General features: G+C 47.0%; 1 protein-coding gene across 2 annotated transcripts; it reads right to left on the bottom strand.

The window, feature by feature from the left end:
- Positions 1 to 27,928: 27,928 nt before the first annotated feature.
- NEXMIF (neurite extension and migration factor) lies at positions 27,929 to 196,854 on the bottom strand. 2 transcript variants are annotated; one of them, XM_054215007.1, is made up of 4 exons: positions 196,745 to 196,854; positions 81,346 to 81,480; positions 35,965 to 36,089; positions 27,929 to 32,232 (listed from the first exon to the last, which is right to left on the bottom strand). In XM_054215007.1, the coding sequence occupies exons 3-4, from the start codon at positions 36,038 to 36,040 to the stop codon at positions 27,929 to 27,931; spliced, it is 4,380 nt and encodes a 1,459-aa protein (XP_054070982.1). In that variant the 5' UTR covers positions 36,041 to 36,089; positions 81,346 to 81,480; positions 196,745 to 196,854. The 2 variants fall into 2 exon arrangements, with proteins under 2 accessions (XP_054070982.1, XP_054070981.1); XM_054215006.1 differs by lacking the exon at positions 196,745 to 196,854 and adding an exon at positions 145,731 to 146,046.
- Between the last annotated feature and the right edge of the window lie 19,859 nt (positions 196,855 to 216,713).

The raw sequence follows: 216,713 nt of genomic DNA, 5'->3' as shown, positions 1-216,713 counted from the left end.
AATGCAACGTCTGCGATTCCCTGTACAAGGTTGTTTGTGAAACTACACGAGGGATGGAACGGAACGCGATTGTTCCGTGGCCTTCCCTTGTGACGAGTAGCAGATATGGGAACGAGATGGTACTACGGAACAGATAAGCTGCCTACTTGCTTGCTACGAAACAGATAAGCGGCCCTACTCGCTACCCGAGCCAACATTTCATCAAATGTTGATGAAATGCTGTCCTTTGTGCGAACTTTGCTCATTACAATGTACCAAAACACACCACCATCCTGGAGGCTACCTGCCCCCAAGGCGCGACCACTGTTCTTGAGTACACCAATCATAATAAAAGTATTTATGACTAAAGTCACTCAAACTCCACTTTGAAGATAAAAAAATAATATAAAAATAGCCCGAGAGAGGGGGGATATCGGGGAAGACACCATTGCGAACAAGTCAGGAGAACTCCATCAGTGACGTCCGGGACCAGCCGACGGGCTGAGCCTTTCTTCCCCCGCATAGGGACGCCTTTGGGTAAGACTTAGGTTATACCGAGTGTTTCCTCGGGGAACTTAGAAATTTCTCTAGAGAACCTCTGTCCTACATTTATAGCCAGGCTGTATTGTTTATAACTTTGTCATGCGTTTTGTATACTTAACAATACCTTTATTTGCACGTGCTTTGCAGACAGTGTATTTATCACCGTCAATCCTAAGAACGTACATACCTGTTGTTTAAATAAACTGCACTGTTTAAGTAGCTGGTCGTTTCGGTTTCTCACTGAACGCGACCAAAGACTCAGGAGTGGCTGTGCTAGTTCAGGAGCATGACTAGACTGATGGTGCAGTCCACTATTAGTGTATCCAAATCATAATAATTTAATACATATTAAATGCAATTGGACCGGTAGTGCTGAATTGGGCATCACTCAGAATTTAAACCTAGCCACACCTGGCCTCCCACCTCGGTGAGGAGTGTTGGAACGCAAGGGGGTTTATCTTCTGCCAAAACCGCTTTGCCCCTTTTCGCGTAACAGCATGCTAAAGTTTTAAAGAGCTGGAGGAGAATTTTGCACCTTAAAGAGATTCATTAAAGAGATCTTGTTTGTCTGGCAGTGCTGTGCTCTTGGGAGAACTTCCTCAGGTCCCGTCCCTCCCCATCCAAGCTTTTAAATTCCCAGCCTGTTTGGGGAGCAGGCAGAATCCTAGAACCATTCAGGTTGGAAAAGACCTTTAAGATCATCGAGTCCAACTCTTAACCTAACTTTTGGCACCTTTTGAGAGAGGGCAAAGGCCTCAGCTTACCATGAGGTGTGGAGAAGAGGCTCAGCAGGATAATGACACTTGGTTGTACGCCGTGTTCCACAAGAACTTTGACAGCCTCAATGACAGTGTTACCAGTCCCTAAAAGGGGAAAAAGTGAGACTTTGATATTCCTGGTTGAAGAACTTGTCCTTGGCCATCCAAGAATATCCATGTGGGACTGAACGATGAGACTGTCCTTTCTCGCTGGAAAACTCTCATCTCTGCATGTATTAATTGTAGAAAACGTTGGTCTCCCAATGAAGGAGCTTCCCCTTTACTCTGAAACAGCCAACCTGCCAGGTTTTAACCACTGAGGTCGGTGGATTTTATTAAAGCCTCGAGGCAAGAAAGCTCATCTAAAATAGTACAATGGCAATTAAGAGCTCCATGTGCAGAACCAGAATTAAATCTTAGACTGGAAAAGTTACTTCATCCTGACAAACTCCTTACCACACTTACCAGATTTAATTTTTTTTTGGTAGTAGAAACTGTGTTTAATTTTAAAGTAATTTACTTCTAGGATTACAATATTAATCCAAAATGTCTTTTAATAGCATGAGAAAAATACTGTTTGAGTCTTCTTATTGCAAAATTAAAAAAAAATTACATTTATATCAAGTCTTAATGCTTCAACCTTTCTCACAAACGCGGGCATGCCCAAATGATTTGCGCTGCATTCATGCTGGTGGCAGGCTGACTAATATGTGTTCTGGCACAGCCTGATAAATTCCCCACTGTGTCACCTAAACCAAGCAAAAAACCTAATCAGAGCCCCTGAAATTTCGAACTTTTCCTTTAAATGCAGCACATTCACTGTTCAGCTGAGTCTAACTGTACATAAGGATGAAAGACACTTAGTATTGGGTACATGAGAAGAACTTTTCTCCTCTAAATGTCCGGTGGAAACTTCGCATAGTGCACTTCTGCTCTTTGAGTCTCCTCGTCACTCAGTATCAGGATTTTTCCTATGCGGATCGATCTACAGCAGTCTCATAAACCTTGTTCCATTGCCTCTCCCCAAAATGTGCGGCAAAAAAACCCAACAACAAAATTGTTACACGCTAAGAAACGGCACAACTGCAAGATGCTACAATTGAATAGACAGTCCCAATACTGTATTGGTGAAGAGTTCTAAAAAGGAGATTTTTTTTTTTTTCTCGGTTCTAAGTATTAAAAACCCTTGAAGCTATTTTCCTTTTTTCTCTGTTTAGACAGGAAAACGAGTCTACTCGGTGTTACTTAGCTCCCGGGTGTGAGTGTTCCCACGCAGCTCTCAAAGGCAAAAGCTGGAAACGTCAAAACAAACGTGTGGGGTTTGGAGCCCATCTTTGAGCTCTGCCCGGAGACGGTGCAGAATGTGGTGCAGGAGGCGGCGGAGCCACTGGATTTTACATCGCAGATACAAAGGTTTCCACAGCATTGGGCAAAATAACAAAGACTCCACCACCACTGAGCAAGGTTTGTTTGGAGACCCCTCTCTGAGCAGAAGTCCTCAGTGGCCGACAAGGCCAGTTGGCCTGGCCGTGCACAGGTAATTGTTGCTAGAGAAGAGGCCAGATGAAATCCGCTGTGGCTATTTGTCTCCTAAAAAGTTGAAAATGATGAAAAAGTTGAAAAATAATGAAACCTGTTACTTGACGTGCTGGGATCAAGGCTACCTCTGACAGAAAAACAACTGGCAGCGTTGGGTAAAACTTTGCTGTAGAGAAGTGTGGTTGCAGAATTTTGAAAGGAAGTTGCTTACAGCTTTCCAAAACGTTTAGTTTGTTCTCATTCAACAAGCAGAATCTGCCTACCACTTCTCTTTACGCTGACTCCAGTTTCCCTTTTCAAACCTGACTCCTCCTTGGTTGTGTAGTGTAGAGTAACGTAGGTAAGAGGCCTCGCTAATTAATCATTTTGAGAAGATACTCTAACGTTATGAAAAGTAGGCTTTGTCAAGTCAACCAGATACTTTCCTCAGTGTCATGGTTGAAAGTAGCAGTGCTGATAGAATAAACCTTCAGTTCGTAAGACACCTGATCTTGTCTTTCATGGTATTTGGTTGAGAAAGAGGAACCATGTCAGTCCAGGTGACAAATATTAATTGGACTGAAAACTAACTGCTAGGTCTGCAAGTGTAATTGTAAGCAGCAGCGTCGCTGAACAAGGCACGGCTCCCTTCCTATCGGTTCTTGACCCCACACCGCTTAATGTGTGATCAGTGACCTACAAGAAAATAGAAAATCATTACTGGTGATGTGCAGGTGCACAGAAGTTAGGGGCAGGTCGCTGATACCAAACCTAATCTGGATCACTTAATGAGCTGAGCTTAAGTAAACAACATGTTTTTCAGTGCCACCAGATGTAAAGTCGTCAGCCTAAGAATAGAGCGGGCAGCTGGACTATGGGGCGGGTGACAGAGTCATGGAAAACAGTGATTCAGAAGAGGAATAATCAGCTGAACATGAGCTCCTAATGAGATGCTCTGCCAAGAGGAGCGAATGCTTCAGTGGAAGCAAAAAGGGAGAGACCAAGGAAGACAAGGGAGGCTTTATTACCTCTGTTGTGGGCTCCAGGAAGACTTCCCCGAGGGCTGGAAAACACACCTTCATGAGAAACACCCAAGCAGCGCGGTTCATTAAGAAATAAAAGGTTAAGGGACACTTTAAATGCCGTCTCTAGGGAGGCACATGGCAGATTTAACACTAAAGGGTTCTTTATCTGGCAAAGTGCTGTTTGGTAGCTGGACATCAAAATAGGTTGCTGTATATTTTTAGCAGGGGGGAAAGTTGTCCGCTGGAACAGCCCACCCACAATTTGCCAGCTACGGCAGAGTGCCTGTCACTGAAGGATCGCTGGAAATACTTAATGAGATTTTACTTTTTTTTTTTTTTTCCAAAGGAAACACTCTAGTTTGAACAAGAATTAATTCAGAGGAATCGGGCAGCCTTCATTAGGCTGGAATTGGGAGCAGGTTATTAGAACAGCTCCTGCTAGATTTCTTCTGCGTAAATACAGAAACGCTGTGGGCGCAGGGAGGAGGTGAAGCGGGCAGGTGCAGGCAGCCTTAGCTGCAATACGTGTGTGCGCCCCGTTAGGCGAAAAGGCTGGTTTGAGTCATCTCTCCTCCCTTTTCAGGTGTAGGCCATATCCATAACGGACTACAGCTTTCCAACACTTTATTTTCACCTGTGTGACGTTATCAGTGTGAGCTGTAGCTGCCCTGAGCAGCACAAGCCACCGGGCAATCAGCGTCTGCAAAAAGACAGTGACCAAAACGTGCCTCTGACAGTTTTATTGCCGTGCCTTTTGCTTTAACTCCATGCCGTAGGAGCAGTATTAGCCACTGGGAAACTTAAATGTGTTACAAAGCCAGAATGCCACCAAGAAACAGCAGCTTTATTGCTGTCCCTTGCCATTTTGAAAGTATTGGGAGCCCGCTGGGTTTTAGTTATTAAGAGAAGCAAGGACTCTGCACAGGCTTTATCTTTTCATTCGTGTTGAGAAACCAGAATGGAGGGGGTGTTAAGTTTCGAAGTCCTTAAGAGAAAAATGGGGGAAAGTGGGAAACACAAGATGGGGTTGGAAGGAAGAGAGACCTTTCAAAGACATTTTCTTACTCGGAGTTGGTGGTCACCCTCTTATTTACATCCCAAACACGGGCCTGATGGTCGCTCACCAGTCCTTATCTTCGGGTGGGATTTCTAACACGTGCGGCTTGAGCGTGCGTGACTTTGGGTACCGCTGCCTGGTTAATCACAGGGCTAGCAGGGGGCACTCGGGGTGGGGTTCTGCCTAGTCTTTTTTTTTTTTTTTTTTGCAGCTGTTTCAACAGCAAATGCTAATTCCTCTCTCAATGTTTTGCTCTTTCTGGGAATTTAAAAATAACTTGCCTAATGAAGCAGTGCTGAGCAGCTCGTATGTCCAGACAGATAGGAGTGAAATGCTTCAGTTCAGAAAGCAAAGTCGTCCGTGGTGGCAGTGCCTTTGAACAAGTCCCCCAAGGCCCTTTTTCAAATAATCCCAGGACTGGCTGAAATTAATGCAGGAAGAAATTCAGAGAAAGGGGGGAGAATCACGTCAAAGGGCCTGGGACTTGGGAAGACATTTCTGGGTGAGCTGTAATCAGTCCCATCCTATGACATCCCTTCAGCAGTGCCGTTTAATTACTCCATTACGGGCAGGGTTTGATGTATGTGTTCTATAGTAGGGACATCCAGAACATGAAAGAAAAATGTGGCGCTTGCTGAATGCTTTACAAAGATCAATGAAGCTCCTTGTCCCTTGTTAGAGCAACGAGAAGCTGAGCACAGAGTGACAAAACTGCCTGTCCAAGGGCAGCCACCGAAGCACAGGCAGAGATACTTACAGGCTGTGGCAGTTTTCAGTTTCTCCCTCAAAACCACCTTGCTTTGTTACTCGTCTTTGGTTTTCTATCCTCTGTACGCAGAGATCACCGTCCCCATTTAAGTTTACCCTGCAGCGAGCAGATTTGCCTCAATAGGACAGGACACGTGAGAACTGCGAAGGGTGAACATCCGCGTATTTCCAAGAGCAGCTGCAAGAGTGGTTACAAAACCAAGCCGGGCACAACGTGCTGGGAAGCAGAATTGCTATGGAGAGGCAGGGATGGGGCCCAGGGGGGTGCTTGGCTACTTTGGGCCAAGACTGGAGTCAGAAACCCTTCCCCTGCCCACTTCTAGCTGCCTTAGTGCTTGGATTGGTTTGCAACATTATTGTTTTCTTGTTCTTTAGAATTAAATCATCTACGGTGCAAGTCCTTGCGGTTTCAGACTTACTTCTGTGGGTGCCACAATGTTTATCAGAGAGTAAACATTAGTCTTTCTAATATATCAATGATAAAATCCTTTTTTTCCCCGGCTAGGTGAATGATTATTACATTCTTCAAATCGATTCTCATTTTTCTTTAGTCGTTTCTGATGCCCTTGGCGCTGTTGAGCGACAGGGTCTGCACTCCAGCCTTGGAGGCTGCTGGGGTAACTGGGCAATCTCCTCACCTGCACGAGGGGAGATGATCGATCCTGAAGGACTGGTGGTTTCATTTGGGGTGGAGAGGATGAGGAGAGCGTCCGTCAGAAGAGTTTGCCAGGCAGAGACTCATGCTACTGCCTACATGAACCCTACAAAGAATGCAAGATCTTTATCATATGCAGCATGTCCGTATGTTTTTGTTGAATTGTCCTTAAGAAATGCCAGCCCTAGAGTGCAATTCCCTTGAATCTTGCATCAAATATGCCGTACTGTAAAATGATGAAATTAAGCCAAAACAGAAGGATCATGTGTTACCTCGGCTCTGTGCTTGTGTCAGGGAAATGGAGGACCACCCCCACTGGGATGCAACTGCTAAAAACCAGGAGCTTCTCTCCCTCTGGAGAGAATAATGAAATTCATCATCCTCCGTCATCCCTCAACCAAGAACGTGGCCTGTGGGATGTCCAGGACAGTCCAGGCAACAGCACATTTCCTTTTTTGAACTGAAATCTTAACCTGACCGGTTAGACTGGTGATCACTCCTTGCTCGACAGCACAGCAGCTGTTCTCCGTAACCATCACGAGCCTCCGTGTGTCCTGTAGGTTAGCAGACTTTACAGACTTGGCAATAATTGAGAGATTTGTACCTTTCTCTTCCCAAATCCTAACCCTAACTTGAAGCAACCTTGACCAAAGCCGTACAGTGACTGTCTCATTTGCTCCAGGAGCTCCCGGAGCTCCTTGGGCCTTTCGGATTCAGTAATCAAAATTATTCTTCAGCTCTTGGTTTCGGTAATCCTGGTAGCATAAATCTGACAGAGACTGGAAGCTTCTCACCCTCCAAGAGAGAAATTCTCCTCCACCCTACCCCCAAAACACCCTGGGTGGGTTAAGCCTGTTCATGGAGAGGGTCTATAATAGCGCAACCCATCCCCATTGCATCAGGGCACCAGGGACCCATCTTCAAACAGAGCTGGTGCCAAATCCAGCCTGTGCCTCAAGGGCAGGACCCACCGTGTCACCAGGGGCAGAGTCCTTGAGGGGTGCGGGTCGATGCTAAATCTCCGACGCAGCTCCGGGCGCTGCCGGACAGACTCCTCTCGCTGAACATCATTCCAGGGGCTTGTTTCAAAAAGGAAGATCTTAAATAGTCTTCTTAACCAATGCCAGCATTTTGCAGCATTATCCGACGGGAGATGAAGGAGGGATAAATTCCGTAAAAATAATCCTCGTGGTGTTGAATGATGTGGTTAAGCAGGCTGCCTAATTCTCCTCCTTGGTATTAAACTGTCCTGTTTGTCAGTGGTTTCAGCTCTGCGCCCTCACTGCCCTGTCCTGTGCCCCCTCCTGTGCCGTGGCAGGGGGCTGACTGACATACCACCGCCTCGGCAGCTGCCTGCCGTAAAAATGTGCCCTTATCTCTCAGTCTGCAGCTTATGCTCGGTCTCTTTATTTTCCTTCACGTAATCATCAGACATTTCTGCGTTTCGTCGTGATAAATACCAGACTGTTGAATGTTTGGGGCTGCCAAGAACTGCATCTCGGCATAGCACAAATAGAGCTGCTATTTTATTTTTTTTTTAATGCCTTCCTTTAGTTTAACATTTATTCCTGCTATTGTTGTCCTTAGAAGGATAAATAGGGCTGCACCTTGCTAGCAAGTTGCTCCAAATGCATTAGATGAAAGAATAAATAACATGATGTACCGAAGGCTATGAAGACTAACTATATTATATTGAGATAGCCGAGCAAAGGATGTGATAATGTGCTATCCATTATACAGGTGCACCAGTGCTCACTACAGGATAAAATTAAATTGACTCATCTGCAGGTCATGTACCTTATACAGCTCAGAATTGGCAGAGATTTTCTTCTGTCTGTACTTGCGGCGCATTGAAACAGGAGCACGTCAATCACAGCCCTGCACTCCAACTAAAGGTTTCTGTGATCACCCTGCGTTGCACGGTATAAGGCACGAAGGATCCTGGTCATCACGGCTTTGGTACCACATCTGAAGGCATCTTTTCCATTTCCACTTTTTAAATGCCGTAGGTTTCTCTTGCCCCTCCTCTCAAGGAAGGTAGAAGATGTGCAACGTGCAAAAAGATAAGAAACGCACGGCGTCTGATAGACAGGTTGGTATGTCAAGCACCACCCAAATTATTTGCTCTAGATCGTCATCTGAGGGTACGTTCAGTGATGTGAAGTGGCGATACTTTGATGGGCAAAACCAGCGGGCACAAAGGGTGGCTGTTTGCTGCCGCAGTAACTCGTGCTGTGTTTTCAGACGGCAGGACGGTGTGGCTCTGTGTTTCCTATTTTCCTTGATACCCGCATCCCCACTCTGCCAGCTTACAGCCACCGTTCTTGAGACACTTCTGCCACACAACCTAGCTACAAAATGTCTTGCGCTCCAGAGAACACAGCCCTTAAGTACTTTTCTCTTTGCAAGCGGGTTTGCTGTCTGAAGCTGCCTTTATAGCCACCCACCCCTATTGTTATTTCCATTAAAAAAAAGGCTGGAAGCCTAATCTTGCGTAATCGTGCAGTCTGGAAGATCTCTAAATGAATTCTGGTGGTAAAGAAAAAAAAGGTGTAGGTATAGTATAGACAAGAAAAGGTAGAAGTGTCTCTTACGCTTTGTGTGGGAAACAGAGAGATGCAAGATGCAAAATTCCACAGAAACTCACTTGTTTGTTTAAGTCCTTCTGTCCCCCAGAGACAGGGATCAATAAGAGCCTGCGATGCCATTTTGGCTGCCTGGGTTATCTCCCTGGGAGGCTCGTCTGCAGGAAGGGCTCTTGAATGGGTACCCTCCAGGAATATCTGCCGGCTGCTCTCTCTCCAGATGACAATTGCTTCCCCTTCTGCATTTTAAGATGTCTCAATATATAAACTTTAAAAGATAAATCCAGTCAAGGTTTGTAATACCTTGTGGTATCACACAAAAGGACAAGAAGATGTTGATTTTCGCACTGTTCAGCTTTCAGCAGCCCAAAGGCAGACCTAAGAGTGCCACTCGGTGGCTCAGACTTTGCCTTTCCAAGGTGGCCCGCAGCGCCGGTGGAAGCTGAAGCCGATACTCCGCGGGCTGCCCGAGCCACTTGCAGAATGGCAGCGGACGGACTCTTCCTCCGAACCGGGCTCGCTGCAGGGCAGGAAGCCCAAGGGCAAAGCCAAAGCACCAGTGACGAGCTGGATTTAAGCTTCTCTTGCAAACACATGTTTTCCAAGAACACCATTACAGCCTAGGGGAGCAGAAGCTTCCTTTTTTCCCACCAGTATTTGTGAGATTAGTTCTTATCCAGTGTCCGATCTCCCATTCTTGAGCCGTTTCCAAATGCCACGTTCAGCCACTGCGCTGAACATGGCTGCAGCTAATTATGGTCACTGCAGCTAATTAAGGGCTGACCATGAAGCCCTGCCATCCCATCCCAGCAGGAGCAGTTGGCCAGAGCGCCCCACGATCGTTTCTGTGAGGCAGCACGCAAAGCTGTGGCAGGCTGTGCTCTCCATCTCGGGTACCTTTGCACAGCCAGAGCCGTCTTTTCCTCTGTCCATAAGCAGCAGCTATGGGTAACGTATGCAGAATCATAGAATCATAGAATGTGTTGGGTTGAAGGGACCTTTAAAGGCCATCTAGTGCAACCCCCTGCAGGGAGCAGGGACATCTTCAACTAGAGCAGGTTGCTCAGAGCCTCATCCAGCCTGGCCTTGAATGTCTCCAGGGATGGGGCCTCCACCCCCTCTCTGGGCAACCTGGACCAGTGTCTCACCACTTCTTCCTCATGTCTGATCTAAACCTGCCCTGCTCTAGTTTAAAGCCATTGCCCCTCGTCCTGTCGCTACACGCCCTTGCAAACATCTTCGCTTGTTTGTTGACTGCTACCAGCAAAAAGACATCGCTGTTGCTATATGAGAATTCCATATGGCATGAAAAACCCTTTGTGTCCTTAAACACAGAGCTGGATGCAGAGCAGATTAGGGAGGCTCAGGAGAACAGCGTTACAGCATCATGGGCACCGGGCTGGGTGGGACACCTCTAGAGTAGGAGTAAAATGAGATAAAGTAGAAAAGACATTTTAAGGGATGTTGCAGAATAAACATCTCTTGTGTGGCTCGGGTCAGTCACCCCTAACGTTCAGGAGCCCAGCTAGAAGATGCGCGAGGAGCCTGGGAGTGCACAGGGCAAGAGGATGAGCCGAGATGGGAGCCCAGCACGGGGGGCTCCGGGGTGTGCAGATGGTGGGCAGGGATGGATGGGACCAACATCCCAGTCCTCCCGCAGCTGGGAGCAGTGCTGTGAAAAACAAAAATTCACCAATTCTGAGAAAAAGGGTAAGTGGAAAATGGGAGCTTGTATGGCACGGAATGAGGCAAAGGTGGGAAGTGGTGAAAAGCTTGAGGTAGTGATAGGCAGGTGGAGATGAAGATCAGAAGGGAGGAGGGCAAACCGTGGGCTCAAGGCAATTTCCAAATTTTGGGGTCAATCAGCAGAGGGATCACTTTTTCAGACACAGAGAAGGGCCAGCGTTGCACCGTGAGGGATCTGGGCTCTTTATCCTCTCTGCAAGATAGCTCCCCATCAGTGCCAGGGCAAAGCCCAGAGCCATTGTTTGTACTGGAGTGTTCCCAAGCTCAGCAAAATAAAGAGATAAGCAGGGCAGCCAGCAAACTCCGTGACCCGCACGACAGCTTGCCACTTAATGATTACTATAGCTATAGCACGCTTAATACAAAACTGTCATTGTCTCATGCCCCACGTTGGGCGCCAAAAAGGACTGTGGTGGGTTGACCTTGGCTGGACACCAGGTGCCCACCAAGCTGCTCTATCAGCTCCCTCCTCCGCAGGACCGGGGGGTGGAGAAAATAAGGTGGAAAAAACCTCATGGGTCAAGGTAAAAGCAGATTGATAAAGCACAGGCAAAGGCCACGCACGGAAGCAAAGGAAAACAAAAGATTTATTCTCTACTTCCCATCAGCAGGCGATGTCCGGCCAGTTCCCGGGAAGCAGGGCTTCAGTACGCATAGTGGTTGCCCCAGAAGACAAACTTTGTAAAAATTAATGCCCCCCTCCCCTCCTTTCTCTTAGCTTTTTTTGCTGAGCAGGTGCCATACGGTACGGAATATTCCTTTGGTCAGTTTGGGTCAGCTGCCCTGGCTGTGTCACCTCCCAAGATCCTGCCCACCACCAGCCCACTGGCCTTTGGGGGCGAGGGGGGGAATGCTGGAGAGACAGCCCTGATGCTGCGGAGCACTGCTCAGCAGCAGCCAAAGCACCGGGGTGTGATCAACACCTTTCTGGTTACCCATACGCAGCACCATGAGGGCTGCTGAGGGAAAATCACCTCCATCCCAGCCAGACCCAATAGACGTACATTGCCCCTTTTCTCTTGGAAGAAATCAGAAAGATGCTTTGCAGAGACAGAAGTCCGAGCAGAAGGAGGGGGGTGCTTGAGAAATGAGTTTTGAGGTGGTAAGAATGTGGTGAGAATTGGGGATGAAATGGGAAAAATGGAAATTTTACTTCTTGAAAGGTAACAAAACCAAAAAAAGAAGAGGAAGAATCTGGCCATCCCAGTTACTTCATTACACCCAGGACCCGGCACCATACGGACATAACAACTCTTACTGTTTCGGGAGACGTGGTGAGGAGTACCACCAAACACCGATAAACGACCTTTCTCGCATTGCTAGGATTTAGGCTCGTTCCTTTTTCTTAATTTCCTCCAACCCTTCCGAGTCTCAGCTCCTTCTCTCGCATTTCCATGTGTTTATCTCTTCCAAACACTTGTAGAGAGCTACCACGTCTTCCCTCACATCGCTGGCCGTGTACCTTGAACTAGGGACAGCAAAATGACAAAAAAACTGAGCAAACAAAAAGGTAAAGAAGTGACAAGGGCGTTTTGTTGACTTGAGGTAGAGCACAGTGACTCCTGTACTTCCGAGCGGTCTCACTGTCGTGTATTTAAGTCATCCACGTTTTCCAGGCATGCAATAAAATAAACATCCTAATGAATAATTCAGATGAGGTTGCAGACCCCTATGTCTTCTGAGCGCGTGTTAGCTTGTGAGCTACAGAGCATCAGAAGACATCAGTGGTGTAGGAGGACATCAGCAGGAGCCACGTGTCAGTCCCGTGGCAAGGTGGGCAACCATGGCCACCATCCGTCTTCAAGCATCAACAACGGTTGTGCCGCCGTCCCGGTACCGGGATGGAGAAGGCTCCCCGTGATGGCGAATGCTGCTGGAGAAACAGAAAACCACTCACTTGTTTGCATGAAACTCATTGGAGCTTGGTGTCTTTGGGATCCTTTTATTTTTCCCCAATTAGATGAAATTTATCACAAGAGTTCAAAAGTTATGGAAATGGCCCAAAAGACAGGCTGGCGATGCAATTGCAGAAGCTCGCTTTCCTTAGGAAATCAGCTTAAAAACCCTAATGATTGGAGAAATGGCCTCACAGCCCATTATTTAGTGGCCGTTTACATTTTAAGGTCCCTGTCTCCAGTGAGAGAGACGATGTCTGAATCTTTCCTTTCTCATAATTAAAGCTCATGAGCTGGAGACTCATTTTTAAGGCGCCCCTTTCTCTTGATCTTTAATGCCACTTTAGAGGTTGTAACCAATAATATTAGATTTTAATCAACTCAGATTTGGTCGTGGATGCTACTTTCAGCTAGAGGAATCGAGTTAACTGCCTCTTGCTTTTTCCCTATTTATATTTTAACTGCATTGCGCGAGAATAATGTCGCGTCTTCATTCGGACAGAATTAGTCATTTACTTTACGTAGAAATCTCCAGCATGTAGTAATCTCACCCGTACTCAGCCAAGCAGGTAAGCACATACTGAAGTCTACAATTAAAATCCTTAATTAAATCCTTAAATTAAGCACATCCTTAAATGCTTTGCTAAAGGGGGATATAATCTCCAACACGCTTAAGATAAAGTGTGTGTTTAAGTGCTTTATTGAACCAGTGCTTTCGCTGTGACACAAAGTATATTTGCGAAGCGAAAGCCGCCATAGGTGTAATCCCACAAAACCCAGCAATTTGACGGGGGAAACCTGTGTGCATTTATCACCATAAACCACACGTCGCCCGTTCGCACCTGGAATTTTATGACGTGGAAAAAAAACCCATTTGGATGCGACGTTGGCAGGCCAGTGGGACGCCATTGGCTGTGCCGGGACGGTGGCAGCACGAGCAGCAGCGCCCACGGCTGTGGGTGGGAGAAGGGACAGTCCCAGCTTGGATGCCTGGCTGGGTTTTGGGTGGCTTGCCGCGCTGGGGAGGCGGCGCTTACAGCCGAGATCGGGGGCAGGTTGGGTCTCCGTGTTGACTTCGGGGGAGCGCGAGGGCGGGAGGTCGCAGGATCGCACGACCTGGAGGAGGGGATGGAGCCCACCCGCAGTACGTTTGCAGAGGACACCAAGTCGGGTGGGAGCGTTGATCTGCTGGAGGGTAGAACGGCTCTGCAGGGGGATGGGTGGGCAATGGATCTGACGTCTGGCGGGGGGGACTGTGGGAGCTCCGGCAGGACGTCAGCCGGGCAGGCCTGGCTCTTCTCCTGGCACCACAGCGGGTAGGCAGCGGCTGAAAGCAGAAAAGGACAGCAAAAGGAGGAAAGGCACTTTTGTTTTTCAGAGAATAAGAAAAAAGGGGCTGGATCCTCCAAATCTCCTCACCCCGGCTGTCTTCAGTCCACGGGTGGGTCTGGCCCTTACCCAGCTTCAGGCTGGCAGCGTCCCGTCGGAGAGGAGCAGCCCGGGAAGGCTCAGCCCTGGGCCAAAGAGGAGACAGACACATCATCAGGCCACAGTCGAGTCCTGTCCTCGCAGACCGCGGTCAAACACGCCAGCAAGATGCTGTGAATGTCTCTCATTCCTGCCAGAAACGGCATTAAAAGAGTATTACGAGTTGCAAGTACCACGGCACCATTCCTGCTGCGGGTCCCAGGGTCATTTAGTGCCCGGAGTGGCCGTGCCCAGCTGATGAGCCGCTTTTTGGCATTTTGTTTTAACCTCCTGGCCGCCGTGTGACTTCGGGCTTTGTTTGCTGGCTGCCATCCAAGCCCAGCGCCCATGACCAGGCCATTTGTTCCCTTACGTACTTTCCTGCCGGAGTTCGTCACTCCAGTACCCGGGAGGGACGCGCGTATTAATGAACGTCGCGCCGGGGAAGGCTGGGGGAAGGATTATTTCCACGTTTCAAATTCGGAGCTTAACTGGGCTCATTTGAAACAACCTCTCATTTTGGATCCACGATTTGCAATGGCCAAGGCTTTGTTTTTGTTTCATTTACAGCAAACATAATGATACTACAGAATAGTAAACCATCGGGAAATTAGAAAAGCCTGACTCAGCATCTGGGTGTTAGCACCCCGAATCCTTTTGAGAAGCGATCTCCGCTGCGCAGGACTTGGAAGTGTAATACGTTTAACACAGAATGAATCTGTAAAATGTGAGTTTTTTAATCCTAACCCCAGTTCCTGCTTTGGATGGTGTAATTCTGCCTGTGCACGGCGTGAGGCCTTGTCTGCAGTTTGGCCGTGCCTTTGCGGGGATGAGGTGGGAGCCCGGCACTGCGTCTGTTGTAACCCGCACCGCGTCCGTCCAGGCACCGGCCCACGGCACCGCCGCTGCCCAGAGAGTGCCCAGGAGCCCGCACACCCTCTCACCGGCCTCCTAAATTGTTGTTCCTGGCAACACTGTCATGGCTAAGTTCGAAATATATTTAAGAGAAGCGCTTACGAATACCCAACACAAAGCAATTCCCAGGTCTGGGTTTTTTTTTTTTTTGTATTGACTGTTTTTGCACGAAGAGAGAAAAATACATCCGCAATCTGAACTCATTACCTGACACCCTCTAGAGGCCTCCAGCCTGCAAACGCTTCAGCACGAGCTAATTTTATGAGAATATTCCCACCTTGTGCTAACTCGTCTCAGCTAATGAACCCAGGAGGGCCAGTGGCACGCGTGCCCCGGGCTGGTGGCCGGGCTGTGCCAGGGCTGGCGGCGCAGCAGGGGAGGGTTCATTAGTGAGACACACACCAGCTCATAGACACGGGCTCGGAAAATTAGAGTTTTGAGTCCTCGAGACACTCGGGGAAAGGCTCAGCAGAGAGAACAAACGGTGCCGCAGCCCGCCAGCCTTTTTTCTTTCGGAAACGGGAGGTGAGAAGCCCAAGCGAGGTTCCGGCACGGCATACGCTCAGCAGAGCTCGGGCTGCAGCGTCTCTCTGATGTTTGCGTGTCCATCCCTCCATGCAGGACCCTTGGGGCTGGATCTACACCATCCCTAAACGCTCCGTGGGCAGCCCTGGCACTTCTGACCCTCTTGGAGCGGTTTTTGCTAAGCTCACCGGGCAGTTTAACAAAGCTGAGGTGCTGCTGGATTATTTTTCCCATCACAGCTTCTCTCACACTCCAGCTTCGTAGGTTTTAGCGTACCGCAAACCTTCCCCGGAGAGCTCTGCAGCAAAGGATGGATTATATTAAAGCAAAAGCCAAGCAAGAAAATGTAGAGTGAAAGCTCAGCTTCCACATGGAATTCAGTCCATGCTATTCCCCAGCACGTGAAAATCCACACGCAACGAGCTGGTGCGGTGCCTGGAGTGTGGCTTCAGAGCATGGGGTGACGGCGGTCTCAGCTCCACAGGTTCTTGTTGCTCTTCACGAGAGATGATTCGGATGGTATCGACAGGCTTCAACACAGTTTGCGCGTTTACGGAGAGAAAATCCAGCAGTTTAGTTACTGGTCAGGGATGGAGGAGATGGAGGAGCGACTCTCCCTTCCATCACGTTTACCATCCAATTCAAGGTAGGCCAAAGATGTCCTGAAGTGTCCAAGGACTTTGGCAGGGCCATGGTAGAGTTCACCTGCCTCTGTCCCAATGTGTCATCGCCAGAAAAGTCACGCCTGATCCTGTGGTCACCGTATTTCCAGACATGCCCAAGGCGATCTGGTGCTGAGCAGTTCGGCGGTACCTCAGCTCTCGTTATCCTGGAGGTTCCCAGATTGGGCATTTCCCAGATGAGTCCCTCTGAGGGCTCACCACATCGGGGGCCATTCCCGAGCCTGGGGACAAGCAATGTGTCCCTGCTGTTGGCATCCGACCCTTTCTGCATGGCCACCTGAGAGCCGGGACACCCGAATGAGTCCCTCATGGACATGAGGGCTCGTCTGCCCTTAGCCAAGGCAGGAACTCCAGCGGCTGGAGAATGGCACAGCCCCGGCTGAGCTAAAACTGGACGCTTGCTCTCCCTGGCTGAGCCCCCAGACGTTGGGCTAGTAGCCGAAGGGGAGCCGCGCAGCTGAGTTGCCCATCCTCGGCAGCAGGCGGGGGGTGCCGAGGGAGCTCGTCACCGCAGGAACGTTCCCCAGGTGCTGCTCTGGGAAATTCATAGCCAAGCCCGCGGAGTTTACCTCCGGCATCATTGAAGGGGGTGAGAAAGGGAGCCAGCCCACCCGGCTGTCGGTCAGTTGAAGCGGCTCGATGCCGTTGTTCAGACCACTCCAGAAATCCAGGATGCCGTGTGTGGATTCCCACTTGGGTTTGGATGAGCTCTGGGAGCGTGTCCTGCTTCGACAGGCGGGTTTGCGGTGAGCAGAGGGGAGGTGGGCAGAGCTGCGCCCGCCGGCATCCCCGCTCCGCTCCCTTCCCTCCCTGCAGCAGCCCTGCTCCGTGGCAGAGGCACAGACCGCCAGGAAAAGCCATTTAATGCCTCCCATTTCCCAAACGTTTAAAGACCCGTGTTCTCTGTGGAAAGCAGCGCGTGGAGGGGCAGGGTTTCTCCGGGCGCAGCTGCAGAGGTGATTAGGGTGGGTAATTAAGGTGGCTTTGAATCAAGGTACAGCAGCGTAGCCGTTAAGCGGAGGTAAGCTCATAACGGAAAATGCTATAGGAAATAGATTCCAAACGTAATTCTTCCCAGGATGCGTGCCGGAGGGCTGCCGGCGGCGCGGCGTTATTTGCCTCCCGACCTCCCGGCTCTTGCTCCTTCCGTTACCCGGGCGAAGCAGGTTCGCGGGTCGGAAAGCCGCCGGGGGGAATCCTGCTGAGCGCGGGGGAGGCGCTCCGAGCACGGCCCGGGGCATCGCCTGCAAAACGGTGGTGCTGCCTCAGGCCTCGGGGGAGGCAGTTGGACCACGGCGAGGACCAGCCGGGAGAGGCTGGCGTTAGCCAGGGCACCTTTGTCCCCCGCCTTCACCAGCCGCAGACAGCAGCTCCGGCTGGCAAGACAGAGAAGCTGGTGACATTAAATTACATCCTAATTAAAATCCGACTCTGCTTTCTTTCACAAGGACCCTGGGCCGTACGCAGACGGATGACGGTTCGCCCAGAAGTTGCGAGCGTTTTAATTATATGGGCACGTAATATAAATGCGTTAGATAAACACAAACCCACTTTAACGGGGCCCTTTCTGTGGCATTACTCAGGTATGTGAACGCTCCACTGCTTAATTAAATGTGTTTTATTTGGATAAAAGATGGAGACTTTATACAGTAACAGCTGCCTTATTTTATAGGGTAGCTTTCACTGTATTTTACCTTTTTCTTTTAAAGGAGCACCACCGTGATGAAACCTCTGCCTTTTAAAATGCTGCATACAAAGACCGTGCCATTCAAGTGGAGGGTAATTTTAACCCTAATTTCCCCTTCCCAGCTGGGCTGTTTGTCTTCTTTTCAGCGCTTTGCTTTGCCACGGCAATGACCTTTCGGCCGTAGTCCCCGCCTCTGGCTCGCTTTGGTCCCGCTTGAATGCCGTAGCAGGGGCTGCCGCACGGATCCTGCTCAAACGTCAGAGGAATCCGCACATCAAAACCAGCTCCCCCGGCATTTGAGAAGCAAATCGTTAAAACATCTGTATTGATGGGCATTCCCACAAAAGTACAGCCGGAACCAAAACTACTTGAGTCCCTCTTTTCAACACCTTTTCTAGAGCCGCAGTTTTTATACAAACAGCATCAGAGGATGCGGGGGGGATGTGTGTGTGTACTGGGAATGAGGAGGATTCCCACAATGCTCTCCCAGGGAATGGCAGCGCACGAGCTCCCTGAGCTGGGGCTCATCCCCCTCCTGCTGCTGTGGAGAAGCTGTGGGCAGCTCACCCGATGGATGGATGGATGGATGGATGGATGGATGGGTGGATGGATGGATGGATGGGTGGGTGGGTGGGTGGATGGATGGATGGATGGATGGATGGATGGATGGATGGATGGATGGGTGTGTGGATGGATGGGTGGATGGATGGATGGGTGGATGGATGGATGGATGGATGGGTGTGTGGATGGATGGATGGGTGGATGGATGGATGGATGGATGGGTGTGTGGATGGATGGATGGGTGGATGGATGGATGGATGGGTGTGTGGATGGATGGATGGGTGGATGGATGGATGGATGGATGGATGGGTGGATGGATGGGTGTGTGGATGGATGGATGGATGGATGGATGGATGGATGGATGGATGGATGGGTGGATGGATGGGTGTGTGGATGGATGGATGGGTGGATGGATGGATGGATGGATGGGTGGATGGATGGATGGATGGGTGGGTGGGTGTGTGGGTGATTGGATGGATGGATGGATGGGTGGATGGATGGATGGACGGATGGACGGACGGACGGACGGAGATCCACGGCTTCGCTCAGCTCTGCAAGAAGCACCCCCCCCCCCCCCCCCAGGAAGCCCCTGTCCGGGAGCACTACCCAGTGCATCCCTGGGACGGTCCCTTCCATTGAGCCACGCCCGGCATCACCGGCTTTAATTACCAAAACGAAGCAGGCACATGGCCTGGCAGGACTCTGGGAGGCAGCGCTGGCCTGAAACCAGTGCGTGAACGGAGGCAGCTCGCAGAGGTACTGGGGCAGCTTTTGGGGAATCATTTCCACCCCCTCAGCAAGGGATCTGGAAGCAGCTGTGGCTGCTGAACATGGCACTGAATTAATTCCCCTCCCTTCGCTCCCATCAACATTAATCACTAGTGAAAAAAACAGTAATTAAAAAAAAACCCTATTTTTTAAGGCATTTTGCACGAGAAAATGAAGAGGAAGACAGCAGCACGCGGTGCATTTCACTGCACCCACCTGTTGCTTCCCAGGAACAGGCTGGTCCAGGGATGCGCACCGGGCTCTGCCGGGACGGGGATGCTGGGATGGCCCCGCCTGGGAAGAGCTGCCCTGCCCCATCGCCGCAACCGGTAACTCCGCCGACTTGATGACATTTCCTTTCTCAAGTGAAACCAGCCACACTCCTTCAAAGCAGAAGGGATCCGAGCGCTTTTTCCCACTTCTTCCCATCCGCGGCCGCGCCTCTGGCTCTAACGCGCTTCACGGTAACGAGCATCAGCCCAATTAATCCGACGGGCTGGGACCAGGAGCGTGCGCGGAGGGGGATGATCCTCATCTATAGCAGTGATTTGTTTAAAGAAACGATTCCTAATATTCAATAAATGGCAGTTTTAATTTCTTCTTCATATATGATCTTAAAATGAGATTTTTAATTTTTTTATTTATTCCATAAACAATATAACAAAACTCAGCAAGTTAACAATATGACGTTTTCACCATACAGAGTCAGTCACAAATATTTAAAACCTTTGCAACAAGAACAACAAAACCCAAAATATTACAAGAATAATTTACAAGAGGATCTATAAAACAGCAAAGCGCTCACAAATTTTCCAGTTTCCTTTACACAATATCACTACACTCTTTCACAACATTTCTTTTTATTACAAAATTCCCAACAAAAGTTTAATTTTTTTCTTTGTATTTTGGTTTTTAAAACCAGAAACTTTTAAGTATACATCCTTTTATTAACACCCGAAGGTGCAAAAAAAGGGAAACCTCACACATACAAACACTTCACAGCACTTTTCTAAGAAAAATATACACTTACAAAATATTTTACAAATTGGCACACTTAAAAATATACAAGATTTTGTAGGCGTCTTAGAGTGATCCTTAAGAATTATACTTCAATTGACTCTACAGAATATTTATAAAGCTTATTCTAAAAGAAAAAAGGCAAATCATTTCCAAACATGTTAAAATTGCAGTGTAAAATGTGGAACAGAAATGGATATGTTACATTCATAAAAAGGGCCATTTAATAGTTCTTAAATGCTCGAGGGGGGGGGGGGAATAAAAGTTTTCTTTAGCACCATAAAACAGGAGCAACTTCCTAACGAGGTGCCTCTAGTTCTATGGAAGGGAACTCAAGGAGCAGTACATTCACATCTCTGGAGGCAGCAGTCGAGGTGCCCCGGCCGGCGCCGCGGGCAGCGGAACAGAGCAGCTCCTTGGATTTCTACCCTGCTTCCCACTGGGAGTAAAGAGACAAAAGGAGTTTAACTGGTACCTTTCTTTTTTTCTTTCTTTTTTTTTTTTTGGCGCGCGCGCGCGTGTGTCTGGTTTCGTCTAGGTTTAAGTCTTCCCTTTGTGCTTTTGAAATGGACGTTTGTCTAGCTAGCCACGGGTAGTGGGGAATACCGATTTCATTTCTGGTTTCCTTTCGCCCCAAGTGTTCAAAGGCTCAGTAAAACGTGTCTGGCAACCCAAGCATCCTGCGAGACGGAGGGCATCCTCCTGCTTCAGATCCCAATTCCCTTAGATGGCTGTTACTCCACTGTCATTAGTGTCACTTGTTTACCTGAGAAACAGATTTGAAAAGCCTTGCTTCTACCACAGACATTGTACTTCGTTTATTTTTTCTTTTTTTTTCTTCTTTTTTTTTCTTTTTTTTTTTTTTTTTTTTTTTTTGCATTATTTCTCACGCTGAAGAGATAAAGAGGCACATTCTCAAATAGATGTCAGCGCCTGGAACCATGCAACTTCCACTGGACCCCCTGGGAGCTGCACGGGCAAAGGCCGACACACCGAGATGAGAAAGTAAGACCGAGGGCCTGATCCTGCACCGACTGAAGTCCACGCACCTGATCCTCTTCTCACTTAATCTGACTTCAAGGGAGTTTTTCTCGCGATTTGACGCCAACGGCCGGCTGCCACCCAGGAAAGCACTTCGGGAGCAGGAGCCCCCGGGAGCCAGCTCCCACCCAAGTGCTTTGCTAGATCGGGACCTCAGGGAAAGAAGAACACGGTCCGGCGGGTAAAGGATGAAAATGCTTCCAACAGCTTTGTTTTGGTTCGTGGCTCGTTTGAGCCATAATGCCGACAAAAATAACCGCAATCCTGACTGTTTGAAAAAGCGAGCCGGGCGGCAATGGTTTGGGAAAGCAGCCGCCGCCAGGCTGAAGCCAGACCTGGCCTCGGCAGGACGGGGCAGCGCCAGCCGGGGACAGCCCTGCGTGCCACCACCCACCTCCTCCTCCCGAAACGCCTGCCTAAATCCGGTCCGCAAGTCATGATTCTCAAGCTGTTTTTCGAAAAAAAAATCCCCTTATGCTTATAAAAAGAAAAGCAAGGTGTAAACCTGGCAAGATTATTTTTTTTTTTTTTAAAAACCGGTTACTCGAATCCCCATCACTGATATATTTCTATTTACAAAACCTCTATATGCAAGCACCTCCCGCCAAACGATGGCATTGGGGTGGGCTGGCTGCTGCTAGGTCGCTGTAGGGTTTCTTTCAGGACATCCTCCTCTGCACGGCGCAGTCGCCGCGGGGAAATGGGTGCTCCCCCCAGTACCGCAGGAGACCCGCGCCTCTGCCCCCGCTCACAGGCATCTCCTGCCTCCGGCCGGGAGGTGGAGCGAGAGCCAGGGGCTCACGCCGAGCTGCCCCGCGTTGTTCTCCTCCCGGATGGATTTTTATGACCTTCCTTCGCAAGCCGCCGGTTTCTGCTTCCCAATTTTGCTGCCGATTACAAGTTGCCCAAACCGCAGTGTGCCAGCACAGCGCGGCGTAGGAGAGCAGCATCACGGAGAGCGGTCCTCTCACAGGGCGCCTGGTGGGACGCCTCTAGAGTAGGAGCGAAACGCGATCATAAAGTAGAAAAGACATTTTGGGAGATGCTGCAGAATAACTGTCTTCTGCGTGGCTTGGGTCAGTCACCCCGAAGAGCCAGGAGCCCAGCTAGAAGATGCGCGAGGAGGCTGGACGTGCACGGGGCTGGGCAAGAGGATGAGCCAAGATGGGAGCCAACACAGGGAGGCCCGGGGAGCCCCGGGGTGTGTGGATGGATGGGACCGATGTCCCAGTTGTCCCACAGGTGGGAGCGGCGCTGTGAAAAACAAAAATTCACCAATACTGAGAAGACGGGCAAGTGGAAAAGGGGAGCTTGTATGGCAAGGAATGAGGCAACGGTGGGAAGTGATGAAAAGCTTGAGGTAGTGATAGGCAGGTGGAGATGAATTTTAGGAAAGCAGACTTCCAGCTCTTCCAGGGGACACGGGAGCAGGACGGAGCTGGCAGAGCTTTAAGGATGCTTTCCATAGAGCGCAGGAGCTCTTGATCCCCAGTGTAAGAAATTGGGAAAGGAAGGCAAGAGACCGGCATGGCTGAGTGGAGACCTGCTGGTCAAACTAAAGGGCGAGAAGGAAACACCCCGGCAGTGGGAGCAGGGACAGGTGTCCTGGGAAGAGTGTAGGGACAGGATGCTGCCCCGGTGTTGGGATGGGGGCAGAAAGGCCAAGGGGCAGCTGGAACTGAACTTGGCAAGGGTCACAAAGAATAAAAAGAAAGGCTTCTACAGGTCTGTCAGCCAGAAAAGGAAGGTCAAAGAAAGAGTGCCCCCACCATGAGCAAGAACGGCAAACCAGTAACGACGGATGAGGAGAAGGCTGAGGGACTCAACAACTTTTTTGCCTTAGTCTTCACTGGCCACCTCTCTCCCCACACCGCTCCAGTGGATGGACCGCAACTGGGAGAGCAAAGTCCCTCACGCTGTAAGAGAAGATGTGGTTTGTGACCATCTGAGGAACCTGAACATACAGGAGTCTATGGGACCCGACGAGATGCATCCCAGAGTGGTGAGAGAACTGACCGATGGAGTTGCCAAGTCACTCTCCATGATATTTGAAAAGTCACGGCAGTACGGCAGTCGGGTGAAGACCCTGGTAACTGGAAAAGGGACACATTGGGCCTATCTTTAACGAGGGTAGAAAGGAGGATCCAGGGAACTACCAACCTGTCAGCCTCACCTCTGTGCCAGGGAAGATCATGGAACAGATCCTCCTAGAAGCTATGCTAAGGCACACGGAGGACAGGGAGGTGATTTGAGACAGCCAGCATGGCTTCACCAACAGCAAGTCCTGCCTGACCAACGTAGTGGCCTTCTGTAATGGTGTGACTACGCTGGTGGAGAACGGAAGAGCTACGGATCTCGTCTATCTGGACTTCTGTAAGGCCTTTGACATGGTCCCCCACAACAGCCTTCTTTCTTAATTGGAGAGATAAGGATTTGATGGGTGGGCTGTTTGGTGGATGAGGAATTGGTTGGACGGTCGCCTCCAGAGGGTGGTGGTCAACAGCTCAATGTCCAGATGGAGATCAGTGACAAGTGGTGTCTCTCAGGGGTCCATACTGGGACCAGTACTGTTTAATATTTTCATCAACGGCACAGACAGTGGGACCGAGCGCACCCTCAGCAAGTTTACAGACAACACCAAGCTGAGTGGTGCCGCTGACACGCCTGAGGGACGGGATGCCATCCAGAGGGACCTGGACAGGCTCAAGAAGTGGGCCTGTGTGCACCTCATGAGGTTCAACGAGGCCAAGTGCAGGGTCCTACACCTGGGTCGGGGCAACCGCGGTATCAGCACAGGCTGGAGGATGAAGGGGTTGAGAGCAGCCCTGATGAGAAGGACTTAAGGATGAAATTTTTTACATGAGGGTGGTAAAATACTGGCACAGGTTGCCCAGAAAGGTGGTAGATAAATGCCCCATCCCTGGAAACATTCAAGGTCAGGATGAAGCTTTGAGCAACCTGATCTAGTTGAAGATGTCCCTGGTCATTGCAGGGGGCTTGGACTAGATGACCTTTAAAGGTCCCTTCCAACCCAACACATTCTATGATTCTGACTCTCTGAAGATCAAAAGGCAGGAGGGAAAATGGCTGGCTCAAGGCAATTTCCAAATGTTGTGGTCAATCAGAAGAGAGATCACCTTCAGACAGAGAGAAGGGCCAGTGCCATACTGTGAGGGATCTGTCTCTTTAACATCTCCCCGGTCAGAGATTTTTGGCAAGGACATGAGATGACCCCTGGAGATGGCAGTGAAATCGGAGCGGCAGAAGGACTGAAGGAGAGAGCAACAAGGCAGCTGGTATTTGTGATTAACACTGTCCTGACACACCTAGCTGGGTATTCATGGATTTCCAACATATAATAAAATAGCCGATACGTTTTATGCCTTATCTTCATGCCCTATTGCACATTTCTCAAATGCAATAAATATTGCTATCTGGTTCAGTACAAGGTAATTATTACAAGTCCCATATTCGTAATAAGCATAATGAGCACAGTGGAGGCCAGTCAAAATGTGCTTTCAAACAATGGTTCTGGGCCAAAAAGAAGGGCCGTGCTGCTTCCCAGCCCTGGACCTGACCTGTCTCCATAGGAGCGGCAGCCCAAACATCCGAAAGAAGGGAGCTGGCAGCCCCTCATCCTGCAGCACATGGGAGGAACGCTGAAAAACGGGATACGCCAACACCACGGCAGTGGCCGGAGCTTGTAGTATCTGATGACCCTACGAATAGATAAGACAGCTGGTGGGGAAGCAGGGGAGAGCGTGCTGGCTGCAGGCAAGGCGAACGCCCAGGGATGGAGCCCTAGCACAGATCTCGTCTCCAAAATAAATCCTGAGCATCTTCTGGATCTCCCTCCTGGAGCCAGACCTGGGGCGGGATGCTGCGACCCGTGGGCTGCCCCGGGACCGCTCTCAGCCGGAGCAACTCGCTCCAGGCAACGCCAGCGTTTCATTTTTTCATAGAACAAATGAACTTATAAGATGGTTTTCAGAATGCCTATTCTTTTTCAGAGTTCCTTCTTTCATCTGTTAAATAAAACGCAGTGCAATCACTGCGCTGTTCTCCCCGGACTGCAGAGCTGAGCCTAAGCGATACCTCAAGATCCGCAAACGCTGAAAACACTTCGGTTCTAAATACGACACTCGGCAACTCCACTTCAATTTTAAGTGTTCGGTCTGCATTTTTGCTAAATGACCGTAAAAAAAAAAAATTCTGCTGTTTTCCCTTGCGCGTGGGCTGAAAAAACCCCCCACCTTCTCGTAAGGAAACCCGAGTCTAGTCCTGTCCTCTGCGAAACACCACCTCTACGCTCACCACCCTGTCGAGAACGGGATCTCTCCGACTGCTATTAAGGCTCCTCTTCCTCATCGTTTTCTATTGCATAAACGCGTCCAAGCCTCGCATCCCTCTGCTCCCAACAGCTCCCAGTTAGCAGGGCTCTTGCATATCAAGGTTTCGTAAGAAATCAGCAGCAAAATGCACAGGCTCTCAGTTGCACAAGGAAAATAGAGATTTGTTGGGTTGGTTTTTCTCTTGGCGGGCGAGGGTGTGGCGAGTCGGGGTACAAATAAGGCCTTTTGAGAATACATTTAGCATTCAACACTTAACGCTGTCTTAATAAAGTCCAGTCATGTATGATCCGGCCCTGATCGGTGAGATCGCGAATAGCTCCGTGGTTTGTTGTTGTGGTTTTGTTTTTTTTCTTATCTCATGAACTGAATGAAAGAAAAGGTTCAGAGTCGTATTTAAAACTAATGACTTTGCTTTTGAAAGTTCAAACAATATTGGCATCGCAAGGTTAGACATTTAGGAAACACCAAAGCTATGACAGGAGAGCGCTTTTGACAGGCTCTGCATCGAAAATGTTTAAGAAACTTCTCAAAGGAAAAGTAAATAGCAATAAACGTATGAAATGTGTTAGTTCTGTTCGTATAACTATTTTAGAATTTATCCCAGGTTCTTATAAAATATATAAAACTGAGATACAAAGAATTAGCAATGTAACTTTGCATTTCAAATGATCTTCAGCTACAGGTTTTGCTTTAAGAAAACAGACACTTGAAAAGCAGCTGTTCTGTAGTCTCTAGGTGCAGACACTCGAGTTCCTGGCAAACTTACCGTCAGTGGGTTTCTGAACTCCTCCACCATTTCAACTCTCTCCTATAATGAAACTCAACATTTCACCATTAAGTTTTTCTGCTCATGGTTTCAAAGAGAGGACATTACCATTTCCCAGCACTCGTTTCAAAGTTCCTTTTTTCTTTTTTTCTTTTTTCCCCTTTTTTTCCTTTTTTTTTTTCCCTTTTTTTCCCCTTTTTTTTTTTTTTTTTTTTTTCTTTTTCCCTTTATGAGCTTTAAACCACAGGGTGAATCCATGAAATGAGGTAAGTAAATTTGGCACACTTTTAGTCATGTCCATAAAACTTTTGGTAAGTTGTATAAGTGAACAATATCATTTTCACCGTGAGTTACAGGTGCTTTCGAAGGGGGGGTGGGGGTGGTTAGTACTTAACAACTGGAATGTTTCTAGTAAAACCAAAAGGCATAGCTGCAGAAAACACTCACAACCCAATGTTGATAGAGAAGTAAAAATATATACAATACAGTCACTTGTTCATAGTTTGGCACAATTTTTTGTTGTTGTGGGTAATAGTGCATAAACTACTGTACAACAGTATGACTTTTAAAACAGTCTTTTCACAGAGAATACCAGATTAGGTTTGCTTTCAAATAATAATAAAGTTCCCACAATTTCAAACTCTTCATTTCAGCACTTACATTTCAACATACCACAAGGCAGATTTCGAAAAGGAACCGACGGGAAAAAAAAACCAAAACAAACCCAACCGAAAAAGAAAATAAAATAATAATTAAAAAAAAAATAAAGAAACAAACATCAACCGTCTTTCTAGAAAAGGGAGTCTCTTCTTCAAATACAGGAAAACCCAAAAATGTTGTTTCTGCTTTAAGAAGAATGGAGTCTGATTCCCTGCAGGAAAAAATCAAACATTTGATGCCATCTTAGTTAGCTCGTCTGGAGTCACCACGACGGAGCGAACGCGCTAAAGGCGGGCGGGTGCAGAAGATGCGGCTTTAGATGATGCAGGTTAGGAGATAAACAGCAGAGGGGGCCAGAAAGCACTCAAAATTGCCACGTGAAGCTCAATTAGGAACGAGTTCTCATTTGCAAAGTAAAGAGCCTTTAAGTTTCAAGATCTTGGCTTTTGGATGCATAACCTCTTTTTTTTTTTTTTTTTTTTGTGGTTTATTTTTTACAAAATGTTCAACCAAAAAAAAAAAAAAAGTCTTTCCTCGTCAAAATCATTAAAAAGAGCGTGTAATCACGGTTTGTTTTTTTGTTTTTTGTTTTTTTTTTTTCCCCCCAATAAATAAGTAATTAAAAACTGAAGAAGCCAAACAGCAGAAAAGAGTAGCCTTGTTAGTGTTTTTAACCCCAGCCAAGCCAGAAAATTGGTCATTCTTTTAGGTAGCTTGCAAGTAAGAAGTATTTTCATGCATTTAAAAAAAAAAAAAAAAAAACCACAACCAAAACCCAAAGGAAAAAAAAAAAACAACCCCCAAAACCAACCAAAACTGTAAAAGGGGAACGTCTCTTTTTTTTTTTTTTTTTTTTTTTTCATGCAACTTTTGCTTTCAGGAAGGAAAAACTGAGGAACAGCGGGCTTAGCAGGTGGGAGGGAGGTTAAGGGGCATTCCAGCCAGTTTGGTGCAGCATTACCTCAGTTTCTCAAAAGCAGCTGTCACGGGGGGGTCCTTGTGGGGCTGTTCGCGGTCCGTTCGCTTTATTTTACAGTTCTCATCCCTCAGCGATTTCGAACTGGATTTATGACGGTAGAGTTTTTTATGGGTAGGTCCGTTATTGCCTAAAGTGCTCAGGTTACTATAGTTTTTATCAAAAAAGGGAGCATGAATGTCCGTGGTGAACCCAGTCGAGCAGTTGGGGCGACCGGGGTCGCCGGCTGCGGCTTTGCCGTTTTTGCTTGAGCCCTTGGTGTTCGACTTGTGGTTCTTCGCCGCCCCCGGTGAGCCACCGTTCGCCTTCTTCTTCGACTCTTGGGACGTCCCTGCCAAAATTTTAAGAGTTTTCAGTTTCAGGCTGTTGGACTCCGGCGACCGGAATATGTCTGGAACGCTGTTGTGGCCAACAGGCCCCCACAAGGGCTCGATGGAGGCCATCATAAACCTCTGGACGTCCGCCATTCCCGACGCGATGTTGGACAGGATGTTGGAAGGCTCCTCAAACTCCCGCTGATCGTCGTCCAGGAGGCTGGTGGCATTGCCCAGGCTGGCTTCTGACCAGCCCGTGCCACCCTCTTTTCCCAGTGCCCACTCTCCGGAGAGCCCGTTGTGCTTGCCCAGTTTCACCCCGGCCGGGCCGCAATGCTGAGAGCTCTCGGCAAGGCCCTTGGTGGCGGTGGCCACGTTGCTCAGCTGGTTGACCACCCTGCCGCCAACAGCTGGAGCCTTCTCGCCGTTGACTCCCGCCGCGTTTTTCCCTTTCCTGGTGGATTTGGGTGCCTGCCTGGAGTTTTTCCCTTGCGGCTTATCGGTTCCTTTGTTGGTTTTGGGCGATTTTTTCCGGGTGGCTTTCTGGGAAGAGCTTTGGTTTGTACCCACATTCTTGCTGGATGAACTTTTCCTCTTCGATTTTGACACTTTGCTATTGGTGCTAATTTGACCAGATGGCTCATTAAATGTTGACAAGCATGGACTCTTTTCGAGAAGGCTGACAGAATCTTCATCGTTGAACATATGGAACTGGAACTGGTGATTATTTAAAGCAAACCCATTATCTGCCTGATCCTCGGTCTGCAGGACCCCGCAGTTCCACTTGACCTTCTCGGAGCTGTTGAGGGCGGCCTGGGGGCTCTCCTGAAAGCCCTTCAGGGTGCCCAGAGGCTTGGCGTCGGAGCCAGCTATCTGCGGGGACAGGTTGGGAGTGTCCGGAGGGGACATCTCCGAAAGCGACGACTGGCGGAACTTATCAGGCGTGAAGTTGGAAATGTCTAAAAGGTCCGTGGACTCCTTCAGAGGGGTGATTTCGTCTATGCTCTGCTGGATCACTAGCTTGGGACTGCAGTGGGCCAAGAAATCGTCATTAATATCATCCTCGCCGTCCTTTTCACAAGACTTTAAACTTAAAGAACTGTAATTGCTAGAACTAACTGACAATGAACCCACTGAATCAAAACTAATGAGCCTGCCATCATCTGTACTTAGTGTACCTCGTTGGAAATGAAAGCGCCCCTCTCCATTATTAAAATGACATGACTGATAAGAATCATCAGACTGCACTTGTTGGCTATCCGGCATGTAATTTTTTTGGTAGAGCAATTTGCTGCTATTCAGATTGACTTGAGTGTATCCAGAGGCAGGGAGGCCGTCTGCGCCCGCAGCACCGCCGCCCCCGAACTCGCTCGGCAGCCCGGCTGCATCCCGCATGTCGCCGGGGAAGTCCTGGCGGTTGCTGCCGGCAGCTTTGCTGGCCGGCCACATGCTACCGAAGCTGCTCTGCTCCATCTCCAAGTGGCCGGGCGACTGCTGCAGCTCCGACTCGGAGGGCGGGGAGAGCACGCAGCTCTGCGCCGGCTGCAGAGCCGGGAAGGGCTTTTCCGCCGGGACGATGCTGGGGAGCGGGTGCTGCTGCTGCTCGGAGGGATGCTGGGCGAAGTATGAGATACTGGTGTTGCTCGACAAATCAGAAGCATCTAACAACGTCTGCAGATACCCTCCGGGAATCAGGGGTACATTGGTGGTGATATTAGCAGATGGCAGAGGCTTGTCTGAAGAGGAGGTGGATGGTAGGAAAGGAGAATTTTTAGCAACCTTATCCTCGTGGCACTCCGGGAGATGGGAGCTGTCTGAAGCACAAGGAACGTTTTCGTCCTTCAGGCGCACTGCAGAGTCCTGGTTTTCCAGCGCCGGGGAGCCCTCCGCCGTGCTGGTAGCAGCTTTGATCTTCTTGCACTTCAACCTGGCTTCACTTTTGAATTTGATTCTGCGGAGCACTTTCCTCTCCGTCCCCTTGTGCTCCCGCTCCTGCGATTTGCATTTCACGGCGGCGATGCCCGTGATGTCACTTACGTGTAATCCGTTGGCACAGCTGGGGGTGGCGATGGCTAACGCCGGCAGCCCTTTCAGGCCCGCGTCCTCTTTACTGCTGCAAGGCTGCTTGTGATCAGAGGAGCAAGAGCCCAGCTTGTTCACTGATTGCTCGATGGCTTTAATTCTTTGAATCCGGTGCCTGTTTGCTAGCTTGCATTTTCGCTTCCGTGGGTGAGGGAGGAACGAAGCATCTGAGCCGTTAAGATAGAAATTCTGCTTGTGGTAGAGAGACGATCTGAGCAAATCCAGCCGGCTCTGCTGCCTCTCTTGCCAGAAGCCCTTCAGTGGGGCCAGCTTTTCGTATTTGCTGAGCAGCTCCTCGTTTAGGGTAACAGTTGTCTCGTTGGCATCCACTTTGCTGAGCTTCACCAGCATATGCTTCTCCCCTTTAAACCTGTTAATGATGATGTACTTGATGATAACGGGGGGCTCCTTGCGAGAGACTTTTCGCCGTTTCTTGGGACACCACTCGTCGTCGTCCTCTTCCTTGGGCCCGTCCGGCAGCCACTCCTTCTTGTCCAGGATCTTCTCGTTCTCGATGGAGTCCACATCGTACAGGTAGTCGTCGCTGTATCGCACTTTCCTCTTTGCCCGCAACCCGTAGTTCTGCTGAATGAAGGAGCTGGAGTGGTCCCGGGACAGGTACCGGCTGCAGTCCTTGATATCCCGCAGCACGTCATAGGAGGACTCCGTGCAAGTGCTGTCGTCGCTGAACTCCCCGGAGTCCTCCGTGGAATTCACCGAGTCCAAGAAGTGGCTCCTCTTGGAGCCCACATACTGCACCATCTCTGTGCTGTTGCAAGATTTATTTAAGGCAGCTTTCTCCTCCTCCTCGCCGTCCTCTTCCTCGCCGTCCTCCTCCTCCTCCCCCCAGATGATGCCTTCCTCAGATTTGAACTGCGAAGGGTCGGTGGCACCGCCAGGCCCCCTTTTCAGGGTGCTCCTGCTGTCCCTTTTGGTGCAGTTGCCAAACACGCTGGGGAAGAAGTTGAACTGGGCGTCCTCCTGCAGGGTGGTGGTCTTCTCCCGCACGTTGTCCTGGAAAGATTCGTATCTAATCTTTAGGGAGCAGACATCGCTTCCCAAGGTGGAATCGTCGTCATCGAACATATAATTATCCACGTCTTCCTCGGAAAACAGATTTACAGAAAGCTCATTTTTGGAGCAGAGGTCAAGCAGCTCAATTTTACTTTCACTAATGAAAGATTCAAAATAGCCCCATTCCTGGTTGGGATTTGTTAGTAAAGGTTCCTCACCATTGCATTTGTCTAATAGTAATCCCTCGTAATAATTTTTCTGAGTGGGGTCCTCTGAATCACTGTCAGATTTTTCTGCATCTCTTTTGTCCGCTGCCCTCGATTTATGCATAGGGAAGCTTAAAAGCTGGTCTGAAAGCAGTTGATCCCCATATCTCATGGTTTCTCCTGTGCTCATGCAGTGAATCCCTATATCAGAGACCGAACAGGTGTCATAATCCCTATTTATATCCCCCACTTTCAAGCTTATTCCCGGCTCTGCATCAATGCCGTCCTTTGATTCAATAAAGCAGCCCAGACAGGTCCGGCTCGGCTGCATCAAGCAGTCACCCGTCAGTGCCGACATGCCTCCGGGCTCCATCATGGTGAAGGGAGCCTTCTCGCAGTCGCCCGGCAGCGACCAGGAGCTCATGCCCTTTGTCACGCAGGACGTGAGGGAGATGGCGTGGGCGGAGGAGTCATCCGAGGCGTGCTCGGGGACATCGGTGAGCCGCAGCGGTGACGGGGGGCTCAGCAAACAGGGCTTCTTTGAAGTCAGGGATGGCAGCGCCCGGTGGCACGCGTGGTTTTCCTTCTGAGCTGTCGTCAGGGCTGAGAACGTGACCGCGGCCTCGGCAGCGGTGCAAGGCCTCTCATCGCCATCCAGGGAGTGCGGCTCTGGGAGGGAGGGAAGGAAAAGGGAGGGAGAGAAGAAAGGAAAAAGAGAGAGGGTTTACAACCCTTGCAGTGCTGCTGGGGCTTGCCACCCCGCTCCCCTTCTCCCCGGGCTTCGGTGGCAACTTTTCCCAACCACTCCTTTGGGAAGCAGAAGACGCCCTTCCCGCGGGAGCATGAACCTTCCCTTCTGGATCCAATTAACGTGGTGATGCGCAAGGAAGGGAGAGGTAAACACAGCCCCCCCCGCCCCCTGCATCCAGCTGGAAGAGGTACAAGAGTACATTTGAAAAACCAAAACCATCCGTTCTTTGCTCCTCATATACATACCGTTACCTGGATACTGCCTTTCAAATCTGACAAGGTTATTAAAAAACAAAACAAGCCTAATAAAAAATGTTCCCATTAACATTGAAAAAAATGAATGGAAAAATAAGATCCTTAAAGAAACAAAGCATCCCCCCTGCGGTGCCTGCAGCTTAAACATACCTGAGCGGCATTTCGGCTCGAGAGTCAGAAAGTTAGGGCTATTTTTAAAAGCCCAGTGGTCTTTTTGTCACTGTCCACGCCAAGGGAAAGCAGAAGGTAACACCGAGTTTAAAGCAATTATTGTCAGAATTATTGTGGGTTCTGCCAGTCTTCCCTAATCTCTAAAAATGCCTTTTTAATAAAGGTTTTTTATTTTTACCTCGTCGCACTCTTTTATGGCAGAATAAAGTTATGAATATACTTTTATCTGACTTCTGGCTCAACGGACGATACGACCCTTGAAATTTAAATACGATGTCTTTTCATCCATGAACACGCTCTGATATCTCTGTATTAAAAAAATATATCTATATACCAATGTGTGCATTCACACCAGCTGGAATCCTCTGCCGACTCGGAGCAGAGCCCGGAGCTTTTGTAGTGGCTCACATCTTACCTTGGCCACGGCTCCGCTGAAGGCCGGGGGGGCGAAAGCGGAAGCAGCACAGCCTTTCCGAGGGGGGAACAAGCGCTTTAAAATGCAGCTGGAGCACCAGGCTGTTGCGAGAAATGGGGCATCGGAAGGGATGTGGCACCTAGGCGGTTGCTGCGACCCTCCGCCACAAATGCTTTTATTTAAAATGGATAGAAAAGCAAGCCTCCCCCCGCCCCCCCACACCCATGCCAACCGACATACGGGGCACGATGTGGGCACGACGAAACCCCAGCCGTGCCGGTGCTGCCGAGCAGAGCCGGGCTCCCACCCACAGGTGGGCAATAGGAAAAGGAGCGGGATGCGATGCCAAGCGTAAAACCGAGAGGAGGCCAAAATCCCCCCAGTCTCACCCCAAAAGCTCCCAGCGGTTTTGTGCTACAGGGGCCTTGGGGACGGAGCCCTGGGTAAAGCCCTAGGCCAGCCCAAGCAAGTCGCAGGCAGAGCCACGCAGCGCCCCAAGGACTTTAAATAGCTTCCCAAACACCGTACAAATCAAAGCAGAAGTGCAAAGCCATGCCTCTCAACATCTTCAACACGCGTGGCTTGGAAAAGACCAGGCGTCAATTGCTCGAAATCTGCGCTGCTTCCCTTCCCTCAAAAAGGGTTAAAAAAAAAATAAAAAAGCTGATTTTTGAGTCCCTCCCACCAGTTTTTAGCTCAGAAATGCAGAGGTGGTATCTTTTTCCTTAAGCACCAAAACAAATTAACCAGTGCAGTTCCACTTCAGAAGTAACATAAAATAAAAATCAGCTTGGAGCTGACAGGGAGCATGGAAAATTTGAGGATAAAAGAAGAATGCCTGTGAACGCCGCAAGACTCAAAAAAGGGGGGAGACAGAAAGCTGAAATTCAATCTCAAATGCTGCATTCAATCCACAGAGATGCCATTATATAAAATAAACTCTCCCTGGGTGCTTCTTTAGGTTTATACCTGTGTAAGTGAACTTAACTCCTGTGAAATACAAACGCCAAAACTTCATTTCTTGTATCATCCAAAAACGGGCGCACGTTCAACTGATGCTCTAAAGCAAACCGTACTCCAAAAGACCACAGTTAAAAATGAAAACGCTGGAGAAGCAACACCACCTTTCCCGGTTTAACTCAACAGCCATCCAAAAGCACGTGGGCAGCCTGAGCCGAAAAATATGGAAGCATCGTGCTGTGAATCAGCTCGAAGGGAGACCAGTCCCTAACTGGGCACCGCAGCAACCCGAGGGCTGCTCTGGATTCTCTGCGGCCAGAACCCATCTATATTTGGGGCGAGAGGAGGCAAAAAGCATCATCCCCATCTCCAGTGCCATCGACGGGGAGGTGGCGGCATCGGAGCCCCTTACTAGCTCGTTGCTTCGGATTCAGCAGCAACTCCTACACAAAAATGTTTAATTAAAGCGCTTTTTAAGCCCAGTTTAATTGAATTCCATGGAAGTGGTATCAGATTCTAGAAATCCCCCATCTTTACTGAGCAGGTAGGCACTGATTTTACTGCTGATTAGATTAGACAAGGGGACCATGGCTAGAAAATCTCCTTGCAGCTCCAGCAGCCGCGGCTTTACCATGGTTGGTCATGAAGGACATGGGCTGACAGATACCTCCAAAATTACGTCGAAGGGGCAAACGCAAGCGTACGCTTCACTTGCCACCAGCACATGTTGCAGGGTCCCCACGGGCACCCGTGTGGCTGGAGTCGCTCCAGGTTTTGGGTAACAAACATGAACAACGTTTGCCTCTACGCACCTTGTTTTGAGACGACAGAAGGATCTGAACATACAAGACGTCAGAGGACCAAGTCCTTGATATCTAATAGGGTCAAATTTATATCTAAATAAATATTTCTCTCTCTCTTTCAAGATTCATAGGCCAATAAAAAATGTAAAAAGCCATGAAATTTAACATATAAATGTAGTGAAGAATGGAAACGTCAAGTTCAGCCTCAGCGCTGGACTGGCACTGCACATGCTATGGCTAGCAACTGAAGTCCAAATGACTTGAGAAAATGCGCAAGGGAATATTTATTTCAGTTTTCAGGCAGCAAAGCGCTGTTACTCCTAATCAGTTATTGCTTTTGAAAGTAAGTATGGAATTGATTAAATAGATGCAAAGGTAGGTGGTCTTCAGGTTGCTGGAAGGGGCTGATCCTTCCCCACCGATGTCGATGGAAGCCGGAATGACACAGTGGCTCCCAGGAGCACGACTGTGGCCAGCAGCACCAGTGCGTGCGCAGAAGCAGTGTTATGGGCCAGGGGATCCCACCTGCTGGCCAACGGGCCACGCTGAAAAGTCAATAACAAGCTGGCAAGTTCGACCTTCCCTTTCCATGGGTGCTAATCCCGGTTTGTTTCTTCTACCTAACCCTTAATTTTTCCCCACTTTGTAGGGACTGAATATCCTTCAGTCAAATTTTGCTGAGACGGGCTAGTGGGTTCATGAGCAATTGCGAAGAGAGGGAAAGATTCCCAACAGACAGAGGCGCTACATGGCCTTCTATGACTTTTTTTCCCAAAGAAATCAAACTAAAATCCATAATTCAAACTGCACGTGCACATAAACATTTCCAACCATTCCAACGGGCAAAAGCAATACTTGCTACAACCTAAAAAGGTGTAAATTCATAGCTGGAGTGACATCTGCGCAGAAAACGGACATTTACCCTATTGCTCCACATTGCCGAGATACCCGCAAACTGCTAAAATTAAATACACGAAAGGAATTAGGAAAATAAGTTGGCTTGCAAGTTGTCGCTGCTCCCTCATGTACTGTAATTAAGTTCCTTACCATTTTCTTTCACCCCATTAATCAGGATAGTTTCTTGGTCTTCTGAGGCACAATCCTGCTCTTGTTGGTCATCCATCAATTTAACCTCTTTCTGTTCACTCCATGCCCCACTGCATCTGGCCAACCTGCACATTTCCAGAAACATAACCATAGTCAGTACAATTCCCAGAATCAGCTCAAGGAACCGTGAGTAAAAAATAACAATAATAAAAAAACCCCCGCACAACGTCACGTGCTGCCCTTACCCTGCTTAAGAGGACAAATACTGTTTATTTAGGCCACCGTACTTTCACTTTTCCACTCCAAAAGCCAAGCCCAATGTATTTCGGCAAGGTTAAAATGCTATATATCACCATTTCCTTCCCCAAAGTCCTTCTTTAGAAGGTGGAGCGGTGCCTTGCACCTCTGCAGCACCCTTCGCACCGCCCAAAACTGCTTTGCAAAGGCAGGGAACCGTTGTTATCTCCAGACAGGAGAGTGGAGACATACAGAGGAGAAACGCAGATGTCCCGAGCGACAACTGCTCGCCCTAGCTACCAGCTACCGCACTCGTCTTCCAAGCGCTGGCAGGTATGAAAAACTCCCCAAAAAAGCTGTTTTGGGGGAAAAAATATCTCTAGTCTTATTCTTCCCTCAAAACACTTCTTCATCATGAGAGCTCCTTCCTTGGAAGCCTTGTTCCCCAGCCACCTACCACTGCCCTCATGGCCCCCGTTCACCTCGGTTGTATGACCACCAGTCGAGGCTGACTGGACTTGGTGGTACTTCTCTGAAGCAACAAAACTGAGATGAGAATCAGGCCCAGGTTTTCTCCCTTCCTTCGCTGAAGATCCCCCCCGCCATTACAACAATCACGTGCCGAAGGAGAGACGCGGCTGAGTCCCCACACAAGGGCAGCACAGGATGACCCTCATCGCTGCTCCCAAGGGACAGAATCTCACCTCTTTGACTGTAAATTCAAGTCAGAATCTATTTGTTTCCTTCTGGCAACTTGAACTCAACTTTTTCTCTCTCTTAGAACAGGTACTAGATTGAAGCATTTTAGGTTGTTTTTGTGGTTTTTGTTTGCCTTTGTGGTTTTTTGTTGTTGTTTTTTGTTTTTTTTTTTTTAAATCAACATTTGTTAATGTCTGATCTTCCTACAGTATTCACTGCCCTGGGTTCAGCAGCCAAACTTCATTCATATTCAGATTTGTGGTGGAGTCCTCTTAATTAATGTGAAATCTTTACAACCCTCTTAGTAAGTGAAACCTTCACTGAACTTAAAGATGTTGTGACACCCAGAGTAAGATAAGAATAACAAGCATCAGTAACTCAATTCCTTTGCATATTTAGAGGAATATTTAACTAACCCTGAGAGTTCCACTTCGACGCAGATCCGCATTTCAAAGCTCTCGCCCGGCGAGTCGGTTTGCTGCAGAAGGCGCCCTCTCTCCCGCCAGCGCTCGCACCCTCCCCACCGCCCCGCGCTCCCACCGCTGCTGAGAAAAGCCCCAGCCCAAGCATCGCTGCAACTAACGGGAGCGACGCGGAACGCCAAGGCACGGGTCAGGCGTGGTTGGCAGTTATTTCCATGCAACGTGAAGAAGATTAACTTCTAAGAGTGAAAGCTGATCCGTGTTTTCCGGTAACAGTCTACAACTTCTTGCCTCCTTGATACTATCTCCTGCTTATTAAGTGTATCGTAATGAATATAAATATTAATAAAGTTTAAGAAATAGCTATTAATGAAAATATTAATGAAATACCTTAAGCCTCAGAAGAACCAGAGGCTTCTCAGGAGACCAGAGAACCATCACTGGCCCCACACATGGGCCAGGGTGACTTCTGGGGAGGGGGCTGTTTGCTGCCTGAGAAAGCTCCGGGAGAAGGAAAAGCCGAGCTGAGTACGGAGCTTCAGTAGATTGTGACCTGGAAGATGTGTTTTGCACACCCTCGTGGTCCCAGGTGGGAGAGAAATGTGCAAAGATCTTCCACTTCAATGAGCCATGGGCAAGAAGGGTTGGAGGATGGCGCATTCGGCTACGCACATTTACAGATCTGAACCCGCTGCTCACTTCGTGGCGCTCAGTGTGGATGGTAGGACCATCATCTTCAATGTACAGAAGGTTATAATCAATGTTGCTGTACACTCTGATCTCTACCGTCTTTCTGAAGCGCAGAGGTGATGCTCTGACAGAGGCTAATTCGCGCACGGTCACCAGCAGATGCAAAGCAAAAGGGGAGAGGTCCTGCCATCGCGTCTCGCTTGTGACTATCTGTAGCTGAGGGGCTTCAGCGTTCAGAGACTACACCCGCAATTTATTCCATTAATTTCCCTAATTATTTTCAACCTCGTTGAGGCTGCTGGCCTCCACAGCACCTTGGGGTAATGTGTGAAATCACGCAGCTTCAGTGCTGCGCGAACTCGACCCGCTTTTGTTGGGTTTGGACCTGCTGTCCTCCAAAGGACGGGCCATGTCTTCTCACAGAAATACAGCCTCAGTCCTAGAAAGGACTTGCAGTATAACCATCATTTCAATATTCAATAATATTTAAATATTACTGAAATATATAATAATATGCACAGGAGAATCACGGCACCATTTTAAGTTATCCAAGTACATAAGCCAAACCAGGATACTCCTGAACTTCTTCTCACTGTTCAGTGTTTAACCCACAGGACCAGGTCGAGGGGCAAGAGCTGATCGAGTGTTGCTGTAGAAGGCTTCATCCTGCGAGTCAGGGCTTTACCAGCTCAATAAGCTGAGACCCGCAGTTGGGAGCTCAGAAGCACCGTCTCTGCACGCCTCTGCTCACCTGATCTCCGCCTGGGTGTGCTGGTTTATAACGATTTGGTGTAAAATGCCACAGGTGGCCTGTTTTCCACCGGTAACATAATCCCAGCCATATTAACGTAATGGCTTGCAATGAATAAAACATAGGACAAACGCAGAAACAATAATTCTCCAATAATGTAAATTTGTCACTTCCAGCGCGCAAAACATCTCCAGAGAAAAAATAACAACGTGGACATAAAACACTAGCGAGCTCACCACGAAAGATCCCAAGCATTTTAAAGAAGGCATCATCCTGTTCCGGCTGGGATTTCCACCGGAGGAGGAAGGAGCAGGGTCTGACGCGTGGGTTGCACATCCCTCTGCCCACGTCCTTCTTGCTCTTTCCGTCTGTGGAGCCGCTGGTTTGACTGCGCTTTGCAAACAGGTACGTGGGGGAGGCTTCTGCCTTTCCTTACTTCTGAGAGATGCTCAACAGCCAACCTTCAAGGAGAGAGCAGGGCTCGTTTGGGCAACAGACTGAGAAGGCAAGCAATGGGCAAGCAATGGGCAAGCAATGGGCAAGGAGGCAGACGAGCAAAGGGAGGAAGAAAAAGAGGGTTTATAGGTGGGGAAACCTGTGGGACTTTTAATCTCCTATTATTATTTTTTGGGATATGTGTGTATAAGGGGTAGGGAAAGGCAGAAGGGACGTTTGCAGTGGATGCGATCCAAAGGCTGGAGAAGACAACGAGGGTGATGAAATGCGGGAACAAAGGGGATGTGCCCGTGGACGACTACTTGCCTCGAGCACAGCAAGTCGGAAAGCAGAGCTGAGCTCTAGAAATGAGCTGGAAAGAACTGAGAGGTGTTCAGACGGGGGATCTTCACATACGGTCGGAGAGAGATGATGCGCGAATGAGCCAGACAATCTGAAGTTTGCAGAGATCTGCTGAACAAGAGGACCTCTGGGGAGCTGCGTGGCCATGAAAGGTCAGATCCCAAGAGGGACAGGGAGAAACACCAGCGACTGCGAAAGAAAAGCTGACAAAGGGGCTTGACGCGATGCAGAACAAGAAACCAAAGGCTGTGAATAACAAAGAGAAGAAGAACAGCTGGGTCCCTGGGAAGAAAAGCTAAACTGAGAGAGGTCTGGGGTATAAAGGCGATGGGCAGAGAACACACTGGGTGGCGGGAGAGCACAGAACACAGAGCCATCTGCGGACAGAAGAACAAAAGGGAGAGAATATGGATTTCAGACAGCGTCAGGCCATTGAAGAGACACACGACTGGGGTCACGCTGTTATGAAGAGCCAACTGGAGGAAAATCAGTCACCAGCTTGAAGTTTGTGAACTTGACTGGAGCTAGAGTGGATGGAGGAAGAGGATGGCGGGTGGAAGACACGGAGTCAGATGAAGTCCATGTCTCTGGAGGAGGAGGGCAGGAGCACAGCTTGGCAGGCTGGGCTTCAAGGACAGTCACGGGTGGCTCAGTCATAGGGAAGAATTCAGAAGGACTTTTCTTGATTGCACCACATACTTTAGGGCAGTGGTCTGCTAAGATCACAGCTGGCATGACAGAGAAAGATGCAGGCTAAGAAAGGAGATCAAAGGGAAGAAGTCGCAGAAAGCAAGCAGTGGAGCTAAAAAGTAAGCCAACTAGTTTTAAGCACAAGATGGACAAATTAATGGACAGAAGGACAGGATGCAGGTGCCCGTGACAGCAGCACACAGGACTCGGTGACCTGGAGAAACCCCTTGCAGCCCTGCGACTCGTGTCAGGTGAAAGACTGCAAGTGCCTCAAAAAACCCCGCAGGATCACAGCTGAGAAAATTCTCCATTCCTCACGGTTCCTGTCAGTTTTCCCACTGCTTGTGCTAATGGGGTTGTTCAAAAGCTGTTAGCGTCTATATTGCACGCACGAATCCGGAAGAATACAAACGCAGCACCCAAAATGGACCCTCCACTGTAAACCTCCCGTTGCCTTATGAGTAGGTGTCCTCAGCCCAGATGGCCAAGTAACCCAAAGAACTTTTTTATTCTGTTTTAAAAACCCATGTGATACTCAAGAAGTTTTACAGGCATTGGTGTTGCCGGCAGACATGGCCAGAGAACGAAAGCCCATGTCCCAGCTGAGATCCCACTAGCTCCATCTGCTCCCAGCCATGGTTAGGGGCAAGATCCTGGTAGAACATCCCTTCAACAGTTCTTTGGAGTAAAATCAGATTATTTCTTTTCCTACAAGTTCAACAGGGTATGCAAAGCAACAGAAGCAAGGCTCCCTGTAGGAAATGGAATCGAGGGGTGCTGGTTATTTGCCTAGAACAGGAGGAAACACCCAAAGGACAAAGCTAAAACATCTGGACATGTTCCCACATTCATCTCCAGTCACATAAACGATGGGCCTTATGTTCACTTAAAACTGGTGGGGTTTTTGTACAGCTTGGATTTTAACATGTTCCTACCAACATTAACTTTACAAAGGCGAAAGGGGAAACACCACCAATTTACACAACCACGAGGGAAAAACGCATCTGCTCAATGCCTGTCCTCCACAAAGAAAGCAACAAATTGCTTTGCTTCTTTCTCAGCCAGAAAATGCCCGTTTCCCCCCAGCATTGCACGCAGCTGTCCTGAATGGGTGTTTATCAAGTGTACAGGTAGGAGACCATCACCTGGCTGCTGGTGGAGGCGCCACGGGGAGAGGACATGCCCTTCAGCCTCCCCAGCTGAAGAACCCTGCTTCCCCAGATGCCGGCCTGAGGAATTCCCAAGAAATTGTGCCGAGGGACCTGCCAGAGAGTTTTCCTCCCCCCGAGAGGACTCTGCAGACTCTTCCTTGGGAAGCAGCAGTGATTTGGCTCACGGCATTTTCCAGCAGGAGCAGCGATGGTCGCAGCGATGCCCTGGAAGAACTGAGGGGGGGATAAAGCCAGCCAGCTAGCCATGACTGCCGCGTAATCCAGTGCTTGGATGCTCACACGTATATCCTCAGCCAGCTGAACATCTGCTCCTTCACATTTCCTGAGCACCAGCATTATGCTGTTGAAGCTTAATACACTCCTCCCAAGCAGAGGAGAAAAAACAATCTACCAGGTAAAAATAAACAGCCTACGAGACTGCCTGAAAGCCCACCTACACATAGGGGAATTGTATCAGATGGACTAGATTATGGGTTAGCGATAGCTGTTCCATAATTAAAGTTGCAAGAGTGTTTCGGCTTAAAGCTGAATAAACAAAAGGTCGCTAGCACCCAGACAAAACCCAGCGTGCCGGTTCCTGTTTACACCCAGCTTTTACATACCGAGTGCTTGTATTTGTTGTAGATCAGGAGGGCAAATGGAGAGAGAGTATCCAAAGTGAAGGAAAATCTTTTTAAGGAGAAGTGGGGGAAGAAAGCGAAGAAGAAGATGTGGCTTTTTTTCCTGCAGAGTTGTGAATAAGCGCAGGTGTTCTATATATGCAGTTGTATCTTTCAAAAAAAGAGCTTTAGAGAAATTAATTACATGTCAGAGCCTCTGACAGGTCTTTTAAGAATTATGATACTTTTGAATGAAAACATTATATACTTAAAAAGAAATACCATGTAAATGTCTCTGAGATATTTACATCCAGTGGAGTAATAGTAGAAAAGAATTCAGCTCTAGCCGCGGTACGAATGGATGCTGAACATGCCGTGCTCTTCCTAACAATGACATCTCCTGCCCTTGCAGGACTTCATTAACTCTCCTGCAGAAGCACAAAACAGAGTTCAGGGGCAGCAAGACCTCTGCAGAGGAAAATATCCCAGTGATTTCCCGTTAGGTTTTGGCTTTTAGGTGCTTTTTCTTATTCCCTTTTATTCCCTTCAGCCCTGACAGACCCTGGGCGGGACACAGGATAGAGAGCTTCCCATGGAGGAAGCGTGGTGGGGCAGCGGTCCCTCCAGGCGCCAGGAGCTGCTGCGGTGACGCCAGGCTCATACTTCACTGACCTGAAGGATGCTGTTTTCTTACCGGATTCTGAAATTCCCAAATCCATTTTATTCCAGGGATTCCACTTGATCCTTGCTTATTCGCTATAATTTGGTAACTGGTGGGTGAAGTGATAAAAATCTTCACTTGCCAGCAGATGGGGATGTATTTTACCACTAAGTCTCTAAAAAGAGGTTCTCTAGAAGTACCTCTCTGAGTAAACCTGTTTTTCCAAGAATTTACATTTTTATTTAGGCCCAGGGTCTTTGAATTTTGCCCAGCACCATGACAAGAAAAAAATACAGAGTACACGAGGTTTCCAGACCATACAGGGTTGGAAAGGTGCCATTCACAGGGGAAGGTACAGTGCGAACGCATCCTCCCACTCTGCCCATCATAAAGCGCTTCTCTGCTCCACAAAAGGGATGTTGGACTTAGGACTTCTGGTTTAAAAGTTATTTTCCCAGGAAAATCTCATGAGGAAATCATATCTCCCAGCAGTTCCCTAGGGTTTTCCTACCAACGATGGTGAGCACGTGGGAGAAAAGGCCAAGTGAAGGAGAAACAGAAAACGAAGGTGGCCTTTGTGGGTCCATCCCAGCAGTAGAGACATCTAAAACCCTTCAAGGAGTTAAGGTTCGACAGAGTCAATGTTAGCTGAGAATAGGCTTGGCAACCTAGGTCTAAATACAGATAAAAGCCTCCAATTAGGAATAAATCTGGGGGAAAGAAATGAAGTTGATAAAAAAAGAGCTGGCAGAGAAAATGGAGAACACAAAACCCATGAAAAGAAGAAACAATTTAAGAACTAGTGTGTTCCCAGAAGGTGTAAAGGATGGATGGCTTGTTAATATTCATAGCAAGCCTCCACTTTTTCCTCATCTGAAAGCAGATGCAACAATTACCGCAGAGCCCGAGCCCCAACTCCAGCAGACCCCGAGATTTGATATTAAGAGCAGACTATTTTAGAGCCGACTCTGAAATAAATGACAGTTTCTGACCTTACTCTGGGAGGACATAAGGTGCAAGTGTTTCAAGACCTGTCACAAACAACTTTAAGGAAAAAGGAAGGAAGTGAACAAAATTATAGCCTTTCTGACAAAGCACACGTAAAATACAGAAGGAGCTCTCTCTGTAAATGTATTCTCACACATCAAGAACAGCAGTATATCATAAAGGGAAAAAGGTGGCAATTAAAATCCTTGAGGAGCTGAAACACATGAGGGCACGTCTGAAATACGGCGTGTTTCAGCATAATACTGTGCCATGCTAGGGAAAACGCCAAAAGACGAGTACCAAAGTGCAAAGAAAGAGTGAAGAATCATTGCACAACGGGTGTGAGACGGGGCAGTAACTGGGGAGAGGGGGAACCTCGTGGGGAAAAAAAAGTCCAAGTACTAACACAGAGAACACAGAGACCGAGAAAATGAGGCGGGGGGAAAGGATAGTCAGTCCAACAGCAAATGACACTGGCTGTGGGTGAGCACAGCTCATCGCCACGTCCCCAGAGACGGCAGTCGAGAACCTGTTAGAAAGTTCCTGACTCAGGTAAGGAAGAAACAAATATCCCTCTTCACCAGACGTGGGAGGAATTTACACCTTGGGGACAGGGAACTTTTCCCATGGGAACACCAAGGGTGAGGAAACGCAGGAGCCCAGGTGGACTCATGAGGGCTTCAGGGAGTACACCCAGTTTTAGGGTCAAGAAGCATGAAGAGGATTCCTGGCTACCAAGAGCGAGGGAGGACTATAAGAAGAGTCGTTGGGTTTCTTTTTGGTCATCCTCACTCATAAGAGGGGAAGGAAATTAAGCAATAATTAGTGTCACCAGCTGCACAGTTTTGAAAAGCACTGTCAAGCTGAGGACTAGATTCATCTCTTGAACACGGAAAAGAATACAAACTTTGTTTTAGGTGTGATGGCCTAAAGTTAAAACATTTCTATAATTATGAAAAGAGATGAATAGCCCTATCCAAAGAAAGACAGTTTCACAATTGACGACAGACAGGCCCAGTATTAAGGCGTTGGTACAAGCCTATTAACATATCAGTGATGAAAACTGTCACAGGTAGAGCTGCCACCTTGCTCCCCAAGACAGGCTTGTAATTTTGATGAGCTAAATACATCCTTTCTGTCGCAGCAGGCAGGCTGCTGGATGAGGACTTCTGGTCCACCCTGACCAAAGGTCACCTCAGAAGAAAATTAACAGCAGCAGCTATCCAGCCAGGGTTAGCTCCTTCCTTTTACAGCTTATTAGGATTACTAAAATATCTAGAGAAGCAAAAGTTATCTTTGTCTGGAATGGGATGAGGGGGAGGCAAGAGAGGATTCTAGGGATTTCCTAAACTTAGCTCTTGATACATCAAGACTGTAAAGAATGGAGAGAAACGGGGGATTTGGTGAAAGCGCAAGACCTGAATGTATGCGAAAGAGGAAGAACCCTGATCTCCCTTCTCCACAGCACAGGCACACGTTTTAGGACTTGATACGCTCCATATAGCTCCATGAGGGTCATAAATCAGTTGGTCTCATTATTTTCTAGCAGACCTGACTTCAGTAGACAGGAACTCAAAATATAACCAATACTTGGGAATGGCACCCACCTACCCTCTGCTGTCTCTCCACACAGGATATATACGGAGACTTTCAGGAGTATCTAACAGCAAACCAATAAATAGTTATGGGAGTCTGGCAAGGCCATGAAGAGAGCGAGTAGCTCATTAACAAGGCTCATTAACAAATCATAAGAACAAAAACTACCACCATCGGCAATAAACCACAAAAGCAAAACCAAGCGGCAAACCAGAGCAGCCCGGGACTGAGCTCCTTCCAACCCAGGGGTGCAAAAACTGGCAGAGGGATCCCAAAACATCACCTAATATTGGAAATCACTAGTAAATGGACTGCTATGCAGATCAGTAAGGCAAATAAACTCATTCTCTGAAACAAATACTAGGTGAGCCAAACAGAAACTAAAAAAGCATGTCAATCCTGTTTATAAGAGGTACTACGGAAAACAGATGTCTCTTTTGGGAGAAAAAATGGGCACTTTCGGGCAACTTTAAAAAGGATCTTCTCTCCCAACTGTCTATTTTAGCTTGAGTGAGAGGTAAAACCCTGCCTCAGGCAGAACCAGGACAGAAAGTCCCTAAACGACCCCCCAAGGGAGGGAGAAGCAGATACCGACACTTATCCAAAGACCGATATGCAAGCAGATCCACACTGGTTTACAGCTGAATTTTAAGAACTCTGAAATGTTTTAATGGCTCTGATTAATTAGATTATGCATGCAGGAGATACTTCCTCCCACTGGAAGGGTCCGAAGAGAGCTGTAGTAAGCATACAGGTGGCAGATTGTACCAGCTTTCCGTCCTATAGACTCACTTCATCCATAGATGTCAATGCCGAGCGCTGGCCGGTGTGATGGCAGACGGCCACGCCGTGTCCGAGTTGGGTGTGCGACTCCGGATCACTCAGGATTCACTGCAGGCAGACAAACTGCTGATAAAATCAAGAGGGCACTTAATGCACCACATGGTAGTTACAAAAACAACATTCAAGATACCGTAGCAAAGTTTTGTGCCAAACTGAACATAGAAAATGGCAATAAAAGCCTTTTTCTTTAAAGATGAGTTGAGAATTGATGTTTTTGCTTTGTCAGGAAGCACTGGCGTTGCTGTGCTGGCATGGGGGGTTGCCTCGATGGGGTTAATATCAGCAAGCGGGGTGCCCACTGCTGCCACTGCGCCGTGCTCTGCCGGCCGACCCGCCACCGCCACAGGGAGAAGAAGAGACACCCAAAGACAGCCCGTAACGTTGCTTTTTGCCTTTCCTCCTTAAAAGCAATTGTATTCCAAACATGTAGTTTTCACTCAATCTCCGGATATAAAGTTAAAATAAATCAGAAATGTTATGGGCCTGCATTTGTGAGAAAATTAGGCCTGAATGATTAAAAACCTCAACTCTTAAAGATCTGCACAGGTTGGAAATTCAGCGCTATGCTGGGGTATTAACCTTACAAAAACACGAAGACCTCTCCAAAGCTAATTATGTATCAGTCTAGTCTAAAATAACAAAAGCCATTAAAGAATAGTCGGGATGGAGATTTCTTGATGGGCAGAACCGCTCCATTTAAATGAACTTATTACCAAAATTCTCTTTCTGCTGCAGTATTTACGGATAGCTCTACAAGACAGTATCTTAAAAGCTTAGCAAACTCTTCCTCTGAACGTAATCAGGAACTACGAGAGACCAAGGTCAAGTACGTTAATATTACAGAAGCTTACTAAGAAAGGGGTTGTTTCCAGTCCCTCGCACACTGGATATTATCAAATAACTCAGCCCGAGAATGGCGTGTAGAATTTTGTTAAAGATACGGATTAATGCGGAGCCAGAACAGCACGAGGAAATGGATTTCACAGACGTATGCCGAAGAAAAGACCCCATCCCAAACTTTACGATTACCTCTTTTTCTGACTTTGTAAGGTTCCCTATGAGAAATATTCTCTTCTCGTACCTGTTAACCACCAGGTTTAAAAAAAAAAAAAAAAAGAAAAAAGAAAAGAGGATTTTTTTTTTTAATACAAATTTGTAATATATTAAAGTTTGGACTAAGGAGGGCAATTAAGCTGGCTGGTGCTGGAGGAGGATATGAAAGCTCATCAGGATATTTGCAGTAACCCTAGTGGGGTAAACGTTACTCTTCTCTAATATCTTCAAATTAGAAATTTTATAGGAAAAAAGAAATCTTAGCAAAGCTCGTTTGTCTCTTATTAGCAATTAGCCGACAAGGACTCAGGATAAAAAGTGTTAATTTCTAAAGCATACGTAATTTTCATAAAAGCACAGATAGAAAGACCAAACAAGTGAGTGCTTGGCTTAGGCTCAGGAAGAAATTAAGCGCGAGCAACGGGAGGAAGGGCTCGTTCCTCCTGTATTTTCACCGCATCGATGATAAAATGCCGAAATGCCGGCCATCATGGGCTTTGAGAAACTAAGGAAAGCAGACTGCTAGAAAAGAGGCAAAGCTGAGAGACCCTCTCATAAAGGGGTGACGTTCCTCAGGGATGTGGAAGGCAAAACCCCCTTAGCCACTAGATCCAAGTTCCTAGCCAAATCCTTTGAATATTCATTAACAACTTGAAGTTTTATAAGGATTTTTCCTTTTTATATACATATAAACGACTACATTGTCAGCAGATGGGCTCTCCTGTATGATTTCCTTTTTAAACTTCCAACTTCATGCAATTCCCGCATATTCCGTGCGCTGGGGAGAGGAAAGCCTGGGCTTTTAGCTCCAGAGTACAAACCTGGGGTTACTTCTGTTCATTTGCTTTTGCTTTCAAAACCTTTAATTACCCAACTGGGTAGCAGCTCTTCAACACATCATCATCATCATCAATTCTTCCCAGAGACGACCTGGGCGTATTGGGTCTGCCAGGTAAAGCGAATCTAAAAGTGACTTACGCTCACAGAAACTGTACATTCCTACGGACTTACGCATGTTTTCATAATAGAGCGAGCAGTTTCCTAGAGCTGGCACCGTCGCACCACCAAATTTTACGGGTAAATGGCTTCAGGGTCTCATCCTACGATGCGATTCTGAAGGAGCGAATGCTTCTGACTAAAAAGGGAATAAGGGCAGGTAGGAAAAGCAAGTGATCAAAACACTTACCACACCAAGAATAGAATTTATTAGGCCCAACAAGGAGTCTGAACTGATGACAATTGTAAGATACCATCCATTTGTAGCTAATAATTCAGGAAAAGGATGAATTATTGGAGGAATAATATGTGATCATTTATTTAAAGACTTATTATAATGTATACGCTGGAGGAAGCAGCGTTAAGGCTGTACGAACACTGACATTTCCGGACGGTTATACCTTACGACTCAAACACAGAGATTTACTAGCACTGTATTTAGTTTTAAAATACAGCGGCTGGTTTAGTTTATCGGGCTCCTGAATTTGTAAAACAGCAAGCCATTTTACAAGGCCATTTTATAGGCATTCTACTTTTCCTTCACTTTCCTATTCATGTTTAATAAATCTGCCAACATTTGCCTTTGAGAACTGGTTCATTTATTCAAAATGCCCAAACAATCCCATCCACGACTCTGCATGCCTTAGCAGTTCACCCGATCAGACGAAAGCGTCAATTAAATATAAAGCTACGTCTCTTAATTTTCGCTTGGAAAGATTTTGGGTTCAGCCAAACGCTGAGGGCGATTTCTGAAGGCAAAAATCCCGCATTAAGAGAGGTTGCAGCTCCTAAGATATCGGTCCAAATCTCCATCCGTATCCAGGTAACAATCTGGAATGCTGATATTTAAGAGGAAAAATATCTGGACAGCTGCCCCAGCTCCCTAGGAAGCGATGTTTAGTTAAAGTCTTGGATATCACTGAAAGAAGATGTGGAGATGTCACACTGCGGCTGAAGCATTTTTTCAAGCGCTGAATTATTCACCCGTGAATCTCAGATGTGAAATCCAAATGCTCCGGTACTGCCCTGGCTTTAGACAATGTCTAATTCCTTTCTGTGCCACGGCAGGGTCTCTTCATCAGCTTTCTTTCATCTATAATCACAGCCAGGTCATGGATTATTAGTCATATTCACTGCAGAATTCAAACCCTGCTACACCAATCAACCAGCCCGGGACTCCCCAAACGCTCCCCCCGCATTAATAGCAGTGCGGCTCGCCGCCACGCTGGAGGACCCCAACGCTGCCGGCGCTGGTTTAATCGGGGCACAAAGAGGTACATTTGCCCAAGGAGGTACATTTGCCCAAGAAGAGTGAGCCGAAGCTGGTGAGATGCCACCAGAACAACCTGTGCTGCTGGCAGCTCCGGGCATGGCGCAGGAGTCGCGTAAGGACTGGCGTTCGTATAACCGTATGGCAGCAGGACAGCCAGCTCGCCACCGCCACGCAAGACAGAAACTTGAGTTATTTTTTCTGTGTACAGTGCCCTTTCCTGGGATGTAAATTCCTTCAATTTAGGAAGGGAAGGAGAAGCCGCTTGGTGCTTTGGGCTCCGCTTTCACAAGCCCCAGATTGAGCAAATGCCGCTTCCCATCCAACGCGGTGCCCAGCAGGGCTGCCTGATGTGCAGCCCCACCAGCACAGCATCCCCCTGGGGACCAGGGACCCTTCATCAGGTGGCACCAGCCTCAGCACAGTCCCCTAATGACTGCAGCGGTCGCGCATCATACAATCATAGAATTATAGAATCATTTAGGTTGGAAAAGACCTTTAAGATCATCAAGTCCAACCACTAACCTACCACTACCAAGTCCACCACTAAACCATGTCCCAAAGTGCTACACCTGCCTGTCTTCTGAATACCTCCAGGGACGGGGACTCCACCACTGCCCTGGGCAGCCTGTTCCAATGCTTGACAACCCTTTTGGTGAAGAAATTTTTTCCTAATCTCCAATCTAAACCTCCCCTGGCACAACTTGAGGCCGTTTCCTCTTGTCCTGTCACCTGTTCGTTGGGAGAAGAGCCCGACCCCCCCTGGCTGCCCCCTCCTTTCAGGGAGCTGTAGAGAGCGAGAAGGTCTCCCCTCGGCCTCCTTTTCTCTGAACACCCCCAGCTCGCCCCGCCCCTCGTGCTGTAGACCCCTCACCAGCTCCATTGCCCTCCTCTGGACACGCTCCAGCCCCTCAATGTCTTTCTTGTCATGAGGGGCCCAAAACTGAACACAATATTCAACGTGGGGCCTCACCCGTGCCGAGTCCAGGGGGACGATCATCCCCCTAGTCCTGCTGGCCATGCTATTCCTGATACAAGCATCGCCCGGCCACGCACGGGACACCGGTCCCAGCGCTGCTCCGCACGTCCCGCAACCATCTCCCCTCCCCAACACCCATTATTTTCCTTTTTGTTAAACATTTTTTTAAACTAAGAGGAAGTCAATATGTTTCCCCGTTCTTTCTCCATGCGAACATAGCAGGAAGAAAAGAAAAAAAATTATAAACAAAGGCATTTATCAGCTTTTGCTGGAGGTGTTACTCTGCATATTGAGCCGCACGGCTGCGATTGTTTCATTAGGAGGACCTCGGTTATGTTTGCAACGCTAACGAGTCTTGGAGAACAGAGGAAAAAAATACTATGGGCAATGCCGCAGCAAAGATAAATAGGTAAACATCCTATGCCTGACATTAGTTAATACATCACAGCTTTATTCACTTAGGGCAGCCGTGAAATCAATTCTTCAGTAAAAATAACATATTTGTATCCAAATCTGCGCTCACAATATGAGCGAGGCAAGGAACGATGTAATGGGGAGGGAAACCTTGTCTTTGCCGTACATTTGATTTGTCTTTGCCTAATGCAAAGCCCTGCTAAGTACTTTGTTTTCCACAAAACATGATTTTTGTCATTTTTCCTCAAAACCAAACAATCTGTCTTTTTTTTTTAAAACTTTCTCAGAAGCCAGCAGCGATGTGTTCCCAGCCTCTTGAGGACACTTTTTATTGTCCTTTTCAAAGTATCCCAGCTAAATTGGTGGCAATCATGGAAACCACAGGAACTGCTGAAAATAATAAAAAAAACCCCCACCTTCTCTTTGGTAAAGCTAAAAAAACCTTTTAAACTGGTCAAAATCCCGTCTTATTTCTGGATAAACTTCTGAGCCTTGTACCTTAAAGAATGAGACTGCGACAAAGTCAAAACCAAGCCAGCAGCAGCCTGTTAAGTGCAAACCGAAGGAAGAATTGATGGTTTCATACCGATTCCCCTGGAAAACCAAGACCAGATCACAGATAACTCATCATCTGCAATAAAAATGAATCTGTTGGAATTTCCTGCAGACCCTGACGTGGCTGGAAACAGGGCTTGCTCTTCAAAGACAAGCAGTCATGACGTGCAAACCAATAAGGCAAATTCTGCCCAGCGACCGAGCGTTACAGCCCTCCGGCAGCGGCATGCTGCGACCAACGACAACCTCACCTTGAATGAAACGGGCTCGGAGGGAGGAATCCAGCTCTCGCGGGAACGCTGCGAGCGTGAGGATATCTGCTACCGCTGCAGAGACACAGGCAGATGCTACAAACCCCGTATTTTGCAAAAGTGACACGCGTGTTGCACCTCGAGGCTTTCCTCGTGGGTGCTGTGGTGGGATGACCCCGGCTGGGCGGCCGGTGCCCACCGAGCGGCTCCAGCGCTCCCTCCTCAGCCGGACAGGGGGGAGAAAATGTAACGACAGGCTCCTGGGTGGGATAAGGACAGGGAGGTCACTCAGAAATTGTCATCACGGGCAAAATAGAATCAACTTGGAGAAGTTAAGTTAATTTATTGCCCATCAAATCACAGTAGGGTAATGAGAAAATAAAACCTAAATCTTAAACACACCTTCCCCCCACCCCTCCCTTCTCCCCGGGATCAACTTCACTCCCCATTTCTCCACCTCCTCCCCCCCGAGCGGCGCAGGGGGATGGGGAACGGGGGCTGTGCTCAGTTCATCACACGTCGTCTCTGCTGCTCCTTCTCCTCATGCTCTTCCCCTGCTCCGGCTCCCAGGGTCCCTCCCACGGGAGATGCTCCTCCATGGACTTCTCCAACATGGGTCCTTCCCACGGGCTGCTGTTGTTCAGGAACTGCTCCAGCGTGGGTCCCTTCCACGGGCTGCAGTCCGTCAGGAACAGACTGGGACCCCCGTGGGGTCACAGGTCTGGCCAGCAAACCTGCTCCAGCGTGGGCTCCTCTCTCCATGGGGCCACGGGTCCTGCCAGGAGCCTGCTCCAGAGTGGGCTCTCTATGGGGTCACAGCCTCCACAGGACATCCACCTGCTCCAGCGTGGGGTCCTCCATGGGCTGCATGTGGGTATCTCCTCCACCATGGACCTCCATGGGCTGCAGGTGGGTATCTGCAGGGGAATCTCTGCTCCAGCACCTGGAGCACCTCCTCCCCCTCCTTCTTCACTGCCCTGGCTGTCTGCAGAGCTGCTCCTCTCACATGTCCTCACTCCTCTCTCCTGGCTGCTGTTGCCCAGCAGGTATTTTTTCCCCTTCTTAACTATGTTATCCCAGAGGCACTACCACCATCGCTGATGGGCTCGGCCTTGGCCAGTGTTGGGTCTGTCTTGGAGCCATCTGGCACTGGCTCTATTGGACATAGGGGAAACTTTTGGCATCTTCTCACAGAAACCACCCCTGCAAACCCCCAGCTACCAAAACCTTGCCATGCAAACCCAATATAGGTGCACTTTGCTCGTGTCCCTGCTGCCACCCACCCCTCCATCACCTGTCCGTGCCACCCCAGGCCTCAAACGCATGCCAAGATTTAAGAGAGGACCACCCTCGTGGGAGTGCCTGGTTCAGAGGCTGCCCAAGGGGCAGCACATCTCAGTTTTGAAGAGAAGGACCCAAGTGACCGATGGGTACCAAGTCCTACCCGAACCAAATGCTCCATTCACGTAACAAAACGATGGCTGACAGTCATTACAGACCCCTGCAAACAGCGATGGAAGGGGAAATGCAAAGGAAAACGGAACCTACAGGCTCTGGCTTGGCAGTAGAAATATCACTGGGGAGGAACAGTGTCATCGAGGTGGCTGCACGGTGCCATTGGTACATCGTCCATGGGTACCCTGTGGTGCTCGTAGCTGGGGCAGTCACTGCCGATGCTACTGGCCTGATCTGGACAAAATCCAGCTGCTTCCACCCCTCAAAGTAACTGTTCATAGGTGGCCAGCTTCTCTTCTAAACCTTACGGCCATCTCTGCCGCTGGGATACAAAGAGGTGGGAAGGACGCGACCCCCATGTCCCATGGCAGTACACGGAGATATGGCAGTGACAGGCTGGCGAGGGGTAGGAGAGCCTCCAAAGCTGCCCCTTAACTCCGCTTTCCCACCAGGTGAGCTTTGGCAAGCTCTTCTGGCTGAAAGCCACACAGAATTGACATTCTTCAAGGGACTTAATAAAATCCATACAATGTACAACACCTTATTCCCTTTTAGGCTTAATGACCTTATTCTCTGATCTGAAATTAAAAGGTGCATGAGGCAGGAGCTTGGGGATCCCGCACTTCGTACAGGCCCCGTACAAACACCTCGAATCCCATTTCGGATCTTCTGAACTATTTAGCGCTTTTTTGGGCAGCAGCCGTCGATTACGCAGGGGCTCTCGTCTATTTTGAGCTCGAACTGATTGGCAATTTTGAAGAACGTACTGCAAATTGCTCTGCTAATCACAGCAACTCCAGCCATGGAACTATATTAAAATAACATCAGTGCTGAGACAGAAAACTGGGAACAGCCAGAAAATGCTGAGCTGATCCCTCGTCTTGCCCACTTGTATCGGGATGCTGCAGCCTCCCTATTTTTTTCCCCCTCCGCAGCGATCTGGTTCCAGATTCCAGATGGCTGCTCGCACCAATTCAACAATAATAACACTTAGTATTTCAACGTCCGCTTTACGTTTCCCAAGCACTGGGGCGTGTTTTCAGAAAAGTGAGTGTTTTTGCGGCCGCCGCGCTCGAGCGATGGGCATTGACTTTCCCAGGCTGCAGGCATCTGCCCAATGCCACCCGCCTGCCGGCACACAGCCCTCCCCGCTGCAGAGCTGGAGTTTTAAAATGCGAGTGTCAACCCTACCTGGAAAAGGCCACTCATACAGCTGAAAAATAATGTATCCCTCCAAGGAAACACTGACAGACGCAGAATAAGGAGAAGATTTAAAATTCCTCTTATGCCAAGTTGCCTCTAAATCCTTTTACTGGAGATAGGGAGAGACGGGGCTTATCGAGAAGACGGGGATGCTGGCAATCTGCTCCGAGCACGCGGGTGCCTGCGTCTGCCCTCAAGCCCTCTGCAGCTCTGCCTTCCCCCAGCTCTACACCGAAAGAGCCTGAGGGATCATCATCTTCTCCTCTGTTTCCTAACAGCCTGCGAGGAAAGACCGGGTTTCCATCCCCTGCGGTGAAGGCAGCCAGCTCCCTCCCTCCCTCCCGCACGGGCAGGGAGAGATCCCAGCATCTCCCACCAAGGTCTGGAGAACTTAGGGCACGAACTCCCACTCCAAGGTAAGAGCTCTTCTGTTGTGGAGACACAACAGCACTGCGAAGAATGCCTTGAAAAGGGCGTTCTGAGTGTGTTGTCTTCCAGCTCATCAGTTCAGATTTTAAAAAAATAAATGAAAATGTTTCATTCGGATAAATGAAACATTGTCCTCCAGATTCCAAGCAGGGGCGCACCCCCAAGGCTGGTCCTGGTCACTGCCACTGGTCAACCAAGCCGTGGTCATTGGGTTCAGTGCGTGGTGCTCTCCCAGCTCGGGCAGGACCCTGCTGGGGAAGGGGATGTGCTGCATCCAGGCTGTCCGCGTGGGACAGGCATCAGCAAGCGTGAGGGAAACGGCGCTCCAGTAGACCTGGATTAAAGTCTTCAGGCAGAAGAATGTGCCTCCCATATGGTGAAGGGTGTCCCAATTACTGACTGTCCTAAACAAGAGAGAAAGAATGGGAAGGGGAACAATACCCTCGCTGCTGGCTGACAAACACAAAGGTCGATGTGGAAGGACAAATCACCCAGTTCTGCCCTTCCGTGCATTTCACTTAAACCGGTGAAAAATCCTCTACAATGGATTAAATCAAAGTCCATCGTCAAGTTCAAGAACACGTTTAATGCAGATCTATTCATTTCAAGGAGGGTCTGTATAATGGATAGCTTTCCCCTTCAAAAGTTATTCAAAACTGCATGCTTCCTTTTCATTCTTCTGCATCTTAACATTTAAAAAAGAAATACGGCATATTTGTAACAGGAGACACGCGTTGTAGGAATCACAGCCTCCTGTAAAAAGTGTATTTCACAAAGACTTTCCATGGTACAGGGACAAGGACCACTTGTTGATAAATTACTTTCACTCGGAGAGTGGAAAGACATTTTGGTATGCACCATGAGCGGTGCTATTGTTGAGCAATCTGATGGAAGCCCAGTAAAACATGTTGTGCAGGTTTTATTTAACCTCATTTAAATCAAATTAGTGGATAGGGATGGTGTCTAGGGACAAAGCGGAGACCTATACCTAGATGCACCAAAGAGTATCTTTTGAGTTAAGGAATACCTAGACTGAATCATTCGCTCCGGCTGCCCTTATCCCTTTAGGACTTACCTACAATAATAACGACCTGAGCAGCTCCATGGTGCAGCTTCAATCCTACGTGGATTTTTATGTCACACGAGGAACGGGCAGCAAGGGACGCCGCGCCAAGCACCACCGTCTCCGAGAGCTCTGCAGACAGATCTTATGCTAAACCAGAACCTGCAACGACAGCAGTCTCCGTTCGAAGCTCAAGACCACACACGTATCTGCTGATGGAAAGAGGTTTGCTACCACTCCAAGAGCTGCAGGTAGACACCTCTGCATAAAAAACATAATAAAAACAAGATCCCCACTATCAGAAAGCCAACATGGAAGCGGAGCTGAAAGCCAAGATGCATTCAAACGACGCAGCAAGCTTTTAAAACCAAAGACGCGGGTAAAAGGTGGTTTGGGTAAATGCTGGCTGGGAAGTCTGGGAGAAGAGCCTGGGTTTTGTACCCAAAGTCTTCCTGTGGCGCAGGGGAAATGAGCCCCGGGGATCTCTGCTGGGGAAACGCCACGTCAACCCCAAAATGAGAAAGTTCATTTTGAAGATTTGGACTCCTGGAAATCAGTGCAGAGCTCCGGATCACAAAGATAACAGGCTGCCTAAAAATGACCTGGGATTTCATTAGGGCTAGTAACTGTGGAAGAAAAATGCTCCCAAACGTGCATTACAAATTCAGTCTGTAGAAACTCTTTCAAAGGTATCTCAGCTAAAGCAAATGATGTGCAGGCATTTGATTTGCAGCAAATAAGCGATTCTACCCTCAGGCGCGGGAGCTGGTGGGGATGGAGGCTGCAAGGAAAGGCTGAGCCTCTGCCGGGGGTGGGATGGGAAGCAACCAAGACCTTGGCCGTGGCCCAGGACTGCCAGTGAACTCTACCTGCACAAGCGCCTACAGCTCCAAAGCAGGAATTGATCGAATCTCCTCTTTGCTAAACAAAACGCAGTTGTAACACAGGAGTTTGGTGAACTCTATCACGGAGGAAAACCGCGGCAGAGACGAAAAGTGAAGGTGAGCGGCAGAGGTGCTGGGTGCCCAACCTTGCCACAGCACCACCCAGTCAAACACAACAAGCTGCCATCACTGGCCTTTTCACTGGTGAATCGGAGATGTTTTCCTGATGGAAAACTGGGAGAGGGATCTCCCCTGTGGCCTAGCAGGCACCGGCATAACCAGCACCATGCCAAAGCCAGCCTACGTCTCAGCAGGAAGGACGAGAGCGGAGACCCACTGAAGAAACTTAAGAGCAATGCATAAATTAAACCTTAAACTAATCCTCAAGCTGTGTCCATAGCTCTTGTTTAAGGAAAAGACGTTAGCAGCGACATCTTGAAGTCACTTAGAGGATTCCCGTCCATTACCACGGAGAGGTGACGCCGTGAATGATGCAGCAGGCAGAGCTTGGTTTTTCACCCTGGATCTTCAAAATGGGGATTGGCACGTTGAAGTATATCCAAAGCACAGGGGACAGGCTGCTTTCACAGCAGGACAAGGCTCGCAGCAATTTAAAGCGATGGCTTTTGGCTTGCCACGTTGGAGAGGTTAATGGAGGAGGCATTGGACGGCATGTCTCTCAGCCTGTTTGTTAAACCGACATGATATCCTGGCGCATGCTAAAAATCTCTGAGCAGGAACTGATAAATGGGCTGCGGCAAGCTCAGGGCTGCAAAGCTGAAACTAGACCCAAAGAAATGTGAGTTGTTTCAAAAAGAGCCAATTTACCCTGGGCACGGCGAGGTGGAAGCCGTCACGGCCTAAATGAGACGAGGAGCTGTCAGGAGCTGGGCCAGCCCCTCACGCGCTCCTGGGCGCAGTTTTGAAGGGCTTTTTGAAGGTTTATTTGCAAGTTTGTCGATAATTCAAAACACTGCGTAGGAAACCAGCTACAGCCTGGCCTCACCCCTGGGATAAACTGCTTTTATGGGATGGGTGACAGCTTCCGGGCTTCTGCTTTGGGTTCACCCCCACCTGAAAAACACAAAGGTCTTGACAGAGGAACGGCTTTATCGCAGCAAAAACTAAGCGCTGTAGAAAAGAAGCAATTAAACCACTCTCAGTGATTAAGTCCATAAAACATTTTCACTGCTATTTGTCTGGGAATAACTTGCTGGAAACGGCCAACCTCACTTACGTGTAATAGGTTCAGGAAGCTGTAGAAATCCCCCGGGACGAGACGCCAGGCGTCCGGGCATCCTGCAGCGCTAGGATTTTGTAATTAAAGGCAGCCCAGAGCCCAGCAAAGGCTGCCCTGACGCCTCGGCTGCAAAGCTGAGCTGGGAGGCAAACCCCGACCGACGGGGAAGGGCAAAGCACTTCTGCGCAGGAGAACAACCATGCCCAGAAAAATAGATGTCTGAGACAATGGAAACCTGTGCTAAAAAATACATACAGCTCGGATCACCACACACGTAGTTACAGGGCTTTTGCTCACTATGCAGCAAAAAAAGACTTAATTCAAAAAGTATGGAGAAGAGAAGGCTCCAGGGAGACCTTCCAGCCCCTTCCAGTCCCTAAAGGGGCTCCAGGAGGGATGGGGAGGGACTCTGGAGCAGGGAGGGGAACCATAGGATGAGGGGGAAGGGTTTGAAACTGCAAGCAGGGAGATTTAGATGAGATCTCAGGCAGAAATTGTTTGCTGTGAGGGTGGTGAGCCCCTGGCCCAGGTTGCCCAGTGAAGCTGTGGCTGCCCCATCCCTGGAGGGGTTCAAGGCCAGGTTGGACGGGGCTTGGAGCAACCTGGGCTGGTGGGAGGTGTCCCTGCCCAGGGCAGGGGGTGGCACTGGATGATCTTTAAGGTCCCTTCCAACCCAAACCATTCTGTGATTCTATGAAGCGAGGAAGTAACTGAAAACCACGGGAACCACAGCTCAAGGCCAAGATCTCCATGGTTCACGTTGACCTGAAGATATCTTTAAAATCTGAGAATATAAAACATTTCCTGGTCTTTTTTTTTTTTTTTTTTTTTTAACAGAGAGGCTCACATCAAGGAAATAACCTATGACAACGCATTTGCTCTCTTTCCCGAGGCGACCCCCAGAACTGGGTGCAGTAACTACAGGGGTAAGGGTGGTAGCGCAGAGGATGCTCACAAGCCCCAGGGCTCAATCTACACCTCTACATAGTCAACAATGATGAGCTGCCACTCAACCCCACTGGCAACAGCAGTGCAAACTGGGTCTGGAAAGAAGCCGGGTATTTTCAGCATCCCCTTGGGTAAAAAAGGTTTGCAATCGTGATTTTGGGGACCTGTCCACCTTCCGCCTCGGTGCTGATGCTCCAGATCCAACCAGTTTCCCGCAGGAACCCGCCGTGCTCCATTAGTCCATGGACAAACGGGAAACTTCCATGCGCAAACCCCAGCCCCAGTAAGATTTATTTACACGGGGGTGAGTAGTCTGGTTCCTTGTCTCAGCCTGCCAGGGACAAATGCCCTTGGCTCCCATTTACTTCAAGATGTGCCGAGAGCCTTTCAGAAATTAAACCTCTTTATTCCAAGGTAAATGACGCATGTTTTGCTGTACAATCTCTTTGCCTATTATCCACCGTGCCCAGTACTGAATGCAGGTGTCACAGATGGTGCAACTCCATCGTACTGAAGGGCTTTCGTCCTCCTTTCTTTGAGCGAGTAATATTTTCTCTCAATAGCAACCAGATCTCTGGGTTGAATTGGCTCAGTCGTGTCAGGTCACTGCTGTAACGCCCCTGCCTACCAGCACAGATTTCTCTTCTAGCTTACTGTTGCTTTTCCTGGCATTGATTTGCTAATATTTCATTAATATATCCCTGATATGTGTTCTTTGTATAGCTTGGGAAAAAAAAGAATGACTCTCGCTCTTTAGATCTGATTGTGGGAGGGAGGTGAAGTGCCACTGAATTTATGCTAAGATTTAAAAGGATGCTATCAATTTGAAACTCACAAAGTACTTCAATTTTGATTTTTTTTTTCACCTCAGTTAACAATCTAGCAGCACTGTAGAAGTGAAGGATTTAAAATGATCTAAATTTAGTGCTTCCAGCTCACCCAGTGTGATCAGCTCTGACTGTTTGGTGTTTTTCCCAATGCTTGAGCTCCTGGAGTCAGGCGATGACGTGACAGTCTCACCTACAACAAAAGTATGTGTCTAGCCCACCAGGCTGCAAAGAAATACTCGAAAATATGAACCAAGTACGACGGAGAGGCTCAAAAAACAACACGCACATAAAAGAAAAAACGACATTTTTTTTTAAAATCGCATGATTTAACCCAGACTTACAATTTCCGAGCATGTAAGGATTAGCCATGTTCCTTATCTTTTACCATTTATCCAGTCTGTTCATGTCTTACCCTGAGCTCACCCTTACGCATTCAGAGCTGCTACGGCTCCTGATCCAGTTGACCTACGTGATGGCACCGTTGCATTAAATGATGTTGATTTGCTTGGAAATGCAAAGCTTCAAGACACTGCGTTATTTCCCCCTTTTCACAGAGGTTCAAACTAAAGCAAAAAAGGTTTTGGATGGCAAATGAAAGTGGACTTAAAATACTACACAAATAATAGTGGTGTTTGGTACCAATTCACTATGCAAAGGTCCCTGTTACATGCATGAGCATTTTCTCACGGTACAAGCTAATGAAAAACTGAAGTACGGAGATTTTTTGGAAGTCACATATTCTTGAAAACCTTCTAAGATGCAGACACGTATCATCCATAAAAATACTCCATAGCAAGCTAAAATCTATCTTTTAAAAACACAGCTCTAAAATGGCTCAATGGACAAAAACCATTTTTGGTTTTCAATTTTTTTTTTTTTTTTTTTAAATTGCATCTGGGCTGACAGCTTGAACACTGAGTTGCAGCCCGTGAGACAGAAATACCAACTCAATCTCAACAGTAGTGCTGCTACCAGTTGCTATAATGATCTTAATCAAAGAGTATTGTGATAAAAAAAGGACTCTGGTTTGACTGCCTTTGGCATATCCTAGATACCAGTGTCCGGACTTCACATGACGCAGTCGGAGAAGCAAACTTCTCTCTCCGGCGAATCGCTCCCTAATCCATTCTCTAGTAAAAGGGTATGGGTACGGCAATCTCAATACTCTCAAAATTCCAGGTTGTCCCCTTTAAACCCCAAAGTCAGCGAGAAGCCAGGGGGAGATGACTGCCTCTTGCCAGCCCCGCAGCAGAACCGCTGCCTGTCAGGGGGAGAGACAGCACGGGGAGAAAGGAGATGTTAAATGTCCACTAACGCGCACCAACCTTGCGTTTTCCAAACCCAGCGCACTGCCGCCGGGTGACAGAGTGGGATTTCCAGCCACGTTATACCAAGGCAGAGGCACACACACGGCTGAGCACTGGCCGCTCCACCATCACCGTAGGCAAGAGCACCCCAGGAAAAACCCAATGTGAAGGCTAAAGCCAGGGAACCCGGCTAGAAGGTGTTTGAAGAACCCAAGCAACAACTTCTCAAAGTTGCTGATGGTATTTCACAATCACCTGGGCTTAAAAGAACAGCCGCCCGCGACCATCCGCCCTCGCTGGATCCCTGCCGTTGCCATCCCCGCTGCCGCGCGTGGTACCCATGGCCCCCGGGCAGGATCCAGCCCCACGATGCTCAGAGCTGCACAGGCACAAATTATCGCTGCAGTGAAAATTTTACGGTCTAATTTGTGGCAAAATGCAACAGGTGCTACAACACAGGCGGGGGAATGTGAGGAGGAGGAGAGTAACACCAACGGGAACAAGTGCCTAGATAGACAAGGCAGGCACAGGGAGACGCTCTATTTAAATACTATGCCAGTTAAAAGTTCAGCAAATAAGTTGATGAAATAAACAATGCGCTCCTACCTCCCACCAGCTGAGAGATACCATGGCAGAAATAGGTTGTGTAAGTTCAGATAATGAAGGCACATCGTGAAACGCTATTTATGCCACACACAACCCCACACGGCTGTGCATCGGCGAGAGAGAGGCAGCTGGGGCAGGCTGTGTCTGTGGGCACGTCAGGAACCGCGCGGAGAGGCTTTCCCTCCGCTGGGCAGGCTGCGGAGGAGGAGCTCTGGCTGCCACCACAAAGTTGTGTCTCATGTGGGTCAGGCATGTGCCAGCGCCGCAAGGCAAAACATCTGGAAAGCATCGTGCGCTTGGGATACATCTGTACCAACCTTACAACTGCCTGGGAAGCTGCTCTGGTGGGTGAAAGGAAGAAGGTAGCAAGAAAGCCCACCGTCCGGTATCCTGGGTCAAGCCAACCGAGAAGTCAGAGAGAGAATCACAGAATCACAGAATGGTTTGGGTTGGAGAGAACCTTAAAGCCCACCCAGTGCCACCCCCTGCCCTGGGCTGGGACACCTCCCACCAGCCCAGGTTGCTCCAAGCCCCGTCCGACCTGGCCTTGAACCCCTCCAGGCATGGGGCAGCCACAGCTTCTCTGGGCAACCTGGGCCAGGGGCTCACCACCCTCACAGCCAAGAGTTTCTTCCCCAGATCTCATCTCAATCTCCCCTCTTTCAGTGGAAACCCCTTCCCCCTCGTCCCGTGGCTCCATTCCCTGCTCCAGAGTCCCTCCCCATCTCTCCTGGAGCCCCTTTAGGGACTGGAAGGGGCTGGAAGGTCTCCCCGGAGCCTTCTCTTCTCCAGGCTGAACCCCCCCAGCTCTCTCAGTCTGTCCCCACAGCAGAGGGGCTCCAGCCCTCCCAGCAGCTCCGGGGCCTCCTCTGGCCCTGCTCCAACAGCTCCGTGTCCTTCTGCTGTTGGTGCCCCAGGGCTGGAGGCAGCGCTGCAGGGGGTCTCGCCCTGCTGCCCACGCTGCTGGGGATGCAGCCCAGGATGCGGGGGGCTTTCTGGGCTGCAAACACACATTGCCGGCCTATGCTGAGCTTCTCGTCCACCAGCACCCCCAAGTCCTTCTCCTCAGGGCTACTCTCCATCCATTCTCTGCCCAGCCTGTATTTGTGCTGGGGACTGCTGTGGTCCACTCTCCCTCCTGGGCAGAGGGCACTCTGTCCTGAAAAGACTTGAATGATGATGCTAATAATAACAACTTCTAGAAGCCCAAACGTATTCATACCAGGGAAAAATGAAAAACAAAGAGTTAGCATCTGTCACCAGCCCTCGCTTGCCAAGATGCAGCATCCAAAGTACTTCATTGAGTCCAGATTGGCAATTCTGGGCAAGCCTGGCCAGAGCAGCATGGGTACGTGATCCACACACGTGTCACCAGCCTGGACACTCTGCCTGTGTCCCCAACACGCCGGCACCTCCTCCGCCAAAGGACACCCTGCAGCTTCCCCTCGGGGTGCAGGGGTAGGTCTCCAAAGCTCCCGGGAGGCCAGAGGGCGAGGAGTGCGATGGATGCCATGGCTGAAGGCTGCACTCTGCCTGTCAGCGTGGCACATCCCAGTTCCAGTGGCGGGGACCCCTTCCCATAAAACTACTTTTCACTGGGAAGAGCCAATGTGTTGTGAAGGCACACACGTAGCTTCCTTCAGGCATGGTTTCTAGCGCCCTGCTGGAGCATCCAATAAGAAAAGCAGCAGAAATTACAGAAATTCATCTCACTTCATGGTATCTCTAAAGCACAGATTAATTACCGTGGTGCTGTAGCTCCTGTGCCGAGAGGAGCAGAGGTACGGCCCCGGCAGCTACCAGAAGGGGCTGAGAGACTGCAGTTACCTCTAAATCCGCGTTAGCTTTCTTCCCCAACGTTATCAAGCCACACACTCTCCATTGTTTCCTAATCTGCAAACCAGACTACTACTGTCTTTAAAGTTGACACTCACTCCGCTGTATTTACCAAGGATGCCAACATAGAAGGTGACTTCCCTTCTGTGTGTTATTACTGAAATAACTGAAGATCACTGGCTGCAGTATTACTGGAAACAAAACAATAACATTTTCATTTCACTCCAGGAAAGTGTCTTTGCTGGACAGAAACATCCTTACCCTTGCTCCATAATTATTAATAAATAGGGGATGCAAAGCACAAATAGAAATTAGAATAAACATTGACAGGGAAAGATGAGTAGGTTTAGGTGCAACGCAGGCTCAACAAAAGCATCATTTTGCACAGCTATGATCAAAATGAATATTTCCTCTTTAGTAGCATCAGTTAAAATAGCTGTTTTGTTTGAGCTTCCCTCCTCTGGATTTAAGTTGCACCAAGTCCGCAGCATGGTATGAAGCAGTAAGAGTGGGAAAGACATCACTGGAAAAGGAAAAAAAACTCGGAAGCGGAACTGGTGGATGTTCACTGTCCACATGCAGCAAAGTGCCAGCAGTCATCAGTCCTCATCAGCAGTGAAAACAGAATGGCATTTTAAAATTCCTTTTATTTAGACAGCGTGATGCCGTTATGGCTATGCTGAGCATTGATGGGAAGAGCTAACAAAATTCCCTCTTTCCCCCTTTTTCCCCTCCCAGTGCTGTGTGTTCGGCAGAGGACAAGGCTTGCTCTCTCACACAGTCCTGCTGGAGGGAATTGCTGCGGATAAAGGTGCTCAACGCAGGGGAAAGCCCGGTGCCCAACAGTTGTCACCTGCTAAACCAGGCGGCAGCGCTGCACCTCATTTACTGACCCCTAGACATACGCGGATGGCTACGTACCACCTCAGGTAGCAGCAACACGGCTGGATGACATTCTGCCAACAAGGAAAAGAGTAGGAATAATAATAATAATAATGATGATGATGATGATGATGATGATAATAATAATAATAAAAAAAAATACTGCCTCAAAGCCTTTTTGACCAGGAAGGGATGGATGTCCGCAGGAGCGAGGTGCTGCGGATGGATGCAGGATGCACCGGGGGCTCAGCGGCTGGGAGTGGTCCAGCAGCGATGGGTGCAGCAGTCATGGATCCGTCAGCGATGCGTCCCTCAGCGACGGGTCCAGCAGCGATGGGTCCAGCAGTGACAGATCCATCAGCAATGGGTCCATCACATCTGGGATGTGTCCCCGCTGCAGAACTGCAGCCAGGATCCAAACCCACCACCCATTTGTACTGACGCCAGCCTCCAGTAACTGCTGAGAGCGGAATAACTGAGTTCTTATTACTAAAAAGGCCTTTTCCAAAATATTTGAGCATCTTACATAGGATTGCTATAAACCAGCAGCAAAAAAGAAAGCAAGTAATTACGCTACTGCCTTGGAAGCTTTGATTCTGTGCTGTTTGGGAACGATCTTAGAATTTTTTGTTAGGCTTATGAGGGTAATGCAGAGAACAGCAAAGGTTTGGAGGTGGGGTGGTCTAGCTTTCAAGCTCCTATGTAAAAAGCAGGTTTTCTTAGAATTTCACAGCCTCACAGGCATGACTAGAGAGAAGTAGGAGACACTTCTGCCCTTTCCTAGCAGCTTATGTATTATTCCTTAAACAAAAAATAAAAAAAAAGGAAAAGAAAAGAAAAACTTTCAGAGAAATGTGGTGCCTTTATTCCCTTGTGTTGTTTAAACCTTTTTTCATGGCACCACACAATGAGCTTCCTTTGGGAAGTAGAACAGTAGCTTTTCCTTAGACCACAGTGAAGCAGTTACGGCTTCAGTGCTTTGAGAAGGTGCTGGATAAAATAAAAAAAGGAGAAGAAGAAGAAGAAGAAACCAAAAGAGAGAGAGAATGAATGAGGGTACAATAGGGAACTTGAATCACTGAGAGAAAGCGAGGAAAAAAAAAAAAAAACAGAAAAAAAGAAGAAAAAGGCATCAAGTGTAGGTATAATTGCAAAGCACCGGCACACTTCTGGCAGCGGGGAAAAAAAGGAATTGTAGATGATTCAGGAGTATGACAAAGAATCCCTTCAACAAGTTGTCTTTTATCACAACTTTGCTGCTATACAGCTACACTGCAACAGGGAGAAATTGCATCATGTCAACAGCAAGTTTATAAAGATAAACTGACTCTGAAGACAGTGGAAATATGCTGGCAGTTACTTTGTGCTTTGCTTATCACGCGGCAATAAATTCACCGAGAACAGCACAAACAGGATATTAGAAACAAAAATACACTTGCACCTAAAAGGGTCAGCTCCGGAATATTCCGGGGGGCAGGACCAGCCCCCCGCGGAGGAGAAAAGGTCCGAGCCCGGCTCTGCTGCGGAGCATCCCTGTGCCTGGGGAGAGTGCGCGGCCCGATGCCACCCCTTGGAGTGGGTCACCCAGCCATCCCGGCTCCCAGACCCCGATCCCCGACGGGCAAAGCTGAGGGGACTCCAGTCCCGGCTCTCCTTTAAAACAGCAGCTCCTGACGCTATCACAAAACACAAAGACATCTTCCCTTGCAGCAAAGATTGACATCTCCCAATACAAAGTGCAATAACACTGTTAGCTTACGGCTAAAATATTGACTACATAGGGGTGACCGGGTGCCATGTCACATTTTTTGGTGCAAGGATGGTGGCAGGAAACCACTCTCTACAGCTCCCTGAAAGGAGGGGGCAGCCAGGGGGGTTGGTCCCTTCTCCCAAGGAACAGGCGATAGGACAAGAGGAAACGGCCTCAAGTTGCACCAGGGGAGGTTTAGATTGGAGATTAGGAAAAATTTTTACACTGCAAGGGTTATCAAGCATTGGAACAGGCTGCCCAGGGAAGTGGTTGAGGCACCATCCCTGGAGGTGTTTAAAAGACAGGTAGACACAGAGCTGAGAGATATGGGTTAGTGATGGTTTTGGTCAGAGTTGGGTTGATGGTTGGACTCGACGATCTGAAAGGTTCCTTCCAACCCAGGCGATTCTATAACCATCTGCAGCCAAAGGGACCTTTCACCGCCCCGTGTGGGAACCGGCCGCACCCATGGGGACCAGAGAAACCTTCACAAAGCACAAACCCCGGCAAAACAGCAGCTTTGCCCTAACAAAGCCTAAATGATGAATGGGTTAGGAGCTCAGGAATGAAATACTCTTCATTGCCTCTTCCTCATCACTCGCTGGCCGGGGCGGTTGTGCCATTGTACTGAAGGGCTTCTCCTGCTTCCTTCCAGCGGCATCTTCACCCTCCTCCCACCTCACCCCTCCGCTCCATCCCGGAGAACGCTGCCGGTTTAAATGCAAATAGTGCACATGCAGGCACAGGATCTTTTTTTAAATTCTGAAAGCTGAGACTTCTAAGTTTATCTCAGAAGGACACTGGAAAGATGAATAGAGAGAAATTATGCAGAGAAAGAGAAAATATTCAAAGAGTAGAATTATGTATGCATAATTGCCTGGCTCCCTGGGGTGCATGGGCGAGTACACCAAGTCACTTTGTGAAATCATTCCCCACAACTCCTGTATCCTAATTATAGTGCCGTAAGTGGGGAGAAGCTAATTTTTACAGTCCTGATGGGGTAACTGGAAGAACCACGAGGATGCTGTTAACCCCTTGCCTGCTGCGGGTCTTGGAGTAAAGAAGCAAACACAGAAGAATCAAATGAAATGCCGGCGAACCCAACGCATCGTCCTCTGGTTGGTTTAAAGGTGTCCACTACGAGAACCAAGGAAGCACAAGCCTTCAGGCTCGAGGAGAAAAAGGGCAGACCTGAAGAAACAGGTCAAAATGAAAAAACCACCAGAAAACATGACCTCTGCCCAGACTTCAACGGAGCGTGGAGTCAGCGTCAGGGTGTTTCTGCGTCCCTTTGCTCTGTACAGCACGCTCTCAGCCAAAAGCTTTATAAGCCCTAAATATGCCTGGAGAGGAGCCACTTTATCCACCCAGAAAGTGCAGCCACAGCTGTGCGGTACCTCGGCGCGTCCCCCCGTGCAACACGACCACAGGCAGCAGAAAGAGCTCAGTTCAGTGCTCCCTGAAAGCAGCCACTTGGCTTTGCACGGGAAGGACCTGGCTCCAGCGAGGATCTGCTAATACAACGCCTTATCGTGCCCACACAGGTCATAGACATCGACCCAACAGCGAGCGAGAAAGGTCAAAACTATGTATTTTTGATTCATTACCTATGAGATGCTCAAATCTGACTTCTTGCACAGGAAAAATAAAAGGCAGTATAATAAATAAATAAAATAAATTCATAAATAAAAGGGAAAAATAAAAGGAGAGGCCTGCCTCTAACCCTTGCTCTCGCGCTGCCCCGCAACCGCAGCTAATGCAGAAACCAGCCACCAACCGCCTTTTATTCTCCCCATGCTCAACAAGTTTAAGCTAACTAAAAACACTCCTGGAAGTCCCTAAACTCTGATATTTTGACTAAAACTGTTGCTAGTATTTTGACCAAATTCCCTTTAAATTTCTCAGCCTGGTAATGTTTGTTCTCATTTACAACAAACCCCTTAAAAAGTTCCAGTTAGCATTGGTTTTCCTTATTGGAATAGATGCAGGCAGACAATATTAAAAGAGAAAAAAGATATAAAATACTCCTTTTACCCGCCTTAGGCAGAGTAAGAAGTATTTTTTCCCTCAGCCGTGCCTCGCACAATGCCACTGAAAGCATAAAACCACCACTTAGGGCTTCCTCGCCGGGGCTGGCCCAGCACACGTGCCCGGCTGCGGCTGTTTCAGCCCACTCCACGCAATACCTGGACTCCAACATCTGTCACCGGTAGAGAGAGAAAAGCAAAGGCTTTCACCCCAGATGGCATTACTTTAAATCCCCTGGGTATTTGGGTCTCTGCATTCCTATCACGCTCGTTCAGGGAGCTCCTTCAGTCCCCTCGCCGGGTCGCCAGCAGAAGCCACCCATGGAGATGGATGTCCTTCAGCACAGTTGGGTAATGGAAGGTAGACACATGCAGTTCCCCTCTCTGAGAAAAGCCACCTCCAAAACTTTATAGATATCCATGGGATTTAAGACCAGAAGACCATTTAAGAGGACCTCCTACAATAATAAGCAATTAAATCTTACCCAGTCACATCTTCCTTGAGGCCAATTATTTGTTCAGAGGAGAATTTCTAGAAAGATGTGCTTGACTTCAAGCACTGATCTCAGCACGTGAAGAACTCTCAGCGCAGTCTTACTAGTGATGAACTCTCTGCCAAGCCCATATTAATATCTAACCCTTATGTTCTGAAAATTAAATATTCGAGTCAAATTGAATAGTTATTTTTCGGCCAAAGTAATAGAGACAATTTTACTACTTAATCCTCTCACATTGTCTCAAGCTCACTCAAATTACAGCCATTTGAACTGTGATCTGAGCTCCCCTGTGCTTAACGAACTAATTAGACCAAGGACAGCCAAACTTCCCAACTTCCTGAATACTAAAACCTTCGTCTGGCCAAGACCCGCAGGACGAGCACCACACGGTGTGCGAAGGGGACGGAGAGGAGAGATGAGCAGAAGCAGATCCCATGTGGGCGACTTGTCCCCAGGGGCACCCCAAGGCAGGGATGTAAGGCGGGGGGTACAACCATGATGAGCCGAAAAGAGAAAATTAGTACAGACTGGGAGAGACAGTTATTCTACTGCAGATTTTCTCTATTTCTTTGGAAAGAAACGTTCTGTTCAGTCTGAAGAAAACACGTCATTAGACCCTCATTAGACACACGGGGGACCAGACCTGCAAGACCATTCTTGGGGGAGCAAGAGGCGATGGTGACGGTCAGGGACTTCTTTATGTGAACCAAGTGACCTGGACCCACCTTTCCCTCTTTCAGAGGAGGGCCACAAGCACCAAAAGAACAGGGTATTCTGGAGCTGTCACACAGCAAAAATCATTTCAGCACTCAGGCAAAAGTGAAGAAGTTCTAACAGGAGAGCCTCAAAACCCTGTTCTTCAGGGCACTTCCCCCAGAAGACGAGATTCTGGTTTATAACCTTATTTTGGGTGATGGTGGGATTCCACCTCTCTCCTGTTGATACTGTCTTTGAAAACCTCACCAAGGAATGCTCAATTTGCCCGCGTTCAGCTGGCCCCTCAAGCGAGCGGGTTTCAGCTTGTACCTCGTATCATTCCGTGTCATGTCCTCTCCAACAAGGAGAGGGTGACACAACCGTGTAAACTTAAGTAGATTTGGGATTGCATCTAGCTGTGGCACACAAGATCAGCACTGTAAAATACAGATACACAGGACTGATTGTGCAAATTTACTTCTCTTGTTCTTGGGAGAAAAGAGGAACTAAAATTCCTGGGATAATAGGAAAACAGATGCAAAGAAAGTTTGAGGAGGAGAAGCAAGGCTAGACCACAACACGATGACAGGAGCACCTCACCTCTAGCTCAGATCTGGACCCAGATCAGTAGTGAACTGAGAATTTCCTGATAGATAATTCCTTGCTGAGCCTGTTTTTGAGCCTGCCACAGAGATCAGCAGCCTGATAGCCTCCTGCGTGACAGTCCAACAGAAATGACACCACCTAAGCAGAGACTGAAATCACTGCACTCAAAGGTGCTCCTGGCGGAACAAAAATTTGTAAATGCATCTGCACCACCTGGGTTAAGGTCTCTGGGTGTGCTTCAGGGTTGTCAATGTAAGACCCATCAACCACACTAACTTCATATTACTATTATTATATGTCAAATACCCTAAAGTATTCCCAAAGAAGAAACACATACAGATGTCATGACGATATAATCTAAATTCAGTTTGATGCAGCATCATTGCATTTGCCATCAGCAGACCATGGGGGAGGAGGTCAGAGCGGGCAGAAAGGTTACAAGGGTGAGGTCATAGGCTTACTCAATAAGACTTCATAACGCCAGATACGTCTGCTGTCCTTTTATACTGTCACTTCTTGCAGACAAGATGTTAGAGTCGAGTCTAAGGAGGATCTGTAGGCACAGAAGATCTTCCTGCAGGAGCCTGTTCAAACCACTTTCAACGTAACACAAGGGCAGGCTTGCAAGCGTCGGAAAAGACACAACCAGGCTATTCCCCAGGAGATGCAACGGGTGGTACAGAGGCAGAGACTGCAGGAGCAACGACCACTGGGCAAGGGCAGGAAGGAGAAAGCCTAGAGGATGACTGAATTCAGGCAGACTTCCACCAGGATTTGCAAACTGGCAAAGAGGGTGTCAGGGGACTGAGGAAAAATCCACTCTACCTGCTTAGCTGGGTCCTTGCCATCTCCCAGAGACAGATCATCACGTTGAACTGGGCCACTCCACAGTGGGGAGGTTCTGAGATGGGTCACCTTGCAAAGTAGGATCCAACCAAGTCCCACCTCAGAGTCAGTCCCTGGGCAACACCAAAGAACAGGTCTAGAGAAACAGAGCGCACGTGTCACTCCCTCCACCCTTCGAGCTTCAGTTTGGTGTGGATGATTTTATGACAAGATCAACGAATCCTGATATAGCAGCACTTGAGATAAATGTTGCTTCAAAAGGGCTCTTGTGCGAGTATTTGTAGTGAAGAGGAGTTTGGGAGGGACGGATGACGAATGAGAAACAAAGGAACATCACCAGCTGCTGGAAGCACTGTTCCACCTTTTGTACAAACACACCTTTCTCGGGATGATACTTAAAGACTACCTGCAAAATAATTTCTTTTTTCCAAACCTTCTTCCCGTAGCACTTGGCATCTGCACAGAAAACAGCTATGGATGTGTATGACAAAGAGAATTCCTATGGAATTTGCTCAGATGGGCTCCTGCGGCCAGGCTGCCCCGGGTAAGAGGCATCCACAGCAGCTTTCGCACCCATGCTCGTGCAGGTGAGCACATCTCCTTCAACTCCAAGAAGGCAAGTGCTGTGCTCACCACCTTCCTGCAAACCCCAGGTTCTTTGAAGGGATTTACTCCAAGATCCTGGGCATCATGAACCTCACGCTGCTGTGATGTTACAACAGCAAAAGCTGTTTTGCTGTTGTAACAACCCCGGGACGTTACAACAGCAAAAGCTTATTGTTCTCCTAAGCTCCCTGAACAGAGGGTGTAGAGAGGTGGGGGTCAGTCTCTTCTCCCAAGGAACAGGTGAGAAGACAAGAGGAAACGGCCTCAAGTTGCACCAGGGGAGGTTTAGGATGGATATTAGGAAAAACTTTTACACTGAAAGGGTTCTTGAGCATTGGAGCAGGCTGCCCAGGGAAGTGGCAGAATCGTCATCCCTGGAGGTATTTAAAAGACCGGTAAACATAGTGCTTAGCGATATAGTTTAGTGGTGGTTTTGTCAGTGTTGGGTTGATGGTTGGACTTGATGCTCTGAAAGGTCCCTTCCAACCTGGGCAATTCTATAATTCTATGAAACACCTCCAAGAAGACCGCAAGGGGGTACATCTCCAAAACGCCTGTAGTTAGATCGCAACCACGTCAAGAGGAAAACAATCATCCTGACGCCTCTCGAGACGACGCTGCCAGCAAGAGCTGCATCAGTGCATCAGCATGAGCAGCCGGCACTCGCCTCGGCAAAGGGCTCGGCACGGAGCAAACCCCGGTCCCCGCAAAGCCAAAGCTGAGGCACACCAGTGCATCGTTTGATCAGGATACGCAATCTAGGACACAGATGCATAGACAACAGCCTCTTCAGGGACCCGATTCCCATAATCACGTAGTTTTTAATTTCCGCATTGACGTTAATTAAAAAAAAAAAAAGAAAAAAAAAATCACACAAAAAATTAAGACTCTTCCCCCATCCTTCGGCCAGCTAAAATCACGTAAAAGCTCCCAGCTTTGGCGGGTGCAAAGGACAAGCATCGCAAAGGGGAGGGAATGTTTAGAAAATGTTTTCAAACTATTCAATTTTAAAGCCGTTTGTGCGCAGCAGCAGTAGGCAGCCGCGGCTGCAGCGAGGAGCCAGCAGGCTGGATCAATTGCGGGGTGGAGGTGGGTGCAGGAGAGCAGGAGCAGCAGAGTGTGGCATTGAGGCTAATAGCTTTGTAGCAATTTATTCAGTGAGAAATACTGCATAGAGCGACACGGGGGTCTGCGCAGAAAGTACGGCAATGCCTGGGAGGGAGACGGTCCCCAACTCCAGAGCGGCAGAGGATCAATAGCAAACACTCCAGGAAAAGCAGGAAACTCTTCTTCCCTTACAAAAAAATAAATAAACGACAATTAATGGATCCAATCAGGCCATCTGCAAAAAAAAAAACCACGTTGTTGAAGAAATGTCACACAAAAAAAAAAACCCCAGCAAGATAAAAGCTTCAGTGCTGTCAGAGCATCGCTCCTGGTGCAGTCCCTCCTTGCGGGCTGCAGGGCTTCATGGCCCCGCCATCTCCAAACAAAATCCTGGTGCCAGCAATGGGGACGGGCTCTACGTTTTCTCTACCAATGACAAGAGAAACCCCATGGAATAATTTCCAACCCCTTCCCCCGCTTGGTCACACATCACTTCTTCAGCAGCAGAGCTTTACCTGGAGACACGTCACAATGTCCCCTCTCTCCCTGGTGGCCTTCATGCATGCTTTGGATGAATATTTAAGGAACGGAGAGGGAGAGTTAATTTTGGGATAGAACAGAGGGAAATGGCTTTCTGGAACCTGGTTTTGACAAACGAGTAAAAAAATCGTATTCGACCGTTCTGCGCGTCCTGCGATGCAAGCTCAAGAGCTCTGGATCTCCTTGCAGACACAATTTGCTCTGCTGGTGTTTGCAGCCCAAGGATAATGCGATGCTCTTTCCACATCACACTCTCTCCATGCCCAAGCACATATGGTCTGGCTAAATAAGAAGCCTTGGAAAGGCTGTCAACAAGTCTAGAGGAAGGTGTGCATCTGTGCAGAAGCATATGCATGCCCCAGCACTGCACAGTGAGCCACGAAAAGGATGCTCACGCCCAGAATCCCACCAAAACCTGCCCAGGTCCAGCAGAACTGCGGTGCAGGACCAGTGACACTGCTGCCACCGCTTCCACCAGCCCTTCCCCTCGCTCCCTTTGTGCTGCGTGACTCAAAACCCATCAGTCTGCCTCCAACGACCTGCTTTGCCAGGGTATCTAAAGATGATGCTCCCTCTAAACTCGACCAGCACGGGCTTTCGCAGCACTGCTGCTGCCCGCCGACTTGCGTACCCACTTACGGGTTTGCTTGAAAGTATGTGCTTTACGTTCACCTACGAAAATCTCCCCCATGGTACTAAAAGCAGTGGAATAATCTACTATTTCAACTCGCATCCCTTAGAGAATGCTGCAGTTGGAGAAAAAAAAAAAAAAAAAGGAAAAAAAAAAAGAAAAAGGAAAAGAAAAAAAAAACCTGGTTGAATTTGATTAAACCTTTGGAATCTCTCCAATATTTCCAGTTATTCCATCTGTAGAAACACTCTACTGGCACTTGGCACATTTATAGCATTAACTGCCTTCTAAATCAGCAGCAGTTCTGCCTAACAATTTGGCATTTGCACATTGCCTTGTAAATTACCCACCTTACATCTCCGGGTACGAGGACCGTCCCCTCCAAAAAGCCTATTACTGCCTTGTACAAATTCTTCAGGAAGAAAATATCTTCTTGGGCTTGTCTCTTGACAAAAAGAGGGGGGGAAATGGCATTCAGCGGGCACGGGATTAACAGTGTGGCTCATGGTGTTACTATGGCAGTAAAATGAAACCCAATGCAACCAGCTGGTTGCTATACTGCTATTAGAGCCTCCGTTCTGTTTTTGACCTTTCTAGAACTCTCCAAAAGGCATTAATCTATTCAAAAATCCATCCAGGATCTAAAGCGCGACGCAAGGTGAAGGTGTTGGCGAACGGAGGGCGGAGGGAACAATTACAATTCCGCCGGCGAGGATTTGCTTGCTTTTTTGTGTGTGTGCTAACCGCATCGCGAAGTCAGGAACCAGGCTCGGAACGGCTGCAGCTCCAAAACAAGCCACAAAGCAGCAGGAAACCACTCAGCAATATCAGCAGCGATTTGTGCATTTCTTGGTTGAAAACAAAGAGCGGAGAAGGTCGGCATTATTACCTCCCCGCTTCCAAGTCGCCTCTCTTCTTTTGTCTACCCAAATCGTCGGAGGGAAAAAAACCTTCCTCTTCCCAAACAGCTCCCAGCTCCAAGCTCTTTTGAAAACCTTTTCTCCTTATCTTTATCCACACCTGACCCATTCTTCTTACGCCTCCCCATTGACAAAGTGTAGGAAAATCACTAAATTAAGCGCCCGGCTCGTGCCCTCCTGCAGAACAGCCTTTTCTCCCTCGCCCGCACCTCACTCCTTGCTCTCCGCTGCTGAGCTGTGCCCTGGTTACCTGGTCCTTCCCAGCACGGATTTGGTCTCCAGACTGTACAGGGGGAGGAAGAGGCAAAAAAAATATAAAAGGAAGACAAGGACAAGGCAAAAAAGACAAGAAACACACTGAGTTAACTCTCCTCCTCCTGCCTTTTGCTTCTAAAATGTGCCTTATTGATTTTTCATACGTATTACGACCCTCTAGCGTTAGCAGTCCAGGGTCACCTGAGGACTTTGAGATGGTCACTGTGCCGTGCGTCGTGACTGCTTGGAATTTGACAGCAAGACAGAGTTCAGAGCTTTGCGCTTAAAACAGGCTGGCCGCAATTGTCGGGGCTGACAAGGAATTTCCTACTTCTTGTTTTGCAGGCGGAGATCCAACACGCGGAGCTGAACCGCTCCGATCCTGTCCCACAACGAGAAGTAGTGACTCAGACCGGCTTACTCATTATCATTCTTTTGGAATTAGTGACTTAGTTAATGCTCCCCATGTTAGCATTTAAAAAAAATTGCATTTTTTTTCCTGTTCTTTTCTATTCTATACTCTTCCCTCGCCTGGTGCGTTTCTCTTAACTCCAAGGAGGAATGATTTCCCTCGGCTGCAGTTAACTGCGAAGAGCGACCCGCAGCAGCAGGGAGGACCCACAATCTTCTTCACCTCTTTTTAATCAGTTTATCAAGCGGAGCATCCTATGTCCCATCACGCATCGGCAGCATCTCATGCCACATCCATATTTCCATGGTTGTGGAAGTAAATAGCTTAACCCACCCCTCTGCACGGGGCTGGCGGGGACGGGGTGTCACCGGGACACCGAAGGATGCTCTTGGTCCCAGAGCTCGGCAACGTGCCCCGGCGCCAGCGTGTCCCTCCAGCCTCCAGCCCTGGGGTGAGGTGCAGGGGCTCTCGTAACACACCTGCGACACCCCGGCACTGCCCTGGCACAGCAGGGCTGGAGCAGGGATCGGCACGGTGGCCGTGAGGCTCGGAAGAGGAGAGAGGAGCTGAGCCAAATGCTCCCAGGGATGGGGCTGTGACAGCACAGCAGGTACCGGCCTCCAACACCAGCGAGAAAACAGACGAGTCGCAACTCCATGGCTGTTCTGTTCTTGATGAAAATGTCTGCTCCCTCACAAAACCAAAAAAAAAAAATTAAAAAAAAAAATATAAATACCGCTCTCCCTGCAGCCAGCGATGCATACTAGATGACTGCCTTCTCAACATGAGAGCAAAAGGGCAAATGAATCACATTACACTCCATGAATAAAAACAGAATCTTAATGCAACAGCGACTTAATGATTTCATTTTCAATGCACTAGACAGTTTGGCCTCATTTGCAGAGGTGCTGAGCACCCCCGAGTCCCACTCCAGCTAATGGGCATGGCAGGCACTTTGCACCTCGGGACTCTCCCCCGAAGCCCCCGGGGGACCAAGAAATTCCCCCACCGGGCGGGGAAGCTTTCCCCGAGGTGTGCGAAATTAAAAGCTGATAGCAGGGACCAGCCTGGGCCAAAGACCTCAGATCGGCACCCGGATCCGTCCTCGGGAAGGTGGGATTAGGGTTTGCAGCTCTGTTTGGACTCTGCTTTTATTTCCCAGGTAGTGAAGTGGAACCAAGTCCTGCCCGCGATGGCACCCAGGAGGCAAGCACGGTGTTGGCCTGGCCTGACTCCGCACATCCCCTGTGCACCAGGCGAAGGAGATGTCAGTACGAAACGGAAAAAAACCGGCATTTCCAAACTAACCCCTTAGCAAGGTGCTCACGCAGCAGTTCTGGAAAAGCCCGTGGCGGAGGGACAGCAGAACAAACCCAAATCTACTGTCATTGCGTTATTGGCAAGGGGCTTCTGCGGCAGAGCAAAGCCAGCCACGCGGCAACGCAGACCGTGGATAAACTCTGCTCAGACCCCGCCGGGGTGCCAAAGATGCCGCCTCCCCTTCCTGAGCTTTTTGGGTCCCCTGTTCCCACTCTGTTTGATAAACCTTGCTATTTTCTTTTAAGCATCCTGCTGCACCGGTCGCGTTTCTCAAAGCAGGTCCCGATGTCACCTCCCGGTGACAGCCAACGCTGCGGCCGCGCCGGTGGTGCGAGCTGCACCCCAGCCTTGGCACCATCCTTCTTGGGAGGAATTAAAAAAAAAATAAAATTGACAATATTCCTATGTCTGTTTGGAAAATACATCCCAGGGCGACCTCTCCAAAACAACACCAGTCCTCTGGCAAACAAAAAGAAGTCAAACGCAAACTATTTATTGCCAAAACCTCTTCCTTCGCTGTAAAGTACTGTTTAATTTTATCCCTTAGGCATCTATTATCTCATAGCCCATATTATTTTTCCAGCTATTACTGCTTAATTTTCCCCATCCAAAAAGTACGTACAGACATAAGCCAATTTCCGTCTTGGCATAATTGTTTATGAGAAACAAACAGCTGTTTCACTGGGGTCCTAACAAATAGATGGTGAATCGACGCTTCCCATCTCTTCATTAGCTTCCCGCAAGAAAACCGGCTGCCGTCACGTGTCCTCTGCTGCCGAGCATCGTCACCCTCCCAGCCGCAGCCACTAACGAGCGGGGACCCTCGTTGACCGGGGGGGGGACCTTGCAGAGGGAGAGAGGGAGGAGAAGCCGAGGGGGGGCTCCACCGGAGCCCCTCGTTTACAAACTCACGCTGCGGTGGAAATAAGGGCCTACGCCGAGCATAAACATTTCTTGTTTTGCTTTAAATAAAAGCTGCTGAATTTTAATCAGGGCTTAAAATAAAAAGTAAAAACCATGCCTAATGGAATATCCTTATCAAAATGCTCGGGTTGCTTCTCTTTTCCCATTTCTGGTAGAATTGGTTCGTTTTACCGCTCGTTGGTTTTGTTACCAGCAGAGCTTCTGTGGGGTCTGGAAGCGTTTTGTAAAATGGTATCGCTGGTTGCGTAAGTAAGTATAGGATCTTCTCAAGGTACAAAGTCTGTAAGCCTCCTTTTACGGGGACGGTGGCAATGGGGTTGCCCCTGCAGTGGCCAGCGTTGGCCAGTGCAGGAGGGAGCGACCCCACACCCAAGAGAAGCGGAGGTTTGCAGAACAGACCCCAGGAAACAATCTCTGCTTCCCAGACTACAGCACGGAGCAGACAAAAAATGGCAAACAAGCTTAGAAATGTAGATTTAAAAAAAAAAAATATTTAGTGATTAAGGAATATGCTAAATTGCAAAATACTGTAAAGGCACAGAAGCAGCTAGCCAGAGTTACTAGCAAGAGCTGCGAAAGACAAGGTGTGTCCGTGTGTCTGCACGCGTGAGAGGGACAGAAAGGCGGGTGCCTATTCCTGTGGGTATTTTCCATGCACAAGGATGTAATTCAGCCTGATTCCAGTTCGGGTTAAACATTTGCTGAACCACTGCTGACATTATTTTCCCTTAACACGCAGCTATTTAGGGTAGCGCTGGGGTACTCGGTGCTTGCGAAGTTTATTTTTCACGTTGTGAAGCACCTGCACGTCCAAGGGCTCCCCGAGGAGCGGGCAGAAGGGGATTTGTGATAGCGGAGGGGAAAGGGAAAACATTTCTTAGGGCCCAGGCGAGCGCCTCAATGGGCTGCGCATCCGGGTACGGGGCAGAGCAGCTCCCACTGTCACCCGTCTCAGCAGCCAGCCCCGGCTGGGAGGCCTCTGGGGACAGAGCCTGTGTGGGACGCGGGGATGGCAGCAGGGCTTTTCAGCCCAGCTCCTCACGCCAGCCTGCCACGCACAACGCAAAAGGCATTTCTTCTGCTCCTCCTTCATTTTAGTACTTTATTCATGTTTCCGACAAAAGGCATCGCTAACATTTTCCTTTCTGTCGCCCGTCCTGGCTTTAGATGCTCGATTATGAAGAAAAAAAAAGAAAAAAGCTCCAGAAGCAGTCGCAGGCATCGGTGCTTTGCGACGCTCTCGTCTTGTCCGGCGGGTGTTACCGCAGCAAATAGAAATTGCAAGCAGAGGCCGAACAGCAATGAGTCAGGGAGGCAGAAAGGCGTGAAAACAAAATGAATGGAAAGGCAATAAACCCGCAATATTTCACCACCGGTACTGAGTTCCTGGATAACCTCCATCTATCAGCGTTATCAGCGCCTGGGAGCTCACCGGAGCTGTACTTACAGCACGTTACTGACATCGGCAGAGAAGAGGCTGCGGCCACGCGGGTGCATCACCGTGCCATGGGCCGAGGCCACCACCAGCCACGGTACAGGCAATGGCCATCCACCACCTCCAGCACCTTGAGACCATCCTCCAGAACAAAGAGAAAAGCTTTTACTGGCTTCCCAGGTGAAGCAGAGGAGAAAACTGATGGGGCATCCCCAGGCAGCAAGACACCCCGGTCCAGGAAAGGGATTGATCCAAGAAAGGGATTGATCCAGGAAAGGGATCGATGATGGATGCACGTGCTGAAACACTGTCCTGTCTGGGGAGCCCGTCTGTGAAGGAGGAAAAAGCTCATGCATCGATAGGACGAGGGGGAACGGTTTTAAACTGGAAGAGGGGAGATTTGGATTAGATATTGGGAAGAAATTCTTTGCTGTGAGGGTGGTGAGCCCCTGGCCCAGGGTGCCCAGAGAAGCTGTGGCTGCCCCATCCCTGGAGGGGTTCAAGGCCAGGTTGGACGGGGCTTGGAGCAACCTGGGCTGGTGGGAGGTGTCCCTGCCCAGGGCAGGGGGCTGGAATGGGATGGTCTTTAAGGTCCCTTCAAACTCAAACCGTTCTATAATTCTGTGATCTCAGATCTCACCCCAGCAGCAAAGCGGGTGCATTGCTTAAGGAATAGAAACCTGAGAAATATGTTTAAAAAAGAAAACAAACGCTGGAGAACAGCTCAAGGAACTGAACTGGGAAAAGGAGACCCTTCTCCAGTCATCCCCAGAACCCACCAGTGCCTCTTCATTCTCCATTTCTCGCGAAGACGCAAAGCCTTGTAATGACGGGTAATCCCCCTTTCTCTGTATCTACAAAGAGACTATAAAAATATTACTAGGAAATGGAGGGTGGGGACCACCTCAATCCTTTATTTTCCAGAGCACCAAGTACAAAATACCCTGCCAGGCCGCTTTTAGAAACAACCACTGATTTTTCAGTCCTGTGCAGAGCGATCTAGACACCAGCCTGCATCTCCCGCCCATCGCTGCCCGCCCCTCGACCATCCCCGCCACAGCGCCAGGAGCCCCAGCCACGCTTCCAGTGCAAAAACCAGTCGCGTACGGGCTTTGCCTGGAAGTCGGGCTCACGGCGTTACACAGAGAGCTGACGGCCCCGCAGAAAACCGGGGCTCTGCGCCCCCGCCTCGACGACCCACGGCTTGGACACAGGGCGGATCCAAGTGCCCAGGCCGCGAATAAAAATCACCGTTCTCCCCAAAAAGAAGCTAATTCCCCGTTAGCGTTGCAGAGAACTCAGGCAGCCAGCGCGAAGAAAGCTTTTTAAAGAGATATAAAAACAGGATTTTTGTATTGAAACACATGCCACAGATGGTGTAGCAGACGAGGATTAATTCATGAATCATATTTCTTAAATGATACAATCTCTCTTTTCACTTCCATACTTTCCCTTTTTGACTCAGAAGCAGGGATTTAAGATGCCCTTCCCAGATATGAATTTTGCATGAACAAACATTGCAGGAGGAGGAAAAAAAAAAAAAAAGCAGCAATAAAACAGAAAGCCCAGATGTTTAAAGCTAAGTTCTCAAATGTAAGCGAATGCATATCCTGTCCATCTACGAAAGAACATGTGTGGAAGTGCAATATATGCAGGCGCAGATCTAGGACTAGGGTGGGAAAACGCGTTCCCTAACATTTGGAGATTACTAATGCTTCAGCCAGGGTTCTGAATTTCACAAAAGCTGATTTTCTATCTCCTCCTATCTTATTCGCCACCCTCGCAGCAAAAGAAAAGCCTTAAGGCAAACATTTCCACCGAGAGGCCCTCCTCGCTCTGCCGCTCGGGTTTGTCCCTCCTCCAGCCCCCGTCAGCGCTTCCCTTCAGTAAACCCTGGCGCGGACACCGCCAGGTTGTTCTCCAGGAAAAGCTCGGGGAACCCACAAAACCAAGGGGATGGCAGGAAGCAGCAGCAAGCCAAAACATCCTGCACCACGCAAACAGATCAACCGCGGCCCGCCACCACAGCTGAGTAACGTCTGAAGTGGAAAAAAGAGAAGGAAATGACAAAAGAGCGCTTCCACACCAGGAGATGCCAAATTCCCAGCTCCATCTCAACTGGAAAGCTCTTTCAGACCTGCCAAACCCATGCAAAGCCCACGACTGTCTGTGCAGAACCACCGCTCTCACCCCGGCACGAGCGCGGATTGAACCCGGGCGAGAAGAGCGAGCACCAACATTCGAAGCTGCCAGCACGCCGCCACCCTGGGCACCCTCTCCCCTGCAAAAGGTGCTGCTATACCTTTCTTTCATCACCAAATCAGCATTTCGGTCATTTTTTCCACTTTGCACATAAAGCAGCTGTATATATGCTTAACAGGCTCTTCACACAGCCTTGCACTTACTATTGTAGGTCTACACACGAAGCTTCAAGTTAGAATAAGGGTGAAAAAAATTACTTACCCTTAAACTATTTCAACCTTTCCCTGCTTTGTGTATGACGTGGGCTTCTCTTTTGGTTACTATTTCCAGATTTGGTCTTTGGGTAGGTGAATGGAAGAGGCGAATGAAAGGAGTTGTATTTGATGACGATGGAGACTGTAAAATAAAAGAGAAGCACTTTAGTGCAGAACAGTCCTCTCTATACATACATATCAGATTAAATTAAATTAAATTAGTGACACCTACATAAATGCTTCCTACTGGTTTTATGCACACATACAAATATCACAACTGTCAAGGAGAATGCAGCTGCCAGTGATACGGCAGGGGGGGAAAAAAAGAGCAATTTCTAAAATGGAAGGGGAAAAAAATAATAAAACTTAGCGTTAAGAGCCAGCATTTGAAGAGCAGGGAAGGGGGTTGCGCTGGGCTGCAGGAGGGCAGGCAGCCACCAGGCAGCTGCCGGGGACACTGGGACGGGGCGAGACCAGATGGGAGCACCGGGAAAGGGCTTGAGCAGAGGAGAGCGTGGAAGGAGGACGGGTAGTAAAGCCGCAGCAACAAAACCCAACAAATGCTCTTTTCCTTCCCAAAACACTACGTCAGCTCAACCGCTTTTGAGACAGCAAGGGAGGAGCCGAGAGTTTCGGGAAACGCACTTCACCCATACCCTGTAATGATGAAAGGACTCCTAGCACAGGAAGGAATTAATAATTTGGTCACCATACCAGCAAGTACCCCCCTAAAAACCAGATTAATCTCCCACCATCTGCTTTAATAGCAGAATTTCTGCTAAGTGGTTTTCCCCTCCACAGACCCACACATCCATGTAAACACACAAACAAACCATTTGGCTTCCCGCAGTCCCGGGGTACGCAGCTGCTCGGGGAAGGGCTCGCTGCCTTTGACACGATGCCAAGGCTGAATTCCTGCCATCCCATTTACTCCGACACCTCTCCCCCCGCCGCCTCCCTGCCCCGCTCCCCTGGGGGATCTTTAAGGCTCATCAGGTGAAACGTCTTGGGTGACCTCCCCCTGCGCTGGGCTCCCCAAATCACTGTCCACACGGCAGGCTGGGACCCTTAAAATGCCATTTCGTTGGAAGTAATGGTAAAAAAGAACGAGCACAAGAGGAATTCTGCCCCTCTGCTCCGCTCTGGGGAGACCCCCCTGCAGCGCTGCCTCCAGCTCTGGGGCACCAACAGCAGAAGGACACGGAGCTGTTGGAGCGGGGCCGGAGGAGGCCCCGGAGCTGCTGGGAGGGCTGGAGCCCCTCTGCTGTGGGGACAGACTGAGAGAGCTGGGGGGGTTCAGCCTGGAGAAGAGAAGGCTCCGCAGAGACCTTCCAGCCCCTTCCAGTCCCTAAAGGGGCTCCAGGAGAGATGGGGAGGGACTCTGGAGCAGGGAGGGGAGCCATGGGACGAGGGGGAAGGGTTTTCCACTGAAAGAGGGGAGACTGAGATGAGATATTGGGAAGAAATTTTTCACTCTGAGGGGGGCGAGCCCCTGGCCCAGGTTGCCCAGAGAAGCTGTGGCTGCCCCATCCCTGGAGGGGTTCAAGGCCAGGCTGGACGGGGCTTGGAGCAACCTGGGCTGGTGGGAGGTGTCCCTGCCCAGGGCAGGGGGTGGCACTGGATGGTCCTTAAGGTCCCTTCCAACCCAAACCATTCCACAATTCCGTGACTTCCCCATTGTTATTTTTCTCATGACAACTCTCCCATCTTCTGTATGCAACTGGCATCTCCATCACCGTGAGCCCCAGCCCAAACACCAAAAGCACTCCAAAAAAGGAGATTTACAAAATTAGTTAGACTATGCCACGCCTGCTAGTGAAAAAAAAAACAACCAACCAACCCCTGAGTCAAGGACTGTCCTTATTTGGTTGGAAAATCACAAAGGTCGCCGCAAGTAGTATATAAAAATCCATGCTAACATCGAAGAGGTATAAACATAATACAAAATAACACTTTCTATAACCAGCTCAGTATTTAACACTTGCCCAGTGGCCTTTGATAAATCCTATGTGCTTTAACAAAGGAAGGAAGATTTTCATTGCTATTTAGCAGAACGGGGAAAGCAAAGCACAAGAGAATAAAACTGCTCAAGACATCAAGGACCACGTCAGAAACAAAAAGCCAGGTCTCCTCATCCAGCTCCTCCACCGCCGAACGCCCTGCAAGGCTGCTGCATTTAAATAGAAATACTATTGTTAGCCGTAAGCAATGCAGACTCATTAACATTTATTTTAGTGTTATAAAATATATTTTTAAATACTTGAAGAAATAATCTGGAGGAAGTGCTAAAGCTCTGAGCATATTTTCAATATGTCCCAGCTTTTCCAGAGAGATTTCAGACCTCCTGGAAAGCCACAGCCTGTCTCAGGGGCTGCAGCGCGGGAGCGGATCCCTCCATCCAACTCAGAACAGCAGCACGTGCCAGGTCCCTGCCCTGGCTTCTCCTCCCAGATCGTTCACTAAGAGGTAAATCTAAAAATGTGAATTACTTATGGACAGCAGAAACCCGAAACTATCATTTCCCACCTGTTTTTAATGCGTGTGGGTGTTTATATGTGAATAACACTCGGAAACAGAGGAACCCGCTGCCTGGAGAGACACCTCCTGGAGGAGCACGCCAGAGGAAGCCCTGCCCGCACACACAGCTCCTGCCGAGACAGCTGCCACCCAGCCCAAGGTCAGCGTGCGGGTCCTGGCCAGACCGCACCTGATCCCGAGCCCTAACGGAGACAAACCGCCTGTGCCACTTTTAACTAACCCAGCAGAGCAAGAGCGTGACTGGGGAGAGGAAAGGCAGCCTGCTCCCATCCCGGTGAAGAGCCGGTGGCGCGGGCAGCCGCCCTCGCCGGTCCCGAGAGCTGTCAGGAGAGGGCTTGGGGGTGGTTGGGAGGAGCAGCAGTTGGTGGTGGCTGTTCCAGTGGTATCCGTAAGGACATCCAAAGAAAACCGCTCTGTGGGAGGATGCTGAGCCATCGGGGCAGAAGACAGATTCAATACAGAAACCAGAGGTACACACCGACACACGGAGCACAGCGCCCTATTTCTACCAAACCCAAACGTATCAAGAATACAGAGGAGGTGTTATTATCTTATACGTACACTTTACAAGACAAACTCCAGTTCTCCATATGACCCACCAGCCTTGGGCTGCCTCGGACAAAATAAAATGGGAGGAAGCAAGGAGGGAGAAGAAATATTTTTCTTCTTTTTTCATTATCAGAAAAGTTATTGCAGAGTTAACGTTTCACAGGCTCCCCATCATTTCACAGCGGTCTTTTATCAATGTTTTGGTGGGAGAAAGGAAGAACCAGGACAATTTCCGCAGTTTCAGAGTGGGTTCAAAGCATGCCCGCTGCAATATGGCATCCCACACTCGGAGACAGTGCCTTCCCCAGGATGGATGCACCGCCCTGGCAGCTTCACCCTGGGCACGGGGTGGCCGGCAGCGGCACTCCTCGGCAGAGCCGGTGGAGCTGATGCTCCGATATTTAAAGACAGGCATCTTTTTCCCGGTGCGGAGACAGAGGGACGTGCTCTGGAGCTCAGCCACGGTGGTCCCTGGCACCGTGCAGATGGCAGCGGTTTGGTTACCCGGTGCTAAACGCAATCTGCACAAGCTGCGGCACACACCAAGTTCAAAGTCAAAATGAACATTTGTTCTACAACAAAACACATTGCCAATGATCCTTAACAAATTTTAACTGTTGGTACAGTCAGATAAGAGCACAGTAGCATATATCATACCCTGTTGTTATTGCAAGCTCTGTGCTGCTACACATATGAGTGGCAATGCAGAGAGATCTATATTTTGTATTTCGGTATAAATTATAGAGCAGCATAATAGACCTGAAGAGGCAGCTCCACTCTTTCCTGCATCGCTTCCTTCACGTTTTTAAGCCCATTAAATTCCTCCCCATTTAGTTGCTTTATTTTGGTTCCTCGCTGCATAAAATTGTTCCACATTCACCAAGCGGCGAAGCCGAATAAATAATCACAAAACTTCCCCGCAAAATCTCTGGGAGCTGTTATGTAAAGCAGAGAGGGCATCAGCAGATAGAGACAACTCGGAGGCAACCTGAGGTTTGGTATTCTGTGTCAGCTTGACACACAGGGGAAATAACCCTTTAATCCAGTGCAGTGTATTTCATTTACTGTAGTGTTATCCAGTTCGAAGATGTTATGAAAGGAATCCCCGGAGAGACTTAAGACTTCAAAACCAGCCTGAGTTTGAACTTAATTCCACCGTTGCAAAAGGCTGTAGCCGTGGAAGATGACCTTTTCCGTACCTTGCATGCCAGGAGCCATTCTGCCTCATAATGTCACGCCAAATTAGAATATTCTCTTTTTGTTTTACTCGGGATTTTGTTTTGTCTTTTCTTTTTAATTAAAAGCATCTGCCACTATTAATGAAAAAAACCCAACCAATAACACAAACAGATTAAAAATGGTGACATCAAGAGAGATGAGGAGAGCCAAAAAGCCGGGTAATTAACAGAGGGACTTTCACCTCTGCCTGCGCTCGTCACCGGAGCCCAGGTCAGAGCTGAACGAGCAGCGGTGCCGTCTCCTTGCTGCTCATCGCCCCGCCGAAACAACGGGATGCTCCTGCCCCACCACCATGCCTGCCTCCCCCCAAATACATCCCCCAAATCCCACCAGCAGCAGGAGCTTGGGCGGTCTCTCTCCACTTCTCCAACAGGAAAGGAAGGGGGAAAAACACCTTTAAAGTGCAGATCTCAAAGCTGCTCAGGTCTTGCCAAGGTTATCCTGAATAAAAGTTCAGATATATTTTTAAAAAAAAGACCATAAATCCATGAAACAGAACCTGGTGGAACTCCCTGGGATGGCAGGGACGAAGGTGCATGGTCTGATCCTCGACCAACTGCAAGGGCCTCATTGACCAACGGGCATTTTTAAGCAATCCTGGAGGAAGCTTATTAAACAAGCTACGGCAATCCCAGTTAAGGTTGTTCTCTAGTGTTAATCCCACCCATGGGCTTTACTATTTTGAGGTGAACCGTAAAAGGCCAGTTTTCACTCGCTGCATCTTACAACTCCGATTGTGACTGTAATTAAACGTAAATTTGTATTTTCCAAAAAAATGGTTCCCCCACAAAATACTAAATTAATTACAAAATGTCTTCATAACGTGAAATTATTTAGCCTGTTAAAGCGGTACAAACAGCTTTACTGTATCATTAATAGTTAGAAATGTTCAGTCAGCACAGTTGAAAAAAACGTAAACGAAATATGTCAAGGATACATTGCTTTCTACTCCATTTTTTAATGTCTTACTTCATGGTAGATAAGTGAAAAATCTTTTTACCTGACTTAGTGAGAGGCTCATTTACTCATGCAAATTTAAAACCAAGTGTCATAATACAATGAAATTATAAAAACATATCAAAAAGAAGTTAGCGAGTCACTAAATTTAGCTCCTAATGGAGTTCAACCTGTCTTACACAGTTGTGTGTTAATGGGAAGAGCTACAGTGCGCTGTAAACATCGGAGCGCAGCTTGGAAACCACCACCCGTGCACGGGGTTTCTGCAGGAAGCCCGGCAGGTTTACAGCCTTCCGACTTGAATGTTGAGGTTATGAGTACGCCCAGCAGAAAATAAATCCCAATGTACGGCGACAATGTCCCCGCAAGCGCTGGGTTCTGCGGTGCCGCTTTGCAGACTCCGGTACCAGTGCAGACCCGGGATGATTTGCAGGCTAGATACTTCACATGCGTAGGGATTTTTCTAAATCCGTACAAAATATTACAGCTGACATGGTGAAGCGCTGACTTTGTGGGCTGGAAGATACTTAGCAACTCAAGGCCTTGGCTCTGAATCTGGGTAGTTCCGAGCAACAAAGAAAAACTGGTGCATCTGAAATAGCGGCAGCAAACCACACGCCAAGGCAGGAGCTGGATCCCGCGTTACAATTTGCTTTTTTTGACTTGCCAGGAGTCCAATGACAGCACTGACATGGGGTCATTATTCTCAGGAACGATCTCTTATTCCAGGAGTCAGGCAAGGAGATGAAAGGGTTAGAAGAGAAGGAAAAGGGAGGGACAAGGTTAAAGCATGACCAGTCCCTCTGGTAGACCTCCAATATTCATCAAAACCAAAGCACCAATTAGGTACAGTGGGAAAAAGACACCTCTGCAGAGAAATTGGCTTAAAATATAGGGAAGCATTTTCCTAGAGATTACAACGTCCACACCCTCGCCCATGAGACCAGGCTCGGGTCTGGGAACCAGCCACGCGACCCACCAGTTTACAGAATCATAGAGTGGTTTAGGTTGGAAGGGACCTTAAAGACCACCCAGTTCCGCCCACTAGACACCTCACACCAGCCCAGGTCGCTCCAAGCCCCGTCCAACCTGACCTTGAACCCCTCCAGGGATGGGGCAGCCACAGCTTCTCTGGGCAACCTGGGCCAGGAGCTCACCACCCTCACAGCAAAGAATTTCTTCCTGAGATCTCATCTAATCAGCTGAAGCATGAAGCTGGGGCCCAACGCCCCACAAAAGGAGGAGATGAAGATTCCCCGTGCTACCTGACCCAGCAGAAAATCGTGAAAATAAGACCCTGTAACGAGAAGAGGCAAGGCAACTAATGGAAAAACATCAAATTGTATTACGGGCTGCGTTAAAGCTTTACAACATAGTCTCCAGACAGGTCCACTGATATTCCTGAACCCTTATCGATCCACAGGTCAAACCAGAAACAAAAAATATCAATTTTAGAAAACATCACTTGTTGTGATACAAAAAAACCCACCCTGTCCCTACACACAGGTAAATACAGAGACCTTTCCACATGAGAAAAAATCTGCCGCAGAGCTATACTGCAACTACAGAACCACTAACCTGTCCCTGTCCTGTAGGCAAGGAATTAGGGAGATGTCCTACATAAATGCTTTAATTAATTTGTGAAATTCTGCACCCTTCTTGGAGGCATGCGACATGGCACTTTTTGCTCCCTTAGTTCTCAATTTTATTTTTATCCGGAGTTCGATATGAATCAGGATTTGCAAAAGACAAAACAACACACTGTAATCATCCAGCGTGCCAATTAAACTAAAAGATACCCTGGAAATTGAAATTAAATGCCATATCTATGAAAAGAAACAGACAGCTTCCTCGGAAACAACAAAAAAGCCCATATTACAGGAACATGACTGTGTCAGTCCAAAATCGTAGCCGAGGCAGTTACACAACTTACTATCATCCTTCACATCTGCATACTGTAGATCTTCATCAAATTGTGTATGTTTTTGCACATTTATCATCAAGATTTATTGAAGTTGATTCCATAAATTTCATTTAGTTGTTCACTGCTGCTATTTGTTTCCAAGGCAACAAATGCACTTTGCCCAAGCTGCACAGTAAATCCTGATTGTTCAGAATTTGGGGGTCCCTGCCCCTCGTGCTGCACCTCCCGACGCAAACAGCACCGGCAATAATTAGCAGCAGATTTGGTGGGCATTTACAAAAAAATAAAAAATTTTTAAAAATAATCCATTCCATGGAAGAAAAATGCAAAACTAAGCAGGCAGACAGTGGGCTGCTGGCAGGGAGATAGGATTCATGCAAAGCCCCCTCTCCTATCTCATTTACACCTCGGATGGCTGGAGGTTGAGAAATCCATTCGCGGGTTCAGGAGGAGTCGGAAGGCTCTTTCTGCAAAAATTAATGGTAAGAAAGTAGTCTTCTCATTGTAGTGGTTGCAAAAGGGACAACTACAATAGGAAAGGAAACAGAAAAGCGGAGGGTTTACAAACATTGCGCACGGGCCTCCATCTCCCCCCCGGGCAGCATCCGATGGCTCTGCCTCTGCAGGGACCAGGAGCAAGAGCACCGGGCACGGAAAACTTGGAGGCAACTTTTGTAGAATCGTGGAATGGTTTGGGTGGGAAGGGACCTTAAGGACCATCCAGTGCCACCCCCTGCCCTGGGCAGGGACACCTCCCACCAGCCCAGGTTGCTCCAAGCCCCGTCCAACGTGGCCTTGAACCCCTCCAGGGATGGGGCAGCCACAGCTTCTCTGGGCAACCTGGGCCAGGGGCTCATCACCCTCACAGCAAAGAATTTCTTCCTCAGATCTCATCTCAATCTCCCCTCTTTCAGTTTGAAGCCATTACCCCTCGTCCTATCACTACATGCCCTTGTAAAAAGTCCCTCCCCATCTCTCCTGGAGCCCCTTTAGGGACTGAAGAGCAGCATGAAGGAAAAGCAAATGGGTCCAGCGGAGGGCCACGAAGACGCTCAGAGGGCTGGAGCCCCTCTGCGGTGAGGACAGGCTGAGAGAGCTGGGGGGGTTCAGCCTGGAGAAGAGAAGGCTCCGGGGAGACCTTAGAGCGGCCTTCCAGTCCCTAAAGGGGGCCTACAGGAGAGATGAGGAGGGACTCTTCATGAGGGAGTGTTACGATAGGACATGGCATAATGGCCTCAAACTGAAAGAGGGTAAATTTAGATTGGATATTAGGAGGAAATTCTTTGCTGTGAGGGTGGCACTGGATGATCTTTAAGGTCCCTTCCAACCAGAACCATTCTGTGATTCTGTGGAAGGGGCTCTAAGGTCTCCCCGGAGTCTTCTCTTCTCCAGGCTGAACCCCCCCCAACTCTCTCAGCCTTGGAAGAGTTCAGCTCAGAATAGGAAAAACTCTCAGTCTGAACTGTGATAGCGCAGCCTCCTTATTTCAGTTTTGAGCAGCAGGACTGCAGCAGGTGGCCAAGTCCAAGCACTAACTCGGAGCGAGTGTCATTGCCCAATTTCACGCTACTCAAAGAGCGGCATCAAAACTGCCCCATCCACGCTCAGGAGCCACCCGGGAGCACCCCTCCCTCTGCACCGCACACCTGCGCCACCACATCCGCACAGGATCCCTAAAACACCTCTTCAATAGAGGGCAGAAAAAGGAGAGAGCACAACTGCAGGAAGACAAAATCCAAACGCAAGAGACTGAGCTAAAACACGCTCTGAGCTCACGGAGTCTCCTCCGGGGAAAAGCCTCGTGCAAAAAGCCATTACTTCAGCATTTCTAAAAACAAAACCAATCTCCTACATGATGCTGATATTTTAATGGGACACGACGTTTTGTGAAAGACAATGCAGTTATTTTTGTTTATCTGTCATAAGCAAATATCCGTGACTGCAAAACCGCCGTACAAGAGGTGGCTGACAAACTCAGCACACCGATGCCAGCCAGTATAGACCGAACTGGAAACTTTACGGCGTGAATCAGGGAAACCCACATTCAGCTTCCAAACCCAGCCACAGGCACACCACGCAACTGCAGCGACCGCAGAGGAGCCAGCCCCGGCGCATCCAGCGCACAGGAAGCTGCAATCTTTTCCCTTTTTCCCTTTATTTTAAAAACATCGCTCTCAAACCCTCTTTGCTGGATAGCACATTCCCTCAGATTCGCACATTATTCCCAGAGTGATCAACAAAGGCAGCATCCCTAATGACAAAAGCCACTAGTTTTGCTGCTTTCAGCCTCAGAAATGTTAAAAGATTGTTCGCTTTCTAAGTGCAAGCCCCCGTTTAAGAGGAATAAAGAATTTGCTCGAGCAGGCTGGATCAACGACGCAGCGAGCGCCGCACGCCGCCTCCAGCAGGGTGGCTGGGTCCAGTGCTCCTGGAAACAATAAAATAACCTTACACTGATCAACCGCGCAACGCGGGAAATGGGGAAAAAAAACTTCCTCCTGACCCTTGATGCAACGAGCTACCTCCCTCAGCCATATGAACCGATTGCTGTTATTAACGCGGTTCTTATGGGGCATAACCACCCCCTTCTCCCCTTCATTGCGATGGCTGGCATCTGAGACGCAAACCTGGCTTTCAGAGCCGTGACATTGGTACGATGGATGGAAATGGAGGAGCATCACCTCCAGTTCAGCAGCAGGGAAGAAGAGCCCTCTCGCTGCCACGTTACAAGGATGGAGCAGGGTGACAGCGTGACAATCAGTGGCTACGTCCCCGGCAGCACCTGGGCATAGTCACCATCTCGGGCAGAGATGTTACCAGGGGTTAACGACGGCTGCTAAACACAACCCCATTCCTCTGATAGCAGCAAACGAAACCCACCCTGCAAACACCATCACCTCTTCCAACAGGAGACAAAGGTACCATCGCGCTGCTCATCGGGCACCGAAGTGACAAACTGCATTAACTCTCCCAACGAGAGGAGGGCTCGGTGCTCAGCCTCATCCCTTCACTTGCCACTGCGGTCTCCGCTGTTTACGTGAGCATGAAAAATAACACGTTCCAACGGCAGCTTCTCGTTGTACACTACAATAAATGAAAAGCAACACAGGGGTCACAGTCCACAAATCGCCCCCTTATTTCAGCAACGGCATTGGAAACCTACAGTCCTGCACTCGGACAATGGCTGGAGAACATTCCCGCGCCGCTGAAAACATCGAATATAAGAATATTCTCCAGCCAGAAGCGCAAAAGCAGGGAGAAGGCATAAATAGCCTTTGAAGAAGATGTATAAATAGCTATAGGTAACATTTGCGTGCTATAAAAATCCTCCATTTTTGGCCCATCTTTCCTTTCCCAGTGCTTTGCCTGTGCTTCGGAGACCGGCTTCCCCTTCCCTTCCAGCCGGCACATCGGGGAGAGGGCAGGGACTCCTCCGAATCCCCTATTGCACCCTCGGAAGGATGGCAGGTGAGTGCGTTTCCCTTGCCAGCTGTTTAAAAGAGGCTGGTGGAACCAAAAATGGGATATGTTGGACTAGATCCTTCCGGGGGATACAGGTGTGGGGCAGCGTAGGGCTGGAGGGGGGCTGTGATTTAATATGTCTTCCTTAGACATAAAAACAAGCTACTACGCGCATGCACACGGGCACACACACGTCTCACGTTCGCGCTCTCTCTCCAAAACAAATACTATCTGCCCTCCGAAGTAAGAATCGCGAGCTGCCAGCCTCCGAGCTGGGTGAAAACACATCGAGGAGCGCAGCCGGTGCGTGTGCATGTGACACAGGCATCTGCATATCACACCACCCCTCTGCCTCCCTCCCTCCCTCCCTCCCGCTCGCCGGGCCCATTCTTACCAACCAGCAGAGGATAAAAATGCTCTTAAAAAGACCTAATTTTCCTCCCCGGCTATTTGTCGGCAATGCAGCCCACGGGTTGGCGCAGCCAAAGGAGCGCTCCCCGCTCAGAGAGGGAATTTCACACACAGTGAGAGGCTCTGCTCGGCAAGGCTGTCCCCTCTCCTCCGCCGCAGCATCCCCAAAGATGCTCCAGCCCAGCACTATCCCTCTCAACATTTCCCCCCCCGGTTCTCCCCCAGACGAAGCAGTGTCCTGGCGCATCTGTCCAGCCACAATCTCGCCTCACATCCCTCTAAAAATCCCGAAGGAGGGCACGGCGAGGCCAGGGCGGGAGCGGACCCCCTCCCGCGCCGCCTCCCCCGGCGCGCCGGGAAGCGGGGATGCAGAACAAGGCTCGGCGATGAGCGCTGGCAAAGCTCGCTTACCACCCGGTGAGCAGCTCCCCGTGGCGTGCAGGTGGCTCCTTTGATTCCTGATTATTTGTCAGCCTTGCTTCGGGCTTGGCGCCGTGCCGAGGCCAAACTTTGCAGCGAGGGGGTCACCCCACCGAACAGCCTCTCCAAATGGTCTCTGGGAGCTGGTGCGCCCGCAGGAAGGGGACGTACAGCCCGCGCCTGCAGGCATGGCTGCGCCCCGGATCGCCCAGCGGTGGACGGGACCTGCTGTCCCAACTGCCCTTCCAGCGAGGGGTCCTCACCAGTGTTTACTGAATAACGCCCCAGCAAAAACCTCACACCGCATGGAGAGCTTCAGACTGGAGCCATTAGAAAAATTCCTGTTGAAAAAACTTGTGTTGAAAACCGCTAATTCATCAAGGCCAAAACGTTGTGCAGGAATATGCCGGTTTTAGCAGAAATCTCACCAGGAACATCTTCTAAACCCAAGACGCCCAGAGCAGCTCACAGCATCATCTCCCAGCCAAGGAGACCTGGGTCCAAGTCCCTGCTGTGTCCGGCTCCAACCCAGCATCACCACTCCAGGGGCACGGCGCATGGAGCAAAACCAGTGGAGAAAAACCACCCATGGGCCAAGAAAGACACAAGTGTCTGGAGAAGCCACTGCAGAGCAGCAACCTCTCGTTACAGGCGGGTAACAGAAGCTACCCCGGTCCCATGCTGGAGAAAGCTGGAGAGCACAAGACTCCACTGGGGAATTTCAGCATCCTCCAGCTTAGCATAGAGGCAGCTGGTTAGTTTGGCCTTTTTATTTCCTTTGCACAAACCCTGCTTTAATTCCCCCAGCCTTTCGGGCACATGTGTTTCTGAATCTGGGTTTGGCCCTTCTGCCGAAGCTCCGTGCGTGCACGAGTGTCTGTACGCAGCCAGGACTATTCATACTTGTGGGAGAATGAAGGAGCTAATTCAAGGCTTTGGCGAGATGAAAGGAAAAACCTTAATTAAAATAAGTTTTTAAACCCATCAAGATTTTTTTTTTCTTTATCTTATTCAGATTAGCAGCCATCCTAAGATTACACTCTGAATCTAAACGTACTGCTTCTCTTCAGACGTTGTGGGCTTTGCACACAAAGCCCGTAAGACATCAAAACCCATGCCAAGCTAATAAAATAAAACCGGGGGGAAAGTACATCTGACAGTAACTAAAATTACATAAATTTCCTTAAAGAATGATGTTATTTTGTAAAAAAACTTCCTTCCCCTGTCCCACCTCAGAACAAGCCCTCCCGGAAGCAAACCACTGTTAACGTAGGGTCTAAGCAGCTCCTCTTCTTGCAGGAGAAAGGTGCCGGGGAACGGGCTGGTTCCCACTCGGGTCTGCACGATAAGGACACTCCCCTGCAGACACGGAGAGGAGCCACGTTGAGCAGCTCTGACCACTCTGTACCGGGCTCCAGGCACAAGTCCTCATCCTCGGCTTGGGGAACCTTGTCCCAGGGCAGAAGTAGGGGCGGGACAAGGATACATTTCCACGGCGGGCTGTTTTTTAACGCAAATCCCCAAGTGAGAGCCACTGAAGCTCTCCGCATGCTTGCAACACTGCCGTTCATCCCGACAGAGATGGAATAACGAGTGATCAACATGAGTTGATCAATAAGCGAGTGCATGATAAATGCAATTTATCCTCACGGTTCCCCAGCCCATGACTTCGCTTCCACCACTGCCGTACGTAAACCCCAGACACCCACCGGCACCTTCTGCAGAGTTTTTTTGAGCAACATACCAAGAGTTACAGCAACAGTCTCACACAAAGGCGTTTTTACAACGAAGAGCAAGCACAGAGAGGGAGAGTCTTCTTACCATGATTCCAACTAAAAAGATTACACTAAATATAAGGAAAATCACTCCTGCTCAGAGGTTTCTCCAAGCAACACCCGTCCTTACCTTCTAGTCAACTAACCGTCCGCAGCCCTAGGGCCCAGATCAGGATTTGGACCGGTGGCTGCAAACGCAGCCCTTCCAGCCCTGGTGCGGCCAGGTTTGCTGTGGCGCACAGCAATGCAGGGAGGAGGAAATAAATGCGGCGTTTCTGAGCAAACCGGGCCGTTTGACAGATTTTTGTTCTCCACCCTGCAGCAGTCGGGGCGAGTGCACCGTCTGTACGGCATACCAGGTACCGTTAGCTTGATACCGAGTTTGCTTTAAGAAAAAGAAGAACCAAATCAATTTCTTGGGAGGATAAACTTGCAGCTAAAGGGAAAAACTACAATTACACTTTTCAGCCATGAAAAGTAAATCAGATGGTGCTGAAATCCCAGCAGAAAACACAGATTAATTAAAGTCTGCACTTTCTAAATCTGTTATTCAACTAAACACAGCTGTTAAAAAAATGATGCCTTTGCTGTAATTTTCATGTACATTCATACCACTGAAATACAGTGAAAAACATTATTAAGTGCGTTCAGTTAGCTGCTGAAGTTGTACAGGAAAAGAAAGCACGCATATATGCTTAATTATGGCAAGGATTGTTTTATTTAAAAGAAGAAATTTTACTTGGGAGCTCAAATGCCCTCCAAGGAAGGGATCAAATTTTTTACGACGGCGTGAGAGCGGGATGGGAACCTCAAGGTGACGGGAGCTCAGGGCGGTCCCTCCTCCTGCATCACTGGTCCGTGCCCACGGCACGCGCCATCCATCAGCCCGATCCCGACACTCCTTCTGGTGCAAAACCACTTGTACTTCCAAGTGCTTTTGGCCATCTGTCCGTCACAGGCAGCGCTTCCCAATTTCACTGATTTCATTAACCCTAATATATTTTAAGCTCTTACACAGAATAAAAACACCAAACCACATAAACCGTTTCTTTACAGACCCTCATCTAAAACCCACCAAGGTGAAGAGAGGCTCGTGCTGAACCCTGCTAGCTTCGGATCGAGCTCTGCTTCCACGGGGAGCCCATTTACTCATCGGGAGAGGGCACAGTGACTGACGCCGCGCTCGGCGCCCGGGAGATGGTACCAGAGACAGAATCGGGTCCCCCCGCATGCCCCGACCCACCCTGGGCGCGGGGGGAGCTTTGCGCAGGGTGTGTAAGGCTGGCAGAGTACAGCTACCACTGACACCCTGTCAGCTGGGGAAAAACACGACATGCCTGAAACAAAAGCTTTCCTTCTCTTTTTTTTCCCCCCCCCTCTTCTCTCCAAGTCTACATCAACGATCAAAGTGGAGAGCTCCTTGCTCTGTCACAGAGGGAAGCGAAATTGCTGTGATTTGAATGCAACCTAAAAGGCACTCTGCAATTCAACTCAATCAGTGTAAACTTACTTCCCAGCCCTGACGCAGCTGTTCCTCCCCTATGGAAGAGAAAATAATACTTGAACCTTGCCTCCTCTGCAAGGGGGAGAAGGCTTGGGAGAGCCCTCACTGCCTCTCGATCCTTCCGAAATCATTTCAGCTTAAAATATAATTAGCATCATCTAATACAGTAATATATTAATATTGGCAATAGCTCCCTGCCTTAATACCAGCCTGTAAAGCCTCTCACACTCTGGACTCGCCATCGCTGCAGTCAATGGCAGGACGCCGACGATGCCACCACTGCATGCTCCAGGTACCCACATTGGGGAGGACTCGGACCCACAACCTCGGAGCGGGGAAAAGCCGCCCGGCAAACGCCAGCACCTGGATTTATGGTGTTGAACCACAGGATCCCTATGAGACAGCATCCACAGGCTTGGATGCTCATCCAGTGACAATCCATTACAACACCTGGAACTGCAGTTACAACTCAAAGCATAACGAGTCCTCACTTGCATTTTACCTGCAGGAAAAATCACTATATTTTCACCCCCCTCCATTTTTTTCTTTTTGAGGAAAGCAAAACTGGATGGGAAAAAATATCTTCAGATTTGGGGAGGCTGTAGAAAAGTGCTCTCAGGTCCAAGGAGACCCCTGAGCAATCCTCAGTCAGCTACGCGTAACAAGAAATGCGTTGAATAAACTGGTCTAAGCAACCACTCCACAACTTCACCCAAAAAGACACTTCTCAGCAGGTTTTATTGTTGCTGCCTTTTCCATAAAACACCTCACTGCACCTACTTTTTATTTCTCCTCTACCTAATCTACCCAACCATATCAAGCAGGCACCTTTTGCAAGTTCCTGAAACATGACCAACTAGAAGAGAAAACAATTAAAACCAAGGAGGTATCAGTAAAAAAGAGGAGTTATATTTTTTTCAGGGATGAACAAGATGCACTGGTAGCAAAGTACTTCCTATAATCTTCCATTACAGGGCGAAGGTTTTAATAAAAAGAAATAAAAAGAGCTCACATTTTGATCTTTTCCCAGAGCTAGACATGGTTTAATTAGCTTGATCTCATTATGTAAACTGGAGAGGAAAAAAGAACACCATTAAAGCAATATCCCACTGGCAAATGAGACAACCTTGACATCAACTAAGATATTTTCTTGGAAAAGTCTCCCCTGCCTGCAATGCAGCTTCCACACCTTTTCCTCATCACCAGGTCTTCATCGTCCCACCTCTTCCAGCTGCCCGGCTCAATTCAGCAGCACTTCTTGGTTTCAAGCAGCCTGAATAATGCCGGTAGTAAAAAAATCACGCTAGACGTTGACTCGGGTCTATTTAGCCCCAGATCATTCGGCGTATTCTTTGGAAAAGATCAACTGGAACTAAACATTGCCATAATATACTCCATCTGTTAAAGTACATACTTTTGTAATAACACATTTAGAATTCAATAAGAAAAGCAAGAATTACAAACAAGGTGTCCATAATGAGCCTCAATATAATTATTAAACCAGATAAAGTAGGCCTGGTTTTCAATACAAGAAAGTTATTTGTACCTTAATGATAATGAAATGTAAAAAGCATCTGTAATTTCCGCTGAAATGTATTGCAGAAAGTCAACTTAGTGCACGTCACTTTGTTAAGACTATTCTTATTATTGTGTTTGCAATGACAGCAAAATGCTTCTTAGTTCCAACTCCTGGGATATATAAAAATATGATTAGAGCACTATAACAATACAACAATGGATTAATTTGCCCAACCATTACATTCGGATCTGACAGACTTTTATAATTTATTTTACCAACTGAAAGGTGGTTATTTTGGGATTCTGGCTCATAACGAAGTAGTTCAGTGCAGCATTTTCAAATATATATTTTTTTTTTAATATACCAGCACTGCAAGGTCTTGCCTGTTTGCCCGTCACCCTGAGCTGTTGTGCGAGCCCTCTGCCATGCCTTACCCTCCGATTTCGCTCGGGCTGCTCCGGAGCCGGAGCTGGTGTTGCCTACACAAAAGGGCATCGCACATCCCACAGCCCACGAAACAACAAGGCAGCGGTGATTTATCCGGTAAAACCATTACCCAAGTAAAAGAAAGCAACTTTGGGGGCGGGGGGGGATGCTTAACAATATTACCTACACCAGGAAAGGAAAGCATAAAGAACTAATCAGCATCGAACAGTGCAGCTCACAAACGTAGCGCAAAAGGTGTTGAGAAATCTGGCCTGAAGGGCAGATGATATAAAGGAAAATAATTAATACCTCCTCCACTGAATATCAGTGGGAGCCATCCTCTACAACTGCAAGATTAGCACGGAATAATCACAGATTATTAACAAACTCACGGGCTCGCTCTCAGGCGAGATCAATGCCATTTAGAAGGGGGTGGAAGTTGCCATTTTGGCCTAAAGTGGGGACCAGAACTGAGGGTTTTTTAACAGAGAAAAAAAGCCTCTGGGGCCTCAATTGCAGTGCTACTCAAAAGGAAGCTGGTGTGTTCTCATGCGGACGGAGGAACAGCCCAACAACCAGAAATAAAGACTAAACCAGAAACGCGCAACACTGGTGCAATACCACAGACAGGACAATCGAACAGACCTGCCGGCGCACTCCTCTTGCCATCACCATCATCACTGTTTGGTTTGATTACACCCAAATTTCACTTGTTAAAGCAAAACCCCATCCCAGACTCTTTTTCCCAATCCTGTCCATTCTTCTCATGACCCCCTCTCTCCAATTTACTCCTCTGCTATTTCCTTCGAGGCGTCCCAGCTGCTGGACCTGGAGACAACCCTGCTCTGAGCATCTCTCCCAGGAGAACATCCCCACGCTGCTCGGTACATCGCGTTACATCTGCACAACCACACGCAGACACACAAACACATCCTTAGCCGAATACCGAAGAGTTGGCAGGACCTAGTTTACAGCGGAACTAAAGGAAAAGCATTCCAGCAGGATTTCAGGAGGTAAGCCATGTATTTCAGGACCACCACCAATGAACCCCGCATGGGTGGTCCAAGCCAGCTCTCCTGCCATCAGCCTGGTCATTAGGAGAAGACCCCTGGGGTCTTGTCCCATGGAGAGCCAAAGGCAGAAAAGACTTCTCCAACTGGTCTAAATCCAAGACAGAGGAGGCTCAACATTATGGAGGAGACCGTCTTCTGCAGGAACTACTTCATAGTTTAATGACATGGGAAAAATAAATACAAGCACTACGTTTCCATGAGTCAAGACTATATGCTCAGTTTTATACTCTTGTACTTGTTTTATACTCTTTGTACTACACCATAAAATCAGAGACTGGCAGCCTCGCCACCAGAAAAATAAAGTCTTTCTTCTTGTTTTGAATGCTGACATCTGACATTCGCTGTCCTTCCCCCAGCCCCTCGAACCACGCCGTTTCTTCTCATCTACCCCGAACGCACCACACGCCCCCCAAGATATTGGCGGTGCCTGGGTTAACAAGGAGAGAAATTAATGCGATGTTCCTTTTAATTGCAGTGGCAAGGCAGAGAAAAGCAAGTGCAAAGGGATGCTTTACTCCCTCATGCTCTGTGTTTTTAGCCAACACAGACTGTCATGCCCTAACGCAAGAGGCACGGCACACTGACACCGTAAAAAACGAGAGCTAACGTAGGCCTTCCACGGATGTAACCCATCACATCCAGATAACGCAACTACTTCATTTCTGGATCGTTGTTTCACTAATATCCTCAGCTTTTAGGCAATGAGACTTACTATGTAGCAAATTGCCCAAATCTTGCGACTGACTTTTTTCTTTTTTTCCCCCTAAAGGAGGTTTTAAGGGAGTAAGAAATTTATCTTCATCTTCCTGCACAACTCTAGTTATTTTGCAATTAACTTTTCTGCTTATATATAGGTTTTGCAAAAGTGAATTTGTCCAAGGATAATACGCCACATGCCCTTTTTCACTTGAAAAGCGAGTAAGACAGACCAAAATCTTCCAAGTTAGTTCCAGAAAAGAGGAAAAACAATGATGGGGTCAGGCTCAGTGACACGGCTGTTAAAAAGTGTCTGTGAAGTTTTCTGAAAGGTTTCGTGCTCCTAGTTTTTAAATAAAGTCATACTAACAAAGCCCATACAGGATCTATTCCAGATTTTCTTCCCCAGAGAGTCTGGGGCAGAAGCTGCTGGGTGAGGATTACAAACAGGACGAGCAACTGGCATCTCAAAATGGGCACTAGGCAAGAAGGACGGAGTTAAAAAAACAGGAATTTTCAGATGTTTTGAGCAGTCTGAAACACTGTGGCTTGGATCTCCTTGGAGGATTTCATAAGGGTTTTGTCCCCTCCCCATCCCTCAGTAAGACCAATTTATAAGCTAGGTAGCGGGATAGCATAGATTTTGGAAAGGAATAGGAGGACAAAGACAAACGCAGGCACGCGTGCATACAGAGTCATCTTGAAACTCTTCCTGCCCTGCTTTCCATATGAAATCATATGAGCTTCCCATTCATTACTATCAGCGCTCTTGCTGAATTTGGATGATTGCCCAACCGCCACAGTTGCCAGAAATCCAAACCATCAGAGGGGTGATTCATCTGATGCCTTGACAGCCCGGGAGGTGGGCTAAGGAGGGCGAGGGGAACCCGAAAAACCAAATACAGCCAGCAATGGAGTCCTCCCGCGTCCTCCCCGGCCACTGCCGCAGCAGGAGCCACCAACGCAGGCACGGTCACCACTTCGAGCCGCACTGCTCCTGCGCGCTCGCTGCATTACCGAAGGACGGCGGCAGCAAACGCAGCTTTACCTGTATTTTCTTTGTCCGCACCGCAGGAGCTAATCATCGTAAAGGAGCAAAACTGTATTTCCATACTGGCAAAGCTCTTCCACATAGATGCCGTTTAAGTCTTGTTTATATGGTGCTCACTCATCCAAAGAGTTAGCAACTAGAGAACAAGAGGGGCTTTGTACCTCCATGCTCTGCTATGTTAAAAATTGATTTAGCATAATGGTTTCAAAGAGATTAAAATCCAATTTTGTAAATCAAAGCAGGAACTGTACTGAGTCACTTCTACAGCAGCAGAAAAGAACCTGCTGTATTCTGAAAACGACAGTTGCAGCCCTGATCCTCTATTAATGCGGAGAAAGTAATTAACCAATCAAAACCACAGTTTAATAAGCTGTATTTTACTGTATGCATCTGCTCTTTATCCTCACATCAATAACAAAATGGGATTTTCATCTGGAGAAGAAACGGCAGCATCTGGGTGAGCCACGGCTTCTCAGGTAGCATCGTCCAGCCGATCGCTCAGCATGGAAGGGCTATTTATGGCAGAACCAACATGAGATCCTGTCTCCTCCACGTATTTACCACCATTCGGGATTCAGCTTTGCATTATTCCGGTCGCACTTAGCCTTAAATGTCATTAAAAAAAACCAACCAAACAAAACACCACAAAACAACAAACCACAACTGGGTAAAATAAGATAAATTGAGATAAAACAAATGGGGTCTGCAGCTGTCCTAAGAACTCCAACATACAAACTATCTCCTTCAAGGGAAACACGTTCCCTTTAATATCCTGGATGTGCAGATATAGCTGTAAAGAAAAAAAATCCGCACGTTCAGAATCATTTATAGTAAGTATCTTTGATGGGCACGGCGTCTTTTGAAGAAAAATGCAGACATACTTAAGAGGGGCTGATGCGTACCACGCAGCACGGAGACGTCGTGTGATGCAGACAACCCAGGACTCATTAGATCCTTTAAACAAAGTTCGCATCATTCCTTACAAGCAGTACAGAAATCACATCACTAATTCGCATATGAAAAAGCAATCCGAGCTTTAAAGAACACCTGAAGGTTCACACAGGCACGTAAGAAATTGTGGATATTCAAGCTCATGTATTTACATAGATGAGGTGGAATTTGGGGGTTTTTTTTAAATTTTGTTTTCTTTTAGAGGGAGGATATCGGCATTTTCCCATGCAAAAGTTGGCCTTGGTTATGCTACTTATTTCTCACCAAAATCAAGAAGATCTCTGTGCTACTACATGGAAACATTCTACATCTATCAGCATTCCCCAGCCCTACAAAGTCTGTTCTACAAAGTCCCCGTGGAAAGACAAGGACTTGTCCCAGGGACACATTTAGGGAGGTTTGGAGCCACGGAAATGGCAAGGGGGGAGGAAGCCCTCATGCCACAGACATTATCCCAAGGAATTTTTTATAGCTAGGAGCAATGAAGAGCAAGTAGTCACAAATTTCCCATTGAGAAGATCGAGATTAAAGAAATTCACGTAGAGAAGGGCACACGCAGGCATTGGTGGGGAGGCAGCGTCAGATCCACGCCATGCCCCCGGGATGCAAAACCTGGAAAGTCCCTGGGCCAAGCCCAGATCCGTGACACCTGAAACAAAACGGGTGATGTTCTTCACTCATCAACACATTCTCTTTTATTCGGTGGGCACTCGAAGCCTCCACCGCAGCGTGCTGCAGAGGTAGGCACCAGGCACTGCTCGCCGAGCATCCTCCTAACCCATGTGGAAAAGTCCTCCTTTCTCCTCCGCTGGCCAAAGTAGGGTGTCCAAGCACCATGGTGGCTCTGCTGCCACCCCAGGGAAGGAGACCACCAGGCTCCGCAGGGACAGGTCTCCCAACCACAGCAACTTTGCCAGCCCCGCCAGTGAGCAGGCAGGTGCCACCAGAGCCCGTCCCCAGGAGGATGGGACCTGTCCTGGCGTGACTCAGCTAGGGATGAAGAAGGGGAAAAAGGAAGGAAGAAGTTTTCCTCCTCCACCCACCGGCGTGTGAACCAAATACAAACATCCCTTAATTAGTAACACCCTCCAAATACCCCACAGCTGCGGTTTTGATGGGTATTTAATCTAATCCAGCAATTCTTTGCATAAAAAGCAACCACCTTAGCCACACTTGAATAATTACCGATTTAGGTGGATTTCTGTTGGTGCTGAGCTAAATCACGAGGCTTCGAGCAGCCTGTCACAGTGAGACAGTAGGCATGCCACCAGGGGACAGAGATGACCTGCCTCGGCTCCAGCTAGGGTCTCCAGGCTAATTCCAGAATTTAACAACCAGAAGAGAACTTGCATGATCAGGTTGGTACAGCCAGCAAAAAAAGACACTCCTCCTTTTTTTTTCCCTGGAAAACCATGAGAAACGCTTTGGAAATGCTGCCTCAACTTGCATCCATCTCTATCTATCATCATCAAGAACCTCCAACAGACAGCAGCAGCTCTCACCTCGCCAGTTTTTAGTCCTGTTGCTTTTATATCAAACGAAGTTATACAAAAAATGGTGGGCTATTATTTCGAGAAGAAAATGATCTTCCACTGAGAACTAAATGACATTCCCAGCTTCCGCACCTGCAGGATGGAACCCTTCTGGGAGCCACTGGTTGCCACAGACCCAGGACGCCCCTGGGATCCCGGCCCACCGCTGCTCACGGATGAGGACCCAGGAAAAAGGTAAAGTACCGAGAGACGGCCTGAAGCACAAGAAGTTATGCAAATGAGGAAAATGAATATTTAAATAAAACATTTATTAAGAAAAGATTAACTCTGTCAATCAATACTCACTTTTGTTTTCCCGTGCGCACGTTTGGAGGGGCTGCACAATAACCAGTTTCAGTTTTTCCAGGGTATATTTAGTTCTGTATTTAGAAGTGCAGCTTCCTGTAAGATTATTTTTTTTTAAATGAAGTGCATTTCCTTGTGCAAAGGAGAACAAATTGCTACTTAAACTTTCTTCTATTGTCTATTTGCCTGCAATTTCCACCTCATTTACAGCCTTTTTGTGTCTGCCCTTTTGTTTAGTTTTACCTTTGACATTCTCCTAATTTCTCTTCAGAGATACCTGACACCTTTACATTAAACTCACAATACCATAATACAGGAGTTTTTGGAGAAAAGCTGCTCAAAAGCAGCAGCTCCCAGCCAGGCTGAGCGCCCTGACGGCTGCCAGAAGGTGCAGGTTTGAAAACCATTTCTCAGCTGCAAAGAAAATGCGGAATCGTTTTGAAAATGGTTTTTTGGCTCCGAAGTTCACAGGGAGAGCACGGAGCGCTGGCTCCCACGCGTGCGGGACCTGCCGACGCTCCCGGTTACGGTGGATAAACCGAGATCCCGGGCAACATTTACCTTCCCTTTGTGCCCGTGTATTCTCAAATAAAACAGGAACAAACCGCTGAGCTGCTTCAATAGCCAGGCTGGATGCGAGGAGGAAGATGGAGGAGTTTGTTATTTAATGCTGTGGAGCTTCTTAATACCCATCAATGTAAGGAATCAAGCTTTACAATTAATTGATGATATGATAAAGAGCTTTAGGGCAAGAAAGCCATTTAAGATGACCATCCTTTCAGGTTAGCAAAACTCTAAAAATACATCGAGTTGCCCGGTCGTACGCTCAACAACTTCATTGCGTATTGTACCCAGATTTTGTGCCCAGCTTTAGATAAAGTGAAGAATTCGCTTCCCTGCTTTCGTCCTCGCTGGCAATCCAGGACAACCAGGGGAGGAAGGCAGGGAGTTTTGAGGATTTGTGGCAGAAATTGGGATGACAAGGAGTTGCATCCCCGTTAATGTTTAAACCCGCGGCTGGGTGGGAAGCGCAGTGGTTCCTCGTCCCTGGCAGAGGACACAGCAGGTTGTTTTGAGCAGCAGGGGTGGTACCTGGAGATGTTTCCATGCCTTGGCCAATCCCAATCACTACGGCCAGGAGAAAACATGATGGTGCTTTGTGACCAAGGCTACGCTACTAAACCCAGCTCTTCTGAGCATCTGCCAAAAGCCAGTGTACTTCAAACGTTAAATTTGTTTCTCAGCTTTTGCATTTGTTTGAGTGCTTTGGAAAAAACCCAGCTTTGTCCATTCCTTCACCCCACCTGGAAGCCCTCCCCAGTTTGGCCAGACCTGCCAGTCCCGTAGCACAGTTAATGCCCGATTTTGGCAGCAGTGCCAGCTGCCGGCTGCTCCTCCTGCCCTCCTGGGGTATCCTGCAGCTGGACCAGGCTCCCAGCACGGTACACACGCAGCGGCACCCACCCCATGCGCTGGCACAGCAAGGAAGGATGACCATGAACCATGACTGCTCAAGCTCCAAGGCTGTGCAAAGACATTCCTTTACCTCCACAACTCCCTCCTCCTACCAGTTGTTTCTTAAAGTCACCTTAGTGCCACACTGCTGGGCACGTCCAGGGCAGTCTGGTGCCCAGCTCCCCACTGATATTTGGGGAGTAGGAGCTCTACAATGACTTAAGGATCTCAATCTTCCACAGAGCTGTCACAAACTGACAGGACTCAGCCCACCACTAATGCTGAGCAGACCCACTGCAGCCCAGGAACGATCCCACCAGCAGAGACCTCCGCATGGCTCTCTCCATCTTGGCCCAGTCCCCTAATCACCAGTGACCTAAATCCACCGTCTCCTGCAGCCCCCAGCTCCCATGCCTCCACGGCAGGGATAGGAGATGACGCACCCAAGCAGGTCCCTGCTCAGCTTCCAGGCTTTGCTTCTTGGCTGTCCCTTCGCCAGGGCTCCTCCGGGTTTGCCCAGAGAAGCTGTGGCTGCCCCATCCCTGGAGGGGTTCAAGGCCAGGTTGGACGGGGCTTGGAGCAACCTGGGCTGGTGGGAGGTGTCCCTGCCCAGGGCAGGGGGTGGCACTGGATGATCATTAAAGTCCGATCCAACCCAAACCGTTCCATGATTCTAGGATGCAGTCCTCTTCCGCAGCTCCCCATCCTCCTCCCCAGGGCTGGTTGCGCTCTGGCACACCAAACTTAGTAGAGCCAAAGCATTTTGCTGCATCTTGGTCCTTTTCATTCTCAGTTTCCTTTCAAGGAGCGTTCCAGGCCAGGATGCGCTGGTAACAATAGGTGGGTTATATTATATTGCTGCTACAAAAATGAGCGTCTCCTCCATCTCACCATCTTTCAGGGAGCATCGATGCTGGAGCGATACTTCACTTGCACACCAGGAGGAGGGCACCCTCTGAATGGTTATTTTGAAAAGCATTAAGCCCATCACCCCAGTCCTCAGTGGATCAGACACTCCGCTTTTGCTAACACTTCTGTTTTGTTTGCAGAATAAAGTGAAACGGGTTTTCCCCTAGATGTTTGCTCTCTCTCCAAGCACTCGTTTACTCTTGCTTTCTCCCGTCCTGATCTAAAAGCACACCAGCTGTTGGGTTTTGCTCCCCAAGCAGGACAATCTGCCCAGTTTCCTTTGCCTTTATTCAAAAAAAAGGAGAGGGGGAGAGAATGAAAAGAAAAAAAAACCACCCACCAAAAAACCCCCAAACCAAAACCCAAGGACAGTCAGGAATTGGCATCTCTATCAAACACACTGTCATGACAGTAACAGAAAAAACCCAAAACCAACAAAAAGACTCTTGGTTGTGAAAACGTGCATTTCCCAGAATTTCCGCCGGCTCCTGGGGCTGCAGGACTCGCCTGTTCCCAACACTCTGGAGCCAGGATAGAGCCCCGCGTGCTGCCGGCACCAGGTGTTTCCTCCTGGAAACACCACCACCGGGACGGCAGAGCGCCGGGTCGGAGATTCTGAGAGCGCCGAGATCTGATTTTCATCTACTTTGTTAAATTTCTGCTAATTGCTTTTAACGTACTTCCTCCGCTGGAGTCTTTATAGCTTAATTCCTCATGGGCATTCATTCTGGAGTTTTACTAAGTACAGAAGGAAAACGAAGTCTAACTACATGCCAGTGATGCAATCGCTAATGGCCTTTGTAACAAAGGCGTGCAGGGGGTTTTAGGGGGGTTTGGTGGGGTTTTTTTGTCACCGATTGCCTTCATCAAGTTTTGTAAGCTGATGAAAACCAAGCAAAAGAAGCTGCAGTCCTATAAATAATGAAGCAGCGAGGCTGGATGTGATGTAATGCAGTCCAGTATTTTATAATTAGCACATTAGAAAGTACAGCGCAAAGACACCAAACTGAAATACTTGAGCTTTAGTCTTAATAAAATACATCGCCAACTTCCCGGCTGAGGCTAAGAGAAGTTGTCACCACAAAGTAAGAAACTTCAGATCATTCTCAGTCGCCAGCAAGCTACGGCAAGCAGGAGTTAACGCGCTTATACTCTTCTACTCTCAGACAACAAGGATGTAAGATCTATAACTCCCAAACAATATTACGCATAGCACATACTTTTCATCATTACACATTAATAGATTTGGGAGTGAAAGTTGGAGGGGTGGTGTTACATGTCAAAATTAATTATAATGCCAATAAGCTGAAATTCAACAGGGAAGATCAGGTTGACTAAATTATTGTGTTGAGTTATCAGCACTGAAAAATCAACTGAAAGAGGCGGTAGCCTTTTGCTGCAAATCCAAAGGTGGATTGAAAAATAATAAGAAGTATTAAAAAAAAAAAAAAATCCCAGACCAATCCATCGCGGAGGATTTTAAGTGACTAAGGACGGTTCCAAGTTGGCCTGAATTTATCTAGGATGTAATTTTGCATTCCAGCTGTTAGAGACTTCAATTGGATCTTATCTTTTCATCACGGGCTTACTAAATTTTGGGACCAGCAGCCACAAAGTATGTCAATTCAGGTAAATCAGGCTATTTGCTCCCTTCGTACTGTCAAGCCATAGAGGAAACTTCAGCTCCGTTTCTGTAAAACTTTCTCAGTGTCTTTCCGGATTGGGCACCTCCAGCACCCGTAAAGCCAACGAAACGGGTTCCAGAAATTCCCCCTGTGCTGAAAACGTGGCAGTTGGCAACTTCAGAAGAGTACCACAATTAAAATAAAACTTCTAACACTAAACCAGAATAACAACAACAAAAAATCCAAAATCCCTACAAGCAGAGGAAAAAAAAACCCAAACCCTACGCATTTAAGCATTTGATATGTCTTCATAAGAGCTGGAGTACTAAGAAGAATAGGACTGTGAACAAGGATGAGAACAAACAAGCACACGGACATTTAATTCCTACAGAGTCAATTAAATGTTAACAATAAAATACAGTATGAGTTAATGCTAGACAAAAGGATTAAGGAATGAGGGAAGACTTATTTATAAACATACAAATGAAAACCTGGTTAAGAAGAAGTCAGGGAATTAATATAAGATAAAAAGAATGATTCAAATATGGCTAAGAAAGGGAATTCCTTTATTAAATTTGTCCTCAAAAGTAAATTAAGAAAAGATGCCTGTGCTATCAGAGAGTGATGGCGAGTTTATAAAAATAGCTACCACCGAAGGAGAGAAAAAGGGAGTATCTGGAAAATGCAGACATGTGCCAAATCACTCAATCTGTGCAATTAACCAAAGAAATCAAGTGTTGTTATTTGCAAAGAATTATTTTTTTAAAAGGGAAATTTAGCAAATTCCTTCAAAACATAAGTCTAATACCTAATTCTGGAAATTACTTAAACGGATGGATGCAATTAACTTCTATTCCTAGCAAAAGAACAGGAAAAAAACATTAAGAAAAAACTATCTGTTGCAGACAGCAGCTCAGCAAGCTGCAAGAAGTAGAGATTCGCAGAGAACACCTCTCGTTATGCACAGTTGGTTTGTTAGCACAAATTATTTATTTAATGAAAAGAAGAAAGGAAATGCCACATGGATTAGGGTAGCATTTTCAAGAGTCAGTCCTGAAATTAAAAGCCGGAGTCCTGCAAAAATCCGAGCAGCCTCAATTCTCCCTACTTTAGAAGGGATTAGGATTTAGCACCTGCAAGACCCCAGGCCAACTGAAAACGCCTTTTTTGTCCCCAAGACCAGGCCCAACGGTCACCGACAGCCAGGGGACCCTGCCCGTGGACTCCGCGCCATGAGACACAAATTAGACCCCAAAGAGATTCACATCGCTTCGAACCACGATGTATTTAGACATCTAAAAACTGATTAGAGACTCACAAAACCCAAGAGTTGGAGGAAACTGCCAAGGTATCCCATGGATCTGTGTTTGATTTAAGCTGAACAGTTTTCCAAACAATCTGGAAGAGGGAAGAATATGGCTTATTAAATTTCACCTACTATGCACCGAAAGGCATTGCAGGACTTGACAGGAAAAATAAATACAAGCAAAGAAAGTATCGCTTTGATTGACTGGGACATCTTAAATTAAGAGAGGTGCCCGTCTTCTCTCTGGACCCTGTCAACATCACTCAGAGAAGCAATTTCCCCATCCTCTTCAGGAGGCCCTCCCAAACCTGCCAGCTCTGAAAGAAGACAGAAAAAAAAAAACATAAGGAGATTTTTCTGTCTGGAAAAACTAAAAAATTGATGCCGAAAAGACATATCATCCCAAAACACAGCCATGCTCCAGGAGGGAAACACGCATCCGTCCGAACGGGGCCCTGGAAAGGCCGAGGGCAGGCAGCTAGAGCTGGAACTGCGGAAGGATGCGGCAGCTAAAAAGACAGCTTAGTTTCAGAGACTGAAGCCCCAGAAACGCGTCTGACATAGCAGGATGTTCCAGTCTCCTCTCTCTACAGATGTAATTAATCCATAAATGGAATAATGTATTCACTTCTGGACACCTCATTACCAGAAAGACATTGACAAATTGAACAGAGTACAAAGAAAACAACAAAAATGTTTAAGGGTTTGAAGGGAAAAATTTCTAAGGGAAGATCAAAAGATTTGAATACGTCCAGCTCTATGCAAGAGCCTAGCTTAGTAGGACAAGATGTATATCTATATGTGTTTGAAAGGTGTAAACATCAAGCAGAAAAACCAGCATGGGGGGCTATTAGGAGGAAAAATGGAATGAAATTACTAAAAAAGAAAACTTAAGATGAAAATCTTCTTGCCCTATTAGGATGCACAGTTAATCTCGAGGGATGCGGTAAACGTGCCAGTACAAGAAAACCAGACTAGACTGGACAAATTCGTAATAAATATACAGCTCGGATAATCGCACAGCGACCAGGAGCGGGGCTGGGAACTTCTGTCTGTGATTGCTGGCGTCTGCTTCTCCTCTTGCTTTATATACTGATACAAAACCCAGTCGGGGACTTTCATGTAAGCACCTTATAAGGATCTGGACCAATTTGGAAAAAAAAAAAAAAAAAAAAAAAGGCATATGTGCATGGCTCCCCCAAACCACATGAAAACTAAAGGACTCAATCCTGCCCTCACTTGGTCTCCCCAAGCTGCAGTAGAGTCTCTAATGGTAACAAACGCTGCAAAAGCAGCCAAAAGAAGGGAAAAAAACCAACCCGTGTTAGGCCACATGCACGAAGAGGTAATGAAAGTTGATGCATTTCAGCTATTTATCACCGTGTCCAACTGATGCTGCTTTAAATAACCTAAACGGCTCTCACACCTCCCTGCCAGTGCCACGGACCTTTCTCCAGCAAACACTGTCTTCAAGTCAATCAGAGGTTGCCCAAGGAGATCCTGCCGGGTCAAATTAAGCCTCCGCATCAGGAAACGTTCAATACCAAGACATTGCTCCTCTTCGACTTACCACACAGCACACCAGCTAACGAAAGTCAACGTTATATTGAAAGAAGATAATTAAAAAATTACATTAAGCCAGATGCAAGCCTACAGCATCTTTTCATGACTGCTGTCATTAAAGTCAGACTGACATTCGGTAGCTGTGCCCCGTCTCGCAGGTTGTTATCTGAAGGACTAAAACAGGGGGTTTTCTTTAACGCAGAGTCTTTCAGAGCGGCGAGCAGGGAAAAAAAAACAAAACAGAACAAAACGCCCAACTCGATAGGAAGACCCACACCAAGAAAGCCCACTGTAACCCTCCCCTCTCTGCTCCAGCAGCAATTCTCAGCCAGGCAATACCCTTCCACCAGCAAACTGCACTGCAAGGCTGTCCTTGGGGTGCGTTTCGGCAGCCATAGAGCAGTGTTAATGTGAGATATATTTCTCCTTCCTAAAGGATGGCAGACACAACTTCCTCATCCAGCCTGCAAACCCAAGAAGCAGAGTCCTGAACCGAGCCGAGCCGCAGACGGGCGCGGAGCCCATGGTCCCCAACGCCCGGTCCCATGCCGTAATACACCCCTTTATTTCTCTCTAAGCTCTTTCCCTTTTTCATATTCATAGGAACGTCAACAAAAGGTTAAACTGGAAAAGAAGAAAAATCTACAAGATGGGTCATCTAATGGCTCTCTCCTGGCTATCCGCAGTGTTTATGGCTTATTGATGTGCTCCAGGCTGGGTCAAGCACAGGTTCGGCAGCCCGTCGCTCTCTCTGTCCTCTGTCTTTCTGGAAGAGGCTGCAGGAGCAGGCGGGCGCTGTGGGGGCTGGCAGGGTGCTGCCCAGCCACCGCCGCATTACCATGACAAAGGCAGGGCTCAACATCCTTCAGCAAACGCCACGGCTCCCTTCTAGCATCCAACTGAAAATCTGGCAACCAGCATCTCCAGCTCCTGATATCCTATTTACTCAGGCAGAGGAATAGGAACAAATACATTTTAGGTCCTGTTGCGGTTTTCCATGGAATTACCTTTTTATCTAGAGGATTCCTCCCAGCCTCACACCACTGCAACAGTCCTGTGTCCACCTTTGGCAGCTCAAATGCCGCAGTCCCTCTGGTAGCTCACAATACGGACACCAACTTTTTAATCAATTCTTCCCTCCCAAAAACACTACAAGGAGGGATGGCAAGCTTTCACAATGTGAAAATGTCAATGTTTGTTGCTTGCAGAGGCCAGATTTACAGCAAGCCTGAGCCAAGCAGCTTGTTTCACACCTTCAAATTTAAGGGGAACAGTGTTCTCCTCTGGAAAACGCGGCCCAGAAGTTGCAATAAAGCAGACACAGATACGTCAATCACCATGGATGCAAAGCTGTGAAAGCTTCCCGGAGGAAAGCATTTAGTACCCGATAGAGAACGGTCAACTGAAAACCCTACCTCGCTGCTCCCTGCAGCACGCCTGTCTGGAGGACTGTCCCACACCGCAGCCTGCAAAGAATATCACTGGAAACTCAATATACACAGGAAAGAGAGCAGTACAACAGAGAGGAAAGTCCTTGTGAAAAAGAACAGGATTTTGGTAGCTATATTGTGATACCGTGTGCTAATTTGCAGCTAAAACCATTGAAATTTTACTAAAGCATCCCCCAACGTAAAGACAGAGCCAGCAAGAAGCACGTGCTGTGGTTGGCGGGAAAACCCAGGGAGCCTTCGGAGGAAATATTCCTCCATTAATCCTTTGGCTAATGTGAACTTAATGCTGAGATGAGAATAGACCTGTATTACCTTTTGCTGGGAAGGCAACACCACATGAGATGATCACGCTTAAGAGGTTGCCATCCTGAGCGTGAGGGGTTTCGCGGGTTACATGAGCCCGGTTAAACTGCATCCGCCTCTGCAGCCAGCACCAGGCAGGTAAGTGATGCAATTAGCACCGCGGCTCCCCGACTTCTCCTCCAGCCCTCAAGTCCAGGGCAGGTTCTTTCAGCTGAGCTAATTTGGAAGAGCCTTCAGCGCAACGCCTTCAGACCTCCAGATTTGTAACGTATCTTCAGCGGACGGGGTTTTAGCACTTTTCAGGGAAGCAAACAGAAACACATCTTGCTTGCTCTCTTTCCTGCAAGGTATTCTGCCCCACCATGCTTTCTGCTACCCTGTCCGTGTCAAATTAGTCTCTCTACAAAGGCTCTAATTTCCTCCCATGTTGCACCCAGAATGAAGTCCAAGGCTGACGTGGACCCGAAGCGGTGTTCCCGTTTGCCCACACACAGCTCACAAACCGGGCCCCCAGGGCGCTCTGGGGCTATGTCTGTTGTCGATGGTACAGGACAATCCTTCCCCTGCCACTGAGATGCCATCTCCTTACTCCAGAAGCATCTCTGCAGACCTTCAGAAGGTCCCATGCCCTCTCTGGATAGTGTCCCTGCCTAATGCTTCACCTCCCAGAACGACGTCCCGTCACAAACGTTACACCCGAGACATTACTGCGCTGAAAAAGGCACCTCACCGTAGCACATCCTTCTTTCCAGCATTGCTTCAGGACACTATAGACCCTCCGCCCATGGAAGGGAGGATTTCGCAGGGGTTTTCTGTGACCAGACCTGGGATCTCTGCTGCACCTTCATCACGGGTACTCGCGGAGCGTCCCCCGCTGATGCTGCCGCCCTCGGCCAAGTCCCGCTGTGAGGGTACCGGCTCCTCCCGCTCTCTCTGGGGTGACACCACCTACGCCACCAGCAAGCCCTTGTCTCCCGAGGCCGGCCTCTCACCCACAGACGGGCTCGCGTCTCCGTGTGAACATGGCCTATGTCCTGACAACAGGTACAAGAAGCCTACCCTGGCTGCTAACAAGACTCTCCGCTTTTGTTTTATTTTTTTCTAAATATTCTGCGCAGCAAAACCACGTTTCTCTGTACAAACTGTAGGTGCTAGAAAACAAGATGTTGAAATGACTTGGATTACAGTGAAAGAATATCCTACTGTGTCCTTAGGGAAAGGAGAGAGAAGAGAAAACACATTCTTTTAAAAAACGTACTGGCTCCCATGTAAACCTACTCTTACACTAGGGGCAAAATTTGTTTTAAAAAACCAAACACCACCTTTGTGCAAGTTCAAATAGAAGGAAGGTGACTCCGGCTCCACTCTCCTACTCGAGAAGATTGCCAGCAAAGCCACAAAAGAGCAGCCAGGCCCAAATCCGAAGCAGAGCCATGCAAGGATGCTCTCCGGACGGAGTGACCCGGCGTGGGGCAGGAGGAGCGCGACGCCGGGGCTGCGCAGCCACTCGCACCCGATGTAACCCCAGCTGCCGCGGGAAGAAGCCGTTTTGTTTGATCAACATTTTTTTTCCAAATACCTGAACGTTTTCTTTCTGAGGTTTTAAGATTTTTTCCCCCCTTAAATTTCTCGTGGAGCTTCACCAGCTCCGCTTACACCAGCGCTGTCACCCCATTGGGAACAGACAGCAGGCACGGATTAGTTTTTGAGGAAAGCTGCTCTCGTGCAAATGCACTTGGCAACAGGGAATACAAGGAGAGCTATCCCAAAAATGCAGTATTTATGAGAGGAGTGGTTTCTAAAATTGTTTTCACTATGGATACTGAGAAGCACCACCTGACTCCTGACTACTCTCTTGTGCACGTGTTTCTCGTATGATTATTTTTAAAGGTGACTTGAGCGTCTGTTTCACAGAACTCCTCTCTCAAAGCAAAGCGGGTCCAGCCGGACCTTCGGCGTAGCCGTTTTGCAAAAGTCACTGCAGAGAGTTTGCAAATGGAAAATGCACTTTTATACCTACAGAAAAAATAAAACGTTGCCTGCAGAAACAAAGAGATTCTCTCGGTGCGATTGTGATTCTAAGATTTAATTATCTCAGCACAGAACTGCAGGTATCAATGCTTCAGAGATAAAGAACAAACAAGGCAATTATTCTCAGAAGTCCTCCTTTTTCCCCTCTAACAATCACAAGGGTTACAAACATGCCAAGGTCAAAGAACGTGTAATAAAGAAATTTATTTCCAATTGGAATGCACAGAAACCTTGCACTATAATGGTGGAAGAGCAGTGGTGTGAAACTCAGTAGAGCCGAGATTAATGCGCGGCTAAAGATCATAAAGACTATCGCAGAACCGTGGCTGAAATGACAAGGAATAAAATTAACAAGCATCTTTCCAACCAACTCAAACTCTTTACCCCTACAATTTCCCGCTGAGCTGCATCACACGGGCCCAGCCCAGAGATCTATTAGCCATCTACTGTCTGCATTAGAGATGGCTCCAACCGCCCAGCGTACCTCTGGATTTGAACTTCTCCGGGGTTTGCCCTCTCTAATGTGAATGGATGGGATTAGAGAGCAGAGGGGGAAAAAAAGCCCTGTACGGTGGCAGCCTCAGAAGCGTCCAAAAGCAACACAGAACAGGATTGAAACACACCGTTCAGTTCCCCCGGCTTCTTCCTCAATGCTTTGCATGATCCCAGGACAACACGTGAAAGATTTGTTTGCAGGCACCTGCTCCGCCAGCGCAAACCGGAGCCAGGAACGCCACGCCAAAGAGGGCGGAAGCACCAGGCAGCAACTCAAACCCTCGCCAGACATTAGGCAAGTTACTGTCAGGAAGGCAATGACAGACAAGGTACACTTCTTCATTTAAAATTTCCTTAAAACAAACATAATCCTTATTTCTTTAAAAAAAAAAAAAAAAAAAAAAAAGAAACAAAACCAAACAAAAACCAAACAAAACAGCCAAACCATACAAACTATGCTGTGCTGCAGCTTACACCGAGATTAAAAGTACTCATGCCATAAACTCAACACAGAGCAAGCTTCCATAGCAAATCATACAATTTTCAGGTGTAAAGGCAGGAAAAGTGTAATTTGGTCCAAAAAAAGGGGGAGTTACTCTGTGTACTCCAATGGCCTGAAACCTAGGGCCGCATCACTGCACTACAGCGATTTGTTCACTGCTTACAGCAGGGCACAGCGGAGGGCACTTCTAAATGAAAATACAGGTTTGGACAGTTTCAACTTTTATACTTCAGACTTTTTTAAAAAACCCACAGAAAATATTATAATTTTTCTCTTAAACAGATACACGTTTCCTTGCTATTGAACTTGCACAGACAATATTTTACTCAAACTTTCCAGGTGGTCTCCCTCTCAGCAAGAAAGTTTTTGCCATCAAAGTTATTTATTCAGGAAGTTTTTAAAAATAGCAAGACATACACAGTAAAGCTGTAACATTTTATTCATCATGTGCATTTTTATGTGAAGTATGCATTACAACGGACATGCACCTGGCACATACCATAGAACATATTTATAGAAATTTTTGAGCATGAGGATGTTAAAGCACGCTATACACAACTTTAAACCTTCAACCCCCAAATCATATCATAGAATGGTTCGGGTTGGAAGTGACCTTAAAGCCCACCCAGTGGCACCCCCTGCCCTGGGCAGGGACACCTCCCACCAGCCCAGGTTGCTCCAAGCCCCGTCCAACCTGGCCTTGAACCCCTCCAGGGATGGGGCAGCCACAGCTTCTCTGGGCAACCTGGGCCAGGGGCTCACCACCCTCACAGCCAAGAATTTCTTCCCAATATCTCATCTCAATCTCCCCTCTTTCAGCAGAAAACCCTTCCCCCTCGTCCCATGGCTCCCCTCCCTGATCCAGAGTCCCTCCCCATCTCTCCCGGAGCCCCTTTAGGGACTGGAAGGGGCTCTAAGGTCTCCCCGGAGCCTTCTCTTCTCCAGGCTGTAGTAGGGTAGTACAACTCACTTTATTTTGTGGATGGGCATGAAGTGATCTACCAAAGAGCGCAGAATAATGAGTTAGACATGGATGCCCAAGCTTCCAGTCCTTCAGCCAGTAGATATGTCCTGAAATGATACCACTAGGCGTGACATAACGCACACTTCCCAGGCACTTTGGCTGGCCTTTGCTGGAGACCGTCTGCTGGGCTGACTCCCTACGGCTGGTTTGATGTAAACGATAGGAAAAAGTGAGGGTGGGATCATTTTGATTTGGCTGGTACATTACAGCTTGCTCACTCACACATGCACAGTTTTTTATGCCGCGTTCTCAACTTTTTTTAAAATTGAAAAGTCTGAATTTCTTGCAAAAAATTCCACCCATTGACTAACTCTGCGGTTGGCAGTGAAGGCAAAAAGAATAAATAAGGATGCAGCATTTAGGTCAGGAAAAAAAATACTATCTTTGTTCCAAATTATAATTTTACTGGAATAATATCGCAAATTAAAACCACCCAAAATTACATAATAGTTATAACCGACCGTCACCAGTCTTTCCCACCAGCATGAAGGCAGCTCCCAAGCCTGGCTCCCAGCAGGCTGGGGCTGCAGCTGGAGCCCAGAGATCCTCCCAATCCCCCCTGAGCTCTCTGCACCTCACAGCCTGACCAACACCCCGCTAACAGACTCCTCCAAGGACTTCTCAGTATGCAACGAGCAAATTCAAGCAAATAAACACAAGTTTTTAGCACTGAGGAAGGGAGAAAATACTGCAGTATCTCCTCGAGCATGGGAGAGATGTGCAAAGCTCAGCCAACTCTCTGCAAGTCTCTGTTTCTGCGGGGTTTTGTGGGCATACTACAATTCTACAACACGGGCAAGCAAACTATTGATGGACAGCAAAGCTCAACTAGAAGGCAACAAGGTCTTTTTTCAGTTGAAATCACCCTCGCTGGCAGGAGGACTGAGTTATCGCCTCTCCCAGGCGCAGTCGCAGGGCTGCCAGTCGTGGTCACATTCGCATCAGACAACGTCCCACCGCACAGGGGACAAAACCAACCAGAGAAGGGTGGATGAAGCAAGGAGGATGAGCAGAAGGGCTGAAAAGGACAAGGAAAGGTGAGAAAAAGACGTCAGCAAAGGATGTGCTGTACTGAGCCAGCAACCGCTCCGGCCACAAATCAGCCCGCTCCCCCGGCAGAGCCAGGGCACAAACCAGAGGTGTAAATCACAGCAGCGCAATTGCAAAGTGACTCACTGTCATATGAGTGCCGCCAGCGCCGCAGACCTCCAGGCGGGAGGCTCTGGCTCCGTTGTGTCCTTTGTATGGGCGCAATCAGAGAGATGCCACCACCATTACCAACAAAGTGAGAAGGTAATGATGCAGGATGCACCAAAGCCTCGCTGGAGAGCGGAGAGACGAAGAGTAGGACTTTATATCGCTATCTTAGCCAGACAGCCCCTGCTTCTTCGTTTCTCGGGGAGAGATACTTACTCCTAACTGAGTCTCTCTCATTACGGCGACAATTCTCCCCTTCTCCCTGGGGATCAGCCGCATGGAGCGAGCTCTCGCTCTTCTTGTTGTTGCAGCTGCTGTTAAACTGTGCTCGCAATCGATCCACACCTGAAAAAACTTCAGGAAGCGTGTGCTCCTGGCTGAGCCCTGCCAGGAGGGAGGACCTTCCGCCTCCTGCCAAAGAAAAGCAACTTTGACACCCTCTTCCTACACCGTGGGACAGTTCACACGACCAGGGACAGATGGAGGGGGGTGAAAAAACGAGTGAAAAACCAAGTTCTCCTCATTTTCTACCTGAACTGCTCTCTGTGCAGGGATCATTTTGGGTGTGATGCCTCAGCCACACACAACCACGCGAGGCACTGCTGACGAACCAAGAGTCCACACCAGTCTTCCGCTTCTGATTTTTGTCTTCACAAACAGGCGAATAGAGGAGATCAAGGTTTAGGATGTTGGTTTTCAGACCTCAGGTCGCTAAGAACATTTTGAAGGTGAGCCAAGCACTAGGCATCACCATTCCCCCTCTCAGGCCATTCTGCCCAGAGGAGAGCACTTGTGCAGATGTGGAAGCGCATCGCGTGAGCCGTCTCCTTTGCTTGGCTCCGGAGGGGCACGGGGAGACCGGAGCTGCCCACCATGGCCCAGGGCGCAAGGAAGAAATAACGATGAACAAGGAGGGAATAAGGACGAACAAATTTTGTGTTGCCCCTCAACACTTTTTTCGAGGAAAAAGCAAATGATGCACAGACATTAATTGTACCGGTTCACAACTCAAAGCAGTTTCATCCAAAGATAAAGGTTTCCTACCGCCTTACAGGCTGCTCCACAGGCACCGCAGATCTTTCATATATTAACACGGAAAGGCAGGCCCTGATATAACAAATAACACAGCTCCTGGCACTGTCGAAAGGGTCCTTTCCAACCCCAGTTCCAGACACACGGCGGTTTCTCCAGCCGCTGCACAAACCCGGAATGTTCACCCCCTGCAAGTAGACAGGCGCAAATTCACGTCTGCCTGAAACCTCATCTCGCCAGATACAGAGCTGACCTGATGTTTCCAGGATTGACTGAATATACGCCTTTATTTTTGTTTTCTGGCGGGATTCCGAGCCTGCCCGCCCGCAGCCCAGACACAAAGGAGGGAGGAGAACCACGGCTTCTCCAAAGAGAATGGAGTTACCGAGGTCTGAAATAGCGCGGCGCAAAGGTCACGTCATTATTGCAGCGGCTGGTGACCAGGGGAGAACAGCTACGGGTTAAAAAAAAAAAATATTTTGGAAAATAAATGCATTTGCTAATTCATTTTTATTCTGTATGAAAATGCAAATTGGGTGCAAAAATAAAACAAACAGAAGAGGCCTAATTATTTATACAGGCATTTTAATCAAACAATGAATAGCACACAGCATCCTTCTACATCAATTAATAAAGCTGGCTTCTGCAAAACAAAAGAGTTACACCATGTGCCCTAATTATAAAATCCAGCCTGGAGACGCTTTTTATTTTTTTCCTCCCCCCATACACCTGGCTAATGTATACGCACTGCATTCCTGAGCTGAGGACACTCGTTAGCCCCACTCTGTATTTACAAATTCATTACTGTACTGCGTATTTACTCATGTCTCTGACAGTAGGAGTGGTCATAATGCAGCACTCTGAGGCAAAACAGCAGCTAATTGAACGCAGGGGCTGGGGGACGGGGACGGAGCGGGGGGGCTGCTCCCTTTCTCTGCGCAGGAGGCAGCTGCTTCCACTTAAGCTCAGCACATTTCAGGAGATGAGGATAAAACAGAAGCTATTCCATGTTTGCGTTAGATTCCAGGGAGCCACCTCTACGTCTGGCGTTAACAAAGCACGCTTTACGGCGTGTTTCCTCGCGTCTTACCTTGGGCTTCACTTGATCAAACATCATTCCCCACCGTAACGTATGTGACCAAGCTGGCTAATGACGAGCTGTCACCTTTTTGACGAATCGGTGCTTACGCCTTCTGAAAAGGAATCTATCAAAAGAAGCCCCGGTGCTTTGCGGCTCCGCGGCACAGGGGTTTCGGGCTGCCTCGGAAGGGCTGGTGCAGAGCAGAGGAACCAACAGCGTCTCCACGCCAGAGTCCACGCTACTGATGTGTATTTTGTCCCCAGTTCAACAGGGTCTGGGGTGCAGGGAATGCTGTTTGTTTAAGTAGCGACAACAAAAGGCAACATGTAAGTTGTTAAAACCCCTCTGAGCCATTAATCACAAGTTAATGAACGTTTTACTAATTGCTTTGCCAGTGCACAAACCCCAAAACTACTTCAGGCCTTTCTCCGGGGCTCAGCACCGCGTGGTTTGATCTGGGGCTCACGGAAAGCGGGGCCGTTAAAAGCCAGAACAGACTCCTGCATTGGGTCACTCTGCCCTTTAAAAAGCACAAGCGAAGCTCTCCCTTGTTCTCATCTAGACAAACACAAAACGAACCCCGGAACTAAGAAAATGCCTCAATTCACGTTTTCAAAGCACCTCTCCCTCCTGCCTGCAGCTCACAGGTGGGGAAGATGCATGTGCCGGGGTTTCCCAGGAGGGATGAGATCTCACCCAAAGAGGTAAAAACGCGGCAAAATGGGGCAAGGAGGAGACCAGCCAGGACTCGGTTTCCCATGATGTCCGATAACGTGTGTTAGCATCTCTGGGCCAAGGTAGCCTACCACGGGTAACGTGGGCAGGGAAAAAGCAACAGTTGAGTTTACGCTCAGGATGGCGGTACCAACTCCCAGGGAACCAGGTCCTTCTTCTGGATGCTCATCTAGCACTTGTGCTCCTCTCCGAGTCCATGGAAGACATGGAAGACAGGGCTCGGCAGTCTCTGCTCACCCAGGGCAGCTCGAAGCTTTGGGTGCACCCCTTCGCCCAGCTGCCCAAATGGGTTACGGCAGTCGCTTACCAATACAGAGCCTTTTGAGGACTATTTCTAAAAAGGACTGCTCATATTTTGTGCTCGGCGTTGCAGAACGGCTGAAAATGGTGATGATGTCAGATAAGCATTTATTCACACAAATGGAAAAATATTTCTGTAAAATAAGACTAAATAGGAGAGACAGATTCCCTTTTGTCTCTTTTAGCAGCACGAGGCAAGAGACTGATAAATTAATTTTTAAAATTTCATGCTAGAAAAATCATACTCATTTAATAAATTTGGCCTAAATATTAATCTAGAGAAAGTTTTGCATGCTTTAGGCATTTGAGGAGGATTACTTTAAAACCCTAAGTGTATGTTTACAGATGATGTTCCATTTCTCAACAGGTAGGGTAGGCTGGTAAACAGCAACAAAAATGACGACTGTACTTGGCTGGCACTGTACTGGAACCTTCCGTATTTACTTTATATACTTCTAAGTCCTTCATCCAGAAGTCAGTCACTGCAGTGCCAATAGCGCATGTGGTACTTTCCACCAGGCACAAAACCACAAATATAGAAACGCAATTGCAATTTAAATCTGAAAGAAAAATTGATTTTTGAAACTCACACCAAATGTAATCAGATACTATTGAAATTCAATTATTCTTCGTTGTGTTTAAAAAATTTTGTTAATATGTATTTGATTCTCCTAGAGAATATCATTCAATTAGAAAGCTCTCCAAATTTCACAACTGATGCTTATGTGTAGTCAGAGAAAACGTTCAAAAATGTACTTGTCAGCTCATGTTGCATAATAGACCATGTTTCAAAGGAAAGCAAGTTGCACACTCAGTGCCTGCAATTACAAATTACCACCATGAGTCATGTTTCGGGTTCGATTGCACGTAGGTGCCTTATGCCCTAAATCTGAGTTGCCAAAGTTTAAACAATAGAGTTTCCAACAGCACTTGCACTGACAACAGCAACAAAAGCCAAACACCAACAGAACACTTGGTAGAGGCTACGGAACAGAAAACATCCACTTCTCCCTGTTATCTTGACATTGCAATTCCAAGAAATAACGGAAAAACCAAAGCAGCTCCCGAGTTCTCACTCCTAACTCCAGAGCTGGGTGTGCAACATGGGGCTGTGCCGGTGCCACCAGCTGCCTCCCACCTCCGCCCCACGCTACTGGTGCCACCACATAAAAGTGAGACCCATTAAAAATGAAGATGATAACGATCAGTGTCTGCCACAAACGGAGTTCACCGATTTGCAGTCACCAATGTACAAACCTCAGCCTCAACAGCAAGAATGACCCTTTCTTCTTCCTCTCCACCCCCTCGAAGTCTTCTTCAGCAGTACAGGACACAACGCTGAGCGATGTCGCCGTTAGCCAGAGAAACATTAACATGAAATCACTGTTAGATTGTACAAGTGACGCCAACCTCCTATCCTCCGATAGACTCTGTAGCGATCTATTAGTAACGTTTATTAGTGTCCTTTAACAACTCCTGTAATGAGTCACTTAAAAAATAAAATAAATCATTTTTATTGTAATTCCCCGCCTCAATGAGCCCCGCTCATTGACAAATAAAATCTACCTCCTGAACAACAAGGCCTTAGCTGTGACACTGTAAGCAGTGAAATAACACTTGGAGAATAGATGTATTCCAGAACCAAATATCCCCAGGGAGCCTGGACGTTAAAAGCAACAGCACTTGCAATTTTGGATATACACATCTGAAATGTCCTTCTAGGCTACACCACAAATTTCACAGGTAAGAAAAACAACAACAACGGAAAAAACCTACCCTAAAGTGCTAACCAGAAATGTGATTCAGAGAGGAGGGATGCTCCAAACAGGGCTGCTTTCTCAGCGAGCAGCATGACTTCTCCTCTTTGTGATTTACAGATACTTAAAAACAAGTAGGTTAATGAAGCAACAATACACTGACTGCAGAGCGCTGATTAATACAAACTTCAGAGCACAGTGATCCAGGAGCCAATTCAGCACTAAGGCAATGTCCAAGCGGTTTGGCTGGCCCTATTGAGAAGAGAGGCCTTGAAAAAGTTGCAATAGCATTTATTTAATAGTATTAACTAAATAAAATAATTCCTGAGAAACAACTGTGCGCATCTCCACTGTATACGGACTAGAAAAAAAAAGTATGGATAGTTTACAGTATTATACTTTTCATTCTGCATTTTGGTCTTGGCTTGCTTCAGTATTTCCACTATTAGCTTTTGAACTTAGAAGAAGCTTGGTCCGCCGAATTCATTGCACAATTAACCATCAGGACTCTAAATGAGCCTCTGACACTCCCTCTCTTTGCCTCAGTTTCCTTTTCTCTAAGGCAAAGGCAATACCCCTGTGTTGGGGACTAACCACAGAAATGCTTGGGAAGGAACAGGACACGGAGTAATGGTTTTAAATTGAAAAGAGGGGAGATTGAGATGAGATACCAGGAAGAAATTCTTTGCTGTGAGGGCGGTGAGCCCCTGGCCCAGGTTGCCCAGAGAAGCTGTGGCTGCCCCATCCCTGGAGGGGTTCAAGGCCAGGTTGGACGGGGCTTTGGGCAACCTGGGCTGGTGGGAGGTGTCCCTGCCCAGGGCAGGGGCTTGGGACTGGATGGCGTTTAAGGTCCCTTCCAACTCTAACCATTCTAAGATTCTATGAAGTGATGACTTCAGAAGACCCCGGACCGGCAGGAAGCAGCCACCCACCCCAGGAGCAGTGTAGGGTCACACCATCCCGGCTGTTGGCACTAGCTCCAAAGCACACTCAGCCAAAGCCTCAGTCTATGCGTGTGTAATCCAAGCATCACTTCCCAGAGCTATGTCTGAACACCTGATGCCATGCTCTCCTCGAAAAACTGCACCGCTGGAGGAGGGAAACCATCCAGCCTCTGTCCTCACCTCCAAAAGCTAAGACACGTGTATGCACCCAAGCACTGTGCTCCTTCCAGCTAACCACAAGATACTGCGGCAATATTTTACTTTCTTTTTTTTTTTGCCACCAAAAAAAAAATAAAAATCAATGAACGTACACTTTCTTATTTGTACATCATTATTTCTACCCGTCACCTAAAATGAAGATTTCCTGAGTCACACCAAATACAAAGAGAGACAGAATTGAAAGGGAGGGACCTTGACTGGGGTTAGTGAGACCACACGAGGCCGGGTTTTTAACCAGCTTTTTCATCCCTGACAACGGCACAGCCAAGTCCAGAAGCGATCTGAATTGCACGATGGCTATTTAGCAGTCAATGATACGCTACCGGAGGTCTCAACCCAGTTCTCAGTGAACAAATGGTTGTATAAAAATAGCCATTACCTAAGACGACCATTTTCATTCCAGGACAAAAGAACATCAGGCTAGAAATTGCAGAATTAATCCCTTGAGATTGCAACCCACCACAACGTGTTATGTTTAATTTGCAGTGGGGGAAAAAAAAAAAAAATAAAAATCACATAGTGGTGACCAAGAACAAAGGACACATAATAAGAATTAATTTCAACATAAGTACCGCTGAAACACAGGGCAACACGCATCCTCTATTAAAAGTTAGGCCAATGGCTACTGGGCATCACCTGGAAACAGAGGGGCTCACTTCGTTGCTGCTTTAATTGTTACAACCCGGCTTCTTTGCTATCAGATGCAGCCTGGGAACGAAGCGGGAACAGGCACCAGACACGGAGACGTCAGGGTGCGACGGGGGAAACTCTCTAGCCACGTTTTCCCTTCTTTACAAGGGATCTGCGGGGCTGCGAGCGTTGCTGCAGCACCAGACTCTTCTGCTACGGCCATCGGTATGCCGTTTGTCACCATGTAACCCAACTGGTAAAAAAAAAAATAATTTAAACATAAAAACCCAACAACAATGTATCAACCAACAAAGCAAAATAAAGGTGGGTTTTTTTATTTGACTCCAAATGTCTCCACTATTTGGAGATGTTTTTCCCTTTTTTAAAATTTATGTCTACCATCACCTAATGAAAAGGCACGCTAATTGGAAACTATGGACGACCTAAAAAAAGAGCTCATGTGTTCCTTTCCACCTAGCCTGCCGCATCTCCTCCTTCGTCACACTAAAACTCGCCAAATTTACGACAACAAAAAACCTGTCCTTTCGAATCCCGAGCTGGGGCTGCGCCGGGACGGAAAAGAAAGGCTACAAATCCATCTTCAAAAAAGCGTAGCAGGATGGAAGGGCTGTTTATACAAGTAGAGCATTTATTTGTTGGGACTCTAATATGATTAAAAGAAGTAGTAGACTAGCACCGGGTTAGCATCAAATGCAACAGCTCGTTTACAGTGACTAACCAGGGCAAACAGGGACAACTGTTTTAATGACATAAGAAAGTCTGCAGCTTAAGCTGAATGCTCAAAAAAGATACCCGAAAGAGCGAAGGTGTATAAGGAAGAGTAAAAGATGATCACAATGACAGACCCAGCTGCTTTCTGCTGTGCTGAACCTCGTAAAGATGCTCCCGCGCGATGCCACCAAGGCATCGTGTCCCCCCCGCCGTGCCCAGCTCCACCGCAGCATCCGACAGCTCCCACGCCCTCCTTTCTTCCCGACCTTCCCTTCCTCCAGTGCCACCAACCCCAAAATCAAGCCAGTGCAGATGAAGGATTAAGAGGAAAAAAAAATATATCAAAATAATAATAATAACAAATAATCAGTGAACCTATTTTTCAGGGTTCACGGAGAACCTTTTAGGCACGGCCCAAATGTCAGGGTCCCCCTGCAAACGCCGGTCTGCAGGTGGCAGCTGCATTCTGCTGTTGGCGGATCGCATTAAAAACATCTGAGCGCTTTTCGGTGCTCCCTACATATTCCTCAGTATTTAGTGAAGTGCTGGCAAAGGTCACCCCTAGAAGTTTACCTCTGAATGAATACTGATAGGAAGGAAAAGCAAGCAGATGTTGGATGACTGACTTGAATGTGCTTGAAGAGGATTTTGGAGCAGTCAAAAAAGAAAACGTCCCTAAGGGATTTATCTAGATTTTATGTTGGGCACGGTGCATATTCATTAAAAGCACAGTCACCGGTGCAGGTATGTGCTAACACAATATTGTTTTAACACACAGGGAGACCGGGACCGACGCGCATCTCTAAATGCTTCTCAGATGCCCCACCACCGCCCGGGCACCAACCCAGCCCTGGCTGGGGAGAACTGCCCTTGGAGGAGCTTTTTGGAAGTCTTCAAGGCACCATGTTATGGCAAACATTTTTAAATGTGCTTCGCTGCTTCTACTCTGTTTTCATAAATACATGCCTGATGTGTCTCTTAAGGAGGTCCCTCAGCTACCAGAGGAAGCAGCGATTCATTTGGTTCTCACTGTCCAACTGGAAAGCGTATTTTGGAATGGAGAACGCTTGTGGTTTTCAATGCCTAATGAGCGACTGCTTAAAGAAATAAGGAAATGGAGACAAAAAAAGAGTGACTGATAGGCATTTTGTCTCAAAAGTACAAGTAAATCTTGGGTTTAGCCAAGTTGCAGTTGAGGTGTCTGCTGGAGCAAGGCGGCAGTCTGAAGCCCAGAAAGCAGAGCCCGTAGTGCTGAGCAGCCCCTGGGGAGAAATGCTGGATCTCCAAGAGCTGGTCACAGCCACGCCAGGTCACACCAGAGGGCAAGAACCAGTGTCAGATCCAGACCACGCGCACATCTACAGCCAGCCGCTCGACCGAGCTTCTCCTACCACGGACACTGGCACAGCCCACCCGAACCCACCAGGCTGCGCATCATTGTGTGTCCCACCACGAGATCACAGGGGTGTGTCAGAAACAGCACAGGTTCGGACCTACAGAACAGCTGTAAAATATCTCAAGCAGCCAGTACTGAACACAAAGGCCTCTGACTTGAGGACTTGCTGGTCCTGATTTCAGCCAGGAGGGCGGTCGTCTGGCCAGGAGGTCCAGCAGGGTCGCCGGTATCATGCATCCTGGATTGCCTGTGGGCTTCGTCAGACCACTTTACCCCCCACAGATGACGAATAGCACTTTAGCACCGTTCCGAGTACATGCTTTCCTCTTTTGCCGCCGATGCGTCCTGACCCCTCAGGAACTTCAGCCGAGAAGCTGAACGCCGTCTGCCCCACCGCAAGAGCCTTGTAAAAGAGCACATTTAATCAGCTCAGCCTTGATTTATATGTCTGCCTCTCACGAAGCCCAATTTCTGACGCTGGAATTCTGATTCGCTATCACAACCTTTTGACCTACAGCCAAAGAACGTCATTTTTAACGCTGGTCATTTGGCAAACCACAAAGAAAGCTCACAAATCCAATAAAAGAGGTTTTTTAAAAAAATTTTTAAAAAATCTCTATGCAACAGTTCTGGCCTGCTGCATAGCAATGGGGAAAAGCACACAGTAAATCACCCGCCTGACCGCTGGGCAAGGGCCAGCGTTCACTGAGAACCTGGCCGGGGACAGCACTTTCTCAGGTCCCCCACAATGGGCTGCTTGAATTTGCTTTTTAACTACCCAGAGGTCTGACATCAGCCTTTGCTGGCAAAATAGTCTCCGAAAAAAAAAATAAAAAATAATACCGCCCGAGTAGCTGGTGTGCTGCAGCTGCGTATGTACATAGAAAGGTTCAAATTCAGCAGAGCCTCAAGGATCCAGGGTTTTGACCGGGGACCCCACTACAAGCGAGTTACAAGTTAAAAAAGACCTAGATCTATTTAGAACTGAGAAATTAAGGATAAAGCAGTAAAACCTTTAGCAAGATGTGCAATACCCCACCTCTTTTTTCTGTCTTCCCACCCATTTCGTTCAGCGGTTGCTCCTCTGGAGCAGGGCCCGTCCTTCAGAGCCCGTGCACCCACCACCTGCGTCCCGCGCACGGGAGGGATCTCCATCGCCGTGTCTGACATACCTACGGCTACTCTTGCAGGAAAACAGATGCTCAGCACTCACCTAGGTGGCTTCAGCTATTGTTCTGGTACACCAAACTCATAGCCTCGTACAAAATTAGCTTGTAATTATCCACAAAGACCAAAAAGACGACGTATAATAGTTAGAAAAGAGCCAGACACACTATTTACACACTCAGCATAAATCTGATCTCCATTTCATTGGTGGGTAAATCAATCTAACAGCAAAGGGGCAAGCACACCCTGCCTCCACGTGACTTTGTGTGTTTGTAGCACCTACACATGATTTTCCAAACGCTATCTGCAAAGAGATCACTGTGGAGAGAAACTGAGGCAGCAGGCGCAGCGACGGAGCTGCTTCATTTCCATCTGTGTGTAGCCTGTTCCTCTGCTCCTCTCTGACTCACCAGAAAATAGAAGTAGAGGAAACCGCTCACAGATGAAGCTGAAAAGCAAACACAGAGAACAAAGGGATGATTTCATGCTAAGGAATACGGGCAGTCCTGGAATGCTGCGCACCACTTGCTCCCAAAATTCACCCCGGCAGCATTTCTTACCCACCTTCCATGAGAAAAAGCGCAGGGGAGACGGTGGGTTGTGTGCTGTGGTTAGAGAGAGGACTATCTTAGTCTGTTAATGCAACCCCGGTCTTTTTACATGGAGCCTCCAGGCACAAAATGTCCTTAGGACAAGTGGTCTGATAATTGGTTAAAAAAGGCAGAAAGGGCAGTCTCTGCAATGTTAGGCTTGCGGCCGCCTATATACGCAATTTCAGCACTAATTCTCTTCCCTCCACGGCCAAATCCTGCTATTTACTCCTACCTACCTAACATCAAACAGATGGGAAACACTCAGCATAATTCTTCACTCTTATCCCTCCAAAACCTGATTTGATTTCTTATGCATCAAGACAAAAATCATATTAAACTGCAAGGGAGAAAAAAAAAAACCAAACCCAACCAGCTATGCTACACACAGGATTTGCATCTGATCCCAAATTTCCTTCACACCCAGCGCGTACGTTTTGCAGATTTCTACCGTAGCAGGACTTTCATCCCTCCCTCCGCACAGCCACTACTTGTCTTGCTGTGTGAGATTGAAGTAGACAAGTGTGAAAGAATCATATAGGGCTCAACATCATTAGGCTCATCCTGAAAGCACAAGAGTTGACAGGTCTGAGGAAGCAACTCCCGATTTTCCCCTGGGGCTCAGATTTGGGGGCTTGGAGGTTGGGGAGAGAAAGGAAGATCTTTAGAAAACAAAGCCAGGGAGGCTGGGTGTTTGTCTTTTTCTTTGCAATCTTGGGGCAGCCGTGAGGCTACCAGGGCGTTAAAAATTATGAAGAATTAAATAACTATGAAATCCTGGAGTTAAACGTAAACCCAAACTGCGAAAACACAATGAAAGTTCAGCCTGTTAGAAATAATGTGCCGGGCAAAACATTAACACATTTACACTTGAAAGTTGTGAAAGAGTCAGAATCATCCTGCTTAAAATGTATCAGTCAGACGAGATCTGATTTCAGGGCAGAGCATCCTGCAGATACATAAAAGAAAGTACTTGAATGGGCGTCATAACACAAACATCCATTTATTTTCTGCCAAATAAGATCAATGTCCTCTCGCCACAAAATAACGCTCCCTGCAAAGTGCTCGAGTTCAACTTGCTCACAGAAAAAGAGGTCACAAAATCAAATGCTCCAAAATGTTTCACTTATTAAAACAGGCTCAGTTGCGTGCTTTGGGGCATATGTCCTTAATTCAGACTGCTGTACTTGCACGAAAGAAAAAAATAAAAATAAAATACCCTCACCTTAAAGGCTAGCAGATCAACTTTGCCTGAAAGGTCAACAGGACTTTTCCCAACTGAATCAATTGCAAAGTCCAGACTTCACCCACTGAAAAAGCCCAGTGGTTTAAAGCCCATGGCTCTTCCGTATGCAATGATTACTTTGCCATCATGACAGCTACACCCCGTCTTCCTCGGTGGCTGGTGGAAGGATAAGTGGCATCTCTGAAACGAGAGCGGCAGCTTAAAGTAATAATTGAGGGGGTTTGGTTTGGGTTTTTCGGTTTGGTGGCGTTCTTTAAATTTTTTTTATTTGTATGTGGAAATAAGTGTGAACCGCTGAAGACCAAGTCAAACCCATTCCCTGCAGCTATGGCCATCAAACAGGCAGGCAGCTACGTTTTGTGCCAGCTGTAACTTCTCACTGGCCTTTTACCTTCGCCTTGTTCAGAAAACCCTGCAATAACTCCACCTGGACAGCACAGAGGCTCAGATCAGAGAGGAAAAGTCACCGATATATAACCAAATTAAGGTGGTACATAAACACAGCAACACGATCCATCAGCCTGGGGACCCCAAAGCACCACCTTCCAAAAGCGCGTTTTTCAGCTCAGAAGATGGGCAGGTCTCCCCCGCGGCATGTCTGGTCATTAGCTAGGAAAAGCTTCTGCATTCTCAGATGCATCCATCGCTTGAAATCGCCAGGTTAAATAAATAAATAAATAAATAAATAAATAAATAAATAAATAAATAAATAACTGCAATTCAGTAATGCTCTGCTTCCCAACGCCTCCTCTTCCCACCAACGCTGTAGATGCGGCACTTAGGGACATGGTTTAGTGGTGGATTTGGCAGTGTCAGGTTTGCGCTCGGACTCGATGATCTTAAGGGTGTTTTACAACCTCAATCCTTCTATGATTCTATGCCGTTCGACCCAACCACCCTCAGACTGTCCTGGGAGGCCCTGAAGTCATCCTCAGCTTGAGCTTCAGATTCCTCAGGACAGAAGTCGTCTCACAAACCTAAGATCACTGGCATGGTTCTGCAGTGCAACATTTTCAGAACAAAATCAAGGCAGAATGCTGTTTAAGTACAGACAATGGCTAAACTCTTGTCCAGTTTAGCAACAGTGGTAGTTCCTGTGATTTTTACCACAAGTTTTGTAGTACTCACCTTAACACTCCTCTTCACAGATTCCTTGGGCTGTATTAAAAAATACCTTTCCCACCCCACAAACTAGATTTCCAACTCTTATAGCTGCAAATAAAGGATTGGAAGAGACACGAACACGCATCCTAACAGCTCAGCAACTAGGTGAGAAATAAAAAGCAAACTCAGTTAAATTGTGTAAGTAGTATCACCTGATTTGGGGGAGGCTACTTCATGATTTTTTAAATAAATACACCTGGCATACTGGTTACAATGGGCATATGCACTCTACTAATGTCCAGCCCAGTGTCACCTTTCTAGATAGTCCCAAAACAATACTGTAACATAATACAAACGTTCCAGATCATCGTTATGCCTGGGGTATTAAACAGCACTGATGAATAAAAGGCGGAATGAATATTTCAAGGGGTTGCAGGCAGCAAGAGTAATAGACGGGGATGAGAACTGAGCAACTCCTGACCCCAGCGGATCCAAGGCACAAAACACGTTGGCTTTCAAAAGCCACGACCAGCCAGAATTTCCAAGAGCGAGCCAGGATTCCTGGCATTCCTATTTATGAGACCCCCAGGTGAGATATTTCAGCTGCTTGGTCTCCAGAGGACGGGCGTTCAGGGCTTCTGAAATCATCCCTCCCCATCACACGGGGGTGCCCAAACACTGATGCTCCTCGAAGTTTGTTTTTTGTCTTTTCTGTGTCTCGGTTCCTCAGTTGCAACACGGGGAAGTTTCTTCAAAACAGTAATTTTGTAGTTCCCAAGGTTGCTGGGAGGGGCTGATTAATCAGCATTCACCCCGTTCCTTGAAAAGAAAACAAGTGCTGCACACGAAGTCTCCTCTTTGTCATTTCCTGATCTCTGATGCACCCCAAGCCTGATTTAACAAGTCCTGCTTGTTAAAGTGAAAACCAGACAGGAAGAAACTCTTCTTGCTGCAAAGGTGCTTGCCAGAAAACTCAACCGCTAATATCTCTGTGCAGCACAGAAAGCCTCTCCTGAAACCTTTCATGTGTCTCTCTACACGTCAAGCTCCCTTTCTTCTTCCTTTTATCTTCATATTTAGATAATTCTCACTAAAAGCAAGGTGGTCGTTCTTGCAAAATTACCATAACGTCTCTTGATGGACTTTTAAGATCTCTCCTGCTTGTTACACAGTACTTGGGATGTGTTTTGCCAAGAAGCGAGACATTGTTTATTCTTGTATTAGGAAGACAAAGTGTTTCCCACTTAAGGGCTTCGTTCTCTCTCAAAACCCACGGCATAGCAGAAAGCGAGTGGCATAACGGGAGGGAAGAGACTCCTAACGGCAACTGAATTTCAATTTCATTGATTAGCAGTATCGCCTGCGTAAGGAGATTTAATGCCCAGCCCGGTGTAAATTGGATTCCGATTGCTGTTCCTGTGTAAAAGGGGGTCTCACATAAAGGATTAAACGCAGGCCAAGGTTGCACAATGAACCCACTGGCTCATTCACAATCAGCTTTGTGTACTCATTAGAAAAGGGAGCTAATCACCCCAGTTTGTGCTGGTTTCAGAGCTGCCAGCACAAAAGGCTGTGACCTCCCACTGCGAGTCAAAGACAAAATATCCCGCTTTCTCCCATGTACAAAAAAACTCTCATTTTGTGCCTCTAAAATTCAACCTTCTGATGGACCCACAATAAAAATTAGCTATGGTCAGCAAGATTCCGCTACCCTTAAAATTAGAATTATGTTGTTTAATATGGAGGGTGAATTGGGAAAATTAAACATCTGTCCAGTAAGGAGTCTACCAGTGACCTAGTTTTGTCCCAGTGTGTGGCTTGCTTGTAAATGTATTAGGAGCATGTGCGACACCACAAAGCACTGAAATTTCCTAAGCACAGGTAATCAAAAAAGATCTACATTTTAAGCGGCGCACAGCAATGTATTCCTACGCTTGTTGGTACAGCACAGAAATCCAGAGGAGTTAAACCAAAAGTCACCTGTAGCAGAAAGCCAGGAAGCTTTGCTGGCCGGGGAAGCTTTTGGAGCAGAAATACAGGGCTGGCCAGGAGGTGGGTAGCCACAGGGCATGCTCCCCCACCACCCCTTTGGTCCTGCAAACAGCAGTTCAAAACCAAAAAATACTCCGAGCTGGACACCAGCTACAGGCTCAGCCCCTGCCCGCTGTGAATTTACAGGCTCCCGGCAGACGCCTGCCCAGGAGTTCACGGCATCCCACCGATGCAGGATGATGCGCGCCTCCGTGCACCATGTGTCCTTCACCTCTCCACATTTCCCCAGCGAGACGGCATCTGCTCAGCCCCTCAAAAAGCAGGGGGACTGCCACCGCTGGAATCTCGCCCCAGGCAGGCAGGGATGTCTGCTGGACGCTGCCTGCTGGACCCCAGCTTGCAGATGCTCACCACGTCCACGGCTCTCCCTGGACTCTCAGCACACTTTTGGCCACCATATTTCTCTAAGCAGATCTGTATCGCTGCCCCTCCCATTCATCATCTTGAAATAGCTCAGTGCTACTGCCGCGAAATGTAGTATCAGCAATGTGGCTGCGTATTTTTAGCACAACAAACATTTTGTCCTTTCTGAGAAGAGTTAATTGCCCTGTTTCCTTTCCCTCCTCCATTCCTCCCCATCTCCTGGCTGTTTCGCCAGGCAGTCCGGTTCCCCACATGGCCGAGCACGAGTCGACAAAAAGCAGCAAGGGTCTCCCCAGCCAGCTCATGAAAAACGCCACAGACCTTGGCCCAAAGCATCTCCCCGGCCGGGAGAGGAGCCGGTCCAGCAGCCCGCACACCCCCTTTCACCGTGCATCATGTGCCACAGCACAACTGCGATACAGATATTAATAAACAGCATAACAGAGACCCCGCTGACTGCTTTCGATGCTGGAGTGAGCCGAGGAGCGTTACTCCAACACAGACTGCCCCGAACTGGCCCTGGGTTCCGCATGGAGAGATGTCACAGAGACCAGACGCCCATAAACAATAAACTCCATCCACTTTATGGGGATTTCAGGGAAAAGCAAAACATAAGAACACTTTGGGTCAGGAGAGGTTTAAATCTTTTAAATCATCAGACCTGGCATTACGTTAAATTATCATTTGGCTAGAATATAATCCTTGCTTTCCAAATTCTCTTTTACTATAGAAAGCCCCAGGCCAAAGGAAAACATCCAGCATCTATCCGTTCTCATATCAAGAAAACAAAGTTTGAAATCCCAAGCAATCTGAGAAGATAGGACCGATTAACACAACATGCTTTTATTACGCATAACTGCCTTTGCAAAGAACGAAGGGGACGCCATCCCTTGCTCTCTTGCAAAGGGAATGAAGCCGATGCAGACACGCCACACAGCGATACCCACGGCACTTCTGCGAGGAACGACCAGTATCGAGGCACAGACAGATCCGGCACAAAAGCATAATGCAGAAAAATGAATGGTTAATCCACTTAGCCCTGTTTTGAGCCCTCCCCAAGCAAGCGTACAACCACGAGCAGGCACAACCCAGCACGATGCCGTGGCCGCCCTCCCAACTCCCTCCCAGCCCGGGGCAGTGGGACACGTCACTGGTGGCCCAGGGAGAGGAAAGCAGGTCAAGGCAACTGCAAAAATGCAGAGGAAAAGGGCAGAATGGTAATTTTTGTATTAGATATAATACAAATAATTTAATTTTTTTTAACAGGAGATATTTAATGGCCTGAAGGAAATCAGTGGACCTTCAAGAAGGATCACTTCCAAAGGTGGACGGTCCAAAATTGTGCTGAAGGACCACTCCTGTCAATGGGGGAAAATTTCTCTGTCCACGGAGGCCTTTGTCAGGCAAATAGAATCTTCTGTCAGCAGCTGCACACAAAATCTCCGTTGCTGGAGGATAAAATCTGATTGTGCGTACAACTGAGAAGATGTTATCTATTCACTACCTATTGGCGCATAATGCAGTTGGTAAAAACAGTTTAACCTAAAATCTCGTTCTCCTCTCTCTTTTAAATAAATAAAAAAAAAAAAAAAAAAAAAAAAGATGTAGGCCTATGGCACCGACTATAGTCCAGATTTTCCTCTCTGACAATTTGTATATAAATAGAAAGTGTTTTATTAAATGATAACCTGTTGGCAATAAGAAGGCGGAGTACCCTGGATGCTTTTCAGTGAGACCAATTTTAAACAACTTTTTTTTTTTTAGGATAGATGAGAAAAAGCCAAATCCGAATGACACACAGAAGTCACAGAGCGTTAAAATTACCTCCTGAGATTTTAGACTGAATGATTTCCCTACACTTAGTGAAAAAACACGGGGGTTTTTTTGTTGGAGTTGAAACATATGGACCAATTTCCAGTAACTGTGTCATTTAATAATATTCACTGATTTATAGTCCCGCAAAGTCACTGCTTTAGCAGCTTGCTATTTCACTGACGTGATGCCCGCACGGCGTACTGAAGCGCTATTTCACCCAGCATTTATGCAGCTCGACCAGCACCCCGCAACAAGCGCATGAATCTCTCTGCTCCTCCGTCAATATATTCCCAAGATTCTCCCACCAAGATGATAATACTCAATCTGCACTTATTTTCCAGATCATCAACTGGACTTCTGCACGCCTTACAACCTGGTCTTTGGCATTCTCAGCAAGAGCAGCATTAGGTCCAATGATCGTTATCTCCATGACTTCAATTTTCCTCTCAGCCTCTTGCAATCTTAAACCAATGCTTTCCAACTTCTTATCCACTGCAGCATGAATAGCATCTCGCTTTTCTATAATGTCTGCCAACCACTTAGCAAGCCCAGCACTGCTTGATAAGCCAAATCCATGCCTCCTGACGGTACGAAGCCGAAAGCAGTCAAGCCTGACCCACCCAGCCAGAAGGAAGTTTGAAAGTGAAATATCAGGTCCTCAGCCTGTCCAGCCTGACTCATTTTTCCCCAGCTGTTATTATCACCGAAAGCAAACAGTAACTAACATCCCACTCCCGAAATCACACCCACCACCCTCCTAGGAGTTGCCCACCTTTGCAACACATCAGCCAACCTTAAAGATCCACATAAGTCTATCGCAGCTGAGCCAGATAAATAAGCTTTTCGCTTCTAAACATTGGACTGCACGTGACAGGTATTATATCCCAATTCCAGAGGTAATACGGCAAGGCAAATTGAGGGAGGCAACTGTATAATTTGCCATTCAGAGCTACGAGAGGAGAGAGAAGCGCCTGATGCTGCTGAGCGCCCCAGTGCTGCCGTCCTTTCCTTGCGACTCCAGCCAGATTAACTCGAGGTGCAGAGCCCAGCTCTCACACAGGCCAGCAGCTTCCTCTCTCACGGTGAGTTCAGAAAAAAGCTACCTAGGTATAAAAATCGCATGCCATCTCCCTTACAGCAATACGGTCATCGATTTCCCTTTTACAGACTAATTCCCATCCCCCATGTTAGGGTTCAGGAGCAGCGTAGTTCCCACCGCACCTCCGCGTGGATCACCCTCGCTCCCAACAACAAGGCTCATCTCTTCTTACTGATACAAACCTACGCTGCTGTTTGTCAGGGATCTACAAGGACTCAGTTATGGACTAAGGAAAGAAATTCTATAAAATAAAGGTGCTTTGCGGGGGGTGGGGGCGTGGGGGGGTGGCACAGAAGAAGCAGGGAGGCTAGGGAAGACATTATCTCTCTTAAAAACTCAACATATAACAGACTAAAATCTATTTCTTCCAACACCTCAAGAATACAAGCAGTACCGAGCCACACACGCTCTAGAAAACTAACACCTGAAGGACTCAAACAGAATATTTGATGTATCATCTCCTACTCAGCTTTGAATTGCAGCCTCTTTCACTAGGAAACAAAATAGGGGAGAATGAGAAACAAATGGATGGTGGAGGGCCAGGAGAGGTTAGGAAGGTAGCTACCCACAATTTTTCCTTCATGCTTCCCCGCTCAGCCACCAGCACCTCCTCACACGCTCCTGTTCTTCTCCATGTGCCTTGTACCTGCAGAGGCTCGTGTTCGGATTGAAAAGTGAGAAGTCGGAGAGCTGGGGAGAAAGGAACGGGGGAGGACGGTGGTGCTCCATGAGAGCCACTTCTGGAGACGGGAACAAAGACTGCGATGAGTGGAGGACACGAGGATGAGGCGACTTGAGACCGCCGTGAAACGCGGCCTCACACAGCATGCATCGGCAGCAGGCAAGTCCCTGTCATGAGAAAGCAGAATCCAACAGCTTGATTTTTTATTTTTCTTTTTTCTCTTCCTTTAAGAGCTACATAATTGTTCTGACTAACAATAATGGACCTGTTACTGCTTCTACTATCCTCAAAGGGAGCGAAATCAGGTTTGGCATTTGTAATTATGAATGCTAAACCAGAAGTTATCAAGTGGCATGTTAAGAGAATGGAGGGCGTGATCCTGGGCAGTGCCGAGCACCCTGAGCCTCACTCAGCATAACGGTTAAGCACCTATTAATTTTAATTTTTTTTAATATACCTAAATTCATTCTGCCCGCGTCTAAAGGATGCACTCAAGTCAGATGGCCGGACCACAGCAGAGGAGAGAGGTGGCCTGGGGGCATGGAGAAAGCCTTCCCCCGGGTAGAGCTCATCTCAAAGAGCTCCTCTCAAACCGTCGGAGAAGATCAGGCAAGGGGGAGGCTTCGCTGGCCGCAGCTGGAGGCAGTGGATGACCCGTGGTGGGTCTCACCCCACATCCCCCTCGGTGTGGGCTCTGCGTCCAGGTGGGCACGTGGCAGAGAAGGGAATCAGGGTCAGACAGAACCAATTAGGCTCCAAGAGTCCAATCGCGAATCGTACCCTTAAGGACTCCAAAGCATTTGCTGCCGGAGCTAGTGGATGTCTCATCCTATTTACATAATATATGACCTAATTTTGTGTTCACTGAGTATTTAATTACAGCCGATTAAATACAAAAATGACTCAAAATACTCTCAGCACTAATAATTAATGTTTTAATTGTGTTTTTTTTGTGGGGTTGCTTTTTTTCCCCCCACATGCAACCTTTACATATTTTGAGCACATACCAGGAAAAAAAAAAAATAAAAAGGCAAAAATGCAAATGTATTGCTCCTTCTGGAGCCAGCTCTGAAGGGACGAGTGCTTGCTCAACATGGTGGGCTTTTCTTCCTCCACAGAAACAGGAATCCTGTATTTCACACTCCCGCTACCAGAATTAGTAATTCCAGCCCATTTTGTGAACTAGAACCCCTGTCAGTTCACTCACCCAACTCCGTCCCTGCGGGGCAGAGTCTTGTCAAGCCGTGGAGCATCATCTGCTTGCCTCGAGCAGAGCCGAGACACAACTGCGTTGAGAGGAATTCGAGCACAGCTGCTCGGCGGTCGCTCTCCCAGCACAAGACAAAGTGTGTCTGTGAGTAGGATGGAACTATTCATCAGCGTTTGTAAGATACTTAACGGGAACCTCCCTAATAAGTGTGTATTTCCACCCCACGTGGGGCTGCATCGCCAAACCGTTCACGGGCGATCCATTCCTGACCATTTCTCCTGGCAGAGCGGGAATAGCTTTGTAATATTCTCTTTCAGCTCATCAAAAGACTTTGTAAAGGAAAGCCCATTTTTAACCAAGCCAGTTCAAAACGTTTCCAAAACTGGTTCACACTTCAGAGACAGTGACGGTTTAAAAAAAAAAAAAAAAAAGAATAAAAAATTAGCAAAAGGACTAATAACCATACGACTGTTTACACACCTTAAATTGAAAGGGCCTATGTCTTCCTAACATATCAGGAACAAACACGCAAAGATATTGCTACCATAGTGCAACAGAGAAGTATCAGTCTTCCTGCAGCATACCTAACACAAGTACATTCCGCCAGCCGTATTTTCTTCCCTCGAAGTGACTCAGATAATGAGAGCAAGTGGCAAATTAAATCATACCAGAGCTATCTGAAAGCTGCAATCCTTTATAATTAGCGGGTTTTGTTTGTTTAGGGGGAAAAAAAAAAAAATCACATTTATAAAAAGCTTATCTCGAGGATGAGGGCCCATTGGTTTTAGACTGTTTTTTTTAAATTATGTCAGCTTAAAAAAAAAACAAAACAAAAAATCCAAAACAAACAAACCAAAAAACCACCAAACTCTAAAAGGTCTTCTAAGCAGAGGTTTATCATAAATAAAACAAAGCATTAGCCTGTAAACCTGTTTGAGCCAACCAGTGCTCAAAACACGCGCAATGTGTTAATCCCACCCAAAGCGATCCACCATTTGTCTTCACCTTAAACCAAACAACTGGAAGAAATTAACTATTATTTCAGGAATAACAGTTTTACTAAAATGATAATCTCCTCCTCCCAATTCTTCTGCTGAAAACATAATTGCACGATTATATGGACATAAATGAGTAATCAGACACCAAAAAAGCAGAAAGTTGTAGGAAGGTCTTTTAGCTTTTGAGATCAATAAAAATTATTATGCTCAACATTTCTCTCTCTAGATATTTATACCATGCTCATCACCTCGGTATCCAAGTTCAATACAAGGAAAGCAAAAACTTGTTCACACGCAGCATATTTAATCTTCAAATGCTTGACAAGCACCAGCCAATATTCAGAATTCCCTCGTGACTTCTCTGAAGGAGCAACTTCAGCGCTCGGGTTAAGAGGCTGCACGGAGCGGGATTTAGTGCCTAGAAGGGGCTTGGGCAGACTTCACTCAAGGGTCCTGAGCCAAGAAGCCCACATGTGTAGTAGCCCCCTAAATCTGCAGGTACCTTGGCTCGTGGCCACTTTCCCCACATCGCTGAGCCCGAAGCTTCCCCCCACATCTCTCCCTTCCCTCCGCATCTCTCCAGCTCCGCCATTCACCCCTCTGGATAAAACAAAATTGTCCCCTTGGTCCCCTCCTGCCGGGGCATCTTCTCCAGCTTTGGAAGGTGCTCCAGGCTCCCAGTCCCAAGTGATCAGAGACCAACAGGATTTCACATTCCCATTCCGCTCTGTTGGTTTTACTGCTCTTTTTTTCCGTTTAAAATTATTATTAATATTTTAAATAATTTTTTAAATAATCACCTTGTCCAGTGTTAAACTGTTCTACACGCTCCGTATTTAACTCAGATTTTGGGGCTCTATTTGGGTATCCAAGCACTTAGAAATACGATGCTCCAGCAGAAAATTCTTTTTATTAAATTTAATCCCAAGTGACCTCTGACATCAGAACCAGGGTGACTCATCAAGCAACCACCAGTGAGCGTCTCTGGGCAACACTCAGTACGATCATGGGAAATAAAGATCAGAAGCAATCTCAGGATTTCTGTTTCGTGGAAACCTGGCCCAGCGCGCAAGAGCCACGCTGATCCTTGGGAGGGACGGCGAGGTGTTGACTATGGTACCTTTTGCTCAAACATAGAAAAACCAGTGGTGAGAGAAGAACTTCCTCCCAGGTGCGGTTGTGACGGACAGAGAGTCCATGTCAGCCATGACATACGGATCTGCTTCTGCCATCAGTCGGCGAGGTACGAGGCAGGTCCTGCTGACCTGGAGGCCTGGCAGGCTTCAGTGCAGAAGAAAGATCAACATTGCCTATAAATACCCTTTAACGCATCGTTCTTATTGCTTCTAATTCCTCAGATTAGATTTGGTTTCATTTTAAAATGGAAATTAGATCTTCATCAACCTTGAATGCTCATTCTCCGTTGACCAGTTATACATATTATCTATTTATTCTTGCTGGGCTTTAGCGAGGATTGCTTGAATACCTCTTGGAAATGAACAGCACTTTGTAATTACTAGTCTTGATTAATAAACACAGCGTCAACCAGTATCTAATTTGACTTCTAACTACAGAGACCCTAAATAATCTTACATTTTGTAAAAGTCCAGAACATGGAGGGGGAGAGAGGGGAGTCTGGAAAAATTACTCTAAGGACTTGCTTTATTTTTTTTATTTACTGTGTAGTATCATTCAATTTCTTAATCAGCCATTTTCTGTGAAGGTTTTATTAATTTTAATAGCAAATACACAATGCAACTCCATATATTCCTGTGTTCTAGCCACTAATTAACTACCGTTGAACACATAACTTCTGTCTGGAGCTTGAACACGTTTTCTTCTCACTAGAACAGCTATGAAGCTTCCCAGCCTCTTTTGTTTACAAGGTCCGCAAACATTTCCAGGAAAGGAGGAATACATGCGATATTATCTGAATCATTGCACCCACAAGCTAATCTATAAAGGACAATTCAGAAGAGAGCGGTTAATAAGTAAGGAGGAATTTCTAATCTCCTGACAGTGGTCTGACGGCTGCGCATCCCCGTTTCCTTCTCTCCAGACCAGGGTTCTCCATGCAGGAGGATATAGAGAAAGGCAGGGGAGGAAAAGAAAAAATGAAGCTTCCTTTGTCTTCAACAGATTTTGTAGCTTCTGTTTAGTATTTTAATGAAATATTTACTCTTCTTGTATTTTACGCTTTAATTATTCATTACTGAAATCAGTTTAAAGAGCTGCTATACTCTGAAATGCAGTTCTGAAAATGATACCTTGGAGCTCCCCATTTATTGTAGTTTAGTGACTTTCATCTCAAGTCTGCTCTGCTTGCAAGTCATGAAGGCCCCGTCCTCTGTGTGAGGACTTGGCAAACTCAGCCGAGACACCAACGTGCAAGACGAGCTTTTCATTGTCCTGATGCCACTTCCACCAGCGCGGCAGCAAGGACTGCCTATGAATCGCATGCTGAAGTGGCGGCAGACGCATATGCTGGTTCATTGCGTCCCAGCACGATGGTGAAAGGCCATCGCTACAGCTTGACCGCGTGGATAGAGCACGCTTAGGTAGTGCAGAAGGGCTTTGGTGTCAGCTAGGGTCCACCACACAAGAAAAAGAGACCATCAATATCCAAAAAACTTTAAAGAGAAAAGATGAAAGAAGGGGACAAAGAAAACCAAGCTGGATTCATGGCAGTCGGCGATGGAGCTAGAAGCAGGACCTCCTCCACCCACAGCCAACCTTCTCCTTCAGGGTCACCCTCTCCATGGAGTCGCTGCACGTAAGGTCTCCAGCACGTCAAGTACCTGAGATGCGGCTACCAGGTGTTTTGCAAATAAAGCCTCATTCCCTTCCACATGCAGAAAAGAGCAGCAAAATACAGCTACGGTAAATGAAATTTTAAGTTCATCTTGCGTGTTTTCACGGCAAGAAGTGTCCATGGACAACACAAAAACCTGTTGCATTGGCAGGGTCTAACAACAAAATTCTTGCCTAAAAGTTCCATTTGTCTTTGCAAGGAAAACAAGGGCTCTCATCACCTCACCTTCGCTAACACGGGGCAGCTTTCAAAAGCAAAGTCCCAACAAATGTTGCAGGTTTTTGACAAATTACCATTGTCAGACAAGCCTGAGGATCCCTAACATCTGCCAACACGTCTGAAAACATGTTCCTCGGTCTTCCTTAGAAGCGCAGAGCTCGTGGCAGTGATGACCATGAGTCCCAGCTACTGGTGCTGTGCAGGTGCAAAACAGGGAGATGATTTCAAATAGCTCACAGTCCAACTTTATATCACTGTGAAAGAGAGAGGGGAACAGAAACAAGCAGACTACACTGGTCAATATGACAGTCTTTTGTCACCAGCTTAACTGTTGTCAAGTTTGGGCATTTCTTTTTTTTTCGCCTCTTCAGCATCATGGTGAAGGATATCATTAAGAAAGACACTGCAGTATCTGCGCAGATATGGAGAGAGTCTCCCCAGGAGAGAAAGCAAGATGTCTATTTGAGTATTTAGGAAAGAAGCAATGGAAGCTGACAGTGGAAGCTCAAGGAGGGCTCTTGTTAGAAAGACAACTGGGCAAGATGAGAATTGTCCACAAAAGTGGAGGTGAGTGAGTTGTGCCTCACGTAAGGGAAAAGGGGAGCCAAGATGGTTGGTGCTGTATGTTCACGTGCAGCACATCACCCAGTCCAAGCGAGGAGCACGGTTGTGTTCTCCTGGAGAAGTCCACCTGATGGTTCCCTGCAGTAAGCAAACGGGCAGGATCTCAGAGGGGACGCGCAACCTCCCAGGTTGTCTGCAGGCTCCTTTCTGTGCCGCTTTGTTAAGTAAACTAGGATTTATTAGCAGCTGGAAAGAGGGGAAGTGGAGCGGATGGAGGCCAAAGCAGGCATCCCGGGATTGGGAGATAAGGGCAATAAAAGGCTCTGAAAGGTTACTTATGCAGAGCATTGAGGAGGACTCCAACTGGGATTCCATACAAAGCCCATGTATTTGTTTCTGTGAACTCCTGCCTCCAAGAAGAAAAGGAGGAAGGAGAGAGAGGGAGCGGGGTGTGGTTACAAAAGACAGAGCAAAAGGTAAAAAAAAAGAAAAGAATTCCTAGGCCCCTCAAAAAGCATTGTTTAGTTTAACTAATATTTTCTCCTGCTGTACATGTATCTATCTAAATACCTAAATAATCATTTGCTGAAAAATACGGTGCTATTATTTCTTGAACATTAGATACAATGTAAAATTGGACCCTGAGAGTAATTACGAGGTTCAGGATAATGCTACTATTATTTCTTGTGCTCAGTTTCTGTAAATAGTGTCTAATGCATCTCAGAAGCTCACTATTAATCACAAAAAAATAATGTGTCTCTACCTAATTCATAAACTGTGAATACTAAATACTTTCAGACTGGGTTTTTGTTTGTTGTTTCTTTTAAGAACTCAAATTTTCCAAAACATCTAGAGGGCTCCTAAGGAATAGCATACAACAAATATTTTGCATTTTCAACATTAAAATTCTGTAAGAGGCTCTAAAGCTAACACCAAACACTTATGCAACTTGAATTTCAACCATCTTAACATCCTTAATCTTCATCATGTTTAGTACATTACATTTCTGTGACAACAAATCAATCAAAGGCATCATACCTTCCGTAAAGCTGCCAATTTAGTGTCATTTTGCCCTCTCTCAACAATGATTTATTTGCTACAGAAACTTCCTTGTTTATTTTATGTATGTATATATTTTACATATATATAAAAATACACCAGAACAGATAGGGTAATACGAAAAGCAAAGCGGCCAACACAATATTGCATTACTCAGGATTGGCAAGAAGAAATCCATGGCTTCCATGGATCCACAGCCTCTAGTCAACAAATCATCGAGGACACCCCAACGGCTCAGTGTCCAACCAGGGAAAGCAAAGAATTGGCTCTAAAAGGGCTAGGAAGCTCTGGAAAGAGGCCATCAAAGACCCAACAGCAGTAATAAGCTCTTCTGAATGAACAGAGAAGAGCAGTTAACAGTTCTGGCAGAGGAAAAGCAGGAGACAATTTTGAAATACAGTCTGCTAGTTATGCTCCGTGAGGATAGCACTACTGAAAATAAAACCGTGGAGTACATAACTATTTGTCCATGACCTGACATAAATGTCATAAAAGATAAAGGAAGAGTGGAAAGGGATCAACATTAAAAACTAACAGAAGCAACAGCATAAAGCTACTCAAGGAAATGCCAGTTCCCAAATCACAGCAAATCTCCCCCAAACAGGAAAGCGGCCATCAAGGGATGCCCACCAAGAGCAAATGTCTCCAGGGGAATACTGCCCAGCAGAAAGGTAGATCCTTCTGTCAAGTTCTCCTCTTCTCAAAAGCACAGGGGTTTTCAAAACAAGATTGATCTCCTTAATGGGAACAACAGCACAGACTAATTCCATTATTTTCAATGGAGCTGAATTTGAAAGGTCTATTCACGTGTAATGGTACCTTCTGGGGAAAAGGCAGCAAGAAATCAATTTTACAAACCACGGTGATTGAGGCCATTTAAAAAACAACAAAAACAATCAAACCTTTCACAACAATTCAAAGAACTACCCTCTAAAGCATCTGATAGCCACTAGAGCAGACCAGCACATCTGGCACCCGTTTCCCACCCCTGTACCCGCAGATACTCCATCAGCAGCTCCTGCCTACAAGGTTTCCCCGTACTCCTGGAGGTCCATTTTGCTCTAGACAACTTCAGGGCAAGGAATGCTTTCCCAGGACCCACTCTGGCTAAGTGGCCCGAGTTAACGGTGCAGGGCCATCATCCCTACAGGGGAAGGGGCAGGGATGGGGAGAAGAAAAGGCTGACATAATGCCTGGCAGCAAGTTATGCCAACACTGACTGGTAGCTGATATAAAGATATATCCAGCCTACAAGCCTCCCCCTCAAAGTAAAAGCAAAACCATCCCACACCAAGGCAGCATTGCTATCAACCATCTTTAAGAAGAACCCAGGCATTTCAAATCTGAGGCTCCGAATGACTTTCTGAGCGCGGAAGGGAGGTGTAAGGAAGGAAAGCTTCCTCCTGCAGGTAAAGGGTGCAGCTACTCTTAAGCTCATTAGCAGAAATCTGCACTGAAAGATAATAAAATTCTGAACTCAAACGCATGGTTAGGGAGGGCACACAGCAACCTCTCAGCTCTTAAAATTTCTTTTTAAAGGCTATTCATAAATTTTACCCAAACTTTCAGGTTACCTGGCAGTATCCCTGCCAAGCTGTGAAGCAGTGCTGCTAGATTTGGGTGGGTTACTGAGTGACCTTTTCACATCACGTTAGTGGCTATAATTTGCTGAACTAACATTTCCTCCTGCTGCTTTTGAATGTATCAAATTACTTTTGAGCTACTGCTCAAGTCTTAAAAGCTTGTTACAAGCCACCCTAGAGTCGGCTTCAATTTAGCGTGCAGGGCACAACGCCCTGTGAGCCTTCGAGATGAAAAGTTCTGCCTAAGTTTTACATTTTACTTCACTAGCACCAAGAAATTAAAATTAAGTGGTCCAAGGTCCTAGCAGGTCCTAAAAGGACCGCAGGTACCTCCCGTCTCATTTCTAGAAGTTACACCAAATACCTCTTCTTCGGAAATTGTTGTAGCTCTATTTCATCTCTCTATGAGACTCCAGTAAAACAATTGTACTCTGACACTGCACAATTTGAAACAAAAAACTTTGCACAAAAGCTATAAAGTATGTACTTTCTCGGCAATAAAATGTATCAGAGTCCAGATTTAAATATTTTCCTCGCTTCCGATCATGTTTTGGGGGTTCTTGCAAACATCACAAAGAAACAGCAATTCCTCCACCCCAAAAGTCAACCAAACAAGACACCATGGCTGGGCCACTGTGCCTTGCCCTGCCTGTCCAGCACCAAGCCTGGAAGGAATTGTTATTAGCCGTCTGTGCAAGGATCGGCAAGTAACATCCTAGAGTTGGACACCAACGAGGGGAAGGAGGACAAAGAGAAGCTATTAATCTTCTAATAAAGCAATACATAAATATTTATAAATTCATACTTACCCCCCACATACAACCTCTCTCTCCGTAGCTCAGGAAGCACCTTACGGAAGCAGACTTGTCATCCATTCAAAGGTGTTAAGACAACGCCGCTCCGACTTCCGAGGTCCTGGATCACCACGCTGGCAGGTGACATGTCCCCGCAGTTATTCCTCCTTCCTCTTATTCTAATGAATCTTGTTTACTCCGGTCCTGTGCACCTCCAGACAAAAATGGCCCTTTCAGCTACTGCACATCTTATTTGTCCTTGCTCCTGCAATAAGCACTCACATCAATGAGTGTTTAAAACAGTGCAAAATTCAAAAGAAACTCCCCTAGGTGGTCTATGCATACAAATAAGTATATATTTTGCTTTTTTCATAAAAAGACACCCTGCAGGTTTCAAGCTTCTCTCACTGCAAGAGATATTCTCAGGCAACAATGCCGGTTTGGTGTAAGCTGATCCGTACGGCTGGGTCCTGCCTTTGTTTTTGGCAGCCCCCTTTCAAGGTGACTAAATTAAAGTGAAAGCATAGTTCCAGGCAGCCCAACAAGGGGGCAAGGCTGTTTTGCAAAATCTAAAAGGCTAAATAAGATGAAGCAGACCTTCAAGCTAAAGAATTAGCTCAACACCCCCCTCCCCCCCCCAATAAACCAACAACATCCGTGCTGCTCCGAGAATGTCCCTGGTAATATCAGAACTGGGAAGATGACACCAGCCAGGAGAAACCAACACCAAACCTCCTCAATGGGAGTCATTCAAAACCCCTCACGTTTAACGGTCAAGGGTATGGGGTAGAGTTTAAGAAGCTGCTTCCCAGACTCGGTGACTGTAAGGAAAGCACCTCGGTGAACCTGATTTATATGAACACAACAGGTTCAGATGATGTCAAGCAACACAACGGGTCAGCCCAAAACACACGGCTCACCACTGACCCCAGCACTTCCAAAAACGGTATGCACAGCGCATATAAACAGGCAAATGAAAAACATCTCTACATTCCTTTTAAGTGTATGAGCCTGAAATTGCTAAGAAACAATATTTGCTGTCTGCACCTGTGTGAAATTGAGATTGCGGCTCTAAGTGCTCTCAACACTATGCATGCTATGGCACCAATACACTAATCACTGAAGGGTGTTCAACAGTCCTGTTAAAATGCAAAGGCAAAGAGCAAATTTCCTAATGTAACATGGCTCCAAAGATTATCTGAAGCATCCTCCCTTCTCAACAAAACAAGGGCTCATCAATACGGGGACCTATACGCACCCTAAGCTAAGATTTCAGGAAATTAGCCCATGCCCTGTGTAATGTGTGGATGCACGCTATTCTAGAGGTGCTAAAGCGTATTTTCAGTTTTTTCATATGGTAAATCACCTCAGACAGAGGCGTTCTTCACATACATCAAGACTGTCCTTGACACTCTAGCTCACTGCACGTGAGCCTTTCAGTTGTCTAAAAACCACACCCTTAAAATGATGCGGCAAGAGAAAGACTCCAGGTAGCCTTGGTAAGCCATTGCTGGGTCTTCACACCACTCTAATCCCAGCAGGAGATGTGGGAAGCAACACCTCCAGCTATGGTATCTCCTGCCGAAACAGACTCCTCGTGGTGGAGATGCCTCAGCAGCTATCGGCTCGATCCCCTCTTCATCCCAGCCTTCACACACACCAGTTGCCCTCCTCACCTGCAAGACCTTCTTCCAGCCTTGAAGAAGCTGGAGAGTAAAACCACATGCATGACCACTTCCACAGCCCAGAAGTAGGTAAATCAGGCCACGCGACCAGAGCATTAGTTAGAGAGCCGAGCACCGACAAAGGCAGAAGAGGAACTATCTGGGTCAGGGTACGCTAACAAAGCCCGGCAAAGCTTCAGAGCCAGCGGCAGGACCACAGGGAGAGGCCCACGGAGGTAAGTTGCCGACTCTGCAACGAGAACGCCTTAACAGACTCAAGGCCAGACTGCTGCTAACTAAAATAGCTGCTGCATGAAAGGCACAGCCAGCTCTGCATATTCAAGATCAGAGCGGAGATAAATGATGAGATTCTCTGTGCTATGCACAAAAGCCAAAAATCACCAGTGCATTTACAGTTCAATATTCTCCTAATCCCATCTTTATTTCTAGTGCATAAATAAAACTCATTACAAATGATTTTCCTCAGAAACCTACTAGCAACCCAAAATAATTCATGAATGTGCTGTTTGCATTTATACATCCTTGACACCCACAGTAAACATCAAAACAAGGAATTCAGTCAGTCACATTGGTTGTAATACATAATTTCTCTTTTCTCTGTGGATTCTGTCACAGCTACACCCAGCAAACTCCTGCAGCAGCATCTTTTATGTTATCAGGTACTACATATACACAGGCACACACGGCTGCTTTATGGGGACTCTCCTCAGTGTCCACCTTGCTTTTGGCATTTTGTGACAACACACATACACATATTTGTACCAAAAAAACTAAAAAACAAACACAGCAAATGTTTTCTTTCTTAGTCTTGACCAAACACAAAGCTACCTGCTTTCTTTGTTCCAGTATCGCACGGTGCCTCCTCTCCTCGCTCTACACTACGCCATTTGCCCACCAGCTGCAGTAAATGGTGCAGCTCCGGTGCAGGTGCGTGCCCCGAGGATGGTGGTGGAGGTGCTGCTGGTGGAGGTGTCAAAGGGCACCGCAGCCTCTCCCATGCTGCCAGACCCGCAGCATCTCCCGCCCCAGGCAGGGCTGGTACAGACTGCGACCGTCCCATCCACCTCCTGGGTGACCCCCTCCCTGCACCCAGGGGGCAAAGCTGATACAGCAGGACTTGCTTTGCGTTCAGCATTTCCTTCCTTGAGGGCTTAAACCAGATAGAGACTATAACATTCAATTTAGAGATAGAATTCCCCTTTTTTAAGAAATTATTATTACCAGAAGACCATGCATGCACACACACCCCCCCCAGGAACACATCACCACACCGGCCAAGCAGAGAAGGAAAGGCCCAGCCAGCTGCGCACCTTGCACACAAACCCAAGCGAAGCGCGGCCAGGAGTCTCTGCTTGGAGCACGGGCCGTCACTGGGAAGCACGGAAACCAGCCTCAGCATCCCTCCTCCCGTCTGATGCCAACCAGACACAGCGGATGTCTGTAACCTCCGAAGCATTTTTAGTCACAATATATCTTCAGCACAGAACACAATGCAAGTATTAAGCAGCAAAGCCGTGGCAGGTGACAGCTGATCTGACAGGGGAGATGCTGGGGAGGAGGAAAGGATGCAGAGTGGCACCAGAGAAGCCCCCCACACCTCCCTCCCCTCGGGGCTGCACCAAAGGTGAGACCGTGGTTGGCGAGACGATGGTCAGAGAGGAGAAGCTGGCTCAAGTCAAGGTGCCAATCCATAGTGGGACCAACACGGGGAGCTTCCAGCACTGCCATGTTTGGCCCGTTCATGAAGGCCACCAGCATAACAGCGAGAAACACCCACACAGCCCCCAGCAGCTCTCACGGGCACCCAAATGTGGAGAAACCAGACCTCCTGCTTCCCCGACGCTTGACAACATCCAAGTTAGCAAGATCTGATCTGGCCACTTTAGAGAGCGCAACCACCGCAGCCCGAGCCCACCCCAACTCCCTTTCTGAGGGCTTTGTGTACTGCAAAAACCAGACACAAAGAAGAACTCTCATTACCTGCTCTGCACTGAATTAGACATACACAGTCCTCCTGATTGCACACACAAGGTAAAATTAAGCATCATCAATTTCCTTCAAAAGAAAATGTGCGTGTCAACCTTACTCCACCAACCAGTAGGACTTTCCTGCTTGGTTCTTGAATGCCGGTTATTTTATACAAAAGTCAATGTTTGGACTGAGCAGTACAGCAATTTACAAAAAGAAAAAAAAAGAAAAAAGAAAAAAAGAGAGAATATTACATTTAACACATTTGGAAATACAATTAGTCAAATACAACTTCACAAATAAGTAGTCCCTCTGCCCCCAAAATAAAAAAAGAAAAACTAGAGTGCATATTTAGGAAACCAAGAATGAAGCTTGGAAATCTGCCACTAATGGAAAAGAACGGATACGGCTTATGAAATAACCCCGCCGTTTCTGTGTATAATCATTATTTCCAGTTTGGCCTCCCTAAACTAAATCGGTTTTAATCTTCCCTGCTAAACTGGCACAACGTTGACTTCAGCTTTTTGGTGTCCATTTGTTCTACCACATGACATCACGAGATGCCTGCCAATAACGGAGAGATGCCTAAAAGCCTTGAAATTCTTGGCTTTGGGACTCCAGGTTTTCTGAGAACTGTTAATTTACTTTGGCTTAAATCCTAGATTTTGGCTCCACTTGAGAAAAGTATTTCTCACACAGTAATTAAACTTGTAGTGGACAACACCGAAGCAATAGGAGACGAGCTTCAAAACGAGTATGTTGTCTAGTCACGTCTTTCTGAGATTTCTGTTCTTGCAGGCACGCGAAGAAAGCGGTGAAGGAGCTGCACACCAGTAGTGCAGTTTAAGTTCTAATTAGACAATTAAGGAAGAAGAAATGGCGTTTGTTAGACAAAACTTTATATGTTATTACAAAATTGGAGAAAGCCTGGCTGTCAATTAAAGAACGGCTCAAACTCAGCGCACGTAAAATTCAGAACAAGCCATTCAACTTCACAGCAGCAGCAGAATTACCTTTGCCAAAGCAACGCTTCACCGGGTCTTAGCGGCATCCTTTTGGTGGTGCAAAGCAGGAGAAGTCTCACCTCTCCCACCCGCACGGGGACAAGCCTTCGAAATACGATAAAACCGGGGGACAACGCAAATAGAGAGTCTGGACCCTCAAAACCATCGAGGATACGAGCCCTTGGCCCGCTCCTTCCCCAGACCTTGATGGGAATTTGGCAGCATTTCCCTGCACTGCTCGGGGAGCAGGAGAACAGAAATGGCACAAGACTGCAAGTTCAAATACATTACAAAATAGTCTGCAAAAATAGCTGGGCCTTGTAAGAAATATACTTCTCCATGGAAACCACCAGACGCTCTGAATTCTGGCAGACTAGAGAAAACGGGTTTGTATTATTAAAGGAAATGTCTGTGTATTTGGGCTTTTATAATTCTAACCTTCAGAAAGAGAGCGGCAATTGCTGGTGTCCAGAACAGGTCAGCTGAACTCCTGACATCCTTCCCTCTTCCGCCTCTCCTCATCCAGCGCCACCACCATTCCCGGGGGACAGAGGGATGGGCGGGGGGGGGTGGGCTTTGCAGGTCTCTGCAGTGCTTTTAATTACAGATACAGAATGGAAAAAAGCAAGGGGAAAAAAAAAAAAGATACCCTGGGGTTTTAAAACACCTGTCCATACAAATAAGACTCCTCCACATATTTAGATGTGGAATGAGGCAGAGCAATGCTCGTGTAATACATTAACAAATGTGACGTATATATTTCAACATCTGTGTATTCCAAACCTCTCACACTCAAACAAGTGCCCGATAAGCCATTACTATTCTCTTCCTCACCCAAAACAGTTTCCACTTTGGATGCCAGGTGGGGACTATAGATTAATTAACTCCCAACTGGCATTGATGGGATAATTATACTCGTCTGGCTCTGCATTTCACTATTTCCAGCTGAACTGCCACACCAGAAAGTAAATCCCAATCATGAACCTCCACTTCACTGCCGTATCCCAACAAGGTGCTGACCTCTTACCTGCGGAGGCCGGGATACACAATTCAGAAGAAGTTAATAGAATATTTTTAAAGAAATAAAAGTGCTGCAGCCTCAAAACATGAAAAGGACGGGCTACAAAGGAGCACTCATATAGAGAGCAATTATATTTTTGATATCTAATGGTTCTGCCTCAGGAAGCAAGAGCTGGCTAGCATCAAACTGTATAAAAGAAAGGATTATGGGCTCACGAAAAAAAAGAATGCCATTTTGATTTAAAACCCAGCAAAGCATAGTGCAGATTTGTTATTTTAACTCACGGTGCTTAATTCCTATAACGAGCCAGAATGCCATTAAGGATGAAAAATACTTGAAATACTTATGGTACAAGAAATTAAAAGTAACCTCACTTTTCATCAATGGCTGTTCACCGAATAGGCCATTCTTTGCTTCTCGAAACCGTCTTGCACTTGCACAATACATCTCAGCTACACCAGATTTCAGTAGAAAAAAAACAAAAGAAGTGTAAATGTGTTCCTGAGAACCTCAACAGCATTTTCTAGTTTATGGTAATTCCCAGCCAAAGAGGTCCAAACCCTCCTCCTGACTTCCCGCCCGGCAGCACAACCAGGTCCCGCCTGCCTCTCCGTGGTTCTGTACAGTGCCGTGTACGCTGGTGAACAGGTACCGCAGTCAAGTCTTTAAAATAAATTCTCAGCATTGAATCCCATCCTAGCAATCACCATCATGGGTGAAATACAGACTTTGCTCAAAAAGAAAACGATTTAGTTCTTCCTCAATTCAAGAAACTAAAGGATAATCCCCAATTATTCAGAATACTTCTGTAGTCTAGTATCTCAATTTGTCATTTTACTTCTATAGTAGGGGTTTTGGTGGTTTTGTTGTCTTTGGTTTTTTTGAAGTGACTTGTGTCCAAAAGGATTTAGAAATTATGTAAAACCGACTCCCTATTTTAAAGAAGGGCTACGTTCAGTGTGCCCAGTTCAAAAGCAGCAATATGATGAACTTAAAATACATATATATGTTCTTTCTGCATTAGTCTATTGAAAAGTTAAAAAAAAAAAAAAACAAACCCAAACAACAGTTCTAACAAGCAGACATGGAAGTGGTCTCTACAGCATCACCACAGCAACGTGTCATCGGTCAAACGTGAGAAACACAGAAATCAGGCCAACACAACCGGAGAACTAAATCTAGGCCAAAACATCATGTTTTGGGGCTGGGGAGCAGCGGCACAGGGTGGCTGCAGGTGTTTGGGGAACGGCAGCTACCGCCAGCCCCAGGGGGTGCCTGCAGGGGTTCATCCCACCATCACCTGCATGGTGGCCCCCCCAGCTTCCTCCTTGGGATGCTCCCAGCGGCGAGGGCCACGCGAAAGGCTTTTGGAGACAGCGCGGGAGGGACCGTCTCTGCGCTCTCGGGGAGCAATTCCTGCCGGGCAAAGCACAGCGCAGGGCATCACCCTGCACCGCGCACAAAGCACGGCGGGGCTGTGGAAAAGTGTAAGGAAAAAAGGGACAACTAAAGTCCTAGCAAAAAAATTGTAAGGAATTTTTCATATCCTACATTTGACCCAAATGGCCCTGCCAAGCTTTTGTGCTGTCACGACCACTTTTGGCGGTTTTTTTCCCCTCATTCCTCATGGTCAGGTGTGAATGTCCTCCAGGAACAGAAGGAAAAACCTAAGTTACCCTGGCAGGGCGCTGGGAACCCAGCAGTGTGGAATCACTCACCTCTTAAAGAGGCTGTAGCAGTTAATGGTTACAGTGGTTAAAAATGAAAATCAGAATTATATTGTTTTAAATTGGTGGCATTTTTTTTTCCTAATCTGAACGAGTCACTGTCTACGCAGTTTCCTAGGGCCCCCAACCCCTGATAATATTCCTGAGAGGTGAAAGAGCTTTTGATGTCTGAGTGGGTTTATGGTTGTTTAGATAAGCGTAGTCTAAAGAATAACACAGCTTTCTTCCCCTCCTCGCCTCCCATTCACATAAATGCTTTTTTCTTCTTTTTCAGCTGCAGCTCCTGAGCCACAAGACACAGACTGAGATGACTGCCCTCCCACTCAGAGACAGGCCAAAGATTGGCCTTTTCAAGCTTTTTAACACAAACAATTCTAACATCAAATCATCAGACTTCAGGCACTCATACTTGTCCGAAGTTACCAAAGTGGAGACTTTCTCCAAGGCGTCTCTTTCACTCACCTCACACAACCGCAAAGCGGTGTGGGATTTGACTCCCAGAGACGACCACCCCGGCTCCTCCACTGGTGGAGAGCAGCCTGCTCTTCCCAAGAGCAAAGCCCTGATGAGGTGTAGGTTTTGGAGGCTCTATTTAGCATACTTGAAGTCTTTCTCAGTCAACAGAGACCTGAGCAGACACATTGTGATGGTGAGCTCCCTCCCCACCGCCAGCCTGAACTTAACGTCCCATACCCCTGCCCAAGCGAGAACGACCCGTGGTGGTCATAATGGGTGCTTCTCGTCGTGATGGCTGCATCCAGCTCAAAAGTGCTTTCAGGGAGACAGATAACAACACAGTAGCCCAACAACAATGTGCCCACCTAACCACAATACTGGTACTGTGGTCAATATACAAATACAACTATAAGTCAATCAATCATCTTACCCCCATGAATAGTGAACAGCCCAAGCACCTTTTGAGCTCTCCTGAACGGCAGCGGGCTGCACACCAGGATCTCCTCTTGACTAGGGAGGTCTCTCGAGATTACTCCTCGAGGCTGAGAGATTCCTTGCTGCAACACATCCTCACTAAGTGGTTCATAGCATGCTAAATTTTGAAATCTTAGCCAAGTGATATAAAGTATTGATTACACATACATAATCTGTTAGACATAAACCACTGACCAAGTCTGGGACTAGGACTGGGTCCAACCGCACCCAGACTCCTCTCTCAGAAGGACTTTGGAAAGCCAAGGGGTCCTTTCCGAAACCTTGACTCAACAGGAGGGTCTCCCTGGCAGTTCCATCTGACCCTGTCCTCTATGCAGTAAATAACCAAGTGTACCTTGCCATCATATCTTATTAAAACACTGTTACATTTACTATCAAACTTTGTTAAACTGTTGTTTTGTACCAATAAAAATATTGCTGCTTCTCTCTTATGAGTGAAGTGCACCACTCCTTCCACAACACAGGCAAAGCCTGCTAGCAAAGGGTACGCGTGTCCTGCACAACAGCAAGGCCATGGAAAGATACTTGCCTTGGGTTCAAGGCTATACAAGGATGGCTGGAGAGCCAGCGCAGCTTGGCTGTCTCCATCCTGGGCTGTATGTAGCCCAGATATAATAAACAGAATTTCTTTGATACTACATATGTTCACGAAGAGCTGAGCAGAACTGGCACCCCAGCCACCTCACAGCTGGGGGCTCAATTTAAGCAGTTTTGGTTATTTAGACACTAGCTAGTGGTAAAGCCCAGGAGATCAGCCATGCCCCTTTGTGTCTGCAGCCCCAGGACCACAGAAAGGGCCACGGGCCGCAAACAAAGCAAACAGAGGCCAGCAGAGCCCACCACAGCCCCCTGTGGTACCCACGAGCTTGGCTGTCGTTAGTGGGCCCCTAAACACATGGTTGAAAGTCAGGTGGCCTCTGCGCATAACAAAATCGATGATCCCTGCCTTGCAGCACACAGGCGTGAGGGAGCGTGATAAATGCCAACTGCCAAAGACTTCACCACTCAACAAGTTGGTGACATTATCTCGATGTGTTATCCAGCTTCTTCACCTAAAGGAGCAAGCTCTACACTGCAAAATTTCGTCCAGCTTTTCAACAACAGATCAGGAAAACAAAACAAAACAAAACACAAAAGCAAAACCTTTCTTCCTACGCAGAAGGGCCTCTTGACTTGACCGTAGCGGTGCGGCTCCCGGGCTCTCCTCCAGCAGGACCCCCAGCACGAGCCGATGCCCCCACAGCCAGCACCCACCCGTCCTATGGCACCGACCCAGTCTGGGATCCCTGCACTACAGAGATCTGCAGAGATTGCACAAGGATACTAATTTCTGCTGGTTTGTTATAATTACGCGTATGATAAGCAGAGCTTAATGCACATCATAAAACTAATGCATTTTCTACTTTACAAGGGAATGCTGTGCTAGAGCTGACTTGCACAAGGGGCTAAGATGAAACACAGGAACGTGATTTTTTTTTTTCTTGCTCAAACAATCACTGACAGTTGCGTTTGAAACTTCACATTTTTGTTAGGTGAGCTCTAGATAAATACACTGGTAGATAAATAAGTACATTAGTAACAGTTAACAAGCCACCTTTCAACAAGATTGATAATCCATTTATACAAGTCCTCCATGTGTCAAAAAACCCAATTCCAAAACGTGCACGTGTTATTCTTCAGGAAGAAGAAAGATGATCTCCTGTCACACCCCATCTATCCCAACCCACTCCATTCCCCCCAAAATGCCATCTTCATCTGTCCACTCACAGGCTTTCCACAAAAATCCCATCTCCTCCACGCTTAATAAAAGCCGTATAGAAAAACTCATGAAAAAGATTTCTGTGAAAACCTCAGGAACAGTGTCAATGACAGAACAATGTTCTAGTGAGAGATGCAATACAAAACGCCGTTTACTTTCTGTTATGAAATGATAGCTATATTTCCTTAGGTGACATCTCTTTCCAACAATCTCTGCGGCCATCACTTTCTCTTTCTTATAAACCCTCCTGAAAACCCAATCTCTGAAAGTTTACATTAAATTATCCAAGGGGATGAAGCAAGGGAACATCAAATCATTCTGTTAAAAAATAATAATACATAATTAACCTATCTGAAAACCAAGTCATCCAAAGAGCCATTCAAATAATTCCACTCCCTTTCCTTATCCCGTGCCTCAAATCCCAAGCCCAGATCCTGCTGGAGCAGGAACCTGCCCATGGCATGATGACACTGCTGGTCCTGCAGGGCTTCTGGGCACCATCACAACGCAACGCACCACCCCAGAACCACAGATTTTGATGCATTTGTATATTTTGGGGGCACAGGCCACACTGTTTTGACTAATTCAGGCTGGATCAGCAGAACAGAGCAAGCACCTCAGTAAGATCTGTGTGTCTCTGTCTCCTTTAAGAATGCTATTAAAAAAAAAACAAACCAAAAAAACCCAAACAACTTCCCAAGATCACCTTTTAAGTAAAAATCCTAGTTTTATTTTTCCTGAATCCACAAAAAGAGATGCATAAGGCATTTTATGACTCTCCTGATTTTTATAAGAGCCCTTTAGAAGGGAAAAAAACCTACTGACTATCCAGGAAAATAAAAATTTTATATAAAAAACAGCTGTCAAAAGCATTGTCTAGTTAAAAAAACTTGCTAATTTCTTTAAATCGTGGTGAGCTTAGATTTTGGGTGAAGCCACAGCAGGTACATAACATTAAGGCAAAATTTGATGTCTTTAAAACAATCAGATAAAGCGAGACAGAAGAAGAAAGGAAATTAACTGGTTTACACTGATGGAGTACGTTTCTGAACAGCCACGACTTAATATAACAATATTTAAAGATGGAATTTGAAGACAAAAAGGCTGATGGAGGGCAAGCATATGACTATCTGTTTGCAGCACAGCAGAGCATCACAGGCCAAAACAAAGATGTTTGCTTCTGACCCATTTGCTTCCAACCTTTTGGAAGGCTGGAAGGGGGAAGATCATTTTCCACTATTTTGCATGTAAAGGCACCTCCAAATGCTTAATTATAAAGTTTAATCCTCAGCAAAAACCTCACAGAAGATGCAGTTAAGCTTCTGCCAGGTTCCAGCTCGGATTGACAGAACAAAACCAACCCCAGCCAGAGGGAATAAACTTCACCACGGTTATCACAGCACAGCAAGAAGCTTCTCCGTTCACTTGTGTTGTACCAACATAAAGTTCGGGCTTTTCTTGTTTGTGATTCTAAAAGGTCCCAGGAGGGCAGAAGATAACTGAAACACAGCCTACCCTTCCACAGTGCACCAGCCAGATTAAGATTTTTAGCATCTGAACACTTCACGCAAACTTACCCCATCCTTTCAAGGAGCTCTACAGTTTCAAACAGTGGAAGAACAGCGGGGAAGTACCAAGATCCACAGAAATACGCGTGCCACAGGCAGTGGGCACCTCTGCCTGTGCTCCGGGATGGTCCCAGCCTGGCTCAGCCATGTGGCCTCAGAGCAGATGCTCGGCCAGGATAAGCTCCTCCAGGAAAGCTTGCCCCATTCCCAGTCGGTGCCCCATTGCACCCATTCCCCTCCCACGGGGGGTGCATTTAATCTGGACCGACACAAGCTCAATGGACTCATCTGCAGACAAACCACGTTTTTGTCTTCTACACCTTATGAAGCTTTACAACTCATTTATAAAGGCAACATCTTGGATTTTTTTATCCTGTTTAAAGCACTGTTTCTATAGGCTCACAGTGTAGACAGTATCACAGCTCAAAATCTGTCGCGTCACGTATATGAAAGGCTTGTCAGGATCGGTACACCGCTCATCACCTGCCCATCCACACAAAACAAACACCGTCCAGTTTGCTTTGTGCTGGGGAGAAGAGGGGAAACTCTTCAGAAACACATTTCAATAGTCACCAATATTCAGTGATGTGAGGGTTTAGCCATAGAGCTGGTTACTCGCCTTTCACGGACCTGTATTTGCAAACTTGCACGGAAAACATTTTTTTCCTTATTTTAATGTAATTTAATTGAGAAGCAGGTGCCTGCTGCCATCCCGCAGGGCACACTTATAAATTCATGCTGACGTTACAGAGGTTCCCTACCATTACTGCCAAATCCGGCTCACCAGCCGTGCGGGGACAGCCACCATCTCACCCCAGCCTCTGCAGTGGAGCAAAAACTAGTTGCAGCATCATGTTCTGCTGAAGGACCCAAAGCTGGACGCTTGGGTCCCCACCCCACCGGATGGATGGACAGATGTCTCCCTGCCTCGGAGGACGGGTGGCAGCTCCCAGCAGCTAAGGCATCCCCAGGGTAATTCAGGCTGCTGGGGCTGCCCGGAGCAGGAGAGCAGGGCTGTGCTGCGGGGTGGCGGCCACGGGCTGCTGGGGTTTGGTTCAGCTGCAATCACTGGTTTTCTTCAGGACCAGTCCCCTTGCAGGAATAATTCAAAGTGTTAGCTGATCATACATGATTTCCAACGTATGGAATTAAAACCACAACAGCCAAAATAAAACCTCACGGGGGATGACACACAATTGACACCAAAGAGAGCAAAGCAGGGTGAGCAAGGACCAGAATCAGAAAGCTGGAGTGGCTCAGTTACCTGGGAGATACACCCCTCTCCAGGCGATACGATCTACTATTTTCTCAGGCTAATACGTTGTCAAATCCCAAAACCGCGTGAAGGTTGCGCAGTTAAAAGGTCTGCTTCCAGAGATCAAGAGATCTCAGCATCTACTGAACTCGGCATGAGCCATTTTCACATGCACAGCTCATTGATAAGAATAATGCCCGGCTCCTCTGCCGGGGCTTTTCATTTGTCGGTCTGGAAGCACGATGGCATTATTAGCTCCATTTTACAAACTGCAAAGCTAAAAGAGTGAGCTAACACGACTTGTCCAAAATTCACCCTTGCAGAGGCAAGGAGAGGCAACCCAACAGGCCAGAGCTCTTTCTCACTATTTTGTGCCCCGGGCTACACTCCTCGACGCCCAGAACAAGGCACAGCTCACTAAATGGACCCACTGCAGGAGCTCACACCATTTTGTAGCCAATTTTTAACAGAATTAAAACCATCTGAAGTCAAAGCAAGTATTTCCTGAAAGTAACATAACTGCATGCTTCTATCTTTTTTTTTTTTTTTGGTCTTTTTCTTTTTTTAAAAGTATTAAAGTCAAGAATATTCATCATCATTCTGTCCGCTCTGTTCTTGGGAGGGTGGGGAGGTGTTCAGCACCAAAGGTATAATCAAGCGCTCAGATAGGCTTAGGAGTTTTAAAGCGAGACATATGTAATAAAAGCAATCACAGTCAACAAACGACTAAGAAGAGCAGTAATGGGATTATCTGTCAACACAAACAAAAGGATAAATACAAGCAAAACCACCAGTCCCTGAAACCCAATTCTTGTGTATTTAATCTGAGACTATGGCAGGGAGATTAAAGAACCTGAGGATCAAATAAAAAGTTATTGATTGTAAAATTCTTGCTTTAAACGAAGTATTTGTTTATGGTTTAAGCTAAACAGCATACGAAGTGTACAGCAGCAGCTAATTTAACCACAGATGCCAAAGAAACTGCACCATCCCCATCGAGCAGCCGACCAGAGGGGTAACGAGCCAGGCTCCTGTTCGCCCTCGCCGTCTTCCAGAGGGAAATTTCTCTCCCTTTGCCACATTCAAGCAGCAGGAAAAAAAAAAAAAAACAACCCACCACTAAATCACAATGTGGCTGAAGCCAAACACACAGTTGCATTCAAATCCCCCTTTCATTCTGCCAGCTTTTCTTGGATGAACGAGGCCAAAGCTGAAACGCTCTCCTTTGGAGCCTCAGGACTGGGAAGGCAGCGCAGCCCTGAAATTGTGATCTGCAGCAGCCTCCCTTGCAACGGAGCAGTGCGAAAGCAGAGAGGGGCTGATCCTTGAACCATCTCTGAGTCCTGAAGTCTGCGTTTTAAGGCACAGCATCACTCCTCTCTGCCTCTTAAACACGGTAACCGCTGGATGTGGTGTTTGGCAGAAAAAGCGCCCCTGTGTGTTTGCACGTGCTGGCAGGCGAGCAGACAGGCGCACACGCGTGTACAGGCGTGCACAGGCACCACCCTCGCCAGCGGAGCGCAGGAAGGCAGGCAGGCATGTTTTTATTCCTCCCACTCTTTCACAGCAAACCTTGCCAGCTGCCCTTTTACCTTTCGTATGTTCCGCACAGCTGCCAAGGCTCCATCCAGATGAAAGGTTTGAAGCCTGACACAGAAGCATCCACCCCGCTTCCCTTTCAATCTAATTACCGGATTCACCTGAGCGCACGTAGGAGGGAAGAGAGGGGGCCCAGGAGCGCGAAGAGGCTGTGGCAGCTCACAGTTAATTTGATGGGACCCAACTTCTGATCCAATTAAAACCCAGCATTCGGGGACCCACAGAGCTATTTTCACCGCTGCCGACCCTACCCACCCGGGTGAGCGATCCCCAGAGCTCGCTTCCTCGGGCCAGCACCCTCGTATCCTGCAATCAATGAAGAGAGCCTCATTTACTTAATAGGATGGGATCCGGCCCTTGTTGCACAAAAAGCCTCAGTGATGCCTACAAAACCAGCAATGCTGCCTCGGATAGGGATACCCACCTGTGTCTCCTATAAACAGGAGACTTATTTCCCTACCCTGCTCTTCCCCACAGTAACAGACACCCCAACGTTGCCTCCCTGTGCCAGGATTTCAGATCTCCCCCATCTTTTTAGGAAACTCTTCCCTTTCCTCTTTTTACACAAATGCCTGAAGTCCACTCTGACCTCTCCTCGTGTGACACACACAGCTCCCAGCTCCCCGGGTATATAATAGACCAGAAGGCCCCATATGTATTTTTCATCTTCTTACGCAACCTTGCCCCTCCGCACATGACCGAGGAGATTTTCTGCAAACAGTTCGGCTATCCACCTAATGCTTACTTAATGGAAGTGTTTTCAGAAAAACACTACAAGAATTTTCAAATAGAAACAATTAGCATTCACAGTAATTTGCATCTACTTTCCCCCATTTCTAAAGCAGCATGCTCTGCTTTAATATTAACCCCTGCTTGTTCATCAAAGCCCAGTGCAGGGGAGTGAGCCACACAACTCCTATTAGAGACCACGGGAGCAATTATATTCAATGGGGAAAAGACTACATGACGATGCTTGGAACTTGGCGGGACTACCCTTTGTTTTAAAGCATCCTGTCTGTCAGCAAAATGAGCGGCTTCCATCACGCCACAGCTATTTTCACCGGTGCTCTTTTATTTCCTAATCCATTCTCCTGTACCTCGGCACAAACCTCGGCAAGGGACTAGCGATGGGATTTACAAGCGCAGTATTCACCAAATCGCTCCCCCTCTCACCTATGGTGCCCTGAATGCAACGATGGGCTGAGACCAGAGCAGCCAAGCTCCTCCGGAGGCTGGAAGGAACATGGTCCCTGGGGTGGGGAGGGAGATGGAGAGGTGTCATTAGCCTAAAATTTTCATCCAGGCTCATTTTGAAAGCCAGCTATCTCATGAACATGTACATCTCAGAAATCACGGTAAACACCTTGACGCTGGGAAGCCTGGGCTCTCCAAAACATGAAACAGCACATCCTACCTTTGAGATTTTGCGAATATCGGAACATGAATATCTTGCTCGCTATGTGGATCGTATCTCTGAAGACGTACCATGCCTTGTACTCACAAGGTAGTTTGTGGGCCAAGCGGGTCGGCCCCTGGGGTAGGCACCATTTCCTGTGCCTCCATCATGCAGAAGGTGAGCAGATGGGGATGAGAAGAAGCACTGAGTAATTCCCACGAAACAAGACTGTATTTGCAAAGGTGCCCAGGAGAGTTATGGCTCAACATGAGATGAGCATACTCTATGAGGCAAAGAAGAAAGGGAGCAGCTTCTTATTAAAACACAGCATCTTTTTTGCTGTCTAGCACAGAGCTCCACAAGATAGCGGGCTTTCCCCCCCCCCCCTTTTTCTAAAACCCTGAAGAATTCTATGAAAAAAAGTCCAAGTTTAAAGACTCCACATCTGACGGCATCTAAGCAGAGACCACTTGTGCAATGCAGTGCTGTCCCCTGTGTACACGCACTGCTATTCAGTCTTTAAGAGATCACATACTTCTTTTCCTGCAGGACCCCTGCCTCCTTCAGCTGAGTGGTTTGATGGGAAGCAGCAAGTGATGCAAAACAAACGGGAAAAGTCTTGTCAATCTCTGCCTGATTCGGTACCGAGTTCTGTTGGCAGTGTCGGCAGGGCAGAATTGGATTTATACTCATGTTACTGAAACACCTGAGTTTTGTAAACAAGATGGCTGGCGTGCAGTGAGGAGCCAGAAATACAAGGAGGATCAGGATCATTCAGACCATGGTCTGGATTATTCATGACGAGCTCAGTGGCTGGGTATAAACAGCTAACCATTTACTGAGTGCTACCCAAACAGAAGGGACATGCATAATCAACAAAATACTGGGTTATTTAAACTGTTACAATGCACACTATACAACCAAAAGATTTCTGAGAGATCCCCTTTGCAAAACAAATTTTTTTAACGTAGGTGATGAAAGGCTTTTTGGGTAAGAAGGCTTTTGTTTGTTTTTAAGGATAAAGAAGCCCAGATAGCATTGTATTACTAAATTACTGACACGTGTCTGGCATCAGTAAGATGCATAACCCCACGTCAGCATCTCCTGAACAAGGTAAATGCAACAGGTCTGAGCTAGTGATAAATGAATTCCAGGGCAAGGGCTGTTGATGGCACAACGAAAGACCCCCCCTTGCCTTCTGCTCCCTAAGATCATTTCAAAGCCTGCAGGTAAGTAGTAACTCCAGCAATCTCAAATGATGCAACTGCGCATAAGGGAAAGGATGTATTTTATCATCATCCAAGCAGCTAACCACAGGAACTTAGTAACATATCCATATACGCACTCCTGCTGCAGAGGAGCCTGCAGAGCACGAACACTTCTTGCATATTTTGACTTGACTGTTGCCTCCACACAAAAATAAATACAGTTAAAGATAAACCTCAGGAAGAGGTAAAACTCAGTATCACACCTGGCTTTGCAAACACCTCTCTTCGCCTACTGCTTGGTGTAAGTCGTATCCCGTACAGTTACTACAACACCAGAAAGACGAGGGCGCTAACTGTGTTTCTATTGTCCACAGACACAAAGCTCCGAATAAAGTTACCCTCTGAAAGCCGTACCACGCTCTCCTTTTTTTCCTGTGAGCTCAATTAAAGATGTGCTTAACCTGCCTACATACAGAATTCAGCAGCCTGTAGGACTTTGAAATGCATTATAACCTGGTGTGGAACAGCCACTGGATCATTAATCCTCTACTTCAATGTAAATGTTTAAAAACTACGCGAGAATTGAAAATTAGATCCGCCTCCGCCAGTTGGGTTTGTACACACTGTACAAAGCTGCACCTTAAACACTTCAAAGTGCCACTGGCAACTAGACACAGTGCGGCACAGTGTCACCTCGCCAACGTCATCAGGGAGGTTGATGCACCAGCAAGGAATAGCAGAAAAAGCAGAAAGCCTTTGCTGAACCCAGACGACCGCCAGGCCCAGGGCAGGCTCCAGAATGAAATTCAGAGGGGAAGGATTTTTGTTAAGAACAGAAAATTATTACTTTCCCACAAAAGCTTCCTTTGGAAACTAGCTTCCACCCTTTAAATTCAGCTGCTAATACTTGCTCTTTTCTGCCTGGTGCAACGCTGATGGCTCCTCTCACACTAAGAGCTGACACATTCTCAACCACAGAAAATACAAAGGACGCAGAGATCTTGTCCATCACCTGGAGATAAAACACAAGTCATCCTGAGCCTGCCTCCTTAGACTCTGCCTCACTGCAGCACCTAAGCACATGCTTAAAGTGCTTGCTAAATAAATCACACAACACATAGATCCAGAACAATCTTCCTGACTCCAAAGTTTCGGGAACAGGAAAATCACATTTCCTAAAGCATTTCCAAAAACATTTTTCAAATAACAATTTAGCCTCGTATATTCCTTTACCTTATGCCTGAATTATTTACCTTTTCTTGCAGCTGAGAAGCCATAAGGAAAGGCTAAAGAATATTTTTCTAGGAACCCAATAACCTGCAGCAAGGTGTTCAGACACCTCCAAACTCCAAGTGGGGTGGAAAAAAAGGAAAAAAGAAAAAAAAAAAGAATCTGAATTGCATTACAGTTCAGGAGTTCCAATTACACGTATCTGTGGGAGTGCCTGAAGACCAAACAGTAACAAGACCTCACAGTACAAAGTTATATGCAAACAGTAGTTTGCAGTCCTTGTCAAAATAGCTTGGAGTTTAAACAGGTATTAGGAGAGAAAAAGGTGTTTAGCAAACTGAAACAGCACCTCCAGAGAGCTGGCCAGAAACGACTATCTATTCATCTGATTCTATTGATGGGCGTAGCTGGGAAGGTAAAGGATTAGGAAAGAAACATTAAGAAAATGAGGTACAAAGCAGAGGAAAAGAAGAAAAGAGCTGGAGTGAAGATGAGGAGAAGAGCAAGAGGGAGAGCTGGTGATCCCAGCTTCCTCCTCCCCATCACCGCTCCCGCCTGCCCCAGAACAAAGCAACACCTGCTTTTTGCCTGCATCCCACAACACCCCTTTTTTTCCTTCTAAATCCACGTGGACCGTAAATTCCCAAAGCGCCCAGAGTGCCCTCGGTACTTCACTAACGGTTGAGACGAGGACGTTGTCAGAGCCCGCACGTCCACGGCTCGCGGTCTCCCGTTTGGGAAGCTGTCCGCCCCCGGAGCAACAGCCTTCCACGGATCCGTGGGCTGGATGCTCGTGATGGGTTAACCGTGTAAATGATGAATTCAAAACTAATTTCTTTCTTCCTCTCTTTCTACAAGAGGTCTCAGCAAGGTAACGGCAGGCCTAAGAATATGCGGGGATTAATTGGGGCATCCCTGTTTCTTTTTGGAGGCAAGGGAGAAGGTGGGTTTCCCCTCCTGCCCCAGCTTTGGTTTTAAGATCCGAACTGGGAGAGCCAAGGCAGCCAATATCTGCTAATTTCATAAGGACTGATTGGAAGGAAACAACAGTGCATTTTTTAAAGGTCAAAGCCTGTGCAATCATACATTTTGCATGGGTGAAAGTCACTTCTGTGACAGAGTGAACAAAAGAGCGACAAGAAGGTAGAACAGCAGTGGTAAAATTTCAGTATCCCAGGTAAACCGGAAAATTGCTACTCTCCGATTTGCATGTTTTGGGGAACGTGGTTTCAAAAGCAACTTTTACATTTTCATTTATACCTAATTTTCTTTTTTAATACGCTTTGTTTAGAAAAATCTGCTGAAAGCATATTCTAGATGTCAAATATTGTATCAGCAACAATGAAAAATAAAGGCTTAGGCAAAAATATATACTGAAAACATCACCCTTTTGGATTGGCTGAAGTCATTTACTCTAGTAACACTGGCATGCTGAGAAAATGATCTTTTGTCTATAACTGCTACATAGCTATTAAGCATTTTAGCACATGAGTATGATATTTTTCTTCTTTAGTGTGTAGCTCTGCTTAGGCAGAAATAAGGTGTGTGGGGAAAATTAAAATCAGCATTTAAGCTTGGATAGGAAGTTCAAAAAACACACACACAGTCAACAATGAGACGGTGTTTACACTGCAGAGAGAGAGAGAATTAAAAAAGCATTTAAGCAGAAGCACAAATGGCTGCCCCATTACAAAATCAATGGTAACGCCACATCTACGGCACGTACCTTGGGTCGCTCACTAAATAAAAAGTGCTACTTAGTAAACACGAAACGAGAATTTTCCCCAGCAATCCCACACCTGGGTATGCTGATGAATTAATAGGTATCAAAGCATGGAATTCTTCATTTGCAAATTGTCCTTATCAAGCAGAAGAACTCTGTGCTTGTTTTTTTCTTTAAAAAATAATTTTAAAAAACCTTGAGGAATCTGAACGAAAAGGAAGTTGAAGTGGACGCCCACAGCCGTGCTCAGCAGCCCGAGCAGGGGAGGGAGAAGGGAAGGGAGGAGGAGCAAGACAGACATCCTTCCCTTTACTATTCTAAGGTGTAACGACTTCTCCATCATGACAGTTTTTTTTAAGAAGCTATCACACATTCATAACACTAATTGATTTTCATAGAGAAGAGAGCAGATGAGGTCTCTTTGGGAACTGCCTGCTACATTTCTGCTTGAAAGGAGATCACTGCTGGTGTGCCTCAGCTCCTTCATAAAAAATTTAATTAACAATATCTCCAAGAACGAACCCACAGTTAGGTCTCCAGCTATCATGTGACTACCAGCACGCTGATGCACCATGGCAAATTAAACCTAAGCAAACGATACCTGTCGCACGTCGAGCAGCCGGCACGTTATCGTCTGGGCAGATTCTCGGGGAGGAGCAGGGATGCGATGGGAAGCAGGAGAGCACACAAAGGGACCACGAGATGCCTGCACCCAGCCTGGCAGTGACAACTTGTTTTCCTAGCTGCCACTTTTGATGGCTACACATTTCTATCCGTGATCCGGTGGCGATGCCAGAAAGCAAAATGCTTCACAAACCATGATTCCAGCTGATGATCTTCACAAATCTACATTTCGGAAGAGTGGAAACTGCTCACATTAGCCCTTTGCTCTCGGATACGGAGGGACGACCGTGTAAACGGAGACTGGCGTGTCCCACGGGAGAGGCACTGCACCGTCATCCCCGAACGGCGCCAGGAATAGAAAGGCACCATGTGCCGGTCTGGAAGTCCCATCTGGCACAGCAATGGAGGAGAGGAGACAAGACTGGCTTTTCTCTTCTCTTCATCACCACTGCCACCCTCGCTGCCTTACCCCGTAGGAGCCCTCATCCTCAGAGGATTCGTTCCTTCGACAAACTGAAAGCAGGGGGGGAAGAGATCTGAAAATAGCAAGAGGCCCGACGCTATAAACAGATTACCAAAATCACTTCTTGTTTCTGCATATGGACTCCGGGCTTGCATGCAGTGCAGGGAAGTGAACGTTTTAAGATTTTCCCTACTGCACAGTAATTAGCACTGATTTACAAGACGATGGACAGTGGGTATTGCCCATGCTGTATTTTTAGCCCCTGTTTTGTTATCCTTTAAAAACATTTACCACCGCAGACGCGATACCAATACGTTTGATTTATTACCTATAATGTCAAAATTGAAAAGGTTAATCACCATTATTAGTCAGTGAAAATGAGGCAAGATTATCACTCGAATGCCGAAGCTGACACTGGGAGCAGTGTAAGGGAGGACAAGCGGACGAGCTCGGGCACCATTGGCATTCGACCTGCCCGAACCGCGGGTCCTGTGGCCACAGCCATGGTCATCCGCAGGAAGGTTAGAGAGCGTGAAGAGTCTCCACCAAAGATTACACCAAAACCACAAAACTATTAAAACATACTACTTCATGCAACCCCGAACTGTTAGCAAGGTGCTCTGGAGTTATTTGTTATTACTTAGCTTTCGTTTCGCACATTTGACAAAACTGAGTTGGCGATGCTGTGCCAAGGGCCACAAACCTGGCAGAGGTGGGTCTGCCGAGGGGAGGGTTTGGGGAGTGGAGGTACAGACGGATGGCGGAGCAGAGGTCCCGTACACACTCTGCCACGCTTGTGTGACCCGGCCGAGCGCCGTCCCGCAGGAGCACGGCCCCGTCCCCGCCTGCAGCGCTCCCCAACACTTCCACCAGCGTTACGCTCTTCAGCCTCAGCGCGGAACGAGCTGTAGCAACCGCTTTGATTCACCTCAGAGGGAACTGCATTTCAGTCTCGGGTAAATTTATCCTTAAGAATGAGCTGCAGACTCCGGTGATGCTAAAGCTCTTTTGAAAGGAAGGCCGGGGGAGGAAAAAGAACATTACAAATATACTAACTCTCTACCTAGCTCGTCTCCACGACAGTTGGCAGCATTATCTTTTTCTTCAGTAGTTCAAAAAAACAAAAAAACCCAAGAAAACGCCAAAAAGAAAACCACCAAACCTCCACCACTAATGGCATGCAAGAAGAACTATTTTTATAGAATGTTGCATTAACATAAACACCATGGCTTTATTCAAAAAGCCCTGTCAAACCAGGAATCTGGAAAAAAAGAGCCCCTGAGCACCCTGCTGCACCACTGCCTGTTGTGTAACCACCAGAAAAGGGGAAAACCACCACTGGCAAAGGCCGATGCCATCCCATTTCCAACGGAAAGGACTGGACCTGAGCACGACCAGTATGTTTAGCTTGATGCACCTGCCATCGGTTTAGATGGGAAAAATCCCACAGGTTCCAACAGTTCTGGAAAATGAAAATATTCTCTTGGAATTACAAACAGTAAAACACATTTGCAGAAATAAACAAAACTGAGAAAAGGCGACAAGAAGTTATCAAATATTTGAAAATTAGACCAAGACGGCTTTGGCAGGAACATCAAAAAGTAAAATTAAACCATAGCATTTAATTGCTGTGATAGATGTATACCATCAACAAGATACTCAATGACACTCATTGCTGTATTTCCACATGATCACAAACTTGCTTATCCTTGTGTTGGAGGTCTGTGCTAAAATAAAACATTGCATCAGAAAACCAAAGCCCTGGATCTACTTTGGGATCTACTTTACGTTACTTTCCATAACAAACACAAGTGTTAATAACACCGAGGTTTTAATGCTTACGTAAAAACAAAAATGTGATTATGCCTTGCAGTTGTTGATCACTGATCCCATAAGTGTCTATAGGGTGGGAGACAGTTTAAGAAGCTACTTCAAACAAAAAAAAAAAAACCCAAGTGTTCATAAACATGTCTATTGACTATTTTCAAGGTACAGGAACATTTCAAAAAAGCTGTTTATTGTGCAGATTATATGCCATTTTACGCTCTTAAGAACAGGCTTTAATTTCACCATTTTCATGTAATCAACACTGTCTTGGTGATTTTTTTCAAACACGGTTAAACTTGAAAAGGCCTGTATTTACATTAGTCATTAAAATTCGAGTTCTGTATAACAAGCAACTGTAGCAACTGCTTTTCTATCTTTTTATTTATTAAGTACAGCAGTCCGGTGGTAAGGAAGACATGCAAATACAACATGAAAAATTTATGCTCAGTGCAATATCTCCAAGAATAAAAAAACCATAAATGGAACGTTTGTTTTGAGGGGTAGGGGGAAGGTAGAGGTGAGTGACTAAAATACTGCTCAAAATCTGACAGATAGCACAAGCGATGGGGTAAAAAAATCCTCCTCCAATGCGCACAGAAAGGTCAGAGTCTGGCCTGCACTTAATTCATCATTTGAGAGGCTTGTCATTCAAAATGCGGGCAAAAACTTAGCAAAGATAAAATAACGTCATTCCCAAAAGGCCACACGACCAATAATTAGAGGTGGTATCGAGTATTTTCCCTCTGTCTTGCTCTGGAAAAAAAAAAAAAAAAAAAACAACAAACCCACAACAAAAAAAATCCAAACAAAAACCCCCAACCACACACACAAAACAAAACAGAAAAAAATAACTGCAACGTAAAAAAACAACCACAACACCGGGTGGGGAGTGAACCATATGTTTTCCTGCAATGCTCCAGGATGGAAATTCAGCGAGTAAAGAGTTAAGAGATGCTCTAAAAGTATCTCACCCTGATATGCTGAGAATTTGCTGGGATCTCACGGAGAAACGGGTGATTCTTACATACCATATGTTCTGCAAACGCTTGCAACAACACAGAGGGGAGCTGGGGATGGAAATCCACCTTGGCTACCGAATTTCCCCGTTTTCTCTAAAGCAATGGAGTTCCAACGGACAAAACTGGTGTAAATCCAGCAAAGCTCACCCTGTCACAGCAGCCTCCAGGCACCTGCCCCAGCTTTACTGGAGCTCCATCAGGAGGGAAGGCAGAGGTGGGGAGGAGAGCTGGGTTGGGTGGGGGGACTCAGGGCTCTTCCCCAGCCTTTGCCACCCACCCCAGCACCCCGCCGCCAGAGTTGCATCGTCCTTGGTGTCACAGAACCATAGAATTGCCCAGGATGGAAGGGAACTTTCAGATCATCAACCTAACACTGACAAAAATCATCACTAAACCACATCCCTCAGCACCACGTCTACCCATCTTTTAAATACCTCCAGGGATGGTGACATAACCGCTTCCCTGGGCAGCCTGTTCCAATGTTTCGCAACCTTTTTGGTGAAGAAGTTTTTCCCAATCTCCAATCTAAACCTCCCCTGGTGCAACTTGTGGCCGTTTTCTCTTGTCCTATCGCCTGTTACTTGGTAGAAGAGACCGACCCTGCACTGGCACAGGCTGCCCAGAGAGGTGGTGGAGTCTCCTTCTCTGGAGACTTTCAAAACCCACCTGGACGCATTCCTGTGCGACCTGCTCTGGGTGAACCTGCTCTGGCAGGCAGTTGGACTAGACGATCTCCAGAGGTCCCTTCCAACCCTACCATTCTGTGATTCTGTGAACCCCCACCTGGCTACCCCCTCCTTTCAGGGAGCTGTAGAGAGCGAGAAGGTCTCCCCTCAGCCTCCTTTCTCCAGGCTGAACAACCCCCGCCCCCTCAGCCGCTCCTCACAAGACTTGTGCTCCAGACCCCTCACCAGCTCCATTGCCCTTCTCTGGACACGCTCCAGAATCTCCATGTCTCCATTTCCCCATCTCATGGTGGCACAGGGCAATAGAGCTGTAAAGGCTTTGAGGAACGACTGGAAACGGGAAATCATAACACTTCAGCCCATGTGGAAGACTGCAGTCCTCTCCGAGGATGCAAGACTGGACCTAGAGATACCACTGGAGGTGGTTTATTCTGGTTTGCTGCCCCCTCCCCAAGTGGTGCCTAGTGTGCTGTAACCAACACCAGATTAGATGCCAACGAAAGCAAGGCAGATGTACATCATAAATCAAGGTAAATCTAGAAATCTCTGTTGTTGCAAACCTCCACTTCCTACAGATCCGCTGCCTGGCCATCCCTTGGATTTCCTTAGCGAGCTAACCCTGGCAAGCTCGTTACTCTACCCAGGCGTTACTACAGCACGGCGAGGGGACAGAGCCCCTGCACCACTCTGGAACGTGGCTGTCACCATAAAGTTACTTATTTTACAGCTACAACGTAAGTTTCTAGGTATGGGGTAGGCTTAACGTTACTTCTTGTCCACTGCATTTTTCTCAAGGGAAAACTCACTATTGCACTAATGTCACTACTGCCCTAATAAAGGCAGACAAAAATATCCCGGAGCAAAAAAAGAGAACAAAAGCACAAACTAGAATTAGTAAATACCACATCACAGCATCGCAGTGTACATTTAAGTCATTGTGAACTTATCTCTTCCAGGGTTTCCACATCAAGAATTGATTATTGATGAAAAACACATAGAGAATATAAGCATTTAATTTCATTGTTTATATTGCATGACAATTACTGGACAAGTTTATAAAATAAAAGGCAAAATGCCTTTTTAAATCTATTACAATTTACAGGACTTAGACATTATTTTACATTCCTTGCCTGTCCCAGTTTCCCCCTAAGAATTTACAAGTAATACTTTTTCCCCCAATATGAAACCGTTGTTCTCTACTGCTGCCATGTGAAAAATCTATACGATAGGAAAAACTCTTTGAATGTACTTGTACTGATATCTTCACAAAAGTAGCCTGGAAAAATACAAGAACTCTGATGATCTTTTCTCAGTATTGCTTATTTTAAATGCTACTCGCAACACCGGGAGGTAAAAAAGCGTTCTTACAAACAACAAATTTTGAAGGTGATGACATCCCTTTGCAAACAGTAGCTGCTGCCAGCAACTAGCCACGCTTTTTTTTTTCTTCCACTTTACCATACCTACATTTTTAAGGAACACTCCTTTTAATTAGAGCGAGATCACGCGAAATGGGAGGCCACAGGACTGCATCCTAAAAGCCACAAGCACAGTAGAAAAATGGTGCATTTTTTGCTGATCAAAAAGCACATTCTTTCATTGTCAAAAAAAAAACCCAAACCCAAGAAAAACCCACCCAAAACCCAAGGCCACCATAGCACCCAAAACCAACCCAAATCCAACCAACCCAACCAACCCCCAAATCCTTCTACCAGTTCTTCCCCGACATTCAGAAAGTAACGGGGAGGGGGAGAGGGAAGAACAGGAACACAATAAACTCCAGCTCCAAATTCAACCTCTACCTGTACTTCTCAGCCATAGTAACCCGCGCTGAAATCATTAGCTGAGAATTAATTATCAGCATTTAAAACATTTTTTGATAACTTCAGATACAAAAATTCTGCGACGTGTTTCTCGCAGAGGTATACAGAAATATGGAAAATGTGAAAGCAAACATCCACTTGAATGTCAAAACGTTCATTCCAGGGTGCTCAAAGTGCTTTTCATGCTAAATTATCACATACAAATATAGGCAATATGACATTTTTTGAGGTGAAAGAGATTGGGGGGGGGGCTGGGGTTACTTACAAGTGGGTTTTTCTTCCCAAATTTGACGCATTTGATTTTTAGAGTTAGTATATCCTCTGAGATGAATCTCTAAAGCTCACATCTCAATATGCTGCAGATCCAGTACAAAATGAATTAAGAGATTACATGTTGAAGGTCATATAAATATCTACAAGGACTGGAAACAATTTTATAGTGGGAAAGAAAAAGCTTAAACCTAAAAGAAAATAAAATGTGCCACGGGGATATTGTTGTTGAAGAGCGAACCAATGCCCTACAAGAGCTCCGTTAATTTTAGATACCGTGCCCTGCCAAATACCCATCGCAGCCGAAACATCAGCATCCCCAGCTGCAAATCAAGGTGACAAAAGGCTTCCTTTGAACTATCGCCTATGCACTACTCATGTGTGCTCACACTCACGGCAACATCAAGCGCAAAACATGGAAAAGTTAGGAAGTTAGAGCAGTTCGCGAGCAAACCAGCTGGTTTTGGCTAAGGCTTGGAAAATTGCCCTGGGAGCGGAAGGAGGAGGGCAGCCCGGGAATATCCCCCCCGCGCCGAACCGCAGTCCTGGGCGGCTGCAGCATTTCACGGAGACAAAGATAGTGGACGCTAAATGCCAGAACGCGGAACGTAAGAGAGAGATAATACATGCACACAGCATGCACTCCACACTCGAACTGTTTATCAGATTGTAACAGCACTGCGGCATCCAGGAGCGTGGATGTGCTGTTTTGTTCACATTTTAATGTGCCATCTTGCAGTAGATGCTTGCACAGCAGAGTAAATACAATCTCTATATATACCCTGCGTGGGCGTCAGGGGTTATTTCTGACTGTCTTCATTACACTTCATTGCCAATTTAAATGTAAAAAAATAAAACCCTCAACAATTCCCAAAGTGATTTCAGTCTGATTTTTATAATTATTTCCAGAACCTTTTCATTATGCAATTTCAAATACTTATTGAAAGCTCTCTCTCTTATAAAGTTATCCTTGATGCAAGTCAAGCAAACCAGACAAGCAACCCCTTCTTTACGAATAAACACAGACATGAATAACATTCACAATGTTTAGCCCGGAGAACAGTTTAATAATAATGCTGCATCTTGCTATATAGGGAGGGAGCTAAAAAAGAAACTCAAAGGCTAATAGGTACAAATATTGCGCCTCGATTGCAACAAATAAATAGTGCTGAACTGTAGAAATGTAACTGATAGCAGCAATCTGAAAGATGTGGGTTCTGGTAACCCTCAAGCTAAAGCCGATTAGGTTTTGTTACATAGGTCCTTTGTGTATTTTTGTGCTGCTGTACCAGTTAAATTGACCTCTACAGGCATGTGTGTTGCTTTTATCGTTTAATGGCTCCACATTTTAAACCTAACTTAGGCTAGCAAAAACAAATAAATAAAGAATTCCCCCTCCAAGCTGGCATATGTGTTAAGCCCACCTGTGAAAAGGGAGATCTCCACACCTGAATTCTGTGCGCTAAAACCCAGGGAACGCCGAGCAGTTAGCACGATGGCATGAGGACGGGCGAGCTGTCAGGTGGGATGCTGGGGCTCAGAAATGGAATTCCAGTTACACACGCCGGACAGAAACGCCAGGCCACAGCCAGTTCAGCTGGACAAAGCAAGGGCTTTCTGCCTTCCGCACCCTGCAGCGGCCAATAACGAATGTTTCGAGGGGCCACAGAATTTGCAAAGCACAACAACAATGCCACACAAAGCTCAGCACTAGGAAAAATTTCTTCCCAGCATTTCCTTATTTTTGTCAATTGCCTGCCTGTAATGGTCTCTACTACAAACAAATACAGCAACTACAAATGAAGTCTTTTGTAAATCCAGCCACTTCATTTTGATTCACCCATTTCAGCACAGCGACCGAGCCCAGAGTTGGTCCCTATTTCCTCTCTGCAGTGACATTGCGACCAGCCGGCCTGCTCTTTTGCTCTGTATGATGATTTTTTTAAAAAGCAGAGACCCAAGCAGTTTATTTATGACAGGTCTTTTGCATTGGAGGATGAAAGGAGCCCAACCAGCACGTCCACACAAAACAAGCCCCCTCGGCTGGAATGGGGTACGGCTGCCACCAAAGACAGGCTCAAGAAAAGGAGGAGACAGATGGGAAAACTTGGCTCAAAATTTTCATGTGTTGAAACACCTTTATTTGCCCACTTAGAACAGCCTGACCTTAAGGAAACGTCACTGAGTAGCTAAAGGGAAGTTTTAGCCAAGTTCTAAATATGTATGTTTTTCTGGAGCCTTGAGGAAGCAGAATTAGTCAATTTGGCTGCAGGCCATAAAACATAATTACTTATGTGAAGTATATTTAAATACGTAACTCCAATTGCTAATAGGAGCGCCCAGCCCCATAAATACGCAGCGATTCGATGGGCTATCAGCTCGGCACAGGCAAAACACCAGAGACGATTCCCAAAGGAATAACCACCTCTTCAGGAAGAGACTTCAGAAATTAAAATCTAATTAATAGGTATACCATGCTGAAATGCAATCGGGTACCGATAAGGAAGGAGGGCAAAACGGTGCATTTTTAGAACATGTGGCACATCAAGAAAAGACGGTTTGGGTACAGTGAAAAGAAAAGCAGGAGGAATCTGTTCGCAGAGTAACAGCCCATCTCCTGCCTTCAGGAGATCCAGGGGACAGTGGAAAATGAACTTCCACTGGAGACACGAGAAAGCCACACGCCGAAACCACCAGAAAACTTCACAGACTCCGCCGAGCAGTAACAAACCTTCAAGATATTAAAATAAAAGAACGGTGTATTAAGCAATGTGGTAAATGCAATTTGTCATTTAGCACTGTGAATCTATGGATTTTAATGACAGGGTCTCATTTACATTTAACAATCAGTGTACTAGAACATTTCTTGGAAACTGGGGATATTTTCTTGTCTCAGTAGGAATATATAGAAATTTCTTCTTGATTAACAACGGAGTAAAGGAGTTCTGCCCTGAAATCTCAGTCCCTTGGTTTCTCTCTAGAGCTGGATGAATATCAACATACAAAACTGCATTCCTGACAAGAAAGCTCTCCAAAATTCAGCTGTTTGTAATAATTAGGTATTTAACAATTCTTCCACAAGAATAACATTATAAAGCACCTTACATTTTATTGTTCACTTATACCACACATCTGCTTTAAAAAACATTAGCAACATATCTTGTTCTTAATGATACATTTTGGATGTGACTTTCAAAAGCACTTACAGCAACTTAGGAGCATAAATCCCACTGATACTCAATGGTATTTGTGCCTTTAATGCCTGTAGCCATTACTGAAAATCTCATTCTTTTCCTGAGCTTTGGAGTTGTTCCAGAGGTCATACACGTAGAAAGAAATGGCAAGTGTCACAAGGTATTTTATATTTTACAGAAATGCTATGCAGCTTTAGGACAGGCATCAAGAATACTGAATACATGTACTTAAAACCATAATGGGGAGTTTAGGAAGAAGGGAAAGGCTTGAGTCAAATTTACCCAGTGAATTTGGGGATAAGGTCGATCTCTGTTGCATCCAAGCTGGCAAAAGTGGGACTCTCATTCGTTCCACTGACTCATGGGGCGCGCTGCAATGCAACTACGCGTTTCCCAAAAATACCACTGACCACTACACACCAGAAAGGTCTTCTCCCACTTTGACAAGAATAATTAAAGCTTTAGGCCTTAGTTACAGCTAAATTAACCTGTTAAACATTTTAACTAGGCCATTTAAAATGCATATTTTTTGGCAAGTCCTAATTATCTTTCATCAAGTAGAGGAAAGCCCAGCCTTGATTAACAACCACCTCATTTACTCTGAGGCACTCCTGCAATCCTCGGCTCAAGCACCAGCTCTCCTTGGTGCTCTCCACGGACACGCCGGTGTAGAACAGGTTGGCCATGTCACCTACTCCCATTGAGCACAATCGCGGATGGGAGAGCTACAAAGCTGCCAGGAGCCCCCGGTGAACATCGGCCGCACTGATCAGTGGAGCTCAGAAGTTGGCATGCAACCGCAGAAAATTTTAAGGAAGTTGCAAGTGTACATGCAATTTTAAATGGACCAGAGAAACCAGTTTGCGGTGGCTCCTGCAGCCACCACTGCTTCGGGTTTTCCCAGATCATGAAAAGTACAATAAACAAAATCACTGCAACACTAATTCATGGATGAACATCCTCCAGGTCCTATTCCAAGGAACAGGTTATCTCTGAGCAGCTGTAGAGGGAACCTGGTTGAATTGCATGGTTCCATATGAGCACACAAGCTTTTTTTGCTAGATTAACTAACCTCTGCAGCCTGATTCTCACCACCTTCACTGACATCCACCCTTGCGAGCTGAGCACCTACAGCACCTTTACACAACTGAGCCATTAACTTCCTTCTCTCAGTTTTACCGTCTGTGAAAAAAGGATTAAAAGATTTGTTAAAGAACATCACTAGAACGTAACAGGGCCACAGCCATTGCGTTTGCAGAAAAAACTGGCTAAAACTGACAGGTAGCAAGAGCATTTAGCACTTGTACCCAATTACACAGACAATCTGATGTTTCTGTGTTAAATTTCTACATATTGCAAAAAGAATTTCGATGAAGCAAAGCGCACGGGAGTTTGTTCATAACAGACTTGGAAGTTGTATTGTTATTTTGTCATTAACTGAGAAGCAAGAGCAAACTAGAAACTTTCCAGAGAACACAAAGAAAAACTTATGGTCCAAACATCTGCTTACAGATTGCTTACAATCAAGTTTTTTACAAAGCCTTATCTTTTTATTCCCTCCTCCCCTCTTCCACAGCATTACTTTTGGCTTGCTAATTTAATTTCTTGAACATTTGTGCACACTTACTGGTTTGACTGCGTTATTTGCCTAAACCAACGACAAACTCCGGGTAGTTGTATAATGAAAGAGCCAGACCATAATGAATTTTATGGTATGCCAACGTTACAGGCTACCGTATTCTGTAGAAGGGTATTGTGAACAGTAAAACAGTCCTGCAAGAGGTCTGTGTGAAGGACTTTGCTCGGCTCCTCAGCCCGGGTGGCTGCCAGCGCGTGGTCACTTCCAGCACCTCATGCGTCCCTGCTCCCTATCACCATCTGCAGTTTGAGACACAGCCTCCGTGCCAGGAACGCAGAGGACACAAGGCAGGGGAAGCCAGGCAGACAAATCAAACAGACAGGCAGTGCCCAAGCCTCCCTGCCAGGACCATTACAGGCCAGCGTGATCATCCAACCCTGAACAGAAACCCACGCTCTTCCGGTAATGGGACAAACGTTTGAGCTGGACCTGTGTTTACCAAGCTGTGCAGTGAGCCTTTGATAATCACAACCGCTACCTTCGCTTCTCCTTAAACGCAGCACTACTGCCTGTGCAGCACTTGACTTGCCAGATGCCTACACCTCTACCGTGGTACCCGAGAGATGCCATCGCCAAAGAGCATCCCAGAGTTTGCTGTGATGGCAGCGTGACATACCCTGCATCTCCAGCTCTCCCTTCAGGCGCAGCGTATCATCCAGAAATTTTTTGCTGGACTACCTTCCTGCCCAGGAGGGATGGAAAAAAGAAAGGAATAGCAGTAGAGCTGCAGAAGGTGAGCAGTCATCCCTCCCAGCCCGACACAAACACTACCTGCAGCCTCACGGCAGGCCTTGGCGTCCAAGGGCTGTGCTCTCGCCCAGAAACCCAGCACGTGCTCCCAAACCCCAGCGGTCTGGGTCAGACACACACATCTGTCGAGAGACTTCGAACTCTTGATTAGAATTGCTGATCCGGTATTAAATGAGCTGTGTATCATTTCCATATGCCCTTGATTCCTTCCCTTACAGTCATGTTCCTGGACAACTTCAGATACGTTTCGAGACTCTCTCGAGAGAATGCACCTGAGTTGTCGAATCAAGACCTTGAATAGACTCACTGCAAATACACTGTTTAACCCACTTAATCCTTAATTAGGGTTTCATTTTTTAATGTAAGGCTTCAATAATCAGCTCAGAAGAAACTATAAAAGCAGATGCCAGGCCACCAAGGACTTTTTCCACAGGCATCCTCTACTGGTGCAGTTACACCATTACCACGCTGCTTTTGCAGTTACCTACACTTAATGCGGATGTGGCTGCACCAGTGTGACAGTGGTTACCCAAATACAGCCCATTCTTGTGCGACAGATAACAGTGCACCCCTGTAATTAAATTGCACTGTTCATCACAACCAGAAGGGAGTGGAGGAGGAGCCACCCTTCATCAAAATACTTACCTACCATGAAACTTGTACACAAAGCCAACTAAGAAAAGATAACTGACATTTGCTCTGAGCTAGAAAAATAATCACTGTGTCTCCTTAATGTCTCATATTGTTACCCTGCAAATCTGGTATTTTTACGCAGAAGAAACCAAAGAGCAACCTACCTCGTGGAGCACTGCTGGAGGTAAGAGGGGACTGCAGAAGCGAACTGGCTCCAGAGGGGCTCTCCCAGCTTTGCAGTCAGACCTGCAAATGAGGTCTTTATTGTTTCCATAATACACACTGTTTACACACACAGTTTCAGGAAACTCACCAGTAAGAGCTCATCTCCATAATTATTAATTGAGGTAGGTGGAAACCAGAGTAAGGATTAGAGAGAGGTTTCATCAGCTTAACTCATTCAGTCAAAGGTGCCTTCAGCAAGCCGTTCAATTCCAGTAAGAAGCCTGTTTTCTGTTCTTGCAAAACAGAAACTAATATTAGATGCTCCTCGATATCTAAGGCCAACATGTTCTCTAGGTAAATTAAAAAATAATTAAATCCAGGGTTTGAAAGGACAGCAAGAACTGTATAGGAGATTTTGTTAACCCTGAATGAAAATCCTGAATAGGGGTATTGGAAACACATAGAAACAATGAAAGAATAAGAAATCATAAGAAGTCACACACCTAGAGAACTTCAAATAGTTTCTCTTTCCTGCACACATTCCAGGAAAAACAAAGTTACCTTTGCTGAAATGAACCTATTGCACCGCTGCTACAGCCGTAGCAAGGCACACAAACACCAGGATACCTTGAGCTTTTTTGTTCTTCGTAACCGAAGCCCTGTCCAAAACCAACCAACTCAGAAGGAATCTGCCCAAACTACCAAAACTGAAATCTTTTCATTCCACACAACTTATTCTGGGCTCAGCAAATAAAAATTTATATTAAAAAAATATTTACCAATATAGAAAATATTCTTTTTTTCCGCTAGTGAGTGTAAATCCAAGACCTCCTGCTAAACAACATTACCTAAGCCAGTTGAATGCTTTCGTTGGACCACGGGTAAGACAGAGTCTTGCTGCTATTGCTTCATCAAAATGCATTCAGTCCAGTACACCTAAAGACTATACGAAGGCTGCTCTCACATATTGAAGCCGATGGACATTTTTGTATTCACTCACAGATTATAGCTGCCTCTCACACTATATTACTTTAGTGCCGACTGTAATACATTTAAATGATACATTGGTCCACAGGCATCTGGATTTGCTTTTTGATATATTTACAAGCATGTTGGCAGTTTTGATGCACGCTTTCCAGTGGCATATTTTTTAAAAATAGAGGAATTACACCTTGTTCTTACTTAAAAGTTTCTAAAATATTTGGATAGACAGATATCCAATTCCAGACTTTAAACTGCCAGATACTCCTTGACAACAGTGTTGCCTTTTATCTGTCACCTTGTAATGCAACAAATTTTGCTTGAAACATCTTCACCTGTGCAGCAAGATGTGTATGCTGCGATACAGAAAGTCTGACATGAAAATAAAAAAAAATTACTTTAAAAAAAAAAAGTAAATTTAATAAATCGGTTGCTCAGAGAACAACTGTCTTACGACCTGGAAAACGCGCGTCCATGAGAAACTCGAGGAGATAATCTCATTTTAGTTTACTGAAAGGCAATTTAAGTGAGGAATAATTATGAAGTACAACTACACAGGCAGCACGTAGATTTAAGACCAGAGACAAAGGTATGAGAGCTAATAGCCATAGTGCTCCAATTTCAAACTGGAAATGCAGTTAATAAAAAGCTGAGATTCTAACCTGAAGTTAATATTCTACTTCGAACGATGGTGCAGGAAGTTTTGAAGGTGTAACCTGAGCACCCAATAATCAGAAAACAAACATGAGAACCTAACATTTCTTACTAAAAACGCAAAGTTATAGTTTTTAATGCCTGTGTTTCTGCATGCTTGCTTTTTTGAATCCACATGGAGATTTGCTCCTTAGAGAAAACTCTCTCTTCCTTTTTTAAGCTAATATTATTTCCTTTTCATTGTTCAGCTTCATAATTCCCCCCCTTTCATTTATGCACTCCCTGCTACGATGTTCATGAAAATCCTCTGAATTCTTATCCTTCTCCTCCCTTTCCACCTCTCCCCACACAGCCGTTTTTTTTCTTAACATATGAACATACGAATCAACCCAATGATCTGGCCACTCCCCTTCAGGGAACATCACCAGCATCCAGAGTAAGATTTAAGAATACATTTTTAATTCCTGACTACCACTCCGTCGGCAGCGCTTTCCTCGTTCGGTCTCCTCGGCAGATGGACAGGTGCCCACACCTAGGAGCATGATCTGACATACATAAAGCTGCCAATGCCAATTCCACATACCATCCGCAGATGCTTACAGCCTACCAGCACATGCTCTATTCTCGGGAAAGAAAACCAATGTTTTCAATGAAACACAGTCTCTCCTCTGCAGGATACAGCTCTCTGCATATATCTGCTAACAACATCTCAGTATTTCTCCACCCCCTCCCCATGTTTCTCCTTTTTGTCAAGCTCTCTAGCATTTGTTCTGGGATCTAATTAAGGTCCCTTATCACCATGGCAAGAGGGGGGCAAGGTCTAACAAAACAGCATTAATGAACTGATTGTTTTCATTGGGCACATACAGAGTTATAATCCCCAAGACTGGTACATATCTACACTTGGAAAAAATGAACTCTAAAGAAGTCTGCGTTGTTTACATTTTTACAAGAGTTTAACTAGAAGCCCAGAGAAAACTGGCATAATCCAACTGGCATAAACTTGTTTTTAATGGGAGATGTATTCCGTTTAGGACAGGCAGCTTCATTTTGTTTTCTCTTCTGAGCATATGCAGAAGTCTTGCGCCTACCACCTGAATCTTCTTCAAGAAGATGAGCTTCCCGTAAACTTCATTAGTTAGATGCCATTTTATAGGTAATTCAGAACCTCTTCCCACCTTTCTGGGTTATTAAATCTATTAACATCCCAGGATATTGTTATGTAAGTACTGCTCATCTCCATTATGCAGCAGAATTAGAAGGGAGCTATTAGAACCAAGTTTGCCTTGTTTCATCTCATTCTCTGTGTGAACTCAGATACCAGAAGCAAGATCCCCTTCAGGGGATGCAGATTTTGATACTGAAGAGAAAGACAAGTAAAGGAGAACGGAAGAAATCCATGAGGGGAAAGTAACATGGGCACTTTAGGTGAGTGTTGCAAGGGAGAAGGTACGGTGTTTTCTTGCCCTGCAAGGGTAAATTCTTCACTCCTCCCAATATTTATCACCTTGTTCTCTCCCTTCATCTTCAATCCAACTTCCAGTCACATCCAAGGATTTCAGTACCACCTACAGTCAACCTAGGTCAACGCTCAGAAGGATCCCCTCCAGGAAATGTCTAGTTTAAACACCACAGAACATGTTCTTCTTAACTCTACCCCCTCTCGGTTTAGGTTCAACTGGCTCCCCAGACGCTTTTTGAAGAAACTGCTAAAAGAGGTCATTTTTTGACAAGAAATCAGTCCTGGCCAACAGTAATCTACAGAAAGATCTCTCCACCTTTTACTGGAATAGAAATCTTCAAAAGAATATCATGAACCTTTATATTAAGCGTGATAGCTCCTCTATGTCACATAAAAGGCAAGAAAGTTTTGCAGGCCAAACTTCGAAAGGTTGCCTTATTTTTTCAGCACTTAAGAGTATGGAATTTGAGACGTGTGGGGTCTGTTTCACTCCAGAGAGTCTAACAGTTGGCTGGTCCAAAAGGCTTCGACCGCACTTGCATTGGAGCTATTCGTCCTTAAAGAACATGCCTGTGGTCCCCTACTTGTCTCAGCACTGGAGATAAAGGCCCTATTTCTCTCTCAAGGTCTCATCTCACATCTCCAGGTCCATCCCCCTATAACTCCCGTTAGCCTGTCTGCTTCTCAGCCTTCTCTAAAGACACAGCTAACATTGTAAGAGCTGTAAGGATCCCTCCCGGTCTAAACACCTTCTTTAAATAGACGCAATGGAGTATCATTGCAAATATGTGTCAATGCATACACGACCCGCAGACATCGCTCAGCCGGGAAAGCAGCAACCATGAAGTTTCACCAGCGTAAGGCTTTTTGCCTCCTATTCCCATTTTGTGTAATAACATACATACTGAAAATCTGAATCTCAAATACAGGATAAAATATAATGTTTTACAAAAAAAAGTATGTATACTGAAAGAGCCTCAGGATATGCAAACAAGCAACACACAAAAAGAAAGTGAGGAGTAAACTCCAGCAGACGAGGAAATATTTCTGCTAAAAGAAACAGAAAAGTGTTTTTAAAGCAGTAGTTGTAATAATTATCAGCACTAAGAGACTTCTTCAACACACTTTTCAAACCTCAGCTAATTTTCACAACACTCCTGGGAAGCAAGTACACCTATATTAATAATCCCATTAAACAAGTGGGGTAAGCAGGACAAAAAAATGATGGCACTGCCCTATGGCCAAGAGAGGTCAACATTGGTGCTAGGGCTGGAACTCAGTTTGTTGTCTCATGTGCCCAGACCACTAAGTGATACCTCCTGTGCATTTTACAGGTAAACCTACATCCCTTCTCAACTGTTCTATTGTCGTAACACATTTTGGAAAATAAAAGCTAATGCAGGAAAGGGGGACAGTAAACTAAGCCCACTGCTTCAGAGCACAGGTTCAGACCCCATCTACTTGTTAAATACCTGCCTGCCCAGCTCAGCCTGCTTGGTCAACTTCCCTTCTAGACAATACAGTTTCTTCTAGTGTAAATGAGTTGTTCTGCTCAGAAGATCATTAAACAATGCAAACAATGCTCATCATATGTTGTTTGTTCTCTCATCCTCTCTGCAGGAGAGAATCATGTGCAACGGCTGTGATGTTTTTTAATAAATAAGCATTTGCAGTCAGCGTGGCACAACAGGACCATAACCCATGACTGACGGGAACACAAATACCAGCATACATGTTATTACATGTTTATGCTAGACAGCAAATGCAAAGAAACACCCTTCACATCCAAACCAGTGTTTGTTTTGTAGCTGTCCCTTGTTCCAGTGTTCACGGTCCTCCTGTCCTGAGCAAGCATTTGTTCCAAGACACAGTTTTTTCAACGGAGTGGATTAAGACTAGCAAATTTCATCGTGCCAAGGAAGCAATGCCACCGCTGCAGTTTTGATGTTGAAGACTCATTAGGTCTTTTAGCTCTCGTATGCACAATGCGCTCACTTCCCTGAAGATAAAGGTATTGACCATTCAAAATCAGGCAAGGGGCTGACAAAAAAAGGAAAATCTTGGACAGGTTGCAGTGGGCTAGAGCACATGGGGGTGCACCCCATCTTTCTTGTCCCAGTCCTGCTTAAACACTGAAGACATCGTGACCCAGTGTACCACACTGATCTTATGAGACCAAGGGGGATAGAAAAACTCAGAATAGGTCATCGCTCCCCACCACGAGACAGACTCCCAGCCCCCCAGCAACAGCAGAAAGCATCACTCAAACGTACTGCCACACTGGAGCTCAGCATCGCCTCCTGAACCAGGAGCGCTCCTCAGCCACGGACCAAACGGACCAGAAGGGCACCGGCCTTCCACCAGAGACCTCACCGCAACTGAAACGCTCTCAACATTTTCCTCACCCCACCAACAAAGCCCACGCCTAACTTGCTGTGGGTTTAAGTTGTGAAGGCTGACTCTAATAATGTTTCTTCTACAAGAGTGCTCAACCTAATTTTATTTCAGGCATAACTGTAATACAACTACTTCACGTTATAACACATAATTAGTGACTAAATTTCCAAAATAAAAATGGCCGTGAAATTCAGAATAAGGCTATTCATCTACAAAACAGTGATAATTTGGCTCAAGCTCTCTCCAAATGTAAATCCACTTAATGTTGACAAATGCCACAGAATTACAACTCTGGCCTATTGGTTTTATTTGGCCAATGTGATTCAAACTCCAGAAGTCCTATCCTTACAGAGACACTCTACTCTGCACATACATTCAGAAAATAAATACAATATATAGATGTAGTAAACAGATTTGTGATGAGTGTTGCTTGCCCCTGTCAACTGTGCTGATGAATAACGCTGTTAAAATGGATTAGATCGCCCACCAACTACAATCACAGCCTTCCCATGTCCAAAAGCCACGTGCTTCTCCAATTAGTTGCTCAAAACTAATTGTCAGATGTAATTTTCAGTCAGCAGTTTCTTCTTCCTTCCTCCTCCTTAATCTATTCCTCTCGCACGCATTCCCCACAGCACCTGACTTGCTCAGCAATCTTCCCTCCCTTCCTTACACACTCATGCATTATGTCTTAGACCTAATCTCTCCTTACAGCTTTTGAGCAGAGCTCTTCCAGGCAGCTGACATTTAAATAAGCTCTGTATTGACTTTCCTCCGCTGTACCTCAAGTCCTCCTTGTTTTCCTTATGTTCATACTCCGATTCAGCTTCTGTGCAGCTCCTTCCGAGGGTAACGGAAGTGGAGCTCGACTGATAATCAATAAATACCTTTACCCGGCAATCCCTCAGACGTAAAGCCCAGGAGGAGATTCCCCTCTCTTTGCATGCATATTCACTATTTTGGATAAACTTAAAAAGGCAGAAAAAGGTTTTTGCCAAGTCTGTGGCTTGTTTGAGACAACACTAAGCCTGTGAACCTTCCTTTAACTCGCATTAAACCGATACAACTTTTAATTAAAAAAGTAATTTTGAAAAATTGCTTGTGCGGTGCGTAAGGTGATGTTCAGACAGCATCACTGATCCCTGGAGTTCTGCAGCCTTGAGTTTAATAAACTGAATTTTCAAAAGTAAACACAGCTTGCATCAGCACAAACCTTCTATTTTAGACTAATATTTTTCATCCATTTCTTTTTTAGCCAGAAGAGGAAGTTTTCAGAGCGCCACACACTAAACATCGCATGGGTGTCACGGGAGAATATTTCCAGACCCTGGCAGAGCTCTGCCCACCTGCCAGCCAAGGAAGCCGTGCCTCGGATGGAGTGCAGCAGGCGGGCGAGATGCCCCCTCTCTCTCCCATCCACCACGGCACCATCGACAGCCCGCGCCCACATGGCTGTAAGGACAAAAGGCCACAAAATCCCGGCTGCGGGAGCTGAGGCACCAAGTCGCAGCCCAAGAAAAGGCCAGGCACAAGGACGGCCATAAAATTTCCACCTGAGCCTGCACATAATCCCACACTCATACAGCAGCTCCTGCCTTCTACAACTATAATTCAGGATTTATTTGCCCAATTCATTATTTCCTGTAGTAGGTAACCCAGCAGGGGGGAAGGGCAAAGGGGAGAACAAAAACAAAACAAAAATCAAACCAAAATATGTTGCCCTAGGCAGAAACAAGTAACAAACACTCTCAGGTTTCCTTCTGTTTGTTTTTCTAACTGTTCACCCCTTCTTTTTGCAAGTTCTTTTAAATGAATCATTTTATTATCTTTAACCCAAGAGTTCAAACAGGCGCTCAATGACAGTAGGTGCCACTTCCCCCTTTTCCCTCCTCTTTCGCCCTTATCAATTTATCACAAACAATTATCCTATTACCATGCACACATGTACAAATGAGGGCTGGCAAGTCAAGATTGCTGGGTTTATTTCATGACTGCATTTCTAGCAGGTCATGAATTTCTCTGTGAGCTGGAAGCTCCTCTATACAGCAGGGAGAGGTGGGTTGTGAAGCTTTATCCAGTGTTTATAAAACAAATACTTTCTGAATCAAGGCACCCTGTGCTGATCTGAAACATCCAAGCATTTTGTTGTTATTATACATAAATAAATACAAATATAGCATTTACCATTTTCATCTCTACTTATTTCAAAACTTCTAATGTTGTTAGAAATGCCAAAAGGAGACAACTTTATGTTCCCATGCCTATTCCACCAGGAAACGGTAGGCCTGAATGTGATCTTTTCCTTCCGCTGAAACCCACTGTATTTCTAACTGTATTTCCTCAGTCAAACCTTCATAAGAAAGCAACTTTAAAGGTTTTGTTTTCAGCTGCAGTAACATAAACACTTAAAACACTCAGCACTACCCATGCTGAGTGATGTATTTCATCTTCACATCCCTCAACTCTAAGCACCATTGATGATTATCCTGCGAAACTTAACTTCGGATAACACTTTATTTTACTAAATATACGTTTGGATTTGGTCTCAGTTCCACAAAATATTTAAGCACGTGCCTAGGCATTAAGCATGCAAGTACTCCACCGCGTTCTGATTTTAGGCTATCTGGTAACACATACAACAAACTCCAGAAAATACAACGCTCACTCTTTATCTGAAGAGCTCCACTCCACAGATCAGCCTTTCAGAGATGTGCCAGCTTCGGCTCTAACAAGCTCTTCACACTTTTTTAAGACTAATGGGCTCCACATATTCATCTCCGAAGAGTATAAATTCCCTTCTTCCCTTTTGCTTTTAAATATGTCAGGCAACATTACAAAAAATAACATCTGTGCCACAGTTACGCAATAAGCAGCATGATAACCATTAAACTGCACTTCATAAAGAGAGGGCTGAATTTTTAAAAAAAAAAAAAAAAAAAGGGCAGGGAAAAAAGTTCACCTTTAAACCTTGAGATCAGGGAGGTTTTCAGTACTACCTCTCTTCCTTGCTTATTTCTAAACTCCCTGTTCTGCTGCCCCTCTTCATTGATGTTTCATGACGACTAATGGGAAGCCTGAATACACACGCTATGAACGGCACAAGCAGATTGAATCTGGCTGGAAAGGGCTTAACCATTCAGTAAGAAGATGAAGAATCCCAAAAGTGTTTTTAGTACCTGTATACATTTCATCAGAGTATAGAAACAGCACCATATATTTTCTTGCAACAGTTAGCAAGCCTTCTCTTTTCATAAATATAGGTCAACAGAGCTAAACTCTGCTCTTACCTCAACTCCCACTTTAAATGCATAAAGAATTAGATTTTTAGGGAGCAGAATGAAAGAAATGGTGTATTTCATGCTATTATATACCCAGCCAAGGATCCCAAAGGGTTTGTTTGGGCTTTAAAAACAAAAACAAAAACCCTTGGCATTTGTCAGACTAAAACCATTTTTCTTTGGTCTTTGCACAACCATCCCTTCCAGATTTGAATAAATAACATCAAACAAATTGTTTTGACTTCCATTACCATGCAATGCGCGGAAGTTGTTCAAGGAGAGACAGAGCAGTGTGTGGAGAAAGCATTCAATAGCAAAGGACTATGAGGAGCACCCTCACTCCAGTGCTCATTCCAACCCCTCCACTACCCTCGTGTTATTTAAGCAGCCTGTATTGCCCCAGAAAAAAACAATTCAAACAGCCACAGAGATCACATTTAGGGGGTACCACCACAGGGTATTGCTTTACCCGCGAACACATGGTGGGAGGTTCTAAAGGTATTAACAAAAACCCGAAAATACTAACTAAACACATCAAGTTTTGACCTTGACTCTTCATTTACTGACACTTGCAAATTGAGGTGTGATTTAAAATGTCCCCTTCATCAAATGGCCAGGCCGAACTGAATAGCAGAATATAATACTCTATACCCTTACACCCCCTTTTGTTTCAACATCAGCCCACAGAATGCAGGGTGAGAACTCATAGATTACATTGTCAGCTGCAGATTTTATGTATTTTATGTTTATTACAGGCTGTAACGGGGAAAATAACCCCTATGCTTTCAGATTTCATCATTAAGCATTTCTGATACGACGTCTGGACTCCACTGGGCACAAATGTATTGATCACAATGCAGATGAAGACTTTTCCGTACCACGCTGGGCAAACAACTTCAAAGCACAATTTAAGCAGCATTTTCGTCTTCTCCCCACCACTGACACTGAAACATCACACTTACTATGTCGCTCCAGCATCACCTAGGTGGTCAACCAACCCTAACCCCTCCTAGGGGCCATCCTCCTCCATTCCTACTCTTGGCTTTTCCATTGGCATTGAGAGGGTTGGGGTTGAACGTCCCAAGATAGAGCCTGCACTTGGGGTTTTTGCTCACAGCCTGAAGCCGCTCGTGTTGCAGACCTTCCCCTCCAGACCACCTCCAGTAGTTGAAAAGTTAATCCAGGATGCTTCAGAATTCATCCTGAACTAACCTTTAGGAAGTCTTAACCTCATCCTAGTATTAGCAATGAGGGAATCCAGCACACGTGCAGGCAGATTGTGCAGATAGAGGTAAACGTCATAAACAAGGGAGGAAAAGAGGAAAAAAAACTGAGAGGGGAACAGGGATAGGAGGGTTTGCTTAACATGTGAATCAGAATTAGTAATTCCATATACCGGTAACCGCATAACAGCCAACACATCAGTCACAAACTAACCCTACATTCAGCTCTGCATCATGACCAGTACCCGCATCTTTCCTCTAAACCCAGAAATGCTTCAGAGGGGTAAAATCAGCACTATACCCTGTTGATCATTAAGCACCAGGTCTCAAACAACCCTCTACAGAAGAAGGAGGAACCGTAAGTAGCACATGGCTCTTAGCTCAACATTGTATACAGACATAAACTATAACCTGAGGGTAAATCCCGAAACACAACTTTGCGTTGCCTAATACAGCAATAAATTCTGAGATGGAGCGATCAAGCCAATCAAAAAATTCACCCTTTCAAACCTGAGTCTTCTTAGAAATACAGTGGATTGCCTAGACTCCCGTTCACGGGCACAAAGGCTGGCACTTGTAACAGCTGAGACGAGACAGGCCCGGTTCAAACTCAGAAAGAAACAGGCAAGGAATTAGCACAAATTAAAGAAAGAAACAGCCACAATAAACAAACCTGTTTTTACCGCAGTACAAACTCTCCATCAAATGAAAAGCTAACCAGACAAATAAGACAATTAAGTAAGTGAAGGTTACTGGGTTAGGACAAATTATTTTTTCTGTGGAAGGTTTCAGCTGACGGGTTTCTCCGCATTTGCCATGCCTGGCTGGGTTAACACCACGTGGCTCCTCTGCTTCAGATAAACTCGTAGGCACCGTGGGCTAGTAATGGTCCTAAATTCCAGTATTATACATTAGCCATGCTGCTTGTATCATCATCTGCTGTATTTCTGCACAAGTTGGCAATGTATGCTCAATGTACTTCAAAATTAATATATCACACACAAAGAACCTAAGACAAGCCACTACATGGACAGGTGATTTCGATATAGTGGATTTCCTTAGATACAGACATAAACAAACCATGGGAAATTATTGCGTGTTGCTCCCTACAGAGCCAGCGGTGTCAAGAAGATAGGGGTTTGCTTGTTTGCTTTAATATGAGCTGAAAAATTGTGGTCAGCAGCAGACTTTCCTTTCTGAGCTTCCCGAAAATTCTACCCATCCTTCCATGTTAAAGGCACAGCTATTGATGAAGTCAACCTGTTCATGTACTGTAAGTAGAACATTTAAAAAAAAAAAAGACAACAACAAACCACATCACAACTTTTTGTAGCTAAAACAATCCCACTCCCCAACATTTTTTCTTCACATAAATGAGAACGGCGACCACCCTGAAAAAAAGCAATTTTCATTTTTACCCTCAAGGTTCAGAGAGGGCCAAGAGTACTAATTGCTCTAATTGAAGCAATATGAAATAAGACCAAGCATCCATCTGTATTGCCATCGGAATACCGGCATGAACCTTAAATTAATATTCAGAGTATTAAAACATGACCTTACAGGGAACGAGTGCTGCTAGCTGGCCAAACAGACATCATATTCACTTTGTACTTTTTAAACTCCCACCCACAACCCATGTTTCCGTGAAGCAGTTAAGTATTTCTCTGAAGTTATTCAACAACTGTGAAGGTCAAGTATTGTCCTAACTGGCCGGTTGCAAACAAACGCACCTTTCATGTCGGCATGTGCTTCAGCCTGCTACCAGCCACAGAGTAAAATCCTAATCAGAGGAGAAAAATGACAGTAAATTGGTAGCAAAGGGTACACACACCTGGTCTATAGAGTACAGTCGATGCTTGCAGAGGATCTAGCTGACCCAGCGAGAGACCTGAAAACTGGGGCCAATGCAATGGATGTGAAAGAACCATTTTTTTTTGATGTATAAAACTTATAGTTTCAGCTAAAATACTAAAAATTAAAAAAAGAGCTTCAGTGGCACTTCTGAAGAATAAAAAAAAGGCTTTGGAAGCTTTAGATTTGAAGCTTCACAAGCTTCTTATGAAAAATGCAAGCTTTGAAAAACTTCTGAAGATTTAATATTCTTACTTTGGGCTCTTCTACTGCCAACGGACTACGGATGCTGTAACTAATAAAAAATAATTAATGCCAATAAACAGGCCCTTCATAAGGCTTCAGCGTCTCTTCTCCATCAAAGACTCAAGTCATTCACTGGGACACTGTACAGGAAACAAAATCTATGCACAGAGCTTGTCTTTTCTACATTCGGTTCTTCTGCCTTGTAACTCTCAATCTAAAACCTTCCAAGAGCAAGGAAAGGAATTTGATTTTTTTATTTCTAAGTATGCAACTCCAAAGGCAACTCCCAGCATGGCAGACACCTGACTAAGAAAGGGCTGGAAGTTTATGTGCTGGCCTCCAAAGAGCCTAGGTGTCACATAGGCAATGAAACAATTTCTCACCGAATGCGCCACACCGAGTGGTACCCTACAGTCCACCAAGCCACCTCCTGGCACTCCTGAAAGTCTAGCCATGTCCTGCAAGTTTCACAAGAGCTGATTTTTCTGATAACCTCCATCTGAGAGTCTGAATGCCTTCAAAAACGCAACAGTCTCATAGCATCAGACACCTTCTCACCCATTTCGGCACACCAGGAAAACTACAGTGACAATGCTTGGGTTTTAGTACATGAGAATCTTCTTACCCCAAGGGAGAGGGCAGGTAGAAATTGCCTCAACTATTTTGTTTTATTTTAGAAATCCTGACACTCCCCTCTCAAACTGTCTCAGTGGAGAAGCGTGTAATAGCTTCAGACAACAGCAGTGAACACCACAAAGCAGTAAGGATGACCTTCACGACATGAATCGGCAACCCACACATGAGGAGCCATTCTGCATACAGAGGCTCTACATAAACAAGGTGAGAAAACTGATAAATTGGCAAAAAAAAAACCCCAACCAGTGTCCAGGCCAAGCATACAACCTCTGCTGTTCCTGACAGTTTCAATGACACGATGAAGACTGGCATCGCAGCGCCTTGCAAGGTGACATCCAGCAGTCCGACCTCAAGCTCTCTCAGACTCTTAAGACAGAGATGCTCTTGGTCTCATGCCTAGGGAGAACAACAGCTATTTGCAGACAACATGGTCACAGTAATGATAATGACAACTCAGAAAGGTGTTAAAACTGATTTGGTAAATGAATCAACTGGGGTCCAAGCAGAAGCAATGCCAATCCCCTGTGGTCTAGCATAGCGTGGTCCTACCCTCCCATGGTCCTACCCTCCCAAGGGGTAACAGCAGTAAATCTACACAAGAAGATCGATCAGAAACTTATAGTGACACATTCACCAATATTCTGAAGATAAAGCACAAACAAAACAAAATACACCAAAAAAAAAGAAACACAGGATCAGTGAAAGGAAACAATTAGCCAGCAGAATTCTCTATCGTGGGAGACCATCGAGACAAGAGCTTGGATAAATTAAGCAAATAGGGCATCTTATAGTAAAAAGCATTTCCAGACCTTTGTCAAAACCAAACAAGACTGCAACTACTAGCTCACATCGCTGGGCATAAATCATCTCCTGAATACTTAAGGGTCAGAAGAAAACTTTGCCTGGGAAAAACACCCCCCATGGCTGCCTGCTCCCAGGCGTCCCCGCAGCGTCCCCGACACAGCCAGCAGGGACCATTCCTGCGACTGGAGGGCACTGGGTTACATCCCTCTATTATTCGCAGGGCTGACGGTGCAATGCAGACACAGATCCAGCTCATACGTATCACTGTTTGGAGACTGCATAATCATCCGGCTCAGCCCATGCGAAAGCAATATGAGAACACCTTCTGTACACAACAAATTCTCGAGATTTAAAGTTTTAACACAAGCTAACAAACGCCAGGGATGAAAGAAATCCTGGGATGAAAGATCTCCATGACACCTGCTTTGAATAAAAAGACATTGCTACAAAAATATCAGAGACCTGCTGGTCTAGAGCCTTTGCTACATGTCATTCCCCAGACATCAATTTGCAATAGAGGCACACAAAAGCAGTATTACACAGATTACATGCTACTCCCCTGAACTGCAAACAAAATCTACCCAGCACTACCACCTCGCCCTCCAAAGCGCTACCGAACTAAAGCCACCTTCTCTTGCTGTTCATAAGATGACTTTGCGGAGGATAAGGCACACAGACAGGTTCAACACTGATTTGCGGGAACTGACAGCTCCTCCCGCAAACTTCACCCTGGCTCAGCTTTACCACATACTCCCAATTTTTCATCATGTCCACAGGCAGGGAACCAATGGTACCAACACTTTGGCACTGACAGCGGGATGGCTTATGCTCAATTCCTGCATCCTTCAGGAAAAACCCACGCCCAACGCCTGGATGCTTAAACCAGTTTATCATCTTTAGCACCTGTAACTTCATCGCTTTCTACATAACACACGGTAATTATTTAATGTTTTCTTGTAATGGCACCCAGGAGCCCTAAAATCAAAGGGCTGAGATCCCACCACACCTCTTGCACCACGTTAAAGGTAACGGATCAGCCAGGTCCCTGCACTAGGACATCCCGGACCCCGGCACAGGTGACACCACGGGTGCCTACGACCAACTCAGAGGAAGGAGGGGAGAGCAAGGCACCAACAAAACATGGTTCGCTCAGTTTTATGCCACATGGCTCATTTACTCACTGCTGGCAGCTTCCACAAAATCAGGCTCGTCAAGCACCTGACTGTATACATAGGTAATGATTATAAAGCCAACTCAAGCGGGGCTAAAAGTACACAAAGATCTAGCATAAAAATAAAAAAGTGCGATCCTCTCCCAGGTGAAAATACAGGACTTTGAACGTAACAGGTGGATTATATAAAAATTATTTCACTCCCAATTCTCAAAATATTTTTTTTAAATTCCCTCACAGACCGAAAATCATCATTACTGAGAAGCAGTAGCAATTTTGCTGTGTTTAACAGTCAAACTACCCGCCTCTCCCAGGGCCAAACACAAACCCAACTACAGCAGCCTCCACACAGCCCCCGTGCGAGGACTAGGGCAAGGTCTGCGGTACCCATGGCTCTCCTCCCTGGATCCTGCCCAAGGAAAAGATCATTTCCTATCATTGCTTTTCGTTTGCAACAGGGCATAAACTTTAAGGGGATGGTTCACTGTTGTGCTTGGGGAAATTGGCACAGTTGGTTTGTTATTTCTCTGTCTACAATGGAAAAGCCTTATTTTCTGGGAAGTGCTGCTGCACCTTGTACCGATGGTTGCGTCCTGCACCCAAGATGCCAACCTGAGTCGGACCCCTTTGTTTGGGAATGCTTTCTCCTCAAGCCTCACCTGTGTCTTTCCTGGGCCTGCAAACAAATTTAAGTCTTTTCATACGTTTCTTTCCAAAGACACGAAAGATATGCATGTGACCGATCACCAAAACATCCACAAGGCATCACCACCTCAAAAGAGGAGGACACCATCAAAGCACTGCCCCACACAAATGTAGTCCCTGCCCCTGTACCAGCCATGGAAGCTAAAATCCACCTACCATAATCTTTTATTTATTTTTTTTTTAATCTGAAAGAGTCTCCTCACCATTCAAAACTCAACGTTTCCGTGGGCTGCCGGAGCCTCGCCTCCACAAGGCAACCGCAAAAAAAAGGGAAAAACAAAACCACAAAAATCCCCCCTCTGCACCCCCCAAAGCAAAGCACCGGGTGAGGTGCGGAGAAGGAAAGGGGGACAAGGCACACGGACAGGGAACCCGGCCGGTTGCTCCCCGTTTCTGCATCCCTTTTATTTCTGCTGAGTGTAGTAACACTTGAACTGGCTCTCTTTATTTGCAGCCGGATACGCGCTTTCAAAGATACTGTACTACTGTGTAGGCCAAGCAGGGACTCTCTTTCTTCCCTTAGTTAGGGCTTTTGGGAAAATAATTATTCACCAGAACTGCCATCGTGAACAGAGAAAGCTAAATCAATGTAGCTTTGTATGGGCCATTGCCACTGCAAAGCAAATACTCCATCAAGACATGGATCAGTGAGAATTTTATCGCTAGGAATCCTTATGCACATCTTTGTGTATTTTTAATACCCATCTTATTACTTAGCGTGCCCCCTCCCTCCCCACGCTCCTGCACCTCACCCTCCCCCCGGATTTGTCTTGTGTCACTGGCAGCTACAGGGCTTGGCCGTAAGATTCACATGCTCAGTAGAAACATCTTAAATACACAGGCAGGTTTATTCCCTTAAAAAAAAATAAATAAAGCATTGGTGCATAGCAGATTTATTCACTGAACAGGTTGATTTATTTAACAGACTTGACATACATCAAAACCTACTATGGGCTTACATAATTGTTATCCATTTCGCAGGTCTGGTTCTTTTGTCAAGTATTTGTTTTTAAAAAAGTGATTCACTAAAGACTGCTGCCTTATGCACAGTTCACATACCTTAACAAACGTAGTCTTGCATGGGGTATTAGCTGAAGTGACTTTAAATTGCATCCTACCTGCCTGAGCGCTGCCGTTATTTTTTATTTTTTTTTAAGTTTCTGTATTCTTCCCTCACCTAAACCAAAATAAAACCCACCAAGCAGGAGCGTGTGTACAGGCAGAGAGCGGATTCACTTTCCGGCAGACTCTTTGCTGTGGGCACCGCGGTTACCGCATTACCACGCCGCTCCAGCGATAACAGCAGGTACCTCCAGCGCCGAGAAGGCACGGCTGAGTACCAGGATGTTGATGGTTGCACAGAGGTTTCGGGGGGAAAACCTCGGGGAAGATTTCCGAACCGCACAGCCGTTTTGTTTTCCTGCAAGAGGCTCACCCAGGCCTTGGCTGGCCCCACTCCCACCGACGACACCCATCCACCCATTCCCCACATACGCACCCATCCGAGCGGGAAGCACCGCCGAGAGAAATGGCCCAACCTTTGCTTTCATCGCCGGTCCCGTTTACGCCTTGTTTGGGTTCATCTATCAGAAACCCTACGGCTCGCCCCCAGCGCGGTCCATTCCGGAGAGGAGGACTTCGTGGTGTATCCCCCCCTCTCTCCCCGGTTCAGCATCACCCACGCAGGGCACATCTTACACTTAGTAAGCAAAACACATTGCCACCATCGCCGCGGCCGTGGCACGGGCGCTCGGCGGTGCGGGAATGGGGAGAGACCGGAATAAAAAACCGCACGAACCCAATTCGCCGCCGCTCGCTAGACAGATGGTTAATTATATTCACAGCCGCATTTTTCGCTGGGATAGAGTTTCAGACAATGAGCCAGTTTTATTTGATTAGCCAGTTTGCCAGTTTAATACACGGAATGACAGTTACTTCCAGGGCTGGGGCTTTTTTAAAAAAAAAAATAAAAAAAAAAATCCTATTCCCCCCCCCCCTTTATTATTATTTTTTTTGTTCTGGCCGAGGCTGAAGTAAGTGCACACACACACACACCCACCCCGCGGTAAATAAACCCCGCCGGGGCCTGAGGGGAGGCGGAGGCGGCACCGGGGGGTGGGGGGATGGACGGGGGACGCGCTCCCCCCGGGGCCCGGTGGGGCGGCGGCACCTGCCCGGAGGGGGGACACACACACCGGGGAGGCGCCAATTTACCGCCCCCCCACCACCACCCCCCCCTACACACACACACACACCGCCCGCCTCGCTCCTTCCGCCGCCGCGCAACTTCCCCGCAGGCCTCCGCACCGCCATCAGCATCCCCTCCCCCCCCCCCTCACCCCGGCCTCCTCCCCGCGGCGTGAGGAGGGAGGGAATTGGGGGGGGGGGGGGGGGGAGGATGAAGCGGCGGCGCCGCCGGCGCGGCGGGACTCACCTCAGCGCCGGGAGGGCGGCGGTGGCGGTGGCGCGGGGCCGGCGGGTCCCCCCCCCCCGCCCGCCTCAGCGGTGGCGGCGGCTGCGGCGCTCAGCGCTGCTCCATGCGCCCGGGGCCCCGGCGCGCGCAGGTGGACGCGCCCGCCCCGCGCGCGCCGGCCCCCGCCCCCCGCGCGCCGGCCCCCGCGCCCCTCCTCCCCGCCCCCCCCCCTCAGCCGCCGCCGCCGCCGCCACAGGGCCCGCGGCGGAGCCAGCGCTCCCGGCCCCTCCGCCTTCACGGCCGGGCGCCCCCCCGCCCCCGCACCTCACAGCCCGCCCGCCCCGGCCCCGCGCTCCCCGCTGAGGGGGCGGCGGCGGCTCCCGCCTCGCCCCTCCGCCGCCGCCTCCTCCTCCTCCGCCGCTCCCTCGCCGCCGGCTCCCCCACCCCGGCCGCCCGTGCCCATTCAGGAGGTGCCGGGCAGCGCCGCTGCTATTGTTCCCTCAGCCGCGGGACCGGCGCCCGTTACACCCCACCCCCCCCGCCGCCCTTCTCCTCGGCTCGGCGGGAGCGCGCGCCGCGCCGCCACCGGGCATAAAGGGCGCGTGGCCGCGGGCCCGGGCCCCGGCGGGGCGGAGCGGGGCGGGGCGGCCTCGCCTCACCTCGCCTCAGCGGCCGGCAGGGCCCCGGGCAGGTACCGCCGCCTCCGGGAGGGGCAGGACGGGGCAGCGGGCCCCCGCTTGGCCTGCCCGCCCCGGCCTGAGGGACAGCGGCCCCCGGGGCAATGACGGGGGAGGGGACGGGGACAGCGCACCGGCGGTGCCGGTTATCAGGGTACGTGAGGGGAGGGAAGATGGTGGGCGCTTCGCCCGCAGCTCGTTCGGTGCCGGGAAGGGGAGGGAAGGCCCGTAGCGGCAGGTAGTTTACAATGGAGGCGGCTGCAGGGGCCCGGGCCCCGGCGGCACCGTGGGGATGGCAACGCCGGGCCCCCGTACCGCTCCCTCAGAGCACGGCCCGGAACCCCGCCGGGCCCGTTTAAATCCCTAAAGGGAGAAATTCTCTAAAGTGAGAAATTCTCCAATAGATGCCAGAAGTGAACAGGGGAGAGGGGTGGCAAATCAGGGGCAAAGCTCTTCTGATTTATTTTCATCACCACGTTATTAATAAAGCTTCTACAACTATGCTTTACATTCAGGTAGGTGTTCATTGAAAGGAAGCAGCAGCCTCAGGACTCGCTGAGGTGCCAGGCACCTGAAGGGGATGGCAGGGACTCGCCCGACACTGGCTTCTGCGGAACAGGAGGGTGAGAGAAACGAGCCTGCGAGCTTATAATGTACATCCATTCTCACAGGACCCCCACAACCGCCTTTGGTATTGCGGCCCTATTTCTCCATGACATCTGCAGCACTGCCGGCCTCGCACGTGCACCATGTCCAGAGTTATTGCACCGGGGACCAGAGGAAAGTTTTGTTATTATATCTTCTGAATCAACAGAATTGTGTAGCAAATAGAAAGCAAACCAGACACAAGTATTTTAACTGCAACTGAAAAGCAAGATGAGTATTAGCCTTTTGGTTTAATTAAATTCACTGTGATATTTAACAGAGGCTCCTATTCTTCAGTTACCACTTGAGCTCACACAAAATTCTGCTGCCTTTTCATCCTAGACAACCCAACGCATACAGTCGAAAAAGTCAATTAGGTAATACTGTGACTAAAATTTTCAAATATCCATCACTTTGGTCTCGGTTCTCACGGCCCAGGAGAGCCCCATGTGTATATGCAGTAATAAAACAGGAACAGCCTATCGCGACATATGTAATGCACTCTGAATTCAGAGCACTTTACACATCAACTTCCAGTACTGCAAAATAAGCAAATAATTTAATTTGTCCTTCATTAACAGTGGTACCCAGGGTTTGCTATACATCATGTGCAAGTAAACGATTCATTCCCACTGCAGCAGGGCACATCCTTGGAAGTATTACCCCCCATGTAGAAACCGAGGCGAGCAGTAAGCGATTTGACTAAGGCCACAGGGCAAGTCATTGGCATGGCAGTAGCACCTCCCAGTCCTGTCCTCAGTTACAGTTTTCCTCTGCAGCATCACCAGGTTGTTGTGGAAATCACACAGTTCCTATAGCTTTGCACGTTTGTAATCTCTACCATAATACTGCATTTAATTTTGTAAACACACACACACATACACACTTGACAGAAAGATTAATGTAGTACAGTAATTAATCAGGGTCAGGTGAGACAGTGACAGCGCACCTGGCAGTGCTCAGTAAAATAAACATACATTTGGATGGTGTTCATTAACCACTTTCAAAATTTCGTGAGGTTTTTCCCTCAGTCACTCTGCCACCAGCACACTTGCATACAGGCTACCACCTTCAGACATGCCACCGAAGGCACACAAGAGACGCTGGCGGCTCCTCTGCTGTGCCACCTCATGGGAAATGTGTGACTGGAAGCACCGGGGCACTGTCACCCAAGTCTTTCATACCCACCCAATTCCTCCTGAGGTCTTTGGAGAGGAGACAGTGGCGGTGCTGCGTGCAGGGAGGGTGGCGACTGCAGCAATCAGCAGAATATAATCACATGGATAAGATTAGACGTAAGCGTGGGGAGAGCCGTCGCAGAGATGAAAAGATACATTCAATTAGATAAGCATTGCACCTGGATCTGGTTTGGAAGATGACAACCCAGGTATTTATTTAAATACCGTCTTTTAGAGAGAACACAAACATAAGGCTCAAAGATTATCCTTGTGGCTGTGATACAATATAATGCCTTTCACTTATCCGCACGCTATTCATTTAAGGTATTTCAATTACAGAACTACCACAATACTAATCAATCAGCAGCATAACATTCTGCACAGCGTCTTGGGCAATCTTAAAAATTAACAGTCTGTGCACTGTGATCTTTTTATGTACGGCCACAAACAGATGTAAGGAACGCACTGACGTGATGGAAGTGCACTACCCACCTTGGCTGGGTATTAATTTTCCAGACTGTCAAATAAAGAGACTTAACAGGTGCGAGAACAAGGTGCTAAGAAAACTCCTTTTGGCAGGAAGAGATCAACAAAAACCCTGAGCAAGGAGCGATTGCAATGCCAGCCAGCGCCTCGCTCTGCCCTGCCGCATGCCCTCGCTGCTCTCCTGACCTCCCCAATACAGTGCAGCTGCAACGCGCATCGTAATCATTCACTACAACCTGTAAGACGGAGCAGATCAGACATTTACATCTGTCCCATCCTCCCAGCTGCCTTCACACAAAATCCGTGTGCCCAGACACATAGAAACGCCGCGAGCCTGCGCTTGCTTGTCTGTCTAGGAAGCAGGAGTCAGAGGCTAAAATAGCAGAACCCCGATTATGGCAAGAGGGCAATGCCACGGTGGTTCCTGTTCTCCAAGGCCCTATTTCAAGATCATGTCTCCTTTTCCTGACGCCTGGGAGCCTCATACCCAATAAGGGTTAAATCCATCCTTTGGCATGGCCTGATTCATTTCTGCCACACACAGCTCCTCTGCTAAACAGTGCCAGAGGGAAAAGCAGAGGTTCGCAGGAGGATGCTGGTTTGCCCGTGGCGCAAGTACAACACAAATGTGGTTTTCGAAGATCTCAAATCCAACGCTCTTGGGTAAGCCTGGAAAACCACGGTTCAAGCAGAAAGCTGCCCAGATGTTGTGAACCTTATCAACAGAGCAACAGGCAGCAGGCTAACAGGAGTCATCACCCTCCTACCCCGTCCTACCACAAGGAGCTGGAGAGAATTTCTACCCCCACTCTGTCAAACTTTCAGGACCAACTTCTGAAAGAGAAGGGTGTAATGCAGACCACTGACAGAACAGGAGGCACTCATGCGGGGGGGAGGTTTGATTCAGGTGGGTGAGGGACTCACCCTGTCTCTGCCTTCCTTCCTTCCTGTGTCCTGGTGCGCAATTCAAAACTGACTGTATGCTGCGGGAAATAATGCTGAGCCTGCAAAGAGTGATTCATTCTCACCGAGGCTGAAGCAATTCCTGAAGAAGAAACAAAGCTGGAATCATGAACTGACACACAATGAATTTCTCCATTCCTGTCTGTCACACCTGGCAAGCCTTAGAGTTTTATCAAAAAAACATCAAAACCCTACCCGAAACAGGTGCTCATTACAAACACCACTGGTTGCAGAAAGACTCCCTCAACACTCCCATCTCTTTGCATCCCCCTTCCAGTGTGCTGGCTAAGAGGAGCTGGAGAAACAGGGCTGCTGTTTAGCCCAGAACTTCTCTTTACCTGATGGGTGATGTTCCACAAACACTCGGAAGAAGTTCAAGGCTGTTGGTGACCTCCCTGGGCAAGACAAATGTCCCATGGGCCTGGCAGAGCTATAGAAGGAAGGAAGGTGAGGAGGGTCCCAGATCAGCTTCCCAGGCTTCTCCATTCCTTGATGTGCTCCTTGCTCCACCAGTCAACCCCCTCCACCCAAAAACCCCAGCCCTCCCTTGCAACTCCTGCACAAAGCTTAAAAACCTCCCTATGCAGGTCAGAAAGTTCCAGCAGGCCAATAGCCTCTGAGGCTCCCGTGGCCCAATGCAACATTAAAACTGAGCTGCTCATGGGCACATTAGTCCATATCTATTTCTCCATTTCCCCCCCCCCTCCCAAAATTTCAACTTCAAATTGCAAATCGTTCTTGCAATTGTGCATTTGTCTTACCATGCTTCCACAGCCAAACCCCTCATTATTGGTGGCTTCTGAACAGGAGGAAATAAAAGCTTACATTTGTGCCTTGGCCAAGACGAATGCTCTGCGGACAGAAGGCTCTGTGTTCTCTCGTTTCCTTGGCAGGACTAACAACCCTGGCCACTTTGGGGGAGGCTACTGGATTAGCAGGGGGAAGGGGGGGAAAAAAAAAAGAAAACCAACCAGCAACAACAGAAAAGGCTCAAGAACGGCCTGGTGTATTTGCAGTGAGCCAGAGCACAGGTCAGAACAAAAGCTGGAGAAGGCAAAAGGATCAGGATATGTCCAAGTAGAAAGCTGAGGCGAAGGCAAGAGGGACGATAACGTTGAACGGCAGCTTCTGAGGCAGCACGACCAATGGCAGCAGCAGAGCTGTGGAGCCCTTGGGCTCTCGAGAGCCCCCAGGCTGAAACTCCCAATGCCGTATCGCCGTCAGCGTCCCAGAGCCCCTTCTGCACTCCCACCTCCTTTCGCCCACGGAGGGGACGCAGCCAGAGGGGTGAATATGAACTGGAACGGACGGATGGTGTTCTCTAGATGGTGGTGACTCCCTTGGTTGAGGGCTCCTGCCTTTCTGCACAGAACTTCGCCACGCGCGCAGGCAGCCCCACGCAGCCTGTGCACACCTCATTGGCTGCTCAGGCATCGGTCCTTGGTCCAGCACTCGCCGGGAAAAAGTCATCCCCACTGTGGATTCATTATAGACTTGGTCTGCTCGCGGGCAGTAAATCTCGTGACCCAGATGAGGTTGGACACCTCTGCTCTGTGCGCTGGACTAATGAACCGCAGAGATGCAGTAGATGTTTCTGGATATCCCGTAGTCCAAACCTAGTTGCTGCTCTGGCCAAGCTGGCTGCCGTCTGAGACTCCGGGATGAAGACGGCAGAGTCAGAAGAGCTGCCGAGGACTCTTGGTTAACAGGTGGAAACTCACACTTTGTTTAGCGCTGCCATCTTTCATGTTACGCTGCTCTCTCCGTTTGGGTTGGGCTGCACGAAAACAGAAGAAAGTCAAGTCCTGTTCATTGCTGATGGAGTTGTTACGTTAGTGTTCTCATAAACGAGTTCATTTCTTTAGGACACATTAAGCTCCCTGTGCCGGAGGCACCTTACGCTTTACGCTCCTGCTTCAAGGCTAGAGGATGCTCCAGGAGCGAACAGAGGTTGCAGGGAGCAGGGCTGATGAAAATGGTTGTTTTTAACGCAGACGGGGCAGCGACGTAACGTGGCCACATGGGTCTCGCCATCCAAATTGCTGCTTGGCCAATCTTCAAAAATAAATCCAACCTTAGAGAAATACGTAAATTCATCTTCCCAGCGAGAGGTTTCTCTAAAATGCACGTTCGTGACAGCGCTCGCTTCCTTTGAACCTAACCATCCTGGAACTATTTTCCTGAAGCACCGAGAGCTCAGAAGTTCTGTGAGTTCGCTTGCGATTCACCTCTGCATCGGCCTACAGCATCCCTACAGCTTAGCTCTTGTCTCATTTAAGCCCCATCTAATTATGCAACTTAACTACAGCGAGAACAACAGTTTTGCTGAATATGCAACAGCCTCATCATCCTATTTTGATGTGGGGAGACAGAAGGAAAAGGCTGTTTTCTTTAAAGTTCAAGCATTTCTATGGGGCTCGTCCGATGTGCAAAAGCCAGAGCCCTCTCCGCTATGTCTGAAGTCAAATACCTTTTTCTCGTCCCTCTCGGATGTGCCCACATCTACCTGAACAGGAAGGTATAAATCTTGGCGGTTTTCCTACTCCTTGTTCTTCAGAGCTGAAGTTCATTAACTACAAGAAATGCAGTTTCATTAACGTGCATTAACCAATGACTTTCTTATTACCACTGCTGTCTCCAATCAAAGAATCGTTTATGGAAAACAAGGGCAGAGGGAACAACATGCTTTGGCAGCTTGAAGATTATACGCCCAAAGCTTTATACCCTCTGTCTTATATTTTTACGTTAAAGTATCATGAGATATTACCATATTTTTCATTATTATTTGTGGCACTAAATACTGCAGCACACTGTGCCAGATGGCTAATGTTCAGAATAAAAATAATGCAAGGCCAATCTTAGAAAGACTCAATGCGAATGTAACAGCATGTATTCATCCTACTTTCCTAATGCACATAGCTAAAATATTATCAGACTTAAAATCTGGTTTTCCAATTTAGAAGAATAGCACTTTATCGAATTATATGCATGTATATATGCATATATTTAAATATGTATGTATACAAACGTTAAATTCTTTCCAGTTTAATTGCGTGTTTCAAGGGTCCATAATACACGGGCACATCATCTTTCACTCTTTAGAAGGTTATTTTGACCAGTAAAGAAAACCAAATGATTTCAAAATGCACAGGAACATAAGCAAAAACCTTTTTCCAGAAACTGTTATTGGTACAAAATACTTTTTTTTTTTTTAATATATAAACAGCTTGAGTCCTAAACTTAACCAGATGGAAACGTGCCTACAAAGAGTTGGATCTAATTCAGAAGAGACTGACAGCCAACAGATGAGCCAATTTAGACCATCCTATGCCAAAAATGGTCAATCATGTTATCTTATGTGTGACTCGACTCTGGCAGATGCCAACTCCATCCAAACAACTTCAAGCATCTTTTTGGAAGACAGGACTATTTTACACACACTTAAAAAAATCACAATAACGCTTGATTTTTCTGGAAACATTCCACTTAGCTTCAGCATTTTCACGAGAGATTTTTATTAATTTATTTTAAGGTTAAATCTTTTTTTTTTTTTTTAATAGCTTCTTCACAGAATAAATGTTTTCCAATCCAACAAAGACTGATTAAAAAAAATACTAAATTGCAGTTCAGTGACGGTCCCCCATTTGTTTATATATTAATAAAAGGAAAGCTTTACACCTGTGCAAACCAATTTAGCTTCTTTCTTAAGGCAAAATGCTTACTTTCAAAAACCACAAAGAAACACGGCAGTAAGTACAGATTAAATGTACTTCCTGCATCCCTCATCATCTTTCCCCAAAATTAAGACTAAAGTTAAAATTAAAGGACATTTTTATGGTGAGTGATTACAACCAAGGCTTTTTTTAAAAAATTTTAATTCATAATTTCTCAGTGAATTTTCTTTTTTTTTTCTTTTTTACCTTAGCGGACAGATAGGCTGTTAATCTGCCTCAGGCTGCCTCCGGAAAGGACCTCCTCCCCTCCAGGGAACACAGGGAGGAACATCTCCCTCCAGGGAACACAGCGCTGGTATGATTACTTTTTTTCTTTCTTGCCCCTAATCTGAATGAGAATAATCAAAAAGGGGAAAAACACGTACTCAGTTATTAGTCCATCTTAAGAGCAGAGGACCGTTCAATTCACTCTCCAACGCATCGCGTAACGCGTATTTAAGCCCTGTATCTGCTGTCAGCTTGGTCTCTCTGTAAACTCAATCTGAATTTTAGCTTCGCGCTAACGCCCGAGGAGGTCTCAGGTGATGAGATTTCTCTCTGTTAGACTGAAAGCTGCAGAAACCAGCGTAAGCACGTCCTAGATCACCATCTTTCACAGGACACCATGAAAGGCCACGTTTAAGAAGATTAACGTCTTCAAATCTGTTGTTTCCAGAGAGAATAATGCAAACTCTTCTTCCAAAGAAGAGGGCAGCAGTTCTGCTAGACAGACGGTAGTTTGTGTGTCTTCTCAACAATCGCGCACAAAGTTGCAATTTCATTTTCCATTTGTATAGTAGGTAATTGCACCGCCTGCGTGAAGCAACCTCACCTTGCCTTGGCACAAGGGAGCCAGGCAATTATCCCTCGGACTTACGACAAGGTCTCAATTTCCAACCTTTTTAGAGTGTCTTTTGTGATGACAGTCCCAAGATTTCGAGATCCACAGACATTAATCTAGACTGATGTCTAGACGTTCAGAAGGTTTTAGAGATCTTCCTTATAGGACAAATAGATATTCCCAGTCGTGTGATCATTTTCTTACATTGTTCCTGCTTCTCTGGGAAAAGACGATGTCAAGATGTGTGTGACCAGAGAGCCTGGCTGCAGACGTGGACTTGGCACTTGAGGCAACTCTCCCAGAAAGGCTGAGTCACACTGAAAAGATTCACATACGCGCTTCCCAGGCACACAACATGCAGTTTTTGGCTCATGAAAATATCAGGTTTCAGGTAACCACACCCTGCTCACATCAAACTTTTCCTGCACTGGTCCTAGAGAGTTGTACATTATATTGTTCTTGTACCTTGGCATTCTAAGATGTTTCAGCTAATCCTTACAGAGATGGAGTGGTTTTGACACTTTTAGAAGCAGATCACCACATCAAATGGTGCGATATAGAATCACAGAATGGTTTGGGCTGGAACAGACCTTAAAGCCCACCCAGTGGCACCCCCTGCCCTGGGCAGGGACACCTCCCACCAGCCCAGGTTGCTCCAAGCCCCGTCCAGCCTGGCCTTGAACCCCTCCAGGGATGGGGCAGCCACAGCTTCTCTGGGCAACCTGGGCCAGGGGCTCACCACCCTCACAGCCAAGAATTTCTTCCCAATATCTCATCTCAATCTCCCCTCTTTCAGTTTAAAACTGTTACCCCTCGTCCCATGACTCCCCTCCCTGCTCCAGAGTCCCTCCCCAGCTTTCCTGGAGCCCCTTTGGGGACTGGGAGGGGCTGGAAGGTCTCCCCGGAGCCTTCTCTTCTCCAGGCTGAACCCCCCCAGCTCTCTCAGCCACGTGCTGCAGACTGATCCATGAAGATCACTTCCCAGTCTGCACTGAAGAGCAGCTTCAAGGTGACTCATCGAGAGGATCAGAGATGCTCTGTCCCAATCTGACCCAAGGCAGTGAGAAGGTATGGAGCCCTTGGAAAGAACCACAACCTGCTGGAGAAGCTCTTGAAGAGAGTGGAAAGTTAAATTTTATCACTTAGGTGAGTTTGGGGGTTTTAAATAATTAGTTCATTTCCTCTGTTTATGAACAGCTAGTCAATGGGTAAAGAAATATATTAGTCAGCCACAACCAGGCCCATCAGAGCTCTCCTTCAGTTCTAGGTAAACATCTGGCTGCACAGCAAGGCACGGCTTAGTGCCAAGGGCTTCCCTTCACATATTTGTTGCCATACTCATAGCTTTGCCCGCCTCTGTTGTACGATCTGTGATTCAAAACCTGCATTGGCAACAGTTGGGCGATTGGGCAAGTACATTTTTTGCTATGGCCATGTTCTTTTTTGCACCTATTTTAAAGAAGAGCACTGGCTGGATTTAGATGGCTACGTTGCCACTACTTGGTAAACCAATGTTTTCTTCAGTTTCTGTGACACATTTTTAACAGGTCTTACAGCAGGTTCAGCAAGGAGGACTTTAGGACAAGTGTCTATTAAAACAAACAGATGTTGCCTACAAAATAGATCATAGAGGAAACTTTGTTCCACTGCAGGGAACCATATACTTCAGCCCCAGGGCACAACCAACTAACGTAGCATGAGATCTCTTGTAGGCAGACACGGCTCTTCCTCTTAATTGGTCACTTACACGTCTTGCGCGTTCAAGGCCTTCTAAACTTAGATGACATATTTGCACCCATGAGTTTACATTTTTTTCTAACACTGCCCATTTAATTTTGAATTGTCACGGAGTTGCTTTGAACCATGAAGCCATTAGTCTGTGTTCACTTCCCGTGGAGACAGCACTGGTCACGTCAAAGCACTCAACAGCAAGGACTTCATGAGGTTCCTCTCACCTTCTCTTCTGTTCCCGGCGAAGTTCATAGGCTAACTATTTTCACTTCATTATCTCCTGCAGTCAGAGAGAAATAATCTGTTGAGTAACTTCTTTTTAATCTGGCTCAAGCGTTCAGAATGTGTGTGGTCATTTATACAGAAATTCACCTGACTGACAACGTGGGTCCTTGAGGAAGGCTTTTGGCTCCCACTGTGGAACACAACCGCTCCATTTCCATGAAATACCACTCGCATCTCGCTACAGTCAACAGGAATAAAAACAAGTGTGTTTAACAGATGTCAGAAACAGTTTCCAGATTGTCACAGCTTTCCAACGTTTTCTAGTTATCGTTATTACAGGATTCCTGTAAGTCACCAGCAAGCAATGCAGCCTCTTCCTCCGCTCTCCGTGTTCCGACCGATGACGTGAGCTGTCAGACTGTAAACTCGGAGTTGTCAAATAGCTATAATTTGCAGATTTAGTAAAAGAGCTTAACATTCCTTTGAGCAAAGTACTTAAGAGATGTATTCAGTGGAATTTACGGTCTGTGAAAGTCTGTGCAGTTTTCTGTTAGAACAGGAGCTCCATCGGAGAGCTCAGGTGTCCGTAAAGCAGCTTTGGTCTAAATCACAGACTGCCATTAGACATGAGCTTATATTCCCACTGAATAAATCTCCACAGAGACTTTCACATCCGAGTCTAAAAACATCGCCATTTGTAGGGTTTGCTTTTCTAGGCACCTGCTAGAATCATTTGAATGTTTATTTGCTAAAACTTGACTACTTTCCAGTAGACTAAATAACAGCTAGAAAGTTTTGGGCCTCAAATTAAAATAAAACAAAATCCACAAAATAATCAACAGAAAACACTTTTTGTCAGCTTCTGGAGCTGATCGTACATTGAAAAGTAGTTTTCTGTATTTCCCTTTTGTTTTCACGAGTGCTATTTGCATTTGAGTTGCCGTCAATTGCTCCGATGCTATTTACACTAGATCATCTTTTCAGCCTCGCAGTCCACCTCCAGTTGTTTCCTCTTCTCCTTTTAGTAACTGTGGTCTCTGTGTTTATATGTAGTACATAAATATGCACTCAGGGCTCGGTGGTGTGGCGTGATGGCTTTATCGGTATGAATCAGGAGCCGAGAGCGTTACTCACTTGCGAATCACATACACATCTCCTCCGAGAAGACACAGCGTGTTTTAAACACGCCGCTCCGGTGCATGCTGTACACAGCCGTGCGTTACAGGCTGTTGCGCGGATAAATGCTTCCCAGGCCGTGGCTGAGAGAAGTATCCAGCTAAGCCTGACAAAAGTACCGTAACTAACGTACAAACCTACGACACAAAATGCACAAAGGAGGCCTTGGATATCTTTAAGCAACTTACAGCCCCTTTTTGGTACAAAATATTTTGTGACTTGAGAATCTAATACCCGATGGAAATTCCAACCACCGATTTTGCTGGGAGCACAGCTCAGGCAACAGCAACCGCTTTTAAGAAACCCCATCCTAGAGCCGCGTGTGCAGTAACCTCTTGTTTAGTGACAGCTAGAACTTGCCCACGCTGAGATTCAAGAGGTAAAATTTTAGCCGTGGAGTTCTGCGTTTCGTGAAGGAGTTTTACATTTGGTGAAGGAAGGTTTCTGTGGTCAGCTGGAGACTTCTACCATCAAAAATCGCAGGGGACTGATAGAAAGCAGAAGGCTAATGGGGACTGGATTCAATTGCCTCCACGTATTACGGCCATGCAGCACCCAAACCCACATTTCAACAGACAGGTGCGCTCTTTGCAGCAGCACTGGGCAGACGTTGTCGCGGTAAACACTGATTTTCAGTGGTCGTGACATTCAAAATCATTCTTTCCATGTACCGCTCTCTGCAAAGCCATCTCTGGCCGGTTTGGAAGTGCTGCTACGTAACACGATCCCACACGGAGATGCTATTGAAAATCAGACGCCTGTACAACCCGAATAACACCTAAGCCGCCGTGGGCCAAAGACAGCACCGAGCAGGCTGTTGTGACCAGCTCCCTCGTATTTCAGGCTGCGCGCCTGCCCAAACTGGGAAGAGCAGGTGCTGCGGCAGAGCTCCCCACGCAGCGTTTCCTCAAGCAAACCTCTCCCCGCAGGACAGCCACGACACGAGAGGCCCAGAGGTGGCACAAGGGTCTTCGCTGTGCGGTGTCCCACCCGCCGAGGCCACCTGCCCCCCGCTCAGGGCCCTGGAGAGGCAGCAGCCCGCCCTGGCGCGAGGGAACAACGCCCAGCCCTAAGGGAGAAGCTGCTAATGTTTCCTCGAGTTGATAGATGGAAATGTTTTAGGGAGAATGACAGGAAAATTACAGCCCGGATACGGGGAGAGGGGAGGAAGAAGAGGCAACAGAGCAAAGGAAGGTGATGTTTAAGGAGAAGCGATCGGCTTCCAGGGAAAGCTGCAGGGAAAACTCCTGGAAGCAGCCGCTGTTCTGCGAGGCCAAGATCAGCATTCAAAGTTTGCCGTTAAGAGATTGAATTTAGAAAAATCTTCCTTCCCCACTAAACAAGTTCACCCTCTCTGAATTTCTCATCCTCTGACGTTTATATTTAAGTGTTGTAAAATATTGTAAAAAAAAAAAAAAAAAAAGTCACTGCATTGTCCAACTTAAGGTCATTAATTTATTTTTACCCTAGAAATTTAGGAAACCCCGTTTGCGCAGGCAAATGACATTTTCAGTGACATCCATTCCAGCCACGCTGTGGCCCACCCCCATCACACGCCACTAACCGATGCCACCCACACCCTCAAAGATTAACTTCAGGTGCTCCATGATGCAATTTTTCAGGTTACTAATCTTTTCAAATTCCTCCCAGTCTCCACTTTTAAACAATTCTCAGATACGAGCGTGCACTTTATACACGCACGGAAGTCCATATTCAACCATTAAAAAGTCTAAATCTGCCGAAAACCTTTCTCTTGTTAGCGCTACAGGCATTCGTGAGGCCTGCGCCGCGGGTGGCAGAGCTGGCCGACATTCATCGGCTTCGGACACCAGCTCCCCCGCGTTACCGGTACTGCGTCACCGCTCCCAGAAGTAACAACTCCAGCCTAAAACACTTTTGCCTCGTGCTCTTCCCCCTCCCTTGTATCCCGCCGAATATCCCCGATTACTTAATCCCATAACAAGTAACAGCATCAACAAGCGACGTCTCTCATTACCTCTTACGAATACTGCAAACACTGTTTTTCCCAGAAAACAGTTTTAATTGTAAATAAACTCAGTCTTTTATCTGTGTTTGTCAAAAGCCAGGAAGTTTTTCAAATCACTGAAGAAATAAAAGTTTTTTACACCCCTGCGTGAAAACAGATGAACGCGGATTTCCATTTTTGAAAGCTCAGAGCCCATTTCACAATCCATGCATCAGCTGTACTTGCCCTGTTCGCTCCCAGTTTCAGCCTGGCCGGCCTTCACGTTCCATTTTCCCTAACGAGCGTAAAATGGAAACTTCCTATCTTTTCAGCCTCCACTTTTCTACCTATTTGTGGGTGTACGCACACGGCCAGTCAAATCTCCAGAGGACACTCGCAGAGCACTTGACACCGCACTGAAAGGACGCAGCACAAACCGATGGACCGTGTTTCAGCCCGTTTCTTCCTCTCCTGAATGCAGGGGAAGAACTTGTCCCCTTTTCCCTCTCTCCCCTCCAGGATAAGGTTGATAGCTTTGCAAGACACGTTTTAAGTTGGTGCGACATAAATGCTTTACTTGAGAATTTTATGAAGGGCTACAGAGCACTGGAAACTGGAAATGAAATGCGGGGGAGCCAAGGTGTCACATTAGTCTTTCAACTTTGGGGACGCTATTTTAAATTCTGCCCTAAGACACTAGTAAAAATGCATTTTTCCTCTTTTTTTTTTTTTTTTTTAAATAAATCCACTGTGCAACTTCGTACAATTGACACTTCTCATCTGAGAGCGAGCCTGCACCGAAACCCCACGGTGACTACAGCCGTGACAACCTCCCAGCGGTAGGAAACTCGCACAGCAGCTCTGTGAATTCACAATTTAATTACACGCACAACCCCTGTTCCACCAGCCCCACTTCCACCAGTGCCCGGTGACTCAGAAGAAAGTTAAGCATAATGTACTCTCGCGGGACATGCCTTAAAGCCGATTTAGGCAGCTACCTTTAGCCTGGCAGGCAGCTCGCCAGTATAACCAGCGATACTTCGTGTGGCTGCCCCATCCCTGGAGGGGTTCAAGGCCAGGTTGGACGGGGCTTGGAGCAGCCTGGGCTGGTGGGAGGTGTCCCTGCCCAGGGCAGGGGGTGCCACTGGGTGGGCTTTAAGGTCCCTTCCCACCCAAACCATTCTGTGACTCCACAGAGGATCCTAACGGGGCTGACCAAACATCCATCTGGACGAGCACTTTGTGAAGGACAAGGACACCATACATTGGGTTTTTGGCCTCTTTTCTTCGGCATCCACACGACACTTAACCCTCGCAACACACAGCAACGCTCCTCAGCATTTGGCCAGTGCTGTGCAGGGCCAGCCAAAGCCTGGCTAGAGGAGAGTGTTTGGAGAAGAATATTTCTTACTTCAAGTGGCACCGAGCGGCTGTGGCTGCGTCCTGGCGGGGGACGGGAGGGAGCTGGGGACCGGCGCAACCTTTGCCTCTGGAGGACTGGTCTTGCACGGTTTCTGGCGGCTTTCCAGGCTGCATAAATCTCACGTCATTTCCCTGAGTTTAGTCACAACATCTGCAGAAACTGATCAAAAGTCACATAACAGGAGTTTAAAAGATACTTTGCCGGGATCAACCATTTAAGGACTTTCTTAAAAAGAAACCAGATGGATACACTGATGTCAAGTAGCAGCTGAATTCTAGAATACCCATTCTACAGGATGCTCAGACATATGCAATTTACCTCCCTCCCCACCTCAATGACATCACCATTCCATTAATGAGACCACTCTACATCACAGCCCTGTCACATCCCAACACTTTTTTAATAATGTAATTTTTATTTTAGAAAAACGCCCTGGCTCCTCCCAAGAAACACGCCCGACTCTTCCGCACGCAGTTACAGCATCCCGTTGCCATCGAATCTCCCGTCCCGCACACGGCCTGAAACCGTAAATTTCCCACAGGCGTCAGGACTAAAGGTAGGGAAGAGTGTTTAGATGCTCAACCAACCAAAATAAACATAATTGGAATTTTTTCCCTGGGAAGCAGCAGATAATCGATAGAATACTAAATTGTCACTTCCGCAACCATTGTTTGAACACAGATGGGATGTGAAACGAGCACGGTAACCTCAAAATGATTCCTAATTTATGTGAAGATTATAAAATGCTGGATTTGTAATTACTGTTTTCCTTGATGCACACATGCAGCTCAAATTAGCACTAATAGAAGTTATATGTGTACAGGACAGAAAAAACCCCATACTCCCATTATAGCTCTTTCCCCTCAAAAATTAATGACTTTTTTTGTCAGTAAACATTTATGGAGTACTCCTGCACAGTATCGTTACAAGACTTAAAGCTATATCGCAAATGGAACTTTGGAAAGAACAGCTGGTTCACCCCATCATGCTTGAGCACACCCAGCCTGCGCCAGGGTCCCGTGTCCCTCCATCCTCCCACGTTCCCTCCATCTCCTCCAGGGTCCCCTGTCCCTCCGTCCCCCCATCCCCTCCACCATCCCACGTCCCTCTGTCCCCTCTGGGGTCCTGCGTCCCTCCATCATCCCAAGTCCCCCCATCCCCTCCAGGATCCCACATCCCTCCATTGTCCCACGTCCCTCCATCCCGGCGCAGAGCGCCCTGTGCCAGACCACGCAGAGCGCGGTGACAATTGCTTTGGGACAGTGACAGCAGGACCAGTGGCTATCAGAGTTCAGATCAATATGGTGCAAGTGCATTAGAACTATCAAAATTAACACATAATAAAAACAAACCAAACCAAACGTCTCCTGCTTTCTCATTCGATTATGAGAAACCGGAGTCACAGCTGCACAGAGAGAAGCCCAGTCAGTAATTATACACAATGTCACCTCAAGGGCTCAGGCAAATTGTTAAGACAGATCTTCTACTGTTCACAAGTTTTTATATTTATAAGAATACAGTATTTTAAAGCATGAAACAGTCAAGCATTTAACGACGATTTTCATTCTCATCTGCGTGATGCATCTAACGAGTGCTCTCCCCGTGGTTTAGCAGCTCCAGACACCGCGAGGGCATGTCAGGAGCAGAACTCGGGTGCACCGCATGAACTTACCTCTCCGACCCACCACCGGGAATTCGGTCACCTTACGCTCATCCCCCCCCGCCCCCGTAACCTGCCTGCGCCCTCCCTGCCCTTGCCAAGCACCACAAACAAATCCTGTTACTGAAGAGGCCAGTTCAAAGCTTCTCCTTCCCAGTGGAAGAGCCATGCTCCCACCGCCACTATTGAAGTCAGAGCTATTCCCATTCCATAGCAGAGACGGAGCGTTTCCTCTGGAAATTGCTGCAAAGCTGGAAGAGCCGTTTTGACAGGACACCCGTTTCTATTCACAAAGATAAATCCTTTATTTAGTAATAATTGTCTATACACAGCTGAACAAGAGGAGTCAGGGTAAGAAGTCTTCCAGCAGAATGTTTACACAATATGATCCAAAACTGGCTTTTTTTGTTGTTCTGGAATATCATTTTACTGTGAAATGTAAATTTTACATTTCCATTCTGAAAAGAAACTTGAAGACAATTTAAAATCTCAGCAATAAGAGAAGTAGGTAAGTGCTGGTCCATGTAACAGAACTGCTGAGAGCAAACAGAGGGACCATCCGCGAGTAGCGAGTTCGGAATTTCCATTTGTAATAAGCAACAAAAGCTCCCCACCTGCCACTGAGTAAATTTTCTAATTTGGGGGTTGGAATAGCCAAGATTTTGTGTGTCGTGTCTTCATATCCTGGGCCTAATAAGCTTTTACATGGGAACGAAAATTAAATTCTCTACACTCATAGTTTATAGCTGACTATATGCTGCAAGAAACAGTCCCTTTTTAACGTCCATTTTTCACAAACACATTTCCTTTAAAAACAGAGAATGAGGAGGGGGCGGGATTAAATGGCTTTTTCCACTCTAAAATTGCAGACAAAGATTTGATAATGGTAGTAGATGACTCGAATTTTGAAAAACAACCATCTAAAAGTCCAGAATATGAAAAGCTGTTGTTCAGAAAAGTGACGTTCCAGATCATTGATGAGCAGAATTACCAAGATCCGCAGAGGCTCTGAAAGAGCTCCAAAATAAATCCATTTTTGGGAAGGAACTGCGAGGCTCTTCAGAGAGATGCCACAGAGACGCTGTAAGAGTCAGGGCACCACAGCGAGCGCCTCTCCAAAGCCGAGACGCTCCCATTCAGCGCTTTGAACGTCTGCTTCAAATGGTGATGCTTTGGAGTCATCGTAGAGGAATAAAAATTAAAATAATTTAAAAAAAAAAAAAGGGAGAGAGTCCAAGTTTTACCTTCCAGCAGACAAGAGAATCACCGCGTATTGCGCCTGTTCCTCCGCGGTACCATCTCACCAAACCCCAACGCTCAGCGTTTCACTCTCACATCTGTCTGAGAGACTCGTGCGAGGCTGTGGCAGGTTTTTGGTGGCAGCCCATTTACGACTCCTCGGCTACGCAGTGGCTGCTTCTGCTTTTCCCATTTAAGTTGGGAAAGCGATGGGGGGGAGAAACCCCTTTTCGCTCTCATTAGTACAGATGCCTTTCTTTTTTGTTCCTCTCCCTTCTCCATTTCTTGTGCCCAGCTGCTAAGTTTCCAATGGCAGAGTATTTTTGTAACCTGTGTCTAGGGAGCAGACAGACGAGCACGGAGGGCATTCATCCAAATAAAGCCACAAACAAGTCAGGAACGTTTATCCAGCAAGTCCACGACATGAGGAGTTTTCAGTCACCCCCAGAAACTCACTGCAGTTCTTTAAAACAAATATTCTTCTGTATTTCTGGCCTCCGCTTTTAGGAGGTGCCTTTGTCAAGAGTTACCTCCCGTCATTCGATTTGCTTCAAGCCGGACAAGGCTGCAGCGCGGTGACCGGCATCAAAAACCACGGCAGAGAGAGGCAACACAGATTTAAACAAATGCAGATCATTTCTGGTATTTACCACGTGAAAACGGTCCTTCCAAACCTGTAACACCCAAGGCTCTTGGAATACCCACAAAGTCCATCCCCGGTGATGACACACATCAGCTTCGCACGATGACTTGTTCATCTGGAAACTTCCCTTCACCGACACAATCAAATTTGGCATTAAAATGGCCTTTGGTTTCAGAGTATTTAAGAGCGAACGCCAGGCTCCGTGCTCTCTGCTGGCAGCTGCCAGGATGGCTAAGCCCTGCGATATGGACAACTTTGTTGAGGAAAAACCCTTTTCCTCCATCTTTCAGACCAGTGACATTCCTAACACTTGTGCCAGAGGAAAAAAATAAATCTTCAGGATTGAAATATTACTATTTACAGCCATTGCACATTATCTGCTGCTTGCAACAGGAGACTAATTATTTAATTCCAAAACCCAGCTCTTGTGGGGTGGGGAGGGACTGGGGAGGGCCGACACATTGTTTGGGTTTTTTTATGACCCACGATACAGGAAAGGGAAATGCCTCATAAAAAGACTTTTTAATGAACCTTTGCTAACTGTTTCTGGCAGTTCAGAGATAACTGCACCCTTAGAGTCAACCCCACTGCTGTCAGAAACTAAAAAAAGGAGACAATTAGTGAAAATAAAAGGGAGACTGTAAGCTAGAAGAATTCCCAACCGCCACCACGTTAACAAGGCTTCACTGTGCTGCTGCACTCCAAGGATGAAAATGAAAGTCCTCGCATTCACCATACTTTTAAAATAATTCTTAAGTGGAGATTGATGCCAGGTTGGGTTTTTTTTTCCAGCCATCGTTTTAATAGAGAGAAAACGAGCGAGGGGCAGAAAAGACAGCAAAGGTTTTACTCCCTTCAAGTTACCGTTCCTGTATTTAGTTGCAGGGGAGGGTATAACACAAAAAAATTAACACTATTTGCAACTAAATTTCCAGAAGCACCAAATTCAGTCCTTTGCTCGTGCCCACACTGAGAAATCTAGCATCTAATTTACAAACATAATTATATCAGTGTAATTATACTGGTATAATTCCCCAGAAAAAGAAAAGTTCCTTTTCAACATCCAAAAGAAAGATTTTTATTTTTAAATTCAGCATGAAGAATTAGACCAGCATAACTAGGGATAAATAGATACGGTAAATCCCCCTGAAGAGATAAGGGCTAAACATACGATCCAGTTGTGGTGGGATGACCCCGGCTGGGCGGCCGGTGCCCACCGAGCGGCTCCAGCGCTCCCTCCTCAGCCGGACAGGGGGGAGAAAATGTAACGACAGGCTCCTGGGTGGGATAAGGACAGGGAGGTCACTCAGAAATTGTCACCACGGGCAAAATAGAATCAACTTGGAGAAGTTAAGTTAATTTATTGCCCATCAAATCACAGCAGGGTAATGAGAAAATAAAACCTAAATCTTAAACACACCTTC

This window comes from Rissa tridactyla, chromosome 9 (assembly GCF_028500815.1).
Source record: "Rissa tridactyla isolate bRisTri1 chromosome 9, bRisTri1.patW.cur.20221130, whole genome shotgun sequence".
In the NCBI taxonomy this organism is placed as follows: domain Eukaryota; kingdom Metazoa; phylum Chordata; class Aves; order Charadriiformes; family Laridae; genus Rissa; species Rissa tridactyla.
Note: the sequence above shows the minus strand (reverse complement) of the source record. Positions and strands in the feature narration are given on the sequence as shown.

Coding starts and splice junctions, on each gene's coding strand:
- NEXMIF (XM_054215007.1), bottom strand. CDS start 36,040: ATGGATGACCAACAAGAGCAGGATTGTGCCTCAGAAGACCAAGAAACT. Junction 32,233..35,964: donor TAATGGGGTGAAAGAAAATG/GTAAGGAACTTA, acceptor CCTCCCTCCCAG/AGCCGCACTCCCTGGATGGC.